The 245,511-nt window shown below is 43.6% G+C and overlaps 4 protein-coding genes across 32 annotated transcripts; 3 read left to right on the plus strand and 1 right to left on the minus strand.

The window, feature by feature from the left end:
- Positions 1-896: 896 nt before the first annotated feature.
- TMTC1 (transmembrane O-mannosyltransferase targeting cadherins 1) lies at positions 897-153,532 on the plus strand. 3 transcript variants are annotated; one of them, XM_085229566.1, is made up of 22 exons: positions 1,251-1,391; positions 4,541-4,848; positions 14,931-15,108; positions 16,883-16,956; positions 18,578-18,754; positions 20,665-20,856; positions 62,404-62,485; positions 63,765-63,868; positions 75,596-75,785; positions 89,700-89,821; positions 103,498-103,662; positions 111,550-111,663; positions 128,133-128,276; positions 136,344-136,452; positions 136,546-136,683; positions 141,835-141,937; positions 144,867-145,002; positions 145,650-145,794; positions 146,125-146,262; positions 146,582-146,704; positions 147,562-147,639; positions 148,362-153,532. In XM_085229566.1, the coding sequence occupies exons 2-22, from the start codon at positions 4,808-4,810 to the stop codon at positions 148,500-148,502; spliced, it is 2,694 nt and encodes an 897-aa protein (XP_085085692.1). In that variant the 5' UTR covers positions 1,251-1,391; positions 4,541-4,807; the 3' UTR covers positions 148,503-153,532. The 3 variants fall into 3 exon arrangements, with proteins under 3 accessions (XP_085085683.1, XP_085085686.1, XP_085085692.1); XM_085229557.1 differs by lacking the exon at positions 4,541-4,848 and having other exon boundaries at positions 897-1,391; XM_085229560.1 differs by lacking the exons at positions 4,541-4,848; positions 136,546-136,683 and having other exon boundaries at positions 899-1,391.
- Positions 153,533-169,592: 16,060 nt separating this feature from the next.
- Positions 169,593-225,445, plus strand: LOC100542571 (uncharacterized). Of its 24 annotated transcripts, none has more exons than XR_014884786.1 (9): positions 169,593-169,796; positions 170,650-170,705; positions 176,438-176,670; positions 178,396-178,873; positions 179,914-180,029; positions 180,623-180,793; positions 181,756-184,299; positions 187,635-188,895; positions 188,989-191,416. XR_014884786.1 is itself a non-coding variant. In XM_085229618.1 (4 exons), exon 4 carries the CDS (start codon positions 222,961-222,963, stop codon positions 224,377-224,379), a length of 1,419 nt encoding a protein of 472 aa, XP_085085744.1. In that variant the 5' UTR covers positions 169,640-169,796; positions 170,650-170,705; positions 221,889-221,995; positions 222,947-222,960; the 3' UTR covers positions 224,380-225,445. The 24 variants fall into 24 exon arrangements, 10 of the variants coding, with proteins under 10 accessions (XP_085085744.1, XP_085085795.1, XP_085085784.1 ...); XR_014884791.1 differs by having other exon boundaries at positions 189,262-191,416; XR_014884787.1 differs by having other exon boundaries at positions 169,595-169,796; positions 187,635-187,779; positions 188,684-191,416.
- Positions 216,147-217,971, minus strand: LOC109365718 (uncharacterized). Its single transcript, XM_019612434.3, has 3 exons — positions 217,707-217,971; positions 217,238-217,332; positions 216,147-216,716 (listed from the first exon to the last, which is right to left on the minus strand). Exons 1-3 carry the CDS (start codon positions 217,969-217,971, stop codon positions 216,222-216,224), a joined length of 855 nt encoding a protein of 284 aa, XP_019467979.2. The 3' UTR covers positions 216,147-216,221.
- On the plus strand, positions 224,403-245,187 carry DDX11 (DEAD/H-box helicase 11). 4 transcript variants are annotated; one of them, XM_085229583.1, is made up of 27 exons: positions 224,406-225,565; positions 225,923-226,057; positions 226,421-226,657; positions 227,001-227,087; positions 230,014-230,171; positions 231,321-231,372; positions 231,905-232,012; positions 232,542-232,629; positions 233,128-233,330; positions 233,955-234,107; positions 234,194-234,240; positions 235,160-235,239; positions 236,474-236,518; positions 236,646-236,713; positions 237,239-237,277; positions 237,498-237,621; positions 238,038-238,172; positions 238,636-238,748; positions 239,539-239,611; positions 239,951-240,054; positions 240,814-240,963; positions 242,918-242,986; positions 243,161-243,261; positions 243,681-243,765; positions 244,365-244,440; positions 244,616-244,770; positions 244,891-245,187. In XM_085229583.1, the coding sequence occupies exons 1-27, from the start codon at positions 225,461-225,463 to the stop codon at positions 244,912-244,914; spliced, it is 2,814 nt and encodes a 937-aa protein (XP_085085709.1). In that variant the 5' UTR covers positions 224,406-225,460; the 3' UTR covers positions 244,915-245,187. The 4 variants fall into 4 exon arrangements, with proteins under 4 accessions (XP_085085703.1, XP_085085709.1, XP_085085700.1 ...); XM_085229577.1 differs by having other exon boundaries at positions 224,403-225,565; positions 244,616-245,187; XM_085229574.1 differs by lacking the exon at positions 224,406-225,565 and adding an exon at positions 225,579-225,819 and having other exon boundaries at positions 231,905-232,119; positions 232,484-232,629; positions 244,616-245,187.
- The last annotated feature ends 324 nt before the right edge of the window (positions 245,188-245,511 follow it).

The raw sequence follows: 245,511 nt of genomic DNA on the forward strand, positions 1-245,511 counted from the left end.
TGCAGCATGACTTAACTCAGGGAGAAATTTGGGGTGTGCCCAGGATGTCATAAAATCATAGAATCATCGAATGGCCTGGATTGAAAAGGACCTCAAAGATCATCTAGTTTCAACCCCTCTGCTATGTGCAGGGTCACCAACCACCAGACCAGGCTGGCCAGAGCCACATCCAGCCTGGCCTTGAATGCCTCCAGGGATGGAGCATCCACAACCTCCTTGGGCAACCTGTTCCAGTGTGTCACCACCCTCTGTGTGAAAAACTTCCTCCTAATATCTAACCTAAACCTTCCCTGTCTTGGTTTAAGACCATTCCCCCTTTCCCTATCACTATCCACCCATGTAAACAGCCATTCCCCCTCCTGTTTATATTCTCCCTTCAAGTACTGGAAGGCCACAATGAGGTGTCCCCGGAGCTTTTTCTTCTCCAAGCTAAACAAGCCCAGTTCCCTCAATCTTTTTTCATGTCCATTCACCTCACTTACTCCAAGCTTTTTGCCAAGAAGCGCTAATTCTTTTTGTGAGTGAACGGGAGTTATCGATAGGACATGAGTGGGTCGGGATGGGCGGGACGGGCTCCTACAGCGCAGCCACCACAGTGACGCTTTGATGGAAATTTTGGAAGAGGGGCAGCTTGATCAGAATAGGGAAAACAACCCCCGTGGCACCGCAACGCCTCCCGTCCCGCAGAGGCTGCTCGGCACACCGTGGTTGCGGTGCCCGTGCGGGCTCTCCGGCTGAACGCGGCCCAGGGACCGATGCCACCGCCGCACCGCTCCGCCCGGAGCTCCGCGCCCCACCCGGGCCGAGCCCCCCCCGCGGCGGGCGGAGGTGACAGCGCGGCAAGGAGCATGCGTGCGGGGGGGTAGGGAGGAGGAGGAGGAGGAGGAGGAGAGGAGGAGGAGGAGGGATGGCGCGGGGAGGCGGCCGCTGTTTATTTGCAGCCGGGCAGGCTGCGCCCCGGCAGAGCGCGAGTGGCCGCCGCCGGCGCCGCCGGTGCCGCTGCCCGCCCCGCAGCATGCGGGCGGCGGAGCCGGGGCTCGCAGCGCGGCTCCCCGCGCAAGGTCCCGCGCCATGGTGACGGGCTCGGCGCTGGGAAACCGCAGCCGGGACCGAGCCGCGCCGCCGCCGGCCCCGCGCCCCTCGGTGCTGCCGCCGGGGCAGTGCGGCGGGGCGGCGGCGGCGGCGGTGCTGGCGGGGCTGTGCGCGCTGTGCTACGGCAACTCGCTGCGGGGAGAGTTCGTGCACGACGACGTCTGGGCCATCGTCAACAACCCCGACGTGCGGGCGGCCGCCCCCGTGGCCGCCGCTTTCGCCAACGACTTCTGGGGCAAGCGGATGGCGGAGAACACCAGCCACAAGTCCTACCGGCCCCTCTGCGTCCTCACCTTCAAGTAAGTGCCCGGGGCCGGGTGATGATGCCGCGGGTGCGCCCCGGCCCCGACGGTGCGCGAACAGGTGTCTGCGGGCTGCCGGGGGGACCGAGCGCTCGGGGAAGCACCTCCGAGTGAGAGGTGCGCAGAGCGACTTCCCCAGAAGTTCTTCCTGCCGCTCAGCCCTCTGCTTTATTCCCAGTACTTCGCTCCGCGGTTGGGTGAGCGTGCCGGGAAGTTGTGCCGTTCCGAAGTGGAGCCGTTCCCCAGCTTAGCCGCTCTCCGCGGTCCCCACGCGGTCCCCGAGCGGAGTTCCGGCTCTCCGGGGAGGGGAGCAGCAAAGAACTGATGGTTCCTTCTCTAATCCCAGAAGGAAGAACGAGATCCTCTCCTCCTCCTCTCAGAGTAGAACGTGTAGCAGCTCGGCGCGGTCACCAGTCAGTCGCTTTGTCAGCTTTGGCGTTAGCTTGTTCTGTTTGCCGTATTCTGACGTAATCACAAATGATGGTGAATGTTTATTCCGTTTTAGTATTTAAAAATGTTTGAGTGCTTGCGGGGAGCTGCGCGGAACAGCTGATGTAGCAGGTGATGCCGAGCACGGGGCTCCCGGTGATCAGCAGTCAGACTGTGCACTGCGAACCTAAGGCGGTCGTAAGGAGCAAACTCTATAGGCAGCACTAAGTGTGCCGGGAGGAGGTGGTGGTTAGGACCTGCTGAGTAACTGTCCATTCAAATACCTGGTATTTATAAATAACATCTCACGAACTCTCCAAAAATAGAGCCTTTCTGTAAGACAAGAACAGTTAGGGGAAATGCAGCATCTTTGTGCCCTAAGGACAAGCTTAGAGCTGAGGGCAGTCGGCACCAGCTATTTGGGAACCGTTTTGTGGCTGGGTGGAACATCCCCCATACACAAAACTGAATAGTGCAGATGCCCACGAACTGAGTTGTTCAAGACAGACTGTATGTGTTCTTGAGGCAGTTCTAAGCAGGTTTCCGGAGAGAACGAAGGGGTAGGAGGCTGCCTCGGGCAGAGCCAGCTCAATGCACACGGACTGCCTCCTTCGTTAGGTGCTCAGCCAAACTGTTGCGCAGCTGGGGAGCCCTCCGGTGGATCCATTACGCCCACATCAGTGGGGAATTCAAGAGGTGAATGAACCTCCACACATCACCATGCGACTACAGTGCTGGACTCGGCTGCTGGTCTTGGCTGTGTAGATCAGGTTGTGGAGTTGAGGTTAAATTATGCTAATTAACAGAGTCTTAAACTTTAATAATGGAATGGAAACTGAATGCTTTAGATCGCACTTATATATCTTGATGGAACTGGTTTACCCTTTGCTATTTGAAGGAAGAAGGAGGAAAAGGGGAAAATAAGGATGAAACACTGTCCCATCTACTCCTTTTTGGAAACCAGTGAGGTAGACTTTCAGAGCAAGACTTTATTTTCAAGTGCGTATAATAAGCATACAGCCAAAGCCTAGGGTCAAAGGCACAGTCATTTGTTCACTGGTTGGCACTGCATTTGGAATGAGGAAGGGATCATTTATCTTCCCTGGCTGCAGAGGAAGGCTATTTCCAGTGTCCCAAATACCCTTCCAGCCCTTTGCCTTTCCTCATTCTTCTCACTCCCTACCTTTCAGTAGGGAGCCAGACGCAGATGTAAAGACCTGAGTAGAATGGATCCTCCCTACCCAGCGCTCCCAAGCAGGATACAGTGAGAATGTTCTGCCAGATGATGCTGAGCTGTGGCTGAGCTGCGTGCTGTTTGCTCTGATGTCCTGCCCAGCACCACCTTGCTGGTTTTGCTCTGTCCTTCTGCAGGAGGAGAAGCACTCTACCCCACTGGTTGTTAAATGCTCAACAGGAGTGGTCTTTTAACAAAATTGAAATGAATAGCAGCATCATTCTTTGCACCTTCCTGTGGTCATTTTCACCTGGAAGACTTGCCTACCTACAGATCCTCAGTACACAGATACTTTGTCTACATCTCTTTTCTGTCCTTTGTGGCTGCGAAAGTGAAAGGACTCATGATGCCCCATGGACTTGTCATTTAATGGAGCGTATCTTTCATATATGCTACATATTCTTGAAATGATCTCAATTAAAAGAATTTATCACTGCTCTGTCAAAAAACCCAATATCTTGACTAAACACTGCTGTAAATCTTGTAACGGTGGTTCAGCATCCTTCACTTATTGGAAATCCTAAATGACAGTCCTAATTCTAGCAGATTAATGCTCTTGCGCCAAACAGTGAAAAGAGCTCAGCTATTTGGCACTATTCGCACTGGGTCTGTCAGAATGAATGATGAGAGGAAAATATGAGTGGCCTGTGCTACTAGAATCACTCAGCAAAACTTTAAAATTTTCACAGATCTGCTAGGTTTTCTTCTTGTCTGCATGTGGGTTAACATCAGAGGGAGAAAAAGCCTGCATGTGAACTGTTGAATTAAATATTGTTTACTTTGTGTCTTTGAACTTCTCTCACCTTTTCTTCTGACTTCAGTAAAGGAAAGAAGCATTGAAACTGGTTGGTTCAGAGACATCCCTGCTGTGCTTGGATACCTGTTGGGTGACAGGACTAGCATCTGCAAAGGACATGACATCATAGGCAGTGATTTTGTTTAGACCTCAGGAAAACTTCATGCTTTCTTCTCCAAGATGTAATTCAATATACTTATTTTTAAAGAAGGTCACTTTTTGGACTTGCGATATTCAATTTCTTGGTGCCTTCCACATAAAATGTTAAGGTAAAGGGGAGGAAGAGAAGAACTGCCAGCTCTATAATTCACTCAGGATTTTATATTGAAACTGAGTGTTTTCTACCTTGTACCTTGTCTCCACTAACAGAAGTTTGGTGAGATATTTTTCCCTCTCTAGCACTTACATTATTTCTTGGCTCTAGTGATTTTGCAAAGTATTTCTCAACTGTTGGAGCAGAAGGTGAAATCCTCAGTACCACCTCTCCTCTCTCTTCTTGCTTTTCTAATCTCTGTTTAGATGAGTGTTTCTGTGATGAAAATCTAAGTGGTGGTTTGATGTAGTCAGCAATGCAGTAGGCTTTGCCTCAAGGTGTGTGGTAGAAGGAGATGACAAGAATAAATACTTATTTTTTTCTTTTAAACCCAAATGTCAAAATTTAAAGAATCTTAATCATATCACCCCTAGTTCTCCAGGTGTCTGAGCAAAGGCCCAAGAGAAGGAAGCCCACTTGGTCTCTTTGATGAGGAGGTGGAGGGCACTGCTTCTGACACAGCAGAAGGCAGGTATCAGTGAGGGAGGTGCCACAAGACCATGAATAACAGCTCACTGGAGGCAAAAGGCTGGCAGAGAAGATACTGGCTGGTTATGGCCATTTAGTTGTTGCAGTGACTCAGGAAGATGAAGTTGGCTGGAGGACTGCAGATGATACCTGGTCTTCCTTGAAGGAGATGGATGTCACAGTTCACTGGAAATGAGCTCAGATCCATGAGGGGGTAAGAGTGCTTCCTCCAGCTGCTGCTTGGGCTGTTTGGGTCTGGAAGGAAGAGCTGGGAGAGATAAGTCATTGAGAGAAACTCAGTTGTCCCACGGGAAAAGACATAGGCACACAGTTGGAATGTCGAGCTATCTCACTAGTCCTCTGACAGTAAAAATGGAAAGAAAAAAAAAAAAAAAAAAAGAACCATCCCATGCTCACTTGCTGACAGCAAGAATGGATGGCTATGCCTGCAGAGGCTGTTGGTCGGTGGTAGCTTGGGTAGCATGAATGCCTTGGGGGAAAAAATGGGATCCTTCAGCTACAGTTCACATGGTGCAGGCACTGTGAGCCTAGTATGAGACTACCAATGGCTTTAGATCAAACCCTGAAGTGATTGTGAGCTTTGGTTAGATGTAAATATGGAGCCAAAAAGAGAATTAATTCAATAAGTCACTGCCAACCTTCTGATCTATCTAGTTGCATACAGCTGATCTTTCTGTTTTTTCAGCTGTATCAGTGGCATGAGTTTCAAGGACAGGCAGCTTAGAAAAAACAACCAGATTTTAAATTTCATTTGTTCTTCCTTAATGGTTTATTACCTTTTGACATCACAGGGTAACATAGCGAGTTATAATGTGTCAGGTTAAATATGCACCGCACAAGTATTTTCTTTCCTCTGTGTATCTATATTAAGGCAGTATCACAGTGCTTAAGATTATGTCAGTATTTCTCCTATGAATGTTGGTTAAGCATTCCTACCCTCACTATGGCAGTCATTCTCCATATACTGATGCTCTGATGCATGCCATGAAATCAGTACAGCACTGGTGTAGCCACAGTGGGCTAAAGCTGCAAGGCAGGTGAGGTTACTGAGAAGTGGCACTGCTTGTATTAGACCAGTTGTGTTGTAGTTGCAATAAATGAGTGCATTTCTAGATGTGTATGCCTTGATTCTGACCAAGGCGGGACCACGTGGCTGCCATTTTAGATTTGGGGGAGGATGTGTGTGCCTCAAAGCTTGTCTTTTTTCCAGCTCTGGAGTTGCTCATATGAAGCTGATTTAGAGAAGACTTTTTTTTTTCTGCCCACCACATTGAGTGTAATTACTGTTTAGAAATAGAAGGAGTGATCTGGAACCAAACAGGGAATGTAGCAGCGTGTCCAATTTTTTTTTTTTTTTTTTCTTTTGGTTGTAGGAGTGGGCTGTGCCCCTCCAGGGGAGTGGAGCTGGCAGGGTTGCTTGGACTTCACGGGATGAGGCCAGGTGGCTGCTGATGAAGCCCAGTGCTTAGGGAGGGCCTTAAATCCTGCAGGACTGTAGGAAGGCTGGGAGCTGTAGGGTGGTGCTGGAGCCTGCGGCCTGGCAGCCTTATGGGTGGCAAAGCTTGTGGGTGCCTGCATTCTGCTGAGCCAGTGGTCAGGCCCAAAGTGAGAATCTGCCCTCACGTGCATGGGGAGCTGTGGGAACTGTGCATGAACCGTGTTTGACTTCTGTCTGGTTGCAAAATCTTCTCTGTGGCTAAAACTTGTAACAAAGCTTGTTTCTCTCTCGAATTGAAAAGGCTTTTATTTTAAGGGGAAGCATTCCTAAAAAGGCCTGGGCAGGTTCTGTGCAAAGATGTGGCTGAGGTGAATGCAATCACATCTGTGTTCGCTGCTTTTGTTACTGCTGTTTTGCCTGTATGACACCTACTGATTCCTACTCCTTTTTGCACCAATGTCACTCTTAATTTTCTTTTATCTCCTTTTACCTAAAAGACTCAGCTCTGAACCTGCCTTCTCCCTCACAGGAGCATGCTGTCAGTGCTGTTTAGAGTCCACAAAAATGAAGAGCTCTGGCTGCTGCTGGTTAGCTGAGGGCATTTCTCAGCATTTGCTTGCTGTGTTTCTGACTTCTTTCCTGGGCTTTCTCATTTAATGTCTCTCAGAGTTAAAAGAAAAGAGTGTTGCTCTGTTTTTATATGTTAAACTTGGTTTTCTGTTCAGCTCAGTATAAATTTGAGTGGCATCTCCTATGGTCTGCAGCTTGAGCTAAAAGATTACCAAACTTGCTTCAAGTTTGATGGAAAAACTTTTGCATCGCATTTGAAATGTGCTCATAATTTCAGACTAGGTTTCCACTAGTTCCATTCTCTCCTCTTGATGCCCTAAGTTCATTCTGCCATACCTTGTCTTTTATCCTTGCAGTACGTAGAAGGGGACTGCTGGTGTTAAAACATCCAAGTTATTCATCCCCACCACTATCAAACCCTGGAATGCATGTTACTCTCTTGCTATACTTTTGGAAAACAGCATGGATGTGCCAGCACTGCAAACTGCTGTGCATATTGCACTACTATCTGGTATGGGATGGTGAAGAGTTTTGTGAGATGTTCATTTCTTCCTGTGTGTTGCCGTTGCAGATGTAACGGTTGAGGACAGCTTTTAAGACAAACTCCCATTTGCTCAAAATCTTGATAAAACAACATCTTGTCAGTCTGTAAATTGCCAATCTGGCTTTTTCCTTGACTGTTTGTGGAAATAAATGTAAAGCTAGGTGAATGGTATATTCAGTATTCTTAGCATAGGAATGACTGCCAAACCACACTTTCTAGTGTAGCACTAGGAATTTTTGCTTAGCGTATTTGCCGCTGCCAAGGTGCTGTTGCTTCTCAGTCTAATTGTGATTCCTGTTTTCTTTTGCTAACCCTGCTAGAAAGCAATAACCTGCTTTGAATGCCAGCATTTACCCAATCCTCTTGTAAGTGGTGGCTTTGCTCTAAGGAAACTGATCTTGCTTGGGAATTGATATGGTCTCTGTCTTCTCACCCATCCTTTTATAGAAAGTTGGGTAAAAAAGGCACGTAAGCTTTATTGCCTATTTAATTCCAAGGCATTGTACTGTGCTATGAAAGTTTACCAGCACAAAGTACTGCTGTGCAAGGGAATTCTGCTGCACTTGTGCTGGCTGTCCTATGAATGCTGCTGCAAATGGAACTGATGTTCTTTTTTTTTTTTTTTTTTTACTGCTGCAGGTATTTCTTAATCTTTGAGCTGTTTCCACACAGAACTTCAGCCACTGTTGCCACTGATGCAGCTGTGCCATTTTTGGAGTACAGATGCTCATTTTCCTGGCATGTTGTAGATGCATCCCTGGTGATTATGATACTTCACACTAAAATCATGAATTAGTTTACATTAAATTTGTCATATACATCACACAAATTTAAAAGGAAAGGAAGATCACAAGAAACTTAATCCATTCTTGTCTGCTAGATTAACTCATAAATCTGCATGTGAGCCTTCTTCTGTAAAAACTGTGAGGGTTTTATGAGGTGTGGGATGCTCTGAGGATTTCCATTAAGCGTTACTTGCTATAACAAATTACCATTATTATTCTGTGCATTTCTATTTCATAACATGTTGTGGTTTTTGTTAGTCTGTTGAAAATAATAAAACAGTTTAAACTAAACAAGAGTTGCTGGGGGATAATAACAAAGTCTATAAAAAGAGAAACTCTCCAATTATGGTTTACAGTATTATTAAATCATAAGCAGTCTTAAAAAGGTTGAATGAGTCTTTGTGCAAGTGGATAAAAAGTGCTATATTACAGCCCAAGGCAATTATCTACATAGGTTGCTCTGAAAGTAATGCCTCTTATTTATTTCCATGGAAACTTCAACAGCTACAAGGAACACAATGACACTATTTGATAGAGCAAATTCTCAGCTACAAAGTGCTATTTTTCAAGATAGTTACCACCATTAGCTCTGCATTTTCACCAGTGAAGATCAAGTGTGAATTGCTTTGCCAAGGAGAAGTGTCCCTGCTGACTTCTTTGGAATACAAGTATGTGCCTTGGCTGGACTGCAGCATGGCATTCAGTGAACCTTTAATGAGCAGTGCCTGTGGAAGCTTCTTTCTGAGAGCACAGCTCTGTAGATCCTTTTCCTGAAGCAGACAGAGGAGGAAAGGAAAAGCTGCAAGGCTGGCTGTGCCAGACCCAGCCCACATATGCTGGAACACTTGGACGCACAAGCTGGTGTTGGGACTGGGGTCTTTGCTCAAATACACACCAGTGTGGTCTGGGTGAGGAGTAGCGCTGGGAATTTTGTAATGAGTTTTTCTCTTGGTGATGTCTTGATTGATGCTGTATTAGAAAATACCTGAGAATGTCATATGGCTTCCTTGGCACACATGCTTCTTTTTCTTTCACTCCCCCTGGGCCTTTTTGAGGGCCTTTTGCATTTGAACTGCCTTTCACCGCTTCTCAGAAGGATTAGCACACTCTTTGCCTGCAGGAACTCTTCCAGCAGAGATGCTGAGGCAGTGCCAATTTCTTCTTCCATAAGTGTTTAATGGGGAGTTCCCTTTAGGAAAGTTTAGGAAAGACCTCCTTGGATGAGATGGTGGTGTCTCCCTTTTCGAGTGTGTTCACTTGCTTTACTCAGCCCTGTATCTTTGTAGTACTATTTTCAAATACCTTTATGGTCTGATAGAAGCAGTCAGCTCACAAAGTTAGGCCAGCTCATCTGGTCTCCCAGCTATGTGCTCTATGAAGGCTGTAGCATATATCTTAACAACTGTACTTCAGCTGAGGCAGATGTTGTGATCTTCATGCACATCTTTCAGCCTTTTCAATGCTGCAAGTTAGAAATGATAGTAATATTGGTGAGTTTGGGGCTGGTAAGTTTAAAAATTAAAAAAAAAAAAAAAAAAAGAAACATATAACTTTTTTTGTGTGTGTGTGTGTGTGTGTTTGTGTGTGTGTGCTGGCTTAAATATGGAAGTGTAAGGGCCATCCCCTCCCATTCCTATGCCCAAGAATTGCTCTGCAGTGGGAGAAACTAGGCTTTCTGTAGTAGGCTGCCTTTTTCCCCACAGCCTGGTGAGTGTGCAGGGCGACTGTACAAAGTTTTTGTGGCTTGGATTAGAGCTGTGTGGAGCCCCAAATCTGCTCACTCATTTGATGTGCGGTAAAGTCAGCTCCTGCTAACGTTTCAAAATCATTCTGCTGGGATTGTTTAGGGACAAAAGAATGTTTCCTTTATTGCCGCGTGGCCTAATTTCTTATGACAAAGAGCTTCGTAACCAAAACACTGGTGTGAATATAGTATGTGCACACAATTGCATTTGATGTTCATGGGCCACCTAAGATGGTATTCAAAACATACAACGAGCCATGTTTGCACCCAGATTTTGCTGCTTAAGCACAGGCTTAACTGAATAGCATGGTGATGTTATGTTTGTGCTTTGTTCTGCTTCTATGTTGGTTTGTTTGTTTGTTTGTTTGTTTGTTTAATTCTTCATTAAAGAACATACAAGGGAATAACCAAGATGTGAGGCTGATGCTTTCGCATAGCTATTTTCAAGAACTTAGATCAGGTAATTTCCAGCTAACTTACTTTTCAGTTTTCAGTCGTGTTGTTTGCTCCCAAAAGTGGTAGGTGTAAAGAGAACCCCTGACTTTGGGTAGGGGATGTGATGGGGAGGGAAGACTTGTCCATGTGCGGTTTTACCTTTCTTGCCAATAGAGTTGCTTTACAGGATGGGAGAAATGATCAAGCAACTTCCATGCAGGCTAGTGAGAGATTTTCCAAGAGTGCTGTTGGATATTGTGTCTTTTAGTAACTGGTCCTTGCATGTCAGCCAAATAAATCATAGAAATTGTTTGAGTAGGGAAGGGAGAGAAGGAAGGGACAATTAAAGGTCATCTAGTCCAACTCCCCTGCAACAGGGACAGTGACAGCTAGAGCTAAATAAGCAGTAATCTTTCATTTTTGGTATGGGGTTTGTCAGTATTGCCTGATAACCAGACTTGCTTGTCTTCACTGTTCTCACCTGCCCTCATCTGCTTTGGCAATTGTATTTCTGAGGAAGGCACAATTTGACATTGTTTTTAGGGGGAGCTGTGGTCCATCACACTGATTTACAGCCAGCAATAATTCCGGGATCTGAAGAACTGGTCCTGCAGTGGTCCCTGCCATTGTGCACATCTGCAGATATATGGGTGGGAATGTTGCTTAGGTTGCTGCCTCCATTCTTTCTGGGCAGGCTGGCCCCCAGGCTGGTGGGTTCACATGGCTGCAGTGTATTTGCAGCTGGAACTCTGGCTGGGTGTCTCTTGCTGCTGTTTGTTGCCATCTTCGTTCTGGCCAGCCACTGCCCCCCGTACCAACTGCTGGGTGCCAGGAGCTGCTGAGGCCTTTCTCATTGCTCGGTGCCACCCTGCAGTGAGAAGAGGGGACGCCTTGCTGCCCTCCATTCCTCCTCTGTCTTCTGTGCTCAGCACTGAGTGAAAGGAGTGCCTGCAGCCTGCTCCAGGTTGCTGTGTGCCTGGGCCCCTCCGCAGCCACTCTGCATTAGGGAGAGCGGGAGGAGACACAGGAGTCCAGGGGCAGACTCTGAAGTACTAGAAATAGAGAGACACTTAACTAGCTTTACTTTTTCTATTATTATTATTGTCCTTTGAAACTGTATTGTCCTTTTGAACTGTTTATTGTCCTGTCTTGAAAGAAGTCCAATTGGAGCAACTGGAATGAACGTTCATGCTGAATTTCAGCAATTCTTGCTGTCCAAACCAAAGTACTCTGCATCTCCAAAGGAACAGCTGTCTGTAGCTTCTATGACACTGCCTGGAGACTGCAAGCACTTGGGGCTGTCCACAGAGCAGCTCAGTGGACACCAGTCTCAATCCTGCTCTCTTCCTTAGGGCTTGCCTGGAGGCTGCAGGGAGCTTGCAGCCGTCGGCTACACTCCTCCTGTTGTCCCAGCACAGCAGCTCAGTGGATGCCAGTCTCATTGTGGTTCTCTTCCTCAGGGCTTGCTTGGAGGACCATTGGCTGGACTTCTGTAGTTCTCATGCAGCAGCTCAGAGGACACCATTTTTAATCCTGCCCTCTTCCTTAGGGCTTGTTTGGAGGCTGCAGGGAGCTGTGAACCATCTGCTGGACTCCTGTCCGAGTGCAGCAGTTCAGTGGACACCAGTCCCAGTCCAGCCCTCTTCCTCCACCTGGAGGCCACAGGGAATTTAGGGCCATCCTCTGGGTTCCTCCTGTGGTCCTCAGCACAGCAGCTAGAGGACACCAGTCCCAATTCAAGTCCTTCCCTTTTCCTCAGAGCTAAGGGAAGAAGAAGTGAGAGAGCTTGGGGAAGGATGAGGATTGGGACAGGGAAGGAAGGGCGAAGGAGCAGCAACTGGCGCTGGGGCACTCTGGCAGGTGATGACATTTCAACACTGAGATGGAAATTGAGAGCCCCTGGTGTTCTGCCAATGGATGTGGCAATGTCTCTTAGCAAGCATGGTGTTATAGTGCTTGCCTTGCCTGTATGGAGATGGATCCACCTCCATTGGTTCTTCCTCTGGAGGCAGATCCACCTCCATGGGCTTGATGTTGCCTTCAGGAGGATCAGCACACTTTGGCTCAGGTTCACTGCTGCTCCCCTGAAGGCTGAACTACTTTGGTGGAGGAGGCAGGAAAAAAATCTTTATGTAAGGTGTTTCTTTTGCCAGAAGATGGCCACAAGTCGCAAGTCAGTTACTGACTGTTGTCAGGGTCCCTGTGTTTATGAGGGTTGGCAGGGAGCTGGCTCATGACTTTATAACACAATACCATGGTGGGTGTGACCGTCAGGATGTCCCATGACATTGAAAACATGGCTGTGTTGGGCCATGTTGCTATGGCCTGACAGTTGCCCTCCTTGCCACTCCACTAGTGGGATTCTGTAGGACTCCTTTTTCAAACAAGTTTTCTTTAATCATTTAATCTATTACTCCAGTAAAGATCTGGAAGTTATGTTCAGTAAATTTGTGGATGATACTAAATGGGAGAAGCGTTGACTCCTTTGAGTGCGGAGAGGCGTTGCCCCAAAACCTTGGCAAATTCAAAGTTGGTTGCCATCTGCATGAAGAAAAGCAAGTGCTGGATTCTGCACCAGGGGTGGGACAACCCGGGATCAATGTACAGATGGAGGATTGAGAGGCTGGAGAGCAGCCCCAGGAAAGGGACCTAAGGGTTCTGTTTGGCAGCAAGTTGAATCTGAGCCAGCAGTGCGCCCTGGAACCAAAAAGGCCAACAGAGCCTTGGGGTGCATCAGGGCCAGCACTGCCACTAGGTGAGGTTTGTCCCACTCTGCTCTGTGCTGTGTGGCTTCACCTTGAGCACTGGATGCTACAGCATAAGAAGGACATAAAACTATGAGTGAGTGTCCAAAGGAGTGCTCCAAAGATGGTGAAGCATCTGGAGGGCAAGGTGTGTGAGGAGCAGCTGAGGGCCCTGGATTTGCTCAGCCCAGAGCAGAGGAGCTGAGGGGAGGCCTGATGGCGGCTGCAGCTCCTCACAGGGAGCGGAGGGCAGTGCTGAGCTCTGCTCTGTGTGACAGCGACAGGGCCCGAGGGAACGGCATGGAGCTGTGTCAGGGGAGGGCAGCTGGGGGTCAGGGACAGGGTCTGCACTACAGGGTGGTGGGCATGGAATGGGCTGCCCAGGGCAGTGGGCACGACCCCGGGTACCAGAGTTAAAGGGATATTTGGACAGTGTTTGGGTGGTGCTGTGCGTGGCCAGGAGTTGGACTCGATGGTCTTTGTGGGTCCCTTCCAACTCAGGATATTCCATGATTCTACGATATGAGGGAAAGGGATGTCTGCTGCAGCTCTGCAGTAGCAACAGGAGTGCTGGGGGAAAAAAAAATAGGAAAAAAAAAAATGACGACCCTGCTCTTTATGTCTATCTGTACCATAGAATGGCTGGGATTGCAACGGAACTTAAGGATCATAAGTACCAGCTCCACCTTCTGCAGACAGGGTTGCTAACTGTTAGATTAAGTGCTAGATCAGGTTGCCCAGGGCCCCATCCAACCTCGCCTTGAACACCTCCTAGGATAAGGCATTATGCGGTCTCATGCCTTGTCATGATGTAGTTGCATCAACCCATACTTCAATGGGAAAGGTCATAGTAAAATTCCACTTTTCCCAAACTCTGTGGGTTTCAGCTATTGCCTCCACAAACGCTCCAATGAGAACAGAAGGGAAATGCTCAAGTAAGTCGCCTGGTGCATTAAATTGAGTTGACCCCAAGAATGTAGCCCAGGACAGATAGCAGCACACTGCTGCTTCTCAGGAAGGAATGTAGAGAGTATTTATAAAAGCCATGTGTTGTCTGTCCCTCACAGACATACCACACCTCCTCTGTCTTACAAAGAAGGAACATGTCTGCATGGTAGTATTGCTGTTGAATCATGAATGTCATGAGATGCCCAATAGCTGCTAGTAACAAAAGGGGGAGGGATTTGTAGCTAAACCTAAAATGCTTAGATTGATTCATATTTTTACTGTTGTCTGCTTTTCTTTTTCTTTTCTATTTTAAATATTCTTAACATTAATACTTCCAAATTCCTTGTTTATATATAAAAACCTCACTGGATACAGACACTGTGTGTGTGTGTATTTGTTCAAATGAGATACAAATGCAGTTACTTCTAAGGAAAATCAAGTTATCTTTAATTGCATGTGAAGCAAATCCTGTCAGCAGCTGTTAAGCAAGTTGACTGTAAAAAACAATGACCAGAAAAATGCTTTAATATACACTGTGTCAAACAAATGTCATAACAGCTAGTTATATGCTTCTTTCATGAGAGACACAAATAACAAACTCTCATTCAATCTAAGATGATCTGAGCTAACTTATCCTGAGCATTAGTGTCCTCACAAAAATGATGCTGACTAGTATAGAAGCTTCTCAGTGTAGTCCAGTTGTCAGTAAAGCCTGGAAACAGGCAAGTGGTGTGTTTCTGATGTGGGACTATGCTAGTGGATGCTGGGAAGCACATCTATTGCTTTAGCATAGCAAACCTGTCTTAACGCAGGGGCATAGTCCTCTCCCATCTCCATATTATGAAGCTTGCCAAATTCAACTGCATATTTTAGGAGGAAAATTGGGGAAGTGGTTTCTCTTTAATCAGATAAACCAGAAGTTCAGAGCAATTTTCACTAATTAGTTTAATAGCACTTACATTAGCAGACTGCAAATCAGGCAGAAAGCATAATTCAGAGCATTTGCAAGTTGTCCTGCTATCTCAAAGCTGCCCCAGCCTGGTTATGGCTCTTGTTTTTAATTTCAGGTTAAACATCTTGCTGGCTGGAATGAACCCCTTCTATTTCCACGCAGTGAATGTAATTCTACACTGTCTGGTGACTCTCGTGCTGATGTATACTTGTGACAAAGCTGTGTTCAAGGACTGTCGACTTGCTTTTGTCACAGCGCTGTTCTTTGCTGTGCATCCCATTCACACCGAGGCTGTAAGTATGTGACACCAAAAAAAAAAAAAAAACAACCAACAAAAAAGGTGGCAAAGAAGCTAAAAATAGAAGTACACCCTATTTATTTATTTATTTATTTATTTAGTAAGAAACCTCTGAGTCATATGCCATGTGGTAGTTGTGATCTTTGCTTTGGGAGATCAAAGATGAGAATATACCATAGTTAACAGAATTTGCAGGAGTTCTTAAGGAAGGCATTCATTCAGACTTGCTGTCTTTCTGCTCTGGTGTTCAATTCTCAGTGAGGGTCCTCAGTACCAGTTCAGCAGTAAATGGGCAGTCAGTCATTCTGTGAAAATGTCAAGCCTGCCATAACCAAAGAGCTCATTGAGGCCTCTCTTTCCTGCTGGGACATTGTTCCATGCCTTCACTTGCCTTCTGTAGTCATCAGTGTAAGGGAGAAACACTGTAGGGAGCATCAGTATGTGTTTGGACCAAGATCACTTGGATAGAGGTCATATGGCCCATGGATTAATTTGTATGGCTTTGAATTAAAAAAATAAGAGTACCATCCTCAGAAAAAAGTGTTAGCATAAATACTATGGTAAGTGCACAGAGCAGCAGCCCATACTGCACTTTTTTCTGCTTGTTCTATGAAAACAGTTAAAGACTTACTTATTCCGCAGCCACAGTCTAATAGTGTGGGGAGTTACTTCTCCTGTGGATAAAGTAAGTCTTGCTGTCTTTGCAAAGGAAGTGCAATGTGTAGCTGTCCGGGCTTCAAAAAAAAAAAAAAAAAGAAATGCACTCGTTAGCAGAGATACCATTGACATCATAGACTTGTAAGAAGCCTTTGTAAATCAGTGAGCGAAGCAGCTGCTGCTGCTGAGAACTTTTGAGGAGAGATTACCTTAATAACAAAAAGCCATGAGCCTTACAGTCACTGCCTGTGCTGTCTTGTGTGTACTAATCAGCCAGGCCCCTTTTGATAATGCAGCTCTGTACGACAGGGAAAGTTCTAAAGAGGCACTCTTTGAATTTATTTTTGTCTGGGTCAGAACTTAAAAAGGTTAAAATAAATGCCAGAGCACTGAATATAGATTAATTATGTAAGCTCAAAAGAGGCAAAATTTCAAAGGGCCTCTTATTTGCTTTATGTTCAACTTTAGATCTTTATGAAATGGAATATTGAAATATTTTGTAAAAAATAGTTGTACATCCTTCTCGAGTATTCCCTTTCTTACAAAAAGATTTTGTTATTTGATACGTGGGGAAAACTCTCATAAACCCAGATTGTTCAAAGGGAATAAATTACATACGACTCTATTACTTTTTGGCGATAAAGTTTATTCAAATGTTAATTATTAACTCACTCCTATATAATAAGTCTTCTCCAGAGAGTTGTCCTTTCAATAGTCCTTTTCTTTAACAAATCTCAGTTCTGGGAGTTTGATGTGTTTCTCATTCAACTCTTAGTACACAGAATTAAAGCAGATTCCTGAAACTGGTATTTTTTCTGTACAACTTCATTAATATTTTAAAAAGAACTTAATGACTTCCATACTGGATTACTTGTTTGTTTTGCCATTTGAGAAATGCAGTAGTCAAAACTGAGTATATCCTACACCAGCCAAGTAACATTTTGGTGTGGTGAGGGAGGATAACACTTAAGCTTTTTTTTTTTTTTTTTTTTAAATAATATTTAAAGTAGTAGTGGGTAGCAGAGATTGTTGAGACAGTCACTGAATGTACGTGTGCATGCCTTTTTATATGCCTGCCTGCCTTTACATCTGTGCATTTCTTTTCCTTTTAGGTAACAGGTATAGTAGGCAGAGCGGATGTCCTTGCCTGTCTACTCTTTCTGTTGGCTTTTCTCTCCTATAATAGGTATGGTTCCTTGGTATCAATTCTTTTAATTGGATAAGATACTTTGTTTCAGGAAGAAATCCACTGGTTTCTGATCATTGCTGGCAGAGGTCCTTCCTCCAGCATGGTACTTTGAGGCTGTGCTCTGGTCCATGCTGTGCAGTTGGAGCGCCCAATAAGTGATACTTCTGAAAAAGAATAAGTGTAAAAAGGGAAGTCAGCATTTCATAGAACTGTAGATTGGTTTGGCTTGGAACGGACCTTAAAGATCATCTAACTCCAACGACTTTCCATGGGCAGAGCTGCCATCCAGGGCCCTATCCAGCCTGGCCTAGAATGTCTCCAGAGATGGAGACAGCTTTTCTGGGCAACCTGTGCCAGGGCCTCACCACCCTCTAAGTAAAGAATTTCCTCCTAACATCTAACCTAAATTTTCTATCTTTTAGTTTAAAGCAATTCTTCCTTGTCCTATCGCTGTCACCCTGTGAAGAAGTCATTCCCCCTCCTGTTTATAAGATCCCCTGAAGTACTGGAAGGCTGCAGTGAGGTGTCCCTGGGGCCTTCTCCAGTGTGAATAAGCCCTGCTCTGCCAGCCTTTCTTCATAGGAGAGGTGCTTCAGCCCTCTGAGCATATTCGTGGCCCTCCTCTGGACCTGCTCCAACAGCTCAGCTTCCTTCTTGTGCTCGGGGCTTCAGGCCTGGGCGTAGTACTGCGGATGGGGCCTCACAAGGACAGAGCATTAAGATACCCTTTTCCACTGATGTTACTAACTGACCATACGCCAGTAGAGTGTTTGTAGAACTGGACTTGAAATTAGAAATAAATGCTTTCTACTAAAGGCATATTATTAGTATGGAGAGTGAAGAATCCAGCCTGTGAGAGTTCAGGATTATGTCCAGACCATTAGTTGTCTTTTTCAGATGAAAACTTGACACTATTTGCTGTGTGCTAAAACTGTAACTGAACAAGCACACATAAGAAGTAGCTTTGCTTGAATGGAGTTTCTGCCCCTTCGCATTGATGTTTCATTTAGGAAAAGCTGTTCGTGTTCTTCTAGGGATGTTAGCTAAAAATCTAGATCTGTTTTCATCTGAAGGGTTTGAAGGTGTAAATCTGGTAGTTTCCATCCTACAATTCCTGTAGGAATTGTTTTTGATTTTTTTTGTTTGTTTTCTTCTTCTCTCTCATATAGACTTAGTGCCCAGGATTTTAAGGATTAGGGCACACACTGACCCAGAGGAGTGTGAGTGAGATGGGGGATATTTTGCACATATGGTGCATTTTGTCACACTAGGGAAACTTAAGCATCTATGTTCTAGGTGACAGAAAGCAGGTGTTTCTCTATTCTTTGTGTTTGTACTTACTCTACCTTCCTCTGACTACTTGGTGCCTACATTATCTTTCTGCTCATCTTTTACTCTTGTGCTCAAGTTCCTGGTGCAACTCTCAGAGCTTGTACTTTCCCTTCCTGCCCCAGTGTCTAAGATTTTCTTCATTTATCAGCAAACAGTGTAGATTGTTCACCTCACTTATTATCAGGATCTCAAGAAACTAAGGGAAATTGCCTCAATACTTGTGTGAATGTAGTAAATATATATTAAATTTTCTACTATTTTCACACATGTCAAATTTCTTTTTCAGGAGTGTGGACCAGCTTTACGTTGGGGAACATTTCCCTCCCACTGCCTCCCCATTCTTTTTGCTGCTTAGTTTATTCCTTGGGACGTGTGCAATGCTCGTGAAAGAAACTGGAGTCACTGTGTTTGGTGTGTGCTTGGTATATGACTTCTTTTCCCTCTCCTGCAATAGCCTCAAACTGTAAGTAATCTCTATGCTTACTGTGCTTTCCAGTGTTGCTGCCTGTATGTACAGAATATGTATCATTAGACAGCGCTGTCAGAGATGTCTTGCCCTTCTGAATTCAATGGCACTCATTTAACAGACTTGGAAGGCACCAAGTTTTCATTCTGGTGTTGTTTGTTATTCTATAGCTGCCTGTTAAATTTTGCTAGGTAAATTGACCAAATGTGAAGAACTCATCTCCGAAGTTCACTCTGGCAAGACCAATATTTATTTCTTACAGGGGAGCTCAGGCTGAATTATTAACATCTTAACATTTCTCTGATTTAACTCTTTCTGCTAGTGTTATTGCTGAAATATGTTATGACACTCAGTAGTAAAAGCAAGTTTAATCCTTCTTGTCCTTAAAAAAAAAAAAAAAAAAAAATAATCAGAAAAGAGGGGAAAATATCCAGCCTGTTCTGGAATGATTGGCATAATTACCAACTCCTAGCAGTTATTAGCAAAAAAAAAAAATAAAAAATCCTTGAGGACTGTATCTCTCACCCATTTATTTTCCACTAACTATATAACTGCATTTCCATTAAAAAGCAGAATTATTTCAGCTGTTAAGAACTGTCTTTCATGCATTTCTGTCCTATACTATGCTGGGACAGATCTGTCAACAAGTGAGCACATGCGAGAGCTTGCTGCTGCTGCTGACAGGAGGTCCTGCTCCTGCCATCACCTCCCACGTTCCTACCTGCCTTGTACCCTGGGCCCTGCAGCCCATCACACCCCAGCAGGAGTTGCCATGCTTGAGTTGTAGAGCAAGCTGCTGAATTCATGTTCCTGCAGTAGTGCTTTCAGTCACCTCCCAGCAGGATTTGGGGGCTCAGCTTAGTCAACAGATGAAAGCAGGAGAAATCCTAAGTCATAGCAGTGTCACTGGTGGGCAAGTAGCCAGTGAGATTTCTGGGAGCTGACAGGAGTCACACTGCTCACAGTGCCTGTGTTTGCAGGCTGCTGGGTGGTGTTCCAGGAGCTGCCTGGTTAAGGATGACACAAATATAATTGTTGGGAAAAACCTATGTCCTCTCTTCCCTCCCCCCCCTCAGTTTCCACATTCCTTTAGCTTTGCATCCCAGTGCTTAGTTTTTTTTTCCTGTGTTCCAGTGGCACTCAGTTGCCCAGATATGGCAGCTGCTTAGCTTGCAGAAAGGAAGCTCTGTGGTTCAGATGTGCTGCATTTTAATATTTGCTCTAGTTGCATGTGTGTTCTGTGACGCTCAAGATTTTATGATTTATTTTCTTTTCTAAGGGACAGCAGAAAACCAGTAGCCTTCTTCATACTGCTGAAACTCATAGAAACATAGAATGGTTTACATTGGAAGGAATCTTGAAGCCCACCCAGCTGCAGCCCCATGCTGTGGGCAGGGCTGCCACCTAGCAGCAGAGCTGCCCAGGGCCCCATCCAACCTGGTCCTGAACACTCCAGGGGTGGTGCACCCATAGCTTCTCTGGGCAGCCTGTGCCAATGCCTCACTGCCCGCCTCTCCTCCTCCTGCTCTTTCCACTAGCCTGTACAAATTGGATCTCTGTTTAAACAAGGCAGAGCAAAGTTATTTTCTGCACCAAAAAATTGAGGCATGTTCTTCCTCACTGTGCTTCACATCATGCTGGAGCTGCAGAGAGCAGTTCTGCATAGGTGTGCTTGTCTTGTGCTGCTCTTGGGTGTCTTCCACTAGTTCTAGGTAGGAAGCAGTAAGTCCTGTACTCCCAGTGCACATCAGCTTAATCTTAAATTAATTGTTGTCTGTTGCAGTGAGATGCCCTATTGTGCCACAATGGTTAACCTTTTAATAAGCATGGAAAAACCAAAACTGATGTCTTATCTTTCCAATTTCCCCTCTTTTCCCCCTTTTCTCTGCTTTTCAATGCCTGCTCAGGAGGAATGGGAGCACCCACACAAGACCTGTCCGGCAGCCTGCAGCTTCACTCCCTTCCTCACTGCCAGTCTCATCTCGGGAGAATGGAAAGCATCGCTTCGCTCACAGGACTGCCTGGAGCTCCTGCCACCCCGAGGAGCCACGCAGCGGTGGCCTTCCTGTGCCCAGCAAAGCTATCTGGGCTATTCGCAGGTACTGCCTGTTGCCTGGCTCTCCCCTTGTAGCTAATCCGACCATGTCAGCTCCTCTGCATTGGCCTAGGTGCTAGGAGCCTGAAATCTGTGATTTTTCTTGTGTTACTGGGGAAGGAGATGAGGAGAAGGGTAAGAAGAAGGGAAGAAACAGGGAAGAGTCAAAAAGCGTGCTTCTATCTGGGAAAGGAGAATATCTGAGGACTGTCCACGTCCTGAGACCTCCAGTCCTAGGATGATGTTGGTATGTGTATAATCAATGGATATACAGATGGTATATGTATATCCAGGAGCTTGGCTAATATAATTGTTATACTGGAGTAAGGAAAGAAAGTCACTCACCCTATTCTGGGCTCACAGGATGGACTCCAGTGGAGTGAATCTCCAGAGAGATCTTTCCCCACTGGCAGTCAGCTCTTAAATGGCTCCACCCATTCCTGCAGCACAGGTGATTTGCCTTCACCTGTGCTCCTTTGGCTGACTCATTGCTTGCCTCAGGTGATTAATCAGAGGTTCAGGCTGTGATTCAGCAGCCCCATACAGTATGCAGTGTGCTCCTTCCCAGCATCTTCATGGGTAAAGTCAAAACTGTAATGCTAGCTTGAATGTGAAAAGTAGGAATGTGTGCATGTGTACAGCAGCACTTGCCTCGCTTTGGGTGCTGTGTATCTCTCAGTTCACATCTGAGGGTATCATTTCTACATGTATATATACGTGTACGTATGAGAGTAATGGTGATGCCCATTCTTGCCTTACACCTGTGAGCTTGCACATAATGGAGAAAGCGGGGCTCAGGCAACAGCAGAGTGATTTTTATAGTCAGTGTCTAGCAGTTCCCAACATGTTCATTGCGTGTCTCACTTGGGAAGAAAGTACTCTCTCTGAACTCAGGGCCATTCTTTGCCTTGGAGCTGTGCTTGGTGCCCTTGCTCAATTTGAATAGCACTACAGCTACAGTGAGCAAACAGCAGGTTTTAGCTTCAGCATGCTTAGCAGCAGCTTTACTGCTGATATTTGGTTTTACCTACAAAATAGTCACAATATGACTTACTTTTTGGAGACCAGTAGTAATGAATTGCCCCACGCTATCTACTTCTTGTAGAAAGTGTTTTATTCCTGGAATAGATCAGAAATTATCTGCTGCAGTTCTGTATTCATTTAGTCGTCTTGCTGCATCAGTATGGATGGTATACAGGCTGTTACATGCAGTCCTTTCCTTCTCATTGCAGAATCTGTTTGCTCTATATTTAGGTTAAATGGTTCAGCCCACTCGAGAGCTGCTAAGACACAGACTGATCGTCCTGGTGTTTAGTCTGATGGGTCTGACTTATGTGTAGTGTGTTTTTGGCTTTGTTTTTAACAAGGAGAGAAGTGGGTTTGGCTGTGTTGCCTCTCTGTGTGGGAACCCATGACAGAAGGATGATGAGGAAGTCGTCTTCTCAGGGTGGCTCAGTGCCAGCTGCTCCGACACCCAGACTCCTCTGGCACTGGGAACAGCTTCTGAAGTGTGTGCTGGGTTTTTTGTTTGTTTTCATTTCTTCTCCTGTATTCCCAAATGAGTAGAACTATTAGATAAACACAGATGACCCCTGTTCATTTTGATAGGCCGGGCCAGAACGGGCAGTCTGTATTCCTCTTGGAACATCTTGTCTCCAAAGTTTAGTACGTGATGGAGAAGAGTAATTTGAGCACAGACACTGGGGCAACTGCTATTCCTGACTTTTGTTCTTTCCCTATTTCTTTAAGCGCATTCATTCTCTTTGTATTTCTTCATCATTTTCCCTGACAGATACTATGCTAGAGACTGTCACTGTAAGAAATACCTCCTGTCTTACTCCATCATCTTGTTCTTTGTATTTTTTTACCGTTTCTTTCTTGTTTCTTTCTTTCCTACTATTGTTCCTGTTTCCCCATCTCTGCTATATACCTTTTCCAGACACCATCCTCTTGCCCTTTTTGGGAGCATTCCTTTCTTGCACCTGGGGAAAGTCTCTGGTGTTCTGGCTTTAGGAGAGGCTGCAGAAGTTGCATTGTGGGGACAGTGCACGTGGGATGGCTTCAGAAGGTGTTTGTCCATGCTGCCAACTGGCATTTCCTTTTTAGCAGCTGCCTCTTAAAGTGTTGGAAAGGATTTCTGCACATGGCAAATTGAGCTCTGTGTGTACATAGCTGCTTTCTTTTTCAAAAGAGGCTCTCATGGTAGAAGCCTCTCAGCTCCTCTTCAAGTGACAGTGCAAAGCACTCTTATGATGACCCAATGCATGACAGCTTGCTGAGGAATGCCTGAAGTGGAGCTGGCTTGGGCCCAGTGGCTGAGAGAGAAGCTGGTTGTAGCATGTTTGTGTGGTAGCTGCCTGAGAGCTCTGGTAGAAAGCTTGGGAATGCCACTGTGATGCTGTGTGTCCTGGGTTCTAGGTTAGATGTCGGGAGAAAGTTCTTTACCAAGAGAATGGTGAGGTGCTGGAACAGGCTGCCCAGGGAGGCTGTGGATGCCCCGTCCCTGGAGGTGTTCAAAGCCAGGTTGGATGGGGCCCTGGGCAGCCTGGTCTAGTATTAAATGGGGAGGTTGGTGGCCCTGCATGTGGCAGGGGAGTTGGTGCTTCACGATCCTTGAGTTCCCTTCCAACCTGGGCCATTCTGTGATTCCTCTAATATTTATATGTGCAGAGTTCCAGTTGAGAACTTCTCTGCTCACAGGCTTACAGGAATGAGGGGCTGCTTTGCTCTTGGTTTGGCTGTTCCTGGGAGTTACTATGTTTTCAGTTCTCTGAAGGCAGTATTGAACCAGATAATATTTTCTTGTTGGAATTGCATTGTATGTACAAAATGACAGCCTGGACAATCTGACCAGTGCCTGTGTGTCTACTGTCAACGTTTACTAGTTACTCTTAAAAAATAAATGTGCTGCTACAGCATTTGTTCCTTAAACGGATCAAACAGATGCAGTGTTTTCAAGAGATCTTCTCAAGTACTAACCCTGTGGTGTGCACTTGCAGTTGTATGGAACTGCAGAGATTAAATGTCTTGCAGCTCAGCATTTCAAAATGTCATCCACATCACCTGGAGGTCAGGGAACCATTACCTAATCATGCGGCTGTGGTCCTCCCCTCAATTCCATTTGCTGACTCCTGTCACGGGACAGATTAAACTAGTTTAAATACTTATTGTATGCAGTCTTTCTCTAGAGCTATTGGCATATTATATGATGGGAAATAGGAAGCAGGCAAAGCAATTACTCTGCTAAAAGGCAATCCATCTTTGGGGGGTGGAAAAGTAAATCAGGAAATCCTTGCTATCACTAAAAAAAAGATAGGAGGGGAAAAAAATTGAAACAGCTCTCAAACATGCAGAATTAATTATACAATTTATTCTCTGTCATTGACGTTTCCCTGATTTGTGTAGATCTCACAGCAACAAGGAAGGGAAAAGATTTTTATAAACTCCAGAATTGGAAGACTGATTGGATGTGGTCAGATTGCTTCAAGTGCCTTACATAGTGCACCAAGCTGCTTGATTGTAAGCTCTTTTCTAGCTTAAGCAATGTGCAACTGTTTTATTCTGTTCTTTCAGATCACTTGTAATGTCACCAGTTAGATTTCTATTTAATAATAATTTACTATGTACCCTCCTATTAAAGCTAACTGAAGGATGCAGAAAAAGCTAATGGAGGAGTTGAGGCATTCTAATTAGCAGTAACTGGAGTTAGTTATGTAAATTCCTGGTGCAGGGAGATGTCTCTGTGAATGCGTGGGTTGCAGCTCTGGGTGCATTCAGAAGTAAGGAATGAGTTAGGCTGGGTGAAACTGCAGGTTTTATCACCATCATTTATTACAATTTAGGGGGATGTTGGCATATACTGCTGAAACAGAGTAACTAAGATCTCTTATGGGTTTGATCAGGCTCCCTGAGTTTCAAGGCCTGAAAGAGGCTAGTGACTACCCATGCTCTCCTCCTACATGATGCAAACAGAGAACAGATGAGAGGAACTTTCACATCAACCTTCCGTTTAGGATGAAGCCAGAACTTTAGTGCTTTCACTATGGTGAAAGAATATGATTGTGTGGCATAGAATCACAGAATGGCTTGGGTTAGAAAGGATCTTAAAGCCCATCCAATTCCAGCCCTCCTGCTGTGGGCAGGGACACCTAGCACTGGGTCAGGCTGCCCAGGTCCACATCCAGCTTGGCCTTGGGCACCTCCAGTGATGGGGCACCCACACTCTCTATGGGCAACCTGTTGCTGTGCCTCACCACTCTCTGAGTAAATAATTTCCTCCTAATATCTAATCTAAACCTACCCCTTTTTAGTTTAAACCATTACCTCTTGGGTAAAGATTCTCTTCCTGTGTTTTTTTTGTAGGCCTCCTTTAGATGCTCAGAGACCTCTGTGGGGTCTCCCCAGAGTCTTTTCCAGGCTAAGTAATGCCGTATTTCTCAGCATCTCTTCATGGGAGAGATGCTTTAGCAGCTACTGTAGCAGGCCCACCTCTGTCTTAGGTTGTAAGCTCCAGATCTGGATGCAGTGTTCCAGGTCTCATGAGAGCAGAGTGCAGTTATCAGAGAATGTCAGTACCTCATTGCACACCATAGTGTTATTCTGATACATTTAATGAGACTGATATGTGTAAAGCAACAAGTTGTCAGAATTCCTTCTGGAAGTTGTGTGCATATTTAGTCATTCTTTTTCTTGATTTCTTGAACTCATTGATAAATGAAAACTGGGAACTATTTCTTTGACTATTTTTCCCCATTATTATTCCAAAACCATGAAGTATAGTTATAGTTTTGTCACTTTACAGATGCCTCACATTCATCAGTGCTAAATGTTGTTTAGCCTGTGACCTCCCTCTCATATCTCTTAGCCACCTTGATGGTTTTGAGCTTTCTAAGTGAGTCTGTAGTTGGACACAGTCAAAGATATGGGCATTCTTGAAAGATAAGACTTCTCAGTAACTTGCATGCTTTTGAAATGGAAATCTCTGTTTCTCTTCGATCATCTAAAAACTGATCTTGATTGCATATGCTGTTGGTAACTCTTCCCTTCGAATTGACAATAGACCAATTTTTAGTATGTTCATTTTCTGCGTAGTCGAACCATTACATTAGTTTATTTTTTTTGTGTGTGTTTCTTTTTTACTTTCTTGCCAAATGACAGAACAAGAAGTGGATGTACTTGGAGCTGTGCCCAATAGTGTCACTTTGTATCTCTGCATATGTGCAAAAGAGACCGAGGGAGCTCACTGCGTGTTAGCACTGTAGGATCTGGACAGAAAACCCATGGATGTAAAATTCAATGAAGTCCTTAAGGTTGTAGCGGGGATAAATGTGACCTGATGACTAAACCATCAGCAATGTTGTTTCCTTTTTCAGGGCTAGGGGAAAGGGAATGGAAACACTGTGCAGAACATGGTGCATTCCAGAGATGGCTTTGCTGGCCTGAAGATTGATATAGTATGAGGGAAAGTATGTTGAGGTCATAATGTATCTTCCCCATGTCCCAGCACAGTGTGCGTGTTCTATATTTGAGCTGAAACAGATGCTGTCCACCAACATGAAAGAGTAGAGGGAGAGGCATATGCGACCTGCAACTGGTATAAATTGCATGAATTTGGTTTGGCTCTTTCCCCATGGGGTGCTAACAGGATGACTTTTTCTAATTCTTGTGTAGTGATTAATTTTATTACATTTTTAAAGCTAATTTGGTATATAGCACACCTCTGCTTTAACATGAAGTCTCTCTTGAAAAAGCAGAAATCTTAGCTGCATTTCTAATGCTTCTCCTTGCAGTGCAGTCCTAGCTAATATAGCTACTACAGCTAATATAGCTAATACACACAGAATAGTGTAGTGGGTTTCACAGATGCACAGATCCTGAGTTTCACTGATCCTGGGTTTCACAGGATATCTTTCTTGCAAACTTGGAATTTTCTTGAATTTCTCAGAGTTTTATATCAAGCCATGACTTAGAATATGAAATTGCTTGGGGTACAGAAGTGCTAGGAGGACATTTTCTGTTAGATTTCTTACAACTTCCTTAAACTTCAGAAAGCCATTCTTGTGCTCATGTGACCTGAAGGTAGCGATGATTGCATTCATACACAAAGCACAGCAAGTAAAGAGCACTGCAGACCTCTGACAAAACGCTAAGACCTAACTATTATTTTTGCCTTGTGAATATACAACAAAAGAGAAGGCTGGATACTTGATATGGCCTGACTTTGCAAACACTGCCGGAATGGTTGGTAGAGAACCCTGAAGACAGTGACCTGGTTTAGAATTCAGTCTGTGGTGGTAAGGGTCTGGTAATCTGGCAGTCAAAATGATTTTATTCACAGGAAAGCATAATGAATAACCTGGAACATTAAGCCTAGGCTTTTCCTTTCTTTCCTCTCTTACTGGTGATTTCCTGAGGGCTCTGTTTTTTAAAAGAAATGAGTAATCTCACAGTCTGTGATGCTCAGAACAACGTTTGGTGTTAGACTGTCTCTCTGCAAAAGGAGAGAGAAGTGCTGAATGGTCACTGGCCATGCACTGAATTTTTGGGAGGGGGAAGGGGTACGGGAGGGATTGTGTTTAAAATCAAACAGAAAGGGGTACGGGGGGGATTGTGGTTTAAAATCAATCAGAAAATAGAATAACCCAACTTTACCCCAAAAGACAAGCAGGAGCTGGAGTCCCAAGACCTGAGAAGGCACTGAGTGTGCTGAAAGAACAGATTAGATAAGCACTGCTGTTACCTTGGTAGCTGGGGGATGCTTCCTGTATGGTTTGCAAGCTTTTTTTAGTTGTAGGAGGCTTGCTAAAGCTCTGCCATTCTTGCTATTTAGTAAGCTTAAGTTGTGAATGAAATTCAGACCCCTTAGGGGAGGTGTATTGCAGGGGTGGATTTGACCAGCAGTTTGCTTTTCTCTGAACTCGTTCCTTTAGAACATTTTTCCATTGTGAGTCTGAGATGTAGTTACTGCTGTGTCCATGTCCTGTCCTTTCAGGAAATGTTCCCTAACAGTAACATGTGAATCTTGTTCTACTTCTTTGTGTATAGCCACCGATAATACTGTCATGCTCAAATAGTACCAGAGGCCACTGGAAGTCTTTATTAGAACCTAGGAGCACATGAAGTCAGTGTCCTAAAACCTTGGATTCAGCCTGGGATTTCAGTGCTCTGATTTGTGACTGTCTTCCACAGAATCCTTGCATAATGTTGGGAAAATTGTTCTCATTGTGCGTGCTAGAAAATGAGGCACAGTGATGCATATTTCCTTTCTACTTCCATTTATTTGTTTGGTGTGATTGTTGTTTTAAGACTGTAAATTTCTTAGGTCAGTCTAAGGACTGTCTCTCTTCTGCATACTTGTGGCTTTGTGTGTCTTAATCTCGGAAATCTGCAAGTGCTACCTCAGTACAAGTAATTGAAGTCATTTATTGCAAACTAAAGTTTACTTCAAAACAGCACTACCTTGGTGTGATGATGACTGATGCTGCACGCACACACACACACACGAAGATATATTAAGACATGGGGAAGAATACAAGAGGAATGGTTTTAAACTAAAGGAGGGGAGATTTAGATTAGATGTTGGGGGAAGTTTCTTTACTGAAACAGTGGTGAGGTGCTGGAGCAGGCTGCCCAGAGAGGCTGTGGATACCCCATTCCTGGGGGAGGGAATTCAAGGCCAGGTTGGATGGGGCTCTGGGCATCTGATCTAGTGCTTGATCTAGCAGTTGGCAACCCTGCCTGTGGCAGGGGGCTCGCAACTTTAATAATCCTTGAGGTCCCTTCCTACCCGGGCCATTCTATGACAGTTTTTAATTGCATGATCACGTGCCATTTTTTCTGCATGATCCATCTCTATTGAGTGCCCAGAATGGCTGGTGCTCGCTTAATGAGCAACTGTTCAATATTTTGTTTCTTCCTTGTCCAAAGCATGGCTCCATGCCTTGTTTACATCATATTAAGTCCTGTTCTGATAAAGATTAACTTCTTTATGATCATTTCTCTGTGTACAAACTACCAAGTAAAATATTTCCTCACCAATTGTTGCTTCAATCTGTAACCTTTAAATTACTCTTGGCATAATTTCTGGATGTCCAGTTTCTTTGTTTTGGGGAAAAAAAAACAAGGAAAGTGAGTAAACAGAGTTTTCAGAGGGTTGCCACAAGGGTATGAACAGTTGGATTGAAAACTTTGGATCCACCTCATCGACTGCTACTGGAGCAGACAAATTGGTGGCAGCAGTAAGTGTCTTTGTTTGCAGAGATCATGACATCATGATGACACGATGTTCCCTTCCAGCCTCTAAAGAGGGATAAACTCTGGTACACATGGCTTTTTCTGGCAGCCCCTTCCCTCTTTTGTCCCTCTTCTGTTATTCTGCCCTGTCTATTCCACTCCATTCTCATCTCTCCTTGCTTTCTTCACCTTAGTCATTTAGTTGCTTCCAGGCTTTGCTGTTTGGATCATGGTGCTTTGCCCCAAAGTTGCTGTGAAAAACCTCCCCTCCTGGAATCCCTCCTGTGCTCCCAGCCCAAATCTTGCCCAGATGACTGGAGGATCCCTGCTCATCGCAGATGTCCCTGTACTATATGTTGCATCCTATACGTGCTTCCCACTTCTCCCAGCTTGCAGGTTCCTGCTGCTGGAGCTCTGCCCAGCTAAATGATAGGGTCACTCTGGAGCTTTCCTCTTGGGCCCCAGCACCGAAGAGGACACTGTCTCTGTACCTATCTCCTCCCTTTTGCATTTCTGCTCCAGGGGCTGCAAAGCCTGCTTTCTTTTTGACCTCATCTCTTCATCCGTGTGGGTTTGGTTCTCAGCCCTGTATTGAATTCAGGGGATATCCCTGGGGGAGAGGGAGCACACAGAGCCATGCAAAGCCAGGAGCAGCTCTGGGGTGCTTGCAGTGGCATGGAGCCATGGCTAGTTGCATTGCTGCCATTGCTTGTGGAAAGGAGGCACTCTTTGCATGCAGCCAGCAGAATAGAAGAGGCTTGGTTTTAAGTTTTTCTTCCTTCGTTAGATCATTTTAGCTGCTATTCTGGATAGAGGATTTTGTCTTGCAGTATGGGATGAAACCTCTCTTCCTCTTTTTAAACCCTTTCAAGAAGGAAGTGAAAAGTAAATAATATCCCTGGGATTATTAGCGTGCGACAGTGCTCAAGAGGCTCTGTTTATTTCAGTGAGCAGAAATAAACCTAAGTAGTTTGGCTTTGCGTGCATTAAATGCCAGAATGGAGGACAAAACTGAGACGGATGTTAGTTTTTGCAGTTGATGACTTAACATCTGCCAGCTGGTTTATTTATTTATTTTAAGGAAGACTTTTCAGATAGACTTTCATTAAGTCCACGGAAATCCATTTTTATGAATTCAGGACTGGAAAATTTCCCTGAGACGAAGAACCACGCAGAGAAAGACAGGATCAGGGAGAAGAGCTGACAGCCGTGTTTCAGTTTGTTTTTTTTTCTTCTCCATCTTCTGAATGAAGCTGAGCTCTTGTTCATCCCTGTACAGAGAGAGCAGGGTTTTTTATCTGGTGTTGAAACCCTGCAGTTGAAGTCTCTTAATGGTGCATCGATGCCTGTTCTGTTCCCTGTGTTGCTAATTGAAAATCCCTGATCTGTGGGTGCAGCCTTTGTGTCCCAGACTGACTCACAGCAGACTCTGTTCATTCTCCCTCCTTACAGGACTGCCTTTCTATTCACAATTGATGGCAGTCTCATTAAATTAGTGTTTGAAATACTGCATGTCCATGCTCATTGGCTTTCTCTGAAAGCCCTGTAAACTGGTGTCAAGGAATTACCAGAGACTTGAGAAACAGAAAAACCTTACTGACTTGCCAGTTCCTTTTTCTTGCAGTAAATCTGGGGTGGGTTGACATAGAATGGTATTCCAGACAACAGAAAATAATAACAGTAAGAAAAGAAACAAAATCCAAAAAGATTAGGTGAAATGCAGATTATTGCAGACATTTACCCAGACCTAATACAGCTGTACAGTTTCTCTTTTCCATCTTTGACTTCCAGATGCTTGAACATGAAGCAAAACTTTTGGGTTGTTCTCAGGATTAACAGATTCAGCTGTACCTTTCTACATCTTTTGTGTCTGGCTCTTTCTGAACTGGTCTATGCCCTGTTCAAGAACCTAATATCATGGCATGTGTTAAGTGGACAGTGGACTCTATGGCTAAGCGTCGTGGCTTTAGGTTTTCACAGGCTCTGATACATGCAGTCATTTGCTCAAAGCTGCGAGGATACCAATCCCATCAAATTTGACTTCAGGTGGATGGCTTTAGATGTTACTTTGGGTTACTTTGGCCTTCAATGTGAAGTAGTTGTTGAGATTTAATATTTGGTTGAAGAAGACAAAATCTGTTTGCGTGTCTAAAGCTTCTCTCATCTTTCCTGTATGCTTTCCAGGATGAATAGATCCTTCCCTGGCTAGAAACTTAATCTTCATCTCAATCTAAAGAAGAAGAGTAGTAAATCCACTTTCACACTTTAATTCATTTATCCCAATATCTTTTTCCAACTAGTGCATTAGAAACCTTAATCCTATACTTGACTTTGAAATGCTGGAGCACACAATTTCTCTCCTGCCTGCAGACCTTTGAAATGCAAATTATTATTTTTTTTAAGCTATTCTTTTAAGCACTTTCCAGAGTGGAAATGTCCAGGAAGCTGTAGGGCAGAAGGGATGCTTGTAAATGCATTCCACATTCCCAAACATCCGTGCTGAAATTCAGATAATGGCTGAAGCGAGCCCTGAAAGACAACACTTGCACTGACACTACCGGAGCACTGCTGTCCATTGTCTGCCCCCGAGCCAGACAGGTCCTATAGCATCTGGCAGAGCTCTGCTTTGCTTTGTGCACTCATTACCTGCTGCAGCTCATCATGAGACAGCTTAGAAGAAAATCTTCCACTGAAGTGTGTGGTGGGGGTTGTTATTTTTGTAACCTCCTTTCTTAAAATTAGGTTTGGTTGTCTTGAGCTGTCATTCTTTTACCATCTAGACAATGCAGTTGTTCCCTCTGTTTAAAGCTTTCATGCCGGTGTTTGCTGTAGGCCCTCTGTTTTGTGGCTGGAGACTAAAAGTTTGCTAAAATCTCTCCTTTTATGACCTGTAGATCTCTTATTCTTGCAAATCAGCTGTAGAGTGAGGAGAAAATATGAAACTAACTGTGGTTTGCACTTTGATTGCACTAGTACAGAAACTATGGAATATAATACAATTCCTTCCAGTCTGTGAAAGATGACAACAAGCCTGTTAGGCTTTCAGCATAGAAGAGGAAAATTGGAAGGAAAAAAACTGTTTTCTCTCTGTTTTCCATTGAGGCAATGACTGTATTGATTGATGATCATAAAGATCAGGGAAAGAGTAATTATCAGTCAAGGATGGAAGAGAGAGGAAACAGCGCTTGTATTTCTCTCCCATAACATGCAGATTTGTCTGATCATACACCCCCAATTACATGTATTGTTTTTGTAAGCTGCTAGGAATTTCTACAAGAGCTGCTGTAAAATTATGTACTTTGGTTCTCTTGCAATATTTTGACTTTGCTTGATTTAATTGCATTTAACAATAACCTTTGCCTAATCTCATGAAAGCAGTTTATATCACTGCTGTGCTTGTGAGTTATCTGTGAATGTCTGAAGCAGAGATGTTTCTTTTGTATTTTGGTAATAAGCTCTATTCATCGATTGTTGTTCTCCCTTTTCTCCCCCCTTCTCTTTGGAGTTAATTATGTCGCACATTTATTTCAGAAAATGAATTACTTGGAGTACAAGCTTTTTTGGTACAAGCATCAGGAATTTTCATCTTCAGAAAGCTGTTACCAGGCCTGAGTCTTGAGTGGCTGTTAATGCCAGCCTTTCTAGTCTCTCTGTTACAGAACAGCATTCGTTTGCTGAGCTTGGCTGGCGTACTGTGGATTCACTGCCATCACCCTGATCCTGAGTGGTAACTCCATCATGGAATTACTCAACATGGAATATGAAATTCCTCCGCTCGTTGCTTATGTGTTCTTTTGGAGATGATGAATAACTTTCCATCCAGAAGGCATTTTTTCATTTCCTCGGAAAAAAATAATTAGAACTCTCTTTACATTCAGAATTGTCTATTGAACTCACATCAATCTATTCGACTTAATAGTAACACCCAATCTACCTCTAGTATGTATTTTCTGACTGCGATTGTTACTAGAAGCTTACAGAAAAAAAACGAATGGGAAGGAGGCCAGTACAGGGTTATCTTTTCTCACCATATGCTTTGAAGATGTGCCAGTCAGTGATTTAGACCCTGTGGACATGGAGGCTTTATCTGGAACACTGTTTCAGACTCTCCATAGGGCTGTCCTCCGTGGAATTGCTTAATTCTCTTTTTAGACCTATTTCTCTCCTGACTTTGGTGACATCTCATCAAGAAGAGTTCTGTGATTTGATTGCATGCACTCTGAAAAAGTCTTTCCCTTTGCTTGAAAACTGATAATTTCATTGGATTAAGAAGTAAAAAGTAATTTTTCTGGTTCACTATACCTTTTAGTTATTTTATGCTATCCTTACGTGTATTCCTTTTCCATGCTGGACAATCCTGTTCTGTTGCATATCTCCTTTTTGCAAAAGTCACCTCAAAGCCTTATTATCTTTTTCTGTGTCCCTCTTGATCCTTTGAAAATTGTGCAGAAAAAGAGGGAGATTTCAGAATAACACGCAGGGCTCCAGATGCAGGGGCACGTTCTAGTTTTATTGAGTCTGTTATTGCTTGTTGTTTCTGTTCTGTTTCTTTATAGATCTGCTGGATCCTTGTACTATTCACAAGCTGCATTTACAGTTCTGATTTATGCCACCACCTTTTTTTTTTATTATTATTATTTATTCTTTTGGTCGGATTGCAGGAATGGCAGTCTGTGTAGATAAATGAGATGTACAGTAAAAAATCTAAATGGAAAATATGAGTATCTTTTATTAGCGTGTTTTGCATTCTGTGGCTGGAGAGCATCCAGCCTGTTCCCATTAGAGGGAAAAAGGTGGAGTGAGGCACTGAACTCAGCCTGGCTGCTTTCAGGGCTGGAGGGAACACTGTCAGACTCCATAGCTGCTGCATCTGGGCCTCACTCTCACTTACTGTTCCCCTTCATCCTCAGTGTGTTTGTGCTTCCACCTCCCTATGCCTAAAGGCAGCAGTTCCCACTGTTCACTCAAATTCATGAAGAATTCATAAAGCAGAAGCTTAAATCCAGGATTTCCCGAACCTTAAGCAAATCTACCTCAGCAGAGCTTTCCTGTTTTGCCAGTAAACCAACAGTTTCTCTCTTGATTTCCTGAAGACAGAGCCTGTTGTGTCCCTCCCTTACCCTTTCCTACAGGCTGAAAGTTTCAGCTTTTGCTGTCTTTGTGTAGGAACATCTCAACAGCCCAAGCCATGATAGCTGCAGTCCTAGGGCCTGCATGTCACCGTTTATCACAGTATTTACTTTGATTTGTTTTGGCCTCTTGACTCCACCAAAAGTACCTTTCAGTGTGAATTAATTAAAAGAACTGTGTTTTTTTCTTGCTGTTGTCTCTAAGAGTGATGCATTCCCAGATGGCACGAGGAAAGGAGAGAGAGGTTTTTTCTAGGCAAAGCTATGCTTTTGTTGTAGGCTTTCTCTGTCCTTCATTACACTTTGTGAGTCTGTTCCTGCAATGTGCTCAAGGTGCTGTCTCCAGGGAGCTTGCAAATGCCAGAACCAAGCGAGAACCCCCAGCAGCATTCCAGTCCAAATGAACAGCTTTCTAATAACAGCAATGACTTCAATATTGCAGCATCTTGTCTCCGCAGAGCAGTCAGTTAATTATGAGGTGTGAATAAGGAATATGTTTCACAGTGCCTTGGCAATTTTCTGAGTTCACTGATCCGTAAACAAGATTATTCCCTAATAGTCCTTCATCTTTGCCATTATTACACAAGGATGTTCAACTTCAAATTAAATTAGAAATGATCATCTTTAAAGTTTGTTGAGCCACAGCTAATCTTTTGAGAGTGTTTCCAGGATTAACTATTTTTAAATTACCTTGTTATTTGGGGAGAATTTTTTTGCTCTTCCTGCTGTGCCATTTTTATAAAAACCCTGCGGTCGTGACTATCCACTGGGAAATGTAGATTAGAACAATTATTATTTTTTTTTCTTTCCGAAGTCCCTGACACTGTCAGACAGCTGATGTTTTGAGGGGAAGCTGCCTCTCCGAGGTGTATGAGGGCTTTTACAGTTCTTTCAGCTGCTGCCAACCCAGAGGTGAGAGAATAAATTTGGTTCTCAAATGCCATCTGTCCAGCAGGGCTCTTGCCAATGGCCCTCAGACAGTTTGTATGGGATGAGAATGACACGGGCTACTGGCACGAAAGTGCCACGCAGTTTGCAGTCTCTCTGGATTGTGCAGAGCCACAACTCCTTGAAGGCACTTTTACCATTATTGGAAGTGTCACTGTAAATCTTTAAGGTCAAGAGGGACCCATTTGTGATCATCTAATCTGAGATGGAGCATGGTGCAAGAGTCAGAGCCTCATCTAGGAATTACTGCGTTAGGTCTGAATTTCTCTTTGAGCTGTGTCGCACACGTCAGTGTTAAATGCTTGATGTGATGGAGTGTTTGAGGTATCCTTAGGTGGATGGTTGCAGCAGTGCGTTCTTCTCGCTGTAATAAAGGTGTGCCTGTTTCTAGTCTGATTTATCTAAATTGAGCTTTCAAGCGCTGCATCTCATTATGTCTTTTTCCAGTAGATTAAACAGGGCTCTCCTAGCTGAAAGTTCTGCAGTCTGTGATAGTTGCTTTATTGTTTTGCCAAGTGGACTGAAAGGCTGGGCTTGCTATACCTATTCAGCAATCATTGCTGTGGGGTTTTTTATGTATTTGGCTATCAATAACTCTCAGATTAAATAGCTTGGGTCCTGCTAGTAACGTATCTGAAATGGCAAGGAGATCAGAGTAGGTGAAGCAAGACTTTTAGTCATTTACTATCTTCAACAACTTTTTTTTTTTCATGTGAAAGCTGTGCTAAGTTGTTTCAAAACAGAAAAATAGAGTTAGTTTTTTTTTGCAGTGCAAAATTTACATGTCATATAAGTACTTTCTTAAAGAAACACAAGTGGATTATAGAAAAATCAGCGTCTCTTTGATGATAAATCCCAATGGGGTAAGAATGAGATCTTCCCATGTGTTTGTGTTTCTAGCACAACAGTATTTCGATCTTAATTGGAAAATTAGTCATATGAGGAGGTGCACTGCATCTGTACACACAGATGACATTTGGATAGTGCGCTGCTCTTGATCTTGTGAGCATTGCCATGGAAGCCTTATTGAATGCAAGTGTTCAGAGTCTGGATTCGACATTTTGTCTGGAAGGGCTGTGAGTGAAAACACTATATTTTAAAAAGCTGTATTGAGCCTTTGTTCTCAGGAGTAAAGTTGGAGAACAGGGGATGGAGAAAACTGTATATAGATCGCTCTTAGAACAGTGTTACCCTCACAATATATGTTCAGGTAAGCTTTTGTTTGGTGCATTTCTGGAAACCAGGAAACATATAGATTGATATCTTCATTTCATACTCAGTATGTTCTATACTCGGAAAACATAATTTCAGAAGGGAAAAATCCCTTCTTTTGAATTGCTGGCAGCCTTACCTACAAGCATTCAAGAAAGTGGGGACATCAGTTGTTGACCTATCTTGACGTTGCTTCATTTGTGAGATTTAGTCAGATTAAAGCACGAGGTAATATGATTAATTTGGCTTCAGGCTCAGCGTTTAAGAATACACAAGGCAGAACATCAGGATACTTCCTTTATACCAGCTGAGACTGTGGCCCAGCTGGCAGAATGCTCTGTGGGTACCATTATCTCTTACATAACAAGTTTAGTATTCTCACATTTTACTTGTTCAAGCATCTGTCATTACCTCTTCGGAAATCCCCTACAAATTAGAGATGCAGCTTGTATAACTGAAGAGCAATTATTGTTCCATTACCAAGTAATGAAGTGCACACTTCTATGGAAAGAGTGAGGATTCCAAATATGATAAAGTTCAGCAAGAAGACCAAGATAATTTTAAAAAGTATTTTCTACCTGCAATCAGTAAGCTTGTATTTTCATAGACAGTAGATCTTATATCTTAAAAATAAATAAATAAATAAATAAATATCTTTCACATATGATTTTTTTGTTTATCTTGAAAAAGGGAGCTGTTTCCCTACAAATTCAGGGAAGATGTTATGATTAATTGTAAAAGACAGTGTCTCTGGCATAGGACTGAGCTTAAGGTTGACTTTGATTTTGTGTGGTGATTTGGAGCATACCGTGGCATGATGGCTGCCCTCTGGTAATTCTGTCAGGACATGGAGGAGACTTCTAGGAGAGACAGGAGCCCTGGGATTACAGCTCATGTTTGGCTGTCGCCCAAGTTACATTTGAAGAAGACCTCAGTTTTCATCTGGATAAAGTCTCAGGGCTCTTGAGCACGTCCAGATGGTGCTCCTGGGGCCTGCTTTTGAGCTGTTTGATTCCTGGTGCATTCACGTGAAGTGGTAATGCTTTCTGCCAATTAGATCTTGACTTGTCTCAAGCTCACAAACATTGAGGTACTTCAGCAGGAAATTATTTTGAACATTTAGTCCTTGTGTTTAATGCTTTTCTGAGCAGAGAGCTTAGGGTGATAACACGACAGGCTAATCCTTCCAGCAGAGTCCCGGTGTAACTGGGACACATAATCATGAAGATTACTGGGTCATTGGAGCTGAACAGCTGGTGTCCATTGCTGTAGCTCTGTTTGTATTAAGTACAGCTGAGGTTTCCACATCTCTGGTATCTCCATGACATGAGTTGTAACCCTACAAGTTCAGTGAGTGAGATAACTGACAGTACAGATCTGAATGGCTCTCTAAGCCTGCTTGCACTCAAGCAATACATACAAGATGGTGTCTGTGGGATTCTTATTTACTTCTTAAGTAAGAAGTGTTGGAATATTTCTGACCATTTAGTCTTGAGAACCTTTTCCAATCTGTTAATTCTTATTTCCTTCAATACTTTGTCTGATGGGAGTTGCTGTGCCTTTACTGAGAAGAGATGTATTCTCTCTGCCTTAGTAAAAGAGAAGAAATGAAACAAATCAACCCAACAGAGAAAAGATGGGCTGTAAGTGATGACTTCTTAAAGTAGTGCCCTTCCTTCTGTCAAAGGAACTGGTGACAGGTTATTTGGCTCATTAGATATAGTCCTCTGTTAGCCAATTTATGTCCATTTACTGTTATGTAAATGGTCTTGGTATTGTCTTTTAAGCTATATGCATTTCTTTGTCTTTTCTTCTTCGTTTGGAATACCATGTGTTTTAATGTATGTGAAATCCGAAACACAAAATCAAGGAGACTGAGCAAGTTAAAAACAAGAAAAAAGACTGGTGTTAAAAGTGTGAGAATCCAGTGGTGTAATTCTTTATTTCCTGTATGTTTCTAAGGAGGGGAAACAGAGGATTGCCGTGGGTTATTACTAAATAATTCAACTATTAATTCAAATGATTAAACTATTAGTTGTAAATGAAACAATTTAAACACTTTTGCTGACATTGTATAGACAAGCTTTGTATTGTGACAATGGCTGAGACTCTCCAGAACAGCTGCCTTCACTCTGACCGTGAGAAGGTTATGTCTAGTGTGCTTGTTTTTATTTTTATTTATTTTCTTTGGTAAAGTACCATGACATACTCAGCAAATTATGCTTTTCATTCTGACTTGCAGCCATTCTGAAAAAACATAGAACAAAAAATATCAGCAACTGAAAACGTGTGGGATAAAAAAACATACCACCAATGTCTCCCTGAAGTTTAAATTTCCTTAATGGGAGAGTGAAGCAGGAGAGAATGTCCTGAGCTATCTTGACAACTGGAGAAAAAGGAATATGAAGTGGAATTATTTTGGGTAGTGGCTCCTGCTTATACCTTGTTGGGCACTATTAGAAAAGTGTCTAAGTGAGGTGAGTAGTGAAACTTGAGATTTAAAAGTTAGATGACTTTCTTTTCATGTTAATCAGGAAACTTGGTTCTTTGTGTGCTCTTCTGGACTCCTAGAGGTGCTGGCCTTTTGGAGACTTGTGCTCCCTCTTCAAGAGCATGCTGGATGGGGTTCCTTTGCCATGCTTATGGGATTCTTCTTGCTCATTGTGTAGATGGTAAGCGAAGACAGTATGATTTAATGAATATAAGAAAAGGATGACCATGGCAATGCACTTCCCAGAGGAAGTGCTGCTCTCTTTGCTATGAATTTCCATCCATTAAGTTCCACAGAAACAGAAAGAATGCTTTTACTGAACAGGAGTGACATGCTCTGAGTTAGACAGTTTAGAAAGGCTGCTAGGATCACTAAGGGAAGGGCAGATGCTCCCATAGCTCCCATCTCCCTTGGAAGGTGAGTAGGCAGCCTGACTCCTGGCACAGTTCCGGAGCTGACTCACCTTTCTTCAGCCATGAGGTGAAGTTGGATTTTTTTTCTAGGCTACAGCAGGTCTCTATGGACACATGAGACAATACTGTAGCTGCTGGTAAGTGGATTCAAAGACAGATTGGATGGGGCTTTGAGCAACATTGTCTAGTGGGCGCTGTCCCTGCCTATAGCAAGGGAGTTGGAACTGGATAATCTTAAAGGTCCCTTCCAACCCAAACCATTCTATGATTGTATGGTTGTTGTTTAGGCCACTGCTAGGTGAAGGAAAGCCTCCACACAATAGGTTGTTGTGCCTGTCAGCAATGGAGTGATGTCATGGCTCTCCAGCTCTGCACCCATCACTCAGCAGTGCTATCAACTCCTTGCTAGCTAATGAGGGAGGGAAAAAAAAAAAAAAAAAAATCTAAAGAGGAAATAACTCAGAGCTGTATAAATTAATGGTCTGAAGTGTTTCTGGTTCAGAGGAGACAAAATAAACCTTCTCATAAGCTCAGATGTGTGGTGCTCTGCTCCCTCACTGTGCTCTGACAGCAGTGTGAGGGGAAGGCATTTGACACCTTTCAATATTGGCATCAGGAAGAAACTGAGGCTTCTTAACACCTCCCTGTTTTTGGGTAACTTTAATTTCCTGAAAGCAGAGGAGGGAATGTTGACCTTCCTCCCTCCTCTCTCCCAGCTAGACTCCCAGCTAGACTCTGGGAGGTAAATTCCTTTGTTTGAGAAACAAATTTGATTTTAAAATGCTTGTTTCCATGGCAGAAATACACTGTAGAGGGCAGCCTCTTGATCTGATGTGAAGTCTAAACGTTTCTATAGTGAAGAGCTGCCCTTAGCATTGGGCATTAAATGGCAATGTGCGTGGGTGCCACTGAATTCCACTTTGAATACCAGCCGTGGTATATCAACTCTGTATTGGGGTCTAAAGAAGTCCCAAGAGCTGAAAATGTATGAGGGTATGGAGTTTCAGTTTTCCTTTTTAGGTTTCTGTTTGCCTGGTTCAGCAAAAAATCTTTTTGCAGAGCTGTGTGTGTTAAGAAACAGTGCCTAAATGGCCAGGAAGCTAAATGGCTCTTATCCATTTACTCTGCTTTCTTCCTCCCTCCTCTCCCCGTGCTGTCATAGCTCTGGGTTGCCCAAACCAAAAAGATCTGCTCTGAGCATGTGCTGGCCTTTCAGATAAAACCCTCGTGCACTGCATGCTGAATTGCTACATCCCATTTAGGGGCATCCTGCACTCTGACCTGCTGCCTTCTTGAAATCACTGTCATTTTGCTGTTGAACTGGCAGCTTCTCAGGTTGTTCTTTCTGTCTGCACTTGCAGAGATGCTGGGTTTAGTTGTTGTTACTTTCAGTGGAAATAACCATTTCCAAAACCTGGAAATAATGTGTGATGTGAGTTCCAGTTGCCTTTATATTTCTTTCTGGCCCTGCCATGTTGATGGGAAATAGTAATGGCTTTGCTAACCTTACTTTGCTTTGATGGAATGGTGTTTGTTTATGTTAAAGTAATAAATATGTGTTATTCAGTAGAAATTAAATTGATGCTTTAGTTCTACTTTTCTTTTGTCCATAAATTTCTTAAGTAAATGGATATGTGTTTATGAATTAGGTACAAAGTGTAAGAAAATGTTCCCGAAAGACTGAAAAATTAAAACATAGAGAACAAGTTGCAAATGGCTTTTAAATAGCTATTGCCTTCATTTTCCTATATTTGAGTGGGAAATCATGCTGCAGAGGGAAATAATAAGTCTGTTAAATCTTCAGAGAAGTACAGATGAGGCACCCTTATAACGAGATATGATTATTAGCATCTGCTTTTTTCTGTATGGCGCTGTGGTATATTTTGATGCAGCATTTGTGGAGGTGTGGTGAGAAAGCAGGAGAGGACCAGAATTAAGGGAGTTGGCTCTTAAATCTCAGGTTGGCTGAGATTGAAAACTAATACTGCATAGTGGAAGCATAGTCTAGTAGAAACACTGACAAGACATACAGTGAGCCACAGGGCTCTATGCTCGTTCACCCACCTCTGTGCCCTCCCAGTTGGTTTTCTTTGTGGTTGGTATGTTGTAAAATATTTTTGTGCCTTTTTTTTGTCTGTTTTCCTTGCTGTGATACAAAAGATCTGTCCTTACTCCCGTCTCCTTGCTGTGTGAGTTTTAATTAACGTTGTTGCAAGAAGCGTTAAGAACCTTGGCTAGCAGTGCGATTTTGGCAGTGGTTCAGTCTCCTGGAGAAAAGCATATGCCTTGGACTCTAGAAGCAGAAAAAAAACACAGGTTTTTAGGGTTAAAAATAGTCAGTGAAGCTATTTAAAAAAAAAAAAAAAAGAAAAATAGTGGGGTGAAAAAAAATTGCTTTTCTTTGACTCGAGTAATCTGAAGCTCCAGTCTCAGTACAGGCTTATTTTTTTTTTCAGTAAACGAGGTGTTTTTTCTCCTGTAGTTGGGAGTCACCCCTGCTGAAATCTTTCGAAGAACGTTCATTTTTGCATTGTCTCTGAAACAGTATTTTCTTATGCAGTCTTCCCCTTCCCTCCTGTATTCTCAGGATAAAATTGAAAGGGAAATTTTGAAATTTGTCAGTTGTTCTCTTAAAAAAAAAAAAATAAATCCTTTTTATAAAGCAATCAAAGGAGTAGAAATCACAAGACCTCTGGATTGCTGTCAGTCCACAGGGAGCAGAAAGGTCCAGGAGATATATGCCACGTTCTCATGGCTAGGGCTGTTAGTAGCAGCCTTTTCTCAATCATTGATATTAATGCTTTGATGGAAACAGATCTCCGTTTCAGACAGTACCACAGTTCTAAGTTGCAAAGTCAGCAATGGGACAAAACGGGTGCAATAACCATCTGTGATGTTTGGTGTTAAAGCACAATATCAGAAAGGAGCAAGCAGTGCATTACTTGGACGCTCTCGCAGTGTCCCAGAGACTCAGGTGCACTGGGATCCTTCTCAGAAGGAGTGTCAGTGCATTGGAACAGGATGGCCAGGGAGGTGGTGGAGGTCACCGTTCCTGGAGATGGTCAAGAACCGTGTGGATGTGGCACTGAGGGATGCGTGGTTATTGGGCATGGTGGGGATGGGTTGGGGATGGACTAGATGACCTTTGTGGTCTTTTCTAAACATTATAATCCTATGCCCCAGCAGCATGGAGATGCTATTTTTTGTTTGCTTGTGTTTCATGATTGATTTGAACAAAGTTACTGCTTACAAAATGCACATAGGGAAACCCATGTTTTGTGTTGTTAGGAGTTGCATCTGCAGCTCCTGCAATACAGGTAGCTTCATTCTGGGAACAGTTCTTGATTTTCCACATGCTTGCTCCTAAAGCTGCCCACAAAGCAGCTTGGGGACATCTGGAAGGTTAGACAACTGGTTCTTCTGAAAACAGCAGGGAATTCATTTGGAGTGGAAAGCTGCGCGTTACAGTTTTAAAATTTGAAAAAAAAAAAATCTTGCTGGCAAAGATGCATTGCACAAAGTGCAAACATTCCTTTTTAGATAGTACAGGGAAATTCACATCCCATGTTCTCCTGTTTCGTTTCCAATGGTGGTCATGTTCTAAACTTCTCCATGTTAGGCATTACAATGAATTGTTCCATTTAATTCACTCTGTGGAGATGAAGTCCTTGAAACTACATTTCTGGAGAGCCAACTGGTAGACTGTGCGCTGGGCACTTTGCATTCATACAGAGATAATGGTTATTTGTGTCCTGAAGAGAAGCCAAGCTGCACGATGTGCTGGGTTCAGCAGTGGTCACCTTGAGATGGGTTCTGTGGTGGGATGCTGCAGCTGTGGGGCTGTTGGTTGCTCCCCTCTCGTACCCAAGGAGGTTGTCTGACCTCAGCATGCCAGGAACTGTTTGGTCTCCGGGTTTTTGCTAAAGCAGGTGTCCGAGGTATGATTGCCTTGGCACAGACAATCTGTAAGCCATAAAGCAGATATCCCCACCTTATTTCTTCAGCGTTGCCTCTGCCAAACTGCTGTAAGACTGGCTGGCATTCAGGGTTCTGGATATGCTCTTCTCTGGCCATCTCATTACTGATTTTAAACATATGATACCATATCAGCTTTATTTTGTAGTCTTCTTATTTTTTTTTCCAGTCAAAACCCAGTCTGTCTGTGCACTGCTATTGTAAGATGACAAAAGCTTTTCCATTTGTGAGTCTGGCTCCTTGACTGACCTGCAGAGCAGCAAATGAAAAGCTAGCCCCATGCTTTGTGAGGCTCTGCAGCCTGTTTCTCCATCAAAGCCGAGGCCACTTGCTGGGAACTCAAAGGCAGGGTTGCCAAGAGGGTGAAGATATCCTGCACTCTTTAGCGCAATAAATACTAGATCTAAAAGATGTTTTTTCTCCATCAGTAACTCTATTTTTCTTAGGGCCTTGTGGTTAGAGTCTCTTCTGTGTCTGGACTGCTTGGGTATTTGGTGAACTGTGTCTGAGGGAGGTCTATTCTGTCTGCAGCCCAAGGAGAGAAAGAGGGTCCCAAGAGGACAGCTTGAAGGGAAAGGTGGCCCTGCATGCCCCTTCCTTTTCACTGCTGATCAGAAGGATAGCTAGGGAAGCTCGTTTCTCTTGGCAAAAGTTAGCCTTCATGGATATCCCCCCTTGCTCCTCCTACTCCTCTTGCAGAGGTTTCCAGCTGCTTTCATCAGGATTTGGGCATGTGGTTCGGTGCCTGTTGTTTTCAGGGGGAGGAGATCGATCTGTCAGCCTCTCATTGCACGCAATGGTTGCAGGGGATGAGCAAAGGGGGCACTGGAGGGTGGGAAGGCAATGATGTGCTCACACAAGCATTGTAAATCCTGCGCAGTGGGTCAGTGAGCGCCAGGAATGCCAGCAGGACATGGATCAACAGCACCCGGTGGGATTGTCTCATTCTCCATCAAGTGTTGGCCTTGAACCAGAGGTTGTTGTAAAAAAAAAAAAAAAAAAAAAAAAAAGTGGAAAGAAGTCATGATTCTTGCTGTGAAATCAGCAAGAGGAGGCTGTTGACAGAAATGAAAGTGGGATGGAGTCCACGGGGTTTCAGCTTCCCTTTCTGTAGTCTGGTGGAGGCTGATATTATTTACATCAGATGTGGCCTCGCAAAGTCAGTAAGAAAGGTCAGCAGGAAAGAAAAAAAAAAAAAAAGAAATTATATGAGGTAACTGACATGGTCAGATTTTAAAGTCAGCTTGTGTACAGTTGGGGGATGACTGAAGGGGGGAAGAGTTGAGATCCTGTCAAATACAGTCCCTGTTCTGCAGATGTTATTGCAAAGGTAGCCACAGGATCCCAAGCACACCCGTATCTGCACCTGGTCAAAGGCACTGGGTTGGACAGTGAGCCTTGCTCTGTGCAAGCAGGGAGAGCCTCTGGCGACCAGCAGTGCCACTGTGCATGCTGGATGCAGCTGCTGCTTCCAGCCTGCCCTTCTCATCCCAAGCAGATGAGAAGGCAGTGTGGTGACCTTAAGTTTTCAGTATTCCTGCCAGCACAGGAGCTGCCAACAGCGGTGTGCAGACTGTGCCAGCAAGGAACCAAAGCAGAGCACAGCCTGCTGACCTTGCAGGAAGGAGGGATCAGGCACAGCCCCTGCTAATAGGGTGAAAATTAAATTATTACATTTTGTCGTAATGGAGGGGGAAAAAAAAAAGACAAAAAGACATCTTGAAAAGCTTAGCTTAAAACAAACTTTTTTTTGTTAACCCTAACCATCTGTAACAACAGCAAAAAAAAGAGAAAAAGCATTTCTCAGTGAACAGTACGCTTTGATTCTGTTTTGGACATTCGCTAAATAACAAATGTTGAAAAAGAGTTAGATTCAACAACAGCTACGGTTTTCCCAGGGGTGGGATAGAAAGAGAAGGCTATTAAGATGCTGCTCCTTATCCTCCAGCCTGGCTTTTTGAAGACTGGCCATTGCAAGTCCACTTCTTTTCCCTGTGGAGCTCATAGATATGCAGTGTGGGGCTGGCAAAGTTACTTGCAGCTCTGGATTGCAAGATAGCCAAAGTGTTTCAATTGATGCAAACACTCCTCCTTTCTACAAGCATTTTAGAAATTGTATTGCTTCCTTCAGAAATAGATAGCATGCGTAACAGTGAAGCCTGTGTCATAAAAAGCTGAACCAGATTGGATCAGTTCTCTTTAGGAAAAGGTATTCCACTCAACAGTAAAAGCTGCTTCTGAACCATGGCAGAGCAAGTTGAGGGAACTCCATTTTATCGTGGATTTACAGCATCAGGAGGTAAAGGAAGAACAACAGATGTCATCTGCCTGGACTTGTGTGAAGTGTTTGACACCATCCCGCATGAGATCCTGGTTGTCAAATTAGAGAAAAGTGGATTTGATGGATGGATAAGGAATTGGCTGGGTGGTTGCACCCGGAGAGTTGTGGTTAACGGTTCAGTGTCCAAGTGGACACTGATGATGAGTGGCATTCCTCAGGGATCAGTGCTGGGACCAGTGTTCTTTAGCATCTTTGTAGGCAACATGGGCAGTGGGATTGAGTGCAAACTCAGCAAGTGCAACAAGACCAAGTGGAAGGTGCTGCATCTGGGTCAGGGCAATCCCAAGCACAACTACAAGTTGGGCAGAGTAAGAACAGCCCTGAGGAGAAGGATTTGACAGCATTGATCAATGACAGATTCAACATGAGCCAGCAGTATGTGCTTGCAGCCCAGAAGGCCAGTCATATCCTGGGTTGTATCAAAAGAAGTGTGACCAGCAGGTTGACGGAGGCAATTTTCCCCCTCTGCTCTCGTGAGACCCCACCTGAAGTACTGTGCCCAACTCTGGGGCCTCCAACACAATAAGGACATGGAGTCATTAGAGCAGGTCCAGAGGAGGGTCATGAAAATGATCGGAGGGCTGAAACACCTCCCCTACGAGGACAGGCTGAGAGAGTTGGGGCTTTTCAGCCTGGAGAAGAAAAGGCTTCAAGGGGCCTTATAGCAGCCTTTCAGTACCTGAAAGGGGCCTACAGGAAAGCTGGGGAGGGAACTTTTTTAAGGGCAGGTAGTGACAGGAGAAGGGGAAATGGCTTTAACCTGGAAGAGGGTAGATTTAGACTAGATATCAGGAAAAAATTCTTTACTATGAGAGTAGTGAGACACTGGAGCAAGTTCCCCAGCAAGGTTGTGGATGCCCCCTTACTGGAAACGTTCACAGCCAGGCTGAGTGGGGCTTTGAGAAACCTGGTCTAGAAGGAGGTGTCTGCTTATGGTAGGGGGGTTGGAACTGGATGATCTTAAAGGTCTCTTCCAACACAAACCATTCTATGAAACTGAATTCCCCTCTCATCAGAGCTCCTAGCTGATGCAATGTGAGGAGCTCCAATTAAGTGATGTTGCTCTCTGCTCCCTCTCCAGATTCTGTTAATTTGTGTAAAATACTGCAGGAGCTGGTCTGCTTCTTTAATCTGTATTTACATAAGGATGTAATAACCTCTGTTCCTCCTCTCTATGCCTCCTGGTCCCCATCTCTGAATTAAACATTTGAGGATAAATTGGGAAGCTCGTTTCATGCGATACCTGCAGCACTAAGACTGACCTTCAGGAGTTTTTTTTTCCCTTCAGTACTTTTCATAAGGAGGCCAAATCATTTAAACCAGCTGGAAGATCTCTTAGCAGCTACAGTTCTATAATCATTTCCCTCCCAGCTTATAAAACTGGCTTTCTCCAGTTTGCTGCCAGGCTTTTTCATTGCAGATTGAAAAAATAAAGGTCTCTGAGGACCATGGGCTTCTCAACTCTCCTAGAGATCGATTGGATCAATTTGCCTCTGTGTTTCGATGTCTGTGTCCTAATTCTGTAGACGGCCGCTGTGGCATGTTGTCAGGTGCCTGTTTGCAAAGGGACAGAATCCTGGATCTGATCAGGGGAGTAAAACAAGCATATTAGAGGTTAAAAGCAGCAAAAAATAGGGGAGAAGTGGGTAATGCTCTGTCATAGGTACCAGCGAAGCTGGCAGAACTTTTCTTTTTATTTGAGGCAAGCAGCCTATGGAGTAACACAGTGTGTGTGATTTCGTCAAGACTTTAAGCTCATGCAGATGATTTGTAGTGATTTCATAACACCAGTTTTATTAAGTTGCCTGAAGCACTCTATGTTCATCAGCACTTCACCTTGGCTCACTCCATCCATCTTGTAAAATCCTTAGTCAAAAGTGCCCTTTCCTCTCTTCTGCATGCTAGCCCTGAGCTATCAATTCAGGGAAACAAAGCTGAAGCAGATGAAATAGCTTTGCTCAAGTACTTGCACTTGGACGAGATTCTGCTCTCCAGAGGAGGCTTTGATGGGCAGCAGCTATGTAGGTGAACTCCACCCTGCTGCCTCTGCTCCTCAGGAAGTCCTGCAGCAAAAGAATCCTGCCCCGTGCACACTTATCAGGACAAACCCTGAAGTAAGGCTGGCACTTGTGTGTGCACCTCCTATGCTAGCCACTTCAGGAGGTTTGTGTGTTGGCCAAATTCCATAGAAACTGTTGTTTCTCAACAAGCTGAGATTGACAAATTAGGTTTGGTATGAAAGCTTATGTGCTTGCCAAAAAGGTGTGGCTGTCCTCTTGCGGGATGTGTGGCCCCTTTCCTTGTGGGAGATGGCAACGTGTTGGGCTCATTATTGCTATCCTTGGGCCTCTGGGGGAATGGTGTCCTCCTGGCATGGCTTTTTTCTGCCTCTGGCTGTTCTCAGAGAGCCCAGTGGCCTTAGGTGAGGATATTGCTATCTGGTGAACAAATTGAGACTGCTAAATCAGTAGATTTGTTCGGTATTATTGTTAATCTTGTTCTTCTCAGAGTAGCCTTTTTTCCTCCGGGTCTGAGGGCAAGAGTTATGCATAGTTAATTCAAGAATGTTTTTCTTCTCATACTGGTTAAAAGAACTTCAAAAGTAAACAAAGCAATGTAAAAAAGAAAAAAAAAAAGGAAAGAGTATTTTGGAATAAGTAAAGCATTACTATTTCATGAGACTTTTCCTACTGTGATATATTTTGTAAAAAGACCCCTATTCCTATGTGTTGATAATAGATGTAATTTGAAAGTTTTTAGAATGGCTTATAAGCAACAGCCTGTCTTGTCACTTCAATTTGAATTATGCTTTAAAATATTGCCTTTGTTTTTGCTCTACAGTTCAAATTTCTGTGATTTGTTTTTGTTTAGCTTATGGGTATGTTGGATGCTTTACTCGTTTAATTGCATTTTAACCACAAGATTATGTGTGATTGGCACTTGGAACGAGTCTTTGTTTCTCTGGGAATGGTTGTGGAATAGCAATTCTGATTGCTGCTTTACGGATATTATGTTTAATCAATAACTTAAATACAGAAATAATGGCAGCTTTCTGTCTTCAGTTGTGGCTGGCAATATTACTCACGCTTGCTGATACTTCTTTCTTAATTATTCAGTGAGGACCTATTTATTGTGCTTAATAATAGGTTCAAACATATGCACTGCAAATATCAAAGAGTAACAAGAAAAGAAAAAGAGGCAGTTAATGAAAATGTGTGTTTTCTGGGAGCAAATCTATGTGAGAATCTTGGTATCAGCTTTGTTATATCCTTATATATCCTGGGAGTTCTTTACCAGTGAATGTGGGAGTTCCAGTTGTCCTGTTTTAGCTGGAGCAGGCCTGATGCTGAGATGAAGAGTAGAGGATGTGCCTCCATTTTTCCATGGTGACTCTTGTGATAGCATTTGAGGATGAGTTTCTGGCTGTATCCTTGTTTGTGAGTAGCAGTTGTCCCAAGAGCAACTGGAGGCTGCTGCGACAGGACTCCAACCACTCTCCCGCCTCAGCACCCCATGCCCTTCCTGCTGGCCTCTTGTCCAAAACCTCCATCCCATCCCACTCCATCTCCACCAGCCAGGCAGGAAGCTGACATGATGGCAGCACCTACACCACAGCCTGCCTTGGCTTTTACTGGCTGCGTGTCCTCTTTAGCTGAGCACCATGACGAAGGCTCTCCTCCAACCTGTGTCATTTTGTCTGGACATAGGCACCATTTTTTATGAGATCCCACCACTAGTGTTTGTCTGTACAATCACAGACCACGAGAGTGAGGCATCTAGCATTTCTCTCGTGATGTGAGGCTTCTTCTCCTTGCCTGTGCCAGCCTGCTTTCTCCCACCAGAGTCCTGTCTGCCTGCACCCTCACCCCTCAGTGGCTGTACCTTAGTTTTTGGGCTCAGTCAGCCCCTCTGAGCCCAGGCTAAGCCACCCAGCAGGAGCTCCCCAGCCAGGTCCTGGCCCTTGTAAACACTGCCAGTGTCATGCCTTGTAGAGGCAAACATTGCTGTCTCCTTTTGGTTGGCTTTTTTGGGGTGGGTGTGATGCCAAAGTGGGCAACCCTTGGGCAGAACGGAGCTGTGTTGGACTGGGGGGCTATGACGGGACTTCTGTTACAAGATGTTCTTGTTAAAGTGATCTTGGCTGTGGCCTACCTGAGCTGCCCGGACATTGGTGACATCAGAGGCCATGAGCAAACTTCATTATACATTTTCACGCATTTGCCTCGAGCCAAACAGGCAACATATCTTCTCTCCTTAGGTTTCAGAGAAGGAGAAGCCATCAATTACATGGGAATGTTTGGTCATCCGTATAAATACACAGCTGAGTATTACTGAGTGTCAGCTCCAGTCCCATCCTATGAAAGTTTGATGTGGCTGGATATGCACTACAGGCTGTTGCAAACTCCCCAAGGCAGAAGCTGCTCATATTTTTGGCTAAGTGCAACATCCCGTAAGCTTTCTTGTGAGCAACTATGCAGGATCTTCCATGTGAGCCAAGTTTTTAAATATCAGAATTAAAGCCCACTTTCGAGGCAGTAGGAGACTACAAAATGGTGTAGTTTTCTCGCTGTTACTTATTTTTGGAAGTTGCCAGTGCAGTTCAAAGAGATTATCTTAGTGACTTACAGACGGCTGGGATATTTGTGGTCTCATTTTTCTGGCAGTAGATGAGACTGAGTTGCGGTCAGAATAGGATAAAATATAATTATTTTTTTCTAATTCTGCCAAGTTTCAGAATTATTCTTTTATTGATGTGCTTTTGGCTTTTACCGTTTATTATCTGTTTAGATGAGATAGAAAGAATGGCTTTGCAAAGGAAATCCATTTAAAGCAAGGCACTAATCTTTACTAGCTATTGCGGAGTTTAATTTGTACTTTTTACAAATGAACCGTATCAGAATAGAGCCATGAGTGTCTGTGATGAAAGAATGGGTCCATTTTTAATTTGAAGAATTTAAGGATTTGTGTGTAGATGATTGAGTGGAAAAGCGACAGAGATGAAAGTTGCTGGAAGTAGATTGTTCGGTATTTCATGCCAACAGTAATAACACAGGCACAATTTACTTACAGGGCTTCTGACAAAAACAGTCATTTGCTGCCAATTTTTGAATTGTTTTCTTTCAGATTCTTTCTGTGTTGCTGTATAACTTTGGCATTGAGTTGCATTTGATTGCGAACATCAAAAAGTTTCACTGAAAGGACACCATCTCTGAAGAATGTTATTTTTCTTCTTCTCTATATTGCTAACAGACTTGTGTCATTCATATTTAAAAAGAACAAGCTATTCTTGAGGCTGTTAAAAATAACAGACGGTTTCCTAACAAGAGAAGAGCGAGGAAGTTGTGTTTGGTTTTTTTTTTTTTACCATTTATTTTGTATTTAGAGATGGCTTGACATACTCGTGGATTACTTTATTTAATCTGACGGAAGCAAAGGGACACGCTAGATCAAAATGTCAGATTAGGAATTTTCCGGAAAGGAAATATCCTCTTCCTGAAGTATTCGTCAGTGACATCCAGAGAACTGTTCATAAGTTGCTGGTACATGGGTTTCATTTTGAAGGAAAAGTTTATGGAAAACATGCAGAGCTTCTGCTTGCAGATAGTGCAGCTGAATTTAGTGTGTCCTCCACTGATATCAGGTGACAGAAGGTCTGGATCCAAGCGTGGACCACCCCTTTCCATTCCATCATAGGCATCTGGGAGAGTTCTCAGTGTAAACGATTAGCTTATAATCTCTTGTAATTGACAGAGAATCTTCAGGGGAATCCATGCAGGCTTTATTGGTCTTCATCTAATAGCACGTAAAAGCAGATTTCCATCAATTGATTATTGGACATTCAGGCTGATGGACTCTTCAGAACACTCTCTGGTTTACCGTCCTGAAAATCTACAGTCTCTGCATGACCACAGCAGTGTGATAACTGCTCCTCTTTCCATCTTATCTCAGTATGAAGGACTCAAACTGCAGATATGTGTTTTTTTTCCACCCCCTTCTCCAACTAAGTGAAAAATGTGCATTTAAATTGAACTTGACAGGCAGTTGCTGGATTACAAGTAAATTGTGGAATTGTTAAAGAAATCTCAAAATAAATACGTTATGAAAGAAAACAACACTTTTCAGGCTATATTTAGAAGGGCGGTCAGGTTATTGTCTCCCCATATTTCTTTTCAAATTCTGCCCAAGTCTCATTCCAAAACAAAAGCTTTTACTTACAGGCTTACTTGATTTACCAGAAATGCTCACAAATAAAACATTATCTGCTTCTCAAAGCAGTGCAAAAATTTCCCGTTTGTGCTGACTCCAAATGATAATTTGAAAAATATAACTAATTTCAGCAAATGTACTTTAAAAAAACTAAAAATCAAGCATTCACCCTGATTGAGAGCAGACTCAGCTGTAAAACTTTGCTGTCTTCCCCTCCTTGCTCAAATTAAACTCTTCAGCTGTACCAGTGAGTTATTGACATTCCTTAAAGAGCTGCTTCAGGAGCTCTGAGGCTTGGGACCAGCTGAACTTTACCTACCCCTACACTTACAATCATTGTGTGTCACTTTGTTTAGGGCTGATGAGCAGATGAGGAGGTGCTGGGCATCTTCTCAGGGGGAGCACTTTGCAGTTCCTGGCACACATCTACCCCTGCCCAGGGCTGCTCACTGAGCCTCCATGCTCTGTGTTCTGGGGCTGGCTGCCTGCATGGTGTCTTCTGATTTTTATTTTTATTTTGTAAACATTTTTTCCTTCTTCTCTTATTTTTTTTCTGGCATTTCATTTGAAGCTGAGATAGCTTGCTGTAGTTAGCAGTAGTATATACAATTTGCTGCATCTTTCTCTGACAGACATTGATTTCTGTGCCCTTTCTCTACTGTGTTTTACTGGTGGAAAGGGTTTGTTCCTTCTCTTCTGCTCTGTTGAAGCCTTTTGTTTTAATTTTTTTATTAGGACTTACTGGGATCCCAGACAAAGACAGTAGCAAGAAGCAAGAGCCTTAGTTCCCTAATTGCACATACACAATTTCAAGCCACCAGGGTTCCTTCTGTAGCTCAGCAGACTACTTGGACCAAAGTTTGTGTTTATTGACATGAAATGCTTTATGGAGAGCATCAAAGCAATGCAGCAGGCCTCCACATCTTTTATGGTTTGTTTGTAAATGTTTACTAGGACACTTGCTTCCCAGGGACGCCTCCATAATTTCCACTCGCAGTAATGGAGACTCATGCATGACTGGAGGATAATCTTCTCCTTTTTCCCATTAAAGGCATTTTTTTTGTGATTAGGGATCCTGTTTTAGCTACCTCGCAGCCCACACACCCATGACAGCACACAGTGGGTCTGCATGCAGCTCCTTTACCAAGCCCATGAGCCCTGCTCTTGTGCTGTGCTGTGTTTTGGGGTAGCCTGTATTCACAAGCTGCCAGCTTTCTGCAGAGACACAGAGGCAGCAGTTGTTCTGCAGGAGTCCTGGCTGTCCTCTGTGTTTTCAGGCCATCTGCTCGTGCTAGGTTGGTTAGCTGAAAGCACAGCTGCTTCCTGAAGCAGTGCTGCACTGGGGAGACGGGCTGCTCCCGCTGCTCATGTCACGGCTCAGATCCTCAGTGCTCACTGGGGACACAACAAATTGAGTGGCAGCAGGTTCCTGGATACTGCCACTGGGTCTCTTACAAAAGCAGAGGTCTGAGTGTCTCCCTATATCTCTGTCCTTCTCTTCCTTTCTCTTCAATTCTGGCTCCTCACAGAATCATGGAGTCATTTGAGTTGGAAGGGATGCTTAAAAGCCATCTGGTCCAACTCACCTACGATGAACAGGGACACCCACAGCTAGATCCGGTTGCTCAGAGCCCCGTCCAAGGTGACCTTGAGTGTTTCCAAGGACGGGGTGCCACCACCACTGGCAAGCTGTGCCAGTGCCTCACCACCCTGACTGTAAAAACTTCTTCCTTATATCCAGTTAAAATCTTCCCTCTTTTAGTTTGAAACCCCTTGTCCTATCACCACAGACCCTGCTAAAGAGTTCGTCCCTTTTTTTCTTATAGATCCCTTTAGATACTGAAAGCTTCTCTCAGATCTCTCTGGACCTTCTTTTCTCCAGGCTGAGCAGTCCTCTTTCTGTAGTCTTTCCTCCTCATGCCTCCTTTGCCTTCTTTCTTCTTTATCCCCTCTCGTCTTTTTAATACTCAACTGCCGCCTCTTACTCATCTACATACATTCAGTTCTCTACATCCAAGCAGGTTGTCTCCTCCAGGCTGGGCACAGGCAGTGCCAGAGAGATGCTTGAATATCAATTGCTTTGCAGGAGCAATTGCAAGGAGAGTGATGCTGTTCCTGCTGAGTTGTGTTAAAATCACAGGACCATTAAGGTAACCCCAGCCCATCCCGATCATGCCCACCGACCATATCCTTCAGTGCCACATTCACATGGTTCTCCAACACTTGCAGGGATAGTGACTCTACCACCTCCCTGGGCAGCCTGTTACAATGCATCATTACTCTTCTGGGAGAAGAAATGTTTCCTAACATCCAACCTGAACCTCCCCTGGTGTAACTTAAGGCTGTTACCTCTCATCCTATCTCTGTTATCTAGGAGAACAGGCTGGCCCCCACCTTGCTACAGCCTCCTTTCAGGTCATTGTAGGGAGCAACAAGGTCTCCTTTGAGCCTCCTAGGGCTAGAGAACCGGGGGAACTGATACAAGTTTCTATCTCTCCTAAGCAATGCAGATAGAGTTTTTTTTCCCCCCTAGTGGCTTGTCATGTTCCCAGAAGCAGAGTGAGTTGTTGCTGAAAGCAACAGCAGGCACATCTCTGCAGTTCCTCTTGCTAAATGACAAGACCCTGCTCCAAAGTACACAACCACAGAAATTTTCTCAACAAAATGGTTGCATGATTTGTCGATATGGGCAAAGCAATGATTTTTCTTTCTAATTGCTCTTTCAGAAATGGTCTGTTTTACCTGAGACCTTCAGGGAGGAAAATAAATTCAGCTTGACACAAACGCCTGGAATGGAAAACTTTCAGCCTGAATGAATAAAGCTTGTCAAAAGAACAAGCAGAAGAAAAATAGAGGTTTGTAGCTAAGCACATGGAGCAGCTAAAGCCTAGATTCTGTTGTCAGTGCTGCTTCTAATGCAGTTACATGAATACCTCTATACTGGACTTTAGCTGGCCTAGGATGGGGGATATGGCATCTAGTGGTGGATTTCAGGGCTTTGTGTGTGAGACAGAGAGGAATTAAAATGGCCGAAATCAATGAAAGTTTTAAATGGCAGGCATAGTGCTTTGGTTTCCTGAGATCTGGTGGAAGGTGGTTGTGCTTTGGTGAGGTCTTATTTTTCATGCTAGCCTTGCTCCACCTTGTCTCCTTGTCGCGTCAGTGGAATGTCTGGTATGAGGGGAAGTCCTTTTTCATCTTGGTTACATCTTTGATCAGTTAAGGTTGTTTTGCAATCTTCTTCTTTTTTTTTTTTCTCTCCCTATACCACTACTATGCCTTTCCCTCTCCCTTTCCCTCGTTCTCCTAGTTTTTTCCCTCCATTTTCACCCTAAAAAGAAAGAGGTACATTAGCATAATAACAGAAAAAAAGGCCACAAGTGGGGCCACCTCCTCAGCTATATTATGCCAATGTGGTTGTGCCCTGCTCTGTTTTGCTCTGGTTGTCAAATAAAGGGCAAGAACTTCAAACTTATGTTCATAACTGAAAACTTACTTGAAGTGTATATTCCATTATCAGTGCAAATGAGTTAAAGCAGTTGTGACTTTCATAAAATCTCTCCATGGCATTTAAAGTCTGTAAAACTGCTTCTGTTTGTGTGTGTTTATGCATCTGGGTCTGCGTGGGTAGTAGTGGTTGGGGTTTAAGGCTCTCCAGAGAGATAAGGAGCAGGGATACTGCACATACACTGCAGGGAATGTTGAGACTTCTCATAAAAAGGGAAGCAGAAGTTCTTTTCTTTCTTCTCACTTGCAAAAGTTGTAGTTGTGACTGATATTTTATTTCTCTGCATTGACAGGTATTTTAAGGAAGTGAAAAATCCAGACATGTTTAAAATAGATTGTTTTTTTCTTTTTCGTTTGTATTTTTTATTCCATGACAGATTTGCACTCTCGTTTTCTGACTGGACTATCACATGTAGTTGCCCTTTGATGGTCCTCCCAAAGGAGAAATACAGGCCAAGCTAAGCTGAAAAGCTCCTTGCGTAACCTAAGATGTGGCTGGCTGGGCAGACTGGAATGAATCACAGAATCATAGAATCACAAGGTTGGAAACGACCTATAAGATCATCTAGTCCAACTGTCTTCTCACTACCACTGCTACCACACTACTAAACCATATCTCACAGCTCCTCATCCAGACGCGTCTTGAACACTGCCAGGGACGGTGACTCCACGATCTCTCTGGGCAGGCCATTCCAGTGCCTGACCACTCTCTGAGAGAAAAAGTTTTTCCTCATGTCTAACCTAAACCTCCTCACCTCCTCTGATACAACTTGCGGCCATTTCCCCGGGTCCTGTCCATTGCCTGGGAGAAGAGGCCAAACCTCTCTTCACCACAACCTCCTGTCAGGAAGTTGTAGAGTGCAGTGTGGTCTCCTCTGAGCCTCCTCTTCTCCAGACTAAACAATCCAGCTCCCTCAGCCACTCCTCATAAGACTTGTGCTCCAGACTCCTCACCAGTTTCGTTGCCCTTCTCTGGACCCGCTCCAGGGCCTCAATGTCTTTCCTGTAGTGAGGGGCCCAAAACTGAACACAATACTTGAGGTGCGGCCTCACCACTGCTGAGTAGAGGGGGATGATCACCTCCCTGCTCCTGCTGGCCACACTATTTCTAATGCAGGCCAGGATGCCATTGGCCCTCTTGGCCACCCGGGCACACTGTCGGCTCATGTTCAGCTGAGCATCAACCAATACCCCAGGTCTTTTTCTTCTTCACAATCATCTAGCCACTCAGCCCCAAGCCTATAACGTTGCTTGGGGTTATTGTGGCCAAAGTGCAGGTCCCGACACTTGGCCTTGTTGAACCTCATCCCATTCATCTCAGCCCAGCGATCCAACTTATCTAGATCCCTCTATAGGGCCTCCCTACCCTCAGGCAGATCCACACCACCTCCCAACTTGGTGTCATCTGCAAACTTACTGAGGGTGCACTCAATCCCCTCATCTAGGTCATCAATAAATATATTAATCAAGATGGGTCCCAGTACTGACCCCTGTGGGACACCACTCGTAACGGGTCACCAGCTGGACTTAACTCCATTAACCACTACCCGTTGGGCACGGCCCTCTAGCCAGTTCCTTATCCAAAGAAGCGTATACCTGCCCGTCCAGACCACGGGCAGCCAGTTTCCCCAGAAGAAGCCTGTGAGAGACCGTGTCAAAGGCTTTGCTGAAGTCTAGGTAGACTACATCAACAGCCCTTCCCTCGTCCACCAGACTGGTCACCCAGTCATAGAAGGAGATGAGGTTGGTCAAGCAAGACCTGCCCTTCATGAACCCATGCTGGCTGGGCCTGATCCCCTGGACACTACGCACGTGCCGTGTGCGATCTCACCCAAGATGATTTGCTCCATTACTTTCCCCGGTATCAAGGTCAGGCTAACAGGCCTATAGTTCTCCGGATCCTTCTTATGGTCCTTATTGAAGACGGGAGTCACATCAGCAAGCCTCCAAGTCATCTCTAAGTAGAAATGGTAAAGACAGACAGAATCTGAATCCTCTAAAACTTCTGCCATGTCAGAAGAGGAATCTGTCGTACTGACTAAATGTGAATCTACCAATGATCTGAAGCTTCAGCATTCACTTAAAGCAACCCTTTCTGCGTTGAAAAATGCCTTGATTATTATCTTGCTCTTATCATCAGGAATTAAGATTAAGATAGCAGCCTTGCTTTTATACTTATCCTTCAAACGTCTTCCCTAACACGAAGGTTCCCAAAGTGTTGGTTCAAAATGCTGTTGGTTGCTGTGAGTTAGATCTGCTTCCTGGGAAGAATGTAGGTGAGAGCAACAATCTTCTCACAGCTGAGGGACCTGCCCAAAACAAGCTCTCGGAATACCATAGCCTGTTCTACTGTGTCATTATCTTCGTCTTTTAGATGTCCCCAGTGGGGAGCATCCATCTGACGTCCAATTGTTCGCTTCTTTTCCTTGAGAAAGCTTTCAAAGAGAACACAAGAGTAAGTTGTTTTACACTGACGCTGAGTCAGCTACACTGTGGGATAAATGTGTTGCTGATAGCGGTTTGTGATATCTCCGTGTCGCAGCAATTAGCTGCAGCTGAGAAGCTGTCCCACTCTTGTCTGTAAACTCTGGATGCCTTCAACAGTGAAGGCAAATTAAAAAGCTGTCTGCTTCTTAGCAAAGTTTGTTTTGATTAACACGAGGTCCATCTGGTACCAGGAAAGTTTACATTCCTGTAAACTGCACGGTATTGAGTTTTACTAGGCCACCTACTCTGCTGTCTTCAATTATGAGCTCTCCGAGTGCTCTGATGATGTAATTGGTTTCAGGATGAGCTGTGCTTTTCAGGAAGCCGGAGCTGCCAGAGAGCTGTCTTGGCCTTTGTTCAAACTGAGCAAAAGAGGTTCCTGCGTTATTAAGCGCTTTTTGGATTTACTGTTTGTTGTGATTCTACTTGCTTTAGGGAGTGTTCCTGAAAGGCTTTTAAAAGATAGCAAGTAGCCAATTACATGCTGTTCTGCTTTGCGGGAAAGCTGGCACAAAGCAAGGGTAGAACCTCTGTCCAAGCATGCTTGTTTCTCGCTATTCAGTAAACCCGATGGTATGAATTTCCTGCTCTAACTTCATCTTTTCATCATGAATATCTGAGAGACCCGCATCTTGAAATGTTCACCTTGTTTTATGTTCTGGAGGTAGTATTTTGCTGCATGGGGCTACCATCCATACAGTTTTCCTACATATGTCCCACTCCTGCTCTCATGTGGAAATGTGTGTGTATTTTGGCATCAGGAACCACGTTACAATGGTTGGGTGGAGCAGGTGATAGGGAGTGGCTCCCATTAACAGTGGGATATTTGGCAGTCTTGTGTGGTGTGCAAATGCACAGAAATCTGACCTGTAAATGACTTTATTCAAGGCAGCTATTATAAACAGGTATAAAACAGTTAAGCTTTTGTAATAGTGATTTCTTTGATTGTCCTACTTAAGGGCAAAATCAAGAGCTTTGGCTGATCCTAAGGCTGTCTGAGCAAAGCTCAGTATGATTTGCAGCTTGCAAACACATCTAGATTTCACATGCCTATGTTGCACATTTTCTGTGTTGCTAACATTTAGCAAACTTCCAGGTGTCATTGGAATTCATTTGATTTTAATGCACAAATGTGTATTTTTCTTCACTCACACCAGACGTGAGATGTTTTCCTAGTTAACTTTCCTGAATCAAAAAGTAGGCTCCGTAAGTGTAGAACCACTGAATCATGAAGATTGGAAAAGACCTCTAAGATCATCTATCTAACTGCCAATCCATCTGCACGATGCCTACCGACTGTGTTCCTCAGTGCTACGTCCACATGTTTCTTGGACACCTCCAGGGTTGGTGAGTCCACCGCCTCCATGGGCATCCTGTTCCAATGCATCATCAGCATTCTTTTAGAGGAGAAATTTGTCCTAATACCCAACTTGAAGATTGGATAAGGTGCTCTGGAAAGCCACGTGAATTTTGTAGAACACTGATTAATTGGGGGAACTCATATGTTTATGTCACTTGTGCAAGTTTGATTTAATGGGCAGACAGCCCATGGGATACCAAACTCTGAACAGTGTTCTCTGTCATGGTTTCCAGGTAGACTTCAGGATGGCAGCTTTCTGAAAATGAACTTTTTGCTTCTTGGTTGGACTGTTACGGAAAGAATCATTTTATAATCAAAGCAGTAAAAAGATTTGGAGGATGGATAAAAAAGTTCTGGATTCTCTGAACTCTCTTCCTTCACCCATTTCTCCTTCTCCTTTACTTTCACTCTGCTTCCTACTGTCTTGCAGTTCATTGGTTCTTCAGTGCAGCGTGGTGATTTGCAGATAGTGTCTATGTAAAGATTTCTTCTTATTTTCTTTCTTCTTGGCATTATTGCTCCACAAACACAAATGGTGAGAAGACTCAAGATTTTCTGAAGGCCTGTTTTGAAAGCCTGGTAGTGGCCAGAGTTACCACAGGATCTCCCTTTAATTCTGTAGAGCGCTTCAGATTTGTAGATAAACTTTGACTTGTAGATAAACTCATGCCTTGAAACTGTTTGGTAGCTTGTGTGGTGTTATACTTGCTGCTAGGAAGGTGTGAGTTTCAGGCATCATTTTAGTTATTCACAGGCAGACAAAAAGGTCAGGCTGAATGGAGCTCTGAGCACCCTGATCTAGCTGTGGGTGTCCCTGTTCACTGCAGGAGAGTTGGACCAGATGGCCTTTATGGGTCCCTTCCACTCAAACGATTCTGTGATTCTGTGAGAACCAAGATATGAAGAGTTGACCATTGCTGCACTGTACTGCCAAAGATGAAAGAGCAAACAGGGAAATGTTATCTTAAGTATCAGATCCCTGCCCTGCATGTGCAAAGAGGTGGGGTCTGCGTGCTCCCTGCAGCTTGCCTGGATGTGGGTGGTGAGCATGTGGCCCGGAGGTGATGGCAGCTTTGCCAGTTTTAAGTCGCTGGTGTGAGGTGATATGGTTTCTTGAGGACAAAGTTGGCAAACTTCTTAACACCGATAAAAGTATTCCTCTGTCTCTAACTGGAGTGTCAGAAAAAGGAAGCTGAACTGATCTGGCTGCTCTTTTTTCAGAATAATTCCACCTAAAGCAAATATTTGTAGTGGAAAATCTCTGCCCAAAGTGTTACAGCTAGTTAAACTTCAAGCAAGTGAAAACAGGTTCTTCATAATGAAAACCGTCAGGCCATGTGATTAATAGAGTCTCACCTCCCTCCACCTATAAAAAAATACAAACAAAATGCAACCTAACACTTCTATTCTTGCTGCAAATCACAAGGGGGTTACACTTCATAAAGAGTTCCAATGGGGAACAAAAGACCAGGATTTGATCCAAATGCTATTAAAGTCACTGAGAGCCATTCCCTTCGGCTGTGGTGGGTTTTGGAGCAGGGCCATGGTGAACACTTGAAGGCCAGCCTGACCTTTCACAGAGAGGGAAAGCAGGAGACATAGTTTCATCTCACTTGTACTTACTGGAGCCTGATTAAAATCAGAGTTAGCTCAAAAAACTTCGCACTTCGCAGAGTTCAGCCCTTGAAGACTCATCTGACATTTAAGTCAGATTCTGTGCTTAAATGTCAACATTTCTAAATTTCTAAAAATTTTTTCTAAAAAATTTCTAAGATGCAAAGTCATTTGACTTTCTTTACAGTGTGTGGTTTCGTTACTAGTTTTAGGCGTGATACTTAGGGAAAGTTTTCTGAAGATTGGTTATTTTCTAGAAGGCACCCACATGTCCTTCTGGGTGTTAAATGCCTACTGTTTCTTGCTGGCTTTGTCGCTATTGCTTTTGTCTGTAATGCAGTTTTTTTTCTCCATCCTTCCGCGGTGACCAGGATTGCAAGCTTCCTACTATAGAATATTTGAACAAAAAGCTAGATATTAAAGACTCCTACCAGCATTAGGAAGTGCTGTAGTCTTGTTTTTTGTTTTTTTTCTTCTGAGATTTGAAGGGTGGAAGCAGTCAGATGATAAATTGTGCTGAGGAATTTGGGAAGCAAATAAGATGCAGTTTATGTGCTAGATGTTTGCGGGAAAAATGTATGATGCTGTCATGCTTGGAAAACTAACCTGTGTGCAGGTGTTGATTCATTCTGTAATTTCTGTAAATCATTTAAATAGAGTATCCTGGTACTGATTTGTTACACAGAAGAACCAGAAAATGTTTTGGCTTTGAATTTATTTTGTTTACTTCTTATTTATAACTTCTTAAAATTATCTGTTGGATTTCCAATAGTTTTCTAGTTCCTCTCTGCTTAAAATATTCGTATCTCTTCTGTATTTCTTTCTGTTTCTCAGTGCTTTATTATAGTGACAAAAACTCTATCAAGTTCTGTAGAAATGGAATTCTCATTGAATTAATGTCTTAGGGATGGCACCATTTGTTACATTACGAAGGCTCCCTGGAATTGGACAAGTGCTTCTTCCCTACAGTAAAATAAATATGTAGCTTAGGCTCCAGATAGAGTTTAATTTTATTCATTGAGAAACAGAAAGGCTTTCATGAGCACTCCTAGGACAATAAACCACCTGTGTGTTTGTTTCTGCGCAGTTAATTATCATAACACCTTGTCAGTAGACTTGTCAGTAATGAAATGAGTGTGCAGAATACCCTTAAAATACAAAAACTTATTCTAAGTTCAGCTCTGCTGGACAGTTTTTCCCATCTCTAGAGACTGAACAGGGAGCTGGGAGCAAGGAGGTTTTGCATTTTAATTGTAGCCTGAAATTGAAGTGTTGTGTTGATAGATTACTCAGGGAGACTGAACACAGCAGGCACAGTGTGACACATGGGTTTTTCTGGGGATTAAGGAGTTAACCGATGATTTAAAAACAAATGAACATACAGGAAAAAAAAGCAAAAAAACTCCACAGATTTTGTGGGGGAAACTTCAATGTCTTAGAGCATGTATTATTTCAAGTAATTTCTGTTTTACAAGTGTAATTCTAACCTCAAAAGGGCTTTGAAGAATAGAAGGGGTCTCATTGTTACAGCAAGGTATTTGAGGGTGGTTAAAATAAAGCATAACTTTCTTCCAGTCTGAAAAATAAGTTACTGTTTCAGAGTATTTAAAAATTATTTGTTTCCTTATATTTCAGCTACCTGACTGCAAATAACAATGAGAATTTCTTGTATACTGCAAGACCTTTTTTGAAGAGAGCTGCTCTGGTAATAAGCTATGTAAGTACGAATGGACTTGACCATGTGTTTCTGTTTGTGACAAGAACGAGCATTGTGTGGTAGTATCCCAAAAGAGTCAGAAAGCTGAGGTGGTGGATGTTAAGCAAAGTTAGTGTTGGAAAATGGTCCAGAAAACTTCAGCTGGGCACAAACAAAACTGTTGTTGTGTTTTTGGTTCAGATTTTCTTTTAATTTATAGTGGTTGCCATTACAACTACATAATCATCTATAAGCCTTTCCTGCCCTAAATACAGGGAAATTGGTGGTGCTGGGCTGAGTGGAAAGTCATGACTTTTATGGCGTGCTTTAGTTTCATAGCAGGGCTTGGTCGGTTGCCAGAACAGCTCTGTCTGCAAATACCTTGTTCTTGGTGTGCTCCAAGCAGCACTTGACGTGTTGCTGGGGAGAAACCCACCACCACCACCATGTGGATCTGCTGGGTGTACAATTCCTTCGTGAGGAGCCAAATCCCCCTGCCTGTCCTGCAGTGACAAGTGGTTCCCAGAGAGGTGGTGAAATGCCAAACCACAGAAGTCCTTCCGAAGATTGGGATTACACAGCATGAAAAATATAGGTGGAGTTTGTCCTTAGACCGGTGCCAGCATGAGTGAATAATAATAGCTTTTAAGATATGAGCCCTGTATTTTCCTCTGTATTTAGTTAGAGGTCAGTGGCTAACCTCCACTGAGACGGAGCCACAACAGGGTGATGAATTTGTCCTTTGAAATTCTGCCTTTGTTGTGGGAAGCTGTGATAAGCTGGTTCCTCTGAATAGTGCACATGTGATCAGGGGCGTGGAGGACCAGGCAATATGCTGAGAGCTGCCACATTCAACATATGCATATTCATAGCCTTCTAGCTGATGCCCAGAAGATTAGTGCTCTTCCCTTACACTGCGAGTTTTTGTGCTGCTGGGCTCCATGCACACCACAGCATGTGGTGTGCATGGATGTGGTGGCTGCTGGGCTGGAAATCTGGGGCAATGAGGCTGGGGATTGCACTGGACTGGGAAGCCAGAGTGGGCTCGACTGTCTTAGACAGAAACATCTTGCCCCTCAGTCATGCAGGCTCTGGACAACTCTTCCCTGCCTAGCAGGCTCAGATGCTCAGGAAGGTGAACGTAACTCAGAGCTAAATTCTGCCACCTGCACAGGATGAGAAAATTGAATTTTGCCTAAACAGCTGAGCTGAGTGTCTTCTGAGTACAGCATAGAGCCAAGAGAACTATCAAAACAAATATTTAGCAGCACATTACTAACCTAGATGTTCTTCTTTGAAGGTGATTCTCATTTTGTATTTCCGTCTCTGGATAATGGGAGGATCCATGCCAATGTTTTCAGAACAGGACAATCCAGCTTCATTTTCACCCTATTTGCTGACGAGGTACAACAAAATTAATCAAACAAAAGTTTGCAAAACTGTAATCATGACATTATTTTTTCTTTGCACTAAAATATATTACAGATGGTAAATGAGAAGACTTGTTTTGTTGCCTTAATTGCTTCTCCTTATTGCTCTGTCTAAAATAGAAAACAATCAGAACCCCAAAACACGCTCTAGTTCCTGTGGAATTATGTTGCATCCTTTCTTACTGAAAGCTCTGGGCTTGTTTTTATGCAAAGCCCAAAATGAGTCGTTTAAGTGTCTGAGCATGGGATTGTGAAGCCCAGTGACTGAGGCTTCAGCATTCAAACTGGCTGCTCCCTAGATACGGGATGTAAATGTTCAGTTTTGGCGTCAACTGAAGTTTATACGTGGAGGGGCATGACCACGCCTGTTGGTGAAATATGAGTGGCTGATCAGGACTGTGAAAGTGGAAACCAGGATCCTACTGGCATAGAGTACTATTCTTCTAGTGCACATTTTTAGCTTCAGCAGGATGGGCTGCTGTGGGTATTAAAAACGTGTGTTAAGAAACTTCTGTTATTTTATTTCTGTTTTTCAAATGATACATAAATACTTAAACATAAATATTATACTTAATTATTATACTTAAACATATACTTAAAGGCAAAAATGACCTTTTCTTTGCCTGGGACCTGGCGTATTGTTAGTTTAAGGTGCAGCATCCGTCTGGCTCTGCTGGACCTGACCATCAGGCCAGTGGCTGCTGTGATGTGGCTCTTCCTTCTAGACCTAGCCAGACCAGTGCTCCAAGAAGATACTAGGAAGTTGACTTCCTCTTAAGACAGGACCACATGCATAAATTGCTTGTTCTGGTTTGCTACTAAACAGGGGAAAGATGCTTTGGAGGCTTCTGGAGGAAATTCCTGATGTCCCACATGAAATGGGAGTGGTCCTCCAGTGTCATTTTCTGACCTCAGTGGCTCTTAATTCCAGCAGCAGAATTTCAGCTGAGCCACCAGTTAAGATCAAGAAATTCTTATTCAACATCTGCTGCAGAGTCAGGCTGGATCTCATTTGGGAGACCTTTATGATAATGTGACAACAGCTCCTATTACCATCAAGGCTAAAAGTGCTTCCAGGAGGCATGTTGTCTGATTTGGAAAGCTCTGATCTGTTCACAGTATTTCTGGCAGGGTCATTAATACCAGACTGAGCAGCACAGCATGAAGGATTTGGTGTTGTCCCTTTTTGATATGTTTCTGCTAAGGTGGGGGTCATAACGTCCTAAGTGATCCTGGGCTGATTCCAATTACTTATTTTGTGCTGCAGATGTCTTTTATGTACTTGTCTCTTTTCATCTTATAATGACAGGAGAAGGTTTTTAAATCCCAAAGCTAAGCTTCTGGGGGTATAAAACAATGCCTATTTTTGCCACCTGTGCTGTGGATTTTTTTGACAGCTTCTTGAGGGACTATGAGAGGGCTGCTGGCTGAGCTTCTCCCTGGCCTCACGTGCAGTCCAGCAACACCTGTCTGCTCCACACATCATGAAAAGTCATGACAGAAGCTCTTCCAAGGGAAGACTGTTACTGTTTCTCTGAAGGGATTCTAAAACCTTGCAGTTAGCCTGGATATTCCATATTTGCTGAGGTTGATGCTAACTCTCATTTTAGCCAATTTACTCAGAGGCCTATGCTTTCCATGCAGAAAGCTCATTCCTTTAGCAAGGCCAACTGGGCAGCTGTTCTATGGCTTTCTAATTTTCTCTGCTGAAATAGTACCAACCCCTAAAGTCTGGATAGTACTATAGGGTATGTTTTTGGACAGCAAGGGTGGCAAATTTTTTGCAAAGCAGGTGGAAGTGGGGCTTTCAAGACCAGTCAGAATGAGTGAGTACTCAGGATCCAGGTAGCTGTTGGTATGCATGGTCACCTGGCCAGCTGGTGGTTGTCCTGACACATAGGAGAGATTTTTGTTATGGTCCAGCGTTGGAGAAGCTGCTGAGCAGTTCATGCTCCTGTTGTGGACACCTGAAGCAGCAGCTTATGAGAAGCTAGTGTGAGAAGCTTACGTGAAGTAAGTTTTGAAGGCAGACATTAGTTTCTATTTGAAAGCAAAAGTCTTTATTTGCTCTGAACTGGAAATGTGGTTACTGTGCATGCCTTGCCAGGGTAAATGTTATGGTATTCAGCAGGTTAGTTATTTTAAGACTTTGCCAAATCTGTGGAGCTAGGAGGAAGGCTGATATCAACAAATGGATTAAAAAATGGGAAAAAAAAACACCCAAGTAGTTTAGAAATATGTGGCAGTCATTGTGAAATGCATGAAATTAGATCTGGAGTTGAGGACTTGCCTGACATAAGATGAACCCAAAGGAATATTGTTAACTCTTGCAAGCCTTCTGTGTCAGCTATTTTGCTGTGCAGATGGATTTGTCCGAAGACTGCCAGGGGTTATTGGAGGGTGGCAAAGATTAGAGATGGGCATAAGCTATGGTTGGGTTTGAAAAAACATTGGCTAATGAGGTCAGATTTTGCCAGCTGTTACAGTGCTTGTAATATAAATTACATGACTGAGGGTGTGAGGAAGGGCAACCATATCTCAGGCTGCATCCAAAGAAGGGCCAGCAGAGCAAGGGGAGTGATCCTGCCCTTCTACTCTGCACTAGTGAAACCTCACCTGGGGTACTGAGTCCAGGTGTGGAGTCCTCATTACAAGAGAGATATGGACTTGTTGGAGCACATCCAGAGGAGGGCTACAGAAGAGATCCCAGGGATGTAACACCCTCCCTCAAGGACAGGCTGAGAGAGTTTAGGCTGTTCAGCTTGGAGAAGAGAAGGCTCCAGGGAGAGCTAAGAGTGGCTTTTCAGTATCTAAAGGGGTCTATAAGAAAGAAGGAGACATACTCTTTAGCAGAGTCTGTGGTGATAGGACAAGGGGAAATGGTTTCAAGCTAAAAGAGGGGAGATTTAGACTGGATATAAGGAAGAAGTTTTTACAGTCAGGGTGATGAGGCACTGCAGCAGGTTGCCCAGAGAGGTGGTGGATGCCCCATCCCTGGAGACACCCAAGGTCAGGCTGGACGGGGCTCTGAACACATGATCAACCTGTGGGTGTCCCTGTTCATTGCAGGGGGGGGTTGGACCACATGGCCTTTAAGGGTCCCTTCCAACTCAAATAATTACGTGAATCTATGATTCTATGTCTGTGATTGTACAGAGTAGGTGAGCATGAAGAAAATACTGTATATGAAATAGAGAGGAGAAGAGAACCGGTTCAAAGCAAGCCAAGGAGGTGGTTTGCAACAGGTAATTGAGTTGGGGAGCTGTTTCCACAGAATGTAATATGTGTGCTGAATGCTCACATGGGCTCAAAGAGAGATTCACCAAGTCTTAAGGAAAAACAAAAATACAACCATACACAAAACAGATAAGCAGGCTATTAAGTATGCAGAAACTTAATCTAACCTGGGGACATCCTGGTATCTAGAAATTGGAAAAAAGTATCTCCTTGTGCTTTTTTTGTATGTTTTGTTGGCATTAATTTTTGGTCACTGTTGGTGAGAGGATCCTGTTTTGAGCAGACCTTTGTTGCAATCCAGTTTGGCCCTGGAAAATCACCATATATTCTGGATAACCTATCTCCAATCTTGAACAGTGTAGACAGAGAACTGATTCAACCTTTGGAAGAAGAAACAGTATGCAATAGTGACAGCTTTCAATCTCAAAAAAAATCTGTTCAGTATGTTCACTAGATTACCATCATTACAATTACATATAAATGGGGATTCAAATAAGTGCTTTGAAAGTCAAAATATGAATGCTGCAAGGTACTGGATTTTATAATACTGACAAATACCGAGATAAATGAAAGCTGCATTCTCTGTCCTTCAGTATCTTGCTTGGCAAAGGTGATACGAAGAAAAATCTGTCCATCACTCCCTCTCTCAGCTGAAGTAGAAATGAAGGTGTTAGGAATCCTGTTACTCCTAAGTGCTGCCATTACAGCCTGTCCACACAATCTGTTGTTTGCTACAGAAGGGAAGTAGCTTCTCTAGTGACCTAATCTAAAGAAAACAGACTTTCATTCACTGTGACTTGCCATCCCAGAATCTGCTATGGGAAAGCAGTTGAATAAAGAAAACAATTCCATACATCTCTTCCACCATTCTTGCTCGAATTAGATGTAAGTTGAAAAAGAATGCAATTAGAAAGGCTTGGAGAGCTACCCAGCTTTGTGCAAACAGTGTACTGAAGTGCAGTTAGAGTGTTAGCAGGGCACTGAGTGGTGAGCTGTCATGCTTCAGACATTTAGCACGTCTCTTTATTCTGCTATTCTTGAGGAGGAAAGAAGTAGGAGGCCTTTGAATAAACAGATTGTATTACTAACACCATGGTAAGACACCAAGGAAAAACGTCCATTGTACAACATGTCTTAAGGTGTGTGAAATACTAAATCCTGCTAGTAATTTCAGACTAAGTAAATGTGTTTCTTTCAAACTGTATCTCTGGGAGTCAAGTTATATTAACAGCTTCTGGCATTTGCCTTGTGATGTTCTTTGGCTGCTCACTGTGGTCATAAAGTAGGCTTGTTTGTGTTGTTGCATTAAATAGTTAATGCATTTCTGCCTTGAGATAGCATTGTCCTATGGTTGAACTCTTTAAGCTAGCATTATGCATTTCTTTGGTATTTCAAACATGTAAATGAGAATTCAGTCCCTTAGAAAGCTGAAGAAATACATAAAAACTGGCACATATGCCTTTACATACAGGCCTGTGACTGTTTTCTGAGCAAAGCGTGTAATCATCCCAGCTGTAACATCTGCAGGAATGAACTACAGAGAGGCACACGGCAGACCTGTGCTGGGGATGTAGGTCCCGATGCCAGCCATTCTACTGAGGCAATAAAGTGTAGCAATTCCTCTGGTATGCAATTTGCACTAACCTCGGGCTAGGAGCTGGCATTAAAACAGACCCCTGCAATGTATCAGCCTTTAATTAGCCAGGTTTTCACATGCTTCCTAAGTGGAAAAGGTCTGCCTATTTTGTCAGGGCTTTCTTCTGTGTGCCCAAAGGTACTTAACATCTTCAGCATAATACGTGCAATATTGATAGGCACCCAGAATTCAGGGCCTGCAGCTAAACAAAAGAGAGAATCATAGAATTGAACCACAGAAATGTTTGAATTCCAGGGGATTTTTTAAGGCCATTTAGTCCAACTCCCCTGCATTGGACAGGGACATCTGCAGCTAGAAGTTGACATCTATCTGGAAGATGATGTTACAAAGCAAACGACAACCTACAGTAGCATTATATTCTGAGAGGAACCTGCCTTCTCAGAGCTGTGTGAAAGATTTCATCATTTCTCTTAGTTTTCTTGATTTAAGGAACAAACCCAGGTGTAGATAGCGCTGCTCTGAAAGTCAGCTGGAGAGGCATCTCAGTGGGCTATGGCACTCCCTGATGCTCCAGTTCCACCACAATCCCCTCCCTACTGCAAGCCGGTGTTTGGAAAGAAGGGAGTGCAGCTGAAGCAGAGGCCATCAACTCACGTAGGCAAAACACGTTTTGTTCTTGGAGAGGAAAAAATCGAGTGAGATCATGAGATCTATCCCAGGTTTTCCAGTACTCCGACTCTCACAGCAGGCTCAGGTTCTAAGGGATATGTGCAAGCTCTTTGAAAGTCTTTCCTTTTGAAGAATTTAACATTTTTCAGATTCAGCCAAAGAAACAACCTGAGACTGGATCAGAGCTCTTCAGGCAGTGAAGCTTTTTGGAACAATATTATCTGCCTTTCCCCATGTGCCCCTGCTGCATACCACCCCACCTGCCAGAGAAGTTACCTTGTTCTTCTTCAGGCTGCAGCTGTCAGTACTTTTCTGCTCCCATCCTCTCCTGACTGGCAGCTCTTTTCCCTTAGATGTGAGAGTTTTGATGAAGGAGAATGCACGGGCAGTTTTCCCAGTTAGCAGTATTTTCTGTCTAGCTGATGCTTGGATTTGGATGTCAAATTGGAATTGGTCTGTCTGTTGTTTGTGTAGTCTTACTCCACTGTCACAGGATGTGCTGGATAGACACTGTGATATTTTTCTTCTAAGGCTATGGAAAGAAAATGTTTAGGCTAACAATGTACAGATCAGGAAAATAAACTCATGTGGGAAAGTGTGATTGGACTGGCAGCTCCCTAGGGGAAGGGCAGATACATACAATTTTAAGACAATACCCCCTAAATGATATCACCTGGTTATAATTGCAGCCATGTGTCTTAGAACATTAATGTGAAGTGGCTCATCAAGTACGTTTGGCTTTAGGGCTCTGTAGAGAATGAAGAGAGCTTGGAGCTAAAGTCAGTTCAGCTGTTAATGCAAGTGAGAAGCTCTTTTCCCTAATAAAGGCATTCTTCTCACCCTTACTTGAGCTGAAACCTCTCTGAGCACCTGGCAATGCATAGGCCTTATTTAGAAGAATATCATTAACAACATCAGGAATCTTCTTCCTGCTTCTGTTTGAGATCCTCTCTTCTTCATACAACTCCTCATTTTCCCAAATACCAGTTTAGTGCACTTCTTCACCTGTTTTCTAGATAGGTCCCTCTTGTTCCCAACTGGGAGAATATTTTCTCTTGTCTTTGCCTTGCTAAAATTACCAGTGCAGTAAAAACTTCTGTTTGTGAGTGTATACCCTTCTGGGCCTTTGGGAATAAGGAAGGCCCCTGTTACTTATCAGGAACATGATGTCTTGTCCCAGAATGGGCAAGGCGGTAGGTTGCACCACTGTATGCACCTACAACAAACAGTGTCACTGGCATCTGCACTCTCATGCAGCCTTGACAGGAAATGGTCTGCATCTTGTGATCAATCATCATGTAGCACAGATTTGCAAGGAAATCTATAGATCAGTCCCTAGGAACTGAGGGGAAAAAAGCTTAAAACGTTCCAAAATCAAATAGCAGATAAAGCTCCTCATAGATTTCTATAAATCTCTCTTTTATTTGTGTATGTGTATTTAACTAGTCTCCCAGTTTGACAGAGCTGAAACTAGAGCTTTTCCAAGCTTGTTAGTCTCTGTTACAGCAAAGGGTAACAGATAAAACCTCAACTATTTTTATATTATTTATGGCTTTAAGTAGCGCTCTTTATTTCATTTTTGCAGCAAAAGCAATCAGTTGAGATGGTGGTTTTCTGCTACAGGTTCTTGATACAAATCATCCTGTATTTATGTTAAATAAAATATGCAACAGTACATTTAAATTAAAAAAGTTAAAGCTAAACAAACTGGATTGCCATGACAACACCTGCTACCTACAGGAGAAGTTGTGGTTTTCTGTATATGCCAGAGATTCTGAGAAGGAAAAAGATACGTTGGATGCCTGCTGAAACATGGATTTCTGTGTTCAATTTGCAAATAAGAAATGACTCTGCTGTAATGCAAATGCTGTTAACCAGCCTGGGGGAAAACTGGTTGACAATTAAGAGTCAGATTCTACCAATCACTGGTAATACTCTGTCTTGTCTGGCATTAGCCAATAGATAATAGATGTTATAGCAGGGATTTTTCTCCCCTGGAATTCTAGGAGACATGAAAAGCAATATAGAGAAGATCAGTAATTTAAAAGGTAATCCACTTAGTCAACTAATTAAAAGAAAATACTTCTGTAACCTTTCTCAGGTAGGCTGCTGAAACATAATTAGCTTCTGAAATCATCCCATGAATCTTCAAGTCTTCAAAATTTGCAAATTCTCTGCTTGCAGTTTCAGCTTTGGGGAGAATGTTCTTCAAACATTTCTCCAGCATTTAGATTTCTCCCTAGTTAGCTTTGTGAGAGGAGAGACAAGTGGATGTAGAGAAATATCATGTGCTTTAGAGATCCATAAGTAAAAGCAGCACTGACAGAATTGTCAGTCTCTATTATTAGCATCCTGTTATTTTTCTATTTCTAGTACCTAGAATAGCGATCGTTTCTACAGCTTTATTTTATACAGCCATCAATCACGTTCAAGGATGGGTTACCAAAGCTGAAAGCATATCCAGACTTTCATACTCGAGGCTTTCTTGCAGCTTAAGAAGTCATGCTAAAGTCGCTCAGCAGCCTCTTGGGACTTTCTTTCCATGTCTGCTTTTGGCACATACAAGTTCAGAGAGAGCGTTCAGGCTTAGCAGTCAAGAGAGCTAGCCAAGGGTTCTCAGTAGAATGTCTGGAGATGAGAACCAGTTGGCTGTGCGTAGACAGTAATGACTGTCGCAGGCTTTAAAATAATTCACCGCTGTTGGCAGAGCGTATTTAAGATGCTAATTAGTGCTGTAATGGAATAGGGCAGTTGTCCATCTCCTTTGGGAGCTACCCCTGGCTGTGAGCTGCACATATGGCTTCTGAGGAGGATGAAAATACTTCAGGCACAGGGAAAGAGATTTGGTTACAAACTTACCCTTTTCCCGGAGTCTTCTTCTCATCTCCCAGGGCAGTTTGACCGAACCTTCCATCAGAAATCTTTAACACTCACTGATCTGACTATCCTGAATTCCTTTTAAAATCTGCTAAATGACTTGATTTGCTGTGGCAGCAAAACTGTTTATTTCTTCTGTGCTGCATAACAATTTATCAGCTCCTGTCTAATCAGTGAAGATGCAGAAAAATGACTAGTCTGCCTTTATGTGAAATAGTTTGCAAGGTCCAAAATGCCTTCTCACTTCTTCCTGCCTGAAATCACAGAATGGCTGAGGTGGGAAGGGATCTCTGGAGGTTATATGGTCTGAGACTCCTCCTTAGACAAGGAGGAACAGGTTGCCTAGGCTCATTCATGTCCAGGTGATCTTTGGAGATCTCCAGGGAGGAGACTCCACAACTTCTCTGGGCAACCTGTGCCAGTGCTCCATCACTCACACAACACAGACACAACACACACAACAACTGCCTGCTGTTTGGGAGGAACCTCTAGTGCTCCAGTTTGTGCTCCCTGCCTCTTGTCCTGGGACTGGGCACTACTGAAAACAACCTGGCTTGGTCCTCTTTGCACCCAGCTTTCAGATCTTCACAGACACTGATGAGATCCCCCTGGGCCTCCTGTCCTTCAGGTTGAATAGTCACAGCTCTTAGCCTCCCATCATGGGAAAGGTGCTCCAGGCCCTTTGTAATCCTCATGGCCCTCCACTGGACTCTTTCCAGTTCATCCACTTCTCTCTTACACTGGAACATCCAGAACTGGACTCAATACTCCAGACATAGCCTTACAACTGTTGAATAGATGGGAAGGAACTGCTCTTGACTTGCTGGTGGTACTTTGCCTAATGCAACCAAGAATACCATTAGCCTTTAAGCAGCAGGAGCACATTGCTAGTTCTTGTTCAACTTGGTGTTGAACCCCCAGATCCTCTCTGCAGAGCTGTTTTCCATCTGGGTTGCACCCAGCATGTCCTAGTGCCTGGGGCTGTTCCTCTCCAGGTGCAGGACTCAGCATTTCTTGCTGAACTTCATGAGGTTTTTTGTCATCCCACCTCTCCAGACTGTCAGGGGCCCTCTGGATGGCTGTGTGGCCTTTGGGTGAGTCTGATACTCCCTCGGGTTTTGTGTCAGCAGATTTACTGAGAGTGCACTCTACCCCACTATCTAGATAGTTACTGAAGAATTTAAATGGGGCTGAGCCCAGTATTGACCCCTGAGGGACTCTGCTTGTTATTGGGCCCTAACAAGACTTTGCACTACTGAGCACTACCCCGTTGATCTGGCCATTCAGCCAGTGTTCAGTCCACCTCACTGTATGGAAACGTGGTCTGAGAAAGCAAGAGAAGATTTCTGGTGTGTATTGTGACTTGTTAAACAAATTCCTTGACCATCATCATGATTATTTAAAGTGCTCATATGCAGAGCATAAAAGGACATGTATTCCAAAAACTTGCCTCTCCATAGGCATCAAATAGAAACCTAACTCAGTGCTTCTGAAAATCCTAAAATACACACTTGTAAAAATATTATATGCCGTGACATTATTCAGATTGATGTAAATGGATATGCACTGGATCTTAGTTTGGCTTTTAAGTAACTGTAAATAGATGTTGGCAGCCTTTTCTGGACTGTCATTTTATTAAGGTTGATACAGAATCCTGCTGGATTTTCCAGCCAAGCAGAGGTTTGGGCACACCGTGTATAACTTCTCTGAGAGCACCGAAATGTGATTAAGCTACATCAGGTTTTGAGTTGCTGGGTTTCTCAGTGATGCAGACCAGAAAGGATTGGCCTGGGGACTTAAAAAAATAAATAAGTAAAAGGACATATTTGTTTCTTTAGAAATAGCAAACAGTCAAAATTTAAAGAAGAGTTTGAGTAGAATTACATTGCTTTTTTGAGGAATGCTTTCTTAAATAGAAATCATCCTTCTAATCTCTAGTTCTGTGACATTGAAAATGAATTTTGTCTCACTTTTTTCCTTGTTTATTACCTTGGGGAAGAAAATGAAGGAATGGAAGAGAAGTGTGCTGAGCTGTTGAAAACCTTTAAAAATGTAGGAATATGTCATTTTCCATCAGAATTGTGAACTTAGAAAGACCTGGGTGGAAATGGGCACGAGCATTTTCCACTTTTTACAATTACACTTTATTTCAGCTATTGAAGCCTCCTTTCTTTTGGGTTGCTGTGCTGCTGGATATGTTCTTTTCTTAGATGAGAAGGGAAACTGGTATCCTAACTGTTGGTTATATGAAAATTCTTCTGCAGAAATGTAGGCCTGTCCCATCCCCATACCCACCTGAAAAATTCCATCCCAATTCCCTGAAATCACATTCTGCTTCCATATCTTACCCCTTTTGCGGCAAATACAGTATAATGCTGTTAGAAAGGCTGCATTTTGACCCCAAAGAGGTGGCCTTGTAAGTGGCAAATGAAGCAATTCTGTTTGCATGGCTCTACATCTCTTGGGGATCCTTTGTTATCATTTTAATAAACCTATTAAGGTACCATGGCAACTGGGTGTGATAACAACAGCCAAAGCAGGCTCAGGTGGAAGAAATCCCGTGCAGGATCTATTTATTTATTTATTTGTTTGTTCATTAATTTCTTTTCAGTGTTTCCTTTTCTTTTTTCTTTTTTTTTTTTTGTGCTTTGCACAATGTGAACTTTTTCATTTGCATGCTAAGGAAGGCTCTTGCAGTTCTGCTTGCTAGACTTTGTGATTAAGGGAATAAGCTCCAGCCTTTTGCGTACATACATAGTTGAAATTCTGTAGATGTAGTTTGAGGGAGAGACTTTTTGTGGCAAGTAGTGGCCAAGTAGAAGGCTGGAGAGAGGGGATGCTTTATCTTTTGGTTTTTAACTTTTTTCTTGAACCTGATTGCATGTGTGCTGTTCTTGTTCAGACTTCTGAAAGTCCTGCGTACTTGCCATAGGGTAGTGTTGTTCCTTATTTCCATTCTCTGTTAGTTTTCTCTGTATTGGGAATATCAATTAATAAAGATTACAACAATTTAAAAGGCTCCCTACTTCTCACTTTTATGGCTGTCCCCTGCCTTAATAAGCTCACCTGGGATTGGCTGAATATCCGGTATTGATCTTAATCATCTGTTGAAGTTCCTCCCACCTATGTTAGCATGTCTTTATTATCAGAGAGATACGGTGTTACTTGTGTGTGCATAGCTATTTTATTTGCTTCCTTCTAGTAACTAGTAAATACCAAAGTCTCAATCAGAATGAATTCAGCTCTGTTTTTGGTATAAGGAAAATATTTCATGGTTTTGGTGGTCATCCCATGTATTATGTTACCTTTTTTCTTTTGCAGGTTTCTGACTTACTCGTACCTCCTGGCCTTCAACGCGTGGCTTCTGCTGGCACCCATTACCCTGTGCTATGACTGGCAAGTCGGCAGTATCCCTCTGGTCGAGTCTGTCTGGGATGTGAGGAACTTGGCCACTGTCTTCCTGGTGCTGGTGCTGGTGTTACTTAGCCTTCACTGCCTAGCTGCGTTCAAGGTAGCACAGAAAGAGATGCAATTCAGCATTATGTTTAAAACCTTTTGTTTCCTAAGCTTCGGCTGAAATTTTAAGCACCAATTTTCCTCCCAAAGAAATTGGGTTGAGATGGAAAAACATACCATATCTGACTAGTTGAATGTGTCAGTCTCTAATTGGTTTGATTTGAGGACAAAACTTGGCCCATGATCCTACATACAGTGACTGATCCAAACCCCGGTGAAGTTTTCAGCCTGCCCCATAGTTGGAAGGCTCTTTCCCACTTGCTGCAAACAGGGCTGGGGACTGATATCTGCAGAGCTATTTGAAAATGAAATCTATTATTGTACCAGTAGCTTAGCTGTGCTTTTAGAACATGTGTTGGTTACATCTTGATGAGAAGGTTCCCCGTCAGCAAAGTAACAGAATACAGGAATTTGAAATGATCTGGAAAATGTTATTTAGCATAAATGATCTGGTTGGTAAGCCAAACTTTGAATTCCAGCATTTCAGATCTATTGTTAATTTTATTACAGAAATAAAAGTGAGGGTGTAGCAGGTTCGAGAAGGGCCAGAGATCAGATATGGACTGGCAAAGAAGAGAATCTTTGTATGGTGTAGGGAGTTGCTAACTATTCCTTCTGCAGTTCTGTTGTGGAAGTTTCTTTGGGAAAAAAATAGCAGAGGTGTAACAAGTTTTTAATGTCTTTATTATGCTAAGATGTGCAGGTCGTACATATGCTTCAGTCTACTCCAACAGTCTTCTCTGTGCTCCTGATAAGAGCAGAAAATGAACCAAATGGTTTGAGACTGCAGTGTCATTAATTTAGATTATACACTGACAGGTGCTCTATGGGAAATACTGGAAAATACTCTGTTAGGTATTCACTTTTTCTACCTGCAGGTTGTACATCATCTTGTATTCCTTCTTCTTTCATTACTCACTGCTAGAGATACCCAGAAGTGTTTGTATTAGACCTAATCCTGTTTCTAGGGAAGTTAATGATAAAATTCTCATTACCCCAGCACTGAACACTTCTGAAAAAACTTATCCCACATTCTTTGAAGTTTCAGGTGCTTTTTATTTCTTCACTTGTTGTTGGAATTGGTACTGTGTGCAAGATTAATGTCACCGGTTTGCTGGGAAAAAGTATTTCAGAATCATGCAAAGACATTTATGTGGGTAAAATGGTAATCCAGCAGAATTCCTTTGGGTAGCTAAATTATTTGTCGTTTGTCAAAATCCAAAACAAAGTATTTCAAAACACTTTGTGCATTAAATGTCTAGATTTTATCACATTTTTACTCCTTTTTTAAAGGCAAAATAATTCTGTATGGATTTATGAATATGACTATTTGATTTGAAACTAAAACTTTTTTTTTTTCTTTTTTGTAAGGATAATTTTAAAATTTTAACCACTGTTAACATTTCCTTAAGCAAAGTGAATTTCACTCTCCAGGCATCTACTTATTGAACACCTTGAAATTCATGATGTAGATTCTCTTCTGCTTGCTGTTGAAAACTGCAGACAGGGAATGAATTGGATCTGAAGCAGTCTACTTTTGTATCAACTAGAATAATTACATATTCTTGACAAAGTTCTTCAGCCTCAACTCAACCAGTTTCCCAGCAAAACTATTGTGAACATGGAACCATTAATGGTTCCTGGATGTCAACTGGGACATGCTATGCCTACCTCTAGAAGCATCTGAAACATTCTGCTTTTAGGAAGATTCTAAATTTCTGAAGCTGTTTTCCACTTTAGTTTTAGTTACACTCATAACGACCCAGCTAGGGGGTTAGGTGGTGTGAGCATGACTGAAATACTGAGCAGTATGAGAGACATTTCCTAGAAATAAATTGCTTGGAATGCTCAGGAACGTCTTCTGCAGTGAAGTTTAGGATGCTTGAACTGCAGGTACGATGCATGATATTTAGGCTCTTAAGAAAACTTCTTTCCAGCTGCAACAGAGTGGGTTTTATTCTAGCATTGCTTACCCGAGAAGACTATCCTTCTATCAAGCCCCCCTCAAACTACATTGCACCATTGCAGTTTGTAGGTAGCATGAGATGTGTCAGTTGGTTTTTCACATTTCGTAAAGTTTAAGAAGTCCTTCTTTCTTCCTGGGGCAGACTCATTGAACTGTCTTAACAGCCATTTTCTTTCCTTTTTCATTGTAAAATTCAACCTGGAAGTAACAGCTTGCAGTTTTCTCAGGAATGGTTTTAGAGTGAGCAAGGAAATAGTCTGTGCATCTTTTCTTTGAGTGTGTAGGTGTGCATGGGCAAGAGAGGACGAAACATCATATTCTTTTCTTATTGGCATGAACTCTTCCTGTGGCATGGAGGCTGGAAATGGTAGAATTGGTTTTATTGGAACTGAAGACATTTATGCAGTGAACATAATTATCCAGTGGCAAGAGGTGGTGTGTGTATCCACAAAACAAGCTCATAGGAGACTGTCAGAATATATTACATGGAATGTAATTAGAGAATGCGTGTATTGGATTTCTGCCTTTTGTTGCCACTGAATTTTAAACAGGGCTAATTTGTTGTTGACTTTTGTAACTAGGGTAATAGCCCTGTTGGCATGTATGTGGGATGCTGATAAAGGACATCTAAGGCATGGAGCTGTCTTGTTCCATTTCACTTTGTGAATGTTGTTATACCTCAAAAAGGGAAATAAATAGTGCAAGATTTTCACCCATAAGTGCTTGGCTTGATATATGTCTGTTTCTAGACTGGATAGAGTTCTTATGTTGGAAAAGCAGAAATGGAAGACAGATATTGAGTTTGTCAGTTTGGAGAGAGAAACCTCTCCCCTTGTATTTGTCAGTTTTACTGTTGATTTCCTTCTTAAACAATGAGGAAGCCACTTTAAAAATTTCTTTATGAATTCCTTATATACAACTTTCATTCACTGGGTTGTTTCGTGTCTGTAGTGCTAATCTCTTGCATGTTGGCCAAAGAGAATGGAAGGAGCATTGTGAGCAGTTCCCCAAGAAAGACCTGCTGCTTTTCAGTGTTTAGGTGCACAGTTGGGCTCATGTCTTACTGTATTTGTCCCTGTCACACATGACAATCAATCTTCAGGAAGTCTGATGGACTAAAGGAAAGGCGTGCTCCTTAACATACTGCAGCAGTCTCCTGTGTGAGTAAAGGACACTGATGTCATCTCCAGTGTGATAAAGCAGGGGGCATTACAGCAAATGCCCACATCCCAGAGAAATAGTTGGGGAAAAAAAGACAATGAATTTTGATTATTGTTCATTTTCAAAGCCAGCCCCAGCCCGAAGGAGTGGAGTTGGTGTGTTTCCAGCTTTGTGTCTAATTAGTATGTTTTCCAGCTAAGGTCATTGAAATGGCTGAACCACTGTCTCGTTCTGGTTGCCAAGCAAGCTGATTGCAAAGCCAAAGGAATAATCCATGGAATGCATCAAATGGCCACTAACATAACCAGAGGCCCATAGCACTGCCTTTCTATACTGGAAGAAATGGTGAGCACCTAGTGAACTAGAGAGGACAATTTTTTGCGTGTCGTCGGAATGACAATTATTTCTTTGACATGTCATAATAAGTCAATGAGCATGAAAGGAAAACCCTTCAGATGTTTGAAATGCCACTGTGCATGGCATTTTGAGGTTGCTGCTTAATTAGCAGTGTGATTAAAATGCAGTTTGTCCTGTTGTATCTGTGAGTGTATGTGCAGAGCACACAGTGGATTAGACTGTACATTCTATATGGTACAAGCACTCAACCAGGTGCAGCCACGGGGAGGGCTGAAAGAGGGGACACTCAGGTGTGTCTCATGGGCTAATTTTGACCAAGGTGATCTGGAAAACTAACTCAGAGTAGTGACTAATGTACCCAACAAGTCTGGGGCAATTTATACAGTTTGGCCCTCGTCTTGGCATTAGACCAGTGCTACTGAGGTACCTTATGGTGGCCAACCACCCTTCCCTTCTTCTGCAGAACAGTCATGTGCAACAGTTTGTTCATATCTTAGGAGGGAGTGCTTCTTATGTTTCACATCAATAATAAAATGTAATCTCTAGTATCCTGTAGGAACATATTGTTCTAAAGAATGCGCTTGGCTGCTGTGTAATGAAATTGCTAAGTATGGCACAGGAAGTTGTGCTGATTTTTGGTTTATATTCATTGCACGCAACTGAGATATATATTATTATTCTGTTCTTTTATATGCTACAGTTCGTTATTTTTTTACTCAGAGATAATTTTAGTTTTAAGGTAATGCTGCCTCTGCATTTCTCTGCATAGTGCTCCTTAGCCAAGACAAGGCATTTTATACCAAATTATTACGACTTTAATTCTTGCCATAATTGACATCCTATTATCATTTATCCAGAGCTTTATATGTATGAATATCTTCTAAGCATATTCTTGAGCCTCTCACAGACTATATTTCTTAGCTGTCAACATTTGATAACATCAAGGAGGAGAATGCATTTGTGTCTTCTCCTCGTGTTTCTGTTGCTTTTGCAAGCGCTCATTATGTGTATTCTCTCGTGCTATTTACTTTACTCTGCACTCCTGAGACCTTTGCCTGGTTTCCCAGATTTGGTATTTCATTAATAAATCACAGCTTATGGACCTTTCTGGGGAACAATCGCCTTTTGTAATATTCTGCAGTAGTAACAGCACGGTTGGAAAGTACGCCCTGCAAAATTCATATTCCACAACACTCCCAGAACAATACCTGCTTCAAAGACACTGCAAGGTGAATAAGGCTATTTATTGACTGAGTCTATCTGACGAGTTGGAAACCACAGTCATTTTCATAAAAGGTCCATTTAAAATAAATCCTGCTTTCATTTTCCTGAGGGCCCACTTGAATTCCTTCCACACAGAGAAGGTCAGGACTGATGTTCTTAATCCTTAGCAGCGCGGTTTTTCTGTGCTGCTTCTCTTGTTAATGTTTGCTTGAGGGAGAGAGTAATAAGCCAGAAAGACTGTGCTTGGCGAGAGCTGCAGGAAACGGGGAGCCCTGTGCTGGCTCTCAGTATGCCTTGTGTGCTGCCTCTGCTCTGCAGGATGCTGTGAGTGGATCAGCTGCGGAGCCCCAGCGGGGGCTGCAGGCACACAGAAGCCTTCCAAGGGTGCTTCTCAACAAACTGAGCAAAGGAAACCTTCATCTGTTAGTATGTTATTGCTGTCCTGCATTAAAAAAGCAAATGCAGGAACTGCCAAAATAGCTTTTCTATCAGATTTTTCTTCTTGGTAGGTGGTTGAGATGAGAGGTTTGGAGTGGGGCACTCTGATTAAGTACAGCCATATCTGAGGCAGCTCTTATTTTGCTCACCATGAAGATGCTCAGCATTTCACCAAATGGGCTTTTAACTCCTGCAGGGCTTTGTCATGCTAGGTAGATACTTTGTGTAGGGGTGATTAGTTCTGCCATGCTCAGCTTATTAGCATGAATTACTGTATTTTCAGAAATGGTCTTTTTGTTTGCTACCATTTTCTTCTTCTGGTTTCAGTTAGTATTTCAAGGCCCGCTCAGAGCTGAAAGGTTTTGGAGTGGCACAATAGCAGGGTTGAGAAGGAAAGGGAGAATGGAATGAGTACCAAGGAATACATAGGTGGGACTGATAATAACACTCATTGCTTGTAGTTGATCTGGTTAAACATTATGGAGACAAACTGTTGTGTGATTTTATTTGGATCTTCTTGTTCAGCGTTACCTCTCAAGGGCAAACCCGCCACAAGCATTTTATTTTGCAGTGGTTGTGCTTGTACATATCACAAGCGATGTGCATATGTTTGAATTTTACCTTTTTCTTTTTTCCATGTAGTGAAGCAGATTGCAGTCACGGAATAAAAAGGGGAGGAAAAAACAACCACAAGGTCAAAAGCATTTTTCTAGTTCCTGGAGCAATTTGTTGACTTTCCATTGGAATGTTCCATTTCTGTTTTAAAGATGTGTGCTCCTGTATCCTGCTCAAATCAGCTCATGAAATGGAATTAGGGGCTGCACAGATTAGGGACTTGGAAAATGAGCTTGTTTCTTCAGGGAATTTTAGCAGTCTCGGTAAGAAAGACTGTAAACATACATCTGAATGGATGGGGAGCTGAGGTGAACGGGGAAAAAGGAAATAGTTAATATCAAAATTTTACTATAATATCAAAATATCTATAGAAGACAATTCTGTGCCCTACTGTGGGTTATGGGGATGAGGAAAGGACTACTTTCTGCTTTATTACATAGCTGAGAGCCTGATCTCCAGAGCTGTTGAGTATCCGCAGTTTCCTCTGATATAAATGGAATTTTTAGGTGCTTTCAGCATTCCCGGCAAAGAGGCTTTGTTTTATGTACTGATAAAGACCAGAACTTGCTTCTTCCTGAAAACTGAAAGTCACCAGTCTCATCAGGATAATGTAAGATATCTGACAAGGATTTCTCTTCAGCTAATCCATGATTAGGGAGCCAGTGATGCTTCCAGAGGCTTTGGATCTGTTTCTGACTGATTTCTGTTCGCTTGTGCACCGGCTCCTGCATAGATACTGTGGCTGCTGAACTGCAGAGTACTTTTTGGTTCTGCCACCGAATGACAGAAATGGAACCAACATGTCAAGTGGTTAATAGGCAGTCAGCAGAAGTGGTCAAAATGGCATTGGAGGTCTCTGTGGCTTTGGACTATCTGTGAAGTATAGAATTTGCTTGATTCTAGTCAGTAGTAACGACATATGATTTTACCACAGCTAGATGATCACTAAAGAAAAATCAAGCTATTTTAAGAAGACAGTGATTTGCTAAGCCTGGCATTCAGGCAGCTGGCACTACTGAAGATACTTGTTTTTTTCTGTTTGGTTGTTTTTTTTTCCGATGAGATGAAAGAATACAACTCCTGATAAATTGCAATGATTACAGAAATTACTGTTCCTTTTTGTAGGAGCAAGTAAATTAAGCTCAGTGACAGAGCTAACTTACTTTGGTAAGGCAAAGGCACTTCCCTTTGCCTTACCAAATGTTTGTAATTTCAGACCATCCTGTGTATTTTCAGATACCTAACATTTTGCAGCAGTGCAAAAAGCAGTTGTAGCTCTCTAGTGCTCTCCTATTTGGCCACAGAAGATAGATTATGCATCCCATCCTGATTTTTGCTGTTGACCTAAAGGAGACCATGCTGATGGCACAAGGGACACAGTTCAGCTCTGCCATCCATCACCTCTCTGTGTCTGCAGCAGTGATGTGGGACTGGGAAGCACCTGGTGCTTGGTTCTACTGGCTTTCCATCAACAGAGATTTCTTCCTGTGAAGGAGTAAATCCCTAGAGTTCAATCCTGATTAGAATCATAGAATCGTGTTTGAGTTGGAAGGGACCCCTAAAGTCCATCCAGTCTAACTCCTCAGCAATGAATAGGGACACCTACACCTAGATCAGGTTGCTCTGAGCCCCATCCAGCCTGACCTTGAGTATCTCCAAGGATGGGCTATCCACCACATCTCTGGGCAACCTGATCCTGTGCTTCACCACACAATTAGCTTATTATGTTTGCTTTTTACCATTTACTCACGAATATGCAGTGAATTTGATGTGCTTCTAACTCAGCCCCTTTTATCTTTAATACCATTTACATGGAAAGTGAAAGACTAGAAGACTGCAAATCTTGACCACATGCCATGTGAGATGCTGCTGGTGGCTGGATGCAGGCTGGTGAAGCGTCACATTGCAGAGCTGCTTGTGGCTTCATAAATGGCTGATCCAAAAGGAACAGATGGATTAAGTTTGTGAATGGTCTTCACTAAGCACTTCCCACTAATTTAGGAGTAAACTGAAGAATTATAATCTGTGATTTACAGAGTCTTCGAGTTTCTTTGAATCTCTGTCTTGTTTGATGGAGTGCTCACCTTACCAGCCTCTAAGCATTTGAAAATATGTAATAGCATTTATTACTATTTTACACAGCCATGCAACTACCAATTTTCCTGCATGCTTGCTTCTCTGCACTTGCAGTCCAGTGTTCCAACCACATCACATCTGCAGTGGACCATCCAGAGTTCACTCAAAGAGGGTGGTTTATGCTTTTGATGGGAAGTGTTTATTCCATGGAGGAGTTAGATCTTAATGGTGTAGAAGTACTTATCTGATTCTCAAAATAAACATAGAGGAGGACCCATTAAACCCATTTGTCTGTCACCAAACAGGCAAGCATTTATAAACACCTTCAGAAATACTTCAAGGTATAACAGAACTTGAAGTTGTTTGCCCAGCTGCTACCTTCCCTGAGACACAAGGGAGGTTGTCCTTGTAGCTCTGCTCCGTGGTGCCTCAGCTCTTGGAGGTGCTGGAGATGTGAACACTTGTCTCACCACCGTGACGTCAGACTTAATGGATCTGGCACCTCGGGCAGCACTTTACTACTGGTGGCTTTATGCAAGTCCTGAATTGGACAGATATATCAAAGTAATCTGTGTAAATCCTATACTTGTACTTCATGGGCAGTGGCTTGCAGAAGCTTATGATCTAGCAGTAGTCAGCAGATGTTTATTTGTAGCTCAGGCATGTCTTACATGTAATACTGTGGAACCTCTCTTTGAGTTGTAAACTTGAGTCTTTCCTCCTTTTTCCTCCCAATTGCCAAGGAAACAATTTTTCAGATTTATTGCTGTGTTGATGTCTTTTGACCTGGGAGTGATTCTTTGCTATTTTGTCGGAGACAGTGTAATAGTATTTTCTCTTCCCTTTGGGAAATGGCATGGCGGTGTTCAGTTCTTCAATATGTGTATGAAAAGTAACAGGTTTAAAAATTCCTCTTTATTGATTGTGGTTACAATATAAACAATGCCTAATCATAATTACAGATACGAAACCTCACCAACCTAACTGCTGTAAGGAATGCTATTCTGTTGTAAAGCTACTTTGTCTTTAACAAAAGGAATAATTTAAGGTTAATTCAAGGGTATTTTTTTTCCTTCCAGGGAACTCTGTGATAGGTAGGAAGAAAAGCTTAATGTTTCCAAGAGAAAGTATGGTTTTTAAGAAAAAAGGAGATGTCTCTCTGTGAAATGAATGAAGTGTTCTCTAATTTGTGTCCTAGATGTCTCATCTTAAAGAAAAAAAGAAAGACAAAATTGTCTACCACTCTTTAAAATCTTTTATTATTGCTCTGTGCACTTGTAAGATGCTGGCTATCCCATGTTTAGCTCAGCTGTCTTATAAGTGGCTTAGATGACCTGAGTGTTTATACAATAAGTCAGCAACCAAATAAAAGGTCCTCATATTTCTTTTCCTTTCTTCTCTTTTTCTTTCTTTATTTTTTTCCATGACAAAGCATTGTGAAAAATGTAGAACTACAAGTTGTTTTTGTTATCTTAACAAAATGTGAAGGATATCTCCCTGTGGCTTGTGTTCAATTGATGGTCCTCCTGCTGTCTCTTCCTAATGCCTTAACAGTACCAGTCTCTGGCATTCCTGTGCCACCCAGCCTTGCATGTCTCCTTGTATGTAAATCTTCAGCCCCTTTTAGAGAAGGGGGAATAAAAAGGGGAATCTGCGGAGTAAATTTTGATAGGGAAAAGAATAAAGGAGAAAAAACAGTATCCTATGAAACTTTTTGCCATTAGCTTCAGCTCTCTAACGCTATCATTTGTGTTACACAAGATCCTTTCAACATGTCCTTTTGTGTTACACAAGATCCTTTCAACATGTCCTTTTTTTCTGTTTCCCTGTGCTGCCTAGGTGAGCAGGTGTGCAGGAACGCATGCCATACATCTAATCTTCACAAGGCTGGAAGAGGAGAACTGGCAGTTCTTGAGTTTGAGCAAGGGCTGGTTTAGGCTTAGTGTCTGATCCATCCGTAGGCACTAAGTTTTTACACCAGTACAAGCTGTTTAGGGAGGTGGGGAATAAGATCCGGCTGTCATTAAGGTAACTATTTATCCAGTATAAATTCCAAATTAGTGGCCACAGATGAGTTTCAGATGACCTGCAGCCCCACGTTCTGTTTCTGCCCAGGTTCTCTGTGTGGCCAGTCCTCCCTGGCGGGACATGGCAGTGTGCTTACATGTTATGGAAAAGTCAATGGCCAGGTAGAGGAGAGAACCCCAAACTAAGCTCTATGGGATGAGCTCAGCAGTTTGACCCACTGGCTCACCAGCATGACCACACATAGCAAAGAACCAGCAAAAGCCTGGCTGGGGCCTTTAGCATGGTGCACCTAGGGGGATATGTGGGGTAGGAATGGTAAGGGATGTAACAAGAATGGAAGTCACAGAACCACTGGGTTTCATTTATTTTGTTTTGTGCATTCGTTTTAGAATAACAAAGGCAACTTACGTTGTTTACCGCCTCAAATATGTAGTGACCTCTTTGTTATTTTTGCTGGGGTACCATTTTGAGACACAGTTACAGCAGTTCCTTAAAAGGATGTAAAAATATTGACTTCACATTCCTATGATGGGAAAGTTGAAATGCAGCCAAGCAACACTGAGTCCCACATGCTTAAACCTAAAGGCCTTTAAGGACCATTTCTTAACAAACCCTCTGCCTGAACCAAATGCTTTAACAAGGGCACTGCTGGGTACCAGATATGTCTTGTTTCAGAAATCAGTGCTACTACAGAGGGCTCTGCCTCTCCATGAAGCTGGCTTGTAGCACTGGGCTCCTGTCTTTTAGCCCTGCCAGAGGGACTGAGCTGGCAGCCCTCAATGGCATTAGTCTAAGAGCTGTGACTTGTTGTGCAGGGAGAAAAGGTACACAGTAACATTTTCTCTTTTGGTCTAGCTAACACATTCTCCTTTCTCCCATTGGATGTGCAGGTTTTTTTTGTCTTTTTCCAACATTAAGTTTCCTTTGCTTATCTGCAGCACTGCAGCCTTGGATAACAGTGCGTTCTTCCTAGAGAGGTTAACTAGAGGTTGCTCTCCCAGTTACTGATTTAACAAACAACAACTGAGGAACTATTTGATAGCGGGTTCATTTTAAAGCAGGAATATATCAGGGAACATTCTGTGCATTAGCCCAATATACCTTCCTGTGCCTGTGGATCTTCGTTGTTAGACTCTGCACACAGAGTGTAGTGATGGCAGCAAACGGCCCCATAATTAGGCCAGACAAGATGGGAAAGGAAGGTGGTGTAAAGAAGCAGGAGAGAAATGGGAGTATATGTCCTGAGCTTGTTTTGAGGAAGGACTGATAATTTGCATGTAGAATTGAGGAATAATTTTTAATCCCTTATTTTTTCTATCCTATTTTCTGTTGTAATTACAAGCCTAAATGACCATTACTGGGCATCTCTGCTCGCCAGCTTAATGGAATGGTATCTGCTTCAGCTTTGGTAATAAGATATTTCAGGTTCTGCAGTGACTTCAGGAAGGCTGTACTATCTGTGTTTTTAAACATACTGAAAAAGTAGACAATAGACACAGGTAATTGTGCTGCTGTTTAAGTCAGGTATTAATAAAGAAGTCTGAAGACTTGAATTATACTCTTCTCCCTGCCTTCTGTTTCCTCTGACCCAGTGGAAGTCAGGGTTTTTGAACCTGCAGTTCAGTCAGGGTAAAAAAGACTCTCTTATAAAGCAACATCAGGTCTTTTTTTAACTTGAGGATTTCCAAACGTTCTGCTCAGTAGGATACGAATACTGAGTGGGAGAGTCTGTTGGTCCCCTTCCTTTTTGTGGCAAATGCTCAGTGTGTAGAACTGTGGAAATCTTTATAGAAACCGGTGCTGGTTGAAAACTTGTATTCAAAAGGTGTTTTATTTTTCCTAAAACATTTTTTCAACTTTGTTTTCTTTCTGTGGCATTCAGGATTAATTTTTATCATAGAATCATAGAATTATAGAATGATTTGGGTTGGAAAGGACCTTTAAGGTCATCCAGTTCCAACCCCCGTGCTACAGTCAGGGACACCTTCCTCCAGACCACGTTGCTCAAAGCACTGTCCAACCTGGCCTTGAATGCTTCCAGGGAGGGGGCATCCATAACATATCTGGGCAGATTTATACAGATGAAAGTCCATCTAAGCGTTTTTTCTTTTCTCCTTCTAAATGGTCTCTGTAACTATTAATGCTTATGTGGTGGTATGTGTTCCTCAAAGGGCATAAACCACACATGCTAAAGTTGGTGATACAAACTGGTAAGTGGAATCTGTGTGAAAAAACTATTGTTTAGTGGCTGTGAGAAGTAACACAGCGTTGGTGTGTCTAAGAAGATATGAGAGTACTGCACTTGTCATTCGTACTTGTGTGAAAGCTGAAATACCACTCTGATCCACATTTGGGCAATCTGGATAGTGTTACACGCTGAGTAGATGTAATCTGTCCCACCTAAAACCAATTCCTCAGGGCCTGGAGAAAAGAACACCCTACAGAGTATTATGTCACACCAGTAGTACTTTAGGATGCTTAGTCATTTGCCATGTGAGCTTTTTGCCTCCCACTGTCTAACGAGGTGGATTAGATATTAAGTCTAGCCTGAATGGCTAACTTTTAGGTGTCCGAAGGTAGAAAAGATAGATCCTGTCCTCATAAACAAACTTAGTACGCATCATGGTTCAATCCTGTAGTAGTAATAGATTATTATGTGTCTGTGTGCCAGGTTAGCCTTCCAACATACAACATAATGTTTTGTACCCATATAAAATGTTCATAGTCTTTTCCAAAGTATAACATTTTAATACTGAGGTTTCTGAATTTCAGCCATCAATTAAGCCTGCAGTAATTAGCATCACAGTCTCTGGTTGTGCAATAGCAAGAGAGGTTTTATTGTGTGGCCCCACATAGTTGACTGGGCTCATCTCCACTATTAGAAAATCTCATTCGACATATCTGAATTTAGGTTCCCACAGCTAAAGCTTTGGAATTCAATTTGCTTTGCGAAGTTGAGAAATTGCCCAAAACAATTAGACAGTACTGCAACCATTAAGCTATTCTGCTTGCATCTGTTTCCAAAAGTTTGACTTCTTTGAATGGATGCAGAACAGTGCTGCTGCAGCTGATGACACAGTGGTATGGCAGGGCAGAAAGCACGAATTTTTGGCTGGGTGGTTTTACAGACCTAATACTGCACTTCTTTTAGCTTGATTTTATCCCTTGACATCACCAGCAGAAAGTGTGAAATGAGTTGATAGCTTGGGGTGCAGCTAATGGTAGAGCTAAACTTGCCGAAAGAGGCTTTGTTCTCTTGGTAGTGGGAATGCTGTTGGTTTCAGCACCCTGAGATTTTTGTGTCAGCCCTGTGAATCACAGTTGTTTCAAACTGCATGTGGCAATGGATTTCTCCTCAAAGAGGAACATTAAAATGAACTCAGTGAAGGATGCTAACTGAGCTCAAGTGAAAGATATAGTATATATATATATATATTATAAGTACATCTCAAATTTCCATCTCTGTGTGAGTATAGAGACCTTGTGAGAGAAAGTATCATTTCAAGTTTGGGCGTTGTCTTGAAAGAGATAAAATGACTACATTAATATGCCATTTGGGGCTAATTTATTCACACAAAATGTAGCTGATTGAACAGCTTCTCCTCAGTTATAGACACTTAGGATTGCATACAGGCAGTCTGTGTGTGTGACGTGCACTTGTATATTTACATACAAATGTACTGTGATGGACATGTTAATTTATACATTCACACCATTGTGAACTTAACCTATTACTAGAATGGAGTGTATCTTAGGTGCAATTTGTGGTATCTCAAGAGAGCTGCATACAAAGAATTGACTTTACAAGAGTAATGCATGCTGTGTACTGTGCACATTTTGCACTTTTTGGGCATACCAGATGCACAGACTTTATATAAATATGGAAAAACAGTATATTGCAATAATTTCTTTAAATGCAAAACATATGAACATGAATTTGAGTTGCTTATTTTATTAATAAGAATCTCAGAAGATAGGGGTAAGCAGTGTTGAATGAAATTGGACTTTTTTAGTTGATATTTGTTTAATTTTGTGTTATTGCAGAAACTGGAACACAAAGAAGTTTTGGTTGGCTTGTTGTTCCTGGTTTTCCCCTTCATCCCAGCCAGCAACCTCTTCTTCAGGGTGGGATTTGTGGTGGCAGAGCGAGTCCTTTACATGCCGAGGTAACTATTGCAATTCCTTTCTAATGAGACTACCATCCCATTTCCTAAAAACAGGCAAAATTACTTCTAACCTATTACAATTCTTCAGATGTTTATATTGATAGTCAGTATGCTTTCTGCTGTTGAGTTGGTGTGATTGTATGAGGGATTTTGTCTTCCGTTGAGAGCAGATCACTCGGCAGGAGCAAAGCTAGCCAAATTCGTTTTCACTTTTCAACACAGATTTTGATCTGTGTGAAACAGCTGAACCCAGTGATGAGGTGTTATTTCTCGAGGATTGTTCCCACAGACACTTTCTCCTGACAGCATTCTCAACTGAAATTGTCAATGGCTTTAAGGACAGTATCTGAAGAGTTAACTTATCGTTTTTGTTGTGTACTGCTCAGCTTTTGTGCTACAAAGGTGCTAAGTGAAAACAGAGGTGACAGTGTTAGGCTGCTAACTTGAGTTGTTGAATATTTTCATGACATATCTGTATATTATTGATTACAAACACATCTATGAGTGGAGGATTTGCAGTTGTAGAAGAGGATCTGTCAGTGTCTGCCTCAAAATTTCCCTCAGTTTCCAGCCTCTTAATAAATGTTGCTTCAGTGGTCTGAGTGCTTCCCATTTCTTTTAATCAGTGACAGATTTGAGATGTTACTTCTTACGTATCCAGATTCCAGGCTGGAACCTACAGGGGCATTCAGAGAATATTTATCCAAGGTGCACCAGCTTATGGAGGCCATGTGGTTGACCTTCCAGCTCAAGTGAAGGCACCTGGAGAAGGTTGCCCAGGAACATGTTCAGATAGTTTTTGAGTATTTCCAAGATTGAGACTTCATGGCTTTTCTGGGCCTGCTGTGCCAGTGCAGATTTTTCCAGCCATACGCATAAATTATTATTCCTCAGTGGTACAAGTCAGGACTAATACTATTTGCTGGTGCAGTGGGTCAGCTCCTGTTATCTCTAATGGGAGCCACTCTTGTGGAGCTGTCAACAACGCACAGTCCTCACAAAATGTGGTTTAAAAAATCCTAGGAAAACAAACTTCTAGGTCTTTTTTCTTTCTTTTTTTTTTTCTTTTGCAAAGCATTACACATATTTGATAATCTTTTGTGCAAGTAATATCACAAAAGGACTACACATTGGTGTAAAATTTGAGCTGCTGCATTTATTTCAAGCGTCCTATGCAGTTGGTCCATCTCTCCAGGCTGTACTGTAGTCTGAGTTGCTTCTTGGGCCAAGTCCTACTGATTTTATTCACATCACTAGCCTTGCTTTTGTCTGAAGGGAGCATTGATGAAAGTACAGTGGATGAAAGTTGTTCCTGAGTTATTTTGCAAATGATACCTTCAACTAATGGATCTTGCATCATTTCAAATTAACTTGAAAATCAGATTGCTTTAAATTCATGTAACAGAAAATGAGGCAACACATGAAAGCGCAAAGCTATTAAGGAAACAGTCAGCTGAACACAAGGCTGTGTTCAGTGGTTGCATTTCTGAATCTCAAAAGAACAACTGCGGAAAATACTTCAGCTGTCAGCAGTTCCTTGTCCTCCTCCAGATGAGACTGCTGGTATAATGAGAGGAGGGGCAATGAAGAAGAAAAAAGATGTTTGCACAGACAAAATTAATCAGCATTAACATGTGTGCATATAGTTTGTATAATGCTTTTCATCTCCCTGCGGGCTTTGCAGATATATGACCTACAGTGTAGGGAATTGATAGTTGACCTTTTTTATTTTTTTCAGGCAGGAAAATGGAGGCAGGAGGATTACGTGGTTTCTCCAGAGTTAGCCTGTGTCAGAGTCCGTGGTTCTCTTACGTCCTACTTTGCAATGTGTGGTGTTTGCTTTAGCCTAGGCAGCTGACAGGAAAGGGAATGAAAGCCCCAGCAGCTAATGGGAGAGGAGGACCGGCATTGTGAAGGCTGCTGAAGGGGACATTTTCTAGCCAAGGAATCTTGAGAACTGATTTCTTGGCTCAATTACTAAGAAATGAACTGTGTTTTCATCCTCTGGGTTCAAACAACACGAGTGGTGAGGAGGGCTTCTGTGTGCATTCCTGACTGTGGCAGAACCGAAATGATGATGTTTTTTCCCTTCCTCAGGAGCGCAGCAGTTTAATAGTGATGGCTTTTGCAAGGCGCATGTTCTTTATTTAGAACAGCCTGTAGCAGTTTTCTTCTGTTGAAAAGCGCTTTTCCTTTGCTTTGCTGTTTCTTCTCTGAAATTCAGTTAACCAGTCAGAGGTGGTAATTCAGCTTTATTTAGACAGAAGTACTGAATCACATGGTGACAACTTGTTGACCTATGTTTTTGGGGTTATATAAGAAGGTGCTTTTCTATCTCCGTTTCAAGTAATAGCCTATTATTAGTTGTTACAGGTCTTACAGGTGTACACACTGCCTATATGTGTCACAGCCTCAAGTCCTAATTCAGGGTCATTCAGCAGTTACCTGGGCAAAAAGTCAAGCATTTTTCTTCAGTAAAAGTTGAGTAAGGACCCAAGGATTTATGTAAAAGATGTTGTAAATGCAAAGGCACAAGGAACAGGCTTTCTACTTAATGGCTAATTATACAGCTGGGCCTTCCTTTCTGGAGGCGGATGGCTGTTTTGAACAATTCATCTTCTGTCTGAGCTGTGCCTCAGGGAAGAGGGATACAAAATAAGTTGAATTTTTTTTTTTTTTTTTTTTTTAATTGGCCTTAGCAAAACAGAAGTATTTGGAGAAAATATCTCTTATACTGAGTTTTCATTTGCGGATTACAAGTGCTTTTTTTTGTTTAAATCAAAACTTTTTAAAAGTAGTACTGCTTAAACCTGAAAATTTTCATAGGAAATGAATTTATTGTCTTTAAACTTCAAATTGAATTCTTCTTGCTATTGTTTTCTTATCCTGAAGGGGTGAAAGCATGTTTTCGGGAGAGCTGAAAGTGTGAAATATTCCAGAAAATGTGGGAAGGATACAATTCCAGAGGATGCAGTTTTCAAGAGAGGCATCAAAATAAATAACTGGATCAGTGAAAGACTCAAATCACAGCAGGTTTTCCATTGCAGGTTTTAAAAATGCAGATGTAATTATGCATAATGCCTATCCACCAGTGTTGCTCAGAACACTGCAGACAACCTGTTTTAAAATTGGGAACAACTTTGTGCATCCAGTCATTCTGAACCATGTGCCATTTGTCTGTATACTTGAATGCGAGCACTCACTCCTACCATGTGTTGCCCTTCACATGACAATACAGGAGAGGCAGAGAAATCTCTGGAGTTTTCCATTCAGGAGTTGCCTGCCCTACTGACTTTGCAGCAGAACTGTAGTTGCTCTTTGCCTCATAGGATCAGGCCTATCCTAGGGGAACAATTTCTGCCTTTTCCTCATCTTTTACTGCTGCTCTGCTAGCTCCTGGCTGAGCTGCTGTGTTGTAACTGGATGTCTGAAGCTTTTTTTACAAGTTTGTAACAACCAACAAATCAACCGAAGCGTTGCTAGGTGGCTTATTTCTGACTTGTAGAGCAACCCAGCTGAAAGCAGTAGGCAACCTACCAGTACCTACACAGCTTCTTTGGCAGCTCATTTGAGGTGCATACTGTTATGAGTTGGTCACAGAGTGCACCATTACTCTGTCCCAACTGGGACAATTGCAACTTGATGCCTTTTTTTTTCACCAACTCTTCAGTTTGTTAATAGTTGATGTTGCAACCCTCATTGTCAATACTACTGCTATAGTCATCATGGCATCTGTCTATCTAATAATCTACAGTTAAGATAACAGAAAAAAAGGTGTGATTGTACTTTTCAGGAATTTAATATATCGTGGCTTTCCCTAAGCCATAGCAAAGCAGAAGCTCAGTGGAATTTCTGCCTTTGCACAGGGGACGCTTTTGGTTCTTTGTGCTAATGCATTCGTTCAAATTAGAGTAATTCTGTACATTGTTAAGTGGTGTAATTGGGAAGAAGAATTAAAGGAAAAAAAAGAACCTGATGGGTAATGGGTTAATTTGTAATTTCTATAAACACGAATACTCCTGAGTAGAAGTCCTCATTGCTTGCAGCCTTTTGAGGATGGGACTTACTGGTGCTTCTCTTTTCTGGGAGCATGTCACGCTCTCCACTTTACTTTCTTCAAGACAGCTACATAACATGGTAGCGGTGGTGGTGTACTTTCTGTTTCCATTGCCATCCCATTATTTAAAGTTACTTGAAGTGGAAAGTTCTCCAAGACTGAGGAGCCAAATTCCCAATTACTTGTTCAGCATTCCCTCAGTAATACATCAGATCCTGTAAGTAGTAATCTGGCTTCTGATGGTAATCTAGCTGAAGGAGCTTCAGTTTTCAATTGGAGCCAAGTACTGACACAACAAAGTCAGCTATGAAAGTCGCACTGACTCCATGCAGTCAGTTTATCTTTCTGCTCCTCCATCTCAATTCCTTTGGGATCTGGAATCCAAGTCACACCTTCTCCCTTTACTTAAAGTCCCACAGTTTTAATGCAATGCTATTGCTGCTGCTCCTGCCAGGGCCTGGAAGCTGAAACAGCGTGGTCAGAGTGAGTCATGCTATATGGCCTGTAGAGAAGCAGAGGCCTAGAGGCTCTGCAGGGCATACGGGGCACTGGGAGCGCCTTACTGGTGGCAGCAGGCCAACCCTCAGCCCCAGCCTGCCTCACCATGAGGCTGGGGGCTGCACAGTGGCCAACAACTGAGGTCAGTGTGGCATTGAGCCCTCTGCCAGCCCACTGGGGCATATGGAGAAGCAGGCACTGTGCTTCTGCTTAGCTCTGTTGAAAAACAACTCCACCCCGTTCCTTTAGAAGGGGCCGTGGGGATTTACTGCTTGTAGGAAGGCTAAACGCTGTAAGCATCTACCTTTCAGATGTGTTTCCAAAGCTAAGCCCCTGCTTTTGAAGGCTTGCCTACCCCTATTAAACACTTCAAGGGGAAATCAAAGCAGCCATCCTCTGCTAATGCAGGCAAGAAATGCTGAGATGCTAGTGCCAGATATTTTGGCAAAAGGCAATAAAGATGAGGGAATAAAAGCCAAAATGATTCTGCAAAGCTGAAAAAGATTAGCTCATGGTGTGCTTGGTCTAGACTACAGTCTTTAGTTGTTTTAACTAAATTTAAAACATGCTTTTGAGAAGCACGTTGCATTTTGGCCATGTACAATTGATTCAGGAAAAGGCTGTATTTGTGTTGAGCATGAGCATTAATGGCTGTTCTGGAAAGATTTTTCATTTTATTGTGCTGTATTAGGTTAAAGGGAAACCTTGAGACATGTTTGTCTTGCTCTTGAAGACATATGTGAGGGCATTGCTTCTGAGAAATACCACTAAATCAAATTAACGTCATCTTATAGAAATAATCTGTTTGGTTGTGCTGATTAAAAGAGGAATTCTTATTTACAATGGAATATAGTCCACTTAAGAAGATATATTGTGAAATTTAATAGAAATAGTTTCTTACGTGACATTTTTGAAGATTTGAGATGAGATTGAATGGAAAATTATATATCTGCTACAGAATTTTGGAAATAATTACAATATTTTAATTAAAGCTACAGCATATAGGCTCTTCCTCAATAAAGAATATAAGATTTTAGGGGACTGTCTGTGGAATCCCTGTGGAGTCATATAGGAATTTTCATTTATAAGCTGTTCTCTTTCTGTATTCAAAAACATGAAAAGATTCTGTATTACCTGGAAATATGTCAGACAGGAATCTGTTGGAAGTTAATTCAGTCTTGGACTCAAGCACTCTAATGAAGTGAATTTGTTTATCACATGATTTACATTGGAAGAGAGGGAAGGGAAATGTGTGCAATTATTAAATATCCATTCAAAGGCTATTTCATTCATTTCTACTTCGTATTTTCTTTCTAATAAGGAAAATAGGAGCTCCTAGATTTTCTGTAATTAGATTGTGCTCTGAATAGAGGATGGTGTTGCTCATGGAAGTAAATCATATTGATGACTTAACCAATCATGTCTAAGTGTCTTTAGTACAGGTCTATAGATTTTAACTGAGAGCTAGAAGGAAAGTCTAGTACTATCTCATGTATGTTTCCAAATTACATGTATACTGCCAGTGTTTATTGTTCTCTGTGTCTTTGTATTATGTATGACTTGTGGACCTTATTCCAGGAAAAGGCCTCTTAATTAGTAGTAAGTTAAACACACTACTGTTACTTTGTTATCATAGTAACTGTACTGAGTTGTGAAGTTTTTTTTTTTTCCCAACAGCATCTGTTTTATACAATAAATACCATTGGTGGTGAGTGTTACATCTTTAAAAAGCCTTAGTGTCTAAGAATTAGCAATAAATAAATAAATAGCATCTGTTCCATGTGATCATGGAGTCAAGCAATTCAAAGAATGCTTTTCCTTTTGTCTCCAAAGTTTGGTGCCACCAAGAAGCAGGGATGCATAGAGAATAATGTTGGCTGGCTGCAGGTAACAGGGGCACATCCTACATCCTGCTTGCCTTTGGACATTTAGTGCAAAAAAGTGACTGTTCCAAGAGGTTTTTCCCTCATAGTCCTGACTGGCTGAGAAAGTAAGGTTTGATACAAAATTTTCCCATGGAAAATGGGACATTTTAGTTAATGCAAAACTTTTTGCCAGGGTGTGGTGACTACCCAAGATGGACGTTATGGTCAAAAGGAAACGGATGACAGAAATGGACAATAGGATGCATGCGGCCTGGAATTGCTTTTATCAGAGCACTGAGTGTTATCAGGGCATGTGAGTGTTGGGATAGCATACTCCACCTACTGCACACCTTCAGTTTCCCAGGATTGTTAGCACTGGACCTACACTCTTTCAGATCAGTGTGAAAGCAGTTTGATCCAGGCCTGATCCAGGCCCATGCTTGCACTTGTGCCAAGTGAGCCAGCCTATTGCTCATTGAGTTTAATCTAGCCTTGAACCAGCTGCAAGAAGAAACTTCATCCAGCGCTAAGTCGACCATACGAAGTTAACTTTTCAAAACTTCTCAAATGTTTGTCTCGGTACAGTATGGTTATTCTGGGTTAGCAGGTAGGGTTTGGTGACTGGAGAGTTTTGGGGACCCCAGGCTTGGAGCCCTACAGGTGAACTCTGTTTCACATCCCCAGGTCTAACCCTGACCTAGCACGGAGATGTGAACCTGAGTGATCCAGGTCACAAGAAGAGACCCTAAATTTTGGTTTTCTGTTTATTCTGGGTGACCCAGATGCAAGCTAAGGTGCACATATATTATTTTTGCAGACAAAAACATTTTTAAAAAGTCTTGATTTTCACTTGATCCTAAACAGCTCCACCCTTGAAAACCTCGACATTTTTCATTTAATAGCATCTTGACTATCTGCCAGCACCACTCACACTGGACCTCCATGCCTGTGGGCACTGTTTTGGGGCAGAATGAGCCACTTTGAGCTATACTTGTTTTGTCATTCCTCCCTTCTGCATCTGACTGCGTGACTGAGAGGCAGGAGTGGCCCAAATGGTGTGCAGAGTGTGCTTTTTGCAATCAATGACTCCCCATTAGAGAAGTGTGAGTGCAACCATTTTGTTTAATGGGGATGAACTGCCTTTCTAGCTTTTTCCCCTGCAGCAACAGCCCTGCCTGTGCAGCTCAGATGGCTTTGGCATGTATCAGCTCATGCTATGGAGCTGGAGCAGCTTTGGCTGGGAGCATGAAAAACGTGTTGTGCCTAGGAATGTCTAAATGGGTCTGGACTGGGAAATGTGTCAGTGACTTTAAACTAAGAGAGTCCAGTGTTTGCTTTCAGCATTTGGATTGAGCAGCAGAGAACATCGTCCTTCTGGCTGCACCTCCGTGACAGCAGCAAAGTATACACTTAATTTAAGCGATGTATGCGAGGGTTAAACTTGCTTCTGAGTGGCTCCAAACTGGGGGTTAGTTTTTATGGAGAGAAAGGGAGCCATCTGAACTAAGTGCTGGAAATCAAGAAGGAGGTTTGCAGCCCAGAAAGAGCCTCCGGGGCAAAATGTCAAAGCCAAGTGCACTTTCTGTTCTCAGTATAGTTTTGAGATAATCCCTTTTGTTGCATTAACAGCCCCTGAATAGGGCAGTATTTCTTCCATGCTTTGACAGGCTGCTTCCAGGCAGCGTTTTTCATAACTGCTCTGTATGTATGCATCTACTTGGACTCTTATCCGGGCTGAGATCTGGAGTAACTGCTTTGAGATCAGTGGATTTACTCCAGGCTTACATGCATGTGGCTGAGATTAAGCCAGTTCCAAAAATCCCAACCACCAAACAATGACTTCACAAGATCTGACATCCCCAAAATAAACATTAAGGAGTGCGAGAAAGGCATCCTTTGGGCACAGTTTCTCCCACTCGAGTTTATAGCCACACCTGCTGCTGCCCTGCAGCCAGGGGGCAGGGACTTAGTGCATCCCTTTTGCAGCACCCACCCTGCTCCTCTTCTCAGTGGAAGGCCTCTGCTTTTGGGAGTGCTTTGTAGCAGCAGGGCTTCATGCACCTCCCAGAGGGGGTGAGATGGTTTCCAGTGCGGACAGATTGCTGCAGTGGAACATGCTAATAATCTCAGGCTGCAGTGCTCAGATAGCTGCAGTGCTAACCATGTTGTGTCTGCAGTGAGGCAGCATGGCCAGCAACCAAGTGCAGCAAGGCACTCTTGACTTCTTGATGAAAAATGAGGTGTCTGATCCAAACTGGGAGAGAGGAACTGGGGTAAGCAAATGAGCAACAGCTCTGACTGGGAAAAGGAGCCTTAGTGGCCAAAGAAAAGGTTGAGTTTGTGATCTAATTATGGTTTGCAAATATTAAGTATCTGCTGTTTTGGCTCTTATGTTAATCAGGCGGTATTTGTAGCGCTCCATGGGATACAGGGTCTGCGTGCCACCTCGTTCCCATCTGTTTGTGCCTCTTATCACTTCACTTCATGCAGGTGGAACGATATTAACAAACCACAGAAACTACAGATGAAAATCTGTCATTGCATAGCTCCCTGCATGCAGTCTGCCAGAAACGTGTAAACGGCACACAGTGTTTGCCTACCAAGTGCAGCTCTGCCCTCATTGTAATTCAGGACCCCACTAAGGTGTCACTGGTACTGTAGGAGTCCAAAACATGAGGCTGGTGGGTCTGTGTGCCAAGCAAGAATCTCTTGTGCGAGCCCTCAAATAGTGATAGTGACATTCTGAAGCTGCACGTTCCCCCATTGTAAGTGTTCTCATTGTGAGCCCAAGCAAAAACTGTTACCACGTTACCTGTTCCTTAGGTTCTGCTTCACATCTGACCCAGGGCAAAGCTGTCACAGACTTTTCACAGTGGGGAGAGTTGCTGTAGCGAGCTGTTGCCTATCCTACAGAAGAAGGAAAAAAAAGATTAGCAGTTTTACTATAATCCAGTGGAAAATGGACTTAAAAAATAGTAGTGGTTTGGGGATTTGGCTTGTTTTCCATTATTTTGCTTTGGCTACAAAGTATGTTAGAAAAATGCTTGAATGACAGGGGATGCCAGTGCCAGGACAAAAGCCTTATAAGAGAACTGGCTCTCTCTCTCAATAGGAAATGCTACAGCTAATACAAAAATAAATCATACAACCATAGATCCATGTAAAGGTGACTATGAAGATGCTTAGAATTTAGTACTTAAGTGTATTACTTTTTTCAGGTGGGAAATAGGTCTTTGATGAAAGGTACTTTTGAGGCTTTTTCATTCTTTTTTCTTTAAATGCATGTGAGTAAAGTGTGATTTCCCACTGAGCTAATTTTTGATACAGAATTGAGTCCCCTGGCACTCTGAGAAGAAAAGCTGGTGTATTTGTGCTTTGTGTGCTTGTAGGTGATTGCAGTGTCATGGCAGCATTAACCATAGACTCACAGAATGGGCTGGGTTGGAAGGGACCTTAAATATCATCAAGTTCCAATCCTCTGCCATGAGCAAGGTTCTCACTCTCCAGATTAGGCTGCCCAGGGGCCCAAACCATGCAGGAAGTGTCTCAGAGTCACTTGTTAAGTTCTTGAAGTAGATGAGTGCAGTGTCACCATACGTGGTCTTTTAGCCACCTCTGCCTGGACTGCTGCCCGTTGCTAAAACCCTCACAATTAGTGGTTCTGGGCTGCTCAGATCCAGCAGCCACCAGGGCATATTGCTGTGCAGCAGCTCTGTCAAGCAAGCTTGGTGCTCTTCTGTTGCCAAACCTTATATCTCTATATGAAAGCTAATTTCAATACCAGGATTTTTTAGTCTGTTGTGAAAGAAGTGGGTTGTAGAGTAAGAGGAATTCTGCATTTGTGGGGAAATGAAGCAGGAGATGGTTTGGGTTGGAAGGGGCCTAAAAACCCATCCAGCCCCAACACCCTGCTATGGGCAGGACTACCACCTAGCAGCTCAGGCTGCCCAGAGTCTCATCCAAACTGGCCCTGAGTGCCTCCACGGATGGGGCACCCACAGCTTCTCTGGGCAGCTATGCCAGGGCCTCACCGCCCTCTCAGTGTAAAATTTCCCCTGACACCTAATATAAATCTCCCCCTCTTTTAGATTAAAATCGTTCCCCCTTGTCCTTTAACCATCTATCCATGAAAAAAAGTTAATTCCTCTCCTGTTTATAAGTTCTAAGTATTGGAACGTTGCAGTGATATCTCCCCTGACCCTTTTCCAGACTGAACAAGCCCAGCTCTCTCAGCCTGTCTTTATAGGAGATGTGCTTCAGCCCTTTGATCATCTTCATGGCCTTCCTCTGGACCCACTCCAACAGCTCCATGTCCCCCTTGTGCTGGGGGCCCCAGTTCTGGACACAGAACTGTGGGGGGGGCCTCAGGAGGGCAGAGCAGGGGGGACAATCCCTTCCTTCACCCTGCTTGCTACCCCTCTTCTGATGTAGCCCAAGATACTGTTGGATAATAGGTTTAGAGATATTGGAGACAGTTGTTTTGCATACAATTTTTGGCACAGAAATCACTAATGCACCTGCTTTCCTGGCAGCAAAGGACATGTGAGTGCTTTATAGTCCTTGCTGCAAAACCTTTTAGCCAGGACATTTCCAACCACTCTCAACCACAGGTTGGGACTGAAAAATAGATGTAATAGGAAAAACTGTGCAGAGATGCAGCTCTGCTGACTTGCACTGAAGGGTTCCTGGCAAAGCAATGAAGTAGATCTTCTCCACCCTTCCCCTATTTATTTGAGACAGGGAATTGTCTGAAGTTTTAAGACAAACTTACCAGATTCACACTTTCTGATCCTTTTCCTTTTCCCTTTTGTTGAATACATGTGCATTTTATAATACAGATACATTAACTTTAGACTAATTAGATGTAATTGTGGCACAACTACAGACCGGTCCTAACTTCATTGGAGCAGCTTTGCAGTTTTGGGTTCCTATGATTTGGCTCCATGATCGCCCTCTGGCAGCCACTTGGGAAACCATTCCCCTCACTGTCCATACTGGATCCTTGCTGAATGTGGAAGAAGAGACTGGAATGGGCTGCCCAGGGAGGTGGTAGAGTCACTGTCCCTGGAGGTGTTCAAGAACCGCGTGGATGTGGCACTGAGGGATGTGGTCGGTGGGCACAGTGGTGTCGGGTTGGGCTTGGACTAGATGATCTTAGTGGTCTTTTGCTACCTTAGTGATTCTGTGATTCTATGATTGCCTTTGGGTTACTGACTGGTAGTCTCTAAGGGAGCCCTGAAAAGCACAGAGACAAATCACAGCTAAGATGGACCCTTACCCTCACCCCTCTGCAGCCTCAGTGTGCAGCTGTCACAGATGCTAGAAAATCTCCCCTGGGCGGGAAGCAGCAGCCTTGCAGTACCTGTGCAGCCTCAGTGCAGAGCTGGCTGTGCTGCCGGGGCCAACATCCCTAGCAGCTAGGGCAGGGTTTGATAGAAATACCAAGACATTGACGTTTGCATATTTTGTTTTCTGGAAGCATTCACCATTCTGTTTGAAAAGGCCCGTTCTCAAAAATGTGAAGGTGTAGGGAACGTCTTTTGAAAACAGCTTTGTGCTAAAGCAATTAAGTAATGTTTATGTCAGATAATTAATTTCAAGGGAAGGATTAAATTGCTAAAAGGCTAAATAACAGAGTGAAAACAATCTGCAGGTTTTCGAGGCATTTCTCATTGGGAAGGGAGGGCTTATTACTGAAATTAGCTTTTCGGAGTTGTAAAGGAAGGTTCAGCAGCTATAAAGGCTGGGTTGTTTGGCACCAGCATCTCAGTTTGTGGCTCTAAGTGTCTGCTTGCAATTAATGTAGGTGCAATAAACATATGTGTGCAAAAGAATTTGTGGAAAAAAAAACAGAGCGAGTGCTGTAAGAAATGTGTTTCAGCCAAATGCAAGTGTAGTTAAGTGAAAATAAATATTGACAACCGCATCTGAGAAATGGGAAAATTCTAACCTAATGCCAAAGTTCAGAACGATCTCTGGAACTGATGTTTTTTCTGTATTTGTCTCCTAAGTCTGTGCCTCTCTCAGTGCCCTATATGACACTAATATCCTGCCAGAGGTGGCACCTGGTGCAGATCAGTACACAGCAGAGGTGGCAGGTTCTGATCAGCATATAAAAGCTTCCTCAGTAAGAATGATTGTCCCTTTCTGTATAGCATATTAGCACTATCCCCATCCTTTCATGGGGCAGAGAAACTATGGGGAAACATGTTCACAGTTCCTCAAAGATAGGACATTTTTCTGTTTTCCAGATAGACTTACACTGTATTGCATACTTACTTGCAATGTTACCTCTGTACAGGAAGTTATGTTTTTAGTTTTTCTTCCCTTCTAGCAGTCTCACCGGGACTCCACTCTAGGTAGAGCCCACATAGTGGTATAGTCACAGTGCATCCATGATCCCCCAAGTGTTGTTTCAGATCCTTCTGCTCCCTCTTTTGTTTGGAGAGAGCTGCCAGGGCTAAGATAGACTTTAAGTCTGAAGCTAAATTTTTATCTAGTGAGAGCTGTAGCTCAATATGTAGTATTTTGGGTTAAATAGTTACAGATAAGCTAATGAAGTGCCTCAGGCAATAGCAATTGAAGTTCCCTCGTAAAAATGCTGAACAAAATTAGCGGTATGCTAAGTACAGCAACTCAAAGCCCTGAATTTCCAGCTCAGAGGGAGTCACTGGAAGGATGGGCAACATTTGCATGAAGTAATTAATAATTACTGACTTAGTGTAAAGCTATACAGGAGCAAGACCTCAGTTCAAAACACGATTCCCTCCAGAACCTTTTGGAGAGGCCTCTGACCCCCCTCCAGCTGTGCTTTACTCCTCTCCGGGTTCCATGCTGTGCAGACCAGCACTAATAGCAACCGCCACTGGGGCTGTTTGCTCGAGCCTTCATTGTGCTGTAATGCTTTTCCCTTTGGTAGCACTCAGTATTACTGTTATTACATGACGCTTTGCTAGCTTGCTGTTGGGAAAGGCAGCTGCCTTGCACGGAGTGGTGCAGTCTACCATTACACTGTGTGGGATTATGCATGCTACTATACTTCTGGCATCTGGGTCTGTCATTTAGATTAATTTGGAAATTACATAGTGACATGAGAAAAAGTGCTGCTGAATTCGTGTTTGTTATCTTGGACAATATAATTAGTTAAAAAAAAAACAACAGTAATTGTGTAAGAAATGTGATACTGAATGGTGTTGCATGTAAATTGGAGTACTAGAATGTAACTGTACCTTTTCCATTTTTCACTTTTTTTCCAGTATGGGGTACTGCATCCTCTTTGTCCATGGTCTGAAAAAGCTGACTACGTGGTTAAATAAGTGGAGAATTACTGTTCTGACTCTCTTTGCTTTACTGCTGCTGCTGTTCTCTTGGAAGACCGTGAAACAGAATGAAATCTGGCTCTCCAGAGAGTCCCTGTTCAGGTACGGGCAGCCATGGGAGAATACTTGTGTTTTCATATTGTTTAAAATAAGTTGTGCCTGTTTGCTACATGGAATAAATGGTTTGCTATGTCACAAGGACTAGTCCAGCTATTAATGCAGTGGTGCAATTAACATTTTGATTATTATACATAAAAAAAGTCACCACCACTTACTTTCTGTTTTTTGACAGCTGTGCAAAAACTGGTGTCAGTACTTTATGTGCGTATGCACAAACTTTTGTTCTGGCAATAGCATTTTTAAGACACTGCTTTTAAATAACTTCAGTGCTGTAGATTTACCAATAATGTAATGCTTTCCTTTTTAAAGACATAGCAGAATTTTGTTGCAGCCCAACAAAACACCATAGTAACCCTATTGAATATATTGAATTTTCTTTAGCAATATTCTTAATGACAAAAATGAAATGCAACAAAGTGCCAAGCTTAATGTACCATATTTCATTTTATTTGATTACTCTTTGCCAAACAGCTCTCTTTATAACCTCATTTATATATTTTTCTGCATCAGAACAGACTGTTTCATTTTGTGTTTTGCTAGGAAATGTATTGCATTTGCCTCCAGCTGCTTTCAGCAGTTGTCTAATTGTGAGGTAATTGTAGAAACGCAGGTGATTTGCACACTGGTTGCTTAGCTTTATTTTCTAACTTATTGGCCAGAGCAAAGTTTAATTTACTCGGCACTAAAGAGTATGAAATCACTTTTTATGTGTACCTTTCAGACTTCAGGAGACACTCTTGAAGCGGTTGGAGCTCTGTTAGTGGAATTTTGTTTTAAATGTAGAGTAGGGCTTTCTTTACTCCAACACAATTCATTGCCTGTCTTTCTGAACCTCTGTTTGCTGTTCAGACAGCAGCAGCCATGGTGACCAATCTGGGCTCTCACAGCTCCGTCTTAAATGTGGTTCCAGTCCAAGCCATTCTGGTTGGTGGTGGCCACTTGCAGGAAAGCCAGACAGCTTCCCAAATTGGGTGACTCTCTTGTTGAAAGGGAGTGGGAAGATGACAATTCCATATGTTGTGCATTTGGCATCATCTGTGTATCGTTGCATACGGCTGTGGTCACCTGTGTTTAAGAGAGATGAAATCAAACCAGAGTGGATGAGAGGAAGGTATCTCTCACTCCTCTCTTCCAAGAGAACCCCTCTTGGGATGATTCAGTGTGCCAGAGGGTCTGTAACAGAAGAGACATAACCCGTAGTTACTTCAGCTTAGTTGGATGCAAATAGAATCATAGAATCATTAAGGTTGGAAAAGACCACTAAGACCATCATGTGCAACTGTCAGTCCATCACACCGTGCCCACTAACCATGTCCTTCAGTGCCACATCTACACTTGAAATAGACTTGTATCTATCCAGATCAAATTCAGAAGCCATAGAACTGTGTTAGTGCAGCACTGAGCCAGAGCTTGGATGGACACAGTGCTCTGAGGTAGGGATTTGGTCTTGCCCACAGCATTATACTGGACTAAGTAGGTGGCTTGGGTTAGGCTGGCCAGCTTGGGTTTTTTGGGGACAAGTCTAGGAAAGATATCTGTCCTAGGCTTTTGAGGAGAAGGCAAGAATGTAGGTGTGCTCATGCTGGGTTACCTGGTATCACCTCAAAAGGCAATTGGCAGCAGATGCCTATAAAAGCAATTTAAGAACCAGACAAGCAGCAGTGATGCTTCTCTCAGTCTTTTCCTAGCTTGCACTGATCTCCAGTTTAAAGACTTCCTGAGTCAGGATTCATTTACTTTTTTTTTTTTCTTTCTTTTTTTGCATTTAACAGCTGCTGATGGACTTTTCTTCCATTAATGTCTCTGGCTGCTTTTTCAAATCTATTTATAGTTTTGGCTTCCATAGCATCCTGTGCACTGGGCTCCATCGTTAAATTACACAGTGTGCAACAAAACGACTTCCCTTTTGTATGTCATGAATGTTCTGCCTGATCATCTTTCTTGCTTTCCTCTAGTTCTGGTGTTTTGAATGAGTAGGGAGCAACCTACTGATCATTTTTCATGTGCCTTTCGTGCCTATACAGCCCAGCCTCTCCCCAAGACCCTCACCCAGAGCTGCCTTTTTATTGTGCTGGAGTCTGCTAGTTTTGAACTCTCCTCATATGGAAGCTGTTATGCTTCCGTATCAGTGGTTTCTGATCCTTCTTGTCACTATTTTAGGTGTTTTCCAATTCTAACCTATCCTTTTGAGATGGAGACCAGAACAACATACTCCATTCAGATTTGCAGCTCAGTGCTATAGGGCCGTTTTCTGGTTGTTGTTCTCTATTCCTTTCCTATTAATGTCTATTTCTATTAATCTGTCCACACAAGCTCCAGGATACCTATTATGAGTGGAAATGTCTGATGTGTAGACACCAATCTAAAACTTGTGCCTGTAACAGAATTCCATTTCATTTGCCGCTTTCTTGCTCAGTCTTCAATACTGCGAGATCCTTCTGCAACATTTTTTAGTTAGCTTTAATTCCTGCAGTGTGATTCATGTTGTCATTTGTAAATGCGTTGTCTCCCAGTTTGATCTCGTATTCAGATCTTTTGTGAACATATGAAGTGGCCTAAGTGCCAGTGCATGGCTCTTGGAACCCTGGTGTTGTAGTCTTCTCCATTTAGGAAAACTTTTCACCTACCTGTTCTCTTGCTGTATTTCAAGCAGACAGTGATTCACAAGAGGACCTTCCATCTTATTCCACGATGCCTTAAAGAAATGGGAAAACTTCAGTGAGGGATTTTATCAAAAGCCTTTTTAAGCATCCAGGTGCACAACATTGAGATGATTGAAACTGACTGGGCTTTCATAAAAGCTTTCAATGGCTTTAGTATCACGTGCCTGTTGAGTCTATCAAAGAACAACGGATCTGTTCACCTAACTTCTTTCTGCAAAATACAAGGTTGAATTTTTCCCTGTTGGATTGTAGCTATCCAGAAGTTTGTTAGATCTAGTTTTATTGTTTTATTGTTTCTCCTCAATTACTTGAACAGGAAATCGGACTTGCTGCTCTGTCACTCCCCATATCCTTTGGGTGGAGGCAGCTGACATCATATTTATCATCTCCCATTTCTCCTATATTAAGGCTCATTTAAATGATAGGTTACATACTGCAGCTAATAGCAGCTTCACATTTGATTTCCTTTGGAAAAGTTTGCATGCTACCAGACCCTGTGGATTTTTAGGTGTTCTTGGTGTTGGTTTGTTTTAATGCTTCTCTTAGTACCACTTTAGTTTGAGACACTGCTTTGGACTTGCCCCTCTAAGGAAAGGTTCTAGTGTGGAAACATCCTTCAGTTCCCCTTAGTGAGCTCTTCTGTTGTGGCCTTTTCGTCTTCAAGTATTACTTTTAGAACCTCAGATATTTCCTTTAGTGGGAATTTCTTAGGCTGATTTTCTATATCTGATGTATTGCATTCTTAGCTTTGATATCTTTAGCAAATTTTTCCTTATATCTCTTTTGGTCTGCCTAGTTATGGTTTATGTTAAACTGGATAAAGTTTATACACTTAACTTTTTTACCTCTTCAGCTGCAAAGTTTACTTTTTAAAAGGGTGTTTTCCATTTCTCATAGCCTTCTTTATTATGCTATTTAAGCAAGTTGGCATTCTGTTGTCCTTTAAGATCTTTTTTCATAGATGTTACACATCTGTTGAGAGTCTATAATATGGTAGGATGGGAAAGAAATACAACAGTGGAAGACTGGAAGAAGAAGATAATTTCATTATCTAAGGAGCATAGAGGCTGTATATGGAATGATGTTGAGAGGAGTGAAGGAGGGAGAAGTGGTTGGAGGCATGTTAGACAGCAATAAATTAGAAAGGACAGAGAAGGAGGAGGAGATAAGGAACAGTAAAGCAGTTTGAGAGAAAATAATAAGGAAACAGAGTAAATCTATATATGGGGAAAGGAGACATAAATCAACCTACTTGGTAGTCTGTGTGTGTGTTGATTTTTTTTTAAAGAAGTATGTGCTGAGAGGATTTTTATTCCCATTCTTAGTTCTCTATTCTTCTTCCTCCACTTGCTGCTTTAATTAATTACTGATTCTTCCCTCCTCTCGTTCTTCCTCTTCACCTCTCCTTTCAATTCCTCCATTTGATTAGATGTGTTTCTTCAGTGTCAGTCTGTCTTAATTCCCTCAGTTCTGTTATACATGCTTTGTCTGCACTTTTTTTTCCCCAGGAGATGTAGATGTATTCTCAGCATGTTATCAGTTTTGTACTTTGCACCTCATCTTTTTTCATTCTCAAGGTTTGCCCTGCTTTGACACAATGCTGCCAGTGTCAGCACCATCACCCTCCCTGCTCATGGCTGCCACAACTCTTGGGCTCCAGTACAGGGTCCAAATCTGGAGGAACCAGAAATCTCTAAGTCCTGGCTACCTCAGTGAGGAAGAGAATGATACCACCTGAGGAGAGGATGCATCTACACATTTGTGCATAAGTGTATGTGCAAGGGCTAAAAGTGAGAAGCAAATGACCCACAAGCATAAAAAAAAAAAGCTATAGCTATTTGAAGCATAAATTTCTAGAAGCCTCAAATTTGCCTGACTGCGTTAGCAGGTGGAGAAGGAGATCCTGTTTGAGGCTCAGGCTCCAGCCAGAGAGGGCGAGATGAGGGCTGTGGGCTGACCCCTGCATCCGCTGTGTCAACCTTCTCAAGGTTTGTGAAGCTGCCACGTTTCCTATTACTCCTAGAAAGCATTGCGTGCACAGCTCACATTTGTGACAGTGTCTGGAAGTAAGGCTGTAGCCAGTAAAGGAACTATATAAAAGTGGCTCTTTCTTAGTTGGCAGTTCTCCCTCCCTAGTCAGGTCTGCTGACCTCAGTAATGTGTAAAAAAAAAAACAGTCAAAAACAAAAAAAACCAAACAGGAGAAAAATAACCAACCCACTCCAAAGGAGACATTTACTGCTGTGTGCTTTTGTTAATTCTGAAAGCCAACTCAGCTAAGAAGAACAATTTCCCTTGCATTTTCTGCATCTTCTCTAGAACGGTTCAGAGTCCCGTGTTGATATCTGTGAAAATCAATACAGGGATATGACGCCAGGGACAGTGGCTGTTGGGATCATCCAGGGAACATTTTGCCATAGAGAACCTTTATTGGTGATAATGATTCCCAAAGCAGAACGTATCACTTCAGTGTCCCAAGGTTCCTGCTGAGACAGGAGCGGTCTCGTTTCCTTGCAAACCGAATGCTCTTCATATGAAAATCACAGAAAATCAATGTATTTTCTACTCCAGACTTTGCAGAGTGGGACAGGTGCTGAGGAAAATAATATCATGGGAGACTTTTGCAGGCTAAATGGGATTTGGATTTGAGGTTGGAAGTGCCAGTGACATTTTGTTTCTCTGCATTATGACTAACAGGCTGCATCCTTTCCATGGGGAGGAAGTGCTACGTAAGATGGCTTTCCTATTGCTTATTTTCCATTTATGTTATTTAGTGCTGTCGTGGAAATCAGAAAGGAAGGAAATGCTCCTGATGAGTGACATTGAATCTCAGTTGACTTGTTTCTGACTGGCTGGATAGTGGGTCCTTAGGTTTTCAGAAGGGCACGTGTGCTGGGTTGGGAAGGAGGGAGACAGGAGAATTTGGAAAAGAAGTTGGAAAAAGAGATTGAAACTGTGAGAGACTGTGGGCTTGCGGGAAGCAGAAATGGAAAGCCATTGTGTTCTGCTTTGTTATTTATACTCCACCCTTTCCCACTTGGCTTTCATTTGTGGACATTATTGTTTCCCCTGTCAATGAGCAAACAGTGTTCTCAGCTGGTCAAGAATCAATTAGCAGAAGTGTTTGCTTAAACTCTCCAAAAAATCCAGTCTGCCTCCAGCCGGGTGTTTGCTGTGCTGCTGACAGTGCGGAGTCCACAAGCAGTTTGCCTCAGTCATTGCTGTGTGCGTTTGCAAAACCAAACACCCCCCCTCCCCACCAATGCAAGGAGAATAAATAGGTCGGGGAATGTGAGTGGTGTGATGCAGAAGCCAGCATCATGATGACTCGAACTCAAGCCAGTTTCTGTTTCCTATGTCACCCCCACCCCCAGCAGAATCACACAGATGAAAGAGCTTTATCGGTGACGTTTTAATAAATGGGACCAGCAGGATTAGTAATAAATTCTATTTAAAGAGAAACAGCCCAGAATTAAAATATTTAAACATATGCATCTTACTGTTAAAACTGTATCTCATTAGAACTGCAGTACTTGTGCATATGTAATATACTTCCCACCATTAACTCAGTGTGCTGTGTTTCAGCGGGGGCTATAACAGAGCCAACAACTCATTGCACATAGCTCTGAGATGGTAACAGCTTTGAGTCTGCGTCTCTGCCTGTAACGCTGTCACTGATGTAATTCAAACCTCTCTGTATAAGAATTAATATTCCGGTAATGCCCAGAGGTTGTAAGTGTGTAGTTAATAGCTCCCAAGGCCAATGGAAATTAACACAGCCATAGCAGTCACACATTACTTGCTGCTGGTGCAGTATATCTTTGTGAAAACTAATATAGAAAATCATTCTCTTAAGAATAGCATCAATTAACTGATTTAATTCAGCGATTAGTCACAAAATGTCTTATTCCTGTAGTGCTCCCTGTAAGTAATTTGGAAGTACCTGATGATTAGGAAGCCAACTGCAAGGTCTATTTTTGATTTCTGTAGGCAAACTGTGGCTGTGTTGTGCTGAACTCCGTAAGGCGGCCGTGGGCGAAGCTTTGGAAGCTCTCACAAGAAGGCATTAGTGACGCTTGATGCCACTGGCTGCAGATAACCAAAAAGGCAGCAGATTTGCCACTAAGATTCTCCAGTGCCATTCAAAATGAAATTCCTAACAGAGGGCTTGGGCACCTGTGGGTGCCTTCTCCCCAATGTAGAAGCTGTTTGCAGCCTCATTTTTTCATGGTTAACTTCACTGCCCACCCTGCTTAAACAGCAGAGACACTGTAGGCAGAGTAAGGCTTGGAATGCCCTTACTCCTGAGTTTCTTACCTTGAGTAGGAAGCATAGAGCTAGTGGGGAGGAAGGAAGACAGCAGCTGGCAGGGATCTGCTTGTGAGTGAGAAACAGTGTTTTTTCTGCTTTTACATGAACAGTTTAATCCACTTTTATTTCCCATTACCTCAGAGAGTCCCTATTTATGTGCTGGAAAAAATTTCCCTGTTAAACAGCATTTTGACTTCTCTGGCTTCTTGCAGGGGAAATGTTTCCATGGTGTACGTGCTCTTGAGATTTCTTTCTAACTATAACCTCGAAGCAGCATTTCCTCCAGCTGTGCAAGGTGTACCTTGTTTTATGTGCTGTCAATTAAGTAAATAAGCACATGCCTGCTCTTCTCCTTTTGTCTTTGCACCCTCATTATTAATTCCAAACATTCAGTCCAATCTACATAGCAAGGAGGATGAAGGGGAGGGCTGGGTTGGCTATGCAGTCACATATCCACGGTCATATGTTATAATTTGAGAGCATACTACTTGCCAGCTCAGGGCAAGAGTCGTTTTAGCCCTCCCCTCCTGATCCCACTCTGCTCAGTACTGTGCTGCATATATATGTGTGCTGGCTGGGTGCTCGGTGTGCTGTGAATCCCCTCTAGTGGCTGATGCCTATGGAAAGCATACTTCTTTCTGGTGCCTGCAGCTGACAGATTGAAATCAGGGTTTTCATAAGGTGCTTTCATGACACTCAAGTTTAAGCAGGGCTGGAGATGAGGGAGCCTGTTACAGCTGTATTACAGAAAGTACTGCATGCTTTCCTGCTGAATATTAGGCTTTTTAGGGTCTTTCAATTTAACACATTGTATTTTGAATTACCACAGTGTCTCACCACAGGGAAAGTTGCCATGCTAGTGCTTACGCCATCCTGCTTCTGTTCCTTTTTGCAGCTCAGGAGTGAGGACTCTACCCCACAACGCCAAGGTGCACTACAACTATGCCAATTTTCTGAAAGACCAAGGCCGTAACGTCGAAGCGATCTACCACTACAAAACTGCTCTCAAGTAAGTTCCCTGAAGCCCCAGCTAGGCTTGCACTGTGTGGTGCAGCCCACCAGTAGCACACCCCTTCCTGCCAGGGGCTGCCTGCTCCTTACCCCCCAGCTCCTTCCCTGGGGACAGCTCAGTTTTCGGAGGTTAGGAAAGTTCCTTGGCTCAATGTTGCGTGTGTCATTAAAAGAGGGAGCCTGGCTTCCCTCCAGATCCATGTGTGTTTGTGTGTATACTTCAATATGAGATATAAATGTTACCATAGCTACACATTGAGCAATGAGGTGTCACTTACTTGGCTGAATGTGTGCTGGTAAGCAGGAGGTAGTTGTCATAAATGCGTTTTCAGGTTCCTGGGCCATTTATCTTAGTAAATTGTTAATGGTGCATGCCTGGAAAATGCCAGTGCTGTAGCCATCTGAAGTAGAGCAATAATAATAGTACTTACGGCTTGTATTGAGACTCCTGTCTGCAAAGCTTTACATGAACACTAAACTAATTGGTGCTGACAATGCTCCTGTGCAGTAGCAGGTAAATATAATTACCATAGCTCTGCAAAGGGGGAGGCTGAAGCAGGAAGGTGAACTGCCTTGCTTATAGATGCATGGTAAATCTTGGCCAAGGGCAGGGCTTAATATGCAGGATCACCTGGCCCAGGCTGTGCACGTGGTAGATCCTGGGCGACACATTTCCTGACCCCACATGGAATAGGGGCAGCTCCCTGCATGCGGTGTTCCTCCATTTGCTGCTCCACAGGGGATGCTTACCCAGGGCTTTGGATGCTCCCTGCTGCCCTCCGGTCCTGAGAGAAGGGACTAGCCCTGTGGAAAGGTGTGCAGGTAAAATGGGAGTGGCAAAGGAGAGCCAGCATATAGGGTGCAGACAGTGCCTCCGGGAAAAAAGGCACATATGGAAAGGGCAGACAACATGAAGAGTGGCTCTAGTGGCAAGAACAGAGCTCAGCACAAAAGGGCACGTCAGGAGGTGCAAGAAATATTCTTTCCTGACATGTGGTGTGAGAGGAAACTACACCTATGTTTTATCTTCTTGCCAACTGATAGGGTTATGCCAGAGACTCTCAAGGGCTCTTAACCCACCCATGAGCTGGGAGGGCAGGATGTTATTTTGTCAGTAAGGATTGAGTTAAACTGGGTGAAGGTGATTTTTAGATTTTGTGTAGCATCCTTTTCTCTTTTACCATGCTCAGGATTTAGGAAATCATTTAGAAAAGTCTCCATCCTATTTTTTAACATTTCCAGGAATGGAAAATCCAGTACAGCCGTCAGTAAGTTGGACTGAAGGTTAATTACCCTGGCTGTTGGAAATGTCCTCCTTTATTTTTAGTCTGTTTTGTTTAACGTCAGCTTCCCGTCATTGGATTTGTTTACACCTTTAAATACCACACTGAAGAGCTCATTATCAGAAGACAGTTTTCTATACAGTGATCAGCTTCTCTTCTAATCTGCTGCTTGATACAATAAATGGAGCAAATGCAAAGCTTGCTCTGAAAGTAATGCCTCCTATTTATTTCCCTGGAAATGACGACAGCTACAAAGAGCACAATAACACTGTTCGATAGAGCAAATTCTCAGCTCCAAAGCACTATTTTTCAACATAGTCACCACCACTAGCTGTGCATTTTCACCAGCCTGCATGCTGTGTTTGTAAAAATCTGTATGGCCATCTGGAACATGGCTTGTCTTTCACATCGGTGTCACCACTGCTGGATTGCTCCCTCCACCGCCTCACTGCGCTCACATCCAGTGTTTGGTCTTCATAAACCTTCAGCAAATGTCAATGAATGTCAATGGCTGACATTTTTTCTGTGTGGAGAAATCCATTTCCACACTTTCGCTTCACATGTACTTCTATGATGCCATTTTGTCACTCTCCCTCTGCTGCCATCTGTCACATGGCAACAAAATCAAATAGGCCAACATAATCAAATAATAGGCATTAGTTTCAGAGCAGCCCTCCTAAATGCTGTCACTTTCACTGTTACGCAAGTTTTTGTGATCACTAGTAATTCCCATAGCTCTTCTCCAAGCTCTCTTCAAGTTACCAGAGAAGGACATTGAAAAAAAAGAGAGGGACTAACAAATATATTCTGAACCCCACTTTGAGCGTGATACTATGGAGTGTAACATCGCTCACTGCTTTCTGCTCCTGCCGACATCACCTCTGCCTGTGTAAATGGGATTTACTGGCAAAACATTTTTTTCTCCTCTGACTCAGCAGCACTCATTTATTATAATTATAATGCTGTCTTCTGCTCAGCAGTATTTCAGTTACAAGAGAGTCTATTTTGAAATGTGATTTCAAACATTTCCTCAGTTGCATTAGATGGCACAGTCTGTGCTGCTGGAATTGTTTATAGAGCATCCAAGGCCTGGTCAGGGCTCAAGTCCACATGGAAGCACTTCCCAGGTACCCAGTGTCTCAGTGGCTCTGGCTCGTGCTCTGATTGCTTCAGTTATTTCGGGATTAGTTCACATTTCTGAAAAACCATCCCCTGCCCCCACCTTGCATGCTCACTATCTGTCCTCACAAGGCCTGCACTGCATGCATGCCAGGAGTCACTGGGGAGCTGCACTCCTTACTTCCACCACCTCAGCAATCTGCACTTAGAGTGGCAAAGTTGTGAAGGATCTGGAGCACAGGCCATATGGGGAGCAGCTGAGGGAACTGGGATGTTCAGTCTGCAGAAGAGGAGGCAGGGAGTGGGTTGGCCTCTTCCCCTATGTAACAGCAATAGGATGAGGGGGAATGGCCTCAAGTTATGCCAGAGGAGGTTCAAGCTGGATATTAGGAAAAAATTCTCTAAAAGAGGGTGATGCACTGGAGCAGGCTGCCCAGGGAAGTGCTGGAGTCACTGTCCCTGGAGGTGTCCAAGAAACGTGGATGTGGCACTGAGTGACATGGTTAGTAGGCATGGTGGTAGGTGGACAATTGGACTGGATGATCTTGGGCTTTTCCAACCTTTATGATTCTATGATTCAGTGATTCACTTAGACGTTCCTTATTTTTACGCTCTCACTCAAGCCCTGTTGCTGAGTTTTTGAGGCTGTACAGTAAGCAATAGAGTGATATAATTAAAAAGAGCTATATGTTTGCCTGTGGAGAATTACATTCCACGTTTTTCCCTTAGACATATCCATCTGAAGTGTTTGGCCTTCTGTGGAGGCCTCACAGAGGCGACTTGGTGCCTGTGGTAGTGGCTACAATGAAGAGATGGAGAAGGGGATGGATATGGGACAAATAACGTGATGGTGGATACTCTAGATAGGTGTTGCAGTATATAACAGTTTTCATGTTCACATTATTTCATGCATCCTCACAGACTCCAGCTTTGCAAATCACTGCCCCTGATTGTAGACCAATTCTCTACAATTAGAAAGAAGGAAATAAGTAGTTGTACTGTCCTGACCACATTTTGATGATTCAGAATATTTTTGGCCACTGACCTGACCTGAAAACGGATGAGAAGCTGGGAAGCTGAGGCAGCACTCGGAATCACAGAGTTGTTTGGGTTGAAAGGGATCTTAAAGCCTCTGCCAAATTCCAATCCCCCTGTCATGGGCAGGGACACCTTCCACTAGATCAGGCTGCTCAGGGCCCAATCAAACCTGGCCTTGAACGTTAACAACACCAACTTCTGTGACATTCCCCCAGGTACACCTCACTATGTGTTTGGTCTCCAGGTGAGTTCAGATTAATCCGCACTCTCCAGATGACAGAAAATACAGATCTAGTCAAGGGCTTAGCAATCCAACAGCAGCTCTGTGAGAAGGATGGGAGATCAAAATACCACGTCTGCCTAGCGTGATGAGGAACAGTGGGCATATTAATAGGGAATTAATAAAGAAAACAGAGTCAATAGGGAAGCAGACTGCTGCTACCACCACCTTGCAGCGTCTGGGAGGTAGGAGAGAGAGCAGCACTGCTGTAGCAGCTCTCTCTGAGGCACGTGGCTGATGGCTCATTAATCATTCCAGCTCCCTCCCAAAGCTTGTGCCAAACTGCAGTGTAGGTTTGCCTGATCTCTGGTGAGTGAATTTAACTGTTTGCTAAACAAAAGTGATCTTGTCAGTCCATGCTTGGCTCTTTTTACTGCTTGCAATTACCATTCCACCAACGTAACAATGCGTTTCTACTTGCTGCTTCTCTGCCAGAAGTGTCAGCTGCCACATCATTGTTTAGTGAAAGTGACCTATTGCTCCTGTGGTGTAGGCAGGTGGTGTAGCTATGGCTGTGTGAAAAGATGTTGAAATGCACATAGTTTACATACGGAAATAATAGCGTTTGGGACTAAATCCCAGGAAACTCAACCCCATTCCTACTTTTGAAGGCATTTGTAGACAGGATCTTCCACTGCCATGTGTCGGTTTATCTCTTCAGCTAAATTGTGGAGCAGAAGAACTTGTTTTCTCTGACACTGAAATTGCAGGGCAGGTTTCCAAGGCAAACTCCACAACTGATGCCATCAGCCAGCTCCTGATACACTGCTGATGTTTGAGACTCTTTGCAGGTGGCCCCTCAAAAGGCTTACCCCAGCCAACTAGCTAGTGATGCAGTATCCTGATGGAGCCTGATTTAGGTAATCAGCGCAATCCAATTATACTGCCCAAGAATGAAGGAAATGAAAACTGAAATGATATGCAGAAATAGAAAACAGCAGCATAATTTGAATTGGAGAGAAGGAGAATGAAAGGGAAAAAAAAAAAGTTTTGTGTATAAGGGAAAAGCTCCACCTGTAAGTCAGGCTGAGGAAAAGCAAATGGAGGCATAACCCTTTGGAGCTGCAAAATGAGTTATCCATAAAGCAGATTTTATCAACAGCTGGCATTCTGTGGTTGTAGCAATGGCTTATAAAGCTTTTAGCTTACCTTCAGTAAAACAATAAAAACACACTGCTGGGTTTCACTGCTTTGGTGGTTTGCCTGACATATGGTAGTGACCCCAGGAGATGCTTGTTTTTTGCTTCTGCAAAAAGCAAAGACCAGAAGTGTTCTGCCTGAGATACAATTGACCATGGCTACTCTGAAAGCCAGCCTGAAAATTCTTGGTCCTGTTGTTAGGAATTTCGGAGACCTCCTGTAGCTGGAGGTTAAATAGTTTTACATAAAATAAAACTTGTTTTGCCATTCTCATGTCTGTGACTGAGAATACAAGGCTATGCAACCTTATGCTAGTATGAGGAATATCTGTGATGTGCTAATGAAGATATCTTTGTTGTTGTTGATAGCTAACAAGCTTTTGTCCTGCTTCTTTAATGGCCTCATTTGCTTGATGTTGCTTGAGATTTTATCACTCCTCAGAAACTCATATGAACTGACATAACCAAAAAGCTTAAAACCAGTCTGACCACCGTTTCTTTTGTCTTTAATAACTCTTCAAGCAACAAAGGGAGAAGAGAAAGAATCACTCTCCCTGCTACTTTTGAGCTCATTCAAAATCTAATTCCCAGAGCAGCTTCATCTTACAGTCTGCGTTTCCATGGCCAGCATCTCAGAGTATACTTTGTAGGCATGCTGTGTTTGCTACCAGGTTCCTGCTTCCCATGGATCTCTTATCAATGTGAGCAGCAGCAGGTGATGCTGAAGGAAGTGATAATGGTAATAATAATTTGATGGTATGCAAACTACATCATTGTGTCCAGCAAAAAGTTGACACCTGAAATTTTACATTTGCACTTTCAGACATAAAAGCACATAGGTTTGCCCTTAATTAATAAAATATCAGTAGAATAATGAGTTTAAGAGTGCAGGAAAAAGAGCTATGTGTGATTGAAATCAGGTACTGTGATCATCAAATGGTACAAAATGGTAGCATCACCAGAATTATTTCTATCAGAAGATGAAAGTTGCAGAAATGAATTGAGATTGGGGCAGCTAAGAAAGGAAAAGTGCTGGAAAGAAAGATAAAAAGTGTGTATGGAGAAAGACAGAAACTGATCTGGCTCTCCTAGCATCAGGCAGCCCTAGGGCAACCTGGACCTGCCTTTCAGGCTACTGCTCAAGGGAGGCAAGTGCTCATTGTGAACCGTCTCTTACCATCATGTAATATCTGATGGTGCAGAGTCCTGCAGAATGTATTCACTATATAGGTAATCCAGTGAGTTTTGTACATAAATGTCCCAGTGTATGTGCGGACAATATACATGCTTTTGCATATCTGTGTATGGACGTGTCCATCAACAGGCTCATTACCACATGTTCCCTTTGTGCTTCTGGCCAAACAGTGCGAGCAGAAGGGGGATCAGCCTGCTGTCAGCAGATGAGTGCAGAAACCTCTGTTCTCCCTGATGGCACTCTTCAGAAAAGGGGGTTGCAGGGCAGCAAGCAGGAACCCTCAGGCTGGCTCTCTTTGTGGCTCAGCCTTGAGGGAAGGGAGACTCTGGGCCAGGAGGCAGGCCAGGCAATAGGAAAATGCTTGGTGCTGCAGCATGGGCAGACTGTCTTTTGAGAACTTGCAAATAATAGAGTTAAGGGCATTGTTTGCAGCAGGGAAACTGGGAACGCTGGTTTGTGGCATGGGAAGCATCATGAGATCCTGACAAGATGTGAGAGGAGGAAGCAATGTGAGTAGCAAAGCCATATCCCTCACTGAGGGAATAAATTGGTGCATAATGCTGCTGGAACAGGTAGAAAAGGAACAAGCTAGGCTGCCCTTTCTCCCCCCTCCACTTTAGAAATAAAGCTCTAATGCTATAAGGGAGACTCAGGTTTCTTGCTAAGCTTTCCCCCACATCTACTCATTGGCTTTCCATGCATCTTACATCAGCACTGTCTGGGGTTGTTTAAATTTGGTTAAATTGCACTCTCCATGCAGTAAGAAAACAGTGTTCGTATGGTCCTTGATGCATGCGTGTGCCTTGGAAATGCCTCTCAGTGTCGACTGCAGGTGGCCTTGGATACCATCTGTGATTTATTTCTGGAAAGAATTAAAATACCAGCACCATTTGTTAGCCTGTTTTTACAGGGAGTCAAAAATGTGCAGTGCTGCTTTGCTGTGACTACCGGAGCTGTGTTTGCTCCTAAAGCATCGGGTGCTCTTCTGACACTTGGATTCCTTAGGTCAGGCCCTTGGAGCAAGCCCTCTGGTTAGGCATTGATGGAACATCTTCAGAGAGAGTTAACACTATGCCCTCCTTTAGTGGATCTTACAGGCCTGAGACAGCTCACGTCCAAGCTGTCGGGAGCATCTTTGTATGGTATTCTTCTAAATCATGCCTTGTCAAGATGTGCTTTTGGGGTATTGGTGCTCTTATATATTATGTGGTGGCTGTCTGAAGCAAGACAAACCTGTTGAGTGATTTAATAATAACTGACGATTAAAAGGCTGCCTGGTAGTTTGAATCAGAGCTTAATGGCCTTTGTAACAGTGCATGGGATGATGGCCAAATTACTTCAGCCACTGTAATTTATTTTTTAACCTGTTAAACACTACTCCATGCCTATTTTGGGGTGTACCCCATGTTTGCTCAAATGTTCTGCCTTTTGTTGATGAAATGCTAATCAGGATGTATTTACTCAAAACCAGAGCAGTGTAAGTGTGACCATGAGGCCTCAAGCACAGGCATTACGTGTATCACTGCGGTGGAGCAATGGAAGCTGGATGTTCCTGCTGGAATGGGAGCTGAATGGCTTTGCCTGATCATAGGCATCTGCACTGAGTCACTTCCTAGGCTGTGGCTTTTGTCATGGGTACAAGCCTTTCTACACTGTAATACAAGGACTTGCTATCTTCTCCAAAGCATCTCCTCAGAGAAGAGCCCCTGTTATCTGTGACAATGGCTGTGGAACATTCCTCATATAGGGTGTGTAGCTCGGACTGTTTCCAAGGAAGCAAATGCACTTGATATTGAGGCTAAAAATCTGGAGAATGGAAAGCACTTTCCTAATAAAGCTGCAAAGCATTTTACTTATTAAGATGAGATCTGTTTCAGTTTTTATGTGAACTATGCAGTTTCTACTGTACTTTTTACTTTTTGCAAACAAGAATGTCAAATCCAAGGGCTGATTACTCTTAGTTCCTGCACTGTTTCTTTTCTGCTAGCCAGCTGCCTTTGCTCTTATTGAAACTTTGAGACCACATTTGTCCCAGAGAACAGCCATATAGCTGTATAGCAGTGGTTATTGCTGTACAAATCATGAGAGATTTGGCTTCTCTGGTCTTTATCAATGGGCAGCAGGAAAATTGGTTCGCAGCAAGTGTCTACTGAGGATAGTCTAAAGACTTCTTGTGAAGCCTTGGTAGGTGAGAGTGAAGTGCTCTCCTCATCATCAGGAATTTGACCCTTCAAGCAATGTGGGAAATGCTGGAATAGGGCTGCTCCAGTTTACATCAATGGCTGAGGCAATGCCCAGCCATTTCAGAGCCAGTACAGACCGCACTTTGGGGAACCGCTGGATATCACAGCATGACAGAATGATGTGAATTGGAAGGGTCCTCAAAGCCTATCCAGCCCCAATCCCATGCTGTGTGCAGAGCTGTCACCTAGCACTTCAGGCTGCCCTGGACTCCCCATCCAACCTGGCCTAAGTTCCTCCAAGGATGGGACACCCACAGCTTCTCTGGGCAGCTGTGCCAGAGCCTCACCGCTCTCTGAGTGAAGAATTTCTGCCTAATGTCTAATCTAAAGTTGGACATGTTTAAACAGATGGCAGGTGTGATTCTGTCCCATCTGCTTAGGCACGATGTATGTTGTTCTGTACCCTCATGTAAATGCTTGGTTGAAGAATTTATCTGAACTTGCTGTCTCCTGTTTGCTGTGATGCTGATCTGGTTTCTGTGGGATCTTTGAAGAAGCCTGTACTGTTTCCTTTCTCTATAGGGCAGGCATGTCTTGAATTATTAGTCCATTGCTGGCCTTGAGTGGTTTCTGGGATTTTAAGGACTTACATGGATCCTACATAAATTCTTTATATGAAAGCAGAAGCAGGCAGCCCTATTTGATAACCTCTCATTGGCTCAACATCACAGGAAAGATGTGAGTTTAGGAGGGGGGCTTTTATTTACTTATTTATGTTTAGCTGTGACATTGACATAAAATCCTTTCTTTCCTCCTCAGCTCTAAATTTCAGCTTCCATCCCTACCCAAGTTTGAAAATTTAATGAAATACTCTTTTAAGTGCTACAGGCTTGGTTTTAAAATGTCATGCCTCTGAATGTGATGTTTTAAAAGTAGGTGCTGGGGTCAAAGAATAGATGTGGCTTTTGTCAGTTTACAGATTATTTCCATTCAGCTTCTCTTGTTTTGATGCCTGTGTCCTGTCGAGCTTTCCCTCGATGGTAGAGCATTCTGCAGGCAAGGAAAGCAGGGTGCGCTGGCTGGCCAGCCCGCCCTTCCCTGAGCCCTGGCTTGCCCTTCAGCAGTGGTGAGTGGGACAAACTGATGGGTGTTTGAAATAGCTGTAGGCATTCCACATACCCCTGTTGCAAACTGCATGCAGCATCACTTCTGAAACCAGTTGTCACAGAATCGTAAAATATCCTGAGTTGGAAGGGACCCATAAGAATCAAGTTATGATCTTGGTGTTTCCATCAGGGCCTGAGCTGGTCCATGTAATGCCAGTGAAGACCCTGGTGGGACCCACAGAACCACTCATGGGGTGGAGCACACCGGCGAGGTTCAGAGATGCTCTGAGAACTGTGTGAGGTTAACCCCATGAGGTTAGGGTTGCTCCCTGCCTCATTCCTAGCATTGTGTGATGTGCTGATCCAACCCGCCTCATCACTGAGTAATATAGAAATGGGTGAGGTGTAATAGCAGCAATCAGGGCTGTGCACGTACAGTGACTGCTTTGTCATGCTTTCACTGAAGGAGATTATGCCTGAGGCTTTCAAAAGAACCTAAAAGCCTTAGATCTCTCACTTGTCTGACTTTCAACAGGATTGCCAGGTTTAAAAAAAATCCTTGCCTGCCACAAATCTTATGCCAAGCTGAAGGGTGTTAACTTCGAGGAAATATTGATGCAACTATTAAAACTCTTCAAGAGAAACAAGCTGCTGCTTAATATTGCAGAATTGTCTCTTCGTCTATAAAAGGTATTCACATGCTGCAAATTGAAGGTCTTTTGGAGGATGACATAAGGTCTGGCTCTGTGACCTACATCAGATATACCTTTCAGACAAAGATGCCATGATGTCATGAGGCCATGACTTGACTTGTTGCCAGTGTAGGGTTATTCCCTGTAGGATGGCTGCTCTCTGTATTGCATCAGCTTTTAAATCAACCTTACACAGAGCTTTATGGAGAACCTAAGGTTAAACACATGAAAATGAGTGTGACGTAATATTCAAATTGGAAAATTGGGTGTATAGGAGTAAATATAAAGTGAGTAGTATAAAAATTTGGGACAGGTGTAATATTATTGACGTAACCTTCTTCTGTTGGCAAAATGATGCCAATAAAATATTACTATAAATGTTGAAATGGGACAAAACGTGTCTTAAAAACAAGTTGCTGTGCTGCCAGCAATAGGGGTGGGGTAATTAAAGCCTGATTGCTCCCTTAGTTTGGCTACAGCCAGTCTGTGCCTGTAGAGCACTGTGGCAGGGTCATATAGGCTCTGGAAGGATGACGAGTGGCAGCCAGGCAGCGTCCAGCATCTTGAAGAATGGGTGAGAAAACACAGCATCCTCTGGTCAAGAGGTAACACCAGCAGTTTGCCTGCAGTGGCACAGCAGTGATAATGGACCACAGCTGCTCCAAAGGTAGAGCATACTCTGTGTGCCTGACATGAACACGAAAGGGTTGGCCTTTTCTCCTAGATAGCTAGTGATGAGAGTTTATGGCCTTAAATTGCGCCAAGGGAGGTTCAGGTTAGATATTAGGAAAAAAAATTGTCTCAAAAAGAGTGGTGATGCATTGGAACGGGCTGCCCAGAGGAGTGGTAGAGTCACCATCCCTGGAGGTGTTTGAGAACCGTGTTGGTGTGCCACTGAGGGACATGGTTTAGTGGTCATGATGGGCATAGTTGTGGTTGGCCTTGATGATCTTAGTGATCTCTTCCGACTTTAATGATTCTATGATTATTTAGTTAAAAGATAAGTAAAAAAAAGCAGGCATGCTATCTCTCCAGTTCAACCATTTGCTCATTTTTATCTCTAGCAGAAAAGAATATGTGCAGAGCCTCTTCGAGTATCATACAAGGAGGTGCAGGTGGATTTTTCTTTTCTGATGCTGTTAGGGCATGGCTATTAGGTTACTTATGTCCCATGTTGTTTATGGCTTTTATTACAGTCTGACTCATGTCCCAACTCACTGGGAGCACGCTTTTGACAGGCTTGTCATAGGTACTTGGGGCATCAGGGAAAGCCACCAGGAAACGATGACATCTCATGGGTGTCCCAGCTCTAAGAGATGGCTCAGGATGGCCTTCAGCAGCCCTCGTTGTGCTGCTAGACCCTCAGAGCCATCAATGGGACCTGTTCTGTGCTGTTTGTGGTCATTTCCCTGAAGAACTGTGCCTTAGAGTAGCTCCATCCCCTTTGCTTTCTACCCCTGTCTAGTGTTGGCTGTGCAAAAGCCCTGTAACACTCCAAGAGTGAGTGGGGAATTGTCAGGCTAATGCTTTTTGCCCCCTTAATACTCTGGCACCAGACCAAGGACTGTTTAAGGCAGATCCTGTGAGCAGAGCTTGCCAAGGGTTTAAGTGGTCTCTCTACATCTGAACTAAAAGAATTAAAATTCTTAGTGGATTATAGGTTGTATCCATGACAACAAACTCGCTCCCTTTCTCTTTTGGGGGGGGATCTCTTGTAGTATAAATATGTTGCCAAACAAAACCCTTCAGTTTATTTTTTTTTAACTAACGTTTCACATAATAACAGCATTAATTAAAAAGCAAAATAAGTGGCCGACAGCATTTTGATGATTGTATACGTTTTATGCCTGGTATCATCTTATGAGACTAGAAGTCTCTTGACTGTGCAAGTCAATAGTGCTTTTGTTCGATAGTAGTAGAGGGAATTTTGCTAGCCTAAAAGAAGTGAGGATAATTATTAACAGGAGTTCTTGCACACTGTATACCGGTAGTAGCTAAAGGAGAAGCTGCTTAAATTTATTCTGACAATTGCAGATGCAGCACTGGAGGAATCATTTGAATTATTCATTCTGCAACAAGGAAACATCCCACTTGTCTTCTCTTCAGAATTGAAATCCCAGTCTGATTTAAAATATGCTTTAAAATATATGGTGTTAATTTCTTCTTTTTTTTTCTTTAAAGTAACTGCTGTTTCAAGACTTCTATTATGATTACCTATGAATGCAAGTTTTCTAGAGAAAATAACTCTGATTTCTAAAAGAAAGGAGAAATTGATTTTTTTACATGAACTGCTTCTTGTAGAATAGATTTAATGAAATTCAGCTTTCTTTCATAAATAATGCAGCACTTGCATTTGATTAGGTGAAGCCTAGAGGAATTTCTACCTAATCAGATGCATAGCAAGAATATTGCCTACAGACTGTTACTATTATCAATGGTGGTGGCAATGAAAACACAGCACTGTGTGTGTCCAGGCAGAGTGCTTTGTTTTCTTAAGAGAAGTTATAAAACACAATATACATTATAACAGCTGATTTTTTTGCTGGTGTCCCAGCTATTTGTAAAACAAGGTCTGAGTTCTGGGTACTGCTATTATTGTGGCATGAAGAGACACCACGTTACCTTGATACCCCATTGTAAGGTATTTCTTACTCTTCCAAGAAATAGACACACATGTGGAAGAGACAATCTTTGCATCAGAGAATTTTCAGTTGAGATAAACAAGGTAGCTATCAGAAATAATTGGGACCAATATGGAAAATCTTGAAAAGCTATACAACTCTTGCAAGAGCATAAAAATGAAAAAAAAAAAAAAAAAGAAGTATATCTCCCTTCTTTTACAAAGATAATAGATTATGTGCAGCAAAAAGCAAAAATTTGCAAATGATATATCTGCAGATTTTGCAGAAACCTTTTGGGAGTTCTTTAGCAAATGTTGCTTTAATTAGTTATCTCTGGTCAAGTTTTATGATGTTCTGTAAATCCAGCCACAAGACTTTGTTCTGCTCTGTTTTATCCCTAGGAAGCTGCTATTAGAAGCAGCGAGTGCAGATGAAGAGGGTAGGATAGACCATTAGTCCTGAAGTCAACATCCATATTAATACGTAGCAAAGGCTCTGGGACCCATTCTGTAGCCCTGAGGACAGCTGGTATGATTGGCCTGCAAGTATCTGAGAGATTGTAGCTGAGCCCGAGCTGATTTTGGGATCACACCCTGGTCTGGGCTTAGTGCTGGACCCCTCCTGGGAACTGTTTCAAGATGGGCCATGCAGTGGCTCTGATTGCTTTACTCTAGGTGTTGCTGTCTTATGGCTTGGTTATGTTCTCTACTGGGCTCAGTCGAGTATCATCTTGCAGTATCACTGTACTAAAATAATATTCCAATAAAAACTTATAGAACTGAACCTTAGAGGAAAAGACCAGCACCACTGCCTTATCTCCCCATGCTCAGATTTTTTTCTCCCAACATTTGTTTGGATATGTAAAATTGCAACTGTCATAACTTCTTCAGGCCAGATGCTAAGCTGGCTTAAGCTGACAATTTGTGCTGGTTGAGGTTCTGTTTTTTCACTTACATTTCTTGGAAAGGGCAGTGAGATGTAATGAATAAATGTAAAACATAAGAAATAGAGCCCAGGATACATGGAGTTGTGTCTGCATCCTGTGATTTGCTGTCAAGAGGTTTTAGCGCTGAGCTCAGAAATGTATTTATGGAACTGTTGGTCAGAACTGTACAGTTTAGAGGTGAAATCAGTGCTGTTTTTTAATCCTGAATTTTCATTCCTCTGCAAATTGTTGCAAGCAAATCTCCTGGGCCTAAAATGTCATGTGGAGCAGTAGAGGCCTAGCGTAGAATTAATTTCTGAAAGTTTGAGGACAAAACCATCAGTTTTTGTAGAATGTTCATCTGTTTCTGGATTTCCCGAGAATTGTCTGAAATACCTCTGGCCGCTTACGTGTTGAGGGACTTCACGTCAGATATAAGAGCTCTTTTTATATGAGTATTGACAACAGGGGTGCTTGGCTTTTATCGTAGCCAAATGGAAACAAGAATCGAATATAACTACCAAACCTTTTTAGTTGAAAGCAATGTTAAAATCATGTGGGAGAAGCAGGAAGCAAGGCTGAGCCTTTCGTTATTTGCCAAAAGGCAGATAGAACATTCTTTACTCAAGATGGTGTCTGAGGTATCACACAGAACTGCATCCCACATGGTGAAAAGCAGGCAAGTACAATCCTGTCCATTGCTCCACAGCCATTCCTGTGGAGATTTTCCCCTAGTCTTCTTCATCCAGGGAGGCTTAGCCTTGCTGGCCAATGGAGTTTAGGGCTTGGGTAACATTCAGCCCCTACCCACTGATCACTTTGTCTTTTACTGACTCTTCGCCAAGTGCAGGCAGCCTCTCACATCCAGAAGTGCTTCATACTGGCTGGTAGCTTCAGTGATGGAAAGTGATGCTATTTTCATGACAACTGGAGGCTAGCCTTGGGTAGCCTTCTCTTTGTTTCTCTGTAACAAGATCAATTAAGGACCTCTTCCAAAATCATTTAAGTCTTGAATGCAGGTAGTGTGGATGAATGTTGTGCAGATAGTGCAGATGGTGGCTTGTACATGAAAACTGCACCTGAAGGCTTGCATCAGGAGAATTGATTAGTTCTGGCAGACAAGATACTTATCTGTACAGGAGGAATGTTGACAGAGCCTGCAGTCATTAGATATGAGTGGTGGTTATTACACTTACCCTTTGTCTGTATAATACTCTGAGTTTATATAAAACTACACAGCTCCATCCTTGGATGCTCTGTCCTCAATGATGTGGCTGTGCGATGTGTTTGTCTGCCAGGCTCAGTGATGGGCAGAAAAAGAGTTTTGGGGGCTTTTTTCTTGTTTAGCTGTAGGAAACATCCTGAATTTGTTCCTGGTGCACGTCCTCTTTTCTCAGAGTTTCCTCATGTGTTCCTGGCTTCACCCCCAAATAAGACCCTGCCAGAATCACTTATGTGCTGTGGAATGAAAATATGACTGATACAAATGTTGCAGCAGTGTATAAAATGCTAAATTATTCATGGTACTTAAGTACAGAAAATCCCAGGGCTCAACTGACAAAATGAGGAACTCCAGGCAAGAAAAAAACCAACATGGAAAGTCTTAGATTAAAAACATTCTCAAAATTTAGAGTTAGACCACATTATAATCTTAATCTCTGCTTCCTTTAAATGCCCTTCCCCGTGCCTGAGCTGTCACAGCTAACTACTTTTAATGTCATTATCCACATCTCATTCCCATGAATTACAAAGCTATTATCCACACTTTACAAACAGGGAACCTAAGGCAAAGAAACACCAAATGACTTGTCCTGGCTTGAAATAGAAAATGTGCACTGGCAGCAGGATTTGAGGCTAGGTCTCGTCAGTCTGAAGCCTTGGCCATCTTAATCTCTTCCTCCCTATCGTGAATAAAATGAGCATCAAGATGAGGTCTGTGGGCACCTTCCTTTCCAGCTATTCTCCCAGCTTGTGTGGGATCTCTGTGGGCGTCTCTCTCATATTTCTTCATTATCATCATGAACCTCAGTTTTCATGGATCTGTGATACAAAGGGCCCTAGATCACTTTTACCTCTGGAGTTTTCCAGTGAAAAACCTACAAACTGCAGTGTGATTGTAGGAGCATGATTTTGCTTGAGAGTTGAAGCAGCTGAGTGGACCACAGTGTGCTTTTTTATTCATAGGGAATTTTAACAGAGATGCATTGGGCCCAATGTGAAATGTTTTAACTGAAACAGATATAAGTTTTTGTTTTGAACAGATAAAAGAAGAGCCAAGTGGTAAAAAGAAAAAAAATACAGCTAGAAGCTCAGGGAATTCATATCATAATGCAGTCTTTTTCCGGATTTTTTGATCATTTTGCTTCATCCTGAAAACATGGTTCAGCAGCTGATTTCAGGCTTCACTTTGCCCTTTATTAATGTCACTTTTATTGTGGGAAACAGATATTTTTAAAAAAGCCACGTATCAGTTTAGCTGTGTTGTGTTGGTTTCTGTATATGTCAAAACATATTTCCACTGGAAAGATATTTGTGACTAAGGGTTCTTGCTTGTTCGAGAAGCATTTTGAATAAAAACATCCAGGCTGCTCTGATCACTCTGCCTTTTGCTTGGAGGGTAAAACAGCATTTCAAAGCTGTTCAGTGTTCCCTTCTGCCCTGGAAGCATAAGGGAGCTGTAAGAGAAGATCTGATTTACAATCTCTTTGGGAGTTGAAAAGGTTCCTCATGATGCCATCAGGACCTGCAGCAAATGAAAGGAAGATGTTATTTTCTAGCTTTCCTTCCCATTACTGAGTGCTGAACAGCAGTGGTGGCTGGACAAGTGGCTTGAGCTTTGTGTGTCACTTAATGAGTGTCTGTAACTTGATATTTCCTTCTCCCCAGACTGTACCCTCGACATGCAAGTGCTCTCAACAACCTGGGGACATTGACCAAAGACGTGGTGGAGGCAAAGGATTACTATAGACGGGCCCTGCAGTTAAACCCTCAGCACAATCGAGCTCTCTTTAATCTCGGCAATCTGCTCAAGTAAGTTGTACACAGACCTGGGAAATCCAGATTCTCTCGGTGCACATCACCACAATGGGTTTTCTGCTGACTGGTGAAGGAATGGTATTAGTTCTTACTGCTGGCATGGGGACAAGACTTTGTCTGGATGTCCTTATGCTGTCTGCCGGGTCGCTTCAGGTACTGTTTACAGTAATGTTTCAGCTGGAGGGCATTCACTTGTTCCGAATTAGGCATCAAAAAATGAGGAGTGCAAATCCAAACCAGTCACCTGAGATTTCCATCTCAGTGAAGAGGTGTAAACCTTTCCAGTGAAGCAGGCCATGTTGTTCAAAGGGAGGCATTTGATGCAGATCTAATGAATAACACATACCCAGCAGATCCCTCAGAGCAAATTCCTCTTCTCATTAGTTAGCTGTAACTGGAAGGTCTGCTGTGTAGTTTCAAGATAAGCACCTAACTTTTGAGGTGCTTGGTGAGGCAAAAGAGAAGGTTCATCCAATTCCAGGGGTGGTGTGGGTCTGGGTTTGAGGGGAAAGCTGGCTTACATTCCTATGTGGTTCCTCTAATGAGCAAGAAAATGAGTTGATCAGCTCTTAATTTGATATGTTGTCATTTAGAGCATTAGCCTTTAGCAAGGAGAATAGCAATCATAATCTTGCAAATTAATTTGACTAACCATTTCTAAAGACTGAACTTAGATTTACAAGAAAAGCTTTGCCACTATGTTAAAAACTTCTAGAGGTGCAATTAAAAATAATCTCTATTAACCGCACTGCTGTTTTTTTGACATGATAGTGTTGTGGGTTTTTCCCTTGCCTTGCCTTGCCTTGCCTTGCCTTGCCTTCCATCACTTTGAGTGTGAAGTTTATGTGAAGGATATTAAGTAGATTGCTGAAGCTCTGCGTGGTTCATTTGGTAATGGAGAAGTTGTCAGACTAATACTACAAGTAAATCTGATGGTTTGGGGTTAGAATATGGCAGATAGGTAGTTATGTAGAAGGCAGGTTAGTGCTTTATTGGAAATACTCACAAGAAAGGTAAAGACGGTCTTATTGCAAGATAAATGAAAAGTCTATATTATTCGTGATTTTTGGTTGATTGAAATTAACCTTAGATGGCAATGCTGTTTAAAAATATATATTGTCTTCTTAATCCATCCCATTTACTTTAGTTACTATTCTCTGTGATTTTTTTTTTTTTCTAAATATAAAATATTAATACAAAAAGACAAAAGGCAGAAGCAGCATTGGGATATTTTCTGTCAATAACACTTAAATCTGGCAAGCTGATGGGCTCTTATGACCCAGCAGATGGGCAGAAACCGGATTTGTTGCGCTGGCAAAGCATAAAGGAGGCCTGTGGGAAATTGTCTTAGAACTGCTGTTTGTTTTGTGTGCAATATGTCATGTTTTTTCCTGATGTGATATTTAAGACACTGTGTGATACATTAGGTTGTGTGTACTCTGCATCCTTCTGTGGTGTCACGTACTGCAATATGTTAAAGGTGTATGATACTTCTGCTGACCTCTTTAAAATAAAGCTCTCAGGTTCCCTCTCCCCTTTTCCCACACCTATTTCCTACTATTTTCTAAGCTTTTTTGGGCTTCCAAAGCAGCCTATTGCGTCTGGATGCGCTAAGGGTTTTAATTATAACAGAAAATGGCTGTATCTTCCTGCTTAGGTAGAGTTCCTGGTGAGGGATTAGCACATATACATGTAATGCAGAAGCACCAGCACTTCTGCATAAGGTTTACTAATCCTAAAGGAAGTACACGGAGGCAAGTTATCATTCATCAGTTTAATAGAGAGGTACTCATGTTACTGGGAGTGGCCAGTCAGTTGGTCTCCTCCAAGTTCTCAGTACTGGTGGCAGCTTACTGGTACAGTGTCTGCTCTGGGATTACCCCCAGTGGATACCAGTGGTGGCTGGCTGGCAAGATGCCCGTGCCACCCCTTAGTACTGTGGCCATATATATAACAGCAGGAGAAAATAAGGCATCACGTATCAGGATAAGAAGTGGAGTCATTCACAGAAAGCATGGAGATTTAGTGACAGTTGCAGAGCAGTTTCTCACAAACAAGCTTCTTCTAGCCACATGCAGAAGCTAGAGGTAGTTTACTTGTGTTCCCAAGCTAACACAAGCCCTTTCTTACTGGCTAGTTGCCTGCCCAGGCTGGGATTTGTATTTTTCCACGCAGCATGTAAAGCAAATACTGTGTAGGCAGCAGGTAACAGTGATAGGATGAGAGGGAATGGCTTTTAATTGTGCCAGGGGAGGTTCAGGTTGGATATTAAGAAACATTTCTTCTCAGAAGGATTGATACTGCATTGCAAGAGACTACCCAGGGAGGTGGGTGGAGTCACCAGGTGTTCAAGAACCCTGTAGATGTGGCACTGAGGGACGTGGTCAGTGAGCATGGCGGGGATGGGTTGACTAGATGATCGCAGTGGTCTTTTCCAATCTTAGTGATTCTGTGATTCTGTGATTTTCTACCAAGTTATCCTTTTATTCAACCTAATCAGGAGAATGCAATGAGACTGTGTTCTACTGGGAAGAAACCTGAGCTGTGCTGCGGGTATAAGGCAAGCAGAATTATGCAGACACGAAATGCTATTATAATCTAGGTAATGAATTGAAATTTGCAGAATATTGCAGACGGATATTGCTTTCTGGCTGTGACATGAGACGTTAGAAAGGGTGTTTTGATATTTAAACTGATGGCAGTGAGAAGATAAAAGGTCAGGACATAGAAAGGATTTTCTGTCCTCTTAACAGGGGCTATGGTGACTATACCAGATACAGAGCAGAAAGAGACACATTTGCAACATCCAAATCTTGTCTAGTAACTATGTTTTGTATAATGGGACATGTAACAAAATGGTCTGGCATGGAATTCCCAGGCAAATTCTGCTGCGTTCCTTACACCCACTCAAATCTGATTGCAGATACAGGATTTTACCTCTGCAGTGCTGGGAAAGGGGAACTCCAGGGTTTTGGAAAGATGGGATTGCTGTTCCCATCCAGGAATCTGCTGCTCATTACTGCCTGGATATAAGCTGTCTGCTCAAGCATCTGTTGCTGTGATTTAAGCTTGAGTAAAAATTTGTTTGGAGAAAAACAAGATGGAAAATTTTCATTATTATTATTTTGTTTTCTCTGGATACCCTTGATTAGAAAGAGATTCCATTTTCTGTTTGCATATGATGAAGAAAACTGCATGCCAGAAGATGAATGTTCTCGGGAATCATTGCAGGACAAAGGCTGAATAGACCACTGGTTTTGTTTACATATTCTAAAATAAAGTTTATGTCATCCTTTTCTTGCCTACTATAAATATTGGACAGTGGATAATTAAACAACACAGACAGATATCTTAGTTAAAATAGCCCCAGAAGGTGGCCTGCCTAAAAGTGAGAAATCTCTTTTTCCACTTTCATGTTCCAAAGCAGCTCAATGCTGCTTTCTTTTGTTTTGCTTCAAAGTTTCCTGCTACATAAATATTTAGCTCCTCTATATAGATTCAGCTTTGTTGACATGCAGCTTGAAAAACTGAGATAAATATGTATCATTCAGACTACCTCACATAAATTTATAGCCCGTGGGATATTCTGTAAGGAGACAAGAAATAAAATATTATGAACATTTGAAGTAAATATTTGGGATCTCAGCTTTCTTTTGCAGAAAAGGAGAGAACTTATTCTTTGCTGTACTCTCTCCAACGTAAAGTGCTCTAATATTCAATGCAGCATTTCTGATGAAGAAATGCCTCATAACTCTTACATGCTTTCAGAGTCTTATGGCTGAATTTTCAATGAAAAAGTGAAGTGCCTAGAAACAGTGTCCCCTGAGATCTTGAGTTAATTCAAAGGGCTGATTCTGTTCTGCATGTAGAGTCACAAAAGGTGTTCTGTGCATTTTTTGCTCTTATTTGTTCCAAGTTTAGCAAACTCTTCTAGTCAGAGGAAGGAGGATTGCCTGCCTCCCTAATATAGGCTTTTGGGTATGTATGTATTTGAATGTGCTAACATGGGCTTCTGTAAGTGCCTGAAAAAACTGAAAAACATCAGGTAGATATTATGTGTACTGAAGATCAAGATCTTTCTGAAAGTGAAATGTTCCTTCCTTCCTTTCAAGGAAGCGAACTGAACAATAACTTTCAGTGATGCTACATCTGGCTTTCTGGATGATTTCTGGTTAGAATACTCTTTATTGCTTGAAGTGCTGAAGTTGTACCACAGTATCGCATACATATTTTAGCTAGCTTAAAAACAAAAACAAAAGCAAAACAAAAACAAACCACAAAAAACACTGGCAGCATCAAGTTTAAAATAGATTCAAAGAGTAACTCAGGTTGAAATTAACTTCTTGAAGATCATTCAGTCAGTTCCACAGCTCAAAGTGGGTCAAATTGGTTCGTGTTGCTCAGGGCTTGTCCAGGTGAATCTTGAACATCTCCAAGGACAGCCTAGACCTCTCTCAGGCCTTCCTCCAGTATGATCATGCCTTTCTTCCATGAGAATGCCCAACACTAGGCATTGCTCCAGTCTCATAAGTATTGTAAGAAAGGGAAGGATCATCTCCCTGGGCCCACTAACTTGGGACGCTCTTGTCCTTCTTCACCATCAAAGGCCAATGGCGAACATGTTGACTGCCAGGACCTCCAGAGCCTTTCCTGCAGAGCTGCTTTCCAGCCTGTTGTCCCTCAGCATGTGCTGCTGCATGGAGTTATCCAATTCTGGGTACAGGACATAAACTTAGTTTTGTTCAAATTCTTGAGTTTCCTATCAGGCCTGGTCCTTCTGAAAAGGCGCCCTTCCTTGCACTGTATTGCCCACTGCCCTGGTTTGGTGTCATCCATCCACATAGAATAGAAGAAAACCAAAGGAGTGCATCTCACTGATCTGAATGGTTTAAACCCAGCGAGTTGAACAAGCTTAGGAGTTTCCTTTCAGACAATTACACACTACAAGCTTCCCTTGGATTATGGTGTAAAACCGAGGTGAGACGTTTAGAACTGTTGCGGAGTCCTTACTAAATTTCATGTTTCTGGCTTTAAAGCAGTCAAACTAACTTCACATTGTAAAGCAGAACTTGAAAATTAAGAAGTCCTCTAGAGCACTAATTCTAAATTACTTTTCTGTTGTGAATGAAATTTGCTTCAGTGCTAATAATAGCACACACAGCCCTGTGGATCGCCAGGCTTCTGTGGGGTAGTTTAAGCTGATGCTTCTCAAACTACTGGGCACTTGGAAAAATGTGTAAGTGATGCTCCAAGGGGAAGAAGCTACTCCTTGCATTCAGCTATGCTATGGTGGTTGTGGAGGGCTGGAGACTCAAGTGAAAGAGGGAATTAGGAGAGGGCATTGGAAACCAAGGTAATTTGGGGAGGAATAGGATTAAGTGATCATAGGCTCCTTGTGTCAGTTGAATTTGTTCTTCTCTCTGTCATGTTGAAAGTATATATTACCTCGCTGTTTCTGCTGCAGATTCCCAGTTTGTGGTAAATCTTTGGTGTATTTGGTGTTTGTGGTGTATTGGACTGTTCTCCCAACACTCAGTGTTCTCCCAGATTGCATGAGATTTGTAAAAACTACAGCCTTGATTCCGAAAAGTGCTGAATATGTTGGCCTTAGTCCAGGAAAGCACTTCAGCCAGTAATTAATTTTCAGCTTGCATACATAAAAGTTAAGTATGTGTTTAAGTGCTTGGCCAGAGCAGTCAGTATCTTGCAGGACTGAGCTCTCTGAGAACCTATTGAATCTGCTTTTTGTAATATAACTCAGGCTGTCACATAAAAAGATGCCATAATCTTTCCCTCTCTACCCCCACTTTCAGGAGACAAACATTGTTCTTGGATCAAACGAAGAAAAGGCCATTTAGGAAAAAAAAGAGTAATTAGGAGGACTGCCCTATATTCCTAGAGCATGCTTGTGGTTAATGGGAACTTTTACTGCTGCTGAGCAGATCACTTAATCCTTTTATTTCTGTAGCTGGCATTTCCTACATTTTTGCCAAACATCAATACCTTTATGAAGCAGTCATCTGGTTTTGATTTATGAAAATGTGTCATGAAACTCCATCCAAGGAATTGAAAAGTTTTATAAATTGACAAGCTAGCTGGTCTCTAATTAGTGCAGGGGAAAAGTGGTTCTTTATTTGTTTTTGATTCATTCGTGTAATTTATATGGAGCACCACTGGTAGAAGAAAAAGAGTAGCACAACTGTTTTCACTTAGCATAACGGACAGGCAAAATGTTCCTACACTTATATAACTAGAAAAGGGAAAAATTCTGCAAAGCCACATATATTATCAGCTGAAATTTGCACCTTATAAACAAGATCTGGTTACTTGACCCTGTCACTCAGATGAAATCTAAGCCCCAAGCGGCAAGGTGTTCACATACTTTCTCTGTTCCAGGGTCCTTTGTTTCTTTTTGTAAGCCTTGCTATTCGTATTCCTTGTACACCCAGCACAAAGAAAATGTTGTTCCAGTCCAGCTAAGCATCTTTAGATGTTTGCTCAGGAAACCTTCTCATTTTTCCAAGGGAAAGAATACAGAGTGGTACTGGTGAAATTGTAGCTCGAATAATAAAACATCCATAGATTTTTGTTGAGGAAGGCTTGTCCTTTTTCCAGGGCAGTGAGTGTAAAGTAACTGGAAGAAATAATCTAGCTCATTAACAGAACCATTTTTCAATATTCTCTGCTCATAATCCATAGGATCTGAAGAATAGAATCCTCTAACCTAACGATTAACATGGTTAGGAATTATTTAATGAGATCCAATACTTTTTATTTAAAACATTAACGTAATGAACTATATGCCTGGATACATAACAGCTCTAGCAGTCTAGCAACTTGCAAAGATTCCAGTGTTTTTAAGAAGTGCAAATGCTTTGCACCTCTGCCCTGCAGCTGTGGAAACCAGGTTGCTGGCAGATGTCCTACTCCCAGGTTGCTTGGTGCCTCAGTGGCACAACTGGGGCCACATTAGCTGACTGCAGACCTACTGTTACCCATGCCAGCTTCCCGTCCTGGCATGCAAATGGCTTTCCAGGAACTCATGCCTGAGAATGCTTTTGCTGTCCTTCGTGTATCTAAAGATCCTGATTGGATGGATTAGGTGGAATTTGGTTTATTTTCCAAAAGGAGAAATACTGAGAGTACAATAAGAGTAGTTAACAAATCTAAAGGTTGTGACTTAACAGAGCATATGGCTGTGCTGATTGCAGGACAGTCAAAATAAATTACTTTTTGCTCTTCACAGTGTGGAGTATTGAGGAATTCACCATTTGGAGATGTTTTTTCTTCACTGAGTACACTGCATAATGCTCAGTACGAACAGTCATCAAAGGAGTAGACCAAACAGCAGATTCATTAAAACCTATGTGTTCCCAGCTGCTGAGATTAACGTATATGAGTGCAAAGAGCACAAAGTCTCTGAATTGGTTGAGGAATTGCCCTGGTGAGCACACTTCCCACTGTGGTATGAGGTAGAATGAGTTCCTTCATCTCTGCCAACGTGATACAGATACCTGTGTTGCTTCTTTCCTCAACAAGTGACCCACTTGCTTCTCTCTGGCTCCTTCCAGACACATCTGATGTCAGTCTTCCCTCCTTTAGTAGCTGTCTGGGAAGGGAGAGGCATTTTTACAGCAGGGATGGGAGAAAGAGCCCACGTTTGCTCAAAACAGTGTGCTCTGCTTGTCAGCACCAGAGCTCAAGCAGGCAGTGCCTGTGCTACTGTTCTTGGCGTGCCTACCATTCCAGTGACATACAGGAGTCATATCAGGGGCATCTGCATCACTTATGGGAAAGAGTATGTGCCAGCAAGCAAAACTGAGCATGTATGCAGTGACCGGAGAGCCCACCCTCTTTCACAGGGTGGACAGAATGGTTAAGTACCATGCGGGTGATGCTGGGTGTGTGCATTGTGGAGAGGAGGCACAAGTGAATTATTTAGCCTTTGCTGAAAAGAACAAGATGGAGTCTTTCACATCTCTTTCAATGAGCTGTTCAGTGGGTGATCTGCTGCTAAAGAACTTCCCTTTCTTTTTTCCCCCCTCCCTCCCTGGCCTGCAGGTCTCAAGGGAAGAAGGAGGAGGCTGTAATCTTACTGAGGGACTCCATCAAATATGGCCCAGACTTCGCAGATGCCTACTCAAGCCTGGCCTCACTGCTGGCTGAACAGGTAACAGGCCTCATTTGGGGCTCTTGCTCCTCCCGAGGGCTGAGGCACCAGTGCTGCAGTTGCAGAGTGGAAACACTCACTCTTCCTTTGCAGAGTGGGAACACTCTCACTTCACACACGTGCAGCAAAGTGCACAAGCCTGAGGCTATCTGGAGAGATCTATTGGACTGCTGCTTTAGAGATGACTTGTTCAGTATGGAAGACAACTCAATGAATAATTACACTCACGTGGTATGGTTCTGAACTAAATCACTGTTAAAGATGTGAGTAAATGCACTTTCTGCTCCTTCCTACATCTACAGCAAAGTCTTTATCCATTGCATCTTGAATACTGACAGCACAATAGGTGAGTGCTCCCCCCTCATGCACACCTACAGAGGTAACCTTGGGGTTTTATAAGAAAGCCCTCCAAAATTAGGAAATGCCAGCAACAAGATTCCTGAATTTCAGCTTTTCAGTTCTGCCCCTTGCATCTAACCCATCAGGGTACAGCCCTTAATTACCACAGTCAATGATCACGTACAGTGGGTAGAGAGGCTCACTTGCTTTATGTTGCTCTTAATGAGCAGCTGTTCAATATTTGATTTAACCTCATTGTTCAATATGTGCCCCAGACCTTATTTACTGCACAAGGCCTAGATTGTGCTCTGGAGGCAGGATTACTCATTTCTTCATGGGCTTTTTCACCACGCTCATTGCTCAGGGCTCTCACTGCTTGCTGTGATGAGGTAATTTCCTTCTACAAGGTCTCTGTGAGGTGAAATACTGTCTCCACATAGGAAAAGAGAAATTGAGGCATGAAAAAAAGTGTGGGTGCCCACACTGAGACCACCAAGCCCTTCTTTCCTGCAAGCAGGCAGCAGCACCTATGAGGGATGCTGTGTTTTGGGCACTGCTCCCATGGTCTGCAGCCTCAACCAGTGGCCCTAGTCTGGCCCTGTAATGGTGAGTGGTAAAGTCCTTGCACAGCAAACACAAGCTTCTACATAGCTTTTGAAAACTGACTTTTTCTCCCCAGAATTTCAGATCTTACCGTTCTATGGCATGGGATGCTAAAGCTTTCTAAATAAAAGCTTGCCAAAATGCAAATACAGACATAGCGATGGAATGCCATCTTTCACTATTTTCCATTAGTCTAGTTAATTAAATCTTCTCTCTGCAAGTGGATAAATTTCAGCTGAACTGTGGCTTTGGCTTCTTTACTGATGTAGATATTCTGCAAAATTCATCTATGATATATACGGGTTACTTAAACACATGCTATTTTATTTTCCCTTTTAAATGACTTTCAAGTGCTTGAATATTATCGATATCAGTTGCAGGAATCTAGAAATATAGTAAATGAATTGAAAGAAGAACCTTGTTGAAGGGAACTCTCCTTTGAATGAGCCCCTCCATGAGGAGTCTCCTGCAAGTACAGGAAATGAGTTGTCTGCAGTAATACCTGGTTTTAATATTAATTGAATTTATTAATTAGAACCATCAGTTGTAAGGTCAACAGAACAATAAAACGACTATAGAACCCTGAGGTCTTTTGCCCAAAGGAAATGTCATTAGTAAGGCCTGCAATAATTCATCTGCTTTTATGTATAGATCGTTTGTCCTCTTGTGACTTGAGTAATTGCTAAGGAAGAAAAGATAGTTTGTAAAGTTTCTTTAGAAAATAACAACTTCCTGCAGGCTTTTAACACATTCTCATGTTCAGCCACAGCTGATGACTGCCTGATTGAGCACCTCCTTCCTCACACACCCGTCCTGGTGACCTTGGCAGGGATCCTACCTTGAACGTTTGAGAGAGGGGCAGAAGGGCTAAAAGCTGCACATTTAAGTAACGCTCATGAGGTGATCACTTCTGTGACCAGCTTCTGCTCTTTCAGCTTTGCATTAAGGCTGAGAAAGGGGAAAAACCAGTTGAAGTGATACGGTAAAATAGTATCAGAACTGTAAAAAATACTGCAAGAGAAAAGTCTCCTGCACCATTTGCCTGCTACATGCCATGATTACCCTTTTCTCTCCTTGCTAATTGATTCAGAAGTCAGAGCCCACCTGGAAAAAAAAAAAAACCTTCACACTGTATAGAAATTTATGTTGTTTATTCCTTTTATAAGTGCATGCTCTTACTATTGCTCTCTGCTTGATAGCATAACTCAAGCACAACCTATTGCTGCTTTCCCCAATCATTTCAGTGGTACTAGAATGAGAAATCAAACATCTTTGTTTGCGATTGTTGTGACCCTGTAACAGTGGTTCCCCTCTGAACCTACACTGTGCTCAGAGGGGCGGTGAAGCCCAGGCACAACTGCCCATAGAAGCTGTGATGCCCCATCCCTGGAGGCAGTCAGGGCCAGGTTGGATGGGGCCCTGGGCAGCCAGAGCTGCTGGGTGGCAGCCCTGCCTATGGCAGGGGGTTAGGACTGCATAGGCTTTAAAGTCTCTTCCAGCTCAAGCTGTTTCATGATTCTATGAACACCTTCTTTCTAGTTTTTTCAGGTTTATCAGTCGTCTCATACTACTGGATGGTTCTTTTCAGGCTCTAGTTTCTGGATCCAAAAGTTTCCTAGTATTTTTTTTTTTTTTCCTTTTCTTTTTTTGAAAGAATATTATCCTACACTAAGAAAAAAAAGTTTTTAACCCACTTAGTTGCAGAAGAGAGCCTGCTCAGGCATATCCACACGGAAAATGCAAGTCATAAGAAAAATAAAGCAACAGAAAACCAGGCTTAAAAGCCCTGCAGTTTAACTGAGAGATCCTTACGTGCATAATTTTTCTAATATCATAAAAATCTCATACATTTTTAAGCCTGTCTTCTGAATTTTGTGAGCGTGATGAATGTTTCATGAAGGGCTGGGAAGTGGCGTTATTAAGTGTTAATGAGAATCAAGCCTTGATGAACTTAGAGCATTTCTCCTCGGAAGAGGAGCGGCTGTGAGGAGGAAATCTCTGGCAGAAAGAGATGGGCCCACCCTTCCCCATTTCTGACTGCTCTCAGTAGAAACGCTTTGTTAGAGAAATCATTCCAGACTCTTGCATTGAGCCTGAGGCATGCAGGGTTAGGATGTTAGATGCCAAAAAAGCATTGTACAAATGCATGTGCAATGCAACCGTGACAAAAATGCTAAAAGTGCTTAGAACCAGGGAGTGGGAATGCTTTGAGATGGGACGCTGCTGCTAATCCAGATTAGCACAGCCCTGTCTTGCTTCAAGATCAGGTTTATGGTCGGTAAATAATACAAAGGAAACTGACATCCATGCATACAAAGCCATACTTGTCTGCAGCAAATTAAAATTAGAGGAAAAAAAATCAATACAGAGAAGCTTCAAAATATACTCATTAATGCATGTCTAAGACACACACTATCTCAAGAAGTTACTGTTCATTTCAGTCAGTTCTGATGGTTGCTTCACTTTTCCTGACTCTGCAGGACAATGACATCAAATTCACATAAAAACATGCACGATGTCCAAACTTAAGCACTTTTAAAAAATGTGTTTCTGTGTTTTATCCCACCCTATCTTTCTGCTGGCTGACCTTCATCACGTAAATGTGAAAGCACTTAACCATGACAAACCATTTGCTTTCATCAAGCCATAGTCTTCCATTGCTATTAATTCCAGCTTTCCAGTTCTGAAATAGGAGGTGAGAAAGGAGTCTGTTCATTTAAACGGCTATAGATCCAATGCTGCTCTCAGGTTCACCCTTTAAATCCAGAGGAAGCCCGATACGCTCTGGGATTTGTAGGTCTGGAGGAGAGTTCACAGCTGGACTGAACAGCAAAACCAACTCTGCTTTACACAGAGAAGTGGCTCAGGATCCCAAAAGCAATACTTTTTCAGGGACTGCCTTGACAGCCAGACATTGAGCCAAGGAGACACTGTGCTCTTGACACCAGGCTGTTGGATCCCAATCACAGAGAGCATTGGTGGGACAGGGAGTGAATGGATCCATCTCATTTCATCTCCTCCACATAAGGTCTGCTGTGGTGTTGCCAGGCTTTCCTTATAGGGCTTTGAATAGTTGATTTTGCGTGGGAGCTTTGTTAGGAGATTGTGGGGTTTGTCGCCGTAGGACTGCTCCATAGAAGCGGAGAAATTGGAAAAAAAAAAGCCTTTGCCTCAGGAGATTTACCTGGCATCCCTCCACACTGCTGTTTTCCATTGTGAACAACCTTCCTGCCATAAGTACACCCAACAGCAAAACTCTGAGCTTAGGTGGGAGGAAAACCTTAATAAGTGGTGCTAGTGAGCATGTGGGCAGCTGGCACGTACCGTCTGGCGGAGGGAAATGGAAACCTTATTAAGTTGCTATTTGATCCAAACTAGATGCCTTGTTTCTGTTTCAGGACCTGCTGCCTATAGCTCAGGCTAGACAGGTCACAGCTGGTGGGACACTTCCAGAGGCAGAGTGTTCCCAAAGGAAAGATGTGCATTTTTCAGAAATGCTCTGCACCTACAAGCCTCCTTGAAATCTATGCAAAATGTAAGGGCTCGGCCTATTGGAGAATCGGCAGTAGCACATCCCATCAGTCCCAGGGAGGTACATCTCACACATTGACAACACCTGTTTTTCATCTGAATCTGTCAGGTTTTCCCCACTCTTCCATCACCCCCAGTCCTTCTCTTGCTTCCCTCATAGCCTTGTGCAAGCTCCATATCCCTCAGCTGTCATGCACACCGAGCTTTCATTCCTTGTATTTTCCCTGCTGCTCAGGGAATGAAGAGCGAAGCTCCTGAGGGGGAAAGCTAGCCAGCAAGATGCTCATTAAACAAATAAATTAAAACATATCAGCTCCCAAATGACAGATTGGTAACAGAACCAACATAACCCCTGTCACTATGTGTTTCCCAGCTGGGTGCGTGCTAGCTGAGGCTCACTGACACTGCACACAAATTGCCCAACCTTTTCCAACTGATGTTTTTGTTTCACAGGTAGCTCCAGTTGTGAATGCATGGGGGGGGAAGCTGTTAGGATTGCTCTGGCATACCAGAGTGCAGATGTATTATGCCTTTGTCACAGGGTAAAATGTTGGCTGCTCAGAAGCCAGGGGCCGTGTTCCCCTGCTAAGGGGCTTAGAGGGGGAGGGCTGATGCCTGAGCTCCCTGTGTGGCAAGGGGAGCACACTGGTGGTGCCAGCATGAGCACTGCCTCAATCTCCTTTTCCTTTGGAAAAAAATTCTTCTCAGAAGGAGCAGTGCTGCAGTGGCACAGGCTGCCCAGGGTGGTGGTGGAGTCACTGTCCCTGGAGGTGCTCCAGAACCGTGAGGATGTGGCACTGAGGGACGTGGTTATTGGGCATGGTGGGGATAGGGGGATGATTGGACTGGATGATCTTACAGGTCTTTTCCAATCTTAATGATTCTGTGATTATATGATCCTGTTTCAAGGAACGGCTGAAGGAAGCAGAGGAGGTCTACAAGGCTGGCATAGAGAATTGTCCAGAGAGCTCCGATCTGCACAACAACTATGGTGTCTTCTTGGTTGATACCGGTAAGTGAAATGGAACAAAGGATTTTCTCTCTCGGGATTATTTACTTTGACATATTTTATTCAGCGCTATACTTCTAAAAGAGTTTCAAAAGGTACTGCAGAGCAGTAGCTGTGCCTCTACTGTAGCTTAGAAATAAATATCCCTGCTCTGTTGAGCTGGCAATGTACTGAAATGTGTAGTCAGTGCACTCAGTGTGCAGCAAAGGCATTCAGCCTGCATGTTTCCTCCACTGTTTCTCACCATCTTTGCACAGGCAGTTCTCTCTTCAGTTCGAGCTGGGCAGCACCCTAACAATTCTGCAATTTCTCTGGGATAGCAGGCAGCATCAAGTAAAACCTCAGTTTAAAACCCTGGGCACACAAGTGGATCGTTATTGTCTTTGAAGCACTTGCAGCTCTTTAGTGACAAAGCAGCTCTTTGACTAAAGGTTGAGTGCCACTGCTATAAAAACAAATATGGCTTTTAAACCACAATCCTTTGTGAAAACAAAATGTAAGATACTGTGGGGTGAATTGATTTCTCAGGGGCTCCATAATGACATAGAAAGCCTTTCTTTTCTGAGTTCCTGGTTCCCATCCAACTTCCATGGACTCAGGCACTTCCTGGCATCCACATAAAATGCATCTGCAGTTGCCACCTCTTACTGACAGCTTTATAAGCTTCCAAATCTGAGCTGACAAAGAGCTAGTGGAAACCAAGCTATTCCCTGAAGTCTCTCCAGAACAGAGCTCTGACTCAGTGGAGAAGCATCATAGACTTACAGTGTATTGCTGCTCTCCATTCAGTCCCTTTCACGCTGTGCCCAGCTCTGATGGTGCTTGGGAAGCAGGGGCAATGGCAAAGGGCCATGCCCTTCCGTGTGCAGCTGGCTGTCGTCCCTTTGAGCTGACACTTAGCCATCACTCTCCTGTGGTACCAATGTGAAATAAATACGAAGCCAACAGGAATATTCATCATTGAAAAATGCCTTGCAGCAATAACGACAGATATTGAGATCCTGAATTTGTGCGCTGGCAAAATTCAAACTTGCAAATAATAAAAACTCCAGCACTGTACTCCTCTCTCTTTCACGACCCAGATGAACGGCCCTACGCCTGCCAAAAATTTTGGTTCAAATGCAGTGCAGCACTCTTTCTTTTTTTGCACTTGGGTGTTCTGCCAAAGTCCAAACTAACTTTTCCTGTTTTATTACTACACTTCCCTACACACAAACAATAGGAAAAAAAAAACCAACACTGAATTTCAAAACCAAAATCCTGACATGTAAATAAGCCCCAGGAGACATGGTAAAGTGTGAAGGAGACGTGAGGGACTCAGCCTGTGTTCCCTCCTCAGTGGACACTGGAGAATGGCTGTGATGCACCATCCTGGGAACCTGCAGGTTTAGTGCAAGGACCTCCAGCAAGTGTCAGCTCTGGAGATACGTATCTCTAAGAGACTCTGCAGTGAATAGGGATGCTCAGTGTGTCTCCCTTCCTGATTTGTGTAGTAATTTAGTTTGAACAGGACAGGCATTGGTTGACCTTGAGGACTTCGGTGCTCCCGAGCTGCTTTCCTGGCCTGTTTTGTAGGTGTGGTTTTCACAGACCTCCATCTCCTCAGCAGTGGAAGCAGAGTGAGACTGCTGCTGGATGCTTTAAGAAATATTATCCTGAAGGATAAGCAGTTGGTCTTTGATGAATCTTAAGTGCTTCTAAATCTTCCAATAGACTTCTCCAGATCTCCTAAAGAGGAAACATCCGAGGAGTGTTAATGGTACTTTTATGTTGCGTAGATAATCTCAAGGAAACCAAACTTTGTCTGGAAAGCTGTGAAAATAAAATTCCCACAGCAGCTTATGTTCAGTGCTTGAACACACACAGGCTGTTTCAAGTTCTGTTTTCCAGCAGAAATTGAATTAAATTATTTTGAAGTGATTTGTCTTAAAAAATGCCAATACTGTAACGTAGGGATGTCCAATCATTTGGCTTGCCTGAGCAACATTGAATGAGGAGGAATTGTTTTGGGCCTCATATAAAATATATCCTATAGTTAGTGTACAAAAGTAACAAAACTTCTTTTGTTTTTACATATTTAATTAAAACATAAAAAGAAAGTGGATTGGAAGTGTAGGCAGTCTAATGCTTTGCTATGGACACAGATCTGTGAGTATCAGTTTTCACCATCAGATTAGTTTTTCTAGACTATACGAATCAATTAAACCCACACTGTAGCTCAATTTACAGTATCTGCATTATTGAAATATTGGGACTTTTTACTGTGCCCCATTCATTTCTTCAGTAGCTGGTTAATGGGTTCTGCACTGCAGGGTCCCTCTTGAGGACAGTCATTGTTTAGATAAATAAAAATATACTACAAGAAATAGCACTGAAGTTGATGAATGAGTGGTCTGGCACCTTTCTTCCATTCAAGTTGAGCATTGGCATTTCCTAAAAATACAGGACACTAGTGAATTATTTCGGGCTTTCGGAGGCGTTTGCAGTCTTACATTGTGGTGGTGATGATGTCATGGCCTGCAGGACCTTTCCCAGGTAGAGCGTTTCTCACAGTGAAGCAGTGCCACCCAATGGCACTGAAGCACAGAGACAGGGCCGATGTGCTCCAGCGTAGGCATCCAGACACCTGTGGGCTCACATTTATTGCACCGAGCTGGGAATGAGCTACTGGAAGCTACTCCCATGCACAATGCGTAAAGACTGAGCAGGACCAACACTGAAGGGTGATAAGGAATAGTCTCTGGTTTGAAATGGCCTAAAAGATTTGCAGTGGTGGGGCTGCAAGGAATGTTAGTGGCTTGTTCTCCGTGCCTCTGTGGACCTCTCTCTCAGAGGGTGCTCTCATGGGAGGTGGGACACACACAGGGGTTACATCCCTTCGAGTGGGATAGCATGGGCTGAAGCACTGGTATAAAAGTGTTTTCTTCTCCAGGGGCTCCTGAAAGAGCCGTGTCCCACTACAGACAGGCCATCCACCTGAGCCCCACGCACCATGTCGCCATGGTCAACTTGGGGAGGCTTCACCGCTCCCTGGGTCAGAACAAAGAGGCCGAGGCATGGTACAAGCGGTAAGGAACTGAAGTGGGAGGAGAAAGTTTCCCTTGACCCTCCATATGGCTCATTTCTGCTGAAATGCCTGTGATACTTGAAACTGTCAATGCATGCTTGGATTCTCCATCCATTCAAAATCAGATATATTTGCCTATTTTTTTTGAGAAGTGCTAGGCAGCACTGACTGAGGCCTGCAGGCTGAGCACACTGCTGCTTTTGGGTTGGGTTTTTGCTGGAGGGATGTTCTAACAACAATGTCAGAGGTGTTTTCAATGGCTTGAGCAGGTTTATAGTGCTATTCCCACTGTGCTGAGGGTTGCTGTGTGAGTGATGTGCCAGTAACAGCTATAACTCCTGCATAGCCCCGCCTCCTTTTTGGCATCCCAACCTGTGCTCGCACTCTCTGCCCCTGCCAGCTATCCCAGCACCTGCTGTAAGCTCACATGGACTTTGGATTTGGCTCCTCCTCTTGGATGGCTGGAGAAATTGCTGCCGTGGGCACACTTATCCCTCCCCATGACCTTAAAATCATGCTTCCCATGGTGGGATGAGAATGCCATGCAGAGTGGAGGGCTTTACTGCTGCATCTCAGTGCAAGCCACAGCTCACTCTTCTTCTTTGGTTCCCACATCACCTGGAAACATCTCTTCTTCCCAAATTCCAGGGCACTGAAGGTATCCCGCAAGGCTGAAATCCTTTCCCCCCTGGGGGCTCTGTACTACAACACGGGGCGATATGAAGAAGCTCTGCAAGTTTATAGAGAAGCAGCATTACTGCAGCCTTCAAACAAAGAGACCCGACTGGCTTTGGTGAGTATGGGGTGGACATGGCCAAGCCAAGGCCACCTGTGGAGCCCGCTGCCCACATTAGTGTGGCCGGAGGCTCAGAGCTTGGTGCTATCTCCACGCCAGCCATCCAGTGACCATCTCTCCCACTCTTTTTGTTTCCTCCTCACTTCTTGTCAACCTCAGAACATGTGTCTCAGCCACTACTTTTCCTGGCTGTGTGCAGTCCTTCCATCCTTCCTAGAGGTGCTGCCTCTTAACACCAGCCCCTGCCTCACTGGAGGCTAGCACCAGCACTATATAATAGTTAGCCGAGCTTTTAAAATCATAAGTCTTCTTAATATGGCTCCACAGGCCCAGGTGTTAGCAATGATGGGGCGGACGAAGGAAGCAGAGAAGATGACAAACCATATACTTGATGAAGATGTGGAGTGTCTGGAGTGCTACCGTCTTCTGTCAGCCATCTACAGCAAGCAGGAGCACTATGCTAAGGTATCGTAGTTGCAAGATAGCCTTGTCTAGATGTCATGTCCCACAGCACACACTCAGGAGATTCATTTTTTTTTTTTTCACTGTGCAGCATGATTTTTGAAGTTTATGAGCACTTCCTGCTTGTGCTGCACTCAGCCCCATTGCCCATCAGCCATAGGCGTCTAAAACACCCATTTCCACATGCGATAACTGTGGGGCAAACAAAGGAAGGAGAATGACTTGTTGCTTTTCTGGCTCGTATTCTCAGAGTAGTGGTGAGACCATCAGAAAAGGAAGGGCACAGAATATAGTGATTCAGTGTCCTCTTGCTTTTTCACAGGCACTTGAAGCTATAGATAAAGCTCTTCAGCTAAAACCAAAGGATCCGAAAATCATATCAGAGCTCTTCTTCACTAAAGGAAACCAGCTGAGAGAACAGAATCTCCTTGATGAGGCTTTTGAGGTATGACTGCTCTAAGCCCCCTGTATAGTTGTATAGGTTAAAATACTGAATTAACTCTTTGTGTCTAATACTCCATGATGCATGTACCTTGGCTGTTGGCTTCGCTTATTTATCAGTTCATCAGTAGTACAGCTAAAGATAAGGAGCAGCCAATTTCACTAGTTACTTAGAACTTTTCTCCTCAACAGAGGGCTGCTTTCTTCCCTTCACATCTATCTTTTTTATTCCAGTGTGAAAATACAGCTTCTTGCCTTGAGAGGTTAATTATGGAATCATGGTGGGACCATAGTAGAGCTCAGGCGCTGACCAGACCCTTGATCTATCCTGCCCCAGCCCCTCTCACTGGCAGTGGCAACTCCAGGTGCTCAGCTGAAAGCTCAGGGACCTGTGAGAGCTCACAATGTCGTTATATCTCACCTCATTAACTAATAGCTGATAGACTGGCTTATCCTGTAGAACAGAAGGCTTGACAGCTCAGAAATTATGTTAATGCTGAATAATAGCACAGACAATTATGTTACTGGGACGGATCAGACTATTCTCAGTATCCCTAGAGACATGTAATCCTAGTTTGAATTCTTTTCTGTTATGAAACGGTAAAAACAATGCTGTTTGACAGAGTCCACAAAGTCTTTTTTGCTTGTCCAGAGTACAGTGGCAGAAGCAATGGGGAGGAATAGAGCTGCGCTCAGATGCTTGTGAAACTCGTGTGCAGATGGCTTTACCATAGTCTGCAGCCAGCTCCAAATTAAAGCCTTGCAGAGGGAGTGCACACTTCATTATTTTTGTGTTGTTCCAGTGCTGGTTTTGTTCAAAAACCCAGGCTCCTAACCTAAAAATGTTTCATATTTATGTAGAACTATAAACGGGCTGTGGAGCTCAATTCTGACCAAGCTCAGGCCTGGATGAATATGGGAGGCATTGAGCACATCAAGGTATGTTAATTTTGCTTTTCTTTAAGCTATCAGCTGCAGGGACTACTTGGGACAAAAAGCTAAATTTGCTTTGGATTGCCAAGAGCTGCACATTTATGCACCAGTATGGATCAGTAAGTGTCCTTGACATATTTTATCCAAAAAACAGGAAAGTCTATACAACCCCAGCTAGATTTTCCCAACTAGATTGCTTAGAAATATTTAATATAAATCCCGTATTTTTAAGAGGATAGGCTGCAAGGATCAACCTGCCCATCTCTTGTGTTTCTGTGCCCAAATTATTGACTTACCTTAGAAAAATTTCACAGTGAGCCAACTTCTAAAATTTTTTTCTACCTAATAAATTTAATAAAGACGTCTACTGCAGAATACTGACATGAAATTATAGAAATAGCCAGCTTTCTTATCTTTGTGAATTCTTTAACATATGATTTGGGTCTTAAGGATTCACACTGTGTGTGAGGATGTCACAATCCTCAAGGTATTCTCCAAGTAAAGTTAACTCTTCTGGTACAATGTAAATCCACATTTTGCCATGTGTTAGTTTGAATTTAGGCTAACAGCACTCGGTGATCCGTTACGCAATGAAATATTTCAGCTACGTAATAATATTGTGTTTTATAAACACTTTTCCCTTTGTATTACAGTCTTCACTTTTCCCAAGCAATGAACTTCCTTTGCCAGGGAATACAAATGCAATCTGTCACTCATTTTCTTTGTAGGGAAACTACGTCACTGCCCGTGACTACTATGAGAAAGCTTTGCAGCTGGTACCAAACAGCAAGTTGCTAAAGGAGAATCTGGCCAAGCTCGATCGCTTGGAGAAACGGTTTCAGGAAGTCCAGGAGAAAGATCAGACATAGCATTCAGTCACACCAGTGGAAAGAAACTCGTACCCCTTGGAGAAGAATGTGGTGGAAGCCTATTGCTCAAAGGAATTTTGGCAGGACTCAGAGTTACAGAAGGCAATTTTTGAATGCATGCTTACGTTTGATCAAATAACAGGAGGCACTCTGCTCCTGTGGGACATGCTGGAGAACGAATTAAAACCTTCCTTTAATCAAGATTTATGTTTAGGCTGAACCCATTTTAATCACACCGTGAGTGGTGGAACATATAACTCCAATATCATGGTTATCACTAGGGATGCCATGGGGACAAAGCACTCATTCATTGAAGCAGGGGTGAAGTAGCACCTCCTGTTCCTCAACGCAGGCTCACCTTGTCCACAGAGAGCACCACTGATGAGCTTTGTTGCAAGTGCTGCTAGGTCCATCTGAGCCAGAAAGGATGGTCCTATAGGTCACATAAAAAGGTTTCAAGGGGTTGATGTTGAGGAAATGGTGGCCACTAATACAGCTCTAAATGTGACTTGAAGATGATTCTAAAGAGAGGGAAAGCAGTATCTGAATACCACCCTAGAAGAATAATTGAACAAGAGGGACAAATGACCCTTTGAGGAAAAACCTCAGCTGAATGTTTTATGCATATGATAGTCATTTTGTAATAATTTGGGTACATGATATCAATATTGTCAAATACCATGTAGCTTTACCCTTTGCCCTCTCCCTGCAGGACAAATAATTACTATCCTGCAAAAATGGAAGTATTCAAAGGCAGTAAGAAACTCTAGGATTACTTGTCTTCCTGTCCAGTCCCCAGTAAAAAAACAAACAAACAAACAAAAAAAGAAAACAAAAACAATAAAACTGATTGGTGTAGGAGGTAAAGTAAAGCCACAGAATGATTAGGGAAGATTTGGCAGGCTGGGAGGGTGCTAAGGAGGCTTTTTATGGGTGCGCAGGGACAAAGCCCATTCATCATGGTGATAACACTGACAAAACACTTCATCAAAGTGTTCTCACCACCTCCCCTAAGAGATGCAGAAAATAAGCTATAGCTAATCAGTCATAAATCTCTATTTTTAAATACTGAAATGGAAAAACAAGTTCTCTTCAGAATTGGGGTTTTTATTTTTGAGCTTTATTTATTTAACTTATAATCAAATGATTAATATATTTTCTCTGTTTTATATGAATTGGGCAGTGTCATTCACAGCTGGCCACGTGGCTGGGCTTTGTCACTTGTATCGTCTGAAGTCAGAAAAGTGCAGCACCACTGAAGTGTGCTTTAATAATTCCCCCTGATGATAATTCTAGAGTAAATGGCTGTGGAGCACATTGGGCCAAACTTCATCACAGTAACAGCACTGCTGTTTGTTCTGTTTGTACCAATTTAGAGAAAGCATGAATGGTTGGTGATGTTGCACTTGGTGGTCCTGCCTTTGGGTGTTGATATCAATTTGTTCTTCTTGCTGCAGAAAACTGCTCTAAAACGTGTATTGAAGCGTGGTTGTGCCCAGTCCCTGCAGAGGAGCAGCCCAGGGTTTGGCATTGATGCATGTCTTGTCAGAAAGAGCCTGTGTGGCAGTGATCTGTATGTTGCCCAGGTTTACTTAGTGGTGGTCATGACAGCCCTGTGCTGGCTTCACTGGCTTGATTTACAAAACTTGGTGTCATGCTGCTGCAGTTGGCCAAATTATTGATGTAAAGCAGCTGCATCTGATGCTGAGAGGGAATCCAGAGCAGCATAGACATCTGCTCTGCTACAGCCTGGGGAGCAGCTAGAGCCATGGAGAGGCCGGAGTTGTGAGGTGCCAGGTCCTGCAGTCCAGTAAAGCCAAGACCAAGGAGATCAGCCGGTGCTTGCAGTTGGGCAGAGGCCAGCTCCTCGAGTTGGTGGGAGGAAGAGGTCATTGGTAGGAGAAGGTGCTGATCTATTTCTGGGCTTTCTTCCTTCAAACTAACTTTGTTAATTCCAAAGGAACAGCTAGGACCAAGAGAAAGCTTCTCCCTGGTGGATTATTCCTCCCAGCCTCCTTGCCTTTAGAGGGTGAGGGTAGGTTTGAGGGCTTGGGGATGGATCAGCAGCAGCTCTTGTCTGGTTGCACAACTTTTATAGCCATAGACTTATTGACATAACATTTCTGCAAGTTCCCAGTGCCAGTGCTGCACTTGATGCCTTGCATGGAGTAGCTTTGCACAGCCCAGGCGCTGCCAGGGGTCCTATTAGCAGAATCCTGTGGGATGCTGGGTGGGGAAACCAGCACACAGATGGCCTCTTAGAGCTATTGATCTCCATCACGCATAGCAAAGCTGTAGAGGTTTCATATCCAAGATAATCAGAGGTACTTGGACCATACTAAGCAGCAAGGAAAAATAGCCTGGGCCTTACCAAGAACCACAGGCTCTTCTCATTATGGTCCGGTAAAGTGCCCTGCCTTTCTCCAGACACGTTCACCAGGGGGCTGGCTGTCTGCTGTACTGCTGGGCAGCAGCAAGGTTGGGGCTGGCAGGGATGTGCCTGGTGCAGACCCTGACACAGTGCTGTGCAGAGACCCTGCTAGGAGGCATGTGGAGAGAGTGCTCCGACACCCAGTGAAGCAGGGAATGGGCCAGGGGAGATGTATATCCTATAAAGTTTGTCTCATAAAGATATATTAAATAAATACTGTATATTCTACAAGCTGCACAATAGTGTTGCTTTAAAATGTGGCCAATTAAACGTATTTTTTCAAATAAAAAAAAAAAAGTTTTATTTTTTATAACAGTGCTTTGTGAGGGGAATGATTCGGTTTTGTGTTTATAACTTTAGCTTAAAACTTCATTTGTCTTTCTTGAGAGACCTGGTACAAATGTCTTGTTCTCCTAGAATCGAATCCAGTCCAAGCCATCTTGGCCTCCTAAAGCTGCTGCACGTGTGTAAGTACGATAAGGCTTTGGGTGCCCCCTCCCAGGTCCTGGGAAAGGATTACCATGATGGTAATGCTGTCTTCCTTGCAGAATAATCTAGAAAGATCAGATTCTCCTTCCATTGAGGGAGGCAGGTTGGCTGGAAGGCATGTCTCATGTTCATCCAGTCTTCTGAAAGAGGCTATAACATGTTCATGTAGAATAATCCCAGCTGATCTGGTTATGTTTCTGTGACGAAAGACTGTATTTATGGTAGTTACTGAGAGAAGAAGGGTGGTTAATGACCCCCAGATTCCCAAAGCAGCACTTTATACCCTATCTATGCAGGGTGATGGTGTGCGAATTGGCAGAGTATCTGGAGAGTGATTCAGGCCATGAGCTACCAAAGCAGTTAAACGCTCGCGAAGTTTTGAGCTGACTCCCTGTCTCATTGGCTCCCATCTAAAATGCTGTGTTTATTCAGGACATTAATCTTGTAAAAGATTTATTGTAGGTAAAGAAGAGCAATGGAATATAATACGAAATGGGTTACCTCCACCAAAAGAGAGTACGATTGTGAAGGATAAATAGAGCGACTTACTTTGTGATAAACTGGGTATTATCCAAACATCATAGGAAATGTCCTCTTCTTCTAGCTCTGCATGGCTCATAAAATAATGAATTATAAATACATTGTTTTCTGCCAACTGCGGTGCTCAGCATGGTTAGCAGAGATTACAAATTAATAAATGGCTGAAGCTCCATGTAGTGGAAGGGAGTTTGTGTAAGTTGCGTTGGCTAAACCTCAATGCTCACCAATATTAAAGTGGAGAATTAACTCAAAGCTGGTGAGACGGCTCCTGTCTAATGCTCACTGTGCATTTTAATCCTAAATGAAAAACATAATTGTGTTGCTTTTTCCTTTCTCCATGAATAACATTTTCAGCTGATGGATTTTGTTTTACTTTATTGCTTATTTAAAGTCCAACATTCTTTGCTTCCATTCCTTTTTCATCCCTGAGGACAAATGATGCAATGGAGGGGATATTTTATCTCTCATAGATTGCTTGGACTTGACTTTCCTAAAAATGTGCAGGCAACTGATTTTGGCCACACAGTACATGAATGCAACAGTGAAAATAGCCTTTGTTCCAGAGGTCTCAATGAGGACGGAGGGTGTGTGCATGCAAGCAGGCACATGAATGTGAAAAGTCAAAGTTGAATAATTCAAAATAAAGAGCCTAACTTGGAGGGGAAACTGGACACTCCTTGAAATATCTAAACAAGCATCTCAAGCAGTTAACAGGAAACCAAGCCAAAGGTGGTGTACAGTATTTGGTGATGGAAGATAATGGTCATTTTAATTTTAATGATTAGGCCTTTTGGAATGTAATTGTATGATTTTTTGCCCTGTTTGCCCTCCAAACTGGTGAAGCAGTTGGCATGTGCTTAAGTCTCCAAAAAGTATACGTGCATTGAATTGACCAAGTTCTGGATTGCTGTTATTCATGTATGAGATCTTTGGAAAAATTGAGCCCTTGGAGGCTTTTTCTCCCCAACCTTCACTTTCTTGCAGCAATTTCAAAATGCACCATTTTGCTTCCACATACATTTTAAACACAGCAACAAGGACAGCAACAAAAAGGAAAAAATAGATTCACTCGTGTTTCATTGTGGCAAAGTTGCTTCAGATAATCTTGATAACTTTGTGCAGAAGTTCATTGCCATGTTTGTACTGACTTGCTGAAGTTTTTCTTCTGGAAAATACCCGTGGTGATATCCTATGTAAAAGTTACAGCTTCTACAACTGTATTGCTGTAGAAATCTCTGCCCAAAGTGGATGTCACACATGCTTTGTGTTCCTCTGTGTGGGAGTTGTTTGCGTTGGCTGTTGTTCATATGGTTCTTATTTCTGTATCTAATTTTTTAAGATCAGTTATGCATATCTTTTCAAAAGAAAACAAGAGAACAGCCCATGGATTAGAACAAATAAATTCACTCTCAGCAGCTGGATGTATGTCAGTGGTACAGGAATTTGCAAGTCTTTGCTTTTCTCACTGTGGACATACAGCTAGATTTCACATACAGGAGTTATGCTCGAATTTCTTTGCAAAAGAAGATGTATGTAAATGTCTATTTTATATAAAAAGTAATAAAGGCGAGTGGTGTGTCTGGCTTTGTTCTGTTGGCCGTGAGGTCAGTCTGTTCCTTAGGAGCAGCCCCAGGTAAGTTCTCTTGGAGGTGGAAAGGTGTCTGTTTCTTATTCCATTTGCTTTCCATTTTACTGCCCAAGGAGTCAAACCGATTGCTCACAGAGGAGCAGCTTTGCAGCACATACATGTGCGTCTGGTCATATAAAAATATTTCAGCAGGCATTTTTTGGAACTGGAACATGGGAAAAGTCGAGGGCTGGCGCTTATGCAATGTCTTAGTGGTTTGGACACATTATGCTGACATAAGCTCTTCATGTCAGGCTTTACACATCTGTCAGAAATGTATCAAACAAAGCGAAGCCTGCAGGGTATAAAGAGAAGAAATAGAAAGGGAGAAGAAACTCCCTTTGTTCTCATTCCCTTCTCTCTGGAGGATGTCCTCAGGTACTCCCCCGTGCTCCCCTGGGACTGGAGTTCTCTCAGGGGATATATGATGGTGACAAATGGCACTGCTGGAAATGGAACTGGAAGAAAATCAAAAGCCCTGAAAACAAACCGTAGTGTTTTCTGCCATCTAGGTGTGAGCACAACCCTCTGTAGCACAAAGGGGAATCGCATGCTTACTTTGAAGACATCCTGTATGTCCTGGGATTCTCCCATATCTGGACAGTGCATTATTTCATAATGGAGCTTGCTACCTAGCACTCCCTGCCCAGGTACTCACTAGCATTGATGGAGTACTTCTGGCACCCACTTAACAGCCTCTTTGTAATCCCTGTGCATTGCTTCGAAGAAGCTGCTGGATGGGAGGGAGATGCAAACACACCACTATGCCTTACAAACACATCTGTCAGCCCACATCTCCTCCTACCCCCACTCTGCTCTCCTGCCCCTGCAGGAGTGCTCTTTCTGGCTGGCCTGGGAGGGTAGGCAGGGAGTCCATGAGGTGAGGAGCACGGCTGCATCACCTTTTCCTGCACCATCAAGAGAGATTTGCTTCAACAAGCAAAGACTGAAGTGACTTCAGGGCTGGTGGTGGTGTGGGAGCTGTTATACCCTGCTTGTGTCCCTGATGGCACAGCACTAAGAGGAGAGACCAGGGAGCCAATGGCCTCCTGCACGATGTGGCTAAGAGAGCCTCCAGACCTACCTGATTTGCAGCCCTGCAGCCTCACCTGCCAAAGCTGGTTGGCCCATCACCTATTCCAGGGGCTTGTTAACTAGGAGGAAGAGAATAGTTCTGATGTGTGGCAGAGTGCAGCCTGGGCTCAAGGTTCCAGCTTCAGGTACTTCCTTGGATCATGGTGGCAACTGGGCTCCTGCTGCTGCTGGTGTCTTTTCTTGCTCGGTGTGGTGAGTCCTATGCTGGGGCATAGGGGCTGCAGGGGAGTGTGCCCCAACATGGAGCTATAGCAGTGAACACCAGTACTGTTAATGCTACTATACCAAAAACAAGTGACTGTACCCAGTCAGCTTTGATAAACTGCTCTTGGTATGCTCACCCCAGCAGATTGGGCTCTACCTCTGCTGGCACTGAAAGTTTTTGGTACCCTCTCCATCCAGGTGCTGCTCACCATGGTCCTCCCTTTGCTTGCTGCAGCAAATGGGCCTTTCCCCACTCAGGCTGCTCAGCTGCGCTGTGGTCTCTTGTCTCTGAGAGAAAGAGAAATAGCTTGGTCCTGCTGGGCCTGCTAACTGGTGATTCTGGGGCAGTTCACTAAGAGAAAAATTTAGGAGAGCAGTATTCTTGAATCCTTCTTATCTTTCTTCATGCAATGACTAGCATATCTATAGTTCCCCATTTGCTCTCACATCCATATAAATAATTATTTCCTAGAGGTGCTTTGAAGAGGGGAAAACAAGCATAGGGCAGGTTGAAAAGAGAGGTCGGAAGAGTGTGGATCTTCAAGCAGCTTCACCCTAGCAATGAAGCTAGTGCCAAAAAGATCTGCCCAACTGGGGCAAGAAATGGAATACCAGCTAATTGCCATTCATCCCATCCTGGTTCACTGTGATGCTGGTTCTTCCGCTGTTGCTAATGCAGTTTCTCTTCCCCGCCCAAGGGTATGGTGTTTTCTCCATTATTTACCACCTTAATAAGCTCTATTTTCTACTCCAGCAGTAGGCTTGCTGCTATAGCAATAATCACTGTGCTTTCTTGCCAGAAGAGCCAGTCAGCAACAGAGGCTGGGGAGAGCTCGGTCCAGGTCAGTGGCTTAGAAAATTGTGTCTGGTGTTGTGACTGAGCTTTCTGTGGTAGTCAAATACTTTGAGGCCAACAGTGGATGCCTGAGAGTGACACAGCAAGGTGATAAAATGCTGTATGGGAAGGGGGGGGAGGGAGAGGCTCAGAGCCCCTCTGTAGCCATGATGCTGTGTAGGGATCCCCACAGCCTTGTGATGGAGGGTCAGTGGTTGCTGCTGAGTCTTGGGGCACTGGCCGTGCAGTAGGAGGAGAGATGTGGGCTCCTCAACTCACTGGCACTCGAGTACAGCAGTGCAAGTGCCTGTGGGGCTCTCTTGTGCCACTGTCCTGATGGAAAGAGTAAGTGAGCATTCAAGGCTGTGCAGAGGATGTGTGGCCCAAAGCCAAAGGAGAGCAGATGGGCGATGCTGTTGGTGACATTTTCTCTCCTGGTGACTCCAGTGAGTTATTTCAGGCTCTTGCCTGGGCAAACACTATGAGTGCCTCCCAGTTACATTGTTTGAAGGGCAGAGAAGTGAATCATAGAATTGCTCAGGTTGGAAAAGACCTTAAAGATCACAAAGTCCAACCTCAACCTAACCAAACTACCCTACCTTTAACAACCCACCACTAAATCATGTCCCTGAGCACCACAACCAGATGGATTTTAAACGCATCCAGGGATGGTGACTCAACCACCTCCCTGGGGAGCCTATTCCAGTGCTTAACCACCCTACCCTTTCCTGATATCCAACCTAAACTTATCCTGGTGCAACTTGAGGCATTTCCCCTCATCCTGTCACCTGTCACCAGTGAGAAGAGACCCAATCCCGCTCTCACTCAATCACCTTGCATATACCAGAAGAGAGCAATGAGGTCTTCCCTCAGCCTTCTCTTCCCCAGGCTAAACAGTCCCAGTTTCTTCAGTCGCTATGAACTTTTGTCCTGGTCTCCCACCTTGGGACGAGCAGATGACCCCTCCCCTTGGCTTCGTACTATGAGAAACACAGGAGCCAAAGTGATTAACAGAGTGACTCTGGCTGGTGCACACGCAGCCCAGCTGAAGGGAATGCAGGAAGAGCTGCTGTTCCTCTCTCCTCTGAGGAGACAGAAACCTGAAGCTGGGGCTCTCTGAAACCACCCAGCCCGCAGCAGCAGGCCCCTGGTATGAGTGCTTACAGTTGGCTCTTTGCTTTGTGGCCCTCCAGGTGCAATTTGTGCTCCCACATTGTGCAGTGGTTTTGAACACCCTGCCTCTGTGCTGGTCAGTGCACCTTACACCCTGCAGCCCTGAGGATGGCTGGGCTTTTCCCTTTACAGTTCTTTCCAGGAAATTGGATCACCATGCATCTATCTCTCACTGCACAGTTCAACGAAGCATCTAACGCATTATCAGCTCCAGCCATCCCTGGTTGGCCTCGCTCTCAGTCAAACTTCTCCCGTGCTTGTTGCTCACATTTTTAAGGCACGGTTGATGCCAAAAGCAACGTGAGAAAGCTTTGTCTCCTTGCAGTGCATTTCAGACCAAGCCAAGACTGAGTGCTAGGTCAGCTTGATTCAGAGATGAGCTCTTTCAGGATGACTTTAGCTGCTCTAGTTAAGCACCGCAGGGCGCTGCTAGATAAAGAAGCTTTGAAATAACGTGCTTTGAATAAAGTCAGGCAGCACCATTATAATCTGTTGCGCTTGTTACTAAATTTTCCTAAGTTCCAGTTGCATTCTGTTAAGGGTAACTAGGCTACCGGACGAAACCTGAAATTTATCTTATGACTGTGCATGCACACGCATTGTGAAAGTACCTCACAGGAGACCTCACTTTTCTGTACATCAGCTTCTCATCAAGAAATGTAATTTCTGTGCATTTTCATTTACCTACATATCACTTGAAGCTCAGGCTGGAGTCAGGAGACCCATGATAGCTGGGAGCTGTTCTGTTAATTCCCTATCTGCAGAATGTCTGAGGTGACACAGTTGAGCATGAGAGATCTGCCTCACTGCAGTACTCTTCTTTCTGTCCTCTAAGTAATCCTCAGGGGCACTGCACTGTCTCCGTCCTGGGGGAGCGGTACTTTTATTTTGAATATCGCCAGATCAGTCTCTGGCAAACAGTTTTTACCACCTCCTTCTACCCAAAACCCAATCCCTACACGTGCAGCAGCTTGGAAACGTGTGCAGGTGGTAGCATGAAGGGCAGGAAGGCCTTTTAGGAGGGAAGAGAAGGCAGGGTGCTGGGTTCAGGTAGGTTCCTCTGGATGCCTGGCTGGGGTTGAGCTCCAGGAATGCTCTTGCAGCAGTAAGAAAGATGAGTGGGACCTGTGTGAAGTCCCCTCTGTTTTGGAGTCTTCTAGGGTTTCATTCCCTTCAAATACCTATTGGGGGTGAAGGTGGAGGCTACAGGTCAGCCATACACAGCTTTTCTAGGCTGGGCAGATCTTTGATACCTCATTTTGGGAGCAAATGGGTGTTTCCTCATCTCAAAATATATCTGATCCTTCCTTTAAAGGGCCTGCATTTCTGAGAAAGAAGGAGCAGTAGAGAAACTTCCTGGTTAAATCAGCCCTGGCATCTGTCCTATTACCTACAGCAATCACTTTGATTTTGTATTTTTAATGCAAGACCAGCTTTGCTAAAGACCTCTTAATGGGCAGGGGCAATGATATAAGCGACGCCTTTGCCAGCCCTTTTACAATCCATTATGCTGTAATTGCAGTCCAGGCCGCTTCTCATCTGCTTCTTCCTCAACTTGAGCAACACCTCTGAGAACTGATGTTGAAGAATGACAACAATAAAAACTGTAATATGCAAGATGAACCTTGACGGCAAAGCACATCGTTGTTTCTATTGCCAGTGTTTCTGCTCTCAGCTGTTGTGCTGCCCAAGCTTGTTTCTGTGTTCCCCAGAGGAAAAGTTTCCCTAAATGAAGAAAATTGTTAATTATTTACAGAAAAAAGTTTAAGCAAAGACTTACGGTGAACCCCGTCTGCAGCTTTCTGGGGCACTTGTTGGAGGACCCAGTTATCGATTTTCTATGTGTTGGATAATGCAGCTCTGACAGCATAGCTGCCTAATTGCTGAAAGGCATTCTGAGGGGCACCTTGACTCTGCTGAAGCTGATTGCTCTCAGTTGAACTGTGATGTCGTATTGCTTATCAAATATGCAGAAAAGGCATAAAAGACATACTCTTGTTTAGCATTACATGGATCTATATAGTGTAGCTGCCCAAAAAACTTCCAAAACTGTTAAATGTCTACCTCTGCTTATCTCCTTAATGAACTGACAATAAACAGAGAAGGAGGATCTATGGGGCCAGAATGACTCTGATGCTCAGTTCCCATGCTTTTGAAGTTTTGCATGTGGTTATGTCCTGAGGGACATGGTTAGTGGGCATGGTGGTGATGGGTTGACTGTTGGACTAGATGGTCTTAGTGGTCTTTTCCAAATTTAGTGATTCTTAGTGATGGTACGACCCTGGACTGCAGGTAACAAGGTCTGAGCTTTATGTTTGAGGGCACTGTGAAACTGGCATTGAGATTGGTGAGGTGCAAGGCAATAGCCACTGTGCCTCTTCCCATCCAGGCTGGCTGTAGAGGAATCTGCTGGGACATCTTCTGGCAGCTCTATGTGGCCGTGCATGAGCAGTGGCTCGATGGGCAGCAGATGAAACAAGCCTGCTCATCAGTTTAAAGTGAAGTGCAGCTTTTCCACTGAGATCAGTGGATTCTCTGCATGGCTGCTGAAGTGAAGTCAGCCCAGCTGGGAGTCCTGTGACTGAGGGCCAAAACCAGTTCCCAGCACAGGAGCATGTTTTAGGGTTGCAGCATCTGTGCCTTCATGGGAACTGGCAGGAAATATTTTACATTGTGGCAGCAACTCCTTCCCACAGAGTGTGTTTTTTTTTTGTTGTTGTTGTTTTTTTCCAGTTAGGAGACTTTAGAAGAGCCTGGTGGCCACTGTGAAGATGTGTCACCTGCAATGGGTGGACAGGCAGGAGTGTCCCAATCTCACGTGTCATCGTACACCTCTGGTTTAATTGGCTGTGCTATATGAGCTGTGATGTGGCTGTGCTACGCCTGCAGCTCCTTAAAGCCTGCTTGCTTCAAGCACTTCTGCCTGCAAAGTCTCTGGAGGTGATTTTAGGGCCTCAGTGTTAGGGAAGTGATGTGAGCTTCATCTCCCAGGTTTCTTAAAAGCAGTTCCCCGAGCTATATAAAGCCATGCCAAGATGCAGTGAACTGGTCATGCCTGATCGTAGCCATTAGATGACAGATCAGCCAACATAAAATAACCATCTGTCACTTATGCTGGCTAGGTAGTCTGAGCTGAGGTAGTTTGACTTGGTGGTGGTAGCCTTGCTTTTTGCCTGTAATGGTAGGAACCTAGGAAGTAAGACCCAAGAAATAGTTGTTTCAGAACTGTCTTGATCCAACTATTGGAGGAGATGGTTCAACATATATATCCCTGGAGGAACATTAAATCAGCAAGAGGCCAAATGCTGTCAATGGATATATTACAAATTCTGAACAGCTAAGGAATGCAGGGAGGATGGGGAAGTGAGTGGTAGTAAAGGGAGAAATCCTAGCAAATGATTTATAAAGCAGGGGATTGTCAACATCAGGGATCCAGCAACGCCTCCTTGGTCTGTAGGGTGGCAGCAAGTTGGTCAGCAATGTCCAGCACTGGTCCTCAGTGAGGAGAATGATTCACAGAATTTCCCAAATGCCATGCTGTTCCCACTGTGTGAGACTGATACGGAGGCTAAGTGCTTTCCTCATCTATCATGCTGTTCCCCACCTTCCCCAGTATTCTTCTGCTGAAGTCAGCATTCAGAGGCAGCTAACTGTCTTCCTGATCCCTTTGTGAATTTGCCATGCCTCAGTGTAAAGCTTATGACATGTGACTAACTTCAGTTTGTACTTCTAATTCTTAAATACCTACGTGTGGCTGCAGTGTTCTGGGAAGAGTCATCACAGACTGGCTTGGGTTGGAAGGGACCTCAAAGGTCATCTGGTTCCATCCCCTGCTGCGAGCAGAGCTGCCAAAGAAAGAGAAAATGGGAAAGTGTGGAGCAGTGCGATCGAAGGATGTTGTTTGTACCTGTAAATCAGATGTCCTCCTGGAAGTACCGAGTCAATCTGTGCGCCATTCTTTCTGCAGGGGATGAAGTCCAGCCTGTCTGTCCTCCAACATGGGTGAAGACTTTGAGTCTGGGATGCTGTACATGGCCAACGGCTGGGGCAAGATGTCTGCGGGTGATTGAACTTGCAGGGATCTCTGGTCACTCCAGGGAGAAAGGGTAGTGCATAAAGGAGGGGAAGCATTTTGTTTCAGATGCAGAAATACAAGAAAAGGAGTAGTTTGATTCTCCACCTGACAGGATATGCCTCTCTTGTCAGGGATCCTCTGCTTGTGAGAGGACTGTTCCCTGGATGAGATGTACAGATCAGCATTTTCCTGCAGCATGGGATCTTGGAGCTCATTAGCAAAGGTTGTGCTCTGCAGTACTACCGTGCATATTCATGTATGGATAGCTGAGCCTTGTGCAAGCAGAGCTGTCCCTACAAGGTTGCCTTCTACTTAAGAATGAATGATAGACTCTAATGGAGATGAAAATGCCTGAATCTGTACTTTCAAGGGCTACTCCTGATGATTCCTTCTCTAAACCCCTTCTCTTGATCCTAGGGTGAAGTGAAGCAGTTGGGGCAAGTGACTTCTGCTGTCTCTCCCCAGCTGAGCAGCACTTCCACATCCCCTGTGCTTTGGGGCTCATCCAAACACGCCTGTCACCCCTATTCCTTAGCAGCCCTCCCAGGAGACAGCACATATCTGTGGGAAGTGATGGGGGAGTGTGGCACGGGTAGTGCTACCAGGAGGCTGAGAGGAATGAGATACCTTGTGTACATAAAACAGGGTGGCTCTGGAGTGCCCCTTGTCTGTTTGAGGACCGGTGGCACCTGGACAGAAGCTGGTGTGGTGTCCAGAAGTGCTTTTTTCTCTCCTATCTATTCAGCAAAACAGGGACTAGCATTGTCCTGCTGCTCCACCCACAGCACTTCTCTCTAGTTTCAAGTTGATGCATCAGCAGCAAAGCATTTTTATTATTTCTTTACCTTTATTTTGCAATGGTAGAACCAAAAGTTGAGGTAGACATGTCCCCAGATGGAAATCCCATGTTAATAGCAGGTCTGACCTGCAGCAGGGTGAAGGAGGTGATCCTGCCCCTCTGCTCTGCACTGATGAGACCTCAGCTGAAACAGTGCATCCAGGTGTGGAGTCCTCAACATAGGAGAGATGTAGACCTGTCGGAGAGTATCCAGAGGAGGGCCACAAAAATGATCCAAAGGGATCCAAGGGATGGAACATTTTCCCTACGAGGACAGGCTGTGAGCCAAAGCTATTCAGCCTTGGGAAGCGAAGGCTCTGGGGAGATCTGAGAGTGGCCTTTCAGTGTCTGAAGGGGGCTATAAGAAGGAAGGAGACAGATTCTTTAGCAGAGTGTGTTATGATAGGACAAGGGGAAGTAGTTTCAAGCTAAAAGTAGGGAGATTTAGGTTGGATTTAAAGTAGAAGTATTTTACAGTAAGGTTGATGAGGCACTGGAGCAGATTGCCAAGAGAGGTGGTGGATGCCCAATCTTTGGAAACACCCAAGGTCATGTTGGATGGGGCTCTGAGCACCTGATCTACCTGTGCGTGTCCCTGTTCACAGCAGAGGGTTGGATCAGTTGGCCTTTAGGGATCCCATTCAACTCAAACAATCCTTCCTACTCTGAAGGAAGAGCAGAAGGCTACTCAAGTTGATATGTTCCTGGATGGATGCAGCCCTTCCAGTTGGGAGAAGTAACCCAGAGAGCTGCATATCACTTCTGCCCTAATAAAACTCCCTTTGAGTGCTAGCCAGCTCCAGAACCAAGCTGTGGTTGTGCTCTTATAGCAGCTTGCAGGATTTATGGGGGTCATCTCCTAATCAAATACAACTTTGATCACCATGTGGAAAGAGGTGTGCAGCAGTTATAGTGACTTATCACAAGTGCCTTTTATAGCTGGGCACAGGTCTGGGGGCTCGCTGCAGGCCACTTGAATTTTTCTGTACAGATGATTACAGTGCTAATGCAAGTTATTAAGGAGACGGCGATATTTCTGTCACAGCCATCAAAGTCGAGGTGTTAAATAATACCCCATCCATTATGGCTTCGCTAGAGCCCCATAATGGTTACTCTTTGAAAAGGTTTCTGTCTGCAGCTGAGTATGGGCCTGGTAATTGGGAAAAAATAACTGCAAGGAGTAGGAGCTGTGTGGCTACAAAGTGACTGCTTTCGCCTGTGTGAAGCAGAGCTATTGGCATCCACATGGATCAAATGCCCATAGAAGATCAAGGACAGAAAGTTATAAAAATTGTGCTGAAAAATAAGCTTGGAACAGCCACGTCAGCTTTTAGTAGGCTGAGTGAACACAGGCCTGCTGTATTGGCAAGACAAATCCTGAAATGCTGGTGATGTTTAAGTAGGACTTTAGGGAAGAAATTGTGTGCGACCTTTAGAGTCTTCTCTCAACTTTGTCAGGTACTTCTGGTTTGACAGGACTGTGCCTGCATTGGAATACACTGTACAATGCTTTTCTCTACCTAGCTGCTGTTCAAAGCCGCTTTCCTGTGCTGGAGCTGTGCAGTCCCTAGGGCTTGCTGGTCTTTGGAGAAAGTGGCCATGTTCAGGAGAACAGCTACCCTGACAACAGCTATCTGCCTGAGCAGCCAACTGATGCCTTTCCCCTGGGCACCCACCGAAGTGTTTCCCAGGGCTCAGAAGCACCAACTGCTGCTGGCAATGTCCAGATTACAGCAGCAATGCAAATTCCCCTGTGCTCTCTGGGCAGGGTAATGGGAATCCTCTCCACAAGGAAAGGATGACACAAAGTCCATTTGTAACGCAGCTTGTGTCTGGGCTGCGCTCACAAAATGGCTGTGGCTGGCTTGAGATCTGTTGTGCCCTTTGTGGCTCAGCCACATCCGTGTCAGCTTGCACAAAGAAGCTTTCGGCTCTTGCAAGAGGCACAGAAATGAGATAACTGGGCTGGCAGTGTCAGTAGCACAGCACTAAGCTATTGCTTCTGTAAGGAAACATTGGTCCCCACCTAGTGCTGGGCAAATTCACAGCATTCCTCTGCACTTCTCAGATGATAGAGTAGTAGTTGGATATGCCAGCTGTTGGCTTTTGGTACTTGCTTGCAGGAAAGTAATTACTGGAGGTTCCCAGCCCAAGGTGGGACCACTCATGTCTAAGCTCAGCCATTCAGATTCATGTCTTTGCTATTGTTTCTGTATGATTCTTTGATTGTTTGCTTCTAGTACATGCATGTGGAATATAACAGTACCGCAGGAGAAAATGATCCTGATCTACTTCACCAAATTAGATGTAGAGTACCATGTTGGCTGTGACTGTGACTACGTGTCCCTCTACTCAAGCAGAAGAGAGCCAACCAGTAAGTCTGGGTGTTTTAGGGAAGTGAGAGGCACGGGTTCTGATTTTTTTAATTCATCATCATGAAGAACAGCAAATAGTTGGCTTTGAGAAGCCCTTTTTATTGCATGCTATGAATCTGACAAGCTGGAGGTGATACCCAAGTGGGGCTGAGGGACATAGAATCATAGAATCAAAGAATCACCAAGGTTGGAAAAAACCTCCAAGATCATCCAGTCCAACTGCCCACCTATCACCAGTATTTCCTCACTAGACTGTGTCTTTTAGTACAACATCTAAACATTTCTTGAACGCCTCCAGGAGCAGTGACTCCACCACCTCCCTGGGCAGTTCATATTTGTCCTGGCATCTAGTGTAGTGTGGTGGCCTAGTATGAAGTGTCTCAACAGTGTCTTTCAGCTGCATATAATTAATCATGCCCAGCATTCCTTGTCTCTCCCATACCTGTTTTATTCCTACTATGGATAGCAGAGTAAGCTGAGTGCTTATTCTTGCTTAACTGATGCATAGCCAGGTGACTTTCTGATGTGTTAAGCATTGCCAGCAGGCATACTGGAGAAGCAGCTCAGAAAGGATGGTTATTTGTTGGTTCCAAACTGTTTACATGGCCCAGGAAATGTACAGATTACTGAGTAACTGTAGAGGTGAGACCAAAAGAAGCAGCCTCTTGCCCTTCTCTAAGGTGCTCTTAATATTGAACTGATAGAGAATAAATATTTCAAGCAAATACTGACTACTTCTCTCCTCTCAGCATTAGTGGCTATGTGCTGTAATAACCCATCATCCGTAGTCCACAATTCATCCTCTAGGAGCACTCAGTTCTTCATATGGTTGTTTTGGACGAAGTCCCTTCTCCAGTTTTTCTCTACAGCCTCTAAATATTTTATAGGTAGAGAAAGCTGAACAGTGTCTCCATTTAGCACGAGCTGACAGCTTCACGGAGGGATCTACCTTAATGAATCACTGTGATATTTGCCTGAATAGATGCGTGCTATGACCACCTATGCCACCAAATCCTTGTCTCCCTCAGATAAGCTCTGTGGGGAGATGTTTCCAGCCCTCTGCTGATAGTCAGACTGGGCCACCATTATGTTTGTTTGTGATGGGAACAATGCTACAAACAATGTGGATTCAAGCTTGCCATCACGGCTGTCCATAAGGACTCTGAAGCAGGTGAACATACCTACACTGTAGAAACTCCTACCCTTTCCTTTCTGACCCCCTTAAAATAAAAAACAAAACCCCCCTAACTTTAGTGTTGGTGTGGGTTTATTAAAAAGCACTATGTAATGCCAGTCATTAAATTGTCTCTGTTCTCTCTCTCTGTACTGTAGGTTTGGGCTGTGGGAGTGTTGCAATACTGGTGGAAAAGAGAAAGATTGATACTGCTAATTACCCTGGCTTGTATCCCAGGAACACGAAGTGCCACTGGCTCATTGAGGCTCCAGCAGAGTATGCTGTAAAGGTAATAAAGGAGAAACTGCACTTAAACCTCTGCACTGAGAACCATTCAGGGGAGTGATTCAATAAAATCCTGCCAGAAACATCTGTGACACGCAAGAACATAAATTGTAAGATTTCTAGGTCGCTGACTTTTTACAGGGCGTGTTTTGTCAATTAAACATCACCTCTGAACCAGTGTGCGGGGCTGCTGTGACTGTTCTAAGGGCTTTAAGTCTGGTGGCATCAATCTCATCACTACATAGCTTTATCTTGAAAACCAGAGCATTTGAAGTTAAAGAAGAGGTAGAAACCACGTTGTGAACAGCCAGCTTTTTTCTTGTGGCAGTGTTAATAACCGCAGGCTGTTCCTTAGCCCCATACCAAGGTGTTTATTCTTGTGTGTGGGTAGTGTAGTGATGGTTCACACACACAGTACCAGCATCTCTCTTTAGTTTTACTGCACATCTCTGTTAGAGCGCAGCAAGCATCCAACTGGCGTTGTTCTGTATTGTCATCTTATGTTGTTTGGAGCATGTTTCCTCCCCTGCTGCCTTGGTTAAGGGATGGAAAAACAGTGTTAAACCTAGGAATGCCCAAGGGTATGAAAACCTATTCTTTTGGTTACCACTGCTCTGTTAGTGTTAGATCTTTTGGTCTGGATTAAAACCAAATCAAACAAAGGAAAAGCTCCTGAAAGAGCATTCCACGGGGGATACCCTTCTAAAATATAAGGCATGGAGTGTCCCAGTACAGATAACAGGAGAAATCTCTTAAGGCGAGACTTAGGCTGGATCCATCCTCTGCAGCTGTCTTTAGCCTCGCATAGAAGAGCAGTCCGCACTATTAGGCCAAGACTGCCCACAGACTGCTCTAATGCAAAATGTGACTCACTTGCCAAGGAAAGCCACGCTGGCAATCCTAAAAGTGACTTTTCTCTAGCCCATGATTAATAAGGGTAAGAGCTTCAGTCACTACTCTGCTCTTGATGATTCCCTCTTGCTTGTTCTCTTTACAGCTGAAGTTTGAGAACTTTGCAGTTGAACTTAGCCCAGCTTGCGTTTACAGTTCAGTTGCTGTTTACAGTGATGAAGAAGATGAAAATCAGCTGGGTGAGTATTAATACTTTCAAAATGGAAATCCCTGTGGAAACAGGTGCCACATCACCAAAATACGTTCTGTTAGTGTGATATCACAGGAAGAGTGGTGTAAGCACTTCTATCTTGCCTATCATGGCCAAGTGTACCACTGGCACAGGAGATCCCACATCCTAGTTGAGGCCTTGCTTTTCCATGTTGCTGGATGGTGTTGAGAGGCTTTGTACAGGACCATGCTCATGTTCTGCTGCAGAGCACACTACTGCTCTGCATCTCTATCAAAGGAGAGAGCAAGAGCAACGTCGCTCTGAGTTTCATTAAGAAGACAAATGTTTAAAGTAAGGCAGAGGAAAAGCACAGTTGTCAATTAGTGTCTAATTCCACTGCAGTAGATGTGAATTCTTTATGAATTCAGCTAATTTGATTTGGATTTCATTAATGAAAAAAATTGCTAACCTGAGGCATCTCTTTCCAATGCTTTCAGAAGGAAATATTTTCTCAATTCTTCACTTTATATCTGCTTCAGTTTTATCAACATAACAATCTTTAGCAAAATAAATGTTCTTAATTTTCTTGAATACATATTTCCAGATGTTCCTCCTGCTTGGACAAAAAGAAAGCATGCTGTAACACCACAGCTTCTTTCAAAAACAGTTTCTGGGCACAACATTCACTTTAGCAGAGCTTGATATCTATTTTTAAGGTGAAAAGCAATCTGGCACTCAGAAGTGAAGACTGAGTTGAATTCTGGCTACATCTTTACAAGCCTATATGTGAACCAAAAAAACAGAGTAGGGTGATGAGATGTCCATTTCTTTATACCAAAAAAGCTGGATAAGAGGCCCAAACTGTCCTGTATTTACCAGTGACAAATGATCTTTGGCAAATTGCTTCTATTTTTTCCCCATCTGTTTTGTAGTGGTAATTTAGTTGCATATGTTTACCAAGTGCTGAATGAATATTAACATTACAACTCCCTTGAAAAGAAATCTGGTTTCCATTGGAAATCAGTGTGTACTTACACAGGAGGGGAGAAGGCTGGCAAAATCAAACTTGTAATCTTCTAGGGGAGAATGTCAGCATTCCAAAGCATTTCACTCGATGCTTTCCAGTTCAGTTTTGCTGTAGGAAATTCACATTCTTACAGGAAAGCTGCTTGGGAATAGAGTACAAGCTTCCTGCCCAGCTGCAGCGATGGGAATTCCAGATGCTGTGCAAAAATGGTGTGTCCTCCAAGGGAAGAAGAAACCTCCAGTAGATTGCTGTAGGCACATCAGCTTTACAAGTAGATCATTCAGGAGAAATTCTGCAGGTACCATCACAAATAGCCACATGATGGCAAATAGTCCTTAAGCAAAGGTTCTTTGTGCAGCGGAAGGCATTCACACTATCTGTTGTAATTCCACCATTAGAAAGCTGGGATTATTTTTGTATGCCTGTAATATGATTGCAGGAGATAAATTCTGTCTGCTATTGCTTGCTGATGTCACTGACTACCATTGTCATGCAACTTTTTCTTCTCAACAAAACAAGAACTTTTTCAAAAAGTGACCAAGTCCAAAAGTTGTATGTGTTTTTTAGAAACCTAGATTAGCTAAAAACACAAGTGCTTAAGGGATATCAATTCTCATCTTAAAAATACATCTTGTTCCTTCCTGCAGCTAATCTCTGTGTATTCTCAGCTCCCAAACCAGTGCTGAGTCCAGGAAATACTATGCTGGTGCATTTTGTGTGGATGTGATGGGGAGAACAGCTTCAGAGAATTCAGAGCCCATCTCACTTTTATTCATTCAGGTTAGTAGAGAGATGCCTGCTGTGTCTAAAAATGTCTGCACCATTTGCATCTATTCTTAGATAGCCAAGCCTATTTTTTAACCTAATCCTGCTGCATTATGTCAAGATAATTTTAAAACAGAGTAGCTGCTTGTGGCAGACCTGTCAGCCCTGAATAAATGAGAAGATTTAAGGTTGTTTTTTTCCTATGTCTCTCAGGGAAATGAGACGACTAAATTCTAATACCTGAAACAAACAGCCTTGTTAATGTTATTATTCTGATAACTCCCACTATCAGTACAAGCTGGGGGGGATAAGGATGGAGCACAGCCCTGTTGAAAAGAACCTGGCAGTACTGGTGGATGGCAAGCTGGGCATGAGTCAGCAATGTGCCCTCACAGCCCAGAAAGCTAACCATATCCTGGGCTGCATCAGAAGAAGTGTGGCCAGCAGGTGAGGGAGGTGATCCTGCCCCTCTGCTCTGCAGTGGTGATGCCTCACTTGGAGTACTGCATCCAGATGTGGAGTCCTCTACAGGAGAAACGTAGACCTGTTGGAGTGCATCCAGAGGAGGACCACAAAAATGATCCAAAGGGTGGAACACCTCTCTTACAAGGACAGGCTGAGAGCTGGGGCTGTTGTTCAGCCTGGAGAAGAGAAGGCTTCGAGGAGACCTGAACACAGCCTTTCAGTTTCTGAAGGAGGGCTGTAAGAAAGGACACACTCTTTAGCAGGGTCTGTGGTGACGGGACAATCGGGAATGGTTTCAAGCTAAAAGAGGGGAGATTTAGATTGAATATAAAGAAGTATGTTACAATCAGGGTGGTGAGGCACTGGAGCAGGTTGCCCAGAGAGGTGGCGGATGCCCCTCCCTGGAGATACTCAAGGCCAAGCTGGACGGGGCTCTGAGCAACCTGATCTACCTGTGGGTGTCCCTGTTCACTGCAGAAAAGTTAGACCAGATGGCCTTTAAGGGTCCCTTCCAACTCAAATAATTCTATGATTCTACAATCCCTTTGAAAATCTAGTTATAGAAGAGAGTCATGAACCTCGGACCTAGTCTGCTGTCACTGCTTTCTATTTTCATGTCTGTGTGCCAGCTGCTGCTTGGGGAGATGAATAACATCTCTCTTTGAGTGGGTGTTTTGGAGATCTATTAATCTGATTAAGAGCTAACTGTTACTTTCTCTCTTGCAGGTCTGAAAGTCTTTCCCCCAGTGTGTAAGATGGATTTTGCAGCGAGGCAGGTTCTTGTTGATCTCAAATCCTTTTGTGCACTATTTTCCTGAACAAAAAGTAATGAGGTAACCAATCTTTGATTCCATATGCATGTGATATGCTCTCTTTATTCTGGCTGCATGCGCTTCCTGCTGAGTTTGGGGCCACAGAGGTAGAGGGGAGGAGAGAACTTCTTGCAGTTCCTGAGCCTTGTTTTCTCTCTCAACTGCTAAACTCCTTAAGATTCAAGCTTTCAAGTGTCTGTTTTTCCTTCCTACACCACTTCCAGACAGGGCAAATTTGGTGTCTTTTTGCATCTTTGACCTACCTATACCCACTGTGTAAAGTTACCTAGAAAAACAAGAAACTTGCCTGCAAAAGCACAGCCATTTTTATGTATCTTGCAGACATCTATGGCCTTCCCCAGTGGTGTTAACTAGGGCTGAGTAGGCCTTTCCTCACATCTGGCCGCAGTATGCTGCTCTGAACCTCCTTTGAGACTACCAGTGTGACGGGGTTGTCATCAGCCCCATATGGATCCTGACAGCTGCCCACTGTGTGCCCAACTGTTGCCTCTGCTCCTCTCCTCACGCTGTGTGTTCCTCTGGGCTGGAGAGAAAGCAGCCAGAGAGCTACAGATTGTATTCACACCTCTGAAACTTCCCTTCTGCCCTTCCTCCTGTGAACAGTGTTTTGGGAGATAGCAACGACTTTGTCTTGCCTCTGAGATCTGTTAAAGTTAATTGGACTATCTGTGATCAGAGCTGTAACAGAGCCAGAACTGATGCAATGCATTTGTTGTGGTGAGAAGCTCTTGCTCGGCAGTCCTGGGAATAAGTGACTAATTAGAGAAGAGCCAGAAGGGATGTATGACTGCTGAATAAGGAAGCTGAACAATTGACTATAAGTAGCTCCAATATGTTTGCTCTCATTATACAGATCCAAGAAACCCTGACACAGTCCATGGTAGAGCCCTGAGAGATTCAACAGAACAGGTGAGAAACAAGCAAGAACATGAGAAATGTTGTCTGTGATACATTTGTCCTTACCATATTTCTCAAAACAGATCTGTGTACACAAAGAAAACTGTCTTGGCAGTAAGGCAAAATGACTGGTGGGTAGCACAGCTTCAGGAATGAGAAAGGAAGTCCAGTAACTTGGTCTCACTGAGGTAACTTACAGCTTATGGAAGTGTATTTTATACCTGGTTCTTATTACTTGTGGTAAAGACTTAAAAATCTGGTATATGACTGAGTGCCCTCGATATCTCACTCTCTTGGTGCTGAGCAATATATCTGTCTATAAAAAGGTTGCTGACTTTCTTTTCTCTTCTAATGGGGAGGAGGAAGAAATACATGTGGAAAAGAGGTGACTCACTCTAAAAAAATTATTGGTTTGTATTTGCACAGCTTATTAGCTTGTATTTGCACAGTGCTACAGTCAACCATCACTGTAGGCTCAGGAAATCTAAATAATGTGTCCTGGCAATATTCTCAACTGAAAAGTGAGGGATTTCCATTTGAAGTCCTTGCACCTTATTTGTTTCTTTTTAATGAGTTTGGTCATTCTTTGGAGTTTTGCCCTCCTCCATCATAGGTATGTGTTCAGGATGCACTTATAGGGCAACTTGTCTCTTCTTTGCCCTGACCCTCCAGTGTGCTGCCTCTCCATTTGACAGAGCTATAACTCTGACATTGCCCTGATGCAGCTGGATGTCCCACTGCAGTATGCCACTGCAACAGCCCTGAGACATGGTCTTCCCTCTGCACTGCATCTGGATGGAAGAAGGATGGTCTTCTGATTTTTGCATGTTGCTCATTATTAACAGAATATATACTTCCATCTCATTTTATTCTTGTGCCCAGACTTAACCTAGAATTATTCCTCAGCTGGTGGGAGCTGAGCTAAGCAATTTCAGCAGCTAGAGGGGAGTGCTCCTGAAGGTGTCTGCATACAAGCATTGGTAGGTCTCCTGGGGGAAGGAGCTGGCCAGGACAGAGAACGGCAAGTAGCAAATGACAGCTAAAACTCCAACAACCTGCTGTCCCTGAAATGGACACTGCTTACATGAGCGGTCAATCTGTACTGCAGATGCAATGTGTGGTGATGCTGGGAAGTGAGATCATGAATTGTAGTATTGTTTCTCTGGACAATAATATCCATAGTGCCTGTGGAGAAGAGAATGTTCTTCACTTGCACATTGAGTCCTATCTCTTCCTAGTGAAATAAATATTTCCTAATTGTAGCTGGCTTGGAACCTTTTTCAAGGCATGCTCTTCAAGATAATCTGTGAAGACTTGAATTGTTTTTATAAGGCTTATATTACAGCAGTGTCCAAGACTACTCTCTGTGAAATCATGAAGCAAGCTGGTAAGAACAGCTGAGTAAATGAAAGGCAAAGTAATTTTTATCGAGGTGCTGTCAAGCTAGAATGCAGGTTCTGCTCAGCATCACAATCTTATGGTAGGGTGCTATTTCATATGTACAATAAAACATGATTGACTAGTGCCTTTTGATTTTCAACCCGTGCTCAGTCTTCATCCATACTCATAAGCAAACCTTCAAATCAGTCTCTTGGTTCCAGATCTAGGTTGAGTTTCACCATTAGCTGTGCCCTGTTCTTGCACAGAGGATTTCTTCGGCAAATCTGAGCTGTGACAACTCTCCTCTCAGGTACAGCAATGCAGAGGCCAGATGAGGTAACTGCAAGTGTCTCTTGGTTCCTATAGTGGTTCTGGTGGCCCCTTGACTATAGCCCCTTTGTGGAAAATATTCCAAACATGTTGAGGTTTTGTCTGGTAGATTTGAAGAAAGCAAAATCCAGGAGGCTTCAGTGATTTCCAGCAGAAAGTCCCTTTTTCTTTCTCTTCCTCATGGCTTTCCCCTTTAAAAAAAGATAAAGTCTAGTAGAAATTGGAATGAGAGTTTCAGAAGCATAAGTCTTGTATTTAACACTTCTGTCTCTTAAATGGAATACTACATTTGGACAAATACCTTTCTCAGTAAAACCAGCTGCTGCTGAAAATTCCTGCCAGACCCATGCTTTGATAGACAGGGCAGTCTGGGACAGCACTAAACTGAACTTGTGGATGTAAATATCTAGATGTTCAAGTCTGTGGGATAAATTTCTCCAGAGAAAGTAAGAGAAACCATAATTTATAATATGCATTGGTGAATAAGGACTTATTTCATGAAAGTGGGAAATTTCTTACAAATACAGAGGCCCCTGTTCTCAAACTGGGTGCTCTCTCGCAACAGAAATGAGGAGATCAAACCTTCGTAAAGTGCTTTATGTGATCCCAGTGCTGTCATACCACTTTCCTGCCCCAACCCACTCTGCTCCTCTTTCCCAGCAGTTTCTTTCCTCCTTAGGTCAAGATGAACATGGCTTTATAGTTTTGTTGGCAAATGGAAAAATCAGCTCCTCCACCACATTTAATCTGACACGATTCATGAGACTTCAAAGAGCCATCAGATAGCTTCAAGTTCCCTCCCCTCTGTGTTAAATAAATGGGTTTGTCATTCTAGAGAAATGTTTCACTCTGGCCTTTGGCTCAAGGTAGCTGCACTGGGAAACTGCTGATGCAAAACATTCATCTTTCAAGGCTCTGTCCCTCCTCCTTCCCTGTCTGTGCACACATACAGCCAAGAATGTAATTCTCCACTTGGTGAATAGTTGGGACTGTCCCACAACTTTTCTTGGGAGACATCTAATCCTGGACAGTTTTCGTGTTTCTATCCTCCTTGTGTTTTATTATATTACAGAAAATGGAAGACTTAACTCTTTTTTTCTTTTTTTTTCTTCTTTTTTTTTTCCCCCTGTAGTGTGCTGTAGTTATGAACAGGAAATTAAAGTGTATGTTAAGGAAAGTGTGGATAATGCTCCACTCTCGGGTCAGATGAGAAGTTAGACTCCTGCTCTGTGCTGCAGCCGCCTGTATCTCTCCCTCATATGCCATTCATAGTCCCACGTAGACCTATGAGAAATGTTAGTACAGGTGCTGACTAGGGGAGAACTCTCTTCTGAGTTAAAATCAGTCACCAAAACAACCAAAACTGAGTTAAAAACTGTCACATGAACGACAGCCAGACCATTCCCAGAGGTAAGCTGGGAGCTGGCTGGAGAGCTTCCATCCCCTGGGATTTGACACAACTGGCTGCTGAACCTTGGTGCTCCATAGACTGTAATGACTTTTGTGGATTTACTGGAGGTCAGGCAGTTCATATAGGAGACTGCTCAGCTCTGTAACTATAAATCTTGGAGATAGATGCTTTAGCATTGCGTATAGCTTTTGCATATGGTTTTGTACAAAATGTTCAGAGCCCTGAGGGCTCTTTGAGCTGGATGCTGACCACTGACTCATTTATCCGACATTCATACAAGCATATTTGCTTCTTATTGCAAGAAGTGCTTGGCTACGATAACAGTTACTGAGCTGTATATTAAATGGAGTACTCTGTGCCTGTCCTCTGATGCTGCCATGATGGAGCATGCCATGGGGAAGCAGCACTGCACCTGGGACCTTGGCAAAGGAGCAGCCAGATAAGCTGTCCGCAAAGCTACAGTAAGAGGCATCCACACACAATAACTGCGCGGCTCTGGGGGTGGCTGAGGGCAAGAGGCCACAGCACATTGTCTGCAGAAGGTGGTGGAGCTGTTCAATCTGGGGAGCAGCTCTGTGTGATTCTCCTGAGACACATCTTCTGTGTTTTAGACTGAGTCTCTCTGGGTAAAGATGACTACATACACTCATATGCATGTACCAGAGCACCCATCTTGTGTGAGGAGCTCTATCACCTTGTTGTTGCTTTTTAAGTACAACAAACAGCCTACTGATGCCTCCTACCACCAATAACGCTTTTGATTTTCTCTGCATCTGATGCTGTGACAGTGCTGGAGGAAAGGCTTGAGGCACCTTCAAGTTACTGGGTGCCAGTGGCTCTGGCAACAAATCAGAGAGTATTATTACTCACAGCTTCAAAAAATAGTATGTTCTGGAGGGGAGGTGCTACCAGTTTGAGGACTTGTGCTATAGCCAGGGTGTTGGCATGCAGTGTGTGCTTTGCTCTTCTCATTGGCATCCTTGCTAGTGCTGCAAAACATCACACTACTGAGATAAAAATAGGCTCCCTGAAGTGAAAAGCAACAGGAGGTGCGATTGCTTTCCTTGCATCAGCCCAGCAGCTCCAGTTCTGGTTAGCTGGAAATTCATATGAGGTTCCTGTGTGCCCTGAAGCAAGCTTGTCTCAAATACACTGCTTGTCGCTGGGAGAGCTCAAAGTCATGGCAAGTCCATGGTGCTGCCATGACCTGAATGTGGGGCTTACTCTGAATGCAAAACAATTTAAAAACTAGCTTAGAGACAAGTTCCTATGGTTCACCCCTATAGCCTCTACCTTCCAGATGGCTGCATGCACACTCATGCTGCCATTGCCCACTGGAATCACAAGGACTGCATCCTCCAGCAGTGCTGCTTACAGACAGGAGCCCTTGTCTTGCTCTTGTGCAAAGCTGTACGATTAGCTCATCAGTTTTCAACCTGAGGTGCTCAGTCTTTTGCTTTCCCTCTCCCTGTTGGTGCTGTTAGTATCCCATGCAGGAACACAGAGACACGGTGTGTTGTATGCATCTGCTCTGAGCATAAAGCTCATAAATGTTGGTGTAGAAGAAATCAAGCTTAAACAGAATTAAAGCTGTTCTATAGAGGGCATGACTTCAAAAATTGCTGCCTTGGGAGGCGAACAACCCTATTCTACTTGCACTAAAGGGACATAGCGTTCTCATTAGTGATCTTGTTTTCTTTCATCCTGCCCTATTATAACTACTGAGATGCTTCCAAATATTTCCCTGTTGAGCTGGTCTCTTATTTAACAAGTGTTGAGCCTAACTGCACTGTGTGTGTGTGTAGCTGCAGGCTAATCCTGCTCTCCTGCTGTGTTTCTGGAGAACTGGAGAATGCACAGACCAAAATGTAAGTTTTTATAATTCTTATCAAAGGTTGGTAGCAAGATTAAGGGAAAAAAAGAAATTATGCTTCTTCCTAAGCACTGAGTGAACACTGAATTGGGATAGAGTAGGCCCTTGACCAACCTGTACCTGAAAAACAGATAAACAGATATCAGATTTATAAAACAGCTCAACACTAATTTGCAAGCAAGTCAGCTTTCCTCTGTGACCTGGAGTCTCAACCCTTTGTTGCCCACCTTGTGTCTGCTCCCTGAGTCTCTGAGGCTAAGGCAACAGGACTACCTCATGACCCTCCGCAGTCTGCATGCAGAAATGTAAGAAATTATCAAATTGTGTAGATAGGCAGGTTATTTTTATATATACACTGACCAAAATGAATGGATCTTAATCCTATGCCTTTTGTTTGTGTCTGCCTTTCCCGTGTCTGTAGTAGCTGTGCTTTTGCCCATGATATTGGACTTACTGGAAATATCAATATATGATAATTATGAATATTATGGTTGGACTAGATGATCTTAGAGGTCTTTTCCAACCTTAATGATTTTGTGATTCTGTGATTATATCTGAGGGGATAGAGAGGAAGGAACTGGTTTCCAAGTGTACGTGTGCATGCATATTTACCTCACTAAAAAACCATTTCCTACTGCATTTATTGACCTGTTAGACTATTTTCAATCACAGGTAGAAGTGGCAGGTTTCATATAAAACTGACTGTTTCTTCTTGATGCTTTTATTGCTGAAGTGTGCGTTCATCCACAGAATGTGTGGCAGAAATGAAGCTAGAAGAGCCTCAGGAGGTTATCTCTGTTCCTTCCTCATCATCAGGATATGTGGGAAGCACAGAGTGCTTGGTTACTCGGAACATCTCTGAAGAATAAGGTGAAGATTATAGTAAAACATCTGTCAGTAACAACACCAGGCTGCCAAGAGCAATTTCTAGGGATTTACGAAGAGAGTTGAAGAGGAAGAAAAGCGCTAGCTAACAACAAATGGTACGACTGAGGACACTCAGTCCTAGAAATTTCTCAGTTTCATTTGGGCCAATTTCAGAATGGGTTTTCATCTCTGATTGCATGACTCTGATGTGTGGTAGAGGCTTTAGCTCCAAAGCCTGAGTTGTAAACTTGGCTGAAGCTCTTAAACAATGTGTGTGTGCTGCATTGACCCTGTAGGAGAGCTGCCTATCAATCCACTAGGGAATGATAAAACAAACTGTATAGCAATGTATTTGGGCAAGTTGTAATGAAAGAAATTTGTGACACTGTGGTAGTGGCAACTCCCAATTTAAAGTTAATCCCCTTTTCTCCATGCGCTGCAAAATCTGTGAGATAATAAACTGAAATGTCATGGCAGTAGCATAGAATCCTAGAATGGGTTGGGTTGGAGGGGACCTCAGAAATCATCAAGTTCCAACCCCCTGCCATGGGCAGGGCTGCCACCCAGCAGATCAGGCTGCCCAGGGTCACATCCAACCTGGCTCTGAGTGCCTCCAGGGATGGGGCACCCACAGCTTCTGTGACAGAATGCATATAGGAAGAAGCAATGAATGATACTAAAGCTTTAGGTCTGGGGAGAAGGATCAAAATTATCTAGAAGTACAGGCAAGCATGATGGGTATCCAGGGGTAAGTCTAGCGCTCTGTAGGGAGAGACTACAAGGAGAAAGATTCAACAGGCTGGAAAAAGTAATTGAGGAGAAAGGCAGTGGCTTTATGGACTGCCATAAAGGGCACAGGAAGGTTACGAAGGAATGTTTAGCTACTAATTTTTGCAACATAAGGAATAGGGATATCAAAAGGAAGTATCGCACATCAACTTGAAAGCAAAAGGGTTTAGTTGGAAACTGTTGATACAAAATGTAGATCAGGAGGGGAAAGTAATGGGAAAGGAACAGAGGGAAAACTCATGAAGGCTAGATCTTGCAGAGGTTATTTTGGGTGTGCTGATTTGAGATGATGTTCCTTCTCCCAGCTCTTTAGTGAGTTTTTCTTTCCCTCCCCCTCAACCTCTTCCCTTAATTTATTCTGCCTTATATAAGTCAAACTTTTATTGTGATTATGGAAGTTAGAAATGAATTATACAGAAGGATCCACACTGACATCCAGATGAAGGGTGGTGGAGAAATCCACCATCAGCCTTTAGGAACTCTTTGGGTGAATTCCAGTGTATGGAGCTTTCACTCTCCATATATTTTCAGAATGAAGTAATGCCTCTGGAGGAAGTCTTTAGATGATATTCTGTATAGACCCTTGTTGTCTTACATCACACCAGTGATAAGTAAAAAGTTCTAAATGTAGCATGTCAGGGAACTCTGAAGTAGAAGGGAAAGGACAGATAAGAGAGAGGATGTGCTAAGGAGTACTTAGTGCACTCCACAGCTATCTTCCTCTGAGAGCTCATTTATAAAAGCACACAAAAAATCTCTAAAATTCTCAGCCTATTACAGCTGAGAATAGCAGTTTAACTATTACAACTATTTATATGCAGGACAGAGGAAAATGCTATCAGAAATGGGGCCATCAGTCAAACTTTTCCCTTAACAGGAGTCTAATAGATGTCTCCCTAGAGCATCCTCCAGCACACAGACTCACTGCTATGTAATAGCATTTGTTATGGCTGGCAGTTTTTCAAGGCTGGGTATATTAAACTAGATTCCTATGTCTATTTATATGCCAACATACTGAAACAGCATCTTATTTTTTTTCTCCACTCCTCCAGAACCAATGAGCAACAGAAGTCAGTGCATGCCTGCCTCTAAACCAAATAGCTTCTACTGAGAAATCTAAAACATAGATTTGGTCTTTCATGCTGACATGTCAAATTTTAGGATGACGGTATGATGGGGGAGAAAGAAGTTGGAAAATTCAGAGATCCAAAAAAGAAAATCCCAAAATATTTTAGTCTGCTTTACAATTGGAAATACTTAACAATGGAGGTGGAATAATGACAATTCTCTATCCCATCTCATTTTCAATTTATTAATTTTTAAGTAGTTCAGCAATTTTTCAGAATAGACAAAATGTCTACACTTCTAGGCAGACTTCAGGCAGTTGATGGTAAGCAATGAACTGCACAAATTCCTGCTGGCCAGCAGTAGGACAGTTCTTGCAGGAGAAGAGATGGAGGCTTTGCTTGCTGCCTTATCAGGACTTGATCCCATTGCTGCTGCATTACTGGCATTGAGCGTCTCTAAAATGTGAGTAGTTGCCCCCTTTTCTGCCTTTCCATAGAGTAACTTGTATGAGATTTGCCTACATATGAGATGTCTCAAATGTGTTGTGCTTGGATTTGCTTCTAGCTGTGCTGTGAAGTACCCCGAGGTCTCCTGTGGTTTCTCCAGAGTTTTAGGCCTGTGGTGAAAGTGTTGCTTTGTTCCATCAGCCATGCTATTTCTTAAATGATAGAATTAAATGCTTCTTAAATGATAGAATCACTAAGGTTGGAAAAGTCCACTAAGATCTACTCCAATCATCAACCCACCACCATCATATCACTAAAACCCTCAGTGCCACATTTACACAATTCTTCCATGGACAGTAACTCCAGTACCACCCTGGGAAGCCTGTTCCATTGCATTATCATTCTTTCTGAGAAGAAATCTTTCCTAATATCCAACCTGAATCTCCCCTGGTGCAACTTAAAGCCATTTTCTCTAGTACTATAGCTAATACTTGGGAGGAGAAGCCAACTCGCTCCTCACTACAATCTCCTTTCAAGTCATTGAAGAGAGCTATAAGGTCTCCCCAGAGCCTTCTCCAGAAAAAAACCATAGGCTAAACTTACTTGATGCTCAAAGTCCAAGGTACAGTCAAGCTGTACACTGCTTCCCTCTACAGAAGATGAACTGAGCTGTTTGATTTTGATTGAAGCTTCAAGAATGTCCTCATTTACAAGATATTTTTATGGGCATTCTGGAGGCTTTCCATATAGATATTCTCCAAACATGTATAAAAGCAGAACTCTCTTAAGCTTCAGCTTGGTAAAACTGGCTGATACGCAAAATGCTGAAGCTTTAAATGAGGCTGAAATGAAACTGAGTTTTATGAGATTATGATGAACAAGATCTGGCCTAGTGGAAAAGGAACGTAGCTTTCACGATTGGCTCATCCTCTACTTGAGCACATCAGATCATGTGAGAATTGTCCTAGTCCATTGTGAAAGCCCTTGTAAAACCTAGTATTGAAGATGAATTTCATACTTTACTTTCTTATTCCGCTATGACTTGACAATATCCAGAAAAATCCCAAGGAGATGAGTTCAGAGCTGTCGCAATATAAGGATGACACCCTTAAAGTCTGAGAAGGAAAGATGGGATATCTTGGTAACGAGATGAGATGCAGAAACACCACCAGGTGAGTACCCACATTCAGACTCTTCAGAATTCCGGCATTAAAATCTGCAAATACTGAGATGTCTTTGGATGAATCTATAGGTATTACAGCGCATGTTAAAAAAAACCCAAACCGGTCAAGTTCCTCAAAAACTGTCAGGAAAACTGGGGTTACCAATACCTTCTCTCCAGAAAACATCAGACAAATCTGTTGTCTCTGGGCAAAGTTGTCATCATAAAACCTGTTAGACTCCTGAATGTGGCACAACTGAGGGGTTAAAAATGGCAGTGTTTAACTGTGCTACTAAAAATCTTTTGGCACTTTCATCTATTTCCTTTTCTACCTCCTTTATTAGGCTTAGTTAGGATAAGAGATAATTTTCCATTCACTGGGCAATAGCACAAACTTCTGAACTGTTTGAAAGCTTAACTTCAGAAATAACGAATAATATGCCTGAAATAGATTCAGACCAGTATCCTGTCTTTGACTTTTTCTTTTTAATGGGCATTACAATCCCATTTTCCCTTGGCTCACATTTTGATAGCTATCCCTAGGAAATAAGAGCCAATTGTAAAATGTGCCAGCATTGTGACTTTGTTCTTTGCTTTCTGCAGCAGCTGCCACTGGAGAGTTATAGCCCCATTAAAATCCATTCTTTGAGTTGAAGTCCTGGACTTATGAACTGAAAGAAATCTGTCTAATTGTCATGACCAGCTGATGGTGTATGAAGGATTTGGACTAACCAAAGAGTTAATATGTGAGAGAGTGCTTACCTTAATGCTCGGGTAGGTGAAACAGTGGAACTGTTCTAAGTTTCTTTGCAGACAAATGGGGATTTCTACATGGCATGTTTCCATGCTCCAGGAGAGATTTCTGATAATACTTGGAGCTCCTGGCTCGGTATCTTTCCCTTCCCAGGAATGCTGTTGCAATCAAATGTATTGAATGTGAAATCATAATCATGGCAGTTCTGTGCCTGGGAACAATGCAAGTCTGTCTAGGCTGCTTTTCCCAGGCCTGAATGTGTAGCATGGCAACTATCTTGTAGACTTGTGCTGTAGTCCAGTGCACGAATTCAAACCTGAATGGCACCAAGAGTTTGATACTAAGACACTTTCAGAAAGGGAAATATTTTATAACACCACATTTTTGGAGGTTCTGCTTCATAGGACTTGAGGAAAGGGAGAAAGGCTTACATTACAGCCTGCCCTATTTTGCAGGCAACCTCTATTTCATGCTATTTTTTATTTTTTTTTTTCACATTAGATGATGTATAAAGTATTTAGCGTGTCAGATCTACCTGCTTTTGAGAGAAATGATCATTAAGAATTAAAGGTCTAGTAGTATTTTTGAGTGCTAATGATTAAATGCATAAGTAGTGATTGAAATCTTGTGCTCATTCTCTACTACAAACTTGTAGAAAGGAGGTATTAGCTTAGGTGTTGACTTATATGTCCCATTCCATTCTGCTCTAGCAAACCAATGCTCTCACAGTCTGAACTCTTCAGAGTTCAAGTTGTTTTCAAGTCTGTAACCCTTTTTCTAGTTGATCACATCTGTGTAAACTCCATGTATAACTTGTGCTTAGAAGCCAAGCAAACTTCATTTCAACCAACAGAACTTAAATCTAGCATTACAGTCTAGGCTTTCTCCAGTATCAACAGGCCTGCTTAAGGAAATTCATGCAGAAAAAGGTTTAAGCAAGTGATATGATTGTTTTATTTTGTATTGTTTTGATTGTGCCCAGGACATAAACTGAAGACTATTAGAGACTATAACTAAGGATGCAAGGATCTGCATTTGGAATTTAGTGTTTATGATGGACCATATCTCTCTCTCAGGCAAGAGTCAAGTGGCAACAGGCTTCCCAAGAGACACGAAAAGAAGGTTTGTCATCAAGGGCCTCTTAGGTGGAAGTGACCTGCACTCAGTCCATCCTGATTTCCATCATCATGGATATGTAGGAGGATACTTACATCAGTTCATTTTTTACACCCTTTGTTTCTCATCTCGCTGTCTGAAATGCAGTTTGAGCAGGTACTGCTGTGAATACCAAAACTGCCTTGTGCCATAAAGATATCAGGATCTTTGGTTACCAAAATATTTACTGAAATGGCTTTTCTGATTTTCTCACTGTCTCCATCCTTTCTCCTCCCACATACGTAGACATTTAGAGAGCTATTTGTTGAAGTAATCTCACTGGAGTAGGAGATACACATTCATATAGAGCATGGGAGCAATTTGGCCATTGCAGTACTCCAGTACTGAAGGCTCCACTTCTACATCCTGGGTAGGAAGCGACGTTGCATAGGCCACTGGAGACACATCTCTTGAAAGATCTCACAGCCATCTTAGCATCACTAGCATCTTCAAGTATTGAATGTTTTAGATTAAAAATATGTCATTGGAAATAGTAAGTATAGGTGCTGAGTGTCAAATTGTACTTGGCAATGACTACAACTACAGAATTTTATTTTCAGCAAACTCATGTGGCCAGAAAAAAATCTTTTAGCATGTTCTTTAGTAGCAGCTCCTTACCTTCATTTCAAAACTGATAAATCTGTGGGATAACGAGGCTTCAAAATCCTTCTTGAGGAGCTGTGTCAGCAGCCAACACAAAGTGAGATGGAAGGCAGCAGCCAATGTAAGTAATGATCTGGATCTTTCCCTGTCTGCTTTGCAAAGAAATCCTGTTGCTAAAGTAGTATTGAAGATTACAGGCAGGTAAATTTGTAATTTTTTCTGCTTTCCCCCTAAAGCTATTGCCCTAAGATAGTGTCAGGATAGTCTTCTCTGCTCTCATGTATCTAAAACTGTAGCAAGTTAATTCACTGCTCACTCCAAGCACTTCTCATTAGGCAGTAGTCCTCATATCTCTGCGGTTCTCACCATCACTAAGCCAAATATAGAAACGTTCCTGAGGGATGACTGTTGCTCTAAGCAAAAGACTAACCAAAAAACTAGTTTAAGATAGATGTATATTGGGAAGAACAATTGGTCTCACCTTGTAAATGACCTCTGATTAATTAATAACTATTCTCTGGAACTGGACGCTTATAAACAGGAAGCAGAAAGCCAAACAGTTCAGTCTATCTGTGCTAACATTTGCTTGAGAGCTTGGCTCCCCTTACTAGAGGGTCATGCCTTTTCCTGGGGCACAGAAAAAGGATAAAAGGAGCCTGTTATAAAAGTTTAGCTCTCATCACATGATCCAGAAGCCCCGCTGTGAATGAAAGGGAATAGGGGATGTGTCATACATCAACCCTTAAAGTTCTCTATAGGTTTCTCCAAGCCAGCTCTGCCAATTTCAAGTAGTTCATGGACTTTTTTTGTTAAGCATTTTTTTTCTTGTCTAGACTCATCCTCTGTATTACTGACATCTGAGGAAAGTAAATACTGCTCACTTGCAGTTTTCTTTCCTTTCTCATGCTAATGCTTCTTGTGAGCACTGAAAGCTGATGATGGTGGGATTGCAGTTATTTATGCCCTGTTTAATTTGCTGTTACTGGAGCTGGTTGAGAACATCTAACGAACTAATTTTGGGAAATGGAAACTTAGTATTAGGGAAATGATTCAAAAATAACAACTTTGACTTAAAATTAATAAATAAATCAAGGAATGCTTCTTACCTAAGAAATGTCACTTTCTGAAAAGCATGTAGGAGAACCACTTACACACAACATAATGGTCAACCTCTACATATCTAAGATGTCAAGGTTCAAGTCCTTCCTAAATTGGTATTAGCTCACGTCCTTATTTTTTAGTACAGAATATATGGATATCTTCTATTCTTTTGAAGAGAAAAATGCTTCCAACTCTCCAACACAGACATGTCAATCCCACCAGAAGGCTGTTTCAAAACCTTTGGGTGTATCTATTGAGAACAAGTCTGTTATTAGTTTAGTGTTGAAGCACACCAGTTCACTCTATTTTCTTTATTTTTGAAAAAAATAAATGCTAACAGTATGGAAATAATTCTAGAGAATGCACATTTCCAGTAGTGGATCCATTCCGTGTGCTGGAGCCTGAAATGAGTGCAGAACTGGGGAAGCTGTGTGGGAAGCTGGAGTGCGACTGAGCAGCTCTGATGTCCTGGACCTGGCTGGCCAACCTGTAGTACAAGGATCAGTAGTTCTGTGGAGGCTTTCTGACTGATGGAAAAATGAGTTCTGACAGCTGCACATTGCAAAATCAGGTGGATAATGTCCTCTCACCCCAAAACGCTGAGGGCTTGTTAGCATGAGGAACTGTACAAGCTCTAAGCCATCTTATCAGTTCTGGCAAAAAATAGGTAAGCTTGGTGTTTCCCACATGTCTTACGTACAACCAGAGCTTTCCAACAGTAGCATGGTGCTAGTGTAGGCAGTGGTGGCAGTAAGATAGGTTTTGGTGTGCAACTGGTAATTCGTGTGCAGGCAGTCATGTAAGAGCTTGTCATCTGCCTGCCAAAGCTGCTGGCACCCATGGTGCCTGTGGCTTCCACTGTGTATTTAATAGCCCTTGTAAAGCTGTGGCACCACTTGATATTGTTAAATCTTCAACTTTGTTATACATAGACACCCATGGTGTCTTGGTCTTGAATGTTTCATCTAAGCTATAATACAGCCCAAATTTGTAGCTTTGATATAAGTTCAGTCCATGTTGGGTTCTGATTCCTGAGAAGATGAGTGACTGACCCACCTCTGGACTCTGTGTTAATCATAACAGCAGCAAACCTTTGGAAATGGAAGTCCAAGTTCTGTCAGCACAGAAAGCAGTGGTACCCCAACTGGGACTCCCCAAACTGTCCCCATGATGTTAGGTTCTAAGTCCTGGAACATGAACATTGCTGGCAGCAAATGTTACTTGTGAACTTCGGGCTCCCCCAGTGAAACGATGGAGTACTTTAGACTGAAAAGGATTTTCATTTTCCTTACTCAGTATTCAGATGAACTGTGAAGCTGTGCATGTGTACTATGTCTTAAGTGGATTTCCTTCCAGAAGCAATCTGGCACTCCTGAAGCTGCAAAAACTTATCATTTACCACGCAAATGGGCAGCTAGCCTTTGGGACAGTTTGCTTCCTATCTGACTAAAATGCAGCATAAGGATTAGGAATGCTTCTGCTATTCTCCACAGGTTTTGAAGCAAACTCTTCTGAGCAGGCTTCCCTGTGACTTTAGGGTGTAAGTATAAGCTGTATGTGGTCAGGAGAATAGCAATGATCACCTATTCTATGTGTCTCAGCTGTACTATGATCATCCAAATTAATGAGCCAAAATTAAGCAAACATGTCCCAAGGGAGCAGTTCTGCAGCCCAACACTGCTGTCCATGTGCACAGCACTAATGGTACGCACCTCTGCACTGGTCACAAAGTAATGTACTTGAGGAAAGCAAAAGGAAAAAACTTCTATTTTGCCTAAAATGCCCAGATTCTTGTTAAAGGAATATCTTGTTGCAGTACAGAGCTTAGGTTTTATACAACTAAATGCAGTGCTTGGATAAAGCTGAGAGAAGTTATTTTTCTGGCTAATACATGTAGCTCAGAGCAGGACCTGGGGGAAAGAAACTGGGAGAGCAATAAGCAGTGAAGGAATGAGATCTAGACAGAGATGGGGTATGAAAACAGAGCATTGAATAAGGAGGATAAATGAGCATATGGCTCTCACTATACCGTGGTGAGAGTATCTACAAAGAAAGAAAATCACAGTCTTCCTAAGAACTGCTTAACTACATGAATGAATAATGGGATTTCTGCCCTCAAGAAGAGAAATCCTGGGTCAAACCAGCCTGAGGTAAAGCAGCTGCCCCATCCCCCCAGCTCCCTGACTCTTTGCAGGGTTTGCCTCTCACCTTCCCAGAAACTTCCTTCAAAAAATGTTTGGTTTGAGTGTGCTGTGGCCTCAGACAGCAATACTGATAAAAAGGCAGACTTGACTCATTAAAACAGCGCTCTCAGGCATTCGGCATGTACAGCAAGGGAACACATACATTATTAAAGCCCTGCTTTGCAGTTATGGGATACTGGAGGGAAAGAGGGATGAAGCAATGAGTTAAGAGACAAGAAAAGCAGGGGGCTGACTGAGGTAAGAGCGAGGAAACTGCTCCTGGCACTGGCAGGAGTGTGCTTTCCAGCACAGTGGCTCGCTTACAGGCATTGAGAGGGAAGCAGGCACTGATGCATGGTGCCGAGCAGCAGGACAGTGAGATGGGAGCTGGCAGTACGTGTGCCTTCCTCTGATGTGGGAGAGTGCCTATGGCCCATCAAGAGCAGTGACAGTTCAGAGTGGGGGCAACACCAGAGAAGATCCCCCACATCTCCTCCCCGGGTGTTGCTTACAGCATGTGAAACATTTTTCTAGGTAGAAGCTGGGCTGCTTTCTCTGTCAGAGAGCAGCAGCTTCCAGAAAGTCAAAGCCAAAGTAGCTTTGACATAACTAGTGAGAGGATGAGTGGAAATGGCTTCAAGTTGTGCCAGAGGAGGTTCAGGTTGGATATTAGGAAAAATTTCTTCTCTGAAAGAGCTATCAGGTGCTGGAATGGGCTGCCCAGGGAAGTGGTTGAGTCACTGTCCATGGAGGTGTTCAAGAAGCATTTAGAAGTGGTACTAAGGGACATGGTTTGTGGGGAAATATTGATGCTAGGATGACCTTGGAGGTCTTTACCAACCTTGGTAATTCTTTGGATGGCCACTGATCTGTTGGACCTATGGGCATTATAGACTGGTTGGTATTTTAAACTATATCAATGAAAATTGCCATCTAGAGTCACCAACACTCTACATCTTCAGCCTACTGAGACTGGACTTCATCAGTCACAAACCAAAATACCTGAACTTAAGCTGGAGATTTTCAGGTTTTGGTGTACTTTTCCTCCATTAAGAAGTTGTGGAGTACATTCGGTAAAAAGTGTGTGATTCAAGCCATCTTTCTGTAGACTTTTTATGGTTTGGAATTTCAAACCTGAGCAGTCAGTTTTAGAAATCTTGTTACTGCAGCACATCTTGTGGTGCTGCAGTTCTGAAGATTCAGAGATGTGCATAGGAAATACATGGTTCCTCAGGGTTAGGCACATGTTTAATGTCAAGTTCTTTTCACAATTGGCACTCATCTGTCACAATAAAATTGGTAACTCCAGTTCATCTCAGATGATCTGATTTTACCAGAAGTAATTTGATTTTTAAATGCCACTGCCATAGCATGGATATCAAAGATGAAGTTCTTTAGCAACAGTGGTACTTTTCTTCTTTTTAGCAACCTGGAATTTGGCATGATAGCTCATCCATTGTAGATATGTCTTCAAGTGTCAGAGAGATTTATTTATGACAAGCTGTTAGCCTCTTCTCATACTACAAAGGCCATGCTGACACAATTCAGCTTGCCAGGAGTTTGGGAGCCTTTTTTTTGTCTTTTTTTTTTTCTTTTTTTTTTTAATGGAAGGCTTCAAGTATACTTTTGAATAGACACAGAATATTTGAGGAAGGAAAAGTGGTGGCTGAGTTATCTACCAGTTCCTAAGAAGCTTTGGATAAATACTAGACTTGGAAGTGAGTGTATTTGTGAATAATGCCTATACAAGCAAATACATGCATACACAAGCCAAGAAACATCTACTGCCTGCTCTCTTCCAATCTGCTGTATGTTGCAGTCCACTTAAGTATGGAAATATGAATATAAGAGTGCTCGTGATGAGGAAACCTCATGGCTATTGTCTGGCCAAGAAATCTTGACCACCATCTGCTGCCAAAATGACTTAAGTGCTACAGCCTACCTTTATGCCATCTGCCATTCAGGTACAATAGTTTAATAAATTAGGAGCTACACGTGACCTTTTGACTTGCCAAATGCTAGCCTCTCTGTTGCTTAAAGAAACCATTCTCTCTTCAGTCGCTGTCCCATGCTAATTCTGGAAGAAAGCCTCAAACACGCTAGCACAAGTCAGAAAACATCAGTCAATCCTTATAAAAATAATAGTTCTCCTGAACTAGTGAAGTTGTAAATTGCAGTATTTATCAAGCTGCTGTTACTGATGACTGACTTTTGTGTTATAATTAACTTAAAAAAAAATTGCTCTTCCACCATGACAGCAACCATGGTGTGGGTTTTGGCTCAAAGATACGATTTCCCCAATGCATCTTCAGCTGTGAAAATAGAGCAGCCTAGGGTTTTTAATTCAGTGCTGTATTACAGGCTGCTGAGACTTTTTTTCAGTGAAAACGTGTACAACATTAAGTGAATAATCTACTCGTTGAAACCTCCAAAGTTGCAGGGATAGGATGGGCTACTCATTCACTCCTCTTGGTGGCATTTAGACGGGGAGAAGGAAACCTGTCACTAACCATCTGACATCCCAAAAGAATCCCAGGCACACTGGGCAGTGCTATGGGGTGAGACCAGGCTGTGGGTCCCATTTGTGGAAGTAGCAGGACCTCCAGCCTGTTTTGGGGTTTTTTTTAGCTCATACTTTCCTCCTACTGAAATTTAAGGAAAACTTATGGTAAAGCTCAAGAGAAGCAATAAACATTCATCTGAACATTTTTTCTTTACTAATCTGTAAATGAGTAGCCCAGGTACTAAGGGGGGTTAACTACTTGCCTTGTAAGGAAGCTGTCATTCTGTAGAATAATTTGGAATTCTAGCTCAGAGTTATAATTAAAATGAACATGTAAGGCATCTGCTGTTTACACTGTCCTCCAGGATCTGCTGTGTGCTCTCCTTCTGGACCATCTGTTTGAAACAGGGATGTCTGGTAAGAGACGAGAGAGCCTCCAGTCCAATGTGATATGCAGTACTTCCTACAGATGAAGGCTTCCAGGCTGCAAATACAAACTGCTGGCTCGTGTCTGGCTTTTTGTCCATCAGGACCTCTTCTCCATTGGGCTGCTCTCAAAGAGTTCTTTTCCAAGTCTGTAAGTGTATCTGGAATTGCCTTGACCCCAGTGCAACACCTTGCTTTTGGCCTTGTTGAACCTCATTAAATTCTCATATGCCCATTTTTCAAGCCTGTCCAGGTTCCTCTGGATTGCATCCCTTCCTTGCATTATATCAACTGCTCCACTCAGCCTGGTGTCATTGGCAAAGTTGCTGAGAGTACACTCAATCCCACTGCCTATGTGGTATGTGTAAAGGTGTTGAAGAGCATTGGTCTCAAGATGGACCCCTGGGGGACACCACTTTTCACCAGCCACCCTCTGGACATAGAGCCACTGACCACAACACTCTGGCTGTGACCATCCAACTAATTCCTTATCCCCTTCAAATATGTATCTTTTCAGTTTAGAGATAAGAAAATGTTGTGGACCATGTCAAAGGCTTTGCAGAAGATAAAGTAGATGACACCATTCATATTTGCTTTGTCCACCAATGTCATCACTCCCCTGTAGAAGGCTACCAGATTGGTCAGACATGATCTGCTCTTGGTGAAGCCGTGTTATCTTGGACCACTTCCTCATCTTGTATGTGACTTAACATTGCTTCCAGAAATATCTGCATGATCTTCCCAGGCACAAAGGTGAGGGTCACTGGTCTGCAGTTCTCCCGGTCTTCCTTTCTTTTCTTTTTAATAATGGGAGTGATGTTTCCATTTTTCTAGTACTCACAGGGGGAAAGAGAATGTCAGAACGAAGAATTGTTTGGACTTTTTGAAGGAAGTGATTGAGATACTAAATAGAGGAGATGGGTGACTGGGGAAGCGTGGAATTGTATAACTAGAGTGAAAAGTATTTCCTGAAAGTATAGATCCTAGCAAGCTCTTTTCTTCAGTCCTAAACTTGTTTGATACAAGAAAAAAATATAAATTAAACCATACATCATCGCTTTTGAGGAATATCTTTTCTCTCCAGGACTATGGCTTTACCATGCTGTAGATGTTATTCCTGACAGCCCATTAGAAACACATCTCTGTGCAAGAAATTCCACAGTACTGATGTTTTTCCATATAAAGTGGGAAGATAAGTGTACTGAACCAGCTGTAACTTTTGTATGTGCTTTGTCTGTGCTGCCAGCAGAGATGTTCAAAATCAGAAGACAAGATCTCCTGGCTGCCAACTGTTCCACAGGCCCAAAGATACGACCGATGCTAACTTGGCTTTCTTGTTTTGTGAACTCTGGAGTTTGTATCCTAAAGTGTAGAGAGTCTTGTTTGGTATTAGATGGATGCGCTTGAGTGCTCTGTGCATATTCTTCATGGTACAAAAAGTGAGAATATGAAATCCCAAATAGGCTTCAGTAGGCAGGAACACAGTGAGTCCTGGTGCTTCTAGAATGTTTAGCAGTTACTGCACAAAGTTCATTCTCCTATCACAGAGGCATGTTCTGCTTAATTGCAGTGGAGATGTTATCCTGTTTCACGCTTCTTTCTGTGTAGATTTTTTTTCTGTTTACTTAAATGTAGTTCAGCATGAAACTACAAGCTGCCAACTGAATAAATATTTTCTTTTCATATTAGTGAGTGCTGGTTTAAGATGAGTGGCACGACGTTTCTTTAAATGGAAGAAAAAGAAAAAAAGACTATGGAGAAAATCCAGAGTTTTAATTACTTTTCTCCCAGAATACCTTGTCTTTAATGTTGGGGCTCAGGTTTCTTCCTTCTAATGCTCTAAGTAGCCTGTCATATTTGTACATATACTGAAAGGCCTGTGAGAAGAATTTGAAACATTTGACATAGCTAAAACTTACAAGCTCAAAAGCAGATCAGCATGTCCTTGAAGCAAAGTAGATGAGATGCCATTTTTTCCCTCCCCCGAACTGGCTGGAAGCTGCTTTAGCATCTACATTTCCTTGCAAGAGCAAGCCAGCTCTTTGTGTGTAAGTTTTCTTTGGATACAGAATGAATGCACCCACACACAAATAAGAATCAGTTGCTCTTTTTCTTCTCAAAGAAAAATTTAATCTACGCTTGCTACACTCCTTGCTCTCCTTCCACTTAGTGGCACCATTTATATAATTGCTGCCTTTAATTAAAGTGCTGAGTACAAACTGCAAGTTTGATATAAGACAGCCAACATTCTTTAATTGCCTTTAGTTCAACTCTGGCTGTGGCATATCTCTTTGAATGCAGCTGACTTGCGAGAAAGTCTGGGAAAGAAATGATGCACTTTTTATTTATGCTTTTTCTCTGGCAAAATTGCTCTGTGAATTTTTATCTCCTAATGGTTTCTCTGACACATTTTAAAACTGTTTACCTCTCACCAAGAGACTATTTTATGTGAGATTTGGGCCTGTATACTATTTCTCTGATCTGGGATGCGCTGTCCTTTCTTCACAGAGCAATCCGTTTTGAAATTAGCTGGGCCTGGCTGCTTAGGAAGAACTTACAGTTGCTTGGCTGCTATTCCTGAATGGACCCATTAAATGCCCTATTTCAGTAAAAAGCTGCAAAAATCTATTGCTGACTAGCAGGTCCTGAAATTCATGTGTATCAAGGGTAGAATAAATAGTTCGTGTGTGTGATCCTTGTGTGAATAGTGGTCTCTAGCTTAGTAAATACTAACTTCTACCTGGTCTATTAAAAACATGATTATATAAGCTGGAAATAAGTTGAAACTTGAGTAGAGCTGATAGGAACTGGCTTCTCCTGTATTCAGAATGCCTTTTGAAAGTGGCAGTGCGTAGTGATATGATTAATTAACCTCTTCTGTGTTAAGCTATGGCCATTCTTGCTGTCCTTCTCCCACATGGTTACAGAGCATGACCTAAGCCCCAAGGTCCTGCCTTCCTTGTCCAAAGTATTTGGTAGAAGTGCTGTCACCTGTATTACTCCCAGTACTGCACAAGGAAGGCACAGTCTACGTTAACAGGGGGACAGGGTATCACTGGGTATGTGAATAACCCAAGAGAAGATAACTGAGGAGTGTGATCCATGGGCTGAGAAGAGGAAGTGCGCTGTGTGTATGATGTCAAGAGCACAACATGCCTTAAAATCAATCACAACTCTCCATGTTTAGACTTGTAAATGGGAGCAGAAGAGGAGGGCACACATTTGGAAGTGACAGCTCACTGGCAATAGGCTGGGGAGGAGAAATGGGTCCTGAACGAAAAAGTGCGGTTGGCCATTCGTGAAGGTAGTCAGCTACAGGTGTCCCAATGTCCCTAATCACTGCCACTTCTTCCCTTTCTTGCACTGACCATGGAGTGGATTCTTAGTTGCTGGGATGAGTGATCCTCCCCATCTACTCCGCCCTGGTGAGGCCACATTTAGAATACTGTGTCCTGTTATGGGCTTCCCAGTTCACTAAAGATGGGGATCTCCTAGAAGGAGTCCAGTGGAGGGCCACAAAGATGATAAAGGGCCTGGAGCATCTCTTGTATGAAGAAAGGCTGAGTAACCTGGTTCACTTGGGGAAAAGAAGACTGAAAAGGAATCTGATTAATGTTTAGAAATATCTAAAAGGAGATGGGAGGCAAACGGATGAAGTCAGGCTCTTTTTGGTGGTATGTAGCAATAGAACAAGGAATAACGGCCTAAAATTTGAATGTAGGAAATTTCATAAAAACATGTAGAAGAACTTCTTCACTGTAAGGGAGACAGAGCACTGGAACAGGTTGCCTAGAGAGGTTGTGGAGTCTCCTTCTATGGAGATATCAAAACTCATCTGGACGCCTACTTGTGTGACCTGTTGTAGTGCACCTGCGTTGGCAGGAGGGTTGGTCTCAATGATCTCCTGAGGTTCCTTCCAAATCCTGCAGTTCTGAATCCACAGATCACACTGAAATGGTTTGAGATCTACATTATACAGAGCTACCTGAGCACTAATGCCAGCAGTCAGCTGACATCACTATGGAGAACTGCATTTGTACTGTGTCCCAGTAGACACGTATTCCATCATACGTGATGGTACCTTCCTGTGGAGCTGGAAGTACTCAGCAGACGGCTACTCAGGCCTTTCCTTTGGTGTTCGTTTACTGGTGGCATTATGTGGGTCAGAAAAGGAGCTTACTGTGAACACAGCACTGCTGGAGATACCTGGTTCTGAAATCTGTTGTGAGGGATCTATTCTCCCTTTGTGTTCAAGAAGGGAAAACACTTAAACAGGAATGAATTGAGTTGAATTTCTTTGCAGTTGTCCCCTTCCTCAGCCCAGTAATTTCTGGGAAAATACAATTCCTACAAAAAGCAAGAGGAGTACCCTTCCCTACAACTCTCTACCTCAGCAGGAATTCATATATTATTTGTACCAAAGTAAAAGCACAAAGTTTAGAAAAACACAGGCTGTGGGCTGCTTCTCACCTGTAGCTCCCTTAGAAATCCATGCAGGAGTGACCTGACTGGAATTGCCCCCAAAGTCTTGCTGGAGAGGTGTCTGAGTACTGTCAGATGCCTTATTTTGCCATTGGAGCCTTCCATGGCTATGGGACAGAAGAAGGGTGCACCCACCTGCCTTTCAAGAGCCAAAGATGACCATAATAGCTGCAACAGATTCAATTACACCAGGTATTTCTGAGAGTAGAAAACCTCAGTTTAGTTGCTTGGAGGTTTTCCTTGCCTGCCTCTACTTTTATTAAGCTCATTTTTCTTTATCCTAGATCTCTGACAGTTGAATCAGGCTTCCCAGAAGAGAGATGTGTATGCAAGCAGGTGGCAGGGGGCTGGGGAATACCTCTAGGCCAGCTTGTTGTGTGAAGGATGCCACACAGTTTGGGTTCAATGTGATCACCCTGTCCTGGGGTTCCTGCAGAGAGTGCCAAGTGACAAAGTGTCGCTGAGCTGCTGCACGGTCATCTGTCTTCTGCCTGGATTTGAGTAGCTGCAGGCAGATGCTCAGTGTACAATTCCTGGGAGAGTCATACCTGGTTGTGATTCAGCAACATGCGTTCAACTAAGGAACATTGCAGCTCAGGTCACTAAAGTTTATCTTCAGGCTTCCTCTGGATGATTTCTCACTTTCCTCCTCTGCTGCCACCATGTGTTCCTTTAGGGTTCATATGAAACTTAAGAGAAGGATATGTTCCATCTTTGACTATATTGCGGCTTTTAACTGTACAACACATGTTTCTTCGTTTGCTGTCAAATATAGCTGGGAGGAACTTCTGACACATTTAAATAACAAAGCAAGGAGAGAGGCTCTTCATCATTTTTTTTTTTTCTCTTTGCCATTTTTCTGTTGAAAGATTTCCAACGGCTATGCATTTTTCAACGCTCTGGAAAAGGTTATGTAGAGTAACTGAGTTTGCATACCAAGTTACAAATCTCAGGCAGAAGTTTTGCAGACATCTCAATCAAGAGCCAGGCTCGAGCCTGAGTAAAAATTTTTCCAAAGGGCCATTTATGAGGCAATTATGTGCAGAAGAAATCGTGTCACTGAAGGTTGATTGACTGACTGGCTTCTACGTGCCGTACATTCAGTTCTGAACATTGCACTTGGGACTCTGCACCATTTGTGTGCTCCTGGAAATATTGTGAGCAGCATTCCATTAAAACTGCCAGCATGGACTTCTGGAGAAGGAGAGGGACTAATGAAGATGTCTGGTGCAACTCATAGTTTTGTTTCAGAAGAGCACTGGTGCAGTAGTGCAACCTGTGTCCTATTCACCTGGGGGCCAAAGCTAATAACAGCATTTGGAATTGGACATAGGGATGATGTAATTTTAGATCAAACTATAGCTTCTTTTCTTTTTGTTTGTTTCTTTGATTTTCCAGCTATAACTTTCATTGTTATGTGTTATTTATTGCCTTTTGCTACATAGGCATGGTAAAAAAAATGAAACAACACAACAGTATATAAATGCAGCTGATAGAATTGTGGGGGGACAGGTCCTGCAATCTTAATTTCTCTGAGGTTAAAATTACTTGGTTTAGCATTACATGTGAACAAAATGATTAGTGAGTCCTTACTTTGCCTAGCAATAGGGGAGCATAAGGGGAAAGAACAGCAGCCCTTCCCTCGACAGTAAGGGACTGAAAGCAACAGGCAGGATGGGGCATCGGGGCATCTTGTCTCCCACCCTCCCATACAGTTCTGAGTGCAGTTCAGGGATAGTTGTTGGAAGAAAACACCCAAGAGTGCTCTCTCCTCACTTTCTGTCAGAGAACACCCTTATGAATGGCCAAGGGGGTCTCATTTGTTCACTTTACGGCCTTGCAAGGGGACAAAAAATAAATGAGACAGACTTTAAGACATCAAATGTGATTCTAGGTGTATGAAAGCCTGTGCTGAGTCCAGTTGTCTGCAATGATGTGTCAGCTGCCAGCAAAGATTACAGCTGAATTCACTTCTTGATATTAGCTACATAGCAGGATGCTCAGTGTGTTCAAGTACCTAAAGAATAATTAAATCTCATGTGGTTTCATCCATTATCACAGCTCTGACAAGCAAGAGTTTGGCCCTGAGGCAGTGAAGTCCTGGTGTCAATATAAAAGAGAATTGCTATTCAGCCTCAGAAAATCACAAATGACTTTTTCCCATTTTCTTTCTCTTTCCTCCCTCTGCTGGCCAACAGAATAAAATCATAAAGTACTTAGATTTTAATTTGGGTCTTCAGAGACCTAATCTAGAATTCAGCAAAACTTCAAACTCTGACTCATCTTGAGTGTAGAATGATAATCACAATAGGTTCATTGATGACGTAGTAGAGGTTTACTTGCTGTTCCTTATGCTAACCTTAGTTCTAGGTCTGGGTTAGCATGTCACAAAAATGCTCTAACAAGGTTTATGTCTAAGCAGAAATTGCCCTAGAATGGGTTGCCAGGGCAGTGTCTTGTCAAGTTTTTGGTATCTCCAAGGATGGAAACTCTACGACTCCTCTGGGCAGTCTGACCACCTTCATAATAATATATATATATATATATATAATATATGTATGTATACATATATAAGTATGTATTTCTGATGTTTAACTGGAATTTCTTGTACTTCAGTTTGTGCCCACCGTTTCTAACTCTTCCACTCTGCAAAGAGCCTGGCTCTGTCTTCCTTGCTCCCTCTTGTCAGGTGTTTGACACATGGATAGGAGCCTGTTGAGCTCTCTTTTTCCCAGCACGTACTGTTGCCTGATGCCATTCCTTCCCAAGTGCAAGACTTTGCACTTTGCCTTGTTGAACTTGATGAGGTTCCTGCCAGTTCATTTCTCTAGCCTGCTGATGTCCCTCTGGATGGCAGCAGAACCCTCTGATGTATCAATATCTCAGTACCTCCTCATCCAGGTTGTTAAAGAAAATGTCAGAGTACTGGTCCCATATCCCACTGGATAGTGGGATATGCTGCTGCAGACCAGCCTCTATCTGGAGGGGAAACAAACCCCAAACACTTCTGTTTTAGAAGCTGTGTGTTGTCCTGTGTAGCGCCCAGATCAAGGAAAAGAAAACGAGTTTGTTGTTGGTGTCTAGGTGTGAGAATGAGGTGCTTTTCTGGACCCGTGTGATAGGGATGGAGCCTGCTGAGCAACAAACAGTTGTCTTGCTTCCCATCTGGGAGGAAACTCAGGCCAAAGGATAAAGCTTCCAACCAAGCTAGTGTGGGAGCTGCTGATGAGCTCTTTCGCTAGATGTTTTCATCAGATTTTGAGATCTCATTATGCAGTGCATTCACAATAACACTGCTGGTTCTCTTGGAAACACGCAGCAGCCTGTACTAGAAGAGTCACTGTTCAGGGGAATATAACCTGCGTCATTCTGTTCCTTCTAGAAGCTTTTGAGGATGCTAACTGCAAACCTTGCAAATATGCAGTATTGGAGTTGAATGCTTTTACACCCCAGAGTTTTAGATTAAGGGTTGACTTTCCTTCTATATTGCCTACTACTTTATATTTTCTAAAAAGCAATTTCTGAGTATAAAATGAGATGATACAGCAACAAACACTTTTTAAATTTACTCCTGCTGGAAAAAAAAAACAAAAAAAAAACCACCAACTTATCCAAGCACATTTAAAGAAATATGACCCTCTTAAAACTGCTCATCCCCTCTAACAGAAGAAAGCCATATTCTGCTCCGCCTTAGAGAATTTAGTAGCAGCTATTTCAAAAACAGCTTTCAGCATCTTAAAAGGAAACATGCTTTTGTCAAAGCCCCTAAAAAAATAAAGGACCCTCATAAAAAGCATATGTAATAAAAGATACTCCTTAAAAAACAGCCAGTGAAATAATACTGAGCTAAAGTTAAATTTTGCTATCTTTTTTATTACTGGGACCTCTACACATAGTTTTTCTCTCTCTCTGCTGCTGTGTATGGGAATTATTTGGAACAGGTCTGGTTTAGATTTAGTACACTCTTTAGACCTACATTGAGAGAAGCCATCTTTAACCATCTCTTTTACCCTCAGGAGACATCTTCATTTTTATACATGGCTCCTTCTAAGTTTTTCATCTATGGCAGATAGATGTTTCATAGCTTGTCTTCTGAGATGCTTAGAAATGTCCAGTGTGTGGGAATGTGTTTCTTACAAGACTTCTTCAAATCCTCTGTATATCGAATTCACTTCCTCATTGAAAATGAGGTAACATCCTTGGGAACGTTTTTTAAGGTTGTTTTAATCTAGCATTTAGTGTTCTCCACCTCTTCCTTCCCGAGTGCAGTTTCTCAAAAAACAGCTCTGTCTCAATAGATCACAAGGAATCCCATACTTTAAGGAGAAATATTCCCTACAGACTACACAACTGGTTGGGATCTCCACAATTTTCACCCTTGCAATACTTATTGGTCTGAGTATTGGTGAGTATTACAAGCAGCAGTTACAAACATGTTGGCTTTTTTGTCCTTGCTAAGTAGGCAATGGAGCTGCAACAAAAATGGCCACTCAAACACTGGTGTTCTGCAGGGTCTGCTTATGGCTGCAAAACATTGCATCCCTTGGAAACGCCTGCAGAAAGAGGAATAAAAAGGATTTTGCAGTGTACTGGTGTTCATTGGATAACATGGTAAAAAATACTTGAATGCCGTCCAAAACTTTGGGGTTAGTTTGTATCCGAGCACGTCATCCATTAGGGCTAGCTCAGAAATTATAGGCTGCCATGTTAGAATGTGTAGCAGTAACACCCAGGGGACCAAAGAAAAGCACAGTGTGTCCATTTCTTACCCAAATAAGAACTTCTGAGAAATAATGTTTTCCAGCCATTGGGCTGGTGTGTTTCCATTACCCTTGCTTCCCAAGTGACCCAAAGGTGTAACTAGCTGTACTAGAACAGCAAATTTGGTCTTTTGTTGAAATATCCAGGTGCTCTGCTGGGAAGAGTGATAGAAACCTCTTGTTGTGTATTCTTTTGGAAAGCATTACATCCGAACATGCAGACATGGGAACCATCCTCCTATGTGTGGGAGTTAAGAAACCAACCCCATCAATTCAGGAACAATCACTTTCTTCTTCCTTCTCTGTTTTTTGAGGTGCAGCTCTTTCAGTCCATCAAACATACAGTTGGGACAAGTGCTCTGTGATTCTCCAGGGGAAAAATAATGAAAAATCACCCCTGCCTTACAGTCTTTTCTTTGATAAGTGATTCTCTGTGACAGGTTAATGATTTCAGTCATTGTGAAAATGTCATCAGTGAACAACCATCCATAAACTTACTTGATAGCCCCTTGGATTTAGATGCTTTTAGAGGGTTCCTTTTTGAAAAAAGATGGAGGGTCTCTTTTTAAGAAAAACTTCCTATAAATAGTTTTGCAAGCCTTCTGTGAGTATAAGGTAGTCACAGCCTTAGTGCTTGTAGGATGCACTTCTGTGAGAGATGCACTGATGTACAGAGTGGTGGGTTTTAACATACCTCTGCATTTTAGATTTTAAAGCGCTCTTAAATTGCTTTACAACATCAGCTTTGACTTCATTACTGGTAGCAGAGTGGTGAAGAATGTGTTTGAGGACTTATTTAATTGTGGGTTTTTTTTGTGCTAATGGAGCCATAATTTACAGACATGCAAAAATGAGGCCTGCCTAAATAGTGGCAACTGAGTCTTCCATCTTCTCATTTAACTATAGACCTCATCTCAGGCATGCTCGGACAGGATTGCCAGCAATTCCATGTTCTGAGAACAGCCCAGCCCAGCTGGCTGCATCAGAAGCAGTAATTCTGTTTTCCTTCAAATTTATTTCTGCTAAGAACAGAGCACGTACATCTTGCTGTGAAAGCTCAGCTTCCGCCTGTCATTTTTCAAGACCTTAGCTTGTTTTTGGTTTCAGGGAAAAGAGCACTCGCCCTTCCAGCAGTAGCAGGTTTGTAATACATTTTGTTCAGTAGCGCACATTTAACCTTTCAGAGAACCATTCTATTATAAATGTATGGCACTTTTCAAATATACAGTAAAAATCACCCTATAAAACATGATTTATTAACCATGTGTAGAAGCCCAATAGTTTACAGATCTTTTACTCTCTAGTTATCCAGAATTCTTCTTATCTCGACAAGAATTGCACTAGGTTGCTTACAGCACATTTAGAGATATACATTGACCAACATGCATTATGAAAGCCTCCAATGACATCTCACTGCTGAGATCTAAGTGATTGGGAAGGAACCTTTTCTTTGGCTCTGGCTTCTCTGTATCTTCTAACCAGATAGGAGCAGACTCCACTTGTAGCACAATCAAGGAAACAGCATGCTCATGAGCCACCCTGTCACAGAAAAGTCATATTGGTTAGATATGGTCAGACATTGGTAAGCCAGCTATTCACCTGAAGGTAATGGCTGCATCCATTATGTGCTGGGATCTGCTTCATAACCTCCCCAGAATGGAAAACTAATCTATCTGTCTCTGGATGCCCCTTCCTGTCCTTCCGGAAGGTAAGTGGGACACTTGGCTTTTTCCAGTCATCAGGAACCTCCCTGAGCTCCAAGACATTTGATGATTACGGAGTGGCTTCATGAGGATATGGACCACTTCCCTTCTTGCCAGGAGAAGCTGATCCTCCTTTTCTGCTCTTTTGCCTGTATGCTGCCTCAATTTTTAGCTGTTTTCTATCTGAAACACTTTCGTCTTTTTCCCCAATTCACTTTATGCCTGTGTCTTCACAATTTTCCTCTGTAATTCCAGTCATTTCCCCTCTCCGTCTTGCTCTTCCTCTCCCTCTGCCCTCCTCCTTTCCCTTAGGAGGAAGATGACATCCAGCCATTCAAAGAAGAAATTTTGCAGAGACATTAGATTTTAAGATTTCAAACAGGATTTTTTCCTCACACTGGGCACTACACTCAAACAAGTTGCTCTTATTTTTAAACACAGCCCTCTACTATAAGACCTGTAAGATGAAAAGATGTTTAAGCAAACAGGTATCCACCTGAGTACCACTAAGCTGAGCTACTCTTTCCACATCATACTTCTTTTTTAATGGAAACCTACTGGCTGCTTCAAAATATACTGTCTAAACAAGCACTGTACAGCTCTTCTGAGAGCCAGTCGCTCCAGTTTTGTACGTGCAAATTCATTACTGAATCATACTTTGAAGAAAAGAGCTTTTCTATGCTTCCCTCATCTGCATAGCACTCTTCCCATAGATAAGTTTTAAAATTCCATTGAAAAAAATAGCAACCATGAAACTTAAGTAATAAGATGAAATAATCTTGATTTAGTAATGTTAAGGGGCATATTTAAATTCCATTGGAAGTCTAACCAGAGTGTGAACATTTAAGGAGATCCCTTGAAGGCAGATGAACCAAGAAAGCTGAAAGCAGATATGTGTCTAGAAAGTCTGGAAAACACTATTCCAAAGAGATACCAGCTTATCCATACTGCTCCCAGTCTGAATGGATTACGGTTGAGACTGGCTGCTGTCAAGTTAAGTTTTAGGGATCTTCTCACAACCGCAGTATTCTTGCTGCATTATTCCCTACCCAAACAAAGGCAGCGTGGACTCTGAGGCATATTAAGGACCAGTAAGCATTTGAGCTTCTTCCATTCTCTTGCCCAAATAATGCTTAGATGAAAACTCAGTATTAAATCTTTTCTCACTGTTAAGCCAGTCCACTTATTTGTTATCTCAGGACACAGACATCTTTATGGCTGGACAGGAAAAACAACAGAGAATATCAACTTATCTGTACTTCTAAGTCTTATCAGCCATTCCCCATAATTTATTACAGTAAGTTCCTGATGGAGAAAAAGAGTAGGATTTACCTGCATACACATAAACAATATTTCTTCTACTATCTTTTTCAGACCTCCGAAGATTTGTTTCTTTTCCCTTCTGTTTCTCCCCATCCATTATGTGAAATCTGTCTCTCTCTGCACTGCCATTGGAGTCTAGACTCCCTCTTTTATATTTCTTTACAACAGCAATGTTTACACTCACGCTGCAGTTATTTCTTTTAACTTCCTACCACATAGAAGAAAGCAGCTTTCAGTTGGAAGGAGCTCCAGCACTGAGACATCCAGGAGCTACCAATCTTTAAAAAAACTTAGGTTTTTAGGTTTTCTTTCTGCTCCATCTAAAGATTTGCACTCTCAAAAATAACCACTGGTCTTACATGGGTGCAGCTCATGCAAATGTCATACATCACTGTTCCATACAACTGAGAGTCCATAGGTAAGTTAGAGCCTACATGTGTATTTGTTTCCTCAACTCTTCACTAGGATTCAGTGATAGATCCAGAAGGTTTGGAGATGTCCTCACTGCATGAGAAGGAGCACATGCCTCTGTGTTGACCCCCATGTGTTTTGTTTTCTGGTTTTCCTTCTTGTTGGATGTTGCTGCAAGAGGTGTCGGACTCAGGAATTTTGGTAGAAGTTGTCTCTTTGGAAAGCACATGGCTCCATAACGTCAAAGTGGACCCTAAGGCAATACTGCATGAAAGGATTTCTCTCCACCTTTCATTGCTCCCCTGCAAAGGCAGAGTAGGAACAATTTAATTTTGGTCATAGTAAGATAGTGGAAAAGCACTAGGGGATGGGCTTATCAAGTTGTGTGTGAATGCAGACTTGGGCTGCTTAAAGCGCAGAACTGAGCCCCAGAGTTATTTAGGATGATGCCCCTGATCCCTGGAGATTTCCAAGGCAAGGCTGGATCAGGCCCTGGGCAACCTGATCTAGCTGTAGTGTCCCTGTTCATTGCAGGGGAGTTGGGCTAGATGGCCTTCAGAGGTCCCTTCCAACTCTAAGGATTCTATGTAGCAATTGAATCACAGATGGTGACAAAGCGCCTTGGCCAGGCTGTCCAACAAGCTGAATGTGTTGTGTGTGTGTGTTTAGGACCAAGACAAATATGGCACAGGCTCTAAGTGGGATTCCAGGAATGAATTTCAAGAGTCTATCCACCCACAGCCAGGATGACTGAGGCAAAAGTGAAATTGATTTTGGTTTAAAAGGGCTGTGAAGGAAGATATGAGTAAATATGGAGAAAAATAATCTAAAATTGATTAGAAAGGAACCATTACCCAGCAGGCAGTAAACTATTGTAGGTAGTCCATTGGATAACTATTACAAGAAAATGAGACTGCTCTGGTATATACAAATAAGAATCAGAACATTGCACTCCTGCCACGGTATTTTTTGCTTCAGTCTACATGTCATTTTTTTTTTGGTTTAAGATTATAAACTGCTATGAAAGACTATAAACATACCTTATAATTTTGAAAAAACTCTTAAATTTTACATTCCAGGCTATCAAGTAATGCTTTGAGTAATAAGATACTCGGTAAAGGAATGACAGTGCTATGTGCTCGGAAAACACTTCATGTGTGGAGGAAAAGACATCTTGTATTATGCATGTGAAATAATCTGCAATGCTTCCAGCAATGCCTGTGTGGGAGATATGGAGGACCTTATTAAACCTCCTGTAATACCCAATACTAAAATAATTGCAATAATTGAATGAATAGTAATGTAAGCCTTCTGTGACTGCATGGTCCCAGCAGAAACCTTAATTCCTCTATTACGTTCGAAAAGATCTATAGTAAAAGTAGAGAAAATCATCATACTAACAGTTTAAGATCTAGCTCAATAAAATTGGAGTAAACCCTACTGAAAGGTTTAACATTTTCTCCCTATTGTAGGAAAAGACTTTGTTCTGGTAAGAATCCTACCAGCATTGCCTTTAAACAGTGCAGAGTTAGCTTGTGTCCCAACTCAGAGAAAAAGTTGTAGGGGGCTCCCTAAGGAAGCAACAGGTTTTGCTTTACATAATCCCTGAGTAGTACAGTCACAACCTGGGATCCATCTGGTTCCTAGCAGGTCTCTGACATCCAGCTGTGTCTTGTTCTGCAAAAGCAAAAATTTGGATTGCAATTGGAAACTACCAGAAGAATTCACACCAAGGCTCACTTTAGAAACGCAGTTGAGAGGGTGCATGCAAATGTAATGCATGAAATTATGTCACGGTTACCAAAGTGAAAGAAAAAAGATGGATTTCACACTTGATGTTGACATGGAAAAGGAAAATCTGGCCTTATGCTTGCACTATCAGGAATGTGAAACCACAACAGTCTTTAATTACTTAGGTGGGACTTACTGAACCTGTCAGTTTGGAGACTATTAAGAGACAACCAGACATCAAATTCCTGGGTAAACCATACAACATATTTACAACCATACAATGGCCTTTGAACCTCTACTTGTGTGTTCAGGGCAGTTCTAGTTCCTGCCTAAGTATCTGTTCAGCCTAGATTTGATGGATGAACAGAGACTTGTTGATAGGCACAGCTAACATGTTAGTGAGAAATTAAATGATTCATTCCACTTTGTTCTTGGGAATTCATAGGGGCTGTGTTACAAAATATATCTGCAAAGTGCTTAGACATGTGGATTAGTTCCAAGACAGTGAAATAATTAATGTCACCAAGCTATACATGAGACTAAATTAAGTATTCTAGGAACGAGAGCCTAACTGCTGGTTTAACCACCCAATTGGATAAAAATTCAGATTGAGAATATCACATAAAATCTTTAAAAATCCACAGAATTCCTGATGGAAAGTTTTTCTAAGATGGTCCTCCTCACAAGCAGGACACAAGGTTTAATCTTTCTCCCAGCCGCAACAATGCCTATGTTTCAAATAACTGTGTTGATAACAACGGAAGCTTATGCAAGTTATATTATAAACCTGCAAAGCCACTTAGAAAGTGTTGTGGGAAAAATGATTTTGCTCCCTTGGAGGAGCAGTGAGAGCAAGTCAGGCACAGATGCACATTTGCCCTGCTCTTATATTCTTTGTTATATATTTAGTTTGTTATAGCTGCTGGGAAAAAAAAAAAAAAAAGAGTCAGTATTAGGTTTGAAAACATGACTTACACAAGATAAAGAAACCCAGAAATATAATGCATATAAATATGAGAAAAGGGAATTGCTTGCTCTCAGAAATATGGAATAAATTTGCAGAGGCACAGTAAAAGATGAGAGATTATAAAAAGGCATTAAGGCTGTCACTGTAAAGTAGTTGGGGAATTACATGGCAAGCTCGCATTACCAATTCAGACTGGAGTTTGCTGTGAAGAATGGCCTGGTCTTAGGAGGGAACAGAATGGCTAAGCAAAGTGCATTGCAATCTGATATTCTTTGGAGAATTCAACAGGCTCATGTGGTAATAGAGCAATGCAAATGGAAAGCATAGGTTACGTACGTGCAGCAGCCTCCTAAAAGACTCAAATTTTAGAAACAGTAATCTAAGAATGAGCTGTTTGTTCATAATATCAACCTAGAAAAGAATAGAATTCATGTTGCTATATCAGGGTGAATAACTGCCATGGTTTGATACATTTACACATTGTTTTTCTGACAGAGACTACACTTGGCATCGCATCATTATCTGCATTTCCCCATAACAGTACTATAGGGAACGTAGCGTTAGCACATCTGCTGTGCCAGGCAGCAGCAAAGAGTGGGCTGAGCAACGAGCTGTAGCTCAGGCCAGGATTTCCAACCATTTACAAGGGCTGACGAGGACGATTCCAGCCTCTGATTTCTAATCCTACATATCCCATACTGAAAAGTCTACAGAAAAATGGAATTAAAATATTTGAGATTTCTGTAAAAAGCTACTGGGTCTGAAACAGATCCTTCTGCAGCTTAAGAAATTGCCCTTAAAACATGGGCAATCTCCCTTTATTTCAAGAGGCAGCTGAGAAGCAGACTTTCCAGAATAGGACTAATCTTGGTGCCTATAAATATAGAGGAAGCTATGCAAGAGTCGCACTATTTCATGGGGAACAAGGATACTGAAGTGTAGGGAGAGGCAGTCTGCACGTGGGATGAAACTTCATGGACTCACGGCTCTGCCTGCCAAGGAGGTCATTTCTGGCACCTTTGGAATCCACACTCCCCAAGGAGAGTCTCTGGGAGACAATAACAATATTGAGATGAAGCCTGCAAATCATAGAATCATAGAATATCTCGAGTTGGAAGGCTCCCATAAAGATAACTGAGTCCAAATCCTGACTCCACACAGCACCACTCAAAAATCAGACCAGATGTAGAATCTGAAAAGACACTGAGGTTCAGTAGAATAAGTAGAAGCTCCTGGATGGCATTTTGTCTGCTTTTAAGACAGCTAATGCCATTTTATTTGTAATTTTTTTTTTTTTTTGTAAGAACCATGACAGCAAAAAAAAAGAAAAAAAAAGAAAGGAGATATAACATATGCTATTATTAAGAGGATTAAGGTGAGAACTGGCCAGAGAGGATCAGACTTAAGAACTCGGGGTTGATTGACCCTTTTCTCCTCCGGCCTCAGTAGCCCAGGCCAGCTCTCTGGAGAAGAGCAGGCCCTCCTGAGGCTGCTGAAGTCAGAGGCACAGGGATTGTCCGTGGGCAGCCTCTGGATTGGGCTGGGTTGTGTACAGCATAACTTTGTCATTTTGGTAAAAGCATCAGTGTTCTGGATTCTATGGCAAGGTGTTATGGTACAAAAGTCTTCATGGAGACTGTGCTTACTGTAATGCTGGGAAAACACTTAAATTTAGCCTGATTATGACATCTCATCTTTGGCTGTGGCTGAATGGTGGCTTTGTTTATAGCCACAGTTTTCATGCACCACCATTAAAGCAGCTCATGCAGAAGTGATACTCAAGTCGGATGGCATGAGCCTTTATTGTTATGGGGGCAAGGGAATCTCATGGGGACACTCATTGCCAAAATACTGAGTGCCAGGTGTGTACTGAATCTGGTGATACTTCAACAGCACTTTCAAATCTTACTTCACTTTGGAGAAAAGAAATGATGTCCCTTTGAATCAGGCTGTATTTCCAGGAGATATACTTGGAGAATACTGTCAATATTGCTGCCAGATGAACTCCATGGCCATAGAGCAATATGGGGATAAATAGGGTGTTTGTTGTGGGACATACAAAGCTCCAGTAGAGCATCCAACAATCTGTCCCATCTTGTACCACCTCTTCCTTTCTTTGAAGTGGTGATGTTCCAGTGATGAAGGCACTCATTTCACTGCCATTTGGGGCTCTAGGATTCCTGCCCTGCCAGCTTGTGGACTGTTTGTAAGGTATTTTTATTTTTTCAGCACCATCTTCTTCCAGTTGCATCACTTCCGTGCTGTGCATCTTGGTGTTCTGCAGGAGCAATTGCTGCTCTTGGCTGCTGACACCTGAATAACCAGAGACTTTGAATGCCTCATAGCTAAGTCAGAGATTTACTTTCCTACTGCTTGTGAAAAAAATGAGACTCCTCATCTGTGCACATGGTAGTGAGGAAACAAGCTTGGCTTTTTATGGTTATGGAAAAATAAACCTGACTATCTTCCAGTCCTGAAACCATTGCAGTAGGAGCAGAGAAATGTTTCAGAGAAACTTTTTACTGTGTCTTTCAGAATATTTTAGTGTTCTGATTTCTTTGAAAGTTACCTGCAAAGAAAACAGAACTCCTTGTTGATACATCTACACATCTTTTAGTTTTCTGAAAATCTCTAAAGCAACATACCTGTAAACAACAAAGTCAGATGTTGTCTGTTTTGAAAGATTATTGCTAATGGGCAAAGAAGTAATTAAGATTTTCAGCCAACTGTAGCCAACTTGAGACACAAAAACATTCATTTCAGAAGGAGCTGGAATAATTGGCTCCATTCTAGTGAGCTTTGAAAAACTCAAGAAGTAGATGCAAAATGCTAAGCATAAAATGCTAATTAACTTGGATTCACTGAATTGTTGATTCTGTTTTCATGTTTGGGTTTTCAGGATACTTAAGGTGGGCTGAACTTCTTTTTTTTCTCTTAATTAACAAAGATTTTTTGAAAACTTGAATCCTTGAATGAAGGACGGTACTCTTAGGATCGGTGAGACTGCCAAACCAAGCAAACTAGGAAATAGTGACTCTATTACTGCTGAGTTTGGGGGGGAAGAAAAAAAGAGGGGTGAGAACATGCACTGATGAGCATTTTTGCAGTACAGTCTGAGGACATGGAGTGTCTAAAGGAGGGCTACAAAGATGGAGAAAGGTCTGGGGGGCAAGATGTGTGAGGAGCAGCTGAGGGCCCTGGGTTTGCTCAGCCCAGAGCAGAGGAGCTGAGGGAGGCCTGATGGTGGCTGCAGCTCCTGGCAAGGAGCGGAGGGGCAGCGCTGAGCTCTGCTCTGTGTGACAGCGACAGGGCCCAAGGGAACGGCCCTGGAGGGATAGCTGGGCTTAGGGACAGGGGCTGCACCACAGCAGTGGGCATGGAAAGGGCTGCCCAGGGCAGTGGGCATGGCCCTGAGTGCAGGAGGTCACGGGGCATTGGGATGCTGCTCTCAGACAGAGGATTTGGATTTTGGGTGGTGCTGTATGGAGCCAAGATTTAGACTCTGTCCTTATGACTCTCTTCCAAGTTGGAACCATTCTTTGATTTTATGACATATTTGTACAGTCAGGAAGAAGCATGGTAAGGCTTGTCAGCCTTTTTCCTCAGTTCTAGTTCATATTTAAATTGTAATGTTTAATGTGCCCTTTTCTCTCCCTTACCACATAATATGATACAGTTGCTGTTGCTATTGACCTTCAGGCAGAGAGAAAATCAGTGGCAGCTGATGTGTGACACTGTTCTCTAGAATTAATAGCCCTTGCCCTCAATTTCAGAAAAAATATTGTAAGACTCGATTTGTGATAAAGGTAGCAGGAAGGATAGGTAATATGGCTTGGAAAAGCCATTTGTTGTTGTCTGATGGCAAACTCTGCTGGTTTTGTCCACAGGTGTCACAGTACTGTGAAAGGAGTTACAGAAAGCAGAGATGCATAAACCTCTGCAAAAGCTTAATGTTCCGTAAATGGCACTTTGAGAAAGTGCAACGGCAGCTGTTCACAGAGGATGGAGAATTCACAAAGGATGGAAACTCTACCTGCTGCATGCAGCTGCTAGCAGCAAGGGAACTGGCTAGCACTACTGTGTGACGGTGTGAGAGCTGCCATCGTGGCTTGGGCCATGCTGTGTTGGGCCTGGTGCAGTCCCACTGTGGGACTGCTGTCAGCATTGGAAAGGTGTAGAGATGCCTTCTGCCCAAACACAGCAAAATCTCTTTCTTACAGAGTAAGAGGAGAGTCCCAGAAAGAGCTTGGGCATGCTTGTGGATGGCAAGCTGGACATGAGCTAGCAGTGTGCTCTCACAGCCCAGGAAGCCAACTGTATCCCGGGCTGTATCAAAAACAGAGCAGGGAGGTGATCCTGCCCCTCTGCTCTGCACTGGTGAGACCTCACCTAGAGAACAGTGTCCAGGTGTGGAGTCCTCTACAGGAGAGATGTGGACCTGTTGGAGCACATCTGGAGGAGGACCACAAAAATGATCCCAGGATGGAATAGCTCCTCTACAAGGACAGGCTGAGAGCTGGGGCTTTTCACCTTGGAGAAGGCTTGGAGGAGACCTGAGCACAGCCTTTCAGTTTCTGAAGGAGGGCTGTAAGAAAGGACAGACTCTTTAGCAGGGTCTGTCGTGACAAGACAAGAGGAAATGGTTTCAAACTAAAAGTGGGGAGATTCAGATTGGATGTAAGGAATAAGTTTATACAATCAGGGTGGTGAGCCACTGGAGCAATTTGCCCAGAGAGGTGGTGGATGCCCCGTCCCTGGAGACACCCAAGGTCAGGCTGGACAGGGCTGAGCAACCTGACCTACCTGTGGGTGTCCCTGTTCACTGCAGGGGCGTTGGACCAGATGGCCTTTAAGGGTCCCTACCAACTCAAATGATTCTATGATTCTATAAAATCAAGGTTTTCTGAGTAGTGTTTAAGCTGATCAAGGGCATTTAGCTAACACTCAGGTACTACTTTGGAAATCCCAGTGACATCTGTGGGAATGGAATGTTGTTTCTGCATTTGATATTAAAAAGAGCAATTGGTTTGAAGTAGAACATAATGCATTTGTACTCTGTAACTTATCCTTAGAAATAATTGATCTAAGAAGTAAAATATTACTGTATATGTTAGCGTCATGTTTTTACTGAATTATGTGATTAATTCTTTCTTGCAAAACTGTAATAATTGTTAAATGTATAGTGTTAGGGAGTAGAAAACATATTGTAGAGTTTTCTGTTAGGATAAGAAACTCCCAGCAAAAGAAAAACAGATTTAGTAACATCAAAGATGCTAGGGCCTCTCCACAAGGCCGAACTGTCTCACTCCGTGAGAAGGTTGGGATGTGACAGGCAGGCACCAAGATACTCCCCTCTGTCTTTCTCCCAAGCTTATCTTTGTGGAAGGAAGGACAAGCAGATATCTGCAAAATAATGATCAAGTGTGGAATAAGTCAATTAATTAACTACGGATTTACGCTTAGGCAGCAAAAATTCATGTATGTCCAGTGTTTCCACGTTTAGTGAAGGGTCGAGAAGATTGTGAACCTGCAGTACTCAGCCAATGAGGAACCAGGGGAGAAAGAGATAAGCGTTGGGCAATAGGGAATAAAAGATGTAACGCTGTTTTCTGTGTGCACTCCTGCTTGCAGGAGGCCCGCCATTGCAACTGTAAATAAAATCTTTATCAGAGATACTGTCCTAGAAAATTATTTGGTTATTTCCAACACATCTCAGCTACGCTGCAAGTAGTGAGACACAGCGTGCTCACTGAGGTGCGTTCCTGGGAGGCAGAGGACAAAGTGCTAGGGAAGGGTGTGCAAGGGAGAGGTGCCTTCTTCACACCAGTCTGGTGGGGCCAGGGCAAGGCTCACAGGAATGCACTGTCTGTGCAAAGTCCTCCCTTGGCAGAAGTAAAGCTGCTTTAGCTTTGCTAAGGCTCCTTGTCTTCCTCTGGGGTAAGTTACCACTAACTGACTAACAAAAAGACAGAGATTTAGGTAAGATGTCAGGCAGAAATTCTTTACATAGAGGGCAGTGAGGCCCTGGCACGGGCTTCCCACAGAAACTGTGGGTGCCCCAACCCTGGAGGCATTCAGGGCCAAGTTGGATGAGGCCCTAGGTACACTGAGCTGCTGGGTGGCAGCCCTGCCCACGGCAGTGGTTGGGGCTGCGTGGGCTTTAAGATCCCTCCTAACCCAAGCCATTGTGTGATTCTATGAAAGAAGGCGATGCTGTCCTGTCACCAAGAGGACAGAAAGCAGTCTAGCTTTACCAGGGCAGAGTAACGCACAGAAGCTGAGAGGAACGCGGACAACGGGAAGCTGCCTCCTCGGTGCCTCCTCCCGCGGTCGCCGCAGGTGTGCGGGCGGGCTCCGCTCCCACCGCCCCGGCGCACACAGGGGTTAACAGCAGCGCCGCGCCGCCCCTCGCCCGGCGGCCCCTCCGCACCGCCCGGCCCGGCAGCATCGCCGCGCACATGGCCCCGCCGCGGTAAGTCCAGTCGCGCCGCCACAACAGCGGGCGGCGCCGAGGCGGAGGAGGCGCGGGCGGGAGCTGCTCGCGGGTCCGGGCCGCGCCCGCTATGACACAACGGGGCGCTGCCGGGGGGCGCCGGGAGAGGGGCTGCGGGGGAGCAGCGGGAGCGGCGTTTGCTGCCGGCCGCGGGCATAGGGGGCGGCCCCGCGGCTGCCTCTGTCCCGGTCAGAGCCGGCGGAGGAGGGAATTAGCGCTGCGATCTCTAAATCCGGAACAGAAAGGCGTTACCGCCCACGCGTGGGCTGCTGGCCAGCAGCGGGGGGAGGTGAGCGCCGCTGTGGTGCTGGGGCCGGCGGTTGTCGTGCCGCAGCCACGGTGCCTCGGCAACAACGAGCGCCGCGTGGGGCAGAGCGGGTTGCCGCTGCGCTTGGCGGTCCCGCTTGTGACCTCTATGGGCCTTGAAAGAGGTTCCATTTCCCGGGGCCACTGGAGGGTCTGAGAGGAGGGAGCTCTCCTAAGGGCTTGCTTCACTGTGTGGATGTTCTGTATGTTATCCAGCCGTGTCTGTGTTATTCAGGCCGGGTGAAGGGAGCGCAACCATCCCCACCCTAAAGGGGCAGCGTGTGTGGTGCGTCCCTGTTCCTCTCTCGACACAGAGGAAGAGGTTACACAAGGCCTGTGTGGGATAAGGTGCACAGGGGTTCTTGTTTAATAGTGCTCTCTTGAGAGATGAAACTGTGGGAATGGAATGTTGTTTCTGCATTTGTTCTTAAAAAGAGCAATTGGTTTGAAGAAGTAGAACATAATGCATTTGTACTCTGTAACTTATCCTTAGAAATAGTTGATCTAAGAAGTAAAAATACTGTATATGTTAGCGGCATGTTTTAGAAACATTATTACTGAATTAGGTGATTAATTCCTTCTTGCAAAACTGTAATAGTTGTTAAATGTTCCAAACAATGCGAGTGTAGTGTTAGGGATTAGAAAACATATTGTAGAGTTGTTCTGTTAGGATAAGAAACTGCCAGCAAAAGAAAAACAGATTTAGTAACATCAAAGATGCTAGGGCCTCTCCACAAGGCCGAACTGTCTCACTCCGTGAGAAGGTTGGGATGTGACAGGCAGGCACCAAGATACTCCCCTCTGTCTTTCTCCCAAGCTTATCTTTGTGGAAGGAAGGACAAGCAGATATCCGCAAAATAATGATCAAGTGTGGAATAAGTCAATTAATTAACTACAGATTTACGCTTAGGCAGCAAAAATTCATGTATGTCCAATGTTTCCATGTTTAGTGAAGGGTCGAGGAGATTGTGAGCGTAAAGTACTCAGCCAATGAGGAACCAGGGGAGAAAGAGATAAGCGTCAGGGAATAGGGAATAAAAGATGTAACGCTGTTTTCTGTGTGCACTCCTGCTTGCAGGAGGCCCGCCATTGCAATTGCGAATGAAATCTGCTTTACGAGAGATACCGTCCTAGAAAATTTTTTGGATATTTCCAACAATTTGGGGGCTTGTCCAGGATTATTATCGCCTCTTGAGGGTCTCTCCCACTGCCCTGGACAGGATAGGTGCACCCCCTGTCTGGGTGGTGAGGTGACTCCCTGGGACGGCCGATAGGCAACCGAGACTGTTATATAAAGGACGGGCTCTGTAAAAGCCAAGGGGCAGGTAGGCACGGGTGTTGGCCATTGCGACGCGGTAACTTCGTGCACGGACCAAGGTAAGGGAATTTAATTTTTGCCTTGGGGTTCGGTTGAGACTCTTGAGTGTGTGTGACTGAGACGCACTTCAGTGCGAAGCGAGTGCGGAGTCCCGACCTGCGGTTCTGATGTCCCGCGAGGGGCACGGCCAGGGACGGACGAAGCGGCTGTGCTGGTGGAAGGAAGAGTCTCGGGAGGGAGCTGTTGGTGTGCGGTGCCCTGCGCACTTGACGAAGTGCCAGCAGTACACCCCTATTGATCCGAGAGATAGGAGTATAGTGCTCCGGAGGGATTGGGCCCCAAATCCAAGAATCGGGGTGTGGTAACCTGCGAGCTGGGTAGTTCACGGTAGCATTCTGGAGGGATGGTAATAGGAGCTCCCGAGACCAGTGGAAAAAGGTCCTCGAAAAGGTGCCTAGAGATAGCCCCTTGGGAGAAATGCTTCAAAACTGGAAAACCAACCCCAAAACTAGAGACAATGACAGGAAAAAGATGTTTAAATACTGTACCCAAATTTGGCCAAGAGAGCCTTTACAGGGAAAATCGGTATTTTGGCCAAAATGCGGATCTGACGAAGATTGGATCTGTCAGATTCTGAATTCATATGTAAAGAATAAAACTCCCTTGTCGGAGGAAGAAATAGAATATGCCACTTGCTGGTCATGAGAGGTCAGTCTATTACTGGCAAAGAAAGATTTGGATCAGGAGGAGGAGGAATCGGGAAAGAAAGTTAATCAATGGGATCCCCTAGAGAATCTACCCCCTCCATACAGCCCTAATGTAGTGCAGGAGGTGTCAGGCACTTCCCCAGAAGAGCAAGACAAAACTCGTAGAGTTATTTCACAGGAAGGAGGGCATGCTGGGCTCAGAAGGGAGTTAGAGCAATGTAAGAGGGATATTGAAAATTTTCCTTTCCCTGACACTGACCGCACTAACAGTTCTATGTACCCCCTGCGGGAGGTCCCACGGGGACAGGGGCAAATAGATTATGTAAACTCCTCACTCACTAGTGGAGAGGTCAGGAATTTCAAGAAGGAAATGAAATCCTTAATTGAGGATCCTATAGCAGTAGCAGAACAATCGGACCAATTTCTGGGTCCTAACCTGTACTCATGGATGGAATTAGTGTCCATCATGGGTATTTTGTTTACGGGAGAGGAAAGGGTTATGATTGGACAAGCTGCTAGGCGAGCATGGGAAAGGAATAATCCCCCTGGATGCCTTTGTCTGGCGCCAGCAGAACAAAAATACCCAGTGGAAGACCCTAACTGGGACTGTAATAATGCACAACATTGGCAAAACATGAAGGACTTGCGAGATATAATAATAGCTGGAATTAAAGAAGCTGTATCTAAGTCCCAGAATCTCACTAAGGCATTTGAGGTTCAGCAGAATAAGAATGAATCCCCTAGTGATTTTCTAGAAAAGCTTAGAGACAGAATGAGAAAATACTCAGGAATGAATTCTGAGGATCCTGTAGCCCAAAGCCTCCTTAAGGTAAATTTTGTAACTAAGGTGTGGCCAGACATACAGAAAAAACTTCAAAAGATAGAAGGGTGGAATACAAGAGCCCTGGAGGAGCTCTTACAAGAGGCTCAGAGGATATATGTTAGGAGGGAGAATGAGAAAGAAAAACAGAAAACTAGGTTAATGGTTTTCACAGTGGATCGTGTAATAAAACAAAAACTGGATAATAGGGGGAGTGAAACAGAAGAGAGGTCGGGTTCTGGAGGGGGGCAAAGAGAAGAAAAATTCTGAGGATATCGATCCAGACATCAATCAGACAATAGTGAAAAGAGGTGTTTCAGGTGTGGTAAGCTTGGACATATAAAGAAAAACTACCCAGATTGGGAGAGAGAGGAGAAGCTACAAGCTGCCTTAAATTCAGAATAGGGGTGTCAGGGGTTCTTGAAAATTTGGTCCCACCAGGAGCCCTTGATAAATATGAAAGCGGGACATGAAGAGGAGGATATTGTATTTTTAGTTGGTACTAGGGAAGCTCGGTCATCACTGGCTCATAAAGTGTCAGGACTCAAATTAACTGATGAGACTCTAAGAATAATGGGGGTAGAGGGAAAGGGGATGACAGTACCCCTTTTTGAAAACACAATATTGAGATTAGGGAGTAAGACAATAACAGAACAATCTACAGTATGTTTTCTAATCCCTAACACCATACTCACATTGTTTGGAACATTTAACAACTATTTTGCAAGAAAGAATTAATCACCTAATTCAGTAATAATGTTTCTAAAACATGCTGCTAGCATATACAGTATTTTTACTTCTTAGATCAACTATTTCTAAGGATAAGTTACAGAGTACAAATGCATTATGTTCTACTTCTTCAAACCAATTGCTCTTTTTAATATCTAATGCAGAAATAACATTCCAATCCCATAATTCCCCCCCCTTTTTCTTTCACAGTGTTGATTTCTGCAATTCCTTCCTTTTTTTTTTTTTTTAAGGTACGATTCTAAAAATTTCTTCACTTTCTTCATTCTCCATGTCATCTAATATCATCATTTTATCTGAGTACGGTGGTGGTTCCACTACTGTTTGCTTCAGCAACATAGAAACATATTGTAGAGTTGTTCTGTTAGGATAAGAAACTCCCAGCAAAAGAAAAACATATTTAGCAACATCAAAGATGCTAGGGCCTCTCCACAAGGCCGAACTGTCTCACTCCGTGAGAAGGTTGGGATGTGACAGGCAGGCACCAAGATACTCCCCTCTGTCTTTCTCCCAAGCTTATCTTTGTGGAAGGAAGGACAAGCAGATATCCGCAAAATAATGATCAAGTGTGGAATAAGTCAATTAATTAACTACGGATTTACGCTTAGGCAGCAAAAATTTATGTATGTTCAGTGTTTCCACGTTTAGTGAAGGGTCGAGGAGATTGTGAACCTGCAGTACTCAGCCAATGAGGAACCAGGGGAGAAAGAGATAAGCGTTGGGCAATAGGGAATAAAAGATGTAACGCTGTTTTCTGTGTGCACTCCTGCTTGCAGGAGGCCCGCCATTGCAACTGCAAATAAAATCTGCTTTATCAGGGACACCATCCTAGAAAATTATTTGGATATTTCCAACAAAGCTGACTGCTCGAGCTCTGAGCAGCTTCCAGGCAACTCTGAACTCGGAGTGAGCAGAGGTGCAGAAAACCTTGTCTGGTCCTCGGAGAGCTTCCACTCTGCTGTTAGCATGGGCAGCTTTGTATGGTCTTACCCATATGGTTGGCATTTGTAAAAGGAGCAGTACTACAGCCAGAGTTCCCATGAATGAGACTCTACTCCTTACTTTTTGAGAGGCAAGAGGAGTTCCTTAACATGAATGTTTATCCTATATGTCATAGCATCTGTTTCAGAAGTAGCCACAAACCATGTGAATGCTGGACCGGCAGTTCCTCTGCAGGGGGATCGGCCTTCTGCAGGTAGAGCTGTCCTTGTGCCTGTGTGTGTGTTTTTTCACAGATGTCTAAAGAAGATTAGTCCCTTCATGCTTCTGAGCAGAAACACCTCTCCTTGGTGAGGAAAGGCCAGCATTCTGCTGTGCAATCACTGAAGGAGATAACAAACTCCTGCTCTCTGCAGAGGAGAGCTAGTGATGGCAGTGGTACAACCCCACCTAGGAAAAGTGTTACTTCTTTCCATCTTGCCCTGTTTGGCCATAGAGATGTTCAGACCAAGCAGTAGTGGATGAACAGTTTGTGTAGAAAGAAACAATGAATCTTTGAGACAATTATTTTTGAGAAGACAACATCTTTACCTTTGAATCCTGGGCCTGGGTTTTCCCTTGCCCTCAGAAGAGGCCTTCTTTCCCTAGTTCTCACCCTTGGCCTGAGAAGTGCTGCAACCCTGATGGTGCCTCAGGCCTGGGAAGGAGGATTCTACTTCTGTGTTCCCATACATCCCCTCTAAGCCGCAGTGGCTCATTCCTTTTGCTGATCACTTTTTTCTTCCATGCTCTGTGTCAGTGCTGTTTGCCCCCTGAGACACGCTTGCGTTGTTCAGGGCCACCAGCAGCTTCAGGGCAACAGCCTGCAGCTCTTCCTCCATCACTGCCTTTCCCATGGTCAGCAGCTGCCGCATTGAGTGCAGCAAGCTCTGGACGTGCCTGTCCTGCAGCCTCAGGAAGAGATCCTCAATGTCGGTGGCAGGCAGCTTTCCCTGCTGCTGGCCGCTGACTGTCACCTCTGTGGGATGTGAGGTGGAAGGCTGCATGTTCCCCAGCAGTGGCATGTCATCAGGTGAGAAGCTGGAGATGTCAGCTCCTTCCGTGTTAGGGCTGGAGCTGGATGGCTGGGTGGTTGCAGGAGAGGTGGGAAAAATGGGCTGGGGACTGAAGATAGCAGACAATGCTGCATCGCTTCTCAGGGCTGTGTTGTTGAAAGTTTGTGTGCTGCCCAGGTTGGGCTTGTGCTCTCCCGGGCATGCAGTCCGCTGTGGAGGAGAAAAATATTTCTCTAGAGGTGGTGGGCCTGAGGAACAAGTGCTTGGCCCCTGACCCCTCACAGCGCTGTCCCATTTTTCCCATTCCCTGCCAAGATGAGCTCCCTTAAGCCCAAGGAGGGAAAGAATCCTTCTGCTTTCCTCATCATGTTTCCCTGTAAGTCTCCTTTTGTGACTCCTAGTTATCTTCCCATGAAGTCTGCACAACTCACTCTTTCTGCTGCAGTAGCTTTGTTATCTCACCTTGCTTGGGAATGAGAGCGGAGGCTCTCAGAGGTTGATTCTTTTCAAGAATACCTTCCTCAATGTCTCATTTTTGGCAGGTGGTTGCAGGTGCCACCTGTGTAGACTGGTCAGCTTGGTGTGGATGCCCCTGGTAAGTGGGCTACCCACAGCTCTCCTCTGCCTTCCCTGTCTATAGCCTCTTTTTCGCACTTCCTCATTTCACATTCACTGAATCAGTGCCCAGAGCAGAATGCACCAGGTCATGAGGAAATAGTTAAATAACTCACCTTAATGAAATACCTTTTTGTAGTGCAGCGATAAAAAGCAAATGCACAGAAGTTTGGGAAGAAGGAAGTTTCTCGCAGTTCAGAGCATATGGGTCCTAGAAAAAGGCAAACAAAACATGGACTTGGTGGTAAACGCCAGTGCTGAGGTCCCACCAACCTTCAGCAGTAATCTCACTGTCAAAAGACATCTCTCCATTAGAAATCTCATGTGCTTGGGAGAAACTCCACTGCTTCCTGGTCATCTCTGCCACTGAAGCCCTGAGAAGAGGCTGATGCTAAGTACGTGTGGCTGCCATCAGGTGTAAGACAAGGTGTTCAGAAATAGATGCCTTCTCCTCACCTGGGATTACTGCTGTCCTTTCTCCTACCAATTCCCAAGTGTCAGTCCCCTCCCAGCACACAGGTGCAGTGCTGGCACTGCAGGGCCCCTATCCATCTGCCTTCCCGTGGCAGTTGCCTTTGCCTTTACCTTCTGGGATGACTCCATGGTTTTCATACTCATCCAGTCTCCGGACCACGGGGTTCTGGCAGCCGTACAGCGCGCGGAGGTGGCAGGCGGTGCTGGCGCGTTGAGAGGTCCGAAGGGACCTGAAGAACTGGCGGTACTCATCACTGGACAGTGGTGTGCCCAGTTGCTGTGTCTTTCCAACCCAAGGGCCAGCAGTGCGGCCCCAACCTGACAGCACTGGTGAGAAATGACATGTAGGAGGGTAGGAGGAGGAAATGCTAACCATGGCACGCTCAGAAGAGCTGTTAGGGTGAGCCCAGACCTCTGTTGCTTTGGATGTGAGGTCCAGAACAGTGCTGTGAGAGGGTAAAAGCTGAGGATGAGGCATGGAGGGGACCAGCTCTGCCCATGCTAACAGGGGTGTAGTATTCTGGGGTCAGTATGTGGCTGAGGGGCCTTCACCAAAGTCTCTGGAGATTGAAATCCTGAGCTGGGAGGAAGGTCTGGGAAGTCATGGCTAGAACTGAGAATGCAGCTTTGCTATCAGACTTGGAGCAGGGAGGTGGATTCCTTTCAAGACTTTTGTGTCTGCAAATTCTCTTTGTCTGTTAAGTGTGTGACCTCTTGAGTTAATGCAGTGTGCCCCAACAGGTATGGATATGCCCTTAAAATGGTCCAAGTGTTCACTGAACCCATGTGCAAAATTTAAGCCAATTCTTTCCTGCAAAGAACGTTATAAAAGCTGGCGACATCAAACATTTGGAGGCTAGATGAGCCCAAATAAAAATTGTCATGTGCAATCTTAGTTTCATCTCTGTATGCATATGCTTTCTAACCATTATTTAAGTCCACAGCAAGCTACTCTTCTTTCCTTAGGGCTTCAGTGTCCCTTCATTGTAGAGACTTGACCTGCCCTGGGCGGGGAAGTAAAATTTTAAGATAGACTTGTGCTGCATTCAGGATATCTGCCTCATTTCCCACAGGGGTATGGAAGAAGGAAGCAGCAAGATGCTGGAAGAGGAAGGGTAGTTTTGTGGGCATTGTGCTAAGAAGTAGGTTTTATACCTGGCTACACCACAGAGGCTTCTGTGTGATGCTGGGCAAGTGCCAGGTTTCTCAGTGTGTTGTTGATGGAATTTTCCTTACCTTGTGGGTTGCCATTTATATGAAGGCTGAGGTCTCCTAGAGCTTTGGAGTCTGCATGTGCTGTATTTTGAACGCAAGTGCTACAGTAGCATCTACTTTGAGAAGACAGGGCTGAAGCATCTCAAACTGAGATTTTGAAAGTAGTGGATATTTTTAACTTTAATCCTTCTCTGCCCTCATTTTGCTATTTGCAAAATCCCTATAAATGAATTAACAGCTGTGAAGCACTAGAATGTAGAGTGTATAGAAAGTTCACAGGGAAGAGAGTCATTTGAATGGGATCTGCATGTAAATAAAGCACAGGACAGTAAGAGTGACTGCTTACTGAACAGCTGCTCATTGCAAAGGCATTGTCCATCCCAAGACTAAAACAGCCAAAATCCATGTGAAAAGAAGATAAGCAAGAGCTGTGTTGCTGTGTGCACAGAGGGAACAAATCAAGAGTTGCAAAATGAATGCAATTTAGGGATGATATAAGTGTTCTTTTTGACTTTGCAACCTCTGGAGTAGTCTGTTAATCTTTGTCTTCTTTTTTTTTGTAAAGGCAAACTTAAACATTTCTACATGGCTTCTATCTTGTTAACATCTCTGCTGTCTTATTAACATCTGTGTGACTGTAGATGCAGCATGATCAAATAAAAGCATGTAACTTCCCCCTTGGATTGACCATAGAGGTTATTGAGCCTTCTGTGAAACAGTATTAGATGAGAATGAGACACAGCAAAGTGACTTGGAAATCTACAGAAAGTGGGGGAATGAGGAAACCAGGAAATACGGGACTCCTCCACAGCCTCTCACTCGGATGTAGGCTGCTAGGCCGTGTCTTTCTATTTCTTCCAGCTCCAAAACCTTCTGTTTGCGTTTAACCAAGGTCGTCTCTCACCTCTCCCTCTGCCTCCCCTACCTCCTCATCTGGCCAATTCTTCCCTTCTTGGCTGGTTGTTTGAGCCCAAGTCTCTGCTCTCATTTCTGATCTGTGTGCCAAGCTGTGTCACATCTCCAGACTCCACCCCTGCTCCAGCCTCTGCCCAGCTGCGTCCAGCTCCAAGTCCTTCCTCCCTCAGCTCAGTCCCTCCCTGTCTCTCCTTGATGAATAACATACCAGCTCCAGTGTATAAAGACTGGCAAAATGGTAATCTGAGATCTGCGTATTGATGTTTTTTGGGGGTGTCCTTTTCTCTTCATCTCACCTCCAGTGTGCCCACACTGGACTACACCAGCGGTGAGGAGGCAAAGAGCAGCCAGGTCAGCCATCCTTCCTCACACCCTGACCTGAAGGGGAGACATTTTCTACTCACCGATCAGAACCAGGAGAGCCTGCATGACTGCCATGGCTCTGTGCGTGCTGCCTGAGCCAGGCTATCGCCTGCCTGTGTCCTCCCTCCTGTACCAGGGGTGCTGGGACAGGCAGTGGGGAGCACAGCATGTTTCCCTTGTTTCTAGTGGTGATGTGTGGTGTCACAGACACCTTCGTTCTTTACTCTGCTGTCTCTTGCTTCCGTTGTCCCCCAGTTCCTCCCGCCCACAGTTCTCCTCTTGCCCCGTGCACCCAACAGCAGCTGTTTGTTGGGTTTGTGTCAGACATGTCCTCCCTATTACTGCTTAACCAAGGATTGGGGTTTCAGTGGCTCCCTGTGCCAACTGTGTCCTACATGAGGCTGTCCCTTTGGGCCTTTGCCCATCATGTCAGGAGCTCAGTGCAGCTCATCTCCCTCCTCCTTTGTCTCACTGATGTCTCATCAGCCACAATGTTGCCTAAGGACATGGCACTGTCCAGGCATGGCTGACCAGCACCTTGTCCCCACCTGGGTACTCGGTAGTGTTTCAGGCTTCCCACCTTTTTTATGGCAGTCATCAAGCAGTATGCTTTTCTGTCACATTCCCAGGTCTGCACAAAGTAAGCTCTCTTCTGGCTCTGCTTTTTCCTTCTGCAGGTGCTCACCATTTTGGGGTGCATATCGACCACATGTTTGGAGCTGCTCTTGAATGATAGCAGAAAGGGACTGAAGCAGAAAGGTGACTTTCCTCTCCTAAAACCATCAGGATGTCTCAGCAGGATCAGGCCTATCTGGCTGCCTTGTAGGTTGATGGGGGACACGTGGGGAGAGAGGGCTCAGCTTCCCTGACATGTTCCAGTGGCACGATGCAAAGCCATGTAACTGAAATGATGCAGTGCCATTTGCAGAGCTGGTATTCACATGTGCAGTTTTTAAGCATCTTCTTTCTCTAACCTGTACCTTTCTGGTTGTTCAGAATTCAGCATCTTAAAATGCCTCAGTGTGCTGCACAAATGCAGCACAGAGCTAAATAGGTGACCTAATTTTCTATTCCACAAAATCCACTCATGTACGCTGTACTTCTGCTCTGTAAAGAAGTCCTTGTATGTTGGCACTCAAAACTGCCCAATCCAAATGATGTCAGTGTTCACACACACATGTGTGTAGCTGCATTTTTCAGCTCATCTCCAGCCCTGTGTCCCAGGGCTCTGTCAGGAATGAGGTAGCCACAGTGTCATTTTGCTGAACAGGATGGGAAATTCTACGTTTGGTCTGCTATCGCTGCTGCTGATGTGTGAACGGTTCAAAATCCCTCTCTCAGTCCTGTGTGTGCCTGGCTGAACCACCGAGCAAATGCTCGTCCATGGAAGCAATGAAGAAGACTCCAGGCAGATGCAGAAGGCAGCGCATGCGTGCGGGCAGCATTTTCCCTCTGCTTCAGCAGGACTGTACTGTGTTCATATTTAACACACCAGGAGGAAAGTTGACAGGGAGAAAATGGCTTCAGGCATCTCTGTTTTCTGTACAGAACTCAGCAAGCTGACAGGCAGCTCTCTGTAGTATGTGCAGCCAACCCAATCTTTGCTGTGTGAGCGGCCCTGGCTAGCAGACCCCACCAGCAGTGACACAGTGTGTGTGGCAGAACATCAGTGACCCCGACTTGTGTTTCTGAACATTATTTTATATCTGGCCTAGGATGCTTTCATTTCCTAAATCTCAGTCTCAACACTGCTACTAGAATAAATGGTATTTGTTACATCTGTTTTCCCTCCCTGATCAGGAGCTGCTGTCCCTGACTTTTCTTTAACCTCGTGGATAGAGTGAAGAGAAACAGCACTGTGTCCAGGAGGAACTGAACTCTGAAACAGCGGAGGTACTGCTCAAAAGGTGAGAAATTGAATAGCGCATGCCTGGGGGAGAAATAAAAGAGTGAATGCTGAAAATCTGGTTATGTTGTGCTGCATGCTTCACACTCATCCTACATCTCAGCTCCTGTACTACATAGACTTTGTTCTCAGGAAGATTTTCAGGCAGGGTATGCAAAAGTGAAACATGGTCCTGGGGAATCCAGGACCCTTTGAAGAGAAGTCTGTATGAAATTAAATCAAATACTGTGGTTTTTTTCAGCAAAGATCTATACTTGAAATGTTAGGAGGCATAAATAATCAAATGTGGCTTTTTCTTCCTTTTACTCTGACGATATTTTAATGTGTTGTTGGTCAGTAAGCTGTCCTGGGGTCTGTGTTGGGGAGGGCAGTGCTATTATTTTATTTGTGCTGTGAACGCTTTTCAACCTTGAGTGTTATAAGCAGAACTTTGAGCATCAGTATAACCATTGTGGTGTTGTCTTCCCAAGTCAACAGATAAGCCAACTCAAAACCTGAGGGGCCTAGCCTGCGGCATTCTGCTCAGCTTCTGACCTCCCACACATAAGATGATGATGATATTGGCACTGTAAGCAGTGCCTTCCAGCTAATCTGCTAGCATTCATTTCCCAGTTGTGTTCTCCACACTAATATAAAACCAGGAGCCTCAAAATGTTTCAGTCTAAATGTACATTTCCATGCTCGATTAATAAAATAGTTTATCATTCCGTTCAGTTGCCTATCTGTTCTGTAGACAAATTCTAGATACAATTTGCTGCAGAATACGCCTGGTTTTCTTTCTGCAAAGAAGAAAAGTACTCTGCTTATCAGGGGATGATGTTTCTGTGGTGCTGTCTTCCTTGTGCTTCCTTCCTGGTTAAGCATGGGAATGCTGGAGAACAGCAGTGATTCACAGAGAACAGGAAGAGAAATGGAGAGGCTTATTCATCGCTAGTTCCTCTGTTCACCCCAGCAGGTGGCCAGACCATGGGTGACATACAGAAGGCTCAACCTCATCAGGAAAGGCCTGCAAGAGCTGACTTGCACCCGTTCACCTCCAGAAGGCCCACTACAGATACTCTCCAGGACTCTGATGAAAGACCAGACTGCAAGCAGGAGCTGGAGATGGAAAATGAGGTGAAGCTGTCTTTTGTAAAGAGGCAGAGAAAGGCAGCTCCCTCTGTCATGGCAGTGTGGGAGTGCGAGGGTGGTGACACTCCCATGGGCAAGGTGGTCCTTGCTGGGGACAGGCCAGACACTCCAGCGTGTGGGAATGGCACCATTTGGATTCAGCAGGTGGGAGAGAAAACCTACGAGTGTTCCGAATGTGGGAAGAACTTCAGCCGGAGCTCGTATCTCAGCCAGCACCAGAGGATCCACCTGGCAGAGAAACCCTTCAGCTGCTCTGAATGTGGGAAGAGTTTCACCCGCAACTCGGACCTGATCAAACACCAGCGGATCCACACAGGTGAGAAGCCCTACCAGTGTAACGAGTGTGAGAAGACCTTCAGCCAGAGGTCCAATGTGATCAGGCACCAGCGGACCCACACGGGAGAGAGACACTACCAGTGCAGTGAGTGCGGGAAGAGCTTCAGCCAGAACTCGCATCTCATCGTCCATCAGAGAAGCCACAAAGGAGAGAAACCATTTCATTGCCCTCGGTGTGAGAAAAGCTTCAGCGACCGCTCCTCCCTTATCATACACCGGAGGGTCCACACTGGAGAGAAGCCCCACAAGTGCCAGGTATGCGGGAAATGCTTTCGGGACAGCTCAGCCATCATTCGGCATCACAGGATCCATACAGGAGAGAAACCCTACAAGTGCACGGAATGTGGGAAAACCTTCCGCCAGAGCTCCTCGCTGGTGACCCACATGCGGACGCATACGGGTGAGAAACCCTACAAATGCCCTGTGTGTGGGAAGAGCTTTAGCCAGAGCTCAGCACTCACCACACATCGCCGCATCCACGGGGGAGAGGTGTTGCCCCTGTACCATGGCAGCCTCTTGCCCAGCCCCTACCAGTGTGCTGAGTGTGGCAGGCGGTGCAGTGACCACCCCACTCTCATCAAGCACCAGACAACGCATGCGGAGGAGCGGCCCTACATCTGTGTGGAGTGTGGGGACAGCTTCCGTCGGAGCTCAGCACTCAATGTCCACTTGAGGATCCACCGTGGGGAGAGACCCTACAAATGTGAGGAATGTGGGAAAACCTTCCGGCATAGCTCAGCTTTGGGTGCACACTTGAGGATCCATGCGGGATCCAAGCCCTACGAGTGCGCTGAGTGTGGGAAAAGCTTCCGGAAAAGCTCGACGCTTAAAGTGCATTTGAAAATCCATGTGGCCAAGAAACCTTATAAATGTACTGTGGGTAGGAGGACTCTCTCTTCCTGCTCTCTTCTCCCATAGGTTGGTTGGAGCAGGAAACAAGAGCAGAATTTGATTGTGGCTGAAGGCACATGAAAAACATGGGTACTGAGAATTACAGTGGCAAAAGGCTAAGGAGACACCGTAGCAGCTTTAGTGTCAGGGCTGGGTGCTTAACCCCAGTGGTATGTTAAATTATGAGGTCAGGGAGCTCTTCCTAGGAACTGCGTACTGGTGGTTTAGAAAGAGTACTGAGCTGAGGGGAGACCAAGTTCCATGTAATTTGGGGACTGTGAGTATGTGGTAGAATACAAGCAGAAGAATTGGGCTTTCAAAATAACTTTTCCACAAAGTGAAAGATCAAATTTAAAAGGTCCAACTTGGCTCTCATTAAAAACTCCAGCTTGTTAGGCACTGCAGTAGACTTAGAAACTCATATTTTCCATTAACATGGTGAGTTGACCCCGTATTTGAGCAGGCACTTCCAATTCCTTGAGTCCAAAACTGAGGAGCTGAACCTCAAACCGTTCTGTTTTTCAGTCCTCTGTTCCAAATCCTACATGGGATGATGAATTCCTACCTCCATACACCTACATCTGGGTGACAAAATGGCTGAGTAAAGCAAAACTGACGGAGCTGTTCCCAGAAGACTTAATGTGCAAGCACAGCCAGTTGGAACACTGCCCATTAATGGTGTTGGGCAGCTTTGTCCTCCTTGTTTTTTAACACCTTCCTGTAAGGGACATTAACAAAATGTGGGCAAAACAGTGGCCTTACTTTGTTTAACCAAAAAAAAAAAAAAAAAAAAAAGGTTCCCCCTAGATGTGTGTGTGTTATACTTAGCATGTATGATGGGTTCCTACTGGTAGTCAGGAGACTGTTTGCAATTTTGTAGTCCTTTTTGTGAGAGAACTCTTCTTCAGCTCCCTATTGTTTGTGCTTTAGTAACGTGTAAAGCTCGGTGTTAAGTTAGGAATTCGAGCTTTAAGTTAGGAATTCCTATATTACACGTAGTGCTGTGGTAATGACTGCGTTACAGAAACCTCTGTATTGCTGTGTTTTGCTATGAGGGATGTGTTTCCATCCTAAATAAACCTTTTTTCTTTTTTTTTTCTTTCTCTGTATGATGCTGTTTTGTGTCACTGTGTATGCATACATGGGAACGGAGAAGAGAAGGTTATGGAAGAGACCTCATTGCGGCTTTCCAGTGCTTGTGGGGAGCTTACAAGTAGGAGGGCGCCGACTTTATACACAGCCCGGCGGTGAAAGGACGAGGGGGGCTGGCTTCAAACCAACAGAGGGGAGGTTTAAGTTAGATGTTAGGGGAAATCCTCCACTCAGCATCAGCCCAGCCGCCGGGCCCGCCTTGCCGGGCACCTTCCGCCTCTTTCGGCCGTCCCCGCGCGTCACGGGAAGCGGGCGGGGCTCCCGCGGCGCTCGTTTCGAAGCGGGGAGGCCGGAATGGATGGCGGGACGGCGGAGGTGGGCGGCGGGCTGGCGGCTGGGAGGTGGCAGGGAGCGGGCTGTGGGAGGGAGCGGGCGGGTGTTGTCCGATGTCCGCTCACGGCTGTCTGTGTGCCCGCAGGCGGTGAGCGGCCCGGGTCGGGCCAGCTTCCCATTTCCCTACACGCCGTACCGCATCCAGGAGCAGTTCATGGCAGCGCTGTACGCTGCGCTGGAGGCCGGGCGGGTCGGGATCTTCGAGAGCCCCACGGGCACGGTGAGCAGCGGGGGGGGGGGATAGAGACACCGTGACGGGGCTGCTTGCAGCGTGGTGCTCAGAGTGGTGCTTGGGGAGAGGGAGCAGGGCAGACCAGGCTCATTCGTTGCACAAGCACGGGATCTGGGTTCCTGTTATAAGGTGTGTTAGCCACATCTGTGGTGCCAGTTTTGGAATTGTGGGGACAAAACACAGAAAGAGGTGCCACTTGCAGGGTCATAAAGTGCAACATCAGTATCTCTGTGCATGGCCTTGGCCTGGTCCCACTCAGCTGGAACCACCGCCAGGTGCTTCTCTTGTGTGGAGGAGCTGGTTACAGCAGTGACACCGAGTGTGGCTTGTGCTCTTTGTTTCCAATACCAGGGAAAGTCACTGAGCCTCATCTGCGGGGCCCTCTCCTGGCTCCGAGACTTTGAGGAGAAGAAGCAGCAGGAGGAGGCACGGCTTCTGGCTCCAGAGGGTAGTGGGCAGGAAGAGAAGCAGCCCCTGGTTTCTGGTGGGCCGACGTGTCCAAACAGCAGGGATGCATCTGGGGAACCGGACTGGATCACGGCGTTTGTGCAGAAGAAAGAAGAGCAGGATTTGGTGCACAGACTGAAGGTTGAGAAATGCTCATGTGTAAAGAAGGGGGGAAATAGCAAGGTGTGAGGAGCAGGATGGGTGACATCATGGGTGGTGACTTGGTGATCATCACCTTTGACAGGACTCTGTGTCACTTAAGAGGGATGAGGCACGAGGATGTAAGTTGCATGAAGTATAGGATAGCTGCTGTCAACATAGCAACATTCATAGGCATGTAAGGACAAAGGAACTGCTGACAGTTTTGTTTCAGAGTTGGATTATTTTTATTTTATTTTATTTTCCTGGGTAAAAGGAAAATAATTATGCCTGTTCTGTAGGACTAAATGGACTTCATCCTTCCATCATTCTCCCTTCATTTCAGGAGGAGCAGATCAGGAGGAAAAAGCGAGAAGAACGTCTTGAGAAAATCCGCCATAATGTACAGTTAAAATATGCAGCAAAGAGGAAGGTGAGTTGGCCTGCAGAGGTTAGAATCACAGTATCATAGAATCGTACAATGGCTTGGGTTGCAAGGGATCTCAAAGACCATCTAGTTCCAACCCTTTGCCATGGGTAGGACTGCCACCCCAGGGCAAGGGCCCCATCCAGGCTGGTCCTGAACACCAGAGATAAGGCACCCACATTTTCTCTGGGTAGCCCATGGCAGTGTCTCACCACCCTCTCAATGTAAAACTTTCCCCCGATGTCTAATCTAACTCTCCCTTCCTTTAGTTTAAAACCATTTACTTTAAAACCCCCTCTTAAAAACCTTCAGTTTAACCTCCCCTCTTCTAATTTAAAACCTTTAGTTTAAACCATTTTGCTTTGTCTTAATAATTTCAAGTGTTGGTCATACTTGCTTGTACATGTGACTTGTCTCTATATTGTCCAGCCCCTGTGTTTGGGGAGCTCTTTGTACTGGATTGCTGAATTGGCTCTCTGAAATTTTTGATTAGGTTATCTTTTCAAAGTACAGATGTAAAAAGCAACCTGTGCTTAGAGAATTTTCTGTGGCAACACGTGTGTGTGGATTAAAAGAATGTCTGTTCTGATGGCTTATTTGCTTTTAAGTGTTAATATTTGGGGTTTTTGGAAAGCTCTTTCTTACATAAGCATGTGTGGACACTACTTCTGGAATAAAACCTGTAGAACCGAGATTGAATTTAAGACTGTAGGAACTGAAGACCCCTCCAAAAAAAAGCAAGGTCAGGCTTTGGTTGTACTCACCACTGTACTTGTTTACCTTCATAGATATTGTCTCCCACAGTATTCTCCTGGGGAAGCTGGCAGCCCACGGCTTGGACAGGTACACTGTTTGCTGGGTAAAGAACTGGCTGGAGGGCCAGGCCCAGAGAGCGGTGGTGAATGGAGCTAAATCTAGCTGGAAGCCAGTCATGAGTGGTGTTGTTCCCCAGGGGTCAGTACTGTCCTTACTGATGATCTGAATGAGAGGATTGAGTGTACCCTCAGTAAGTTTGCATATGACACCAAGTTGGGAGAGAGTATTGGATGTGCCTCAGGGTAGGAATGCCCTACAGAGGGATCTGGACAGGCTGGATCACTGGGCTGTGGCCGATTGCATGAGCTTCAATCAGGCCAAGTTGCAGGACTTGCATTTTAGTCACAACTCCATGCAATGCTACAGGCTTGGGGCATAGTGGCTGGAAAGCTGCATGGAGGAAAAGGATCTGGAGGTGTGAGTCGACACTGAGCTGAACATAAGCCAGCAGTGTGCCCAGGTGTCCAAGAAAGCCAACAGCATCCTAGCTTGGATGAGAAAACAGTGCAGTTAGCAGGAGCAGGGAGGAGACTGTCCCTCTGCACTCAGCTCTGGTGAGGCAGCAACTTGTGTGCTGTGTTCAGTTTTGGGCCCCTCGCTACAATAAAGACATTGAGGTGCTGGAGTGTGTCTGAAGAAGGTGAAGGGTCTGGAACACAGGTCTTATGGGAGGCAGCAGAGGGAACTGTGATTGTTCAGCCTGGAGAAGAAGAGGCTCAGGGGAGACCTTATCACTTCCTATGACCTGAAAGGAGGCTGTGGTGTGGGGGGGGTTGGCCACCTCTTCTAGGTAACAGCCTCAAGTTGCACCAGGGGAGGCTGAGGTTGGGTATTAGGAAACATTTCTTCTCAGAAGGAGTGGTGCTGCACTGGCACAGGCTGCCCAGGCTGCGGTGGAGTCACTGTTCCTGGAGGTGTTCAAGAACCGTGTGGATGTGGCAGTAAGGGAGCGAGCATGGTGCTGTTGGGTTGGAGTTGGACCGGATGATCTTAGAGATCTTTTCCAACCTTAATGATTCTGTAATTCTGTGTAAATGTAATTGTATTGTTCGGAAGTGTCTCTTTTCTACACAAAGAAAGTTGACAAGTATTTTTCTGCCATTTAATTGAGTGATCTGGCTCCAATAACCTTAACTTGAAGAGCTTTTTGATGCTGTGAGTTAATCTTCCTAGAAATACCCACTTCAAGTCCCTAAACAGGCACTTATAAGGCAGCCAGGCTGTTTGTGTACTCCATCTCAAGTGCTATGTCAACTCCTGACAAAAGGATGTAGCATAAATATCAAAGGTTCAGAGGTGAATGGTGAATCAAAACCAAGTAGAACAAAGAACTTCTTTCTCTTAAAGGAGAATGAAAAGCATGGGAAATGAGAAACGTGATAAAAAGGACAAAGGCAAATTTCAGAAACACCGTACAGATTTGGAAAAGCAGGTATTTCAGCTACCCCTGTAAACTGCCTTTCTTTATCATGCCACAGTGATGGAATGCTCATGAAAGTTAGAACATACTGTCTTCAGACTGAAGAAGGAACTTTTCTTTGTCAGGACAGAAAATTAATAAAAAACTATTCTTCAACAGTTTAATAGAATTTGTGCAGAGGGATAGACCTGTGTTAGAATAAGGACCACGCAATGGGGGAAAAAACAAGAACAAGAGAAAACTTGTGCTCTGTATTCTAAAGCAGGTATTGAGTTTATTGTAGCCTTAGGTTAACTGTGGGTTATTTGATTACGCCTTTATGTGTTTGCTTGGTTGTTGGTTTTTTTATTTACACAGTTTCTTTCCGAGGCAGTCATTTTTATAGGCTAATTTAAGCAACTAATCCTGGATTATAGGCATATGGTCACTTCAGGAGTTAGGTGTTTAGAGGGTCCTTTGCACAGAAGGCTTTGATGTGGGCAAGTCTTTGGTTGCTGCTGTCACCTGCACTGTGTGGCGCTGAACTGCTTCAAGTAGTTGTGGTGTGTTTGCTTGTCCTGCTGGGGATACACACAGCAATCCCTCCTCTGTGCTGTGGGGAAGGGACTGAGCTGTCCTCTGAACTGCAGGTGGCATAAAGTGATGCAAGTGCTGCTTCTCTGTGTGAGAAATAATGAGATGGTGTGCTCCTTTCAGAGATCTGAGGAGGATGAGATGAAGCGCCTTCTTCAGCTCAGCAAAGAGATTCTGTCAGAGGGAACTGGAGCAGCTGTCCCAGAGCAGCTGGATCACAATGAGGAGGAGCTGATTCTTGCTGAATATGAGAGTGACGAGGAAAAGAAAGTGGCATCTGGGTAAGGACAGGGGCTGAGGGGGATTCCCTGTCAAAGAAATGTCTTATTATCATTTTTGGCTTGCCTTAATTGAAGGGACTTCAGCTGTTCAGCAGTGACTGCTTTCTTAAGCATCTTATGCTGTTGGATATATAGGTGGTTCTATCTTATGCACATCTGGAGTTTCTCCCCCATTGAAGCTGTGGTACTGATTGGTTGGTAGGTTGTTTTTTCATTAGGATTCTCTTTTTTTTCTTTTTTTTTTTTTTGGTTGTTGTTGCTTTTTTTCCACTCACTGTCATCAGCCTCAAGTGTCTTCTGAGAAGGCAGTCTTTCTTAAAATGCATGACAACCTTTTTCCATGTCTGTTTCCCAGAGAGTGCCTCTGGATGCTGGGTGAATGCCTTGAGATGAACTTTGCATTAGAAAAGCAAAATGCTCCTGAAGGCATCAAAGGAAACTATCAGTTCTGCAGATTAGCAATGGCATCTTTTGATATTCTGAAGGGAGAGAAGGTCACATTTCTGAAGACTGAGCTGCAGCACGAAAACCAAGTGCACACTTTTCTCTAACATACAACTGTTCTTTTGGCGTTATGCAGAAAGCCAGAAGCCAGAGTTTTCAGCAAGAAAAGTCAAATACATCTAAAATACAAATTTACTAATTAGTATCTAGACAGATCCTCCTGCCTTAAAATCGCAAAGCATTTAAGCTACATATAAATGAAGCAGTTACTAAGCATTAAGCTGCTGTTGCCTTTGAGGAATTGTATGGCAGCTAAATATCTTCCTGAAACTTTTTCTTCTTCATGCAGCAGCTTGAGGGTGGTAAATTGTCTCTAAGGGGAATGCTTTATAAAAATAAATAAATAAGCACACCAAAGGATAGTATAGCTCTGATTAGTTTATGCCTGGGGCTTAGAAAACACCAGATTCTTAATTTTTTTTTTATCTTAAAAGATGCTTCTTGAAGTTGCTAAAGACGCAACCCTACAGACACTTTTCTTTTAAAGAGCAAAGCTTGGCACGATGTGCCCACCTATAGTATTCTTAGAAAGTCATTTTTTCTCTTACGTCCTGATGACACAAGCACCTCCCTTGAGGTAGAGCATCCTTTGTTTCTAACTCCCAGTGACTGAAAGGAAACTCTTTGGGCTTTGTCTTTTCTTAGGCTGGAGGAAGATGATGATGATGATGATTTGGAAGAAGAGCATGTGACAAAGGTGAGATGAGGAGGGTATTTTGTGCCACCTTATACAATAGTGTGAGAGAATTATAGCTTCCTTGCACCCTTCCCAGGGTAATGCAGTATGGAAGGATTTGGAAGGATTTAGGAAGTGGCATCCGTGGACTGCCAAGTTTGTTGATAATAGCAACCAGTTCTGCTGTTCTCATCTCCTTCTGGGTTATACTGGCTGCCTAAGCAGTTTGCTCTGCTAACATCGCTGAAATTTTTCTGTGGCTTGCTGCAAGAAGCACATATTCATCACTCTACAACAACCAGTCCCAGTTATTATAAGGCCTTGGAAAATTCAATGGAAATGAAGGACAAATGCACAGCAGAAAGTAAAGATAAGGCTGTTGGCTTTGGCAGTTGTACAGTGACATTCCAGCATATGCCTTCCTTTGTGTTTTGAAGGCTTGAGCAAGATTAATGTTGCTGAGGTGCTTGGCTGCCTCCCTGCAGGATTGGTTGTAGAATAGGAGGTTGGCTTCCATATTCTTCTCATCTTTCTTCCATCTTCCTCATTGCAGATTTACTACTGCAGCCGCACTCACTCCCAGTTGTCTCAGTTTGTGCATGAAGTGCAGAAAAGTCCTTTTGGCAAAGACACGCGTCTGGTCTCCTTGGGATCCAGGCAGGTATGTGGTATGGTCACAAAGGACCCAGAGTGTGTGTTCATTCATACGAAGGACTTTGCTAGGAGGTGTGTGGATGTGACACCTCAGAAGGCATCTCAGGGACTGAGGTGAGTCTTCCATTGGAAAAGCTATTTTTGTGTCGTGATACAGATTCATGCAACATACCTTTTTCTGTGAGCTGTTTGGCCATTTGCCCTTTGATGTAAATGCAGATGTCTGTTTTCCCTCTTCTGATGTGGAAGATTATAGATGCCTGAGTCACTGGGAAGGCACTCTTTTAGATATTAATTCTGCTAGCATTTCTTTAGAAGTTGTGTAGCAGCGAGCCATCTGAGGACACCTTTCTTCATTTTCTCTCCTTACTGATTTCTTTTGGGGTTTTGAGCATGCTTGTTGCAGCAGCTACACAACGTGCCTGACTTCTGGTTTGGAATCTGGCCTGGAATTGCTTTACATAAGTCTATTTTACAGCAAAGAGTGCGCACTGAGCACTCTTCGACCTGCCGTCCCCTCTCTTTGCATGTCTAAGAACCTGTGTGTGAATGAGGAGGTGCGCCGCTTGGGGGCTCTGCAGCTCATCAATGACCGCTGCACTGAGATGCAAAAGAACAAACACGGTATGAGCACTTCAGCACGGGGAAGCAATGGCTGATAAAGCTGGTGGGGGTGAGAGGCTGCAGGCAGTGCATTCTGCCAGTCGGTTCTAGGAAGAGAGCAGTAGGAGTCTGAAAAGGTGAAAAGGGCAAGCTGAGGAAGCAGAGCTAGAGATCCTTAGTGCTTTTACCTTTTGTACTCCAGGTTAGCACACCAAGACCTGTATGTATTTGCTGAGTGTCTTGCATTGGTCGGGACTTGTGCAATGGAAGGATGCTTGTCTTTGTAACTTACTGCTAGAAATGTGGGGAAATGTCACATGAGTAAATCTAACCAGCAAGAGCAGTGTCCACAGTGAGGGTGGAAATGTCACTGCTTTCATACTCCTTCAATAGATGATGGGTCAAATACTCATGGCAGAGCCTGCTTTGAAGTTCAGAAAGTACCACTACCAGGGTACAAAGAAGTGAGTTTAGATTTTTCAGTGGTACTCATGGCTTGCTTTTGATTTCTGCTGTCAGAAAAGAAGAGTGATGCAGAGGTTGAAGGGAAGAAGAGACGTGTGAGTCGCACTGTGTGCCCATTTTATTCCTACGAACAAATGCAGTTTCTCCGTGATGAAGTTCTAGTGGAAGTGAAGGATATCGAGCAATTGGTGACTTTGGGAAAGGAGACCAAAGCCTGTCCCTATTATGGGAGTCGATACGCTATTCCTGCTGCTCAGGTAAGGTGTGGACACCGCTCAGGGAATCAGTGCCAGGATCTCTAAGAATAAACCAATTACTAAAGCAAACCAGCACTTTGTTGCACAGTGTTTTTGGAGTCTGTAAAGAGGTTGTGTTTCTGTCAGGTTTAGCTTTGCTGAAAAAGAAAAGGAAAGTGAGAGTATCTCTTTCAAGCTAGTAGGGAGGCTGTAAGCGTGTGTCAGTTTTGGGTCAAGCATTCTGAAATACTTAAAATGTTCAGTAACTGAGGTGATACAGGCACATGGCTGTAGTCTTAGGATTTGCCAGTGCTCTTCCTTGCTTGGTTCTCTGTCAAAAGACAGGCTTTCACTCCTTAGAAGGAGATTAGGAAAGTAACTTGCTGTTGCACTTCTAGGCTGCTCTTATAATAATTATTTGGGGGTCAAACTAGTTCAGGAATCAGTATGCACAATCATTTTCCCTCAACTTACCTCTCAAGGACATTCTTCCATCTCTTTTGCTATTTCTCCCATAATGAGAGTAAGTAACTTGATGAAATGCTGCAAGGCCATCTGAGGTAGGCCTATTATGAGCTGCTGGTGAGAGCTCTAAGTCCATCCGGATGAGAGCTGGAATCAGAGCAGCGTGTGCTTCCCCTGTAGCTGGTGGTGCTGCCCTACCAGATGCTCTTGCATGAGGCCACCAGGAACGCTGCAGGGATCATCCTGAAGGACCAGGTTGTAATCATCGACGAGGCCCACAACCTCATAGACACCATCACCTGTATCCATAGCGCGGAGGTCAGTGGCTCTCAGGTGAGTCATGGCCTGGCCTGTTAACTGTGGGTGAGCACCCTTTCTCGACTCCTCTATAATACCAGCTCTGCTTTTTGTTCTTGTAGCTGTGCTGTGCCCACTCCCAGCTGCTGCAGTACATGGAGCGATACAGGTGAGGATCTCAGAGAAGAGTGTAACAGCAGCAGGCAGCATGGATGCTGTGACTTGTCTCACGTCTGCAAGGCCTTTCTTGCTTTTTCCCAGAGGAAGGTTATTTGCATTAATGCTTCTGAGATGAAAAGCCACTTGCATCATTATCTCTGTCTAGAACCCATCTAAGTCAGACTCCTGGGGCTGGTATTAAGCAGTGAGAAAGGGGATACCCTGAGGATTCTGGCTTTTCCTTACACTCTGTTTCTTTCCCAATCTCTCTCTAATCATTCCTGCTTTGTGATGCAGAGTTATGAAAGCTCCAGTCTTTCATCTGCTGGATCTTAACCTTTTGTGGGCTGACTGGCATTATAGAAGAGGCAGGAAGCTCTGAGGAGGAGGAAGCTCTGTGTTTTTTGACTGTGACCAAATCTCACATCTTGGCATACCTGCAGTGGCTGATTATTGTGCTCAGTGCTAATCACTGAATTTGCACAATGTTATCACGGCAGAGACATGGGGATCACTGCCATTGTAATTTGTGTGTGAGAGATAAAGGCGTCTGTAGGAACAGCCAAGTGCTTGGGCTGCATGGGTGAGTGCTTGGGGGTGGCTGTCAGTAGGGTGTTCGGAGCCCTGTCACAAACAGGGAGTGTGAGCAAATGTCTTATGTAGGGCACAGCTGATGGCTTGTTCAAGGTTATCAGGAAGCCTTTGTGAAGCCTGAAAGTAGGGCCAAGTGCCACGTAGCAGAATCTTCCTAACTGCTTCTTCACAGTTCCCCAGCATATAGATCTTCTCTACTGCTGTCTGGTTCTTTTCTGCCCCAAATTAAGGGAAGTTCAGTTACTTGTCTCTGCAGCTTAGGGAGCTGTGTGTTAGTCCTTGAAGATGTTTTGGAGCCTAATACCTTCTTTTTTTTTTTTTCTTTTTCTTCACAGTAAACGTTTGAAGGCAAAGAACTTGATGTACATTAAGCAGATCCTGTATTTGCTGGAGCGGTTTGTAGTCATGCTGGGAGGTAAGCAAGCCATTTCTCTCTCTGTGGATACTTAGAAACTCAGAGACATCTGCTGTTCCTTCGGAGCACTGTCCCTCCTGCTCCTGCACAGGCTGTGAGGAGTTGCTGTTCATGTTTGATGCCAGTATTATCATTCCGCAGCCTGTTTTATAACATGAGGATATGGTGTCTGCCTGAACCCCTCTCTTTTTTCATTAGCTGAGGAGCAGAGGCTGATGCTGTAAGTTGGTAGGAGCAGTTCCCCTCTTCCTGTGTGAATGGGGAGGTGGTGTGGTCCAAAGTGAGGAATACAGCGAGTGTGACAGTAATCAGCACTGCACAAAAGCTGCACAGAATAGTCTTCCTGTGTCATCTGATGGCAAGACCTCTTCCTGTGGCAGGCATGCCTCTGCAGAGTGATTTTATCTTTTTTCTTCTTTTCTTGAAAGGTGCCTTTCCTTTCTGTGATTTTTAAATTTACTGGCATTTGTGTGGCTCCTCTCCTGTAACGCACTGTCTTCTATACATCAGTGTGCCTTAAGGAGAGCCCTCCATAACCTCTTACACAGGAAAAAAACAGCTCTTTGGTGCAGGAGCATGTTGGTGCTCTGTGTCCTTCTCTTAGATGAGAACTTCTGTCCCTGCCAGTCTTCCCTTCCCGACACTGGGCTCAATGCTTTCATTAGCCTGCAGCCTGAGTACAGCTTCATGATTGAGGCTGCAATGTGAATTGTGAGGTGGGTGTTAAACACTGGCACATAAAGCACAGTGAATGGCAGCAATTAATACTGTTCTGTCTGTCAGGATCTGAGCGTGGAACTGTCCTCAAGTTTTCCCCTCATCTCAATCACCTGTCAGCCTGTGCGCCTCCCGGTGCTGCATTGAGGAGGGGTGAGGGATGCATTGCAGTCCCTGTCCCTTCATCTTTGCAGCATGATCGTGTGAGCATTTGTATGCACCCGCCCTACCTGCTGCCTCCTGCTACAGAAGGAATGTAGGTGGCATTTCTTAGGATGCAGCAGCACGCTTGTCCTACAGTGTGGGGCTATCCTGCAAGGGAAAGAAAAGCTGAGTGGGAGCTGTCATTTTCTCTGCATAGCTACTTCTTCCAGATGTGAAATTGATTCGTGATTCTTTGGAGGTTTTTTTTTGTACTTATGCTGTGCTTTCGGCTCAGTTGTTTGCTTAAGTTCCTTGTTTAACATTAAGACAGACTCATAGTAAGCCTTCCTTTAATTGTTTTCATATTTTGCAGGAAATGTGAACCAAAATCCTAGTTGCCAGGCAGTTTCCCAAACAGGTAAAACTGTAGCAAACACCACTGGGCAGGGTCGTGGATGTGGGCAGTTAGGGGCTGCAGCTCATAAGGCCCAGCAACCGATAAGTTGTTTGTTTGTTTGTTTTTTCCTTTTGTCTTTTTCTTTTAGGGACAGAGCTGAAATCCATCAACGACTTCCTATTTCAGAGCCAGATTGACAATATCAACCTCTTCAAGGTAAGCACAAGTGTCTTCTGTAGGGTGCAGCTCATGGCTTATGCAAGGTTATCAGGAAGCCATTGTGAGAGCTGGAAGTAGGGTCAAGTGCCACATGGCAGTATCTACTTTCTAGCATCTTGCCCATGCTTCCCTGTTATACAGAACTCTTCTGCTACTATCTGGTTAGCAGTGCATTAAAGCTGGATGGGTGATCTTGGCAGAGGAAAACAAGCAATTAAATGCATGCGAGTGCAGATCTGTCTGTAGGCAAAGCCAAACTGTAAAGGTTAAGGGTAAAGAAACACTACTACTCTAGTAACCTAACCCATCCCTCAAATCTCCAAACACTGTGCTTTAACCAAAGAGATTCCCACTCTAGAAGCAGTGTCTTTGTAATAAATTGTCTCACAAAGAACTGTCCACCGCTCCCCAAGAGAACAGCAAGCACAGCAAGTTTATCTCCCTGCTGGGTACAGACTGAGGGCAACAGGATGGGAGGCAGGATGCTGAGCACCAGTTATTTTTGCTGTCTTTTTCCAACAGGTGCAGCGTTACTGTGAGAAGAGCCTCATCAGTAGGAAGGTACTGCTCCTGCAGCTTTATGGTCAACAACATTCAATGACTTGTTTGGTTTTGATTTGATGGGTGGGAAAAATAATGGGATTTTGCTGATAGATTCTTATTGGGCTGGTTTGTGAACACCTGCCAAGGAACCTTATCTCTAACAGGCCAGAAAACCTGTTTCTGTCTTATCTGTTTTGTGCTGCTGGTTGTCTTAGTCTTTCTGGCTTTTGCTTGGCAGCTTTTTGGATTTGTGGAGCGATACGGCAATCCTGCCCCAGCCGTGAAGACCAACAAGGAGAACCAGAAGTTGGCTGGTTTGCAGAACTTTCTTATGACTCTCCAGCAGGGATCTTATAAGGAGGGTGAGTTCAGACATCCTCCACTTGTGCATTTATGAACAAAGTGAGGACATGGAACGTGCATCTGCATAGGGAAAGAGGAGGGCAGAACCAAAGAGTGAGAGAATACAGGAGGTGTACTGCAGAGGTGTTTTTAATATATCTGACTAGATGACTTTGGCAATTATACATCTGATTAGATCTCCTGAGGTCCCTACCAAGTGGAGTGACGTGACTGTGTTTATACTGAATGCACTTAAGATTTGCACTTTTGTGACCTGCTGGCTCTGCAACCTGAGCTATTGTGGGTAACTGTTTAGTGGTGCCAGCTACAAAACTAGATCGCTTTTTTTTTTTTGTTGCTGTTAGCAATGACATGGAACTGTCTTTAGAAGTGTAGCCTGCACTGCCTGCCTCTCTCTTTCTCTTCTGGCAATTAGGCCCTCTCCAGAGCCCTCCCGTGGAGGCTGACAACGACCAGCTCCGAGCTGCCTCTCCTCTGATGCACATTGAGGGATTTCTCTCAGCCCTCACGAACGCAAATGAAGATGGTCGAGTCATTCTCAATAGGCAAGGTATTGGAATAGGAGAGCTGGTGAGAGGAGATGTGACTTACACACAGGCCGTTTCATTGGCAGGAGGGATGCAACTGTGAGCCTGCAGTCCTACCAGAACGCACCTGTGCAGCCTTGATTAAAGCTGGCAGGCTCAGGCTGTACAAGGGCTCTCATGATTCCAAAGGAATTCTTACCAAGGGCACTGTGGCTAGGGCTTGCTCCCAAGCAAGCTCCCACTTTGGATGTTGGTTTTTATCTTGGTCTTTTATCTAGTGTGCCTCTTCACAGCTCCAGGAAGTCTAGGAAATGAAAAGAAACTTCGAGGTTGTCATTACCCATTGCTGCCATGGCAGCATTGAATAGCAGGACCTTGTTTTGAGAGGTGGGGGGATCTGCCAGAGTGTCTAGGGCAAGAGGAAGTATCTCTTGTATCCCTGTTTGTCACGAGTAGTTCACAATGCTGCCTCTCTTTTTTTTCCAGGCACTATTGGTCAGAGCAGCCTCAAATTCCTCTTGCTGAATCCAGCTGTCCACTTTGCCAAGGTGGTGAAAGAATGTCGTGCTGTAATCATTGCTGGGGGCACCATGCAGCCGGTGAGGGAATAAGGACATCTCTGGTGCTATCTACAAGGAGGCAGGGAAAGAGCTTAGTCCCACTGGGACTGCTCTTCTCGCTTCCTGTGTTGTGTGTGGGAAAAGACTTCTCCTATGCCTCCTCCATTCCTGTTTCTGGGTAGGAATGTCCTGAAATCTTCTCTTTACTCTTGTGAAGACAAGGGATGGAAGAAAGTTGTGAAGTGCAGGACCTTGGAGAAGCAGTGGTCTTCTTTTGGAAGGCCTCCACTCCAACTTCGAACCCTTCTGTCTGCAACTCGGAGAGAGGGTATAGCTGCAATCCACAATGTGGATTGTACAGTGCTTGGGAGTCCTGGTAGTGGACTTTTGGGCCTGGGGAGGTCTGAAATTGGAGCATGATGAGTGGAGAGAGGAGGGGTTCTACACAGGGAACTTGACCCACACAGAAGGCCACAGCAAGGCTCAGGAGCATGGGCGCTAAAAGGCACTTTGCCTGCATTTCATGCTGCCTGTTCTGCTTGGGCCAGCTTGAGGTTCTGTTCCTGAGCACTTGGCTTAGCCTGAGCAGAAGACAGCAAGGCAGGGGCACAGAAGGTCCCACAACCCTGGGAGCAGAGTATGGCTGCTGGCTGAGCATTTTCATGCCCTAGGTTTTCACATCATGGAGAAAGCTCATCTCCTTTCCTTGCTGGCAGCCCCCCTTACTGAGCTCATCAGCTCTCTGAATGCTGATGCTCAAGGAGCAATACCAGGGCTGTTGCTGCAGTGCCCCTTGGAACTTCACCTCTCTCTGGCTTGTGGTCCACAGGTGGCTGATTTCCGGGAGCAGCTGCTGTCCTGTGCTGGTGTGGATCCTGCACGCATCATGGAGTTCTCTTGTGGTAAGTGTGCTGGGGGAAAAGGCAGGGGTTATAGTCTGTGTTGGACTATGCCATCAGTGCAGTTTTGTCAGCACTCTAAGCAACATGGTATCTATTCTAGAAATTATGGCAACAGACCTCAGGGGTGTTTGTTCTCTCCCACTGAGCTCCTCTTGGCTGGCAGCAGTAGATAGCACCTTGCCTTCTTCCCAGGGGCTTGAGAAGCAGAGGCCAGAGCAGCTGAGTGCCTAGTCAGACAAACACATGCCTGTGTCACTGTGCGCAGGTGATGCTGTTCAGCTAGCACTGTTGGTGCACAGGGCAGCTATGTTGACTCTCACTTGTTTTTTTTGTCTCCAGGACACGTAATCCCTCCAGAAAATATTTTACCCATAGTCCTCTGCAGTGGTCCTTCCAACCAGCAGCTGGAGTTCACCTACCAGACAAGAGACCTGCCCCAGATGGTCAGTCTTCCTTTGCTCCCTTCTGAAGTGTCTCTCTCTTTTTTTTTTTTTTTTTGGTTCACTTGCCAATGTTTCATAGTACTTTCCAAAAGGTGTGATGATCAAAAGCCATGGGAGGGACAATACGTGGGATTTGGGGCTGGTGTGTTGCCAGGTAATTGGGAAAGAGGATCGTGGTGTTGAGCTGCCTGCTCAGAAGAACCTCTTGGAGGCAAGGAAGACTAGCAGCTGTTTGGCTGTACTGAGATCCTGCATTTGTGTGCTAGACACCAGAAAGAGGTCTGACTACTTCCCAGATTGGAGGACTCTGTCAGTGGAGCAGACAGTGCCCTGTGGAGTGCAGCCCTAAGCACAGGGATAGTATCAGATATTTCTGCACTTCTCCCTTCCTTTGCTCAGTCAGCACCCAGCACAAGGTGCTGGGTCTGCTCTGAATCCCACCAGATGTGCTAGCTAGCTCTCCACACCTCTTTTAGTATGAGACATTTCCATCCACTGGACAACAGACACAGACCCTCTAGAGTGACCACTGCTCCACACTGGCAATGTAAACTGAATTAGGAGGAGAAGCCAAGCAGTGAACAGCTTTTTGGCAATTTCCAGCTCCCTTAGCAGCACTCAGCCTCACGTATTTCCCACATTTTTCCTCCACCAATGCATGTCATAGGGGAGGTGTGATCCTGGGATCGTGCGCAGAATTGGAGCAGCATTCGCTAGAGCTCCTGTCAGCTGCAGTATGCTCTTGTCTCTCTCTTGCAGATGGATGAGACAGGCCGAATCCTCTGCAACCTGTGCAACGTGGTCCCAGGGGGTGTGGTGTGCTTCTTCCCCTCCTATGACTATGAGAAGCAGGTGTATGCTCACTGGGAGAAAACAGGGCTGCTCACCCGCCTGGCAACTAAGAAGAAGGTAATTGTGCAGCCAGGGGCAGTTGGTACTGCAAATAGGAGCTTCAAAAGTCAAACAATTATCTATGCATTACAGGCCTCTTCCTGAGTTGTTCTCATACTCTGCACAGCAGAGCAGAACGGATGTTTATCTAGCCAATCCCTCCAGTAATGAATAAATGATACTTCCCGGGCGGCTGATCACGAAGCTGGGATCTAAATTAGATTAAATGCAGCTATAGATTCTTTAAGCATGCAGTCTGTAGTGGCCATGGGGGGAGACAGTCTTCACTTTCTGTAGCCAGTGAGCTTGTTCCCTTGCAGCTGGGGAGCTGTTTGAGTTGAGCTGCTACAGGGAATTGGTTTTTCCCAGGCTCAGCTGTTTGTCCCTTGACCACAGACCAGCATGGCCAAGGGGCAGATAGAACTGTACTAGCCTGCAATTCATAGGACAAATGTTATTATTTTTCTGGTAGAAGTGTAGAGCTGAAAACTGAAAGATGAGCAGTGGTGACTGCTTTTGGAAGAGCAATGAGAAACATTAAATAGGGAGATCACTGCAGATATGAAATCTGTATAAGTACTGTCCCAGGTACTTGAAGGTTGGGTATTGCTGAAGTTCAGGCAGTCTGACTGTCCTAGAGGGAGAGGCAGGGACTTTGGTCATGTGCTAGGAAAAAAGAAAAGAGAATGACAGACACCTTATTATGTGATTTCTCTTTTATCAAAAGCTAATAACTTACCACATACCAAACTAGCAGAGCACAGTATTTCACAGCCTTGGTGCAGGCATTCTGGCATGTGGATCTGCCTGTAGGTTTTTGTGGTGGAAACACCACGCTTCATCATCTCCACATGTTTGCACAGCTGTCATTCAAAATGTCTTTCAGGTGCGTTCTGTGGGAGTCCTTATTTTTTGTCTGGCATCTCCAAGGGCTCACACCGCAGTCGTGCCGCTTCCTCTGCCTTTCAGCTGATCTGTTCTTGTTTGGCCTTTGCAGTCTCCAGCAAATTGGATATGCGTTAGCAAAGCAATTTGGTAGCAGTGCAGAGAGTGTGACTTTCAGCTGCCTACACACAAGATCATATCATAGAAGAGGAAGGTTAAAGTCTTTCCTGAGGTGGCTGTGGTGAGATCACACTGAGATTCTATTTAAATTACAGAGGAAAAATTAATTTAAGTCAGAGGATTAAATAGCTACTGTTTAATGAAATAAATAGATTTAGCTTATATTTGTAATTGCCAGTTACTTTTCTACTGAAAGACTGCCTCTGGCTGGTAAAATGCTCACAGCACTCCTTGCTAACCAAAAGAAAATGCATCCTGCAGGTTCTTTACTGTCACAGAAAGGATAGATGTTGCATTTCTTGTTTACCAGAACAATAAGTTGTGATTTAAGCCAAGGTGCAGCATCTATTGAGATTTAGGCTCAATTAATTGCAAAGGCTTTCAGTAACCTGTTAGCTTATAATTCCATTAGGGATGCTGGAATAACACAAAATAATATTACTCTGTGCATAGAAAACTAATATATTTCCTGGGCAAAGGAACCATTACATGGAATTAACTGGTGATTCAAATTAATTGGTCCAATCACTGTCTTCCAAGACCTTGCAGCTGAGGGTCTCTCCAGCCTGCTACGCCTCTATCTGGAAGAAGGGCATGTGCTTTCCAGCCTCTCATCTCTCGGATGACTTCTGAGTTCTTGCAGCATTAGACAAAGCTGCCTAAGCTGGAAGGGAATGTTGGAGGGCAGGAGAAGCTGCTGCTCCCTTCAGAGCCCAGCCGAGAAGTGCTGTAGTGAACATGCCCTGCTTTTCCAGGGGTAGAGGGGAAAGGTGCTGGTTAAGTGGTTTTCTTACAGTTAACTTGCCCTTTCCTGGTCTTAGTTCCATGTGTTATTTATTAGCATGTGAATAAAATGATCTGTTTTGTTGTTGCTTCCCGACGCTGCAACTGATGCACTGTGTGACAGATCTTTCAGGAGCCTAAGAAAGCCAACCAGGTGGAGCAGGTGCTGGTGGAGTATGCCAAGTGCATAAAGGTAAGTGGAGCTGGCGGGGTGGTGGGAGTGAATCATCTCATCTGTGGATGGGAGCACTGGTAAAGAGGACATTGCAGCTGTTAGCTGGGAAAGAGGGCTGTAGTCCAGGTGTGTGTTTCTGAAGCACAGAAATCTTCCCTGCTCTGGTCTAAGTTGTTGGTCCCTCTCTCGCAGCGGTGCAGCCAGGCTGGAGGCCAGATGACGGGGGCCCTGCTGCTTTCTGTAGTTGGAGGCAAAATGAGTGAAGGGATCAACTTCTCGGATGACCTGGGAAGGTAAGGTGGCTGCTTCTTTTGAGGTGAGCACTTGGCTGTAGTGCAGTGACTCCGAGCAGGATGGACACATCGGTACTTGCATAGATAGAAAGTCTGGGGATCACGTGGCTTGGGCTGATGCTCGAGCCAATGGGACAGAGTCTGCAGGTAATGTAAAACTCACTTGTCCAGTGTACTTTTCATGTGAGTGATGCAGTTAGGCTTGCTGTGCTAGATAATTCCTTGTTCTGGCACCCTGAATCCCTCTGCAGCTTCCAGTTCAGAGTGTGCTTGTCAGACTATTGTGTTTTACTGCTGCCTTTGGTCTTTAAGGCTGGCTGTCTTTCAGGGGTACAGTGACCTCTAATTTATCAGTCTGTTGGCAAAGTGCTTTAGGATGAGACATAAAGAATAATGCGGTCCTCCCTCACCCCTTGCAGGTGTGTGATTATGGTGGGAATGCCTTACCCCAACATTAAATCTCCAGAGCTTCAAGAGAAAATGACTTGGCTCGATAAAACAATGGTAACAGACACTTACACCTCTGCTTTTTTTACCTCTGATTTTCACTACTAACTTCCCTCCTGGCACCCGAGTTCCACTGTTGCCTTCAAAGACTCCTTTTTCCTTTGAGCTTTTCCATGTTTCTCAAACTGTGGTAATGGGAGCACAGCCATCCCCATACTGAATTTGTACAGTAAGACCTATGCACAGGGGTCAGTGGAGAGAAGCAACATCAGGGCTCCCTGGGAAGTGAGTTCCAAGGGGAACTATGTCCCTTCACAGCAGAGGAGGTGTCAAGGCAGTAGAAGGTGTATGCCAGGCTCACTTCTTTTGGTGTACTTGTTCTTGCTGCCCACTGGAGATGCTGTTCCTGAGCAGCAAGGCACAAGCTCTCTGCTTTCAATGGGGCCTTAGGCTGGCTCTCTGTGACTGCTCAAAATCATTTTCTAAAACTGCAGCTTTTCTTCTGTCTGTTCCTTGCACTCAGCTTGGGATCTGTGTGGATACCCACTCATTCTGCCAGGATAAAAGTATTTGTTTACCTCACTTCTTCATTAAGACTCTCCCTAATTTGATTAACATCAGCCTTGTATTCACTCTGACCTATTTCTCCTTTCTAGCCAAGAGCTGCTAGCCAGGCACCTAGCAAAGTGCTGATTGAAAACCTGTGCATGAAGGCAGTAAACCAGTCAATAGGTAATTCATCCTTCCTTGAACAGGCGGGGGGATACAAAATGTGACTGAATCAAAGCAGGGTGGGAAAAAGAAAGCAGAACCAATCATTCTGAGTACAGATGATGCATATGAGCTTACTTGCCTGGGAACAAACAGCTCAGTAATGCAGTTTAACACAGCTGCACACTCTGTACAGGAAGAGCCATTCGCCACCAGAAGGACTTTGCAAGCATCCTGCTCCTGGACCACAGGTACTCACGCCCTGCCATCCTTAACAAGCTGCCACAGTGGATCAGGGAGAGAACCCAGGTCAAGCCTGCCTTTGGATCAGCTTTTGCAGAGTTAAGAAAGGTCAGAACTTTTTTCTCACATACTGCTGCAGAAATTATTTCCCACTGTATTCACTTGTACTTTCTTCAAACCTTCAGTTTGGTGCTTTAGTATTAGTTACCTGGTTTCATGTGTTCCTAGTTCCACCGAGGGAAATCAGACTGATGCAGACCAGAGAAGCGGGCTGTAGGTCAACTCTGTGATCCACACCTTTTGAAGAAGACCCAAAGCAACGCGGGTTCCTGTTTTTCTGTTCCAAGTGGTTTGTTAATCTCCTCTCTGCCCCCTTTGTTTGTTGTTCAGTATGAGCACTCGGCCTTCACCACCACAGCCAGGAGGGAAACCAGCTGCAGGACACTAGTGAAGGTAGCAGGAGGCTTCTATTTGTTTACAGCTGTGAAGTTTTTATTTAAGTTTATTAAATATTTTTAACCCAGACACTTAAGTGTGGGGATCATGATTATTTTGCCACATCAATGGCTGACTTCAGGGGGCCTGATGACCAAAGTTTACAATTCTTGTGGAATTTTTAGCTGTTACCTTTAAGGTAACAGGCCATTAGTTTGTACTGTGTTGGAATTACACAGTGAGGCAGGTAAGATGTGGGTTAGTTTTTTAATCTCCTTCTTTCTACCTTGCTTCAAGCTGGTACCAGGTTGAAGGACTGAGTCATTCTTTCAAGGGGAATAATGATATGGCCATAACACAGCACACCACTTCTCCTTTGATCACTTTTAATCATAGGATCACTCTGTGCTTTTA

Source organism: Meleagris gallopavo, chromosome 1 (genome assembly GCF_905368555.1).
Source record: "Meleagris gallopavo chromosome 1, MGAL_WU_HG_1.1, whole genome shotgun sequence".
Taxonomy (NCBI): Eukaryota; Metazoa; Chordata; class Aves; order Galliformes; family Phasianidae; genus Meleagris; species Meleagris gallopavo.

Coding starts and splice junctions, on each gene's coding strand:
- TMTC1 (XM_085229557.1), top strand. CDS start 1,072: ATGGTGACGGGCTCGGCGCTGGGAAACCGCAGCCGGGACCGAGCCGCG. Junction 63,869..75,595: donor TCACCCTATTTGCTGACGAG/GTACAACAAAAT, acceptor TTTCTTTTGCAG/GTTTCTGACTTACTCGTACC. Junction 111,664..128,132: donor CACTACAAAACTGCTCTCAA/GTAAGTTCCCTG, acceptor CCTTCTCCCCAG/ACTGTACCCTCGACATGCAA.
- LOC109365718 (XM_019612434.3), bottom strand. CDS start 217,971: ATGGTTAGCATTTCCTCCTCCTACCCTCCTACATGTCATTTCTCACCA. Junction 217,333..217,706: donor CCATGGAGTCATCCCAGAAG/GTAAAGGCAAAG, acceptor GCCTTTTTCTAG/GACCCATATGCTCTGAACTG. Junction 216,717..217,237: donor CAAAAAGGTATTTCATTAAG/GTGAGTTATTTA, acceptor TCTCCTCCACAG/CGGACTGCATGCCCGGGAGA.
- LOC100542571 (XM_085229618.1), top strand. CDS start 222,961: ATGGGTGACATACAGAAGGCTCAACCTCATCAGGAAAGGCCTGCAAGA.
- DDX11 (XM_085229574.1), top strand. CDS start 225,799: ATGGATGGCGGGACGGCGGAG. Junction 226,058..226,420: donor TCGAGAGCCCCACGGGCACG/GTGAGCAGCGGG, acceptor TTCCAATACCAG/GGAAAGTCACTGAGCCTCAT. Junction 233,331..233,954: donor ACGCTATTCCTGCTGCTCAG/GTAAGGTGTGGA, acceptor CTTCCCCTGTAG/CTGGTGGTGCTGCCCTACCA.